Source organism: Cnephaeus nilssonii, assembly GCF_951640355.1.
Source record: "Cnephaeus nilssonii genome assembly, chromosome: 9".
In the NCBI taxonomy this organism is placed as follows: Eukaryota; Metazoa; Chordata; class Mammalia; order Chiroptera; family Vespertilionidae; genus Cnephaeus; species Cnephaeus nilssonii.
The window spans coordinates 92742295-93026804 of NC_137080.1; the positions used below are offsets into that span (position 1 = coordinate 92742295).

General features: G+C 49.2%; 7 protein-coding genes and 3 pseudogenes across 16 annotated transcripts in view; 6 read left to right on the top strand and 4 right to left on the bottom strand.

Moving 5' to 3' along the window:
- The window catches only part of SPDEF (SAM pointed domain containing ETS transcription factor), a 17346-nt gene extending 13059 nt beyond the window's left edge, over nucleotides 1-4287 (top strand). The window contains exons 3-6 of the mRNA XM_079780154.1: nucleotides 16-213; nucleotides 1788-1835; nucleotides 1954-2100; nucleotides 4049-4287. Coding sequence (XP_079636280.1) covers nucleotides 16-213; nucleotides 1788-1835; nucleotides 1954-2100; nucleotides 4049-4227 — 572 coding nt within the window. The 3' untranslated portion in view covers nucleotides 4228-4287. The remainder of the gene's footprint in view (nucleotides 1-15; nucleotides 214-1787; nucleotides 1836-1953; nucleotides 2101-4048) is intronic.
- Nucleotides 4288-10574: 6287 nt separating this feature from the next.
- On the bottom strand, nucleotides 10575-71008 carry PACSIN1 (protein kinase C and casein kinase substrate in neurons 1). Of its 4 annotated transcripts, none has more exons than XM_079780000.1 (10): nucleotides 70852-71008; nucleotides 16886-17011; nucleotides 15825-15981; nucleotides 14458-14693; nucleotides 13910-14065; nucleotides 13639-13814; nucleotides 13139-13259; nucleotides 12916-13043; nucleotides 12105-12292; nucleotides 10575-11593 (listed from the first exon to the last, which is right to left on the bottom strand). In XM_079780000.1, the coding sequence occupies exons 2-10, from the start codon at nucleotides 16946-16948 to the stop codon at nucleotides 11484-11486; spliced, it is 1335 nt and encodes a 444-aa protein (XP_079636126.1). In that variant the 5' UTR covers nucleotides 16949-17011; nucleotides 70852-71008; the 3' UTR covers nucleotides 10575-11483. The 4 variants fall into 4 exon arrangements, with proteins under 4 accessions (XP_079636126.1, XP_079636127.1, XP_079636129.1 ...); XM_079780001.1 differs by lacking the exon at nucleotides 70852-71008 and adding an exon at nucleotides 67651-67720; XM_079780003.1 differs by lacking the exon at nucleotides 70852-71008 and adding an exon at nucleotides 41865-42013.
- Nucleotides 71009-102452: 31444 nt separating this feature from the next.
- On the top strand, nucleotides 102453-108922 carry RPS10 (ribosomal protein S10). The gene is made up of 6 exons (XM_079780013.1): nucleotides 102453-102534; nucleotides 103358-103507; nucleotides 103735-103906; nucleotides 105488-105565; nucleotides 107963-108018; nucleotides 108833-108922. Exons 2-6 carry the CDS (start codon nucleotides 103358-103360, stop codon nucleotides 108872-108874), a joined length of 498 nt encoding a protein of 165 aa, XP_079636139.1. The 5' UTR covers nucleotides 102453-102534; the 3' UTR covers nucleotides 108875-108922.
- A 13196-nt stretch (nucleotides 108923-122118) lies between these two features.
- On the bottom strand, nucleotides 122119-124529 carry LOC307105535 (forkhead box protein M1-like; annotated as a pseudogene). The gene has a single exon. The product of its transcript is annotated as a forkhead box protein M1-like (transcript).
- A 3472-nt stretch (nucleotides 124530-128001) lies between these two features.
- Nucleotides 128002-228352, top strand: NUDT3 (nudix hydrolase 3). The gene is made up of 5 exons (XM_079780012.1): nucleotides 128002-128386; nucleotides 185971-186081; nucleotides 212157-212201; nucleotides 213229-213313; nucleotides 225639-228352. Exons 1-5 carry the CDS (start codon nucleotides 128288-128290, stop codon nucleotides 225815-225817), a joined length of 519 nt encoding a protein of 172 aa, XP_079636138.1. The 5' UTR covers nucleotides 128002-128287; the 3' UTR covers nucleotides 225818-228352.
- LOC307105592 (acyl-CoA-binding protein-like) lies at nucleotides 175351-176623 on the bottom strand. Its single transcript, XM_079781448.1, has one exon. It carries the CDS (start codon nucleotides 176289-176291, stop codon nucleotides 176034-176036), a length of 258 nt encoding a protein of 85 aa, XP_079637574.1. The 5' UTR covers nucleotides 176292-176623; the 3' UTR covers nucleotides 175351-176033.
- LOC307105812 (keratin, type II cytoskeletal 8-like) lies at nucleotides 181638-183938 on the top strand (annotated as a pseudogene). The gene has a single exon. The product of its transcript is annotated as a keratin, type II cytoskeletal 8-like (transcript).
- LOC307105390 (keratin, type II cytoskeletal 8-like) lies at nucleotides 183765-184255 on the top strand (annotated as a pseudogene). The gene has a single exon. The product of its transcript is annotated as a keratin, type II cytoskeletal 8-like (transcript).
- Nucleotides 228353-262989: 34637 nt separating the features above from the next.
- Nucleotides 262990-265319, top strand: SMIM29 (small integral membrane protein 29). Of its 3 annotated transcripts, none has more exons than XM_079780033.1 (5): nucleotides 262990-263093; nucleotides 264117-264297; nucleotides 264450-264475; nucleotides 264730-264835; nucleotides 264983-265319. In XM_079780033.1, the coding sequence occupies exons 2-5, from the start codon at nucleotides 264187-264189 to the stop codon at nucleotides 265046-265048; spliced, it is 309 nt and encodes a 102-aa protein (XP_079636159.1). In that variant the 5' UTR covers nucleotides 262990-263093; nucleotides 264117-264186; the 3' UTR covers nucleotides 265049-265319. The 3 variants fall into 3 exon arrangements, with proteins under 3 accessions (XP_079636159.1, XP_079636160.1, XP_079636161.1); XM_079780034.1 differs by having other exon boundaries at nucleotides 264739-264835; XM_079780035.1 differs by having other exon boundaries at nucleotides 264117-264237.
- A 186-nt stretch (nucleotides 265320-265505) lies between these two features.
- Nucleotides 265506-273995, bottom strand: HMGA1 (high mobility group AT-hook 1). 2 transcript variants are annotated; one of them, XM_079780457.1, is made up of 6 exons: nucleotides 273877-273995; nucleotides 273524-273637; nucleotides 270139-270284; nucleotides 268580-268663; nucleotides 267927-267981; nucleotides 265506-266697 (listed from the first exon to the last, which is right to left on the bottom strand). In XM_079780457.1, the coding sequence occupies exons 3-6, from the start codon at nucleotides 270238-270240 to the stop codon at nucleotides 266324-266326; spliced, it is 615 nt and encodes a 204-aa protein (XP_079636583.1). In that variant the 5' UTR covers nucleotides 270241-270284; nucleotides 273524-273637; nucleotides 273877-273995; the 3' UTR covers nucleotides 265506-266323. The 2 variants fall into 2 exon arrangements, with proteins under 2 accessions (XP_079636583.1, XP_079636584.1); XM_079780458.1 differs by having other exon boundaries at nucleotides 266514-266700; nucleotides 267931-267981.
- Between the last annotated feature and the right edge of the window lie 10515 nt (nucleotides 273996-284510).

The following is a 284510-nucleotide window of genomic DNA, read 5'->3' on the forward strand; positions in this document are numbered from 1 at the left end:
GTGTCTCTTGCCCAGACCCCGTGGACTGGAGTCCAGGCAACGTGCAGAAGTGGCTGCTGTGGACGGAGCACCAGTACCGGCTGCCCCCCGTGGGCAAGGCCTTCCAGGAGCTGGGGGGCAAGGAGCTGTGTGCCATGTCGGAGGAGCAGTTCCGCCAGCGCTCGCCGCTGAGCGGGGAGGTGCTGCACGCCCACCTGGACATCTGGAAATCAGGTGGGACAGGGTGTGGGCGGGAGCAGCCCCTCGGGGCTCCAAGCCAGTGACACCCGACGGGGACTCTTAGGCCAGGATGCCCGCTGGAGGCTGCTCTCCGCTGGGCTCTGCTCTGAATCCAGCCCCAAGTGCCGCTGCCTCCTCAGAGCCCACGCCTCCCGGCCCTGGCCAGGCCCACAGACTTAGGACAGAGCAGCGGGAAGCTAGAGGTAGGAGTTAGACCGAGAGGATGTGAGACATCATAACCGATGGACGGTGGGTGCTACGAAGTCCTTTTTAAAAAAAAAAAAAAAGTCTTTTTATTGACTTCAGAGAGGAAGGGAGAGGGAAAGAAGGAGACAGAAACATCAATGATGAGAGAGAATCATTGATCAGCTGCCTCCTGCACACCCCCCACTGGGGATCGAGCCTGCAGCCGGAGCATGTGCCCTGATTGGGAATCGCACCGTGACCTCCTGCTGCAGAGGTCGATGCTCAACTACTGAGCCATGCCAGCCAGGCCTTCCTTGTCCTTTTAAATTCTTATTTGTTTGTTGTTGTTTTTCATTGAAGAAGTAATGAGGGAATAATTGTATGCACTTTTTAGAAGACCATAGTAATAGTATATCATAAAAGGTAATTCTCCCTCCCACTCCTGACCCCAGCTTCCCGATCCCCCTCCCTGGGGGCACCCACTGTTCCCAGTTTCTTGGGCATCTGGACAAGGAAAGTCTATGCAGATACACGCCAATACATACGCATGGTTTTTCCCCTTTTAAACATGAGCAGCATCAGCGTATACACCGTCCTGTACTTGACAGTGTACCTGCAGCTTGTTCCCATCAGGATCCATTCGGCTGCCCTATTCTTTCTCAAGGCTGCATGCCAACCCCATCCCATCTCATGGGGCACCCACTGTGTGCCCTGCACAGAGCCAAATGCTTTGGAGGCAGCGCTCGCTCCGTGGGTCAAGGCCCCACACCTTAGGGGCCGGATGAATAAGGGAAATGACCTACTCATACAACCGTCAGAGCCCAGTGCCCTGCCCACCCCGGCTGCTTGCCAGTGACTGCCAAGGGCAGTGGTCAGTGCCAGGCTGAGTGCCAGTGGTGATGTGGGTGAAAACGGGCTGCCCTCACGCCCCCACTGCCTAGTCTGAGGTGGGGGATCGGGGTGCGGGGAGTGGGGTGCAGAGAGCAGGAGGGTGGAAGTGCCGGGGGACCTGGCAGCTGGAAGGTAGGGGTGTGGATTATGCCGGACACTGAGCAAGGTGCTGTGCAGACTTCATCACCTACGATCCTTGCAAGATCCGGGAGGGGGTGTCCGGACCCCATTTCACAGATGAGCGAGGCTCCACCGCCGCTCTCCTGCCTAACAACAGGGGCTGCCCCTGGGCCTCCTTGGGCCCCTCCCAGCTCTGAAACCCCAACTCCCTTCCCAGAAGCGGCTCCAGACTGCAGGAGGGCGGGGACCACCGGGACATGGGCCAGAGGGGCCTCTGGGCCCACAGCCCCACCAAATGCTCCCCCAACTCCCCCTACCCCCCCCCCCCCCAGGCCTCTCCTGGGTCCCAACCTCCTCTCCTTGTCCTGCAGCGGCCTGGATGAAAGAGAGGACCTCCCCGGGGGCGGTTCACTTCTGCGGTGAGCAGGGCCGGGCAGGGCGGGGCTGGGCCCTGGGTCTGAGGTTGAGGGGTGGCCGCCAGGGAAGCAGGGGGTGGCCGCAGGTCCCCCCTCACCACCACCCTCCCTGGCCACCCAGCCTCGACCAGCGAGGAGAGCTGGACGGACAGCGAAGTGGACTCGTCCTGCTCTGGGCAGCCCATCCACCTGTGGCAGTTCCTCAAGGAGCTGCTGCTGAAGCCGCACAGCTACGGCCGCTTCATCCGGTGGCTCAACAAGGAGAAGGGTGAGCGGGGCTGGCGCAGCGGGGGCGCTGAGGGCGGGGGGCTGCCTGGTTCCCCCGGCCTGGGCCCCGGAGGAGGGGGACTGGGCAGAGGGGTGCTGTCCCTGGACCTGCTCAGGGTCTGAGTCAGTGTGTGCCCATGTCTGTGCCTCCCGCCAGGCTCGTCTTGTTCAGGGTCCCCAGCGCCTGGGTCGTAGCAGGCGCTTGGAATTCTGCTGAGAGTGGGACACAGTCTTTGCCCTCAAAACATCATAGCTTCACAGGGAGACTGATGGTGCCCAGGGAGCAATCCTGTGTAAGCCACGTGTGTAAGATTAGGTTCTCGAGCAGCCACATTCAAACACATTCTCAACAGGTGAAATCCGTTTTAATATGACTTTTATTTAACTCAATGTCATACATTATCATTTCAACATATAACCGATATAAAATCTATTCGTGAGACATTTGACTAAGTCTTTAAGATGGGATGTGTATTTTACACTGACAGCACACCCCAAAGTTCGGACTTTCCACATTTCAAGTGCTCAAGAGCAACCTGTGGCTAGTGGCTACCATGCTGGACAGCGCAGGCTACATGGTGCGTGCGTGCATGCGTGTGTGTGTGCGTGCATGTGTGTGCATGTGTGTGCGCGTGTGCATGTGCGTGTGCGTGTGTGTGTGTGTGTGTGTGTGTGTGTGTGTGTGTGTGTTGGCAAAGGCTCAGAGCCAAGAACCCCGGGTTCGGGGCCCAGTTTGTCGTTAGTAGCGATGGTGCCTGGACCTCAGTCTTCAGCTTCATTCACCCGCACGCCTTTGCTGAGCACCTCCTCTGGGTCCACACGTGCCCAGTGGACATTACAAAGAATGACTGTGTCCTGAGGGTTCAGGGAGGACTCAGCTGCACCCCGTCCTCGAGGGACCTACAGTCTTGTATGGGGGCTAGCAGTGAAAGGAGCTGGTGTGCAGAGCATGTCGGGCACAGAACCGTGGGGGCCGTTGTGCCAGATCCAGGAGGACTTCATGGAGGAGGTGACTCGGGCTGAGTGTGGAGGATGAGAAGGAGCTAGAAGGGGTGGAAGAGAAGTTCCTGCTCAGGTGTGATGCCGCTACGTGTATATTTAAGACTGAGAGTGTGGTAGCTGCTCTGTGGTCCCCCGGGCCTGTGGGGAGCCAGGGAGCGGGTCCCACGGTAGAGTTGTAAGGAAGGGAGATCAGGGAGGGGGTGATCTGGGAGAGCTGCCTGAAGCGGGTGTGCTGACCTGGGCCAGTGGGAGGGTTAAGAAGGAGAACGGGGAGTATTAACAATGCAATAGTTCTGCCCGAGGGACACGTCCTCAGGCTCCACTCTGTCAGCACTCAGCCCCTCTCCTCTCATGGGCAGGAGAAAGGGGCTCAGGCAGCTTCTAAAGGCAGACAAGGGCAGGGCCAGGGCGCAAACCCAGGTCGGCCGGCTCCACGCCCACTCTTTGCACCACCTCTCCTGGGTGAAGCCTGCCAGGGGGCTGTGTGGGCTGCTGTCCGAGAACCTCAAAGAGGCCTCTCAGGCTAGGCACCCGCAGGTGGCGGGGGTGGCGTGGCGGGGCGATGGGGTGGGGGTGACCTGCCAATGAGCTGTGGGCACCGTCACAGCTGCGCTGGGCTTCTGGGTAAGGTGTGCACACCCCACAGTAGGAGCAGAGGCTGGCAAGGCTCAGGTCCTCGGGCTCCAAATAACCCACTAGGGTACTGAGGCTCACCCTACCCCCGGCGGGCTCATGACCCCATGTATTAGTTACCACATATTGAGCCCCGTGGCACGCTCCTTGTACACGTTTCTTTAACCCCCAGCACACCCGGGAGTAGGTAGTGTGGCCCCCACGGCCGGGCCGCACCCCCGCGGACCCGGCTTTCTGAGAAACTGACCGCTGGTCTTGGCCTTCCTCCCTCTGGCTTGCCCGCTGGCTGTCTCTGGGCCCTCCTGCTCCCCCAGGCATCTTCAAAATTGAGGACTCCGCCCAGGTGGCGCGGCTGTGGGGCATCCGGAAGAACCGCCCCGCCATGAACTACGACAAGCTGAGCCGCTCCATCCGCCAGTATTACAAGAAGGGCATCATCCGGAAGCCGGACATCTCCCAGCGCCTCGTCTACCAGTTCGTGCACCCCATCTGAGGGCGGGCCAGGCCTCCCTGCGGCCTGCCCCTGGCCCAGCAGACCCCGCGCTGGAGAGAGGGAGTCTGCTGGCATTCCGAGTCCAAGGTCAGGGAGGGGAGGGCCCACGGAGTGCAAGTGAGCTCTCTGCCCCCCACTGCCCCATGGGGTGCCTCCTCCTCAGACCCCACTGTTCCTGTGCCCAGCCACGCAGCCACTACAGGACGGAGGGCACCGGCTGTCCCCGGTGCTCACAGCTCCCCAGGGAGGGCACTCCCTGCCTCTGATCCCAGCATTCCCAGAGCAGACCTGACAGAGTGGCAATGACTTGTCCAAGGCCACTCACAGCCCAGTGCTCTCTGCCACTCAGGCCTGGCATGGTGCTGGGGAGCCAGAGGTGCCCCTGGAATGGGTAATAAAGATACCAGAAAACTGACATGGCTCCGTGCGTGCGCAGTGAGTGAGTGGCACAACCAAGGGGTTCCGATCACAGGGGCCTGGGGCTGTCCAGGGAGGCTTCCTGGGGGAGGTGGCTTTGAACTGAGCCTGAAAGGAAGGGGATCATTGACTGGTAGAAGCTGCAGGAGAGTGGCAGGGAGTCCTCAAGGCCGAGAAGAGGCTCGATGGCCCTTGTCTCCCCAGCCCTGGTGTGGGCTGAAAGGAGGGAGGGGCGGGGCTGCCGAGGCTACACTTGGGACTGAGAGAAGGCAGGGTCCTCTTGTAGATCAGGGCTTGCCGCCTGAGGTGGGCCAGGGGCCATCCCTCCTGCAAGGGGGCCCAGAGCCCTTATCTTTGCTTGGCCAACTGCAGGGGCTCTGGCTGGGGGCGGTGGCGGGGGTGGGGCGTGCACAGAGGGGGACGCTTAGTCCCCCGTGTGGGATACTGGATCTGCAGTGCACAGGGTGGGAGAGAGGTAGGCTTGGTGGAGGGTCCTCTCTCCTGAAGAGCGAGGCCACAGACCTGTCGTGCCCTCTTTGAAGCTGTGAGCCCTGTGAGTGGGTGCAGAGGTGGGAGGGTGTGACGGGGAAAGGGTGTGGCCAGCGTGTGTGAGTGTGAGTGAGTGTGTGTGTGTATGTGTGTGTGTGCTGGGGGGTGGGACCCACGGCCCACTCTCCTGGGCAAAGCAGCTGGCTCAGCTTCCTCCTGCTTCTCTCGCATTTGTTCCCCCAGCTCAGGAGTCCTGAGGGCTGACTATGTGCTTCCACTGCTTTTCTTTTTGTCATTGAACTTCCCCCCAAATTAGGGGTTAACTCCCCATTTTTCAGATGATGAAACTGAGGCTCAGAGCAGTTGCCTTGCTCACACACAGCCCATCAGCTGCAGAACCAGGAACTGTACCCACCAGGACGGGCTCTCTGTGCCTCAGGACTGGTCAGCACCCGAGGCCCCGAAACACAGCTTCTGAGGGCAGGCTGCAGGGAGCCAGCGGGAGCCGGCCAGCGCTGCCCAGGGCGCCCTGTACTGCCGCCTTCTGCCCTCAGCACCTTTCTTGTCTTCAGAAGAAAGTTTCCTCCAGGCAGTGAGCAAACAGCTCCTTGGCCTCTGCAGCTGGGACTGGACCTGGAGGAGGGGCCGCAGCCGGTGCCTCCCTGGCCCCTGCTGCCTGCCCACCCGGGGAGGACGCAGACGGGGACCCTGGCCAAGTCCCGCTTGGCTCTGCTGAGCTGGTTTTGTCTTCTTCCTACCCATCTGCCCCCATCTTTGTCCCTGGAGCCACCTACTTGCACAGCCCCAGCTGGGCCCGGGCCTGGAGAGGCTCTGACCTCAGGCGGGGGCTGGGAGAGAAGGGGGATTAGGGATAGCAGTGGGGAGCTGGAGCTCCAGAAAGGGGAGCTGTGGAGGGTGGGGTGGGGCAGCTCCTGCTCTGAGGCTCTGCCACGAGGCACAGGTCCGTCCCCTCAGCGGGCACACACCCATCCAGTGACACCTCATGTGCTGGCAGCAAACTTGGGTTCCTCTCCTCTACCCTGCCCATCAGAACCCCATCCCGCCTAGGTGGTCCCTGACCCTCCCCCTGGACCCCGCATCCAGGGCTCCCACCGCTGCATGGAACCGCCTGTGCACATGAGACAAGGCAACCATTTGTCTTCATGTGAAGAGTCCGCCATTTGGCTAAAACCAGGCCCTTGTCCCTGGAGGTGGGTTTGGGGGAGACGCTATGTGGTGAACAGATTCAACCCCCATCTTGACCTTTTCTCCCTGCGCTGAGCACACCCTGAGGCTTGGGGAAAGCTGGCTGGTGGGGGGGGGGGGGCGGATGGGACTGTAGTACGTTTGCCTTGAATAATGGGGTTTGTGTCAGTGCCCTGACAGGCTGCTGGGGCAGAGGGACCTCAGGAGACATCCAACCAAACTGGGGTGGGGGAGGGGATGGGGGGAGCAGAGACCCGGTGCGGGGGAGGAGGGGGGAATGGGGGAGTGGGGGAGTGGGGAGACACGGAGAGCTGGTAGTAGAACTGGGACCCCTGCCCTGCTCCAGAGGAGACCCAGCGGGGGGTGGAGGCTGGAGCAGGGGCTGAGGCCGGGCCTGGGCCTGGCAGAACCGAGCTCAGAGCTCAGAGCTCCAGTCGGCCCACTCGCCTGAGAAATCCTCCAGGAGGAGCCCTAAAGGGGAGGGGATGGCACACAGAAATGGTGTCAGGGGTCAGGCAGGCACAGGGACGTGTGGCACACGCAGGGAGCCTGGACTGGACGACCAGGAACCACTGGCCTTAGTCATCACTTTTATTTTCCATTTATTTATTTTTTGTTATGGCCCCTGGGAATGGGGAGATGAGGACATTTCAAGGGGCAGGGTTTTCATTTATAGCAGCTTGGTCTGAAGGCATCAGGTTGGGTCTCAGAGCCAAATTCTACCCAGAATGACTAAGTGCGGAGAGCGAGAGCACACAATCTGGCCTCCGGGCCTTTTGCCATCAGCAGAATGGCCCTGGTCATAGCGTGCTGTGGTCAGGATGCTTTTGGCCACAAATAATAGAATTTCTCTCTCAGAGGCTGAAAAAATAATATAATAAATATAATACAATCTATACTAATAAAAGGGTAATATGCTAATTAGACCGGACGTCTTCCGAATGACCATCCAGACGTCCTTCCTGACAAAGCCAGGCCTGGACAAAGCCGCCCACCCATGGTTCCGGGTGCCAGTGCCTGTGGCTGTGGTCTGGGAGAGGGCAAAGTCGCCCACCCCCCGGGGCCCAGATGCCTGTGGCTGTGGCTGGCCCAGGCGAAGCCAGCCCAGGTCCTGGGTACCTGCAGCCAGCCAGAGCAGGGGAAGCCCGGGTCCCGGGTGCCTGCAGCCGGCCGGAGGAGGGAATCCTGGGTCCCGAGTGAGGGCTGAAGCAGAAGTGGTTAGGGGCGATCAGGCCAGCAGGGGAGCAGTTAGAGGCGATCAGGCAGGCAGGCAGAGGTGGTTAGGTGCGATCAGGCAGACAGGCAGAGGGGTTAGGGGTGATCAGGCAGGCAAGCAGTTAGGAGCCAGTGGTCCCAGATTGTGAGAGGCATGTCCAACTGCTGGTTTAGGCCCGATCCCTGTGCATCGGGCCTAAACCGGCAGTTGGACATCCCCCGAGGGGTCCCGGATTAGAGCAGGTGCAGGCCGGGCTGAGGGGAATTCCCCGCACCCCCATGCACGAATTTTGTGCACTGGGCCTCTGGTATAATAATAAAACTAGAGGCCCGGTGCACGACATTGGTGCACTGGGGGGTGGGTCCTTCAGCCTGGCCTACACCCTTTCGCAGTCTAGGAGCCCTTGGGGGATGTCAGACTGACGATTTAGGCCCGTTCCCCAAGGGGAGTGGGCCTAAGCCGGCAGTCAAACATCCTTAGCCCTGCCATGGAGGCAGGAGAGGCTCCCACCACCATTGCTGCGCTTGTCAGCTGTCAGCCCGGCTTCTGGCTGAGCGGCACTCCCCCTGTGGGAGCACACTGACCACCAGGGGGCACCTCCTGTGTTGAGTGTCTGCCCCCTGGTGGTCAGTGCACGTCATAGCGACCGTTTGTTCTGCTGTTCGGTTGATTTGCATATTACCCTTTTATTATATGGGATATAAATAACTGATTTTATTTTTTTATTTTAAAAAATGTTTATTGTTGAAAGTATTACATATGTCCCCTTTTTTTCCCCCATTGACCCCTTCTAGCCTGCCCCTGCCCCCACCCTAGGCCTTCACCGCCCTATTGTCTGTGTCCATGGGTTATGCATATATGCATACAAGTTCTTTGGTTGATCACTTCCCACCCCCCACCCTCCCCTGCCTTCCCTCTGAGATTCCACAGTCTGTTAGTAATCACTTTTAGAATTTTGCTTTAAAAATTGAAATTGTTACTCTGGCCAGGTGGCTCAGGGGTTTGGTGTCGTCCATACACCAAAAGTTTTGGGTTTGATTCCCACTCAGGGCACATACCTAGGTTTCAGGTTAGGGAATGCACAGGAAGAAACCAATCTCTCTCTCTCTCTCTCCCTTTCTCCCTCCCTCCATAAAATTAAAAACAAACAAACATATCCTTGGGTGAGGAATTTTTTTTTTAAATTGAAATCTGGTCAAGGGTCAAATTCACCCTTGAGCCATGAGTCTGGGACCCCGCATGCCCAGCTCCCCTGGTCAGTGCTCATCCCCAAGCACCCGGGACCCTAATGGCTACTCAGGAGCCTCAGATGTAACTGTCCCCGCACAGACAGGACCCGGGGCCCTGGAAGGTGAAGGGGCCAGCCCTCAGTTCCCCAGCCCATTGGTGGGTAGCCGGCCAGCCCCCAGTCGTCGTGTCCTGGGCAACCCCCTCCCCCCGACATCCAACCACGGGCCTCAAAAGACACACGACTCAAGATCACAACACCCAGCCAGGTTGACACAGTTCTGGTTTTATCCACAGTCATACAATCACAACTTATATATATATATATATTTGTATTTATATACCTTTAAATTACACAGTCATGTACAAAACAGGTGCATTGCTGAGACCACAGCACTTCTCGGAGTGTCACAATGTCGGACTAATGAAGTCAGGAGCCGGTGGCAGCTGCGGCCCCTGCAGAGCCAGGCTGAGACGTGGCTGACTTGGGATGAAACACATTACGCGCTGAGCCCGAGGGCGGGCGCTGCAGCTACAGGAGTTGGTGGGCACAGTGAGGGGCTCGGCCCCCACGTGGAGTTGAGGGCCGCGACACCAGCGCTGACGGGGGTCAGGCCCGGGAGCTCAGGGGGTCTCTTCCAGGTGAGACGCTCCGCTCCGGGCCCGAGGAACCTGGGACCGGCCGCTCAGAAGGAAGGGGTTTGAGTCCCTGCCCGGGAGTGGGCAGCTGGAGTGCTGAGGGGACAGCCGGGGCACTGCCCCTCCCCAGGTGCTGGGAAGCTGCTGGCACAGAGAGGGGGAGCCCAGGCCCCAAGGTGCAAAGGTGGCAGCTTCCTGACTTCCCGGGGCAGGTGGTGAGGGCAGAGCCCCCACCCAGCTCCTGCCTGGAGAGGCGGAGCGGCTTTGTTCTGGGGTTGGGAGGGCTGAGGGTTTCCGGAATCTTGCTCCAGGCTCTGAGGGGTCTAGGACACACCTCAGGATGTAACAGAGGCTCAGAGAGCAGTGACAAGAAAGGGGGTGCTTTGGGGGGCTAGTTTGCCTGTCCCTGGGGGTGCTATTGTCCCCACCCCCCTCCCTGGCCCTGAGGGAGGCCTGCCCCAGCTCAGGCCCCTGCAGTCTGCCAAGACCCTCTGTGCTCACATGGACAGGGGCAGGCCTGAGGCTGGGGTCTGACCTGACAGAGGTTGGGGTCTCACACTCTTCAACTAGAGGCCCGAGGGGCCGGGTGCTACGGGAGCGGGAGGGGTCTGCAGTGCTGAGGCCCAGAGTGGCTCCCCTGGTTCCGCAGGAAGTCTCCAGGCCTCGCCCCCAGGCTCTGGGAGGCTCCCTCCTAGCCAGGCCCCTCCTCTGGGGTCTTGTCCGGCCTTGGCCTGCTTCCCGAGCACCCGCCTCACTCCCAAGCAGTGACCCTGGTAACCCAGCACCACTTCCTTCCAGAGCCACAGGAACCCGCTCTGGGCAGGCCTGCTCCTCCACCCCAAACTCCTCCAACTGGGACCCCGGCTTGGAGATGGGGCGGGGCTGCCAGCAGGGGCACGGTGCTCCGGGCTAGGGCTGTGACTGGGGACAGGACAAGGAGAAAGACTGGGTGACTGCCCTGCTGCTAGGCCAGGGCTCCTCCCTCCTGCCAACCCCCTGCCTCTCCTATTGGCTGCATCCCCGAGGGTCCCAGGCTGGAAGCTCCCATGGGCTGTGGTGTTGCCCCCTGCAGGCCAGAGAAGGGGAGCGGAATGGGGGGCCCCAAGGCTCGGTCTGAAGGCTGTCTGAACCCAGTGAGGCTCTGGTTTTAGATGGGTGTGCAGGGAGGGAGGGTGGGTGAGCAAGATGCCCTCCTCCCCGGGAAATGGGAGGAAGCTGCTACTGTTGCCTGGCTTTGCCCTGGGCTTTGGGGCCCCTCCCCGCTGCCTGAGGACTTGGGATGGGGGTTTGTGTCTCTGCAAATGCTGAAGGGTGCGGCTCTGCAGGATGGACAGCTGAGAAGGAGGGCCCTAGCAGAGTCCTGGCCCCTCAGCTGAGCCTGCTCCCCTTCATTCCCACACCCCGGTGACAGTCACCACCTCCAGCGCAGCCCTCTTCACGTGGGACACCTGGGCACCTCTGTGGGAGAAGGGGTGACCACGCCTCCTCCGGTGCCACCAGTCCTGAGGGTGAGACCGGGGCAGGGCACTCCCCAGGGCGCAGCGGAAGACTAAACACTGGGCAGCCTCTTGTCTGGGGCTGGAGCGGAGGCCTCCGAGAGAGAGAGAGAGAGAGAGAGAGAGAGAGAGAGAGAGAGAGAGAGCAGGGTGGTGGGGAGGGAGGAGGGAGGGGCCGGAGGGGGAGGTCGGAACCTGCCCAGGGAAGCAGCGGGACAGGGGCTGGCAGCCTGGGGTGGGGCAGTGACTCCTGACGGGAGGGTCCAGGAGGCAGCTCTGAGCTCAGGAGACTCTGGTGGGACCGAACGCGTGGACATTGTGACGTCTCTGCTGGCTAAGCCCGGAGACCCCGCACCTGCCCAGGGGCCGTCCCCCCAGTCCCACCAGCCGGGCCTCCTGATGCTCCATCTCTTCGTATTTTTTGTTTTGTTCTGTTTTGACTTTTAAAAAAATAAAAGCTTGATCGTAAAATATGTCTGGAACTCTATGGCAAGGGGAGGTGACAAGAGTGGGAAGGAAGGGGAGGTGGGGGCAGGAGTGGGGGCTGTGTGGAGGGAGCAGGGCAGCTAGATGGCCTCCACGTAGTTGGCGGGATAGAGGCCAAACTGCCCGCTGTCCAGCCGCCCGCGGCACCAGCCCTGCTCGTCCTCCTCGCCCAGCTTGGTGAGCTCATCGCCTGGGAAGGGGACACGGAGGAGCTCCTTGGCAGGGGCTCAGAGAGGCCGTCCCTCCGACCCACGCTGCTAGGTAGCCCGCCCCCCCCCCCCCCCCCCCGCCCAATACTCTGATGCTGGGCCGACCCCAAACCCTCCCCCGGTATTGCCCCAAAGCCTGCCCCAGGGGACCAGCCCCAGCCACACCCAGGCATCCGCCTCCAGCTTCACTTCCCAGGTCAGCAGTCGGGGACCCCCATCCAGGTCGGGCCTAACCCCCAACTCTACCCTCAGGTCCTGACCCCGCCCCGGGCATCCAGTGACCTCTCAGGCCCCGCGCTGGCCCTCTAGTTAAGTCTAGGCCCCGGGGCTGAGGTCACACTCCAGGTCCCGGCCACAGCCCGCGCCAGGCCCCGCCCACCGCGCACTCCCGCCCCGCCGGCCCCGCCCATCCCCGCCCGCCCTGCCCTCAGGCCCCGCCCGCCCTGCCCTCAGGCCCCGCCCCTCCGGCCCCGCCGGCCCCGCCCATCGTACCAGCCTTGAAGCTGAGCTCGTCCTGCTCCTGGCCGTCGTAGTCGTAGAGTGCCCGCACACGCACCCCCTTGGCGTCGTCCTCGAAAGGGTTGGCGCCCCCATTGGCCTCACTGCCCCCAAATGTGTTCCCGCTCTCGTCGTCTGACCACTCGGTGACGTACGGCTGGCCCCTGTCATAGCTGCTAACGCTGAGAAGCAGAGAGGACGCAGCATGAATTGCCTCTCGCCTCGTCCCCAGCTCTGCCGCTCTGCCCAGCCAGAGCGCTGACCCACAGCTCATCAAGGCTGGAGCTGGGGTGGGCTTTGTAAGAGGGGTCCCGACCCAGTGACCCTCACTGACCGCTCTTTGAACATATGGGAGACAAGACTATTAGCATTATTACTCAGCCTTAGAGTGAGGGGGTGCTGAAGGGGACCCCAGAGAACATCTGACTCCTCATGAGAGGGGCAGTACAATCTAGTGGTTAAGAGTGATGATTCTGGAGCCAGACTCTTGGGCATCATATCCTGGCTCTGAGACTAGTAACCCACTGTGTGACCTTCTGCAATCACTTAACTTCTCTGGGTATCAGTTTCTCCATCTGTAAAATGGGAATATTTACACACTTCTCAGAATGCTGCAGGCTTCAGTGAGTTAATATATGAAAATGCTTGGAACAGTCCCTGGCACACAGTAGGTGCTCTCAAAGGATTAGCTATCATTATTTTTGAAAGGAGAATGAGGCTGCTGTGACTTAGACCATTTCTTGTGTCTTAAGGTAAAACTCAAAGAGATTCCTGGCCTGTAAGAAGCTCCACAGGAGACACTCACCTGCCACGGTCGCCAGCCTGGGATGTGGACTCCAACACCCCAGTGGCATTGGTCAGCGCTACCCCCTCTGCCTTCTTAGGCTGTTTCTCCTTCTTGGTGGCGGTGTGAGGGAGGTCTGGGTTCCACTCCTGGTGGACGCCAGGGGAGCAGTCAGGCTGGGCGGTGCTCCCTGAGGCCCCTGCCAGCCTCCTCAGACTCCTTCCCCAGCCCCACACAGCCTTACCTCAAACTGGGGCCAATTCATGGGCATGCCGGGGCCGCTGGTGCTGCGGAACCATCTGAGGTCCTCCTGGGCGTCGGCCCCCCGGATGACCTGCTCCAGTTCCCGGTACACGTGGACATAGCTGTGCGCAGGGAGACGGGGCGGTGGGGGGCAAGATGCACATGGCCTCTCTCATCCTTGGTGAGGGCAGGAGCCCACTCAGGGGACCAGGGTGCTGGCCCCCAGCTAGGAGTCAGGCAGGCTTCCCAGGAGCCATCTCCGTGTGGGCATGCGCAGTGGACACCCTTCGCCGTCCCACCTTAGCCACTCACCCATCTATCCGCATGTTTCTTGAGCACCCAGTGCACCAGGCGGCCTCTGTGCTTGGAGCCTCTTCTCTCCTGGCCCCTGCAGCTCAGCCCGCCCCTTCCTGTCACCGCAACACGGGGCCCGGGATGCCTCGCACCCCGTTCTGCCCTCCCCTGGCTGTGCCTGAGCCACCGTGCTGCCCACCCAGCTACCTGCTGCTCTCGGCCAGGTTGAGGTGACGTTTGATGTCCAGCAGCACCTCCTTGAGGAAGACCAGCCGCTTTTCCTCAAACTGCTGGCACTGTTCAAACACCTGCTCCATGCCCTCCATGTACTGCGGGGTGGTCTTGCCCACTTCATCCAGCACCTTCTCATACTTCTCCTGCGTCTATAGGCACCAGGACACAGGGAGCGTGAGTCCCAGGCCCGCAGCTGCCAGCCCCGCCCACTCCACGGGCCCTCAGCGCCCAGCCCGGCTGGCACCTTCTGCACATCCTGCTTGCACTTGTCCACTTTGTCCTGCAGCTTCTTCTGCTGCTCGGGTGTGACTGACTGCTCCGTCTTGCTGTTCATCTCCCGGGTCACGGCCAGCTTCTCCTCTTTGCAGGCCAGATGGTAGGCCTTCTTGGCTGCCTCTAGCTGTGGGGAAGCAGAACAGGCGGCCGGCCTCCTACTTGTGAGCAGGAGCAAATGCGGGCACTCGTCAGCCCTCCCACCTGCCCACTCTGCCAGGAGCTGTGCGCACACAGTCTTAAGAGGCAGGAGGGATGCAGGCCCTGGCTCCCGGTATTTGGGAGCAGTGCCCACCTGGGGAGGTCTCCCTGCCCGGCACAGCCTGCTGCCCCAGGACACACTCCTGGCGAGCGCTGCGGTGCCTGCCCTGTCTGGGGATACGGCCTGCTCCCCCATGGCACCATCCCAGAGGGCAGTGCACCGCCACCCCATCTGTGGACACCCTCCCTCTGATCGGACTGGCCCTCTGAGCTCAGCCGCCCACCCTCGCCCCCTCTGTAGCATCCGCCCCCTGGCACCTCCTTCATCTTCTTGGCCCAGGGCTTCTGGGCCTTGCGGAAGCCATCTTCAGCCTCCTTGGTCTCCTTGAAGCCGCCCATGATCTGCTTGTGATAGGCATCCTTCTGCCAGTTCTTGACCTTCTCCAGGTCCTCGTTCAGCAGGTTGTTCTTCACCTCCTGGTGCAGCTCGCTCACCTTGTCCGCCTCCGTCATGATGGCACCCCAGGCCCGCTCCAGGCTGCCATACTGTGGGCCTGAGGAAATGGCCATGGGGTCCCGAGGCCTTCATGATCCCCTGCCTAGAGGCCCCCTCTCGCACCACCCTCCTCCACTCTCCCTACAGTTTTCTTCATCCTCCAGGGCCCAAGCACAGCCACCTCCTCCAGAAAGGCTTGTCTGATTGCTCTGTCACACACCTCAGCCTGCAGCCCTCACCGAATTCTTAGACATCTGCTTCTCTCTGTCTACACCCTATCTTCCCAGGGGGATAGCCTCAACCTTGTGAGCTCTCACAAGCCCAGCACAGCACCAGCACACAGTAGGTGCTCCAGGAATGTTGGCTGAATGCAAAACTGAAGAACCAACTGGTGACAGATACCAGGAAGCTACTGGGACGAGACATCCCACAGCCTGTTTCTCTGTATACTGGCATCAACTCTGTGCCAGGCGCTGTACTAGGCAGCACAGGCCCAGCCCTAGCCCTCATGGAATTCTGAGTCTAGTGGAAGAGAAAAACATTACTCAGTATATGTAAACTTCCATTTGAAGCTGTTCTAGATGAAAGGAATCTAGCGACATGACAACTAAATGCAGTACCTGATTCTGAACTGGACCCTGGGCCAGAAAACAATTGCTATAATAAAATATGCATATGGGCCAGATTAGATGTCCTGAATTTGATAGCTGAACTATGGCTACATAAGTGAATGTTCTTATTCTTAGGAGATACATGGAGAATTTAGGATGAAGGGGCATGTCTCCAATTGAAATGTCTCAAAAAATATGCATATAAATAGGGGTAAACCCAATGTGGTAAAATGTTAACGGGTGAGTCTGGGTGACGGGTATGTAGTTCTCTTCTATTCTTGTAACTTTTGTGAGTTAAAATTAATTCAAAATAAAAAGTTTGGGGATTTGTTTGTTCGTTTGTTTGTTTTTATGTCCAAACAAGAACTGTACAAAGTGGAGCTGAAGTGCAGGGAGACCTGGCTTGGTCTGGGACGGGAGGAGTGCGGGTGTGGGGGCAGTTCCCGCAAAGGCCCTGTTGCTGGAGGCTGCAGGTGCATCCAGGTGGCTGGGTGCTCCCAGGATCCAGACAGTGGGGTTAGGGTCTGGGGTGTGCCCAGGGGGTGGGCACGGGGCGGGGTGGAGGGGGCGGGCAGCACCTTTCTCGATGAGCTGGCGCCAGCGCTTGGCCCAGTCGGTGAGCTGCTGCGCGTAGGCCTTCTCGATCTTGGCGCGCTCCTGCACGCAGTTCATCAGATCGTTGCACAGGCGGTGCCCGTCATCGATGCGCTTCACTGTCCGCTTGTAGTTCCCCACCTGGCGGCCAAGCAGCGTGCACGACTCCCGTGGTTCCCCGCCTCCCCGCCTCCCCGCCTCCCCGCCTCCCCGCCTCCCCGCCCCTTGCAACCACCCGCCCTGGCCGCCGCGTCCTGCAGGGGGCGCCCGCCACCACCATCCCAGTGCGCCTTGGGACCCCTCCTCACACCCGTCTATACACTCCCTCCTCACACTTTAAACACAATTTTGTCTCTGCCACAAAAAGCAGAAGGTTTTTTTATAATTTGGACTTGGGCCAAATGCATTATTCATTTCATTCTTATGAGCTAAATCTATTTATATAGAGTCATAAGCATTGAGTTGAGCTGCAACTTCTTGACATAATATTATGTTTTGTAGACATCTCATTAAACACTTATTAATTTAGGTTTGGCAGATTTCACTTTGGGTTTCATAAGCCAATAGAAAAAACATTTTCTGGGTTTCAAATATTTTGGGAGGCTCTGAAAGACTGGCCTGTCTCCACTTCTATGTTGCTGTGGGGCTCCCCGAAATCACTCCATTTCCCTGGGACCAGTGCTCCGCCTCTGCTCACCCCACAGGGGAGGGACAGGGAGCCGCTGTGAAAGGCTGTGTGAGCTGTAAAGTGCTGCACCTACCCATGTAAAGTGCCAGGACCCTGAGCCAGCGCCCAGAGCAGAGGGCCAGGGGGGCCTGTTCCACACCAGAAATACCAGGGGATGTCCCAGGGGCAGCTGTGGGCAGGGCGCTCTGGGCTCAGGGGGTGGTCGTAGCCTGCTGGACATGGGGGGTTTTGCAGAGGCCCGAGGGGGGCCCGAGGGGCTGGGGGGCAAGGCCTGAGGTATGAAGTGGTTGGAGCTGGGCCTCTGCAGCCAGGCTACGCTGTCTGGTCCCCAGGACTTGGGGAGTATCAAAGCCTCACCTCCCAAAAGCTGTCGGTGGTCTCCTCCGGAGCTAGGGAGGCCTCGTCGTAGGAACCGGACATGGTGTGGCCGTGGCAGGATGGACAGGCGGGGAGCGGCGGTCAGCAGGCTGGGCTGCTCATGCGCTGGAGAGGAAAGAGATCCTGGAGATGAGGGACATGGTCCACATGCCCCATTCCAGGCCCGGGCCCCAACTTGCTGTGGGGATGAGGCCTCCCCAGGCAAAGCCTTGCATTGGGATGGGGACTTCCTGCCCGGGGACTGGCTCACCAACCGTCCCCAGGGTAGCCCCAAGAGTCTCCCCGCAGTACCCCTCATGCCCACCTCCCATCTCTCACTCCATCCCCTCTCCCCCAAACCCATCCTCCAGCTCCAGTGTGGGCACTCTCTCAGAAGCCTGCCCAGCCACCAGGACATGGCACTGGCCACTGCTTTGTGTCCCTGGACTCGGAGCTGAGAGTTAGAGCCACGTAATCGCGTCTTTGCTTTCAATAAACCTGTGGTTTGTTTCATAGACACATAGGTCTTCAAGACCAGCAATCAGACTTATCTCCCTGCAGCCCCCCACTCTCCCCCCCCCCCCCCCCGCCAGGGCCTGACACCCTGTAGGACCATTAGAGTTCAATAAACTGCAGCTGGCATCTCAATCTGCCCCCCTCGGCACTGCCCACCCGACCCAGGCAGGTCCTTGCACCAGGCCCAAAACACCCACCTAAGCTCCCCACCAACATAGGGCCCCTGGTTCAACCCCTAAATCCCCCCAAACCCCCTACCTGGAGCCTGGACCAAGTTCCCTGGGAACTGGCTGCAGGCGCCTCCCACCTCCCGCCCAAGCTGGGCTCCTCCTCAGCTCCCTGAGCTGCAAGGCCCTCTGGCTGCCCTGTGCCCAGCCCCAAGGCTTCAATGAGCTGCTTTCATGTCCCTAAGAGTCCCGGACATGCAGCGTCCTGGCCCGCAGGTCAGACCGCTGTGATCTGTGTGAGCGTCAGGCAGCTGTGTGTGGCCTGGAACTGTCGGCCGGCATCACGGCTGTCCAATCTAGGCCATGTGCTGCCCCAGGGCTGGGGCAGGCGCTGCCCTGCGCCCACCCCCACCCAGTGCTCACTGTCACCCAGGCAAGAATGGTTCCGTTGAATGGCTCAGTCGTCAGGAGACTAGACCCAGAGGGTCAGGGGCCTGGTCTCCAAAGGGGCAGTGAGGCCAAGCCAGGCCTGATCCCACTACAAGCTGACAGCCTGGGCCCAGGGTCATCTCCCTTGTTCTGCACTGTACCCTCAGGGACTGTGAACCCTGACCATGAGGACACCTGGGGGGGTGCTGGCCTCTGCAAGATTTAGCCCAACCTGGGGTCCGTGGACAAGGGCACTCGCACATGAGGATCCTGGGCGGAGGAGGTCCCTGCCCCTCTGGCCTCAGTCTCCCCAGCTGTCCGGGGGCTAGTGCTCTTGGCCCAGTCATAACCAGGGCTGCCTCCTTGCATCTCTCAGGCATTGATTTTGTTCCTTTCCCCTTAGCACAAACTCACTTTCTCCCAAACTTATGTCCAGAGGGGTGGGTGGAGAGAGGGCAGCTAGAGTTCATCAAGGGACAAAGAAATGAGTCTGAGATTTTTTCCTTTTAATTTGGCACTTTTCACTTATAAAGCAGTACTTGCTTCACGAGGAAATGTTGCACTGGACATGGAGAAGTAAAAGGCAGGGATATGTGATGAAGGACTTTCAGCCAGGTTAGGTAAGGATCCCTGGGACAGAGCCACCTAGAACACTCCAAGTTACATAGAACTTGGGGACCCCCCACCCCCAGTGTGCGGCTCATGGGGGGGCTCCCTCATGAAGTGAAGGTCGAGAGCACCCCTGGTAGAGGGGGAGCGACCTGACACAACCTCGGTGTCCTTTCTCACCGTCACAGAGGCACACGTCCCTCACCCAGCGCCCCACGGTCCTAGGCATTCCCCTTCCAGCCAGTGGGGCGAACTGCTGCTGCCCGATGGAATTTACAGCAGATCCGCCTGGGAAAGCCAGAGGCCGGACACAACCCGGACGCGTCCAGGGGCCGGTTCAGTGAGTGGAGGCCAGGCCGGCCGCGGAATGTTCCGGTCCTGCACGCACCCTCCCAGGCCATGTGACTAAAGCCAAAGGAGCGAGGTGCAGAACAGCGAGGTCCTGGCTCCACGGTGGGGGGGCGGGGGGGGGGGCGGACATGCACACGCGGGAATATTTTTGGAAGCTGGAAGAACTGGGTGGCTGGCGGATGGGGTGGGAGATTTTTCACTAGGCTCTTTTATGCCTTTTAAATTTTGCCTTGTGTGCATAAATTGCCTATTTCTTAAAACCCTCCAGCCTGTGCTGGAGGAGAGCAGAGGGAGCTGGGCGCAGGACCAAGGGCGCACTTGAAGCATGGAGGCGGGGCTGGGCAGCCAGGACCTGGCATGTCGGGCTAGGAGGATCGCACGGTGACAGAGACCACTCTCCACCTGGTCCAGGCCCAGGACGGGGGACGTGCTGTGGTCCCTCCCAGCTGAGAGAGCATGTGTAATAGAAACAGCTCTAGCCTCGGGCCCCTGCTCTGCCACCAAACTGCTGTGTGACCTTGAGCAACTCACATGGCCTTGCTGGGTCCTGCCGGGAGATGAGGATACCCTGGCCCAACTTAAGGATTAGGCGAGATGGTGAGGGTCCAGCGCACGCCAGCCCCGGCTGGACCTGCACAGTGGGGCTCAGGAATACCAGCCAGGGCCGGGGAGGGGAAATGGGAGGGTGTGTGAGCCCGCAGCACCATATGGCCAGACACCCCACCCCATCTTCCCCCTGCCTCTCATTCGCCCTGAGGCAAGTGCCATGTCGTTCCTGAGGGGCAATCGGTAGGTGCCATCACTGCATCTCTGAGCCAGGAACCGAGTGGCCGGTGTCTGACACTCCCCGCGGGCAAGTCAATGCACGCTTAGCTTTCCTCGGCCCATCGAATGAGCTCGATGCCCATCTGATTTTTTGTGGCCCTAAAAGCATATTTGCAAATGGCATCACTGATAAAGGTTTAATCTCCAACATCTACAGGCAGCTTATGCAACTTAATAAAAGGAAGATAAATGATCCAATAAAAAAATGGGCAACAGACCTAAATAGAATCTTTTCAAAAGAAGACAGAAGGAAGGCCAAGAGACACATGAAAACATGCTCAACGTCACTAATTATCCGAGAGATGCAAATCAAAACAACAATGCGGTACCATCTTACACCTGTCAGAATGGCTATCATCAACAAATCAACAAACGACAAGTGTTGGCGAGGATGCGGAGAAAAAGGAACCCTCGTGCACTGCTGGTGGGAATGCAGATTGGTGCAGCCACTGTGGAGAACAGTATGGAGTTTCCTCAAAAAACTGAAAATGGAACTCCCATTTGACCCAGTAATCCCACTCCTGGGAATATATCCGAAGAAACTAGAAACACCAATCAGAAAGGATATATGCACCCCTATGTTCATAGCAGCACAATTCACCATAGCTAAGATTTGGAAACAGCCTAGGTGCCCGTCAGCAGATGACTGGATCAGAAAACTGTGGTACATCTACACAATGGAATACTATGCTGCCATAAAAAAGAAGGAATTCTCATCATTTGCAGCAACCTGGATGGAATTGGAGAACATTATGTTAAGTGAAATAAGTCAGTCAATGAGAGAAAAATACCACATGATCTCACTCATTTATGGATAATAAAGAACATTATAAAATTGAACAAAAAGATAGATACAGAGACAGTAAAGCATCAAACAGACTGTCAAATTACAGGGGGAAGGTTAGGGAGAGATGGGGGAGATAAGAGATCAATCAAAGGACTTGTATGCATGCATATAAGCATAACCAATGGACGCAAAACTCTGGGGGGTGAGGGCATATATGGGAGTGGGGTGGGGTGGGGGGCAATGGTAAGATATGTACACATATAATACCTTAATAAAAAAAATTGGAAAGAAAAAAAATAAATAAATAAATAAAAGTCCTGTGTCATCCTATCTAATAAAGAGGGAATATGCTAACTGACCCTCACACCATTGCAAAGATGGCAGCGCCCATAGCCAATAAGGAGAGAATATGCTAATTGACTGCCACACCCTCAAAGATGGCAGTGCCCACAGCCAATAAGGAGGGAATATGCTAATTGATTGCCATGCCCTCAAAGATGGCGGTGCCCACAGCCAATAAGGAGGGAAGTGCTAATTGACTGCCATGCCCTCAAAGATGGTGGCGCCCACAGCCACAAGATGGCGGCGCCCAGTCCCCTCAGCCCCGCCGGGGCGGCAGGCGCACAGCAAGGCGGGTATGGCCACTCTGTGCACCTGCCTCTGGAGTCCCCCAGTCCCCTCAGCCCCCAGCCACCCAGGGCCGACCTGAGGCACAGGCAAGCCTCGGATGGCGGCTGCCCAGCTGCCCAGGGCCACTTGAGGCTCAGGTAACCAGGACCGGCCGAGGCTTGCGCTGCCGGCAGTGGCAACAGCAGAGGTGTGATGGGGTTTCGCCTTCCCCTGATCGCTGGGTTGCCTCCCACCCCTGAGGGCTCCTGGACTGTGAGAGGGGGCAGGCCAGGCTGAGGGACCCCCCCACTCCAGTGCATGAATTTTCATGCACCGGGCCTCTAGTTAGTATTAATAGCTGACATTATGGAGCACATATCTGTGCCAAGAATGGTTCGCAGGTCTTAACCCATTGAGTCCTCACACCACCCCACACTGCAGACCGGGCCCAGGGCTGAGGCAGGACTGAAAGAGCTCAACTGCTTTCACTACTGACTTGTCACCGCTGCTGTCATCGTGGGCGGTGGTCCCATTCCAGCGCAGGCTGGCGCGTTCTCACCCTCAGCGTGCAGCACGGGGGGCGCGGGGCTCCGCTCGGCTCTGCCACCTGCCAGCGAGAGCTCGGCCGAGTCCCCGAGGGGTCTCAGCTTTCTAACACATATGATGGAAAACAATCCTTGAGTCTATTTTGCAGATCAAATGATAAAAGGATAGCAAGCTCTTTGGAAGAACAGAGAACACTGTGGAACGTGAGGTTTTCCTGCTGGCCTGACCCTTCCTCTGGGGAGAGAAGGGTCCAGGATGCAAGCGTCCCTCTCAGGCCCAGGCCACCGCCTGCTGCCTCTGCAAGACCCTGGAGGGCAGGGGCCATGGTCATGCCCACCAAGAAGGGACAGAAGGATTAAGGGCATGAGCCTGGACAGGGCAGGCCTGGCATGGACGCCCCTTCGTGGATTCCTACGTCATTAGTCATGAACAACCACAGGCCTTGGGGTGGCCACAGCTCTTCTTTCTCCTCCCACCGCACACCCAGCCCCCCCACTCCCTGCAGCCTCTTCACTGGTCTTCCCACCTCTGACATTGTCTCTCCCCAGCCCCCCACGCAGCAGCCTGAGGGAAACTGGAAAAACCTGTCAGATCCCACCACTGCCCCACTCAGAATCCTCCAGAGACCACCTCCCCCCGCCCCCGTTTCCTCTGAATAAAAGTCCAATTCATAACCTGCTGTCCCACCCCTCACCCCTCTGCCCTCACCTCATGCCACGCTCACTCTCCTCCAGCTCCACTAACTTCCTTGCTGTTCTAACCCCAGGGCCTTTGCACCTGCTAGAAACAGTCACCCACCGGATTTCCAGGCCCACTCAAAGGTCTTGACTCACCCCCCCCACCACTTAAACTTGCAACTCTGTTTCCACCCCACACCCCACCCCACCCCGCTCTCCCTTCCCTCACTGTGTTCTTCTTGGATAGGCTGTCAACCTCAGAGGACTCACATATTAGTGTCTTCCTCTTCCCCTATGAGGCTGACGATTTAGCCTGCCTGGTTCTCTGCTGTATCTCTAGCATCCGGAGCAGTGCCTGGCACAGAGGAAGTGCACGATCATTTTTGTTGAATGAATGAATAAGTGCCAAAAACCTTGTGGAACATTCATTCATTAAATAGCAGAAGCACTGAATTCTGTACCCCAGAGCCAAACAGTCACCTGCACACACTGGGCACTTGATAAACGTTGGTGATGAGGGTTATACAACCAAAAGCCAGAATCTCATAAAGAGAACCCTCGAGTCCACCTGTCCCGGGCCACGCCCCCTGCTGTCCTGGCATCCCCTTGCGTCTTTCTCCCTGATCCCCCAGGATGACCCTGCCCCAGGCTGGGGCCCCCCCGCAGGGACCCTGCAGCTCGCACACGGGACAGTTTCCAACAGCCTCGGCCGTCACCTTACTCCCTCTTCATCCCCCTTCACACCAACTGTGATAACCATTTCTGAGTACCTACTATGCTCCAGCCTCTTCATACACTTTATTTCTAATCCTCCGCAACCCATTAAGGTACGTACAGACTTCCCCACCTTCTCTGAGACCCAGGAGGTTAAAGAACGTGAAGGACACGCAGCAGGGAGAGGGAGGAGGCAGAGTCAGGTCAGACCCAGGTGAGTCTCCATGGGTGTCCCCGGTCCTCTGGCCTAAGGGACCAACTCAGCTCCAACCGGGCAAGGCCATGGGAAGCCAGCGCTGGGTGTCAGGGGGCCTCAGGCCCCACAAACATTCCCATGCTCCTCCGCTCCGCACCTCTCCCAGAGATGGACAGGCCCACTGCGCCTGACTTGGGGCCACGCAGGGACTCTCACCGGCCTCTGCTGCGGCTTCAGATGCAGCCAGGATCCAGGTTCGCTGCCAGGTGCTGTCCTTCCACTCCCCCCGCCACCCCGTGTTCACCCCGCTTCTGCTCCTTTGCTCATGCCGCCCCTCCAGCCTGGGGTGCATGCTGTCCTCCCTCCCAGCACCCACCTCTACCCCAAATAACTCTCCTTCCCTTCAAGAGCCAGCTCAGCCGAAACCGGTTTAGCTCAGTGGATAGAGCGTCGGCCTGCGGACTCAAGGGTCCCAGGTTCGATTCCGGTCAAGGGCATGTACCTTGGTTGCGGGCACATCCCCAGTAGGGGGTGTGCAAGAGGCAGCTGATTGATGTTTCTCTCTAATCGATGTTTCTAACTCTCTATCCCTCTCTCTTCCTCTCTGTAAAAAATCAATAAAATATATTAAAAAAAAAAAAGAGCCAGCTCAGTCCCTGAATACCCCAGCCCTCACCTACCTCACCCCTACCCCCTGGTACAGCTCCTAGTCCCACCCTGCCACAAACCAGATCGCGCTGGTTCAGGGCAGCATCTGCTCTCCTGACAAGCCAGGAACTCCCACCAGGTGATCACTCCGACAGAGTAGTTAAGAGCACTGCCTGGGGCCAGGCAGAATGACTGGGTTCAAACCCCAGCTTTGCCACTTAGTGGCTGTGTGACTTTGGCAAGTTGCTTCTCTGTGTCTGTTTCACCTGGAAATGGAGATGATGATACCACCCCATGGGGTTGGTGTGAGAAGGAAATGAGTACCTGCTACTCAGGAAGCACCATTTTAACCATCATCATCATCATCATTATTATTATTATAGGTATCACCACCCATCATCATCATCATCATCATCATCATCATCAAAGGTATCATCATAGGTATCATCACCACCACCATCATCATTAGTATTATAGTTATAATTACCCATTATCATCATCATAGTTATAATCATCCATCATCATCATCACCATCATCATCACTGGTATCAATCATCACCCATCATCATTATTATTATAGTTATCATCACCCATCATCATCATCATCATCATCAATATAGCTATCATCACCCACCATCACCACCATCATCATCATCATCATCATCACCACCACGACCATCATCATCACAGGTATCATCACCCATCATCATCACCATCATCATCACCACCCATCATCATCACCATCTTCATCATCACCCATCATCATCACCATCATCATCACCAACCATCATCACCATCATCATCACCACCCATCATCATCACCATCATCATCATCACCCATCATCATCACCCATCATCATCACCTATCATCATGATCATCATCACCATCATCATCACCACCCATCATCATCACCCATCATCATCACCTATCATCATCATCATCATCATCATCATCATCATCATCACTATCACCACCATCATCATCATAGGTATCATCACGCATTATCCCCATTATCATCATCATCATCATCAACATCATCACATCATCATCATAGGTATCGTTACCCATGCTTCTCGCAGCTGCAGAGCTTTCAAACAGAAGACTCCCATATTTGTGGTTGACCTCACACTCCAGCTCCTCTTTGTGCCTAATATCCCACAGACCTTTGCTATGGACTGAACTGTGTCCCCCAAATCCATATGTGATGCCTTACCTCCCAATGTGACTGTATTTGGACTTTTAGGAGGCAACTGAGGTCAAATAAGGGTGAGGTCCTGATCCAATAGGATTGGCAAGGTCGTGTCTGGACACAGAGAGGTCGGCCTCTGCAAGCCAGGAAGAGAGGCCTCCCCAGGAGCCCAGCAGCCACCGTGATCTTGGACGTCCAGCCACCAGAACGGCGAGAAATAAACCGCGCAGCCCATGGGACTTTGTTCTGGCAGCCTGAGCTGACCAAGCATCCTTCCATGCCTGCTGGCCTCACCGGGGACCCCCAGGTCTCCAGGTCCCCTATGGAAAAGGCCTAGTTTCCTCCAGCCTTCCCTTTGGGTCTAAACATCAGGCCCTGAACCTCTATCTGCTCGGGGAAAGGTCCCAGGGTAGTCCCCAAGGGGCCCTCCCTTCAGAGATGATGACCCTCAGGTGGGGGTGGGGGAAAGAGGATGGAATCACAAATGGGGGACAGAGGGAGGCAGAGCCAGGTCTCACCCAGAGAGGTCCCGGCAGAGGGGCCCAGGTGGGCTCACCCCAGCCGGGAAGGGTTTAAAGGCACTCCACCTCAGCTCCTGGCTGGTCACCCCCTAGCTGGCCTCGCCCCTGCTCCCTGCCCACTCCCTGGCCTCTGATCCTTGGCCCTTTGCCATCCCTACCCTCTCCCTTCCTCCTCCAGCCCCCCAGGTCCCAGGCCCCCCCTCCTCTGAAAAACCACCCAAGGCAGCCCGCACTCTCATTCCCAGGACAGTGGAGGAGGCCACATCTCATTTGGCCCCCAGAGAGCCTCTGAGTGTACCTCCAGCGCAGGAGAAAGCCAAGAAGTGACAGTCTCACCTCATTCGGTGGTGACAACACTTAAGGGGATAATGAGGCAGGGAAAGGGGTTCCAGCCTCAGGTGATGATGCAGAGTTGGTGTCTACGCCGCAGCTCCCACCCTCCTGACTCCCAGAGGCACCCGCGGGACTGAGCCCAGAGGCCCGCAGCGGGAACGGGCCCACAAGCACCCACGTCTCACCTCCACACTCAGTGTGTCAGAGGCCACCTCCCAAAGGGACTGTCCCAGTCAGACCCCTGTCCCGGGCTCAGCGGCTGCGAGTGTCCAACCCGACCCCCCAGATGGGGAGCGGGAGTGGGAGCCGTGGGAAGGCAGGCCCGTCCTCTCCGCCCCGGGTGCATCTCTCTCCCCGGACCCATCGTCCCGCACTTGGCCTTCTGCGGGGTCTCCTGTCCTGAGCCCTGTGCATCTGTGGCCTCCTGGAGGGCACAGCCAGGTGGGTGCGCACCTTCCCCCGCCCTGGGCTGCATTCCCACAGGAAGGCCCCCGTCCTCGGCTGCACGGGGTGGCACACAAGTGGCTCACTGCCCGCCCCTTCCTGCCAGGTGCTGTCCTGGCCAAGGCTGGAGCAGAAAAGGGCAAGAAGCATGGACCCAGGCCAGGCAGGACATCCTGCCCAACTCGATGTCCTGCGGCAACTGCCCAGCCGGAGGGGCAGCGGACCCCTCCCCTGTGAGGGCCACGTCATAGGCCCCATTACCGCTGGACGCAGAGGCTCCTGGCTTCTAACTGCGGCCTCCATCCTTCCAGTGCTGCTCTGGGCCACAGCACTGAGCAAGCCCCAAAACCCCCCGCCCACGTGGACCTGACACCCAGAGGGGCTGGACAGACAAGGGACCAGACGAATAAGCCAATGATCAAGTGTGTTAGAAGGTGACAAGGGCTGTGGGGAAGAAACGGCAGGGAAGGGGACAGGGAGGGGCAGGGGGGCTGGGAATGAGGCTATTTTACACAGGAGATGAGAGAGGGAGCCAGGCAGCCAGCTGGGGGGAGAGCATCCAGGCAGAGGGAACAGCCAGTGCAAAGGCCCTGAGGGGAAGCATGGCTGCCTGGCTGAGGAGCAAGGGGCCCCCTATGGCTGGAGAGAGTGAGTGAGGAGAGAGGGAGGGGAGGCCAGGGAGGCTGGGTGGGAGGCTGGGGAAGGATCCTGTCACTGGAGGCCTTGTAGGTCAGAGTAAGAGCCTTAACCCTTGCCCTCACCACCCCCACCCCCCACCCGGGGCCTGGGGAGGAACTGCCTGGACTCTAGGCACCGAGGGGCAGGATGCCTGCCGGTGCGGTGGGTGGGTGCACCTGGTCCCGCTTTGCCCTGGGTGGAGCTGGGGGGCCTTGGCCTGTGTGGGGCGGTGATCCTAGCCTGAGGGGCAGGGGGTTGGTGTGTGCAACCTTGGGCGCGCTCAGGTTCCAGGGAGGCAAAGGTCTGCCCTTCTCCTGCCTCCGCAACCCCATCAGGCTTGGGTTTTAAGGATCCTGCCTGCTGGGGGAGAACAGACTGCAGGGGCCAGCAGGACAGGGAACCCCATAACCTGCATCCTCCAGGTGAGGGAAGATGGGGCCTCGACCAAGGCGGCGACGCTGGCAGTAGTGAGAAGAGGCTGGCATCTGGAAATGCTGTGACAGTCGAGCCAACAGGCTTTGCCGATGGTTTGTCTGTGTGAGGAGTCAGACAGCTCTGGGGTCTGGGCCTGAGCAGCAGCAGGGGGAGCATGGCGGGCGGAGGAACAGCTGGGGGAGATGGAGGCTGCTCTGAGTCCTGAGTTGCCCTGAAGAGCGAGTGGACACGTCTCCTTCCTCTCCCCAGAGCTCCTGCCCGGGGCACGTGAGGAGGAGCCCAACCGGTTCCAGACCAGGCCCAGCTCCGGGCCGAGCTCCAGGCGGCTGTGGCTCCGGGGCCTCCCCTCAGCTCCCGGTGACCAGGGGAAGGCTGCTGGGGGTAGGCCGGGGCTCCCACCTGGCTGCCAGGATGGGGTGAGCTGGGTAATGTGCCTTGGGGGCCATTCTGATGAGCTCATTGTCCCAGAGTCTGGGGGCAACAGAGTGTAGGAGAGAGATGATGGAGCCAGCAAAGACCCTGGGGACCGGTGGGACAGAAAAAACAAACAAAAAACACAACAACCTGCGGAGAGTGGGGCTGTGGCGTAGAGAAGGCGGCCAGGAGTGGGAGAGGCAGGGCCCGGCCTGGGGGTCTGGGGAAGGGAAACCTCCTCCAGCTCTTGCCAAAGGGCCTGTCCCCCAGGCTCACAGCCCCGGCTCGGGCTGGAATGGAGGCCGGCGGCTGCAGGTGCGGTAGGGCAGATGCCAGCGCCTGCCCGGCCCTGGTGGGGAGGAGGGGACCGGGTGAGAAGAGGGGAGCAGGCATGATGTGGGCCTGGGCTGTATGGCTGCCAGCTCCTAGGCATGCCCTTCCCGCTGCTGCCGCCCGAGACCTCCCTCTCGCTCCCCAGGCCCTGCGCCCCAAGCTGGAGGCACTGTGTATTCAGCAGGTGCAACGAACGTTTGCAGGAACGAGTGGGGCCACAGCAGCTTGTGGGCGGGTATTCCTCCGCCGTCAGAGGCCCGGGACCCCCTCGCCCGGCACCAGGTCCTCTGACCCCGAGAGCCCAGCGGAAGCAGCTCCACATGCTGTGCCAGAGCTCGGACGGACCCGCCACGCTCTCAGCAGGCGGGTGCTGGGCCCTCAGCAGGCGGGTGCTGGGCCCTCAGCAGGCGGGTGCTGGGTCCTCAGCGGGTGCTGGGCTCTCAGCGGGTGCTGGGCCCTCAGGGGGTGCTGGGCCCTCAGCGGGTGCTGGGCCCTCAGGGGGTGCTGGGCTCTCAGTGGGTGCTGGGCTCTCAGCGGGTGCTGGGCCCTCAGGGGGTGCTGGGCCCTCAGCAGGCGGGTGCTGGGCCCTCAGCGGGTGCTGGGCTCTCAGCGGGTGCTGGGCCCTCAGGGGGTGCTGGGCTCTCAGCAGGCGGGTGCTGGGCCCTCAGCGGGTGCTGGGCTCTCAGCAGGCAGGTGCTGGGCCCTCAGCGGGTGCTGGGCTCTCAGCAGGCGGGTGCTGGGCCCTCGGCGGGTGCTGGGCTCTCAGCAGGCGGGTGCTGGGCCCTCAGCGGGTGCCAGGCTCTCAGCAGGCGGGTGCTGGGCCCTCAGCGGGTGCTGGGCTCTCAGCAGGCGGGTGCTGGGCCCTCGGCAGGTGCCGGGCTCTCAGCAGGCGGGTGCTGGGCCCTCGGCGGGTGCTGGGCTCTCAGCAGGCGGGTGCTGGGCCCTCAGCGGGTGCCGGGCTCTCAGCGGGTGCTGGGCCCTCGGTGGGTGCTGGGCTCTCAGCAGGCGGGTGCTGGGCCCTCAGCAGGTGCTGGGCTCTCAGCGGGTGCTGGGCCCTCAGCGGGTGCTGGGCTCTCAGCAGGCGGGTGCTGGGCCCTCAGCGGGTGCTGGGCTCTCAGCAGGCGGGTGCTGGGCCCTCAGCGGGTGCTGGGCTCTCAGCAGGCGGGTGCTGGGCCCTCAGCGGGTGCTGGGCTCTCAGCAGGCGGGTGCTGGGCCCTCAGCGGGTGCTGGGCTCTCAGCAGGCGGGTGCTGGGCCCTCAGCGGGTGCTGGGCTCTCAGCAGGCGGGTGCTGGGCCCTCAGCGGGTGCCGGGCTCTCAGCAGGCGGGTGCTGGGCCCTCAGTGGGTGCTGGGTAGAGAAGGCAGGCAGGCAGAAGGGACAGACCTTTGCCTCCCTGGAACCTGAGCGCGCCCTAGGTTGCACACACCAACCCCCTGCCCCTCAGGCTAGGATCACCTCCCCACACAGGCCAAGGCCCCCCAGCTCCACCCAGGGCAAAGCGGGACCAGGTGCACCCACCCACCGCACTGGCAGGCATCCTGCCCCTCAGCGCCTAGAGTCCAGGCAGTTCCTCCCAGGCTCCGGGCCCAGCCCTGTGCGAGCCGCCTGAGGCTCCACCCCGGCCAGAGCTCCCCAGCAGCAGCGCACTGTCCCCGGGAGCGATGCCGCGGGAGGGACAGAAGTTGGGGAGGGAGGGCCACAGGCACCCCACCGGGGCCTGCTCTCCGGCACCCAACATGGAGACCCTGGGTTTTCTGGGGGTGGAACAGGGGTCCTTTGGGAAACCAGGGGGCCTGGTTCTGCAGGGAGAACAAGGAGGGAAGGAGCTGAGTTTGGGGGAGAAGGGAACGATGCCTCCTCCCTGACCAGGGGCTCTAAGCCCAATGCCTGAGGCCTCAGGGAGGCTGCTGGTGTGCTGGGGGGAGTGTGAGGGCTGGATCTGCTGGTTCCAAATGATCCAGGCCTAGCAGTGCCCGGGGCGGGGCGGGGGTGAGACAACCTCACTTCTCCCCGCCTGCCCCCCTCTAGCCTTAGCCTGGGAGGACTGGCATTGTGAGCTCCTGGAAGCGCCAGCCCCCTTCAGCCACTTCCCCAGGGAGGGGCACTTCCAGTCCAGACCTGGGGTGGGGGGTGGGGGGTGGGGGTGGGGGGTAGAAGTGCAGAAGAGGAAAGGCACCAGCGGGGAGGACCCAGTCTGAGGAGTGCCTCCAGGACGCCGGCTGCTCCCCCCACGGCCCTGGCCCCACGGCCCTCTGCTTGCTACCAAGTGCTGCTGGTAGGAAGATGGGGAGCCCAGGGCCCCACTCGCCACGCAGCCTCCGCTAGCTGTCCCCACGGATGCCTACCTGGGCCCCTCTTGGTACCAAGCCAGGGGCAGGTAGGAGCACACTGCCCCCGCTGGGCCAGGCAGGGCCGGAGGGCTGGCTGTCCTCCTTCTCCTCCGTGGTGGCCGGCAGGGGGGCGCCTGGCCCTGGGCCGGGGGCTCTGTCTTCTTGGGTCCCCTCTACCGCGCTCGCTCGCTCGCTCAGGAGGCAGTGCCAGAAAAGAAGTCAGCTCCCCGCCCCCACTGCCGCGCCTCCCCCCTCCCTCCTCCTGACCCGCCTCCTTTTCCAGCCACCCACCTCCTTCTGCTCGTTTCTATGACAACCGGGCAATGCTGCATAGACAGCCTCCCTTCCGCGTACACCAGGGGACGCCCGCCCTCTGCAGGCGCCTGCATCAACACCGAGGGCGCGCACACTCCACCTTCAGAGATGCTGGGGGACACGCAGTGTGGCCACCCTGGACGGGGCTCTGCCGCAGCCTCTTTCCTCTCTTTCTCCTCAAGACCCCGCCTCCGCCATCCTACCGACACTGTGAGCGGCACCTTTCCTTAACACCTGAGGGCAGGGCTGCTCTGTGAACATCTCTGCTTGCTTTCTCATTCATTCGCCGTCAGTCAGTCCTCAACATTTCATTTAGCGTTTTCTAGGTCAGGCTGAGTGTGCGATCGTATGGAACCATCTCATTCCATGAAGTTCCATGCCCCTTTCACAGATTGGAAACTGAGGCCCACAGTAGTGAAACAACTTGTCTGAGCACCCGTGGCTCCTGGGCTCACTGTTGGCAAGGACCCTGTGATTCCAACTCTCCGGCCATGGCTGTCACACCCCTCAGAGCAGACATCTAGGCTCGCACTACACACGTGTGATCCATGCGCACCAACAGGTATCCATGCACATGTGCATCCCAACACACTTACACATATTTGCGCACATGCATTTCCACAAGCCTGTGCACCTGTCTATACGTGCACAAATAACACACTTAACTGTAACACTAACATCAACGCACACACATTCACATGGATGCAGAACATACAACACACAAACCCTTCCTACACCAAATCACAGCTGCACACTCACGCCCCCAACCCTCGTCTCATTAGAAGGGACACCGTGAAAGTGTCCCAACCAGGGCGCGGAGTAAGGAGCCACTTCCCGGGAGAGGACCCCACTCTGCTCTGTGCCCCCCTCTAGGGACCAGACACGATCTGCCCACCTTGTCTCAGCCCTGCTGTGGGAGGGGTCTGGGGTGGGGTGCAGACAGGGCCCCGCTCGCCACGCAGCCGCCCTCATTCTAAGTCCTCTGCCTGATCCAGACTACATTTTACCTGGAGCCCTTCAGCCCAGGGGCTCATGGACATCCCCGCCCACCTCCCTAAGGCTGTCCAGTTATGGGACTTGGAGCTATGACAGTAAAATGGGCCCGGCCCGGCCCCTCAGACAGCCCTGCTACCCCCAGGAGGGACAACATCTTGCAGGGGGTGAGAAGGGGGAGGGGGAGACCAGTGGGGACTGGGGCCCAGGACACACAGCCTGGCGCAGGACGACACCCGGCCCAGCACCACCTCAGAGGACCTCAGGCAGGGTCCCAGCAGCCCTGGCCCAGGGTAACTCTCAGGGACCCGCACAGCCCAGAGAGGGCAGATGCAACGCAAAGAACCAGAAGCCCACAGACAATGAAGCCAGCCCTGGCTGGTTTGGCTCAGTGGGTAGAGCGTCGGCCTGTGGACTGAAGGGTCCCGAGTTCGATTCCAGTCAAGGGCACATGCTTGGGTTGCGAGCTTGGTCCCCAGTAGGGGGCGTGCAGGAGGCAGCCGATCAATGATTCTCTCTCATCATTGATGTTTCTATCTCTCTCCCTCTCCTTTCCTCTCTGAAATAAAAAAATTAAAATATATGTATTTTAAAAAATTAATCAGGCATGCTATAAATTGCATGAAACATCCTAGCATCAGAGAAGTCAAATGTGAGGGGGAAATCACCTTGGAATGGGTGAAACAGGGAATTTCATTCATTCAATGGGTGTTTACCAGGCACCCACCATGAGCCAGGGACCATTCTAGGTGCAACACAAAGGTGGGCCACAGCCCCCGCCCTGGAGGAGACGAGCCAGTGGACACGGAACTCCTGCTCTCCGGCAGCATCTGTGGCGGTCACAGCAGCCCTGCAGTGAGGTCACAGCACAGACAGGAAACGGGGACTCAGCGAGGCTGAGCCATTTGCCCAAAGTGACAAAGCCAGTAAGCGGCTGGGATCCGAACCCCCTGCCTGCCAAGTTCTGCCAGTCCCACATCGGTTCCACTGAGAAAGATCCCGTGTGCAGGAGCTTCAGGGTCAGGTGCGCTTCTTGTCCCTACATCACAGGCAGGGCGGGGTCATGTGTACCTGAGATGCCAGTAAAACAGTGGGCACGAGAGAGGACCCCGGAATGACAGGTGACTTCCCGCCGGGCCTTCCTTCACCAGAAGGCTGCAGCTGGGGTCCCTGGGCCTGGAGGTCCTCAGCAGAGGGTCTGGTTGAGGCCAGGCCAGGAGGGGGTGCCTGGCACCCGAGAGCAGAGGCTCCCTGGAAAGCGAGGAGACCTCAGCTGGGGGCGGGGAGGGATTGAGTTCCCAGGCGCCTGCCAGCCCCCAGCCCAGGATCATCTTTCTACTAAAGAGCCGGCTCCATCCAGGGATACCATCCGGGGCCCCTCCCACCCCGCCGTCATCCTGATCCGGCCCCATCTGCTGCCTGGTGGGCCCCCGAGTTCTGCCCTCCCACACTCAGGCGCTGTGGCAGAAGCTGACCCTCTGTCCCCCCTCCTTGCCCAGCCCAGGGAGCATCCATCCCCACCCCACCCCCACTGTCAGCCTGAACAAGCCCCATCTGCTGTTGGGAGGGGCCTCCAAGTCACCTGTCTGCAGCCCTCTACTCTCCCAACTGCAGGCCCAAACAGGCCCAGAGATATCTCCCCACCACCCCTTGCCCAAACTCAGCCCCTTCTGCTGGACCTTAACCATGTTCCACTCCACAGGAACAATCAGGCTACACCTGTGGTCTCACCCAGGCCCCTGCCCCCTCCCCACCCCCCCAGCAGCTGCCCTCGTGCCCCAGGAGAAGCCGACACCTTCTGTCACTGCCTCTCACCCAGCCCCAAGAGCAGTCATTGCCCCACACCCCAGCCAGGCAGTTATCCCACGTGTTCCCAGCACAAATGCAATCAAGGCCCATTAGCTGCTGCTTTGCATCTAATTTGCATATGTCCCCATGACTGCTAAAATGCCAGAATCTCCCCAAACCCCGGCCTATGACAGGCAGGGCTGGCTGGCAATGGAGAAATAAAACGGACAAGACTTCCCTGAGGGTCTGTCTGGGGGTAAACTTGTGGGGACAGGAGGACCAGAGGGAGAAAATCCAAGGCGACTTCTGGTTTCAGACCCTGAAAGGTGCTCAGAGGCGGGGCAAGGGATGCTCACCAAGCACTAAGTCCTGGCATCGTGCTCGGTATGCACCATACCCCTTGTTTTGCACAATGAACCATTGTACAGGTGTGGAAACTGAGGCTCAGAGGTTAAGGCCTTGCTACTCAAAGCCCAGGTCCTGCCTGGGAGCTGGAAGACATGCAGCATCTCAGGTCCCTCCCAAACCTCCTCATCCAAGTCTGCAGCCACAGGGTCCCGGAGATGAATGTGAGGAGCACCAGGTGGAGGCCTGCCGGAGAGACAGCCGGAAGATGATGCTGGTGTCCACCTGAGGTGTGTCTGACCCGCTCCCGTGCTAGTGTTTGATACTTTTAACAAATATCCCCTGAGTGCCTACCATGCACAGCACTGCTCCAGGCAGTGGGTCACAGCAGATAACCACGAGAAAACCTCGTGAACACGTCTGCAAAGAGGAAGGCACGCAACAAATACACACTAGAAGTTCATGTAGCGATCAGCGCTACCAAGAGAAAGAATGAGTGGGGGCCATTTTAGAATCCTTCTTCGAAGAGATAACATTTGAACAAAGACCTAAATAAAGGGGGAAAGGGAGGTAGGTGACGATTTGGGGGAAGAGTGTTTCTGGCAGAGGGAACAGCAAGGGTCAATGTCCTGAGGTCAGAGTAAGCTAGGCACACTGCAGGCACCCCAAAACTGAATGGATGGACAGATGGAGGGGGTGGATGAAGGGATGGCAGGGAGAGGAAGCAGACAAGGCAGGAGTGAGAAAGAGGCAGGCAGGGGCCACAGCCTGCAGGGCCTTGGTGAGGACTTTGGATTTTAATCTTAGTACAGAGCGCAGCCATTGGTATTTTTGAGCAAGGGGATAAGATCCAATTCATGTTTCTAAAAGATGACTGTGGCTTTTATGTGGCCGTGATTAGAAAGGGGCAAAGGCGGGGCAGGAAGACCCTTTCAGAGGCCTCTGCAGTGTGCATTCCCCCAGGAGGAGTGCGTGTGGCCCTGACTACCTGCCCCCGAACATCTGCAGCACCACACTGAAGTGACCCAAACAGCATGTGCAAGTTCTACCGGGTGGTTTGTTCACACAGTTGAATACTCTCCAGCAGCGATTTTCAGCCACTGCGAGAATTTTCGACTGCAGCAAGAATTTTTAAAACATGCAATACCTATTGGGTCAAGGGCACTGACCTCTTTCCCCTCAGACTGTCGAGTAAAATAAATGACAACAGCCAACACAACAACAGGCGTCTGTAGGATGTGGCACTAGGGTTAAGCCTGAGACTGACCTGTGGCAGGGCCACAAACAAGTCCCAGCTTGGAGGGCAGAGCCCTCTTAGCTTAATTAAGCTTAACCTTATAGCCCTCCCTAGTTCCTTCCTAGGTAGCTAATGGGCTGTGGGAGGTGCAGCAAGTGCTGCCAAAACAAGGTGAAACTCACAAGAACATTGTAAACATGTTGACCACTACCCTTGTTTTGATCTCACTATAAAATAAAGCCTCATCTGTCTGTGCCCTCATCCAGGCACAGGAGATCCGCCGAGCCCCAGCTGTATTCTCTCGTCTGTCTTTTCTTTAATCCTTCACTGCCCCTGCTCAGACTCACCCAACCTTGGCTGTGCTTGCACGGCACAGGCGTCCAGTGTGAATGAGGCAAAATTATAGCTAATTTTTGTCAGATTGGCAAGAAATATTATAAAAATACATGCCGCAGAATTTTAGGAATTAGTTTACGTGTGCCGTGAGGTGAACAGGGTTGACCATCGCTGCTCTACAGCAATGAAAACATAATCACGCGGGAAAGCCTCACAGCATCTTACTGAGCAAGAGAAGCCAAACTTTTAAGAACATAAACAGAGGGCTCTATGTACAGAGTTCAAGACCAGGCCGACTGGGGCCTCTGGCTCCTGCTTGAGGGGAGCAGACACACTCCTCCCTGCTGTTCCTCCTGTGGGGTTCAGCTGACCCCAGCCATCATATATAAAACAAACCCATGGCCCGGCCAGCGTGGCTCAGTGGTTGAGCATGACCTATGAACCAGGCAGTCACACTTCGATTCCCGGTCAGGGCACATGCCTGGGCTGTGGGTTCGATCCCCAGTGTGGAACATGCAGGAGGCAGCTGATCAGTGATTCTCTCTCCTCATTGATGTTTCTCTCTCTTCATTTTCCCTTCCTCTCTGAAATCAATAAAAATAAATAAAACAAATACACACATACATAAAAATAAAAATAAAAAAACTATGAAGGCTCTGGAAGGGGAGAGAAGAAGGCAGCCTGACGAGGGACCTTAGGATCCAAGGAGCAATGCAGCAGTGAGTCCTCGGGGCTTTCCTGTTGCCCAGTATATCCCAGACTTGCTGCTGGAGAAGTCAGCAACCTGCCTCTCCAGCCAAAGGATTGGAAGGTGCAGTCTAGCAAGACAAAACCCTTTAAAACAATTAATGCCCTACTCTAGCCAAGCGCCATGAATACCTGCGGCCCTAGCCCCACCCTGACTCCCATGAGCCTGGCCTGGCTGTATCCAGTGCCCCACCCCCACCACCAGGGTGGTAACAGAGAAGAATGAGTGGGGAGCTGGGACTTTCACCCCCACCCAGTGGTAACAAGGCACCCTCCCCTGTGCGCTGGGTCAGTGTTAGAGGAGGCCTAGTCAGGACTGTCACCGTCCCCTAGCAATAAGGTTAGTAAAGAACACAATGGCACTCATTATTCGCAAGTGACATGATATTGTACATAGAAAACCCTAAAGACTCCACCAAAACACTACTAGACTTAGTAAATGAATTTGGCAGTGCAGCAGGATGCAAAATCAACACCCCAAAATCAAAGGCTTTTTGATACACTAATAATGAATTCTCAGAAAGAGAAACTAAACAAACAATCCCATTTACCATTGCAACAAAAAAATTAAGATACTTAGGAATAAACTTAACCAAGGAGGCAAAAAACCTGTACTCAGAAAACTACAGGACATCGAAAAAAGAGATAGAAGAAGATATAAACAAGTGGAAGAATATACCATGTTCATGGATTGATAGAATCAACATCATTAAAACGTTCATACTACCCAAGGCAATCTACAGATTCAATGCAATTCCTATTAAAATACCAACAGCATAATTCGCAGGTCTAGAACAAACACTCCAAAAATTTATATGGAATCAAAGAAAGACCCCAAATAGCTGCAGCAATCTTGAGAAAGAAAAACAAAGTTGGAGGAATCACAATACCAGATGTCAAGTTATACTACAAAGCCACTGTAATCAAAACAGCCTGGTACTGGCACAAGAACAGGCATATAGATCAATGGAACAGAACAGAGAACCCATAAATCGACCCAAGCCATTACGCTCAATTAATATTTGACATGGAATATAGACAGTCTATTCAAAAAATCGTGTTGGGAAAATTGGATAGATACACACAAAAATATTAAACTGGATCACCAACTTACACCATACACAAGAATAAACTCAAAATGGATAAAAGACTTAAACATAAGTCATGAAATCATAAAAATCCTAGAAGAAACCATAGGCAGCAAAATCTCAGACAACTCTCGTAGCAATATGTTTACAGATACATCTCTTAGGACAAAGGAAACTAAGGAGAAAATAAGCAAATGGGACTACATAACAATAAAAAGCTTCTGCACAGCAAAAGAAACCATCAACAAAACGAAAAGGGAGCCCACTGTGTGGGAGAACATATTTGCCAACGATACATCTGATAAAGGGTTAATATCCAAAATATATAAGGAGCTTATACAACTTAACAAAAGGAAGACAAAAAACCCAAGTAAAAAATGGGCAAAGGACCTAAATAGATACTTCTTCAAAGAGGACATACAGATGACTAAGAGACATATGAAAAAACTAGAGGCCCAGTGCACGAAATTTGTGCACTGAGGGGTCCCTCAGCTGGGCCTGTGCCCTTTCGCAGTCCAAGACCCAGGGGATGTCTGCCTGCTGGCTTAGGCCTCATCCCCAGGGATCGGGCCTAAGCTGGCAGTCAGACATTCCTCTCGCAGTCCAGGGTTCTGGTGGTCCAGGACCCCCGCTCCTTACTGCCCACCGGCAGTGGAGGTGGAGGAGGCTCCTGCCACTGCCGCTGCGCTCGCCAGCTGTGAGCCCGGCTTCTGGCTGAATGGCACTCCCCCTGTGGGAGTGCACTGACCACCAGAAGGCAGGTCCTGCGTTGAGCTTCTGCCCCCTGGTGGTCAGTGCATGTCATAGTGACCAGTCGTCCCGTCATTCAGTCAATTTGCATTTTAGGGTTTTATTATATAGGATGCTCAAAGTCATTGATCATCAGAGAGATGCAAATTAAAACAACAATGAGGTATCACCTCACACCTGTCTGAATGGCTACCATCAACAAATCAACAAATGACAAGTGCTGGCAAAGATGTGCAGAAAAGGGAACCCTCATGCACTGCTGGTGGGAATGCAGACTGGTGCAGCCATTACGGAAAACAGTATGGAGTTTCCTCAAAAAATTAAATATGGAACTGTCATTTGACTCAGTGATCCCACTTCTAGGAATATATCCTAAGAAACCTGAAGCACCAATCAGAAAGAATGTATGCACCCCTATGTTCATAGCAGCACAACTTACAATAGCTAAGATCTGGGCACAGTACAAGAGCCCATCAGTAGATGAGTGGATAAGAAAGCTGTGGTACATTTATACCATGGAATACTATGCAGCAGTGAAAAAGAAGTATCTCTTACCCTATGAGACAGCATGGAGAGACCTGGAGAGTATCATGCTAAGTCAGTGGTCGGCAAACTCATTAGTCAACAGAGCCAAATATCAACGATTGAAATTTCTTTTGAGAGCCAAATTTTTTAAACTTAAACTTCTTCTAACTCCACTTCTTCAAAATAGACTCGCCCAGGCCGTGGTATTTTTGTGGAAGAGCCACACTCAAGGGGCCAAAGAGCCACATGTGGCTCACGAGCCGCAGTTTGCCGACCACGGTGCTAAGTGAAATAAGTCAGTCAGAGAAAGACAAGTATCACATGATTTCACTCATATGTGGAATCTAAGTAACAAAATAAACTGATGAATGGAGTGGATCCAGAGACATGGAAGCATGGAACAGAGTGCGGAATCTCAGAGGGAAGGCAGGAGAGGGTGGGTGGGTGGGAGGTAATCAACTAAAGACCTTGAATGCATATATGCATGGCCCATGGAGACAGACAACAGGTGCTTACGGCCTGGGGTGGGGGATGGGGTGAAGAGGGGGATGGATGAGGTCAATGGGGGGGAAAGGGGGACATATGTAATACTTTCAACAATAAAGAATTGTGGTGTTTTGTGTGTTTTTTAAGGAGATATGCAACAACAACAACAACAAGAACACATGGGCAGCAGTAACAAGGGACCCTCCCTTCCCTGGCAGGGAGGTGTCAGTGGAGGTCTGGGGGGAAGCTGGAGCTCCCACCCCTGCCCCTGTTTAGACACCAGGGTGTCAACTAAGGTCAAGTGGGAACCTGGACTCCCCCCACCCCCTCCGCCCCCGCCCAGCACCAATAAGGCCCCGTGCTGGAGGAAGTCTGCTAAGACAGAAGATTTAACTAAGAGCCCTGTCTGCTAACATAACACCCGATGTCATACCAAGACCCAGGGAAATCACAACCAGAAGGAGACAAGGCCCAACCAGCAGACGCCACCAAGATGACACAACGTTGGAGTTTTCTAACACGGGTGTTGAAGCTGCCATCTTAAAAAGGTCTCAGCAAGCAATTATGCACACACTTGAAACAAATGAAAAAGCAGAAAGCCTTCGCAGAAAAGCCGAAGAATAAAGAAGACCCTAATGGAAATGTTAGTACTGAACGCTCGTTCGCCGAGCTCAGCAGCAGAATGGAACAGTACGGAAAGTTCCGTGAACGCGGAGATAGAGAAGTAAAAACCAGCCCGTAGGAACAGAGAGGAAACGGGCTGGAAAAGGGAAATGAACACGGCTCAGGGACCTGTGGGCCGACAACGAAAGCCCCAACATTCTGTCAGAGTCCCAGGCAGAGGAGAGTGTGGGGCTGAGGAAGTATTCAAAGAAATAGTGGCTGAAAAAACACACCCAAATCTGGCAAAAGACATCTATCTACAGATTTCAGGAGCTTAATAAACTCCAAACAGGTAAACTGGAAAAAAAAACCACTCGAAGACACATCGGAATCAAACTCCTGAAAACTGAAGACAAGGAAAACATGTCAAAAGCAGAGAGAGAAGCGACATCTTACCCCAGAAGGACAAATCATTCCAATGACAGCGGGTTTCTCACGGAAGCCAGGACCAGAAGGGGCAGGCACTTTCAGCTCCTGAAAGAAAAGCCTGTCCCCTCAGAATACGATGCTCAGTGAGAACAGCCTTAGGACAGAAGGAGAAATGGAGGCTCCCAGATGAAGGGGAACCGAGAGAATGTGCTGTTGGCAGACCTGCCCTAAAAGAATGGCTGAAGGGAATTCTTAAAACAGAAAGGAGAGGATGACAGGAGGAATCTTGGAGCATCGGGGGGAAACGGGACGGATAGAAAGAGTAAAAATATGAGTGAATATGATAGAATTTCCTTATCCTCCCGAGTTTTCTAAATTATGTGTGAGGGTCAAAGAACAAATTATAACATTGACCAATGTGCTTCTCAAAGCATGTAAAGGAAATGCCGATTAAAATCAGATCATAAGTGGGGCAGGGTAAGGGACCTAAAGAGATAAGCCTTCTACCCTTCACTATAACTGGCCAACGGTGACACCGGTAGACTGTGATACGTTGTGTATAAAAAGGTAATATCGAGGGGAACCACTAAAGAAACCTATTCAAAGAGATACAGTCAAAAACACTGCAGCCACGCCCTGGCCGGCGTGGGCAGATGGTTGGGCATCATCCAGTGCACCAGGAGGCCGCCCATTTGATTCCTGGTCGGGGCACATGCCCAGGTTGCAGGCTCGGTCCCCGGTGGGGGGCGTGCAGGAAACTATTCTTTAAAAACACAAAACACTACAGCTAAATCAAGCAAGGACGGGCAAACCTATTCTACAGAGAGAAGTCAGAGCAGCAGCTGCTCCTGGAAGCATCAACAGGAGGGAACATTCTAGGTGCTGGAATGTTCTCTGTCCCCATCTGAGTGGTGGTTTCACAGGTGCGTACGCATGTACAAATCACTAAGTTGCATACCTAAGATTTGTGGACCTCACTGTATATGTTATACTTAAATTAAAAATTAAAAAAAAGAGAGGCCCGGCCGGTGTGGCTCAGTGGTTGAGCGTCGACCTATGAACCAGGAGGTCATGGTTCGATTCCTGGTCGGGGCACATGCACGGGTTGCAGGCTCGAGCCCCAGTGTGGGGCGTGCAGGAGGCAGAGGATCAATAATTCTCTCGTATCATTGATGTTTCTATCTCTCTCACTCCCTCTCCCTCTCTGAAATCAATAAAAATATATTTTAAAAAATAAAAATAAAAGGCTATTGAGCCCTGGCTCCCACCTGGTGGTTCAGATTCACAAAGCACTCTCCTCCCTGCTCACCTCTGGGGTCTGCACTCACCTCTGAGTCACACACAAGGACCTGGAGGCTGAGGGAAGCCGAGGACCTGGGCCAGTCACGCTGCTCCTGCCACTGGAATTAGGCCTCTTCCCTTCCCAGGGTTCTCAGCTCTAGCGGGCGTCGGAGCCACCGGACGGACGTTTGTTTACAATGGGAACTGTGGCCACAGCCACAGCGGTTCTGACTCAGCAGGGTTTCAGCTCTCTGCTGCTGCATAACGAAGCTCCCCAGAATTCAGCACTTAAAGCGACGACTTACTGTCTTTGTGGTTCTGCGGACGGCTGGGTCCAGCGGGGTTCTCTTCCACGTGGCTGCGGCTGGGGCTGAGTGTCCGGGCAGCTTCTTCACTCACATGACGGACCCTGCGCCGATGGTGGCGCAGCCTGCAGCCGGGTGCCCGCCCCCCTCTCCTCCCCCACGCGGTCTCTCCAGCAGGGTGCCTGGACCTACTCACACAGTAGCTCAGGGCTCCGGAGCGAACATTCCAAAGGGACAAGTTCCAACGTGCGAGCGAGCACTTATCCATGGAGCCTCTCCTGCCGTCACGCTGCCCGGGGCAAATCACAGGGCCAAGCCCAGGTGGAGGGGAGGGGGGGCGCCTCACCAGGTGTGACTAGCAAGAGGTGGGGTTCCCAGGTGGGGTTCCCGGGTGGGGTTGGGTCACCAATGCACCAGGCACCACGTCGGTCTGTGGTGGGGCCTCTGACCTTCTTTCTAGGTGGTCCCCTTCGTGAGTGCCTGGTGCAGGCGTGACCACACTTCAAGAGCTGTCCTGGCCTGTCACCCCTACTCCACAGCGCCGCCCTCAGAGCGGCTGCTCACTCTCCCCACCTGTCCTAGCCGCTGGCCAAGGTGAAAGCCACGGGCAGGCTGTCCGGGGCTGATGGCCAGGGCAGGCCGCACACACGGGGACACAAGCATGCTGTTCAAGCAGGGGACATGGGCAACAACATGACAAGAACTACGATGGCATCAGAGGGACTAGGCCCGTGGTTGGCAAACTGTGGCTCACGAGCCACATGCAGCTCTTTGCCCCTTGAGTGTGGCTCTTCCACAAAATACCACGGTCTGGGCGAGTCTATTTTGAAGAAGTGGTGTTAGAAGAAGTTTAAGTTTAAAAAATTTGGCTCTCAAAAGAAACTTCAATCGTTGTACTGTTGATATTTGGCTCTGTTGACTAATGAGTTTGCCGACCACTGGACTAGGCTTATGAGGGGTTCGCTTTGTAAGGTGTGTGAGTGGCTCATCACCGCTGCACACCTGACACTAATATAATACTGCACGTCACTGTGATTGGAAATGAAAGCTCCTTCCAGCTGGCGTCGAGCCACGGGCCTCCTCGGGACAACGGGCAGGAGGGCCACAAGACCTATCACAGGAAGCAAAACTGTGAGCCGGGAGGCCCTGGGCCAGCAGTGAGACTGGCCGCCCCAGGCCCACAGTCCACGTGCCAGCAGCACCAGGAAGCACTGCCCTGAGGCTGGACACGGGCATCCTACACTCATCCAGCGACTGGCCGCACCCACACCCCAGGAGGAACTGGGTCGTGCTCATGGACGGCGCACTGGACGGACAGCGGTACGAGCCCCACGAGGCACTCCCTGGACCACAAGACAGGGCCACCCTGACGCATGAGGAGGAAGAGATTTTATTTTTATTTTTTTTAAATATATTTTTATTGATTTCAGAGAGGAAGGAAGAGGGAGAGAGAGATAGAAACATCTATGATAAGAGAGAATCATGGATCGGCTGCCTCCTGCAAGTCCCCCACTGGGGGTCGAGCCCGCAACCTGGGCATATGCCCTTGACTGGAATCGAACCCGGGATCTTTCGGTTCGCGGGCCGACGCTCTATCCACTGAGCCAAACCAGCTAGGGCGAGGAAGAGATTTAAAACAAAAAACAATCAAAGAAAATTCAGAATATTTTTCTCTATCAAACAAACTACACATGCTAAGTAATTTTTTAAAATTGGAAAACAAATGACTTGACTGAATTATCAGGTAGAGTTTCTGATTGGCATTGAATAACCAACATTTCTATGTTGAACTGAGAAAATTCCCGGCTGATGCTTGGGAAATGCTCGACTGGGTACAGCTTTTTGCAATATTCGAAATAACCGAGCCCCGTCTGGAAGTATGGGGGCTTTAAGCCAAGAGCAACTGGACAGGGGGTCCTGCCAGCCTCGCCCAGCTCCATGCCCGATGGGCTGTGTCCCCTGGGGGCGCACCAGGAGCCAGCACCCTGCCCAGCGCTATGGGAAGCTCAGAGCGCCCAACGTGGCCCTGTCCATCGACCATTTACATTTAAGCTAAAGACAATGAAATACAACTGAAAATTCACTTCCTAAAAAAAGAAAATCAGTTCCTCAGCCACACTAGCCACCTTTCAAGGGCTCAGCCGCCGTGTGGCCAGTGGCTGTCATACCGGACAGTGTCCACAGTTTAAAGGGACAGCGCTGGAAGGTGTGGTCAAAACACGCAAATGAGCTGGCCACAGTGGCTCAGTGGTTGAGCATTGACCCATGCACCAGGAAGTCACGGTTCGATTCCCAGTCAGGGCACATGGCCTGGTTGCCAGCTCGATCCCCAGTAGGGCGTGCAGGAGGCAGCTGATCAATGTTGGTGTTTCTCTCTCATCAATGTTTCTATCTGTCTCTCCCTCTCGCTTCCTTTCTCTCTAAAATCAATAAAAAAATTTTTTTTTACAAAACAAACACACAAACGCAGGCATGGCAACGTTACACACTTGGTGGGGCCCAAAAGGAGGGTTCCCACACATCCCATTCCAGCTGCGCCACTGCTCACGGGACATGACGGAGCTGCTTTCTTGGAATAATTGGCTCCAAAACTGTGCAAAAATCACACTTAGGGATGCAGCCAACCTTTAAAACCACACACTAAATTTAGAGAGATGATTATGCTCCGGATAAAGCCACACTGCCAATGACGGTAATTACTGGAGTGAGCCCAGGACGACTCCGGCCGTAACCAACCCCCTGAGCATCCCCAGCCTCCAGGAGGACGCAGCGAGGGGCCGTGCGTGCGCTCTTCCTGACGAACAAACGCCTTTGACCCCCAGGTCCCGGGCTTTGTGTGCTGTAGAATTGCTGGGTCATTTCTAAAGTAAGGACTGCTCTCCACGGGGACAGCGTGGGCACAGTGGTGGGGTGCCTGAGAGAGGAGTTTTTCGTAGCAGATGCTCTTGGTTGTCTACCCAACAGCCATTCCTCCCTGGTCCCGACTGCACTGACTCAGAGGAAATGCTGACCGGCCTCCTCACACCGTTGGCATGACTGATAGCTTGGGCTGGACCATTCTCTGTGGGGGGGCTGTCCTGTGCCTTGAAGGATGCTTGGCAGCAGCTCTGCCCTCTTCTGCCCACTAGATGTCAATAGCACCCACCCCTGAGTGGCGACCCCTGAGAACATCTGCAGAATTGCCAATGTCTCCATGAGGCAAAATCAACCCAGGCTGAGAACCACTGGGCTGTGGCTTCAAGTTTAAGCCACTGGTTCTCAGACTTGAACGTGCATCAGGATCACCTGAAGGACTTATTAAACACAGGGCCGCACCCCCAAATCTCGGAGCCAGCAGGTCGGTGGCAGGGCTTGAGAATTTACGTGTCTATTGAGTGCTCAGGGGCTGCTGAGGGGCCCCACTTCAGAGCATTGAGGGCAGTCATTGGGACACGCTGTTCCCCTGGACAGTCAGAGAGAGGGACAGGATCCAGGAAGGGTTTCCTTGCGGATGATAAGGGAAAAAACAGTCCCTTCTCTTCGTGGACACTGTGGAGCTTGCGTGTGATGTCTGGAATGTGGCAGCCATTTTGTGGCCTGAGGGGGAGCTGGCTAAGGGCCAAACCTACTCCCTGAGGCTGGAAGGAGTTGGTTCCTGTAAGGAGGGGGTTGGGTCGTGGGATGAATCAACGCTGCCACTGTCCTCCGGAGATCCTGGCCAGGGTCACAATGAGTCTTCCTTTCTGTTTAAGCAAGTAGTGCCCTAACTTGGCTGCCCATTAGAATACCTAGGAGCTTTAAAAACCTGCCCCACACCAGTTAAGTCAGAATCTCAGTGTAGGAGTCAAGAGTCAGTATTTTTTTTAAATGTCCCCAGGTTTGACCAGTGTGGCTCAGTGGTTCAGCATTGACCTATGAACCAGGAGGTCATGGTTTGATTCCCATGTTCCTGTTCCCATAACGTTGCTCACATGCCCAGGTTGCAGGCTTGACCCCCAGTGTGGGGCGTGCAGGAGGCAGCTGATCAATGATTCTCTCTTATCATTGCTGTTTCTACCTCCCTCTCCCTTCCTCTATGAAATCAATAAAATCTATATATATATAAAAGCCTGAGTGACCGATCAACCGAACAACCGGTTGACCAGTCGTTATGATGTGCACTGACCACCAGGGGACAGATGCTCAACGCACAAGATCAGGCTCCCTCCTGTCTGGATCAGGCCTGTGGGGATCGGGCTGAAACCGGCTATCCGACATTCCCTGAGGGGTCCCAGATTGCGAGAGGGCGCAAGCCAGGCGAGGGACCTCACCAGTGCACAAATCCGTGCAGTGGGCCTCTAGTTATATATTTTTTTAAATGTCCTCAGGATTTGCAGTGTGCAGCGTTTGAGAACCCTTGCTATGAAATGTGTGGCTGGTGGACCGTCACCATTAGCATTACCTGGAAGCTAGTTAGACATGGAGAATTTCAGGCCCCACCCGCACTCTGAGAATCCGTTTCAAAGTCTGCATTTTAACAGGTAGTACGTGATCTGTCCGCACCGCAGAGCCTGGGAAGCTATGCTCTAGGCCATTCGGAGTTGGTGTCTGTCACTGGCATCTCAACTGCGGCCACCTTTCATCGTCTGCAGGGTTCACATGTCTGAACACAGGGTCCACATATTTAACTCATTGAAAGGACTCTTTCAGGAGAGACCCAGCGCTCCTCCCAATGCTGAGACGTGGTGGCCGTGCCTCGTAAAGGTGACCCTGCCCGCAGCTACGACAGGAATTCCACCTCTCGGAAAGCATTCTTGAGACAATCTTGCATGTGCTAGGACAACAGACACAGAAATGTCCTTTGCAATTTTGTGGCATCAGAAAAGGGAGAAAACCTCAATGTCATAGTTGGGAAGTTGATCAATAAGTTATGGTATGTTCGTGTTCCCATAACGTTGCTCATACTTACTGAGCAGATACTGTCCTAAATGTTTAACGTGAATCACCTTGTTTAACCTCAGAGCTCTCCTGTAGGGCAGGCATAATTATTATGCCCATTTTATAGGTGAGGAAGCTGAGGTGCAGAGTAGTTCGTGCACAAAACTCGCTGAGCTGGGTGGGACCTGAAACCAAGCAGTGTGGCTCCAGAACTGACTTAATCATCACAGTAGCCTGCCTCATAGGGGGAAAATATCTCCCCTGACCCCTGACCTTTCCACTTCACACCCCGTCTATCACAGACCTGGAATACGTAAGTGTAACTGTGATTTTCATGCCAATCCTCTGGCCTATTCCAGATGTACATGAGAATCACCTGCAACACTATTTTCCAATTGTGGTAAAATATACATGAACTTGACCATGCTAACCATTTGTAAGTGTACAGTTCAGTATATTAAGTATATTCACATAGTTATCCAACCATCACCACCATCCATCTCTAGAACACTTCCTCATCCCAAACTGAAAGTCTATATCCATAAAACAGTAACTCCCCATACCCCTCCCCTAGCCCCGGCAACCACCATTCTGCCTTCTGTGTCTATGGATCTGCCTACTCTAGGCACCTCATATTATGTGGAAGCACACAATAGTTTTCCTTTTGTGCCTGGCTTCTTTCACTTAGCGTGATGTTTTCAAGGTTCATCCGTGTAGCATGTATCAGTACTTCATTCCTTTTGATGGCCAAACACTATTCCATTCCACGGATACCACGTTTTGTTTATCCATTCACCCACCAATGGGCATGTGGGCTGACCCGCCTGTTGGCTTTGTGAATAGTGCCGCTGTGGACACAGTTTTTCCAGTATCATTTCAAACCTCTGCTTCCAATTCTTTTGGGTAGACACCTGGAAGTGGAATTTTGGATCATAGTCTATGTTTTCCAAAGTGGCCGTCCCAGTCTACATCCCTGTCAGCAATGGGGAAGAGTCCCAATTTCTCCACAACCTCACCAACACTTGCTATTTTCTGTTTTGTTGTTTTAAATAATGGCCATCCTAATGGGTGGAAAGCAGTATTTCATTGTAGTTTTGATTTGCATTTCCCTAATGATTTATGATGTTGAACAGCTTTTCATGCGCCTATTAGCCATCTGTGTATCTTCTTTGGAGAAATGTCTATTCAAGTCCTTTGCTCATTTTTTAACCAGCTTGTTTGGTTTTTTAGAATTCTTTACAGATTCTGAATATTAATCCTTTATCAGATACATGATTTGCAAATATTTTCTCCCATTCTTCTCAGTCTCTTAATGCCCAAAAGTCTTAAATTTTGACAAAGTCCAATTTATTTATTTTTGTTGTTGTCTATGCTTTTGGTGTTATATCCAAGAAATCACTGCCAAATCCAATATCATGAAGGTGTTTTCTTTGTGTTTTTTAATCCTCACCTGAGGTTATTTTTTAAAATATACATACTATTTTTTAAAAATATATTTTTATTTATTTCAGAGAGGAAGGGAGAGGGAGAGAGATAGAAACATCAATGATGAGACTCATTGATCGGCTGCCTCCCGCACGCCCTCCACTGGGGATTGAGCCTGCAACCTGGGCATGTGCCCTGATCTGGAATCAAACTGTGACCTCCTGGTTCATAGGTCAATGCTCAACCACTGAGCCACGCTGGCCAGACTAGAGGATATTTTTTCCATTGATTTTTTAAAAATATATTTTATTGAATTTTTACAGAGAAGAAGGGAGAGGGATAGAGAGCCAGAAACATCGACCAGCTGCCTCCTGCACACCCCCTACCGGGGATGTGCCCGCAACCAATGTACATGCCCTTGACCGGAATCGAACCTGGGACCCTTCAGTCCGCAGGCCGACGCTCTATCCACCGAGCCAAACCGGTTTCGACAATCCATTGATTTTTTTACAGAGAGTGAAGGGAGGGGAGGGAAGAGAGGGAGGAGGGGGGTTGAAAGAGAGAAACATTGATATGAGAAAGACACATTAATTGGTTGCCTTCTACATGTGCCTGGACCAACGGGGCCAGGGATCAAGCCTGCAACTGAAGTACATGCCCTTGTCTGAGAATCGAACCCACTCTAACCACTGAGCAAAATTGGCCAAGGCTTTTTTTTTTTTAAGATTTTTAATTTATTGATTGATTTTAGAGAGATACAGGGAGAGAGGGGGAGAGAGGGTGGGACAGAGAGATTGATTGAGTTGTCATTCCACTTATTTTTGCATTCATTGGTTGATTCTTGTATGTGCTCTGACCAGGGTGTATTGGGATGATGCTCTAACCAACTGACCTACCCAACCAGGGCCCACTATGTTTTCTTCTAAGAGTTTTATAGTGTTATTTCTTACATTTAGGTCTTTGATCCACTTTGAGTTAATTTTTGAAAACGTTGTAAGGTGAAGGTCCAACTTCAGCTCTGTGGTGGGGCACAGGCACCAGTAACTCAAAGCTCCCCAAGTGGTTCCCAAGGGCACCCCAGACTGAGAACCACTGTCCTCCTGCACTGCAGTCTTCTTAATCCTGGGCCACCTCACATCGGTCTCTGTATTCCCACTTTCTAGCACAGGCAGGATCCAGGGAGGCATTCCGTGGGCTTGATGCTGGGTCTGGGGTGACTGTGGGAGACTCTAGCCCTGGAACTTGTCAAACACATGGGTTCTCCAGCACCTTCCATGCCAGCCCAGCGCTGTGCCAGGTGCATCCGAGGCAATGAACAAGGACCAGCCGTGGTTCAGCCCCGGGGGTGCATGCGTGGACTTGGGAGGGGCCACAGAGTCAGATGGTAACAGGACAGTGGGCTCTCCGTGCTAGGGAATCAGAGGAGGGCCAGAGAGGAGAGGAGGAGGCGCGCAGGCAGAGTCAGCAAGTGAGGAGGGCTCGCTGGAAGCTTCCCCAGGGGACGGGGGGACGTCACAGCAGCGGGCACTGGTTGGAAGCCCGTCTGGCCACGCTTCCCACCGTCATGTTCCCTCATCTTTGAACGGGGCTCCCAGCAGCCCTTCCTCAAGGCGGCGGGAGGCGCAGTCAGGACAGGGAGGCCCAGTCAGGACAGGGAGGCCCTGGAGCGGCGCCGACACAGGGGGGCACTTAATAATGCAGGCTGTGTAGTCCCCCCGTGCTCTCCTTTCATCCCAACAGCGGCCCCAGGAGAGCCACACCGTGATTTTAACGAGGAAACAGGATCAAAGGGTGAAGTCAGTGGCCCATTATCACACAGAGGAACGAACCAGGATTCAAACTCCATCCTGTTCGACTCCAACCCCACGCACAAACCTTCCACAAAACTTGGGGACCAAAGGCTGGATTTCTGGAACCCAGACCTGGAAGGGGCCTCTCGAGGCCCACGGCATGTCAGGCTGAGGGGATCTGGGCTGAGGCTTCCAGCTAGACCGGTGGGCAGGACAGGCCGCTGGGTCAGCGAGGACCGCGTGCCCAGCAGGCTTAGCTGGGAGTGCCCGGGGGCGGGGGCACCCAGAGGAAGCAGAGCAGCCTCTGTGCTGAGAGCTCGCCCGCCCGCTGCCTCCCCATCAGGGCCCAGGCCCCACCACGGAGGAAGCCGGGCCATTGCAGGTGACCTTTGCAGGGAGCAGAACGTGACTGGGATTCATTTGCCTGTGCAATCTTCATCATTACCACACAGCTATTCCCAGGAGCCACGTGACCACAGGGGCCAAGCTCCCATCATGCGGTGCCTTCCCGTCACAGTCCCCGCCACCACCACCACCACCACCACCACTGCAGAGTCGCGGCGTTTGCACACCCTGCTGCCTCCACTCTCCAGCTACACCCACAGGGCGGCTCCGGGAGCTGGCTTCACCCCCACTGCAGAGATGAGGAAACAGGGCTCATCCCAGGACAAGCGGCCCCTAACACCTCATCTGGGCCCCGTCCCTTCCCACCGCAGTTTCCAGGGCGAGACAGAGGGGCCCTCCAAGTAACTCTCTCCTTGAGAAACAGGGGGGACAGAGTCACACCTAGCACCCCCGGCATGGTTCAGGAGTCATTTCCAAACTGGGATGTGCGGCGAAATCTCCTTCATAAAAAATGCACGTTCCTGGTCCCCACCCTGGAGACTCTGAGTCCGTTGATCTGGCGTAAACCCCAACTATCCACTTTATTTGTTCCAGTTTCCTCAGATGATGGCAACCATCAACCCCACTTTCGGAAAAGTTAGGGAGTACAGGAAAGAGTTCCCTGAATATTTCCCGTTCTTTCCCTCACCGTCAACTTCTCCAACAACCAACAGCTCCTGCTTTTGCACGTCTAAATAAGCACCGAAGAGTTCAGGGAGAGATGTGAGTCATTCACACTTTAGTATAAATCAGTTTACCCAGCCAGCTTTGTGCCTGGTACCTCGCTGAGAGTCTGCCTATTGTGGGTGGAGAGGAGGGTGGGAAATAGGAGTGTTGATGGAGGATGAAAGAGGAGAGACGGGAAGAGGGAGGACGCAGAGGTGCTCCTGAGAGAGGAAGGAAGAGGAAGGGACTCGGACCTGAGCCATGTGACTTGAATGGCATGTCCCGTAAGGGGAGAACTGAAGAGCGGCCGGGACTTGTAGTAACTAGCACTCATGGCAGAGTCATGCCAAACAGTAACCGACCGGTGTTTGCCTGAGCCCCGTGGGGGACACCAAGCACAGCGTAAGAACCCGCCTGGACGGCCCACCGGCGGGAGTGCGCTCACAGCGTGGTCTGTGGACCAGCAGCCCTGGCATCACCTGGCATTTTGTGGGCAACGCAGAATCACGAGGGCGCCAGACCTGCGGACTCGGAATCTTTCCGCAAGGTCCCGGGAGACTCCTGAGCACGCCAAGGTGGGGAGGGCTCTGGTCTAGCACTTCGCCCAGAGAGCCCTGGGATTTCCTGCTCTGAAGAGGACACTGATGGGCAAGAGGCAGGGCTACCCCATGGGACAAGTTCAGGGGGGGGGGGATTCCCAGCGTACTGGGCAGAGGGGGCTACACCCCACCAAAGAGCCAGCCCTGAGCAGCTCTCTAACGGAAGGGAGGGGCACAGGCCAATTCAACTAAGAGTCAAGCCAGGGCCCTGGACTTGGAATCGGCCGCTGGGTGCGCGGCGCACTTTGCCGCTAACTTGCTGTGTGATTTGGCACAAGTGATTGGCCTCCGTTTCCTCTCCGTCAAGCAGAGCTGCCAGTTAGGGCTGCCGTAAGGCCCCAAGGAGCTAAGATGAGCGAGCGTTTGGGGAACCGTGAACCACAGGAGAGGGTGACTGGCTGTGCCCTGGTCACACCCCACATAAGCCTGGCCTCACAGGCCACAACATTTACCTGTTTCCTCCCCACGACCCTTCAGAGCCGGAATCTCAGGCTGAAAGGATTTGCAAAAACCTAGTCACATGAGGGTTTTACTCTCTACTAGCGTTTTACCATATCTGCCAGGATTTGGTTTTGAATAAGATCCTTGGAAATGGTTATCAGCTACAATTAGATGGGGGTGGTCCCCCGGCTCCCCAAATCTCACATCCACCACTTCCACCCACCTACCAGGGAGCAGTGGTTCCCCACCCTGATTGCACGTAAGAACCATTGATGCCTGGACCACAAGAATGGCTAAAATAAAAGGACGGGCAATAGCAAGTGTTGACAAGGATATAGAGCATCCAGAACAGTAAATGGTGAAAAATGGTACAGTCACTTAGAAAACTACTCAACAATAACTATGTGTACACATTAGACCCACACACCCACTCTTGGGCATACACACAACAGTAATGAGTACGCATGGCCACTAAAGTCATATCCACAAGTGCTCACAGCAGGGGTATTCACTTTAGCCCAAAACAACCCAAAATCCATTGACAGCTGTAAGACTAAATTGTGTGCTCGGCTGCCCTGGCCGGGTGCTCAGCTGGTTGGTGAGTCGTCCCATACACCAAAAGTTTGCAGGTTCAATCCCCAGTCAGGGCACATCCTAGGTTGCGAGTTCAAACCCTGGTCTGGGCCTATATGGGAGGCAACCGATAGAACCGATAAATATTTCTCTCTCACATTGATGTCTCTCTCTCTCTCTCTCTCAAATCAATAATAATTTTTTAAAAAACACGTCCCCAGGTGAGGACCAAATTGTGTGCTGTGCTGTGTGTGGGGCTGCCCGGACAAAGGTACTCCTTTAGAACAAAGGTTCTCCTTCCCCCAGCTGTGGGGAGTATTTACTGCTGACAGCTCTCAGAGTCCCTCTCCAAGACCGGTCCCCCACCTTACAGCCCCCTCCCATAACTGGTTACACAGGCCCGGATCCCCTGCCTTAACCCGGGACACCTCTGAAGCGCCAGCCCAGCCTCAGCGTTCCCCTTGGGATCGGGTGGGCCTGTGTTCCATCTCCCCTCTCTCCGCCCACGGGTGGTTCCAGAGAGCATAGCCCCATGACCCTCCCGCGCAAGCCTTCATTTCAGAGTGTTTCCCCAGGACCCCAGCCTCGCCAGTTGGTACGGGAGTGGCCCTAGGAGGCAGCCCCTGAACGCTGGGACGGGAGGGGACCCAGCAGGGCTGGCAGCGAGGACCATGCTGTGCAGGAGGCCGGAGCCTGCAGGCAGCATGGAGGAAACGGCTGGCGCTCCCTGGGTGGGCGGGGGTGGGCGAGCGCTGCAGGGGCAGCATCTCCACGGCCTGAGGGGCTGGGGAGGAGTGACTTATTAGAAAGCCCAGGAGCTGCCGCGGCTCTCAGCACTGAAGTGATTAATCACTCATTTAAGGCCAAGTGCGCAAGCCAAGGGCCTCCTTAGCTGCACATAAATTCTCTCCTGCAGCTGGAGGGCAGGGGAGGTGGAGGCGCAGGGCTTAATTATAAGTGGAGCAGAATCAGAGGGGGCTGAATGCTCCGCCCACGGGGCGTCTGTGGGCCAAGGTCCGTCCCTGCATGGGGAAGAGTGCGGCGTGGAAGTGGCCCCTCGAGGGTAGCAGGCTGCCTGCTCCTCAGATCTGCCCCCTCCACGCTGGCCACCGACCAGTAACTGGGGTAAGTCACACCTCGGGGAGCCAGCGAGCACAGGATGCCACCTGAGGGGCTGGGTCAAGGGGGGACAGGAAGTTGGATAAGGGAGTTTACCCCACAACACAGGAATTAACACCCCGGCAAGGCCCCTGACAGACAGAAGGTGTTAACGCTCTGCTGGGAGGAAGCGGCCGCAGCGTCCTATGGAGGACCACCAAGGCTGTGGGCAGACTGTGCAGGAGGCATCAGAAGTGCAGCGTGGGCACGGGTGGGCCTGCCACGTCGGGGGCGGAAGGCCCACCAGCTGTCTGTCTTTCCTCGCACCGGCCACAGGAAGGCGCCGGTGCGAGGGGCCCAGCAGCCTGCGGAGCTCAGGGCCGAGTCCTCTGAAGACCCGAGGGTGGCGCTGCTGTTACAGAACGGGCGCCCTGCCGGCGATGGAGATGACAGACAGGGCCCCACAGTCAGGGGCAGGTGGCGTGCTTACCCGGCAAAAGCAAGGTGGGTGCAATCATCGCCGCTATTGGCAGGTCAGAGCGGCCGCTGGAGGGCCTGGCCTCGAGGGATGGAACCGGTTAACGGGCCCAGGAGGATGCTGCCACTCCATGTAACCACGGCAACGAGGCCTGGTGCTAAGGGCTGAGGCTGCACCCCAGTCGAAGTCGTGATCCCCTGCCCAGTGTCCGCCCTGGGCCAGGCTTCAGAGCCAACGACTGAAGCAGCGCCCAGGGGCCCAGGAGCAAGGGCCCTGCGACCCAGGAACACGGGGACGCAGCAATGATTCCACCGGCCCCTCCCCGAGAGGCTGACGCAGCCTTCTGTTTGGGTGACCGTCGCTGGAGAAGGACGGGGCCCCGGCATGTCAGGGACTATTGGACACAGGGCCCAAGTGATGTTGGTACCAGGGGCCCAAAAAGTCGCCATGGCCCCGTTTGGTGGGAGCACATGGGGACCAGGTGGTGAATGGAATCCTGGCCCAGGTGGGCCCTGGGGTCCGCCCTGCAGGTGCAGCACATGAGGTGCAGACTCACCCTGATCGCCCCTCTCCCGCACCATCACCCAGAGGAGCGCCCTGGGGACCCGCCAGACCCTGCGCAAATCCAGTCCTGTCCCTTCCGGACAAGCTGCCCTCAGCCGTTTTCTCCTCTGCAGAGTGGCGATGACGGCACGGCCTCACACAGCAGCCGTGAGAACCACAAGACCAGGTCCACGCCTCCTCCCTGCACTCAGCTGACCACTGTGCTGCTTATTCTGAGAAAATGGGAGCAGGCCACAGAGCGCCACACGCATCACGCCCCACGGCCCTGCACTCGGCCCTGGGCTGGGCCTGCCTCCCACGGGGCACTGGGCCCGGCCCGGCTCCCCAGCCACATCGCTGCCCCCAACAGGGTTCCCCACCACCCTACCGATTTCCTCCACACAGAATCTTCCCATCAAAAGGCACATGCTGTTGTTTCTCTCCTTGAAAGAGAAAAGAAGCCTCTCCCGCCGCGCTCTGTCCTCAGCTCCTGCCCTGGGGCCCAAGGAGGCCACTCCTGGGGGGCTGTCCTCTCCTGGGGGGCTGTTCGCTCCTGGGGGGCTGTTCGCTCCTGGGGGGGCTGTCCGCTCCTGGGGGGCCGTCCTCTCCTGGGAGGGCCATCCCGATGTCCTGTCTCCACTCCTTCCCGAAGCCCCTCCAATCAGGCTCTGGCTCCCACTGGCCACCACTGACCCTCACGGCCGAAACCCTCTAACCCTCCTCCCGCTCGGGGCATCACACCCGCCGCTGTCCCCGCCTGGTCCCGCGCTCAGTGGGGCCTCTGCTCTTCCCCACCGGCTCTCGGGGTGGTCGCACCCAGGCCCACCTCTTCACAGAGCTCCAGGCGATCCCCGCCTCCTCGGCGTCCCATCTGGATGGCAACAGGTTGCCAGGTCCCACACGGAACTCTTCGATGCTCCCAAGGGACAAAATCTCCCCTCAGAAAATGCCACCACTGTTCCTCCAAATGCTCACACCAAAGGCCTGGATTCCTCTCCCTCCCTCACCCCACACCCCACCTTGCACCCCTGTGCCACAGCCGTGTGGGTCCGTCCGCCCCATCGTCTGTCTCTCGTCCAGAGCACGGGTGCAGTCTCCTAAGAAAGCCTCCTGCTTCCAGCTGTGCTCCCTACTCTCTGTGTTTTTAAAACATAAATGTAATTTTGACACATTAAACCCTGGCCAAAACCCTCCAGTGGCTCACCCTCTCACTGAGAACAAGATCCTGGGGCTTGCTGGGCCCATAGGTAGAACATGAAGGCTCCAACCTGTCTGCTGGCCTTCACCCCCAAACACTGCCCCACTCCCACGCCCCTCCAGACCCCACCTTTGTGCATCCCTCACACATTCTAGGCTCTTTCCTGCCTCAGGGCCTTTGCACTTGCTGCTCCTAGAGCTGATGCTCTTCCCCTGATGTCCACAGGGCTTGTTCCCGCCTCTGATCAATGTCCCTGGCCCCCACCCCCATAAACAGCCAGCCCACCCCTGTTACTCCCGAGCCTCTTGAGCCTGTTTCATTTTTCCATTGCAATACTTCTCATTCCCTGATGTTATTTTTTTTAAATTTAATAGACTTTATTTTTTAGAGCAGTTTTAGGTCCACAGCAAAATTGAGCAGAAAATACAGAGGATTCCCACATCTCCGCACCCCTGCCTCCCCTACCATCAACATCCCATAGCAGAGTTCTACATTTGTTATAATCGATGAACCAGGTGGGTGGATGGGAAGAGATCAACCAAAGAACTTGTATGCATATATGCATAACCCATGGACATGGACAACAGGGCGGTGAAGGCCTAGGGTGGGGGCTGGGGGTGGGCTAGAAGGGGATAATGGGGGGGGGGGAAGGGGACATACGTAATACTTTCAACAATAAAGATTTTTAAAATAGTAATAATAATCGATGAACCAACAAGGGCACCCAAAGTCCGTCAATTACATCAGGGTTCACTCTTGGTGTTGTGCATGCTATGGATTTTGACAAAGGTAATAATGCCCTATATCCACCCACTATAGTGCCATACAGAATAGTTATGTTACCCCCAAATCCCTTGTATTCCATGTATGGGTTCCCCCTCCCTGCCAGGATCTTTTTATTGTTTCTGCAGTTTTGCCTTTTCCAGAATGTCACATAGTTGGAGCCATACAGTATGTACCCTTTTCAGATTGACTCCTTTCACTTACTAATGTACATTTAAGGTTCCCCCTTGTCTTTCATGGCTCGATGGCTCATTTCCTTTGAGTGCTGATTAACAGTCATTGTCTGGATGTACTGCAGTTTACCATGCACCTATTGCAGAGCATCTTGGCTGCTTCTAAGTTTTGGCAATTAAATTCTTTGGCATTCACAATCAACAACCGCAGGTTGAAGGCACTGATGAGTCCTGCATCAGGAAAAGTCTTTACCTTGGGGGAACCCGGGTTTTTTCCCCAAATTTGACCACTGACAATGTGTCCAAGCATAACCTCCCACCTCCTGGGGCCACAGGGTCTCATCCGAGGAGGACAAGCATCCTTGGCTGGGGCGGACAAAGAAGCTTCTCCTTGAAGGAAGAAGGACTGCGAGCAAGAGAGCAGAGCGAGGACACTGGGTGAGGGGAACGGCTGATTTGGGGTTGGAGGGTGTGAGCTAGGCTGGGGAGAGGAGCAATGGCAGCCAAACTGGGGCCCTGACTCCGGTGCCCCACAGCCACACAGCAGCAGGCTCCGTGCCGCTGTAAGACGACAACCTCCTGCCAGAGCCTCTGAGGCTACGGTGGGCCCTCGGTTGGTTTCTAGAATTCAAAAAGCCTAACGCCTCTAAACCCAGATGAGTCTCTAAAGACGATTCTCCAGTAAATGGGCCCACAGGGAAAAGACCCCACAGGAATGGGGGGAAATATTTTGCAAATCATATATCTGATACGGGTCTGGCATCTAGAATAACTCAACACTAAAAATATAAGTTATCCTATTAAAAATGGACACAGGATAGGAAAAGACATTTCTCCAGAAAGACACAAAAGGCCAGTAAGCACATGAACAGAGGCTCAACATCATTAGTCGTGAGGGAAGTGCAAGTCAGACCCACAATAAGATGTCACTTCACACCCACTAGGATGGCCACGATCAAGAAGATGGCAAGAGCAAGGGCGGGTGAGGGTGAGGAGAACCTGGCACTTCCTTGCATTGCTGGTGGGAATGCAACCTGGTGCAGCCCAGAAAACAGCCGGCAGCTCGTCGGGAGATTAACGTAGAGTTACCACGTGACCCAGCAATGCCACTTCCAGGCATAGACCCAAGAGAAACAAAACCACAAAAACATTTATGTCCGCACAAAAACGTGTACTTAAATGCTCAGAGAAATATTATTCATAATAGCCGCAAGTGGAAACAACTCAAATATCCCTCAATAGATGAGAGGATCAACAAAATGTAAACAACCACATAATGGAATCGTATTCAGTCTTAAATACATGCAATACCATGGATGAACCTTAAAATATCGTGCTGCCCGGCCTGCACGGCTCAGTGGTTGAGCACTGACCTATGAACCAGGAGGTCACAGTTCAATTCCTGGTCAGGGCAGGTGCCCAGTTGTGGGGTGTGCAGGAGGCATCCAATCAATGATTCTCTCTCATCACTGATGTTTCTCTCTCTCCCTCTCTCCTCCTCTCTGAAATCAATTAAAAATATATTTTTAAAAAACATTATGCTAAGTGAAAGAAGCCAGTCACAAAAGACTTCTATGAAAAGTCCAGCATAGGCAAATGTATAGAAACAGAAAGTAGAATAGTGGTGCCAGGAGCTTGAAGGAGATGGAGTTGAGGAGTAACTGCTATTGGGCATGAAGTTTCCTTTACGAGTGATGGAAATGTTCTGGAATTAGATAGAGGTGATGGTTAAAAGTCACTGAATTTAAAAAAACACATTCAGCCCTAGCTGATTTGGCTCAGTGGGTAACGTGTTGGCCTGCGGACTGAAGGGTCCTGGGTTCAATTCCGGTAAAGGGCACATGCCCGGGTTGTGGGCTCGATCCCTAGTAGGGGGCGTGCAGGAGGCAGCTGATCAATGATTCCCTCTCATCATTGATGTTTCTATCTCTCTCTCCCTCCCCCTTCCTCTCTAAAATTAATAAAAATATATATTTTTAAAAAAACACACACACATTCGCCCTGGCCGGTGTGGCTCAGTGGATAGAGCGTTGGCCTGCGGAGTGAAAGGTCCCAGGTTCGATTCCGGTCAAGGGCATGTACCTTGGTTGCGGGCACATCCCCAGTAGGGGGTGTGCAGGAGGCAGCTGATCGATGTTTCTCTCTCATCGATGTTTCTAACTCTCTCTCCCTCTCCCTTCTTCTCTGTGAAAAATCAATAAAATATATTTTTTAAAAAACACACACACATTCAAATAACATATAAAAGGATCCAAGCTCCTTGGAGAAAAATGGCTGATGGCAGCTCTGAGGGCCTGGAACATCGTTCCAGAACGCAGGCCCACTTCCAAAGGCCAGTGCAGTCGTATGAAAAGGGGGCCAGCGTCAACCTGAAGAGGCTTCCACTGGTCAAAGAGGGGGAAATTTTGAGCCAAGAATAACGCACGCAAGGACTGAAACATCAACTTTATAAAAAGTCATAAAGATAAAGAAATCAAAATTCAGCCCATCTGGTGTGGCTCAGTGGTTGAGCGTTGACCTATGAACCAGGAGGTCACAGTTCAATTCCCAGTCAGGGCACATGCCAGGGTTGCAGGCTCGATCCCCAGTGTGGGGTGTGCAGGAGGCAGCTGATCAATGATTCTCTCTCATCATTGATCTTTCTCTCCCTCTCTCTTCCTCTCTGAAATCAATAAAAATGTATTTTTGGAAAAAAAATAAAAATTTAAAAGCCCACAAAGTCTGCCAATAACCAAATATCTGCAAGAACGTAGAGCCTGGGGTCCTGCCCACACTGCTGGTGAATGTGTGGACTGGCACACCCGCCTGGAAAGCAAGTCTGAAGATGCCCCCAGCCCCGGCCCAGGAGGCCCGCGCCTCGAAGACCCCGCGGGAATCACCCCACGTCAGAAACAGCCCTGACGTCTGTGAACAGCAGCCTGGGCAGGAATCACGGCAGCGTCACACACTGGCGCGCTAGGCAATGCTGAGAAGCGGAAGGACTGCTGCTAGGAAGAACCACCCAGACACATGACAAAAAGAAACATGTCAACTGCAGAAAAACCAGACATAAAACAACAATTCTGTTCATTCAGTTTCAGAAAGAGACAGAACTATTTGGTTTTGGAGGCATGTTTCGGTCTTAAAACCAAAACCAAAGCAGCTAGTAACTGCTCTGGAGGCTTAGGATGGAGGCTCCCCCTGGGAGAGAGGGCGGCTGCGGGAGCCCCGGGCTCTCTGGGAGCTGTGGCAAGTTTCTGTTTTTTTACCTAGATGGTGGCGACTTGGATGCCAGCTTTTTATTAACTTACGAACATGCATACACTATTTTACACACTTTCATGTTTAAAAAGCGGGAGTAAGAGACTCACTTGTCACCTTTGGGGTTGCTGGAGCACAAACTCGTTTCTCTGAAAATTGATAAAGGGAAAGAAGGGAGCCTTTGTCCCAGTGTGTGCAGCCAATTTCAGAATAAAGTAGGTAAAGGGGCAGTTCTTCGCAGAAATATAACTAATGCAAACGAAATGGTCACATTAGAAAAATCACCATCTGGTAAGGAGAAAACTGTGATGGAAATCAGACGCTAACCCCTCCTGGGCCCTGCCCTCCCCCCCACCCCCCAGCCACTGTGGAGCAGCTGATTCCTGCAGCCTGCACTCCAGCCATCCCCAACCATGGTGGCCAGAGTAACCCTCCACTGGCCAGGCCAACAGGGAGATGGGCTTATTCGCATGTGCTTCGAACGTTATTTTGTGTCCAAAGTTTGCACAAATATTCCAGAGTTCTGCCAAGGAGCGTGCAGGCCGCCCTCAGTGCAGCCCCTGGAGTGAGTCTCAGGCCTGAGGTTGGGGACAGAGCCCAGGGGTTCAGAGAAGCCTGGGGTGGGGCATTAAGGGGAGCAGGGGGTCTCTGGGAGCTGGAGCTGATGCAGGCTGGACACCATCCCCATTCTCCTGCCTCACAGACCCCCAGCACCAGCAGTCTGGAGGGCCCTCCCCATCTTTCCATCCCTCCAGTGGCAATGCTGTGACTTGGTTCCTCCCTGTGGGGCTCACCTTGGCCCTGTCAGGTGGGAGTGGTCAGGTGGGAAGGAAGCCTGCTGTGATTTGCCACCTTGCCCCAGGCCCTGCCCAGGGGCACCCAAGCCAAGCCAGCTTTGCAACTTACCAGGCCAGCTGGTGCGAGGGGGGAGGGGCTATCAGGGCCCAGGCCTGGCTAGGGGTGGCAGAAGGGCCCACCCAGCACTCAGAGCCAGTGCCCAAAGGACTGGGAAGGGGAGCAGAGGCAGGGGTCTTGGGCCCCGGAGGGTGGGGGAGGCCTCCATCTGAGGTGCCCCGTCTGGGGCAGGGCCAATTGGGGCAGGTGAGACGGCAGCCGGTCACCCAACACGCAGGGAGCAGGCAGCGGTGGCAGCCTGGTGTCCGATGGAGCTGCTGATAGAGGTGACACCAGATATCCTGCCGTGGGTAGGGCTGGGGGAGGGGAGGCAGGATGGGAAGAGCCAAGTTCAAAACAAGGTTGAATCCCAGCTCGATCACACACTCACGGAGGGACCCAGGCCTGAAGCCTTCAATGCCCCCTGCCTCAGCTTACCCATCTGAAAATGGGGGTGTGAAGGTGAGCTGAGCTAATCCACACAAGGAGCCTAGCACAGTGCCCAACATAGTAAAAGTGCTCAACAAACTTCACAGGCGGTTATGGAGCTGGGCTCAGCAGGGGTGCGTAGGGTGGTGGAGAGCTAAATGCTGGGCAGATCCACACACTGGAAGCTCCAGGGGGCAAGGACAAAGCCATTCATTCAGCACTGAGTGGCCAGTGCCCAGTTCAGTGGGGGCACAGCATTCAGTACCTGTTTGTTGAACGAATGCATGAGAGTAAAATGACGAACCAGTAGCCACTAAGACAATTTATCAACCCATCAGTGGATCCCCAGCAAGAGCCTGCGCTCAAATGCCAGGGCTGCCTCTTCCTGGCTGAGCAACGCCAGGCAGGTCATTTCACCCCTGAGAATCGCTGCCTCCCCACCTAGCAAATGGGAAGCACAGCCGTTACTGAGCACAGAAAATGGGGTGGAAATGCAGGAGGTGCTGTCGGTGTCCTTAGAAGATGGGGCACGGCTGCTGATGGCTCACAGCTGCCCCTTGTCCTGAGAGGGGACCCTGGCTTCTGCGTGAGCTGCCTGGGCGGCTATGCCCGCTCCTGCACGCAGCCGACGACAGCCTGATGAGGGGCACAAAGGCCGGCTCCTGGCCTGGAGGAAGGACAAGCCCGGGTGCCGGCTCTCCCCTCCCCGCTGCGGCTGAGGCTAGCCTAGACCTCTGCCGAAAGCCCCTGCAGTCCCTCCCTCACCTAACGGGCGCCTGGCTCCCCCCTGCACACTCGCCGGCAGTAAATCACCTGCCAGGGGTCCCTGTGCTGAGCCCTGCTTCTAGGGACTCCAAGACAGGAAGTATTTGTAAACCACGAAGTGAATGCACAGGTATGGTGGTGTTTTGTTGTTGTTTAATATGTTTTTACTGATTCCAGAAAGAAAGGGAGAGGGAGAGAGAGATAGAAACATCAATGATGAGAATCACTGATCGACTGCCTCCTGCACGCCCCACACTGGCGATCGAGCCCACAACCTGGGCATGCGCCCTGATGGGGAACCGAATCTGTGACCTCTTGGTTCACGGGTTGATGTTCAATCACTGAGCCGCACAGCCGGGCTATGGTGGTGTTTTACTAGTATTCCCAGGAAATGCTCCCGAAAGAAGAGCAGCTGACGGGCAGCGCTTCCAGAGGAGGAGGAGGTCCACTCTGTGGGCAGGTCTGGATGCCGCCCTCAGGGGGCTCCGGGCAGGTAGGGGAGACTGACAGAAAGCAGCAAGACGGGACCACCCAGGATGCGTACGTGCTCTGGAGGAAAATCAAGCAGGGCCACTGCGGATGAGACGGATGAGACGTGGGAAGGGCTCTCTGAGGAGGTGATGGGGGCAGAGATGTGAACGCCATCAGCCAGGCAGGCCCTGAGGCCAGGCACGGGGACAGCAGTGCAAAGGCCCTGAAGCAGAGGGATATGTGACACATCCAAGAAACGGCCAGGAGCCCCGTGTGGGTGGAGTGGAGTGAGATGAGGTCAGAGGGACTGGGCAGCCAGTCACACGGGCCCTTGCAGGCGGCCGTAGGACTTTCTATAGGAGTTTGGGCTCTATTCCAAATAAGAGAGGATACTGAAGTTTTGAGCAGAGGAAGGACGTGATCTGATTTAGACTCTGAGAGGATCTCTTTGGCAAGGAGTGGGGCGGGAGCCCCGGTAGAGGCTGCAGCAGCCCAGGCAGGGGCGGTGGTGAGTGGCACACGCTGGGAGAGCCGGGGGGCGGGGGGGGGGGCGCGTTGCTGACTGCATGAGGGGTCAGGAGGCGGAGGAACCTAACTAGTAATTTACAGAGGGGACCGAGGAGCATGTCAAACTGCACGGAGGGGTGCAATCAACAAATTCCAGACCTGGGAGATGCTACGCGACAAATACCCTGGCTTCTCCCACAGATAAATTGCCAAGGAAAAGAAAAAGATGGCCCTGGTCAGTGTGGCTCCATGGTTGAGTGGTGTCCCATACACCAAGAGGTCACAGGTTCTCTTCCCAGTTAGGGCGCATGCCCCGGGTGCGGACTCCATCCCTAGCAGGCGGCATGCAGGGGGCAGGCGATCAATGTTTCTCTCTCTCCCTCTCTAAAAGCAATTTTAAAAAATATTTTAAAAGAAAAAGATGGGCCCTAGCGGGTTTGACTCAGTGGATAGAGCGTCAGCCTGCGGACTGAAGGGTCCCAGGTTCGATTCCGGTCAAGGGCACATGCCTGGGTTGTGGGCTCAGTCCCCAGTGAGGGGCGTGCAGGAGGCAGCCGATCAATGATTCTCTCTCATCGTTGATGTTTCTATCTCTCTCTCCCTTTCCCTTCCTCTCTGAAATCAATAAAAAGATATTTAGAAAAAGATGGACGGGAAACTGGATTAAAAGAGACTAAGACATATCAACCAATCACAATGTGGGGACCTTGTTTGGATATTGATTCGAACAAAGTTAATAAATAGACATGTTTGACAACTGGGAATGTGAATGCTGAGTGGGTATTTGACGATATAAAGCAAAGGCTACTTCTTAGTGTAATAACGGTCCTGATTGTAGTAGGAAAAACCTTTATCTTGATACATTTGTGATGAAATGATGGCTGGGATTTGGTTTGAATTACGGGAAGGGGAGGGTGAAATGAAACAAGACTGGCCCTGAGTTGGTAACAGTTTAAGTTGACTGTGGGTACATAGGGATTCACTCTTCTAGTCTCTCTCCTTTTATAAAGGCCTAACATTTTCCACAATAAAAAGCTAAAAAGTAGCCCTAACCGGTTTGGCTCAGTGGATAGAGCGTCGGCCTGCGGACTCAAGGGTCCCAGGTTTGATCCCGGTCAAGGGCATGTACCTTGGTTGTGGGGCACATACCCAGTAGGGAGTGTGCAGGAGGCAGCTGATTGATGTTTCTCTCTCATCGATGTTTCTAACTATCTCTTTCCCTTCCTCTCTGTAAAAAAATCAATAAAGTATTTTTTTTTTAAGTTAAAAAGTAAAGGACAAAAGAAGAAGCTGAGTCCAAGGGAAGGCATTGAATGGCCCAAGGACCCTGTGTGAGTCAGGGTCAGGACTCGCCCCGCCCCAGCCCATGCTCCTGCCGGCCTCAGCTGTCTTCTCTGGAGGCTGGTCAAGGCCGGACCCAGCGGCCAGGGATGGCTTGTTTGGCCCTGTGGAAAGCCCTGGGGTAGGCCCTGGGGTGGGGGGTTGGGGGGAGCGGGAGAGGAAGGCTGTAAGATTCTGGGCCTCTGCCAGGCCCTGAGGAGCAGGGAGAGCCCTGGGCCACCTGCACCAGCAAATCCAAGGAGTCAGGTCTAAAACATCCGGCATCAGCCCCCCAGCCTCATTTCCACTTCCCGGGCTCCTGCACCCATTTCCTCCCGCCCCTATGCCCACCCCTGACATTCCAGCCTCCGCACCTTCGTCCCTGCTGTCGCCACCGTACTTCCCTCCCGGTCCGCCTCCTGCAGAAGGCCGCCCCTGATCAACCAGCCCCGTCTCCGGGAGCACGCCTGCCGGCCCTCTGAGCCAGGGGCCATCTCCACCCACGCGAGCGGTGCCGGGCACAGCGGGTAGGGCACAGCCTCCGGGTCCAGACTGCAGGCTGTGAATCCTGCCTCAGCCACCTACGGCACGCGTGACCTCAGGCACGTCACGCACCCTGTGTCCACATCTGTATATTAGGGATAACCCTGTAAGCTACCGAGGAGACCGAAGGAGGCCGTAAGTATGGATACATGGGACACGGGAACAGTGCCTAGCATGCGTCAGTGGATCTCGGGCCCCGCGGGCCCCCTGGCACCGCCTCCAGGGCCGGCCTCCCTCCCTTGAGCCCTACAGGACACCCCAATGTCACACACAACGTGGGTGCTCAGTCACCACTTCCTGGGATGCTCGGCTTCTGCGATGCTCCCTCTGCAGCCCTCCTGGTACCCGGACTTACCTTGCCCGCTTCCCCAAACCAGCAGGTCCCACCCACCCCAGGACTGGGAAGAGGGGGAAGAAGAGACAAGAAACCAGCCACAAATAAAAATTCTTTGAGCCCAAGAGGCAGCCTCTGACTCAAACGCCAGATTAGAGGGATGCAATTTAAATGCTTTTTTTTTTTTTAAGATTTCTCAGAAAAATCTCAGGTATCAGCAGCTATAATTTTAATTATGTTTTTATGAGGAATGATGTTTGTTGTACAAAATGCAAACAGCACAGGATGCTGAAATACAGAGGAAACACGCCCTCTTGCCTGCACTTGGTTTCCCAAAACCTGCCCCAGAGGTCAGCTCTGCGGCAGCCTTCCAGATATTTTTATGCAACATGAACACGGAGATAGGGGTGCTCTTCTTAATCTTCACCCGAGGGACATGTAGAGAGAGAGAGAGAGAGAGAGAGAGAGAGAGAGAGAGAGAGAGAGAGATCATTGCCTTCCTTACCCTCTCTGGCTGGGGAGCCAACCCACAGCCCAAGCATGTGCCCTGACTGCGAATCAAACCGGCAACCTTTCGGTGCACAGGACAACGCTGAACCCGCGGAGCCACTCGGGCTGGGCTAGATGTGTGTGTGTTTACACGGGATCACACCACATCCTGCTCTACCCGTCACTTGCTTTAACTAGACCACATGCTCTGCCTTTCCACCTGCTACTGAGCGCGGCCCGTCCTTCACCGCGTGTCCCAGCACCGGCAGCGGCGCCTGCCGCGGTGCCTGCCGCAGAGGTTCACGAGATTCACTGACCGCAGGAGGGCGTGCACCCTGCCTACAGCCGCGTGGTCTGGAGAGGGCCTGACCGCGTCACCGCCCTCCCCCACTAAGAGGGTGCCTGTGGGAGAAACCCCTGGACGAGGACTTGCCAGGTCAAACCCTTAGTGGCTGTTGACAAAAAGGTAGAGCTGACCCGTCCTCCCAGCCAGGGTGAGGCCCAGTCTCCGCCCCGGGCCACGCAGGGCTTTATTATGACGGTGACTTTTATTTCCCGAATGGATTAACCTTATTTAGTGACCCCACCCTGGATCCCCAACCTCCTTTTGTCCCTCCTGAGTAAATAAGAGGATACAGCACTTATTATTTCTGCGCAGCACTAGGTAACCAAAATAGGGAGCTACCTCTACTCAGTAAACAGTTACAGATGCACACGCTGAAACAGCTCATTAATTTCTAAAAAAGGGACATGTTTTTTTTAACTGTCAAATTCAAACGAGCATCCATTGACCCCTCCCTGATACAAAAGAGGAGCAAATTCGGAGCCCTGCCCTCCCCTCCTCTCTCTGCTCCTCCCCAGCCCAGTCTAGGGGCACATTTAGCAAATAAAACCTCAGGACACCTAGTTATGTTGGCTTTCAGGGAAGCCAGTGACCTTTAGTACAGTACGTCCCCTGTCGGGCGGTGACACTATCTGTTGCCCCAGCTGCCGGGGTGCTGTGAGCCCCGGCCCTCAGCGGGCAGCCTCTCAGGGCTACCGCTGCTGCGAGCCACCGGCCAAGGGCACAGCCAGTGCCCATGACGCCGAGGCCTCCGGGCCTCACCTTTCCAAGCACATTCCTCTCTAGCTCCGAGCACCCGGGGCTCCCCGAGGCTTCCTGTTGGGCCAGCATCTGAGGTCTACTTGTCCCTCTGGCCATCCTGCCTCCTTCCTCTGCCCTCCACAGGTGAGGCTCCAGGGACTCCCCCCCGCCCCCCCCCCCCCCACACACACACTAATGCTTGAATCTGCTTCCTGGGACCCTGGGCTGCCCCTCCGGTCCCCAGTCCCCACCTCCCCTCCAGTCCACTGGGCGGGAACCAGCAGCACTGTGCCCACAGTGGGTGGGTCTGGTGCTAGCTAATGGATTTTCTTCATTTGGCTTTCCAGTACATTCTAAAATTTCCACAAGCATGTATCACTTTGGTAATAAGAAAAAGTAATCAAAGCTTTTTTTTTTTCTTTAAGATAAATCTAAAACCAAAGCAAGCAGCCCTCATCCACCTGCCACCCCTCCCCTCCCCTCCCCCATTGCTCCCACCGGCTTCCCCAGGGAGAGCTCCCCCAAATCAGCGAACTTCCCCACCCCAAATGCTCTCCCCTGTCCTGCTAGGCCCACAGGCACTTTCACTTCTCCACTGAAGGCTTCTACCACCAGCTTGTCCCTGCTGGGGGGTTATATGCAAATCTATGGCCCATTCCTCACCTCCTGTTGGGAGAAGAATGCTGTCCGGGTCCTCAGACTGGTGAGGAGAGACTGGAACCACATGCACTCATTACGCAAGTGCGAGCTAGGAGCACTCGGTGCCAGGCACCGTGGATGCAGCCAACAGGACACAGACCCTGCCCCCTCGGACTTCACAGCCTGTGTGTGTGTGTGGGGGGGGGGGGGGGCGGGCAGGCAACAATCAAAAGTCCCAGAGGATACTATGTGAGGGGAGGGGAGCAGGGTTTGAGGAAAGGGGCTCCCAGCCCAAGTCCAAGCTTCTGGGAGGAAGAGAAGCCTCAGCGACCCCAGGGGGTGAGGGGTATGCAGGGAGGAGGGAGGGTGCTCTAAGGTGGGGGGGGGGGGGTAGCCTGTGCAGAGGCCTGCAGGTGAGGAGGACTTGTTTGAGGAACTGAAAAGGTGAGAGCAGCTGGAGGGCAGCGGGCGGTGAGAAGGGACAGGAAGCCCAGGCAGGGCACCTTAGGGAATCTGAACTTGATCCTCAGGGCGATGGGGAGCTACTGAAGGACGAAGAGCAGGGCGTGACAGGCTCCGCCCTGCATCCTATAAAGATTGCTCTCCTGCTCAATGGGACTCATTGATAATGGCATTATTATTGATCCACACCTGGCACAGTCACACTCAATCACGCACATACTACCTCCTGCGCAGGGAATTCAGCCGTGGAGCACCTGAAGCTGGTATCGCCACAGACAGCGCGGCCCCCGGCAGCTAGGTCCACGGCCCTCTTGATCTTTTATTTAAAAATATGTAATATATTTTTATTGATTTCCGAGAGGAAGGGAGAGGGACAGATAGAAACATCAATGATGAGAGAGAATCATTGATTGGCTGCCTCCTGCATACCCCCTGCTGGGGATCGAGCCCGCAACCCGGGCATGTGCCCTTGACTGGAATTGAACCTGGGACCCTTTGGTCCACAGGCCAACACTCCATTCACTGAGCCAAACCAGCTAGGGCAGCCCTCTGGACCTTGCAATAGGAAATACGGCTTATGGGCGTGGACTCTGGAGCCTCGGTTCCAGTCCTTGCTCCTCCACTTTCAAACGATATAACCCTGCCCCTGCCCAGATGACCTCTCTGAGCCTGGGTCTCGTTGGTGACATGGGTATAACAGTAGCTCTATCACTGGGCTGCTGTGAGGACTGAGTGAGTTAAAAATGCCTGGGGCAGGCCCTGGCACATGATAAGTGCTATACTAGTACTAGTATACGTTAGTTTTTACTGTAACCACTGCGCCCTCCCTTCACGGTCCCCAGGGCCAACCACCTGCAGGCACAACTAAAACACCCTCCGCTTGCCCCCTCCACCCCTGAAGCGCCTCTTCCCCACTCTCGCCATTGCTAGGGGCCAGGACGACGCCAGCGAGGAGGAACCTATGGGCCCAGGACAACCAGCCGCTCTGGCCTGGGCCTGGGGCCTCCGCAGCTCCCCCGAGCAGGACCCGAGTGTCGCCTGGCTCTGCTGCTGACCTTCCTGGGCCTCAGTTTCTCCCTCGTTAAGACAAGGACCAGGACGCCTGCAGACGTCTTCTCGGCGTGGCTGTGAGAGGAGCAGCAGGGCTGGGGAAGCTCTGCCAATGTCCCGTCTGTCACAGACACGATGGCGGCAGCCGCTGCCGTCCCGGTTCGCTCCTCCACACGTGGAGTCACGAGATTTGCTCGGAGCGCACTCGGAGGACCCCTGAGGCGGAGGATGGCCTGGCTTGGGGCCTCAAGGCTCCCCGGTGCTGCCTGGAACCTTCCCAAGGGCTGGGACAGAGACAGAGGCCCCTGGACCGAGCTGAGCACCCCAGAAAGAAAGTGCCAGCCAGGGGCTGAGGAGAGCCAGCCTTCAGCAGGGCCTTCCGCCAAGCCTGGACGAGGCCAGGGCACGCAAACGGGGTCTCAGAGTGACCCTCTGGCGCCTGCAGCGTTGATCTCCCAACGCCACAGCTGCCCACTCCTCCCAGGTCCAGGAAGGGCCTACATGCGCTTGTCTGTTTTTGATGCTCTTTGGTCCTGGGGGCTGGAAGGAAAACACAGACCCCCCCCAAGAGAATTGTCCTTCAGGTGCCAGCTACTTCCCGGGGTTCAAGTTCATTCATTCCCTTATTCCACAGACATTTACTTGGTGCAGGCCCTGGTCAGGTGCAGGGTGGATGAAAAGATGAATCAGACAGGCTTCTACCCCGAAGGTCTAGAGAGCAACAGACAAGACTTAAGTAGCCAAACCACAAGGCAGACGAGGTGGGGGACGCAGGGCAGGAGCGAGGATCTCACCTGGGGTATCAAGGAAGCGGCCTGGAGGGGGTGGCCTGTGAGTGGTGAGTCAGTGATGGGAAGGCCAGGCAGGCGAGGGATGGGACCGCCAGAATCCTGACAGTCTGTTTGCACCGGGGGGCACAGCCAGGGCAAGGTGGTTATTTATGGTTAGGCCCCAGAAAAGCGGCCACATGTGTCACCGCACGTGGGCTGCAGAGCAGAGCGGTGGAGGGGGGAGGGGGGTTAGCTGGGGCTTGAAGCTGGTTCTGGCCAAACTCTGGGGTTTACCACTGTGTCCCCCAAACCCTGATGACCTTTTAATGTTTCATGGCCTCCTGAAAAGCAAAAATAAGGGGGGGGGGGCTGCAGGCAGCAAATGGCCTGGGGAGGAGGGCAGTGCCAGACGGACCAGGCCTCCTCCTCTCCCCCTCCCATCCCAGCTGTGGGGAAGGGGCGAGGACAGGAAAAAACACCTTTAATTGTAAACCAGACAGGGCAGAGGGCACCACAGCTGCTGTGCTTCTCCCAGCCCACTCTGGTCCACGAAGGCCTCTGCGCCAAGCTGGCACTAGCCCTCCTCCCCCGCCCCGCTGGCACCAGAATGCCCCAGGGCCGGAGACTCGCAGCCCAGGGCCCGGGTCCCAGCTCACCAAGGAACCGACTTCCTGCGTGTTCCTGTGGGGACGGACCGCGCCGCCAGCTCCGCCTCTCTGGGGGCCCACAGCGGGCACCCTGGCACTGCCTGGGGTGTCTGCGAACCCCCGCGCGTGCAGAGCACCCCGGGCCGCTCGCCCACCTCTCTCCAGGTAACTGCCCAAACCCTCATCCCCCCACCCCCGCGCTCTCGCCCCAAGACTCCAGTCTCGGCGCCCACCGCCAACACGCACTTCCTAACTGGACCCCCTCCCCACCGTCTATCCAAGGGCCAGACCCCTACCTGGGGCAGGAGGCCCAGCACCAACGACGGCGCCACGGCGCCTGGGGCCTGGCCTCAAGCCCGGACGACTTCCCGGGGGAAGAGGCTGCTGCGCCGCCGCCGCGTCTCGGGATCTGCCGGGCTGCGGGAGGAGGAAGGTCAGAGCCGGGGGGTGGGGGTGAGGGAGGAGGCGGCACCGATGCGCAGATTAGAGGCACGGAGCGAGCCAATGGCGGGCGCGCAGGGCGGCGGTGCCTGCGCAGGTGGAGGGGCCCGGCTGCTGAGGAGGCAGCAAGCGGCTTAGCGGGCCCCTGGGAGCCCCTGGCGGCCCCAGCTCCCCGCCGGCGCCCTCCCTAGGGGCCCCCCAGCCCGGGCAGAGGGGCTCCGTGGCGCCGGGTGCAGGGAGCAGCTCCTCTCCCGCTCCGGCAGGCACGCAGGGCACCCAGGGGTGTCGCTCCCCTCCCCTCTGCCTTCTCCCCACCTCCTTGGACTTTTCTCCATCCCTGTCCGCCTGTCGGTTTCTGGTTTCTCCTAATCCAGCGTCTGGTACGTGAGGGTGCGTGTAGGCGTGTGTGTGTGTGTGTGTGTGTGTGCGCGCGCGCGCCGCTCCGGGAGTGAGGGCCCCTTCTCCCCATCACCCCACCCATAACCCCCCCCCCATCAGTTTCTACCAGAAGTGCCAAATCTCTACCCTCAGGTAGTTCACCGTTGTGACAGAAAATAGATGTTAAATAGAATAAACAGCACATAGAGTGTGTTTTAAAGTGGGGTGCACGAAGTAGGAAAACAAACCTTGGGAAAGAGAGGGTGTTCAGGGTGAAATTAGGTCCCAGCTATTTGTGGGGAGTGGGAATGGCTGAGGTAGGCATAATGCAGACTCTAGTTTGCCACAGACCTCACCACCACCCCCTCCCGCGTTGTTTACACATGGGCTGGTCACACATTTACATTTCTTGCCTTCCTTTCCATCTCCCCTCACCAGAGGCACTGAAATTCCTGACCCCAATGGCCCAGGGGAAAGCATCCTATTCATTCAACAGGAATTCCCTGAGCACTGACCGCATGTTAGGTGTTAGAGCCTGGAGACACTCAACACCTAGTTAGGGAGGCCAGGTGGCAGTGCCTACCCCAAGGATGAACAGGACAGCCAAGTGAGTGGACAACATTACGGAGAAGGTGAGGGGGCTCTAGGTTCAGGCCATCCAGGAAGGCTTCCTGGAGGAGGCAGCACTCCAATGGAGTGCTGAATGATAGCTGGGATTCTGATGAGCCACAGGAAGCAGGAGGCAAGGAGGGATTACTTGAAGAGGCCAGCAAAGCCAGGGGACATTTGGCAGGAGGCTGCGGCTGGGGTCCTGGAGCATTTCTGGACACCCTACATGTAAGGGGTATGCTAGTGTCTTGAGCCGATGAAGTCCTACCCACCTCAGAAGTTTCTGGTCCCAACTGCCTTCACCTCAGCCTGAAATTCCCCATTGCCCCCGGGAGAAGGCATGATGAGCCTGAGGCAAGGGGTGGAGGAGAGAAGGAAACAGACATCACTCAGTTGCTTTTCTGCTGGTAAAAATGGGCATGCGACTGAGCCCCTCTGAGGTTGGCCTCCTTATCTTAATAGCTGTGTGACAACTTTCTTTTTTTTTTAAAATATATTTTATTGATTTTTTACAGAGAGGAAGAGAGAGGGATAGAGAGAAACATCGATCAGCTGCCTCCTGCACACCCCCTACTGGGAATGTGCCCGCAACCAAGGTACATGCTCTTGACCGGAATCGAACCTGGGACCCTTGAGTCCGCAGGCCGACGCTCTATCCACTGAGCCAAACCGGTTTCGGCAACTTTCTTAATTGATCTGTGTGCCTTGGCTCCCTTGTTTGGAAAATGGACGCAGCAACAGGCTGTGTGAGCATTACACAAAACAATCTAGGTGAACTGCTTAGCACGTAAGTGCTCAGTTAATTTTTGGTTGTTGTTATTAATCCTCACCTGAGGATATTTTTCCATTGATTTTTAGATAGAGTGGAAGGGAGGGGAAGAGACAGAAAGAGAGAAACATCGATGTGAGAGAGACACATCAATTGGTTGCCTCCTGCATGCGCCCCGACCAGGGCCGGGATGGAGCCTACAACCGAGGTACATGCCTTTGACAGGAATCAAACCCGGGACCCTTCAGTCCGCTGAGGCTCTATCCATTGAGCCAAACTGGCTAGGACAGTGCTCAGTTAACTTTATTGTGATTATTACTATGACAGTTAGACTTGCCACACAGAGTTGTTGGAATTAGACAAATACTAGTATGTAAGGCACCTAGCAAAGTGCCTGGAACCCAATAAGCATGCAATAACTAGTACCTATTATTAGCATTAACTACATGCACCCCAAATCTATGTGATGGTCCTCTTTTAGACAGAACTTTTTAAAAGTCAAGAGACAAGTTCCCCAAGAGGCTCTTAAAGTGCAATCTAGCCTGGCCAGTGTGGCTCAGTAGTTGAGCGTCAACCGGGTGGTCTCGGTTCGATTCCCAGTCAGGGCACATGCCCGAGTTGCGGGATCAATCCCCAGTATGGGGTGTGCAGGAGGCAGCCGATCAATGATTCTCTCTCATCACTGATGTTTTTATCTGTCTCCCTCTCTGAAATCAATAAAAATATATTTATATAAATAAATAAGTAAAGTGCAATCTAGCATGGATAGACTAGCTCCCGGCCCCTCTCCTACTCACATGAGTCCAGCTCTGTGGGTCATCAGGGTTTCGGTGTCCCTTGGCAGCCAGGCATTTGGTGGAGGATGGCAAGAGTGAGACGGGCACTGGGGGTGGGGTCACGATACGAAGAGCTCTGAGAGCCTGGAGGCCAGAGGTTGGCAGAGACTGGGACCCTGGGGCAGGGGAGGGTGATGAGAGGCAGACCTGAAGAGGCAGGTGATAGAGGGCCAGGTGGTGGGGAGAGTGGGTGAGGGAGTGGACAAGCTGGACTTACTGCATTGGAGTTGAGACCTGGCAGCCCCAAGCCCAGAAAAAAATCACAATGGAACACACACACACACACACACACACACACCCCGCCCCATCCCAAATTGAAAGTTACTTTGGAAATTGACACACAACTTCCATGCTTCCTATAATTGAACTGGCTTCCTTCTAGATTTGATTGAACCAGCTTCCTTCTAGATTTTCTGATTGCAAAACTGTTCAACGAAGCTGACCTACCCCCTCCCTCTTACTGTTTTATGCTCCTGTCCAAAGAATAAGACTTCCACCAGCAGCCGCTGCTAGACGCTCCACGCCATGTGGAGCAAGGAGGCAGGCACAGCCCTCCCCGGGGGAGTTCCCATTCAGACCAGGCAGAAAGGACACGCGATCCGGAGGGCAAACCAGCACTGCACGCGTGTGTGGACTCGATCGATCAATGACGAATAATGGATTGGTGATTCATGTCGCATGTTTGGCCTGGGAGAGGAGGAGGAGAGGGGAGACTTTGGATTTCCTTGTGTTCCATCCAAGGTGGAAGGCTTCAAGGAGGAGGTGAGGTTTTGAGGTGTTTCTCCACTCTCACCACCTCTCTGGTTGGAAAGGAAGGCAGAAGTGTGTCCCATTTTGGCAGAGCCGGACTCTGGAGCCCAGAGAGGAAAAGTGACTCGCTGAAGGTCACACGGCGCATCGCCGAGCTGAGCTAAAAACAGACCTGACTTCTGGTCAGGTGCTGTCATCACCAGATTCCTCTACCGCCCCCACCAACCTGCGTGGAGGCGGGGCCGGACAGAGCCAGATGCGATTGGCCCCGTGGCCCACCCCACGGCGTTTCTTCTCTGAGCTGCCTCCCAGCAGCATGCAGGGCGGTGAGCTGGACACCCCCAAGGGACAAAAGTGCTTTTGAAAGCCTCACGGCCCCTCTGACCTCTCCTAATCTTTCCCACCAGCTGGCTTCACACTCGCAAATTGGTTCCCATCAGCTGCTTGGTGGACAGAGGCCATTGTCAGCTGCAGCCTGAATCCCGGGACCTAAGCTGGGGTGGCAGAGCCTTGGAATCGTGGCTGTCTCTGTCCACGATTCATTCCAAAGGAGAGAAAAACATCCTGAAGACTTATTGTCTGGACAAGGCCCTCAACTTGGGAGGTGCCAGAGTTAGGGCTCACCCCAGGGCATACACAGCCAATGGCCAACTCAGAGCACTTTTCTCAGAGTAGGCGCTTTCTAAGCACTTTACACATGAAAATGATAGTCTGATTACTAGCCCCACTTACAGACAGGGAAACCAAGGCCCAATTTGCCCAAGGCCACACAGCTGGTGAGGAGTGCCGCTGGGATTCAAGCCCATCCGCCTGGTTCCAAAGCCTGGCTCTTAATCACTCCGGAGAGAAGCCCCCGTTTACTGAGGGTCTCGCTGTGCACAGGAGGGTTTTACAGCAGCTCAACTTGTACTCTTGTCCCCATTTCACAGATGAAGAAACGGAGGCTCAGTGGGTCCTTTGGTGAGGCTTCTCAATGTATAAAAGGGAAGGGTATTTGAGATGATTCTTAGGGTATCTGCTCTGGTTTAGGCGTCAGTGGCCTAGACACCACCACCACCTAGTGGCATAATACCTTAAATGCAGGCAGAATACCCAAGCAGATGCTGGACGGCACGTTTTGGTGTTGATTTTTAATTTCTGTGTCCTGAACAGCAGAAGTGCGGCTCGCCAATGATCTCTTATTCTGAAGCTGTGGTCATGGGCAGAGCTCACCGTCTGGAATGTCGTCCTCAAAAGGACTCTCCGGGGAGGGGCTGCATGTGTGCGGATTTCTCGTCCTGTGCGGGCTTCCGCGTGCGGTCTCATTGGAACCCTGCCTCAGCCGGGCCACTCTCATGCCCACGCTTTTACATGAGGAAGTGGGACCTGTCGAGGAAGCATGGATCGAGTGGGCATTGGAACTGGAAGGCCCCTTGGGTCAAGGCTCCGCCTTCCAGGCCCAGAGAGCTTGGGTGACCTGCCTTCGGTCCCGTGAGTCGTGGCGGGTCTTTTCAGTTATGGGGCAGAGTTCCTCTCCCTTCCTGGCCTGTGTTCCAGCCTCTACTTCCTCCAAAGCCCCCCACCCACCAAAGGACAAAGCGAGGTTTATGCCAAGGCGCTGCAGGAGGCTCATTGCGGCCCAACACCCTCCAGCTGTGGCCTCCGCGTGGCTGTTATCAGTCTGACCGCTGGGTTCTCCCTTCCAGCTGCTTCTCCATCGTGCAGCCAAGGTCAAGGTCAAGGCGAGACAACAGCACTTTAGATTGCCTGCTCAGCACCTCGCCTGTCCCCTCTCCTGCCAGCTCGAGGCCCAAACCAAGATGAGACGGGAATCATCATGGGTGTCGGCCCCGGGGACCACAATCTGACCCTAGTTCTGCCGCCAGCTCACCATGTGGGACACTTTGCCCGTCAGACCAGCTCGAAGGGGATGGATCGCAGCACAATGTGTTAGAACTGAAGGCTGCACACCTCCTCCACGGGAGGGTCACTAGCGCATCATGGCACAGCGCAGAGGAATGTTATACAACTGATAAGAAGGATGGGGCAGCTCTCAACATTTTGATATGAAACAATCCCCAAATACCTATTTTAAGGGGGGAAAAGCAAGGCGCAAAACTATGAGCCTGGTCACTATGCTCTGTGTGTGTGTGTGTGTGTGTGTGTGTGTGTGTGTGTGTGTGACAGGAGAATAAATATCCATGTTTGCATGTCAATGTGGAGTTATTTCTGCAGGACGTGGGAAGCAGGAGGCTGGATACTGGGCAAGGACATTCTACTCTGCAGACTCTCATATTCCCTTTTTTTTTTTTAAGGTCTCACACATTTGTTACTGGACCAACCTACTCCTGCAGAAAAAAAATCAACAGAGCAAAATCATGTGCCAATAGTTTTCCAATTAAAATGCCCAACTGTCCAGACAGTAGCGATCTTTTCAACCATTTAAAGGTGCAGGCAACCTGGATACAGCATAAATATGGGAGCCATCTCTCCTGTGTGATTCCTCATACGCCCAGTTTGGTTCTCCTCCAATGTCTCCTCTTCGAGTTGTACCGGATTTTATTACCAGTTTTCATCCGAGTCCATTGGGAATAGGCCAATTCTGCTTTTGTTGCTTGGCCGGGAACCTCTTGATCCTGAAAGTCTGTGGGAAGACACGGCGAAGGAGAAGCAAACACACGCACCTCGGTGGTGGAGAAAGAGAGACTCGTATTCCTTGTTGATGTTGGAATCGTGTCAATGTATAAACGGTTTAAAAAATAAATTACAAAAATTTTAATGTTTTTATTGATTTGATAGAAAGGGAGAAGGAGAGGGAGAGAAATATCTATCAGCTGCCTCCTGCACATCCCCTACTGAGGATCGAGCCCACAACTCGGGCATGTGCCCTGACCAGGAATTGAACTGTGACCTCTTGGTTCACGGGTTGATGCTCAACCACTGAGCCACACCAATTGGCTAAATTACAAATTTTAAAGATAAAAATAAACCACAGTTCACATGGACTTGTTCTATCCTCACACTATTCCAAGTGCCCCGCAGCCAATACGGGGCCTGGTTCTCACAGCGAAGCTCTGAGGCAGGCATTGTCATCCCCCCACTGGACAGACGAGGACCCTGAGGCACAGGAAGGTGAAGTCGCTCCCCTAGCCGCCAGGAAGGAAGCAGTGGTGCTCAGATGCAGACCCAGGAGCTCCGGCCCCACGCAGCTATCCTGCCTCACGCAGCCCACATCCCTCCCAGCTTTTGTGATGAGTGGTCAGGAAAGTGGATCAGCTTTTGTGATGAGAGGTCAGTGGGCAGGAAAGCCCTTTGCAGAGTCCACAGTACTGTGCAAAGTGGACAGTCTTTGCTTATCTTGGCAAAGCCCCACCTCGATGCATTTTGAGGCTGTGACAGTATATCTTCCAAAGATGGCCCCAGCCATAGCTTCCCCAGGCTCTCCGAAGCGTGGGCCTCCTTCTCCACCTCCCTCTAATCTGTGCCCACTGACCACTTTGACCAGTAGCATGTGGCAGAAATAATGCTGTGCTAGTTCCCATGTAGCCCTGGGCGACCTGGCAGCTTTCCTGCGCGTGCTCTGGTCAACAGCCCTCGCTGACAGCCGGCGCCAACCAGCAGCAGGGAGAGAGCCTCTAAGACATCAAGCCCCAGCAGCAATTGGCTGCAAATGCCCACGCACAGAGATTTTTTTTTTTATGAGAGAGATAGAGAGAGAGAGAGAGAGAGAGAGAGAGAGAGAGAGAGAGAGAGAGAGACATCAATTTGTTATTCCACTTATTTATGCACTCATTGGTTGCTTCTTGTATGTGTCCTGATCTGGGATCAAACCCACAACCTTGGCCTATCAGGATGGCACTCTAAGCAACTGAGCTGCCCGACCAGGGCCACACACAAGAGATCTTGGGTGAGAAAACCACGCAGCTGAGCTGAGTGGACCCACAGAATCCGAAGAGGTAATACATTGCTGTGTGCGCCACCAAGCTTGGGTGGCTTGTTAGCAGCAGTGGATAACGGGATGGAGGGCTTGAAGTGAGGTTATTCCCGTGGGCTCAGATGCTCAGTAAGTGTTCCACGGGACGGGTGCAGGGGAGGCAGAGCCCTGGCCAGGCTCCTGGATGCAGCTTCCAGCAACTACAGCTTCATGAGGCGCGGGCTCAAGGGCTGTCAGAGCTACACCTTGTCGATGGTCTCACCTTTGCACCATCAGCACCATTTCTTTTTCTTTTCTTTTTTAAACATTTAATCACCTTTATTTATTGTTTGCTTGTTCGTTTTTGTTAATCCTCACCCGAGGATGTTTTTCCATTCTCTCTTTTTAGAGAGAATGGAAGAGAGAGGGAAAGACAGAGAGAAACATCGATGTTGGATAAACACATCAATTGGTTGCCTCCTGCAGGAGCCCCGACCAGGGCCTGGGCTCGGGAGGAGCCTGCAACCAAGGCATGTGCCCTTGACCAAAATCGAACCTGGGGCCCTTTGGTCCGCAGGCTGATGGCTCTATCCACTGAGCCAAACCGGCCAGGGCCATCAGCACCATTTCTGTAGTGCTAACCATGAGCCCTGTGGAACCTAAAGATAAAATTTGCCACTTTGGCCCTGGCCAGGCGGCCCAGTTGGTTGGAGCATTGTCCCATGCACCAAAATACTGCCGGTTCAATTCCCAGTCAGGGCACATACCTAGGCTGTGGGTTCAATAACCAGTCAGGGCCCATATGGGAGGCAACCGATGGACATTGCTGTCTCTCCTCTCTCTCTCTCTCTCTCTCTCTCTCTCTCTCTCTCTCTCTCTGTCTCTCTCTCTCTCTCTCCATCTCTCTAAAATCAATAAAAACATATCCTCAGGTGAGACTTAAAAAAACAGCAAGGAAGTCGCCACTTTGTAGCACCAGTCAATCAAACTGTCTCCCTGGCAAAATTGGAGCTCCTTGGAACTTGGTTCGTCCTTAGGGTGGAGTGGGGTGGTTCTCCTGGTTTTACTCAGGGACGAAGAGACAAACACAGACCATCAGTGTTCTATCCAAGCCAGGCTTCGTCCCTTCCTTCATTCCCTTACTGCGGGCTGACTGTGTGCCAGCACTGTGATGGGTACTAGGAATACAGCCCTGAGCAAGACCCGAAAATCTCTGCTCACCGGGAACTCACAGCCTGGTGCGAAGACAGATGATAAGCAGATAAATGAATAAACATGAAGTAATGTCAGGCGGTGATAGTGTTATGAAGAATAATGGGACTCAAGAGTTAGAATGACAGCCAAAACCGGTTTGGCTCAATGGATAGAGCGTCGGTCTGCGGACTGAAAGGTCCCAGGTTCGATTCCGGTCAAGGGCATGTACATTGGCTGCGGGCACATCCCTGGTAGGGGGTGTGCAGGAGGCAGCTGGTCGATGATTCTCTCTCATCGATGTTTCTAGCTCTCTATCCCTCTCCCTTCCTCTCTGTAAAAAATCAATAAAATATATTTAAAAAAAGAGTTAGAATGACAGAATTTTTTTTTTTTTACCGAGGTATGTGCCCTTCACTGGAATCGAACCCAGGACCCTTCAGTCCACAGGCCAACGCTCTATCCACTGAGCCAAACCGGCTAGGGCGGGATATTCTTCATAGGAGTGGTCAGTGAGTATTCCTAAGAAATCATCAAAACAACATTAAAATCACTCAAAGAAAGAATCAAAACTTGACAAAATTCACATCCACAGAATTTGATCAGGGAAATTATACTTGGTAGAAATATGGCCACAGAAAAAACTCACCATTGTAGGATCTCTAAACAGTGAAACTTGACATGTTCTCCCTCCCAAAATCAATGAACCATATGGGATTTTAAAAAATTATTAGAGAAGACTTGATCCCAATCACAATAATCTCAGCAAGGTAAAAATCAAACAGGAAAAAAAATTTACTGCATGCTGTAGAAAATTGCTCAAAGAATTATCTTTCTTAATATCATTCACGCCAAAAAATATTTTCTCAATGAAAATTGATAATGGACTAAAATGTTATATTAACAACATTTGGGCAAATCAAAAGAGACCGGAAGTAGACTAGTGGTTGCCAGGGGCTGGGAAGGGGAGGCTGAGGATATGGGATTTCTTTTGGGGGAGGTGGAAATGTTCTGGAATTAGGTAGGAGCGATGGTTGCACAACATTCGGAATGTGGATTGTGAATGGTATGCTTTGAGATGGTGAATTTTGTTATGTGAATTATCTCATATAATTTATGTTATGTGAGTTATATATCAGTTTAAAAATTTGAAAAGAACAGGGCTAAATTTTCCCCCTGTTCTCTTGAGAGTGTTCTTTGATGCATGAGAGTCTTCAATTTTGATGAAGTCCAATTCAGTTTACCTATTTTTTCTTTTGTTGCCTATGCTTTTAATGTTATATCCAAGAAATCATTGTCAAATCCAATGTTATGAAGATTTCCTTCTGTTTTCTTTTACGAGTGTTCTAGTGTTAGCTCTTATGTTTAGGTCTTTAATCCATTTTGAGTTCATTTTTTAAATTTTTATTTATTTGTTGATTTTAGAGAGAGAGGAAGGAAGAGAGAGAGAGAGAGAAACATTGATTTGTTGTTTCACTTATTCATGCATTTATTGGTTGATTGTTGTATGTGCCCTGACCAGGAATTGAACCTGCAACCTTGGCATATCTGGCTGATGCTCTAACCAACTGAGCTACCTGGCCAGGACACCCATTTTCAGTTCATTTTTATCCGTGGTTTTAGGTAGGAATCCAAGTTCATTCTTTGGCATGTGAATATCCAGTTTTCCTGACACAATTTGTTAAGAAATTGTCCTTCCCCCGTTGTGTAGTCTTGATACCCATGTTGGAAATCATTTGTCTATATACACAGGGTTAATTTCTATTCTGTTCCATTGGTCTCTATGTGTCTTCGTGCCTGGACCATGCCTTCTTGATTAATGTTGCTTTGTAGTATGTTTTGAAATCATAAGTGTGGGTTCTTCAACTTCATTCTTCATTTTCAAGATTGTTTTGTCTATTTGGGGTCACTTGAGATTCCATATGAATTTTATGATGAATTTTTCTATTTCTGTATAAAAGGCTTTTGGGCTCTTAATAGGGATTGCACTGAACCTGTTTGCCAGGAAGCCCCTTTCCTAACCTCTCTGAGGCCACCTGGCCTGGCCAGGGGACGCCTGCACAACCTTGGGTCCAGGCAGCCCTGGCTCCGCCATTTGCCAGCTGTGTGCGAGTGAACCTGGGCCAGGCTGACCCCTTGGGCTCAGATTTCTCATCTGCTAAGTGGAGTGAACAGTGGTCACTTCCCTGTGTTGTCAGAAGAACTGTCTGTAATGTGAGGACCTAGCTGGCGCTCTCTGCTATGCGTGTAGGCCATTCACCTCCTGAAGGGAAAGATTTTCCTCCTGAAAAATTCACTGGAAAGGAGTTTGGCACTTTCTGCAGGAAGGAATGTCCCTCACCCTTCTCTCTCTCCGCCGAATCTGCAGTAGGCCCAAGGGGAGGGCAGCTGGGCAGGCTACAGAGGTGCTGAGCCCCATCTGCCCCCTCACCCCACTCTGTCCCCCTCGCCCACCTGCATCTGATTGAGCCAAGGCAAGAGCTGAGGACCCAGGCCACACATATCATTAACTTCACCATCTTAACTATTTTTTAGTTTATAGTAGCATTGAGTATATTTACATTATTGTGCAATAGATCTCTAGAACTTTTTTCATCTTGCAAAATGGAAACTATACCCATTAAACACTAATTTCTCTTCCCCCAGCCCTTAGCAACCACCTTTCTATTTTCTGTTTCTATAATTTTGACTACTTCAGGTACTTCATATAAGTGGAATCATACAGTATTTATTTTTTGTGTGACTGGCTTCTTTCACTTAGCATATGTCCTCAAGGTTCATCCATGCTGTAGCATGTAACAGAGTTTCCTCCTTTTTTAAGGCTGCATGGTATTCCATTGTATGTATATGCCACATAGTCTCTATGCATTCAGCAGATGATAGACACTTGGGTTGCTTCTGCCTCTCGCTATAGTGAATATAGTCACGCACCGCATAACAACATAACGATGGCAGTCCCATAGACTATGATGGAGCTGGTCCTGGCTGGGTAGCTCAGTTGTTAGAGCATCATCCCGATATGCCAAGGATGCAGGATCCCTGGTCAGGACACATACAAGAAGCAACCAATGAATGCATAAATGGATGGAACAACAGATCGGTGTTTCTCTCTCTCTCTCTTAAAAAAATTAAAGATGAAAAAGAAAGATTTAAAACCAAAAAGATTATAATGGAGCTGAAAAATTCCTACTGCCTGGGGACGTCATAGCTATCATAGCATCGTAGTGCAGTGCATTACTCATGCGTTTGTGGTGATGCCCGTGTAACAAACCTACTGCACTGCCAGTCATGTGAAAGTATGGCACGTACAATTATGCCCAGTACAGAATACTAGATGATGATAATAAACGACTGATACTGGTTTATGTCTCTCCTATTCTACATTTTCGGTTGTTATTTAGAAAAACCTGCTGTGAAACAGCAGGCCGTTCCTGCTGGCAGCATCCTCTCTTATCGCATAATTTTCACTTGATTTAATCTCGTGTGGTTTTGTGCAGTAACCTGCTGAAGAGAGTAACATGCTACAGAGCAGTGACTTTCAACCTTTAGCATGTCATGGGACACATAAACTAATTACTGAAATTCTGCAGCACACCAAAAATACATTTTTTGCCAAGCTGACCAAAAAAATGGGTATAATTTTGATTCATTCACAGTGGCTGGCTATTGTTGTGTTGGCTATTGTCATTTTTTTTAAAATATATTTTATTGATTTTTTACAGAGAGGAAGGAAGAGGGATAGAGAGCTAGAAACATCGATGAGAGAGAAGCATCCATCAGCTGCCTCCTGCACACCCCCTACCGGGGATGTGCCCGCAACCAATGTACATGCCCTTCACCGGAATCGAACCTGGGACCTTTCAGTCCACAGGCCGACGCTCTATCCACTGAGCCAAACCGGTTTCGGCATGTCATTTTTAAAATTTGGAAATCTAAGGGAAAAGAGGCCAGTGCCCCTGATTAAATAGTCAGGCGCTGCATGTTTTAAAAGTTCTTGTGGCGCAGCGGTTAAAGATCGCCACTGTAGAGGCTTGTCGCGTAGGAGCAACAGGCTATAGTGATAGCCTAGATGTGCAGAAGGCTGTGCCACCTAGGTTTGTGTAAGTGCACTCTATGATGTTCGCACAATGACGAAATCACCTAAAGACAAACTTCTCAGAATGTATCTCCTTGTTATATGGCACATGACTATAATGCGACAATGAGCGTGAGTGTGCAAATATCTCTTGGAAACTCTGCTTTCAATTTTTTAAAAATATGTTTTTATTGATTTTAGAGAGAGAAATGGAGAGGCCCTACTGGGGATTGAGCCTGATGGGGAATCAAACTGTGACCTCCTGGTTCATAGGTCGATGCTCAACTACTGAACCACACCGGCAGAGCTGTCTGATAGATCCTCCCTTCCCTCAACCGGTGGGCGGAGTATGACATAACCGGTGTCTGCCGCCGGAACATTCCCAAGACATTGCACCACCAATCAGCGCCTGCCGAGTGCCCGGGGCCAACCCCTTCCGGTTCCTCCCTGGGCCCAACCCCTCCCTGTTCCTCCCCTCCTGTTCCTGTTCACCGCTGCACGTGTTGCTGCTCTCCCAGTCTGCGAGGCAGTCCAGCTGGGTCCCTCCTTCTTCTCCTCCCCCTCCTCTAATCCTGGTCTTTCTACCCTCCTCCATAATGAATCTCACTCGTTAGTGCAAAATAAACCTCCTCTTTAACATGCCTTGGTCTCCGACTCCCGTTTCATGCGCCTCAAACCTTACACTGTCTTGTCTTTTATAGTAGCCATCCTAATGGGTGTGAGGTGGCATCTCATGGTTTTGATTTGGAACTTGACATTTCTTATTTTATTTTAAACTAGAGGCCCAGTGCATGAAAATTCATGCACTGGAAGGGGGGTCCCTCAGCCTGGCCTGTTCCTCTCACAGTCTGGGAGCCCTCAGGGACAGGAGGCGACCCGGCGATCAGGGAAAGGCAACACCCCAACACACCTCTGCTCCTGCCACTGCCGGCAGTGCAAGCCTCGGCCAGCCCTGGCGGCTGGGGAATTGAAGGGACTGGGGGACTCCAAAGGCAGGCACGTGCCTGCTGCCCCAGCAGGGCTGAGGGGACTGGGTGCTACCATCTTTGAGGGCGTGGCAGTCAATTAGCATATTCCCTCCTTATTGGCTGTGGGTGCCGCCATCTTTGAGGGTGTGGCATTCAATTAGCATATCCCCTCCATATTAGCTGTGGGCACCGCCATCTTTGAGATGGCATGAGGGTCAATTAGCATATTCCCTCTTTATTAGATAGGATGTTCTTATTGATTTTTAGAGCAAGAAGAAGGGAGAGGGATAGACAGAAACATCAGTGAGAGAAACATCATCATCAATCTGCTGCCTCCTGCACACACTCCTACTGGGGATCAAGCACCCAGGTATGTGCCCTGACCGGGAATCGAACCATGACCTTGTGGTTCATAGGTCAACACTCAACCACTGAGCCACACCGGCTGGGCAAACTTGACCTTTTTGAAAGCTCCCTGGTTGATTCCCAGGTGGGACCTGGGCTGCACTGTAACAGACGCTAAGATGGTTTCCATTGCACAGAGCGTGGGGGGAAGGAGAGGACAGCAGCAGGGGGCGCTCAGCTCCAGCACTGGCTCACCGAGCCTCACAGCCCATATTTGTGGAGGTCTGGCACGTGCAACTCCTTGTTCCTGCTTGTTAAGGATCAAAGGTCCAGCATTGGAATTTGACCTGAGACAGAAAGTCGAATCTTCACCTTGAAGAGAGAAGTCAGGCACAGGAGACAGCTGGCAGAGCTGAGGGTCGGCTCTCCAGAAAACTTCGCTGGTGTGCTGAGGAAGTGGACCTGCCATATGGCCTCGCTCTTGCCGGGGCTCCCAGCCAGGCCCAGGAAAAAGCTGAGGCATCAGAAAGGAAAAGGCCTGCCTCCTGCACACACTCCTACTGGGGATCTGTCCATCTGAATGCCAGGGCCCCAGGCCGGGTCTTGTCCCCCAACTCAGCCAGGAGGCTCAGCCCGCACGCGCAGAAACCACAGGGAGGAACAAAATACTGAGTTTTGGAAGTGGCCCTGGCACGTCAGATAACCAGTCTTCCCCTTCAGCCGTCCTTGCCCAGGAGGCTGCAAGAGCCATTGTGCCAGGCAGCGCCCAGAAGTCTCAGAAAGGCCGGAGGGGCGCGTGCTTATGGCGCCGGCCACCGAGGCTGGTGCTGTCTTCCTGCTGCTCCATCTGGCCCTCCCTGGCAGCGCTCCCGGCTTGACTTACCACCGGCAGGGCCATATGTCCTGCCAGCCCTCAGAGGGCCTGCCAGTGACTGGGCGGGGAGGAGAGATGAGAGCTAATTCCTTTCCACAGCGCTGGCCCCGCAGGAGGAGGGCCCCACCCACCCCCACCCACCCCATGCTCCCAGGGCCCCAGGTGCACACTCCACATCTGCCTGCCCTGGGGACCAGGAGCCACCCCCCCGCCCCACCCCACCCTCTGTGATGGTGACTGGGCAGGCTTCCGTGGGGATGGGAACTCTTAGGCTCTGGGTCCCACAAGCCTGAGTTGGGATCTCCAAGGATGGCACAGTTCAACCCCCTCCCTTCAGAGCTCCTCCCACCAGGGGGCGGAGTCTCTTCCCTCCCCTTGAATGGGGGCAGGCCTTGCTTTGACCAACAGAATGCAGCAGGAGTGACCTTTGGAGACGTAGCAGTTTCTTTTGTGGGAAGCCATAACCAAATTTTAAAGAAGCTAAGGTGACTCCTGGAGCCACCCTGGGACAAAGAGGCCATGTGAAGAGTGCCCAGTGGGGCCTTCTGGACCTTCCAGCCTCGCCCGGCCACCAGCTGACTGAGTGACCCGAGGAGTCACCAAAAACCACAGACAAGGTTTACAGCGCAACTGGCCACAAGCTATTTCCACGAAGCCCAAAACACAAGTGGGTGGGGACCAACTGCAGACGGCTACAAGACTAGACGCTGAGGGAAGCAGCAGGGACAGCATCTGGTGACCTGAAAACAGGAAAACCCGCAAATAAGCTACGGATAGTCATGGGCCATCACATGGGCCAACACCGGAGCGTGGCTGTGAGCAAGGGGCTGGAAGGGGCTGGAGCAGCCTAGCTCCTACCAACTCTTGGAAGACCTGCCGAGGCTCCCTGCCCTGTGGGGACAGAACCCCACCCTGGGGAGAAACTGCTGGTCAAGGAATAAGATTGAGCTGCAGAACAGGGACAATAGGAATGGAGAAAAGAGAAGGGCCAGAAAATAGTGGATGGCCAGTGTGAATTTATTGCCTCTCATCGCCAACACCTCCTTTCTCTCTTACATCCTATGTGTACAAGAAATTATACACGTATTTCTTAGTTCTATCCACATAAAAGGCGAGAAATAGTGATCAACCCAACAGCAATGAACATCCCTAAGAGCCCAGATTGTGGTCTTAAAATATAATCTCCTATGAAAAAAAATCAGGGCGTGGAGAGCCGCCTCGTTTCAAGTCTAGAGCAGGAAGACACGAGGTATGAGATGAGCCTGGACAGCCGTGGCACAACAGCGAGCAGCAGGCACTCAGAGACTAACAGGATCATGTCAAAAGGACTCAGGAGCCAGTTTGAAGAGGCTCCCCCGGGACCATGTGAGCATTAACAAGGATAAGAATTGCAATGGATTAAAATCAATCAAACATGTTTAAATCCATGGCTTCATAATACTGTTAAAAAATAATTGATCACCTTGATAGGGAACCAATTTATTATTATCTTGGAAACTGGTAAATGAAAGAAATGATTCTAGCATTTATCCTGCCTTCCCTGTATGAACTATTCTACAGAGTAACCAAGATGAGGAGAGCATCCTATCCTATATAATAAAAGAGAAACATGTAAATTGACCGTACCTCCGCTATGCTCACCAGCCAATCAGGAGTGTGTATGCAAATTAACCTGACAAAGATGGTGGGTTAATTTGCATATGCAGGCGCCGAGCGGCCTGGGTCCCAGGAACATCTATGGGACCCAGGACACTCCTAGCCTGTAGGCCTGCATGTAGGCCCTGAGTGGCCAGCGTCCCAGAACACCCCTGGCCACTCCGGGCCTATGGGCGCAGGCGCCAAGCGGCTGGGGGGGGGGGGAACATTCCTGCGTTGCCATGGCGACGTGGTAGATGTTCCCACCCCACAGCTGCTTGCGTGTGCATCAGCACCAAGTGGCGGCCCCCAGCCCCGCGCCCACAACATAGGACTGGCTGCTGGCCTCAGGGAAGTGTGGAGACCCCTGCGGCCGCCACCGCGCGGCCCAAGGTCTCCACACGCCCCTAGCCTAGCACCCACAATGTGGATCTGGCTGCCGGCCTTGGGGGCGTGCCCCCCCGGGCAGCGGGGACACATCCCTAACCCAGTGGACGCAACGCAGGGGGTCCTCTACACATGAGCTGCAGAGGAAACACCTTTTCTTTTATTTTTTAAAAATATATATTTTATTGATTTTTTTTTTACAGAGAAGAGGGGAGAGGGATAGACAGTTGGAAACATCGATGAGAGAGAAACATCGATCACCTGCCTCCTGCACACTCCCCACTGGGGATGTGCCCCCAACCAAGGTACATGCCCTTGACTGGAATTGAACCTGGCATCCTTCAGTCTGCAGGCCAACGCTCTATCCACTGAGCCAACCCAGTTCGAGCATAAACACCTTTTCTGACCGCTCATTGGCTAAGCTCCCTGTCCGCCGCCACTTGCAGTGTTCTTGGTAACTTGGGTTATAAGAATCCAAGAAGGTGACCTAGGGTTTTTCCACCACTCTCCTGGAGGAAAAAACAAAGGTCCGCTGCTGGAGGGGCTAAGAAATGTCATATCCTGCCCTAGCCAGTTTGGCTCCGTGGATAGAGCCTCAGCCTGCCGACCACAGGGTCCGGGTTCGATTCTGATCAAGGGCATGTACCTAGGTTACAGGGCTCCTCCCTGGCTGGGGCCCAGGTCAGGGCTCATGCAGGAGGAAACCAATCAAAGTGTCTCTCTCACATTGATGTTTCTTTCTGTCTCTCCCTCTCTCTTCCACACTCTCTAAAAATCAATGGAAACATATCCTGAGGTGAGGATAAAAAAGAAAGAAAGAAAGAAATGTCATATTCTATGAAAGACACATCTTGAAAATGCCTAAAGAAAGTTGTCATTTTTTCATGGTGAAGGGACTGGAGTCCATGTTGATGAGAACACATTGGCGGCTGTGGTGACTGGCAGTGGCTGCAGCAGCGGTGGGGTGATGGGGCTGGTGCCTTCCCCTGATCAGCCTGATCGCCTCCCACAGAGGGAGGCCAGACTGCGGCTTAGGACCGCTCCCCAGAAGGAGCGGGCCTAAGCCATCAGTAGGACATCCCCTGAGGGCTCCCAGTCTGTGAGAGGGGGCAAGCTGGGCTGAGGGAAACCCCCCCCTCCATGCACGAATTTCGTGCACCAGGCCACTAGTCCTATATAATAAAAGGGCAATATGCAAATCGACCGGCTCAACGACTGGTTGCTATGACACATACTGACCACCAGGGGGCAGACGCTCAACGCTGGAGCTGCCCCCTGGTTGTTAGTGTGCTCCCAAAGGGGGAGCGCCGCTCAGCCACTAGCCAGGCTGACAGCTGGCGAGCACAGCAGCAGTGGCAGGAGCCTCTCCCACCTCCCAGGCAGCGCTAAGGATGTCCAACTGTGGCTTAGGTCTGCTCCCTAAGCCGTCAGTCAGACATTCCCTGAGGGCTCCTGGACTGCTATAGGGCACAGGCTGGGCTGAGGAACTCCCCCTTCCCCCAGTGCACGAATGTTGTGCACCGGGCCTCTAGTTTCTGTATAAATGTATTGCAACTGATAAATGAAGTAGGCAAATTAGAGCATCACCATTTTGCTGCCTGCTGGGAATTAACTGCTGTGGGCATTGAGCCTCAGTGCCTTCGAATGGCACAAAAAGAGGTGTGGCCAGACACATGTGCCTCCTGAGGGAAGACCATGCTACCTCCTGAAATTTTCCCAAAGGGATTTGACCTGAGTCACATCAGTGCTCTGGGGTGAGCTGCCAGTTTGCTGGAAATACAGCAATACACTGTGCATGCAGTCAGCAAAATCCAGACTGTGGGAAACTCTCCAGGTCAGCAGCCCAGATACTTCAAAAACTTAATTGTAAAGAAAAAAGGAGCCTGGCTGGTGTTGCTCAGTGGTTGAGCGCCAACCTGTGAACTAGGAGGTCGTGGTTCGATTCCTGGTTTGGAGACCTAGCAGTTTGCAGGCTTGATCTCCAGTGAGGGTCATGAGGAGGGCGGGACGGCTGATCAGTGATTCTCTCTCATCATTGATGTTTCTCTCTCTCCCTGTCACTTCCTCTCAGAAATAAATTTTTTAAAAATATTTTTTAAATTAAAGTAGTACTAGTAAACTAACATTTCTTGAGCACTGGCCATCTGCAAGGCACTGCTCCAAACACATCACTTGCATAAACTTTTTAAAAATGTTTATTTAGCCCTAGCTCATTTTGCTCAGTGGATAGAGCGTCGGCCTGCAGACTGAAGGGTCCCAGGTTTGATTCCAGTCAAGGGCACATGCCTGGGTTGCAGGCTCGATCTCCAGTGGGGGGCATGCAGGAGGCAGCCGATCAATGATTCTCTCTCATCATTGATGTTTCTATCCCTCTCTCCCTTCCTAAGTCAATAAAAATATATTTAATAAATAAATAAAATGTTTATTTATGGATTTGAGAGAGAGAGAGATTTGTTGTTACATCTATTTATGTACTCATTGGTTGATTCCTGTATGTGCACTAACTGGGGATTGAACCCACAACCTTGGTGTATCGGGATGATGCTCTAACCAACTGAGCTACCCTGTCAGGGCTTGAGTAAGCTTTTTGACTCCTCCCCACAACTCCATGAATGTGGTGCTATTGTTATTTCCAGTGAGGAGATGAGGAAACCAGGGCATAGAAAGACTTAGAGATTGGCCCCAGGCCCCACAGCTACAAAGTGGCAGAGCTGAGCTTTGCAGCAGGCCAAGCAGCCCTGAGTCTGTGCTCTCAATGGCAGGGCAGAGAGAGGCTCGGATGGGCGTGGCCAGGAACTCTGCGGAGCAGAGCGTGGCTCTCTTGCTTGTCCGGGAGGACTGCTGAGGAAAAGGGCTCAGTGGGAAGATGATATGTGGTAGGAGTTTCAAAACCAAAATGCACCCACCATTAACTTCATTCATTTCCTTAAGAAATCTTCACTGAGCCGCCCCTGTGAGCCAGGCACTGTCCCAGCTGTGAGCACCACTGGCAGAGATCCTTTCCCTCTGGGACCTAGCATTCCGAACCTTCACATGCCTCAGTTTTTCAAAAAAACCCAAGTACTTGCAGCTGTAGTTAGGCAGTTAAAAGGAAACAAGGGAGCATGAGAAACCCTCACAGCAACAGGGGCTATGCCAGACCTTGACAGCAGTGTGGCTCATCTCTGCAGCATCCTCAAGAGCAGGGACAAGGCACAGACCCAACAGGCTGTTAACGTGTGGCAGTCCCTGATGTCTGTCTGCTGTTTTTGCCCCAACACTGGTCATCTATATATATATCCTATCTAATAAAAGAGTAGTATGCAAATTAACCGTACCTCCACTACACCCACAAGCCACGCCTACCAGCCAATCAGGAGCGAGTATGCAAATTAACCCAACCAAGATAGCTGTGGCCATGGAGAGAGCAGGAGGCTTGGGTTTCCCCGGCAATGGAGGAAGCCAAGCTTTCTGCCTGCCCTGGCTGACCCAGGCCTCAGCTCAAGGCTACAAAGTTTCAATTATAGAAGATAAATAAATCCCAACAAAAATGGTGGCAGCCACAGAGCTGGAGAGAGCAGGAGGCTTGAGTTGCCTCCGGTGATGGAGGAAGCCAAGCTTTCCACAGCCCTGGCCTGCCTTGACCTCCACTTAAGGCTACAAAGTTTCAATTATAGAAGATAAATAAATCCCAAGAAAAATGGCTGTTGCCACAGAGCGAGCAGAAGGCTTGGCTCCGCTCAAGGCTACCAAATTTCAATTATAGAAGATAAATAAATCCCAACAAAAATGGCTGCAGCCACAGAGCGGGCAGGAGGCTTGGCTCTGCTCAATGCTACAAAGTTTCAATTATCCTCTCTAATAAAATGGTAATATGCAAATTAACCATCACTCCACTACATAAGCCATGCCCACCAGCCAAGCCACACCCACCAGCCAATCAGGGCGAATATACAAATTAACCCCAATCCAAGATGGCTACAGCCACAGAGAGCAAGGTTTCCCAGGTAACAGAGTAAGCCAAGCTTCCCATAGCCATTGCAGGCCTAAGCCTCCACTCAAGCTACAAAGTTTCAATTATCAAAGGTAAACAAATTCAAACAAATGGCGGCAGAATGGAGCTTGAGAGAGCAGGCCAGGGTTGCCGGCGGCAACAGGGGAAGCAAAGCTTTCCGCACACCCTGGCCGGGCGCACCCGCTTAAGGCTACAAAGTTTCAATTGTAGAAGGTGAATTAACTGCCACAGAAATGGCTGCTGAACCGGAGGGAACAGCAGGCTTGGCTCCGCTCCAGGCTACAAAGTTTCAATTGTAGAAAGAAAATAAATTCCAGATACCAGGGCCTCTGCTTGGGTCGCCAGGGGGCGTGGCCGGCCTGCAAACCACCACAGGCCCCTCGCTCAGGCCGCCCCACACCCCAAGGGAACCCCACCCTGATCCGGGACACCCTTTAGGGCAAACCAGCTGGCCCCCACCCGTGCACCAGGCCTCTATCCTATCTAATAAAAGAGTAACATACAGATTGATCATCACTGCAACACACAATATAGCTGCCCCCATGTGGTCAAAGATCCTGCCCCCATGTGGACACAAGATGGCCACTACAAGATGGCCAGCAGGGGAGGGCAGTTGGGAGGCACCCGGCCTGCAAGGGAGGGCAGTTGAGAGGGACCAGGCTTGCAAGGGAGGGCAGTTGGAGGTGATCAACCCTGCAGGAGAGGGCAGTTGGAGGTGATCAACCCTGCAGGAGAGGGCAGTTAGGGGTGACCAGGCTGGCAGAGGAGGGAAGTTGGGGGCAAACAGGCTGGCAGGGGAGCAGTTAAGCATCAACCAGGCTGGCAGCAGAGTGGTTAGGGGGTGATCAGGCTGGCAGGCAGAAGCGGTTAGGGGCAATCAGGAAGGCAGGCAGGCAAGCAGTTGGAAGCCAGCAGTCCTGGATTGTGAGAGGGATGTCCGACTGCCCGTTTAGGCCCGATCCCACCAGGGGGATCGGGCCTAAACGGGCAGTTGGACATCCCTCCAGGAGTCCCATATTGGAGAGGGTACAGGCTGGGCTGAGGGACAACCCCCTGCCATGCACGAATTTCTCTGTGACTAGTGAGATTTCGTCCCGCCCAGGCAGACACCCCTCTGGCCTCGCAGCCAGATTCTGACGCCGACCTGGGGTTTACTAAACTTTACTGGAGCTGCTCCCCACTCCCCCACCCCCTGCCCAGGACCACGCTGCCCACAGCAGGGCGCCCCAGCAGCCTCCTGACAGGCGGGCGGTAGGGGAGAGCCGAGTGGGGAGGGGCTGCAGGGAGCCATGGAGGGGTGGGCAGCCTGAGCCTAGTTCCCGGGGGTCTGAGGAGAGCACCTGACAGGAGCCCGGACTGCAAAGAAGGAAGAGGAAGCGGCCACCGGGAGCTCTTCCAATCCCCCTGCATGGACACCCTACCCCCGCCCCTGCACCCCCGGGGGGACGGGGAGGCTGACGGGGGCGGGGGGGGGGGGGTAAGAAGACCCAGCCTTGCGGGTAGCCACAGCCCGCACCTCTGACTCCTGATCTCTTCCCCTGCCACCCCCGCCAGGGGCGCCCACAACAATAGCACGTCAGTGACGACCTGTCAGTGCCCTCGAGGCACCCGGGGCCCATGGCCCATCGCTGCCAGGCCCCCTCCACTGGGGCCAGGCACGCCTCCTCCCTACAATTCCAGACCCGAGTGGAGGCAGGCCTGGGTGGCCCCCAGGGTCAGACCCATCCCCCCCCCCCCCCACACACACACACACACACAGCAGCGGCACCTTGGCACCTTCTTCACAGCGGGAAGAGCACTGAACCTCACCGGGGCACAGCTAAACCCATCCTCCTAGCCCACCTGGCCCCTCCCTGGCCCACCCCCCCACCCCACGCCCCCGCTGCTCCAGGAAATTGGAGCCCCGCCCTGAGCACATACAGCTGCAAAACGACCACGTACAATTTAAAGAATGGCACCAAGCAGAGAGGTTTGACAGTTACTCCCCCTTCGGCCTCGCCGCCCCCCTAGTGCCCCCCTAGTGTAAGGTGACCAGATCGTCCCGCTTTTGGCGGGACAGTCCGCCAGCGCCTCCAGGGACGACCACTGACCGCTGCTATAGGGCTGCTGGCCAGAGCCCGCTCCTCCGAGGCCTGCGGAACCCTCTGCAAAGCTTCCATAGCTACAGTTCCAGGAAACAATCATGCCCTCCTCCCCTAATCAGCACCTGCTACCTGCAAAGGTACCCGTGGGCTTAAAAATAACCATCCCTTCCCGTTTAGACATCACTTACTTAATGAAACATTTCTAGGTTTATTAGCTCAGAACCTCCTCATGACAACCCAGTGAGGTAGGCAGAGAAGAGATTACAATTCCCATGGTATATGCGTATGTACTCAGAAATGAAGCTCAGAGAGGACAAGTGTCAAGCCCAGTGGTTCCCAAGGTGCAGCACACGCCCCACAGGGGGGCAATTTGATTTTAAATGGGGGCAATTTGAGAATGAGTTAACAGTGAATTTTTTGCATTTCTTATGGTTCTAGGGGGCCTCATCTATAGCATATCCTACATAATAAAAGGCTAATATGCAAATGACCGAATAATGGAATGACCGATCACTATGGAAGACACTCAATGCAGGAGCTGCCCCCTGGTGGTCAGTGTGGTCCCACAGGGGGAGCGCCGCTCAGCCAGAAGCCGGGCTCACAGCTGGTGAGCACAGCGGCAGTGGTGGGAGCCTCTCCCGCCTCCTTGGCAATGCTAAGGATGTCCGACTGACAGCTTAGGCCCACTAAGCCGTCAGTCAGACATCCCCCCAGGGCTCCCGGATTGCGAAAGGGCGAAGGCAAGGATGAGGGACACCCCCCCCCCCAAGTGCACGAATTCATGCACTGGGCCTCTAGTTATCAAATAATTCAGGAAGATAATCACAGCAGCTCCAGGTAGTGAGGTCGGAGGAGCGTCCCAGTGGCAGGCAAACAGGTGGCAGTCACTGAGAGAGAGGTTGCCCATGGCGTGGCCTGCCCATATGGAGGGGGTGGTCTGGCTCCATTTGGAGGAGAAATCACACCCTCAGCCCCATGGCGCCAGATGTGGGGGCCATGTGTGTGTCCAGGAATACATCAGCAGCCACCTACCTACTCACCAGACTCTCATATGCTGTGGGAACCGAAATGAAAACTCACAGCACAGATGGCTCTTTTGAGGAGATTTCTATGGGAGTGGGCGGAGGTAGCATGCTGCAGGCCTGGGAAGCTATTCCAGACGCTGCGGAGGGAGAAGTGGGGGGAGGTGGGGAGAGGTGGGGAGGTGAGCCCCTTGCTGTTGAGGAATGTCTGGTTTCCTGTTTTACAGCCCGTGCATCACCCTCCCTGGGCCAGGAAAGGGTGCCCTCCCCCCTGCTCCCGGCCGGGGCCTCAGAGTCAGAGGCGATGGTGCTGGCCACAGGCCACACTGCTCCCAGGACTCCCTCCTTTCCTGCTGTGACACAGACTTTCTTAAAGGTTCTGGAACCTCAGAGGGAAAGGAACCGCACCAGCCACAGATGCCTCCGTCCCAGCCTGGGGCCTCGGCCCTCACTTCCACCTCGGCAGTGGCTCCGGAGAGGACAGGTTCCGCAGTCCGTGGTGTTAAAACCAACCGATGGAATGTGGGGCTCTCACTGGCCTGCCTAAGCCTCTCATGGATGGAGCAGCAGCCCAGCTCCTAAGGAGAAGGACACTCTGAAGGGCTGTACAAAATGGAAGGTTTTTATAGACGGGGAGAGGGCGGGACTAAGGAGTGAAAAGTGGATTATTTCAGACAGGGACACCTTCCTTCCCTTGGGGGAGGGCAGGAGTTTTATCAGGAAGATTACCTCACTAATGCGGATCAGGAAGTTCCAAACTGGTTTAAAATTTCACTCCTAGAGAGGCTGAAACTGCAAATAGGTATTAAATCTAGGTTTAGGGGAGGGGTGAGGGGGTCAATGAGGGAAAATAAGGGGGACATCTGTCATACTTTCAACAATAAAGATAATTTTTTTAAATCTAGGTTTGGCCCAGCCGGCATGGCTCAGTGGTTGAGCACTGACCTATGAACTAGGAGGTCACAGTTTGATTCCCAGTCAGGGCTCAATCCCCACTGTGGGGCATGCAGGAGGCAGCCAATCAATGATTCTTTCTCATCATGGATGTTTCTCTTTCTCCATCTCCCATCCTCTCTGAAATAAAAATATTTTTAAAAATCTAGGTTTGGTATCATGGGCTTTTAGCACATGTGAAGCCATTTTTGGCCTGTGGTTCTCTCTTTATTGTTTATTTATTTGTTTTTTTTTTGTTTCAGGTTTTTTAAAATTCTTTTTCTTAATCCTCTTTTTCAATGGATATTTTTTCCACTGATTTTTTTTTTAAGTGAGAGAGAAACATCACTGTGAGACAGACACATGGGTTGGTTGCCTCCCACATATGCTCCAACCGGGGCCGGGAATTGAACCTGTAACCTAGGTACGCTCGGGCTGATGTTCTAACACTGAGCAACAATAGCCAGGCAGTGGTTCTCGCTTTAACAGTGGTTCTCAACAATGGCTGCCCAATATCCATGTCCACCAGAAGACATATGTAAAAACATTCTTTGCAGCTTTATTTATAATGGCCACACCCTAGAAATAACTTAGATGTCCATCAACTGATAAATAGATTGTGGTATATCTATACAGTGGAGTACCACGCAGCAATAAAAAGTAGCAAAGAGCCCAGCCGGTGTAGCTCAGTGGTCGAGCATTGACCCATGAACCAAGAGATCACTGGTTTGATTCCCAGTCAGGGTACATGCCTGAGTTGCAGTAGGGGACATGCAGGAGGCAGCCGATCGATGATGTTTCTCTTTCATCCATGTTTCTATCTATCTCTCTACCTTCTTCTCTCCCTAAAAATCAATAAGAACATATTTTTTTAAAAAGTAGCAAAGAATTGATGCCTATGACATGGATTTCCACAGACCTAATGATGGAGAACAGGGAAGGGGGGCGAGAGGGGCAGGGGGGAGTAGCCAGACACAAACACATCAGCGAGGGCTATATCCTCTCTCTTGATATGGAGGGTAGTTAACAAGGACTTACGTAAACACACGTGAAAACACATAGAGTTGTAACTTTAAGATATTTGCACTTTAGTGCATGTATATTACATGCAGTATTATATGTATATCAAGAAAATTAGCCGAAACCGGTTTGGCTCAGTGGATAGAGCGTCGGCCTGCGGACTGAAGGGTCCTGGGTTCGATTCCAGTCAAGGGCATGTACCTTGGTTGCGGGCGCATCTCCAGTGGGGTTGTGCAGGAGGCAGCTGATCGATGTTTCTCTCTCATCAATGTTTCTAGCTCTCTATCCCTCTCCTTTCCTCTCTATAAAAAATCAATAAAATATATTTAAAGAAAATAATAAAATAAAAAGAAAAGAAAATTAAAAAGTAGACTACCTGGGCCCTAGCTGGTTTTGCTAAGTGGTTAGAGCGTCGGCCTGAGGACTGAAGGGTCCTGGGTTCGATTCTGGTCAAGGGCACATGCCCGGGTTGTGGGCTCCATCCCCAGTAGGGGACGTGCAGGAGGCAGCAGATCAATGATTCTCTCTCATCATTGATGTTTCTATCTCTCTCTCCCTCTCCCTTTCTCTCTGAAATCAATACAAAATAAAAGAATGAAAAGAAAAAAAAAAGTAGAATGCCTCGGCCTCCTCCCCAGAATGCCTGCCTTAATGGATCTTGGGTGAGGCCTGGACGAATGGACTTTTAAAAGCCTCCAAGGGATTCTAATGAGCAGCAGAGATGAGATCAAACCCCGGGAGAGCTGAAGCCCCTCCTCCCACCGCTCGGCATTCTGGGTTCTGGCCCAGCAGGAAGACCACTGAGGGGCAGAGGAGGCAATGGGGAGCGCAGGCCCTGCAGTCACAGTCCAGGTCCTCATTTCTTACCTCGGTGACCTTGGGCAAGGCACATGTATTTCTCTAAACCTCAATGTTTGTTTGTTTTTGTGTATGTGTGTGTGTATGTGTGTCTTTAACACGTGGCAGGTGATAAACCGATATTTCATGCACAATATAGGGTGGAAGTGGTAAAAATGAAGCTGGTCTTTATAAAGGTAATCTCTTTAAAACATACATCTGATCCTGTCACTACTGCTGAAATCTTTTTGTGGCTTTTCATTGCATTATATATATATATTGATTTCAGAGAGGGAGAGAGAGAGAGACATCAATGATGAGAGAGAATTGATTGGCTGCCTCCTGCACGCCCCACACTGGGGATCGAGCCCGCAACTGGGCTTGTGCTCTGACAGGGAATTGAACTGTGACCTCCTGGTTCATAGGTCGACGCTCAACCACTGAGCCACGCCAGCTGGGTTTCATTGCACTTTGAATAAAATCCTAACTCCTTCCTGAGACCACTGTGCCGTCTCAGTCCTCGTGGGCCTTGTCCTAGCCACGCTGGTTCCCGTTCAGTTGGAGCCTCCCCCGCAGCTGGGCCTTTCCCAGGAACTGTTCCCCCAGCCACTTCGCAGCCCGAGCTTGACTCCTCCATAGCTTTCAGCGGACAAGTCACCTCCTCGCTCCCCATCACTCTCTGTCACCACACCTGATCATTTTCTTCATAGCTCCCGGCACATGATAGAGGTATTTGTTGCTTGGTGTCCGTTCCACGTGTGTACCTGCCCCCACCCTTGCCCCACCACCTGGCCCACGGCCAGGGGCTCAGTGCCTAACAGCTGCATGCAATTCAGTGAACTCAAGGGTGCACTGTGATCTGAGAAGTGTTTTGTAGTGTCGGAGGGTATTATTACTCATCAGACCTCCTTCCTTACTCAACAATCTCTAATCTCCTCTATCCATGACGTCCTGTTTATGCCTGAAACATTTATTAAGTATATTTAACATGTCTGAGACATTGTGCTAACTGCTGGAGAGGAGCCTGAGAGAGGAGAAAGCTCCATCCAGGTATGAAGATACCCACAGGAGTATCATCCTAAGGTGAGCTGGGAAGTGCTGTGGGGTCCCTCCTCGACCTCTTCTCACTCCACAACCGCTATAGATAATCTCGGATCCTCACAGGACCTTAGATGATTCCCTTACCTAATCCCACCCAACTATCTCCCAAGAACAAATTCTGAGTTCTTTATCTAAGACTAGAGGCACGGTACACAAATTTGTGCATGGGAGGAGCTGTGGCCAGCCGGGGGGAGGGGCCGTGGGAGAGCTCCAAGGCATGTCCCGCCCTTCTTGCTCAGTCCAGATGGGCCAGACCTAGCTAACCTACTGGTTGGAGCGTCTGCCACCTGGTGGTCAGTGCACTTCATAGCAAGCAGTTGAGTGGCCTTAGCATATCATTAGCATATTACATTTTGATTGAACAGATGACCAGACGACTGGACACTTAGCATATTAGGCTTTTATTATATAGGATTACCCTGAGTATTTTCACCATGGTGTATCATAGGCACAAATGCAATAAAATCTAAAACTGAATTCATCTCTCAGAAACAATTTAGTGGTATTTCAGATAAATAGAAGCATAGCTTATTGAGGAAATGATGTTGAGACACCAGCTAACCCTTCAGAGGGAAAATTTTTACATCAGAAAACATTCCAGGAGAATCAAAGATTTAAACATAAAAAATTAAGTCACATAAAGACTTTGAATATTTTTGTGAACTGGGACAGCGTTGGAGGATTGCAAGCCCGGAGTTGCATGGTCTGATGTTGTAGAAGGCCACTCTGGCCACTGAAAGGGGAGAGTCAGTAGACCGCATTCCAGTGTTGCTACTGGGAAGTGAGCAGTCACACCCATCTTTTCCCGCTGGCTGCTTTTAAGATCTCTTTGGCTTTGATGTTCTGCAACTTGGGATTTGATGAGAGCAATGAATCTGAAGGGTGTTGTCTTCCAATAATTCAGAAAAATATTCTGACAGTGTCTCTTTCCTACATTCTCTATTATTTCCTTGGAGTCTTCACTTAGACATATATTAGACTTTCTCATTCTGTTCTTCATACTTCTTATCCTTTCTTTCAAACATTCCCTATCTCTCTCTCTCTCTTTATCTCTGGACTGCATTGTGAATATATATTTTTAAATTTGTATCCTCTATTTCACTGATTTTTCTCTGTGTCAAATCTATAGTTTATTCTTTTTATTATTTTTTTGTAAGAGAACATTTATTGGGTAAATTACAGAGGTAGGAAAAGTGATTCCTAGAAGAAATGGGCTTAGGAATAGAGTTATAGAGGTAAAGGAAGTGCCCTTGGAGCTTGGGAGTGAAGAAGCTAATGGTAAGGTGCCTGGGGCAGGAAGGAGTAGGGGAAGGGGGAGGGGAAAGGAAAGGGGGGCACGCTCCAGGAGGGAGAGCACTCTAGTTTGTTTTTTGTTGTTGTTGTTGTTTTAAGTTTCAATCATTTTAGTTTTCACTTCTAGAAGTTTTACTGTATTTTTTCAAATCTGCTTGACCAAGTCCTTAGATTATGTTGTTTCTTGTCCATATGTTCAAGCCTCTTATTTTTTAAATTTCTGTAAACATGTTATGAATACTTATTTTTAAAAATTGTGTAAAATATACATGACATAAAATTTACCATTTTAACCATTTTTAAGTGTACAGGTCAGTCGTGCTAAGTTATTCACATTGCTGTGCAACGATCTCCAGACTCATTCCATCTTGCAAAACTGATGAATACTTATTTTTAAACAATACAGCCACAAAAATGCTTGAAAAAACATTTCACTCGGTTGTTTGGAGTATCATCCTGTACACCAAAAAGTTGTGGATTCGATCCCGAGTTGGCACATATGGGAAGGAACTGATTGATGTTTCTCTCTCACATCTATGTTCCTCTCTCTCTAAAATAAAACAAGACAAAACAATAAGAAACATATCCTCGAGTGAGGATTTAAAAAATAAAAAAGTACAGGTGGATATTTATATAATCACAAGGTATATAGTGACTTTTTAAGCATTTGTACCAAAGTCTGAAATTATAAAGATCCTATATAATAAAAGGCTAATATGCAAATTGTCCCCTCGGGAGGTCAACCAACTGGGAGTTTGACTGCTCGCTATGATATGCGCTGACCACCAGGGGGCGGCACGAAACGAAAGAAGGCCTGGGACAGCAGCCGGGGGAAGGAAGGCCCTGATCAGCCCTGATCGCCAGCCAGGCCTAGGGACCCTACCCATGCACGAATTTCGTGCAACGGGCCTCTAGTTTGTATATAAAGAAATGCAAAACTTCTTCAAATTACCATGAAAATCAAGACAAATGGAAAACTGGGGGAAATAATTTTTCTTAAATATGTTTTTATTTATTTTAGAGGGAGAGGGAGGGAGAGGGAGAGAGAGAAAGAAACATTGATGTAAGACAGTGAAATAGGAATTTTAGGAGAATATAGGCAGGTTTAGGGAATTTTTAGAATTGGGGGTCCATGGGAAAAAATAACGGCTACAGACTGGGAGAAGTTGCATTTCCTTAACACAAGGGAGCCAGGCTCAGTTACATTTCCATAAGACAAGGGAACTAGGAGTAGCCAAAAGGTCTATATTTACAAAATAAAGAAGAAGGAAGAAAGCCCCGAAGGAAAAGGAGGACAATGAGGGAGGAGGGCATCACATGTCCCATGTGATGTTTGATCTTTAATCTCAGGAGTTACTATAGTAACCAAAAAAAAGAAAATATTGACCAATCAGAAGGGATATCAGGACACAGGTAGTTGCAGCCTTTATAAACCATGGAAACAGGAAGTTGAGACTTTTGCCCCTCCCCACGTGGGAGTGTGTGCTGTGGGACTCTTTCCCCTTCTCCATATGGGAGTCTGTACTTGTTCTTCAATAAATCTCCACCTTTGCTATACCATCTTCAGTCCGTGGATTCATTCTTCGACTCCAACAGACAATCCGGGTAACCATCCTGCACAGGGAACACCTGTGTTCTAGTCCAAAAATTTTGTATCAAGAGAAACAATGTTCGGCTGCCTCCTGAAGTGCCAACCTGAAACCTGGGCATGCGCCCTGACTGGGAACCCAACCCCTGACCCTCTGGTGCATGGGATGATGCTCAACCCACTGAGCCACACCAGCTGGGGTCTGGGGGAAATTCTTGAAAAATATATGACAGAGAGCTAATAACTTTAATGGGGAAAAACTCTCAGTAAGAAAACAGGTAATGGGAAATGAAAAATTTTAAGAAAAAATGTTTTATCTCAAGTAACCAAGAAGAGCAAATTAAAAGAGCAATGAGATTACTGTGTACTTTTTTACTCAGCAACTACACCTCCAGGAATTTATTCTAAGTAAAATATTGGGCAAGGGTGCAGATGTGTGTGGCATTGTTACATAGAGCAGTGAAGGATTTAATATATGTCCCATCATAGAGTGGAAAAAAAATACATACATTTACTTGGGTGTATGTGAGTTTGGAAGAATATATACCAAAATGTTAATCGTGGTTATCTTTGGTTGATAGGATTGTTTTTAAAAAGTCTTTTATTATTGTTATTGTTATTACTTTGTATGTTCTCTCTTTTCTCGCTCAAAGCGCATGCATTACTTGCATAATATTAAGTTAAATTATTGCTGGGAATAAAGAAGTAGCGTGTTTCGAAGGAGCATGCCCAAGCAGAAAAGGGACTATTTCCTGACAAACCACGTAGAGGCTCCCGGCGGTGTCCTCAGGGTTTGCAGCTGCCGAGCCGCCAGTCTCTCAGGCACCGCCGAGGCCACCCCAGGCTGTGCGCGGGTCCTGACGGGGGGCGGGGCACGCCGGCCCGGAAGAGACGCCGCGCCGCGCCGCGCATGCTCTTTCCTTTCTAGCTCGGGCCCGGGACGCAGCAGCTGTCGCGGTGAGTTCCTATGGAGTGCGGGCTCCTATCGGCCTCCATCCTGGCCCTGTGGCCGCCGTAGTCGCTGCGCTCCCCCGGAGTTGGGGCGAGGGGACCCCTCTCCCACTGCGCGCTCGCTCATTTCTGAGTAGTGAGAGGCCAGGGGCGCACTCTGGAGGGTAGTGGGACGCTGTTCGCGAAGATCGGCGTCCCGATGGCGGAGGGCCGAGGAGAGAAGGATGAAGCCCTTGCGTGGCGGTGTCTGTGGGCGAGGCTAGGACTGTACCCCGCTTGCACACTTTCCCTTTGGGGAAGAACTCCTCACCCCGGTTGCCTCTTTGCTTGGCCCTGGGACTCTAGTTTTGGGGGAGAGGGGTAGGAAATGAGGATGCGAAGGCCTTAGCCCTTTGGATGCGGGTCAGCGGCCCGTCGTGAGAAAGAGACTCCTCTGGCCTCCCATTGCGTACCTGAGGGTACAGCCTCGCCGTGCGCACCTTGGTACAGTTGTTGATGGTCCCCAGACACTCATAGAATGCCGGGTCTGCGCCCCATTATTCCTTTATGGTTGTGAGTGAAAGTTTGAAGCGAATGTGTACCCCCGTTTTGTTTTGATGCCTTGGTAACTTTTTTCTCACCTGAAGTGTTTTCGGGGCTGGAGGTGGGAGCTGGTAACTAACTGGTGGGCGTCAGTCTACAGAGTTTGAATCCCTCCTTCCTGCATGTTTTGTGTTTGAGATTCCAATCCATTGGACCGATTTCGTGTGGTCGTTTGTGGGTCTTGAACTCGGTTCCTGACCCCTGGCCACATTGCTTAGAGGGGCTCTTGGTCGCTTTCTTCCCGTAGATGTTGATGCCCAAGAAGAACCGGATTGCCATCTACGAACTCCTCTTTAAGGAGGGGGTGATGGTGGCCAAGAAGGATGTGCACATGCCTAAGCACCCCGAGCTGGCAGACAAGAACGTGCCCAATCTTCACGTCATGAAGGCCATGCAGGTAGCCAGCCGGGCGCTGCTGGAGTGGGTGCCGATGGAGGGGTTTTCCGCGGCTGTTCAAGGCAAATGCCAAGGGGAGGCCAGGACAGCCCGAGCTTCTCGCTGCCTTGACGGGCCGTGAGGTAGATGCATCTGAAAACTTGTCTACGGCGCAGCCCAGCCCCCTCTGCACCGCGTTTCTGGTCTAAGCCTCTAGTCAGGTCTCAACCGGGGTTTTCTGTCTTGCAGTCTCTCAAGTCCCGGGGCTACGTGAAGGAGCAGTTTGCCTGGAGACACTTCTACTGGTACCTTACCAACGAGGGCATCCAGTACCTCCGCGATTACCTCCACCTGCCCCCCGAGATCGTGCCCGCCACGTTGCGCCGCAGCAGGCCTGAGACTGGCCGCCCAAGGCCCAAAGGTATGGTGCCCAAATAAATGCCTCCAGCGGCCTGCTCTGCACCAGCTCTTCCTGGGAGCAGTACATGGTGCGGGGGGGGGGGGGGGGGGGTTGTGGGGCAGACGGAAAGGGGTCTTATAATCCACCATTGGTGTCAGCTGTAGAGGCCTCTGGCATGCAGGTCAAGTCCCGAAACCTTTGTACCCTAGGATGAGACTTGTAATGGATCTGGACTCAGGCCCTCGGGTTATCCCAGGAGACGGCATTCACACAGAATATTAGTCTGTGACCAGACCTGTGTGGTAGAGCATTGAGTAACCTTTTCAGGAAAATCACAGTGTGAAAGTTTATGCTTGATGTGTGGGTGTGGGGTCGGGGGCGGATTACCTACTGGCTCACAGTCATGTTTTTGCCCGGGTTGTGATTTCCTCTTCCTTGGGTTCTGAAAAACTTGTCACAAGAACTTTGTAAGCTTGGGTGATGATGGAGATCCTACACACAGATGGCCGTGGCTTCCAGGTCCCACTGGAGACTCCATGGAGCTCAGGAACCCTTGTTTACAGATGCTCCCAAGGGCTCCTGGTGGCCGAGTGGGGCTGTGTATCCAGAGCAGAAGTCCTACACTGCATCGAGGAGCCCATTGTCTCTGCCCCACAGACTTGACTTAGTGGCCCTGTGTGTGAGGCCTGGCATTTATTTGTTTTAGCCACTCCCTTCAGGTTCAGTTTTATCTCTTGTGCGTTAAAGAATGGTTTGCCTGGGCTGATGTGACTAACACCGAAGGGTCCCGGGTTCAATTGCTGGCCAAGGGCACATGCCTGGGTTGTAGGTTCGATTCCCAGCTCCAGTCAGGGCGCATGTAGAAAGCAATCAATGGATGTGTCTCTCACATTGATGTTTTTCTCTTTCTTCTCCCTCCCTCCCTCCCTCCCTCCCTCCCTCTACTCTCTAAAAATCAATAGAAAAAAATATCCTCGGGTAGGGATTAAACACGCCCCCCCCCCCCCCAAAAAAAGGTGTTTTAACTATATGGACTCTAAGGTAACTGGGTAGAGAGAATACTAAATTAAACTTCAGTGTTTTTAAGGTGCCTTTTAAAATCTGTCTTAATGTATCCACGGCATGAAGGATGGGTGGAGGGGGGGACGGGGACTGAAGGATTCTTGGTGGCCTCTTTATTTATATACTTCCTGTTGGAGGGGGGCTTTCTTCTGTGATGCCTCCTGTGTACAGGGAGTTTCCACTTCAGAGATGGATCAAGTTCAAAATTTTAGCTGTTGGAAAGTTTGTACAAATAGCTGAATTTCTGAATTTGCCAAGTAATTGGAAAGTGTGCGTTTATATTGAAAAATACAATAGAAAGCAATCCTTTTGCAGATGTGTGGCATTTTAATTTAGATGTGAGTTTTCCCAGGCCTTCAAGGAGCCACAATGTCAATGACAAGTTTTTCTAGCTGGTAGTTCTAGGTGTAGGAGTTCCCATTCCCATTAACTCTTTACAATGACTACGATGTTCTCGGGTGAGACTTGGAGAGCAATTCCAGTTTTCTTGGCCTGAAGGGAACCCATCGCCCATGTTCACAGTGTGGTTTACTTGTGTAGGTCTGGAGGGCGAGCGACCTGCAAGACTCACACGAGGGGAAGCCGACAGAGACACCTACAGACGGAGTGCTGTGCCCCGTGAGTAACGGTGGACTGTGTGGGGGTGTGAGGGTAGAATCTGGATTCTCCGTCAGCTTTGGCTGGGGCTCAGCCCTTGAAGATGCCAGAGTGACCAGAAAGGTCTTGGTTTCATTCTTCACTGGGGTCCTTTGTGCTTCTTGCCTTACGCAAGGGTTTGATGGGTGGGGATTGGGGGAAACAGCCTTTGAGCTAGGGACAGACTTAGGTTGAAGACCTTTAGAGCAAACTGAAAACTTTCAGCAAAGCAATGTGGTTTTATGTTGTGGTTGTGTTCCTGTGTTGTAAGCTCCTTGAAGGTAGGATCCACTCAAATTACCTTTGTTGTTTTCTTATTGCAAAAATAGTGTAAAATCTTGTTTTATTATATTTTAAATACTCATTTATTAAATTAATTGCATTGACAGTGGTCAACATGAACATATAGGTTTCAGGTTGGGTTTTTATGTTACAAGAAATGTATATTGCACCGTGTACCCATCACCCAAAGTCAAATCTTCTGTCACCTTATATTAGGACCCCCTTCTGTAAAATCTTGTTTTAAATAGCAAATATTAGCATTGACTTGGAACAGCAGATGTTTTTGTTCATTCAGCAAATATATATTGAGTGCCTGTGGTGTGCTAGGCACTCACTGTCCTAGGAGCTGAGGAGACAGTAGTGTTTATAACATAAAAAGGCTCTTCTCTCATTGAACTTGCATTTTAGTGATAGGAGATGGGTAAGCAAAAATAAGTAACATAATATGTCCCAGTGATGTGGATGCTACAGGAAAATTAAAGTGTGTGTGTAATTTTCAGTAATGTTGCAGAAGTGAGATTTAAGCAAACACCTGACAGATGAGGAGGGGAGCCAGCCAGTGGCCACCTGGGGAAGGCATCTGGCTTGTCTAAATGACAGAGGACAGTTGGAGAATCTGATAAGGATGTGGGTCTTACGGTCTGTAGGCTGTGAGAGGACTTGGGGTTTTACTCTTGGGTAGGATGGGGAGCCATTGGTGTTTGCAGAGGAGTGGTAGGAAGAATCACTGTCTTTGTTGCAGAAACAATTGTGTTAGAAAAACAAGGTATAAAAGGGAATTTTTACTGACTTTTCACTCTTAACCTCTCTCTAGTCGTAGTTCCTGATTAAATGAGCACTTGACCTGAATACATTACAGGATAGTAGTAATGAATTCCTCTGGCAAACCTCTCCATTTAGAGAAAGTTAGTGGCTGCTCTTACAGAAGTCACAGCACATGGGAAATCAGTCAGGGAATGGTGCTACAGGGGGTGTGACAGTTGGGACCAAGCCTCAGGGTGGGTTCTCAAGTTTAGGGGAGTGAGCATTTCAGGCAAGAGGTGAGCATGAACAAAGGTATGGAGATGGAGAAGACACTGACTTACTGGTCAAAGGGGCAGGGGAGTGAGCAGACAGGAGCCTGTGGTTGGTGTGGTCTGAAGTGGGCCAGAGGGACCCCAATTTGAACAAGATTTCCTGAAACCATACTCACTGTTGACCCTGTGGCTCCACCCCTGCAGTGTGGACTATAAAATTTCCTAATGACCACACTTAAAGCAAATGGAAATAGTTCACATGAATGTTAATTTTTTAAAAATTTATCTTTATTGTTAAAAGTATTATAGTGGCCCTAGCTGGTTTGGCTCAGTAGATGGAGTGTTGGCCTTTGGACTGAGGAGTCCCAGGTTCGATTTCAGTAAGGGCACATGCCCGGTTGCAGGCTCTATCAGGCTCGATCATCAGTAGAGGGCATGCATGAGGCAGCCAATCAATGATTCTCAAGATTGATGTTTCTATCTCATCCCATCCTCTCTGAAACCAATGGGGGGGGCGGGGGAGTATTACAATGTCCCCTCTTTTCCCCCCATTGACCTCCACCCCACTGAATGTTAATTTTTTAACCCATATAAACATTAATGAGATTTTGCATTCTCTTAAGTCTTGAAATCTGATAAGTATTGTACACAAACCTCAATTTGGACTAGTGGCTGCTGGACGGGGCAGCATGAGATCTTTCCTCTTGCTTCTTTCCCATGGTCATAATAAAGTTGTTTTTTGCTTCTGTGGGCCATTGTGTTCTTTACCTTTTAGTTCTTCCTTCATTGAGTTCCCTTTGTAAGCTAGGTGCTAATCTGAAGCATGTAGTGATGGGAAGTGGCAGTCAGGGCAGCCTTCCTGGAGGAGGCAATAAATAGTTTGGACTGTGAGTTTTGAAGGATGACTAAAGGAAAGCTGCCCTGGGAGAGGGAGGGGGCAAAGTGGCTCAGAAGGTGTAATTCACTTGTACTTCATGGGGTCTGTTTGCTGACATGGCTTTCCCTGCAAGATTAGGTTGGGTGACTTTATCTGCAGTAAATGGGACCATGTGATGAATCTAAACGGTGTTTCTCGTTCCAGCTGGTGCTGACAAGAAAGCTGAGGCCGGGGCTGGGTCAGCAACAGAATTCCAGTTTGTGAGTATTCCTTCCCCTGTTTGCTCTCCATGAGCAGTCACTGTTATGGCCCCAGCCCTGCGGGTCCCACTCCTCATCCATCCCCCCCCCCCCCCAGCCGCCAAAAAAAAAAAACACCCCACAAATTCCAAATAAGGTTTTTACATTAAGACAGATGGAAACTTTTTTTTAAAAAATTTCTTTATTGATTAAGGTGGAAACTTTTTTTAATATATAGATTATTGCAATGAGTCTCACAGATCAATACTACGTGTAGCATAGTGGTCTTTTCTATTTCTTTTATAATGACCGTAATCCCTTTAGTTTCACGAACCAAGTGTAAGGTTGAGAATCTATCACTGGAGAGTGAGTGGGCTCTAGAACTGAGGTGGACTGGAATCAAATCCTCTATTTTCCTTCAGAAGGTTTGATCTGTGTCCCAGTTTCTCACCTATAAAATAGAGGTGATGATTGTAGCTATCTCAAGATGATTGTGAGATTAGGTAATCCAGGTCAGGTGCTTGTGTGGGGGCTGGGCTGTCACTGGAACAGCAGCTGCCCTGTAGCACAGTGAAAGGGGGGCGGGGGTGGCAGACACAAGATCTTGTCCCGTGCTATGGCTTCTTTGTGTGTATATGTGAGCACACTCTTTAATGGTTGTCCATATTTCCGTTTTACAAATGAGGAAACGGCCTGCAAAGTGAATGTGGCCCTACAGCCAATAGGGCAAGGCTGGGGCTTGTGACTTGCACTCTCTTTGGGGAGCCTCACCAGTGATAAGGAGGCCTGCTGTTCGGCTTACTGCTAACGCCAGTGTCTGTGCTTTCTCTTACAGAGAGGCGGATTTGGTCGTGGACGTGGTCAGCCACCTCAGTAAAGTTGGATGGGTTATTTTGTGTTGAATAAACTTGTGGTCAGAAAACAATGTTGTGTGCCCGTTTTGTTTGCATTATGGAATGTAAATGGGGCAAGACTGGGTTGGTTTGGGGAGTTGTCTTACCCAGGGTGACATCACTTGTTGCTGCAGGACTTGGCTTTGACTTGGGCTCTCTTTGTTCCAGCAGACACCTCCCTGCAGAGTCATGGCCGATGTGGTTACCATTTTGGGAGGCTGTTAGAATGCTGGGCGTCTTCACCAGGCCAGCCATGCTGGCTCAGCTCTGTGTGGTGGGAAAGTTGCTATTTTGTTGGTCTTGGAACTGAGATTCTGTGCCTATTTGGGAATATCGGAAGTTCAGGGGAGGCAGGATGTAAGGAAAACCGGGGGAATACTGTTCTAAAATCCTTCACAGTCTAACAGGCGGAAGAAACTACAGGCATGGTGTTCAGGCCTACAGTTTACTAATCTCAACCTTAAAGGCTAAAGGATTTACATGTCAAAGGGTACAAGAGGGGGTGCATTGTCCAGTTTTCCTGGAGCCTTAGTGAGAGGTGACAAGAGAAGGGTGTTGATGGAGCCCTGGCCAAGTGGCTCAGTTAGAACATCACCCTGATACACCAAGGTTGCGATGTCGATCCCATAAAAGTCAGGGCATATAAAAGAACCAATGAAATATAAGTGGAACAAGAAGTTGATGTTTTCTCTCAAAAAGGAAATGATGGGACCATTCCTGTGGTCCTGCGCTGCAAACACCATGTACTTAGCACAGTGTCAGGAGGGGGCGGTGAAGGTGCAGTCCGATGAGCTTGGACAGAAGCACAGGCAGGTTTGCTGCGTGACCTGCCTTTGGCTTGACTTGCAGATCAAACCCTGACTAGATGGGTCCAGTATAGTGTGCTTCCTAAGCGGGGGTCAAAGCTTTTAAGGCAGCAGCTCTGGCCAGCCAGCAAAACTGGCAGCTGAAGTGGATCTTCAGGGGTACAGGGACTTGGGGGTTATATTTGTGTGGTACAATATTACACAAGTGAGATGTCAAGAATCCTACCCAGGTGGTTTCGTCTTGGTAGCCACCTATTTCAGTCTTCATAGACATTTGTAATTTAGACCACAAGGTGGCAGCCAAAGGCAACACCAATTGTGCACTTAAACTTGGCCCTGGGAGGTGTGCTTTGGAATCTGAACCACCAATAAGCAGAAGCTTGCTTTGGCAGGAAGGTTGTGTTTGGGGAAGCTGTTTCACTGCTGCTTTGCCAAAGATTGCTTTTTATCCAATTTTTCTGCTGGCTCGAGTGATGTCAAGTGGTTTGCCGGTGTCCACACGCCTTGATTGTTTAACCTGGATCCCACGTGAAACGTTAGTAGCTCCTGGCCTTTCTGTTTCACATTGAGGCCAGAGAGCAAGTGGATGGGTTTTCTCATAACCCTGGTGACTTTCTGGTACTAAAGCATCACTTTTTCAACGAGGGCTCTTTGCCAACCCCTTCCCTCGTGATTTCAGTTAGTTCCAGAATGTGTTCTTCAAGATCTCCCACGGACGCTGGGAAAACCTGGAGAATCTACAAAGTAGAGGCAGAGCCTGTGGGTAAAAACATGCAGATGGTGGTGGCTCTTGCTGCCTGCCAGCCCTTCCTCACATTTTGGTAGACTGTGTGGCCCCTGCCAATCAATAATCATTAATTAGCTGTTCAGGGATCAGTGCCAGTATGTGCCCTGGGAAACAAGCCTCAAAATTGGCCTTCAAGAACCTCACAGTCTAGTTAGGAAAACCAAACCAAAGCTATACCTTGAGCCCATGCCAAATACTACGTAAGTATCATGTCCAGGCTGAATTCTAAGGAAGGGGAGGGCAGGGGCCATGAGTGAAGGCTGAAGTGAGGAGCAGGAGGGTGAGACAAGTCGGCATCTTAAAGAGGTTTCCTTCAAAGTGGTATTGGGTTGTGAAACTGACGCCAGAAATGAAGGTTGGTTTTGTTTTTTGTTGTGTTTTTGTTACTTTTAAAAAATACATTTTTATTGATTTCAGAGAGGAAGGGGGAGGGAGAGAGAGAGCTAGAAACATCAATGATGAGAATCTAATCGGCTGCCTCCTGCACGCCCCCCCCCCCCCCCCCCCTGGGGATTGAGCCCACAACCCGGGCATGTGCCCTGATGGGGAATCAAACAGTGACCTGGTTCATAGGTTAATGCTCAACCACTGAGCCACCAGCTGGGCTGTTCTGGGTGTGTGTGTGTGTGTGTGTGTGTGTGTGTGTGTGTGTGTTTTAGTAAAGCTAGGAAAAACAAATGTTTGCTATTAAAAGTGCCTGAGAAGGTCATTTGGGGTGCATGGGTTATGAGGGGCACAGAGAGGCCCAGTTGGGCACCTGCATGGGCACATTGTTGGACAAAAGCTTTTGGAGTTTTGGCCCACCTCCCAGGGTTGATCTCCAGGCTCATAGTTCACCAGCTAATCCCTATTCCCACTACTACCAGCAAGAAAGGCATCAGGATTTTTAAAGGAATTTTGGAAACTGACAGCTGAAGATACATTTTCATAATTTAACAACTTCCCAATATGGACACAAATCCCCTTCCCCTGAAAAATAGATTCCTCTTATAGGCAGTGCCAGTAGCAGCTTTAAGTCTGCGACTCTTGAAGTCCTACTTCTGTTTTGTTTTTTAATTGATTTTAGAGAGAAACATCAATTTATTGTTCCACATATTTATTCATTCATTGGTTGATTCTTGTATGTGCCCTGACCGGTGATCGAACTGCAACCTTAACATATTGGGACAACACTCTAACCAACTGAGCTACCCAGCTAGGGCAGCCCTACTGTTTTGATGAATTTAGTAAACCTTTAAACAGCAGCTACCTTGTGCCTAGGTTAGATGCTGAGAGACAGTGTTTTTGAAAAGGATGTATCTAACCCTAAAGACAGGGCCCACTAGAACACTCCCTACCCCAGGCACTGGCCTCCATCAGGGCAGTGTGGGCCCATGGGGCTAGGAATTCCCCATTCCTACCCTGGGCTCCAGAAGCCAGGTCTGTTAATGAAGCTAAAAGAGCAGCCCAAACAGTTCTCCAAGGTTTGGGAATGCAGTTGGTAGTGGCCCCACAGCAATGCGGGGGCGGGGGCTTCTACCACTTCTGCTTTAAAGCTGAACCCTTAGAATGGATTTGTCAATCCTTTTACTTCTTACCTGGAAGAAGTGATATGGGAGAAAGGAGCCTTGCTGATAGCACTCTTTAGGACCATTGTTTCTAAGCCCACAGAAGAGGGAGGCCTGGTTTAATCACTTTGTTCTGGGACAAGGTTTGGCTGTTTCCAATGAGGGGAAAGCTCTATGGATCAGCGGCAGGATCAGCCATCTAGGTGAGAGGTGGGTGGCCTTTTTGGTTAGGTTTTCAGGACAAGGACTTGATCTTAGGATGCGGAGAGAAGCTGGCAGTCTGGGAAAGAAGGTGACTGGGCTGGTGAGGGGGGGCGGGGAGGCAGAAGTGTACCATCCTGCTCAGCCCTCCCTCGGCCTTGCCCCAGACTACCATCAACTTCCCCTGAGAGGTCCCTGGCCTCCAGCTTTGCCTCACTTCCAACTGCTCTCCATGAGGCACCAAGATTATTTTTTGGAAACAAAAAATCTGAACAAGGTGTTTCCCAGCTTAAAGTTCTTCAAAAGCTCTGTATTGCCTTCTAGAGTCTTTTATTATTATTATTATTATTTTTTTCCTGTTGGTTTCAGAGAGGAAGGGAGAGGGAGAGAGAGAAATATCAATGATGAGAGAGAATTATTGATGGGCTGCCCCCTGCATGCCTCCTACTGAGGATTGAGCCTGCAACCTGGGCATGTGCCCTTGGCCAGAATCAAACCTGGGACCCTTCAGTCCATAGGCTGACGCTCTATCCCCTGAGCCAAACCAACTTGGGCCTTCTAGAATGTTTTAGAACCTAGACAAATGCAAAACTCCTTTCATGGCCTAACAGGTTCATTACAACTTCCCATCTGCCTACCAAAGCAAGGCTCCAAATCCTGAGTCCAGCTAAACTGGCTCACGCTCTTTCCCGACTTGAGACTTCTTTGCACACAGCATTCCTTTAACAGGGGAACCTCTCCCACCTCCCACCCACATGGAGCTCTTATTCATTCTTCATTGTTCAGATTAAATACCACCTCTAAGAAGCCTTTGCTGACAGAACCGCCCCTACTTCAGAGTCAGGTCAGGTGCCCCACCTGTTAGTGCCTACAGCAGCTGAGCTATAGCAGCCTGTATTGGAACTGATGGACACTGTCCATTTCCTCTCTGACACTGAGCCTCGCTCTGGGGGCCTGCTCAGTGCCTCACGTGCAGTAGCTCCTTTGTAATTGTTAGCTGCATGAATGATGTCCTGTAAGGAGTTGTCTCTGAGATGCTGTCCCCTTCTATGCAAGAAAAAAAGAAAAAAAGTTTCTGTAGGCCCAATTGGGAATGCAAAAGTGACTGAGATGCATGATTGCTATGGAGGTTCTGCTAGAATTAGGGAAGGCAGACCTAGAAATGTACACTAAATGGTAGGTGGTCTGGTGGCTATAGCTGGAGTTTTATTGGAGACTTGTGGGGCAGAGGGGAGCAAAGAATATCCAGGAAAAAGCCTCCCATAGTGGGTCACTGTCACCATGTGAGCTTAATCTTTTTTAAAAAAATATGTTTTTATTGATTTCAGAGAGGAAGGGAGAGGGAGAGAGATAGAAACATCAATGATGAGAGAGAATCATTGATTGGCTGCCTCCTGCACACCCCCTACTGGGGTTCAAGCCCGCAACCCGGGCATGTGCCCTTGACTGGAATCGAACCTGGGACCCTTCAGTCCGCAGGCCGATGCTCTATCCACTGAGCCAAACCAGCTAGGGCTCAACAGTTGGGACTAAAACAGCATGAAGCAATAATGATGGCTGGGCCAGGTGTTTGTATTATTTTATTCTTTATTTTTTTCAGTTTTACTGAGGTATAATTGACATAAAAAGCATATATGTAGAGTGTACAATCTGATAAGTTTTGTCATATGTGTACATCCATGAAATCAAGATAATAAACATAACCATCAGTCCAAAAGTTTCCTCCTTAGTTTCTAATCCCTAATCCCTCACCCCCCCTAATCACCAGGCATCTGCTTTCTGTCAGTATAGATTAGTTTGCATTTTCTAGAGCAGGGGTCCTCAAACTTTTTAAACAGGGGGCCAGTTCACTGTCCCTCAGACTGTTGGAGGGCCGGACTATAGTTTAAAAAAGCTATGAACAAATTCCTATGCACACTGCACATATCTTATTTTGAAGTAAAAAAACAAAGCGGCAAAAACACTCACATGTGGCCCGCGGGCCGTAGTTTGAGGACGCCTGTTCTAGAGTTTCATAAAAATGGATTTATACAGTATGCACTCTGTATAGTCTGGCTTCCTTTACTTGAATTAGTGTTGTTGCATGCATCGGTAGTTCATTTTTGTTGCTGAGTAATATTCCATTGTATGGATATACCACAGTTTTTTATCCATTTATGTGTTGGTGGGCATTTGGGTTATTTTAAGTTTTTGGCTATTGTGACTAATGCTGCTATAAACATTCCTGTACAAGTTTTGTGTGGGAGTGTATTTTCCTTTCTCTTGGTTATATATATCTAGGAAATGGAGTTGCTGGGTCATATGCTAACTCTATGGTTAACATTTTGAGGAACTGCCAAACTGTTTTCTAAGGTAGTTCTACCATTTTACATTCTCACCAGCAGTGTGTGAATCTCAGTTTCCTCTCATCTATTGATGGTCTCTTCAGTCTTTTCATTTTAGCCACTCTAGTAGGTGTGAAGAGTTTGGATTTTATCCTTGGACTAGAGGCCCGATGCACGAAATTTGTGCAAGAGTAGGCCTTCGTTCCCCCAGCTGCCGGCACCAGCTTCCCTCTGGCACCCAGGACCCGGGCTTCCCTCACAGCCCAGAAGGTTGTCCGGAAGGAAGTCCAGAAGGATGTTCGATCTAATTAGCATATTACACTTTTATTATTATAGATGATACTGAGCCAATTAACATTGATCAGCTGTCCCCCACTGGGGGCCAAGCCCACAACCCCGGGCATGCGCCCAGCTGGTGTGGCTCAGTAGTTGAGCGTCGACCCATAAACCAGGTTCAATTCCAGGTCAGGGTAGAGGCCCGGGTTGTGGGCTTGATCCCCAGTGTGGGGCATGTGGGGGAGGGGGGGCAAGGGCAGCTGATCTATGTTCCTCTCTCATCATTGATGTTTCCATGTCTCCCTCTCCCTTCCTCTCTGAAATAAATAAAAATATATTTTAAAAAATAACAAACAAAAACAATTAACAAAATAAAGGTGAGGATTGGCATGACCAGGAGTGCTGGCTGCTTGACAAATACTCGAACCCCCACTGCAGGAAATAGTAACCTGAATTTGGGTCTGGGCAGTGCCCACACTGGGCACAGTGGTCATGGGTAAACCACTCAGTCAATAGAGACCACAATACACATTCAGCCTGCTAACGGGAAAGGGAGGGGGAAATCCATCACTTGATTGCTCAGTTTTAGAAAGGGAAACTAGGACAGAATGGGGACATTAAGGGGGAGAAATGAAAGGAATTGTTTAAAAAGTTACAGCCCATAGAAAGCCTGGAGCCCATTTCTATTTGAAAGTGCTTTATTGGGAGCCCGTGATAAATGCATGGCACAAATCCAAAAGAACAGCCACTTGAAAAATAAGCCCTGCATGGTTTCCTGACGTATCAAAGAGGCCATTGTGAGGAAAAGGACGCCCTTAAAGTAAGTAAATACTAAATGGGAGCGGATACCCAAGCTGAAGGAATAAGGAGACCTCAAAACAGAGCAAAATTTGCAAAAGCTACAAATCAAGTGATATTAAAAAGAATCTAAAAAGTACCAGCGAGAAATGTCAAATAAATCGTTCTAGTTTATTTATGTGCATGGAAAGCAGGAGGTCAGTTTGAGACTCAAGGGGCATCAGTTCATTAACGTACAAAAGTGCATCGGGGAGACCAGCAGTAACGGACTGACATCTTTGCCTCCATTACACACATATTTTCCTTTCCATTAAATTTTTTTGAAAAACTTTATTATGGAAAATTTCAAACAAATGTAAGATAAACATAAGAATGTAATAAACCAGCATATACCCACCACTGAGCTTTAACGGCCATCAATGTTCTATTATCCTTGTTACATAGATACCTATACCCACTCCCCTGGAACCTCTAACTCAATCATTTCTTTAGTCCAGTTTATTGAGGTATAATTTACATGCAGCAAAAGTCATCCTCTTTCAGAATACAGTCTGAGTTCTGATAAACAGATACAGTTGTTAACCACAGTGCAGCTAGAGAACCTTTCCCTCACCCTGAAAAGTTCCCATGCTGCCCCTTCGTGGTCAACAACACCCTCCCTGCTAACCACTGCTCTTGTCTCTATAATCTTGCCTTTTCCAGAATATCAGATAAAGGGAACCATTATGATCTCTTTTGTGGATGAATTTTTTAATTTATTGATTAATTTTAAAGAGGGAGGGAGAGAGGGAGAGAGAGAGGGAAACATTGATGGGTTGCCCCCACATGCACCCCAACCAGGAACAAACCTGCGCCTTAGGCCTGTGCCCGGAACGGGAATCAAACCCACCACCTTTCAGTGTGTGTGACGATGCTCCAACCAACTGAGCCACACCGGCAGGGCTTGTGTCTGGTTCCTTTTGCTCAGCATAATGTTTTGAGATTCTTCCATGATGTTGCATGTATCGATAGTTTATAGTTTATTCATGTTGATTTTTTTTATACAGGCATTTTGGATAAAATTGGCATTGAAATATACAAATCTTAACTCCACCCTTGGAGGAATGGATACAACCACGTAACTCACACCCCTGAGAAAGAAAGAGAAAAGCAGCCCTGACATCCAGGAGGTGCCCGACCCTTACAGCTGGCCTTGGCATGTTTGAAGTTGGCCTGGTGCTCACAGTGAGGCTTGTCGTTCTCCTGTTATAAGCAGTGTCATCAAACATCAACATCAGAACACAGTCATCTTGTGACTCGGATCAAGTAGACAAAAATAAAAAATCACTTTATAATCTTACCAAATCACAGACAAAAACAAGTTCACTGTGCAAACCACTGAAATATCAAACATCCCCTTTCCCCAGCTAACGAGTGCTGCTTCTCAGTCAGGTGTATCTTTAGCCACGTCCATTCCTCCCTCCTAAGGAAGATTTTTAAAGAGAATCACCTGCTTCCTGATAACATCCAATCCAGAGCAAAGCCCTGCTTTCTTTCTTGCTTTCTTTCTTTTTTTAAAATATATTTTATTGATTTTTGACAGAGAGGAAGGGAGAGGGATAGAGAGTTAGAAACATCGATGATAGAGAAACATCAATCAGCTGCCTCCTGCACACCTCCCACTGGGGATGTGCCTGCAACCCCAGTACATGCCCTTGACCAGAATGGAACCTGGGACCTTTCAGTCTGCAGGCTGACCCTCTATCCACTGAGCCAAACCGGTTAGGGCAAAGCCCTACTTTCTTAACACCACCCCAAAATCACCTAACACAAACCAAATCCTAAAACAAGTCATTCTTAACACCTTCTTACTGAGACCCCATGCTTCCCCATGGTACGTGTTCTCCCTCATTGCAAGGAGCAAAAAACTCAACCTTGTTAAACTACAGGTGTATTCTTAATTGGAGGCTGGAGGGCACTGACACCCTACCAAGATGCAGCACATTTCACTTTCCCATAAAACTCCCTCCTGTCCCTTCCCAGTTAATCCACCCCCTGTCACAGATGGACATCTGTGCTGGTTGGTTGTTGTGAATAAAGCTGCTGTGAATGCTTCATAGAAGTCTTTTGTGGCACGTGTTCATTTTTCCTAGGTGTATTAGTTTCCTATTGCTGCTATCACAAATTATTACAGACTTAGTGGCATAAAGCAACACAAACTTGAGAGCTTACAGTTCTAATGGTCAGAAGTCCAAAATGGGTCAGCAGAGCTGCGTTCCTCTGGCAGCTTTGGGAAGAATCTGTTCTTGCCTTTTCTAGAAGCCACCTGCATTCCATGGCCTATTTCTCCATCTTAAAGCCAGCAGGATAGCATCTTTAAATCTCTCTCTCCCTGACCTCTGCTCTCATCACATCTCCTTCTCTGCCTCCGACTCTCCTGTCTCCCTCCTTCCCTTATAAGACCCGTATGATTACATTAGGCCCATCGAGATCATAGAGGATAGTTCCCTATCTTGAAATACTTAACTTAGTTACATCTGCAAAGTCCCTTTCCCATGTAAGGTATTGTACTCCCAGGTTCTGGTGATTATGATGTGGACATCTTTGGGGGGCTACTATTTTGCCCATCACACTGAATGGAATTACTTGGTTTTTAGGTGGAAGTATGTTTAACTTTATTAGACATTGCCAAACAGTTCTCCTAAGTGTTTGTAGTATTTTATATTCTGAACAGCAATATATGACAGTTCATTACGTGACTTCCTCACATACATTTGATGCTGTCATTCTTAAGCTTAGCCGTTCTAATAGAGATGTAGTGGTATCTCATAGTTTGTTTTTAATTTGCATTACAGATTACCAATGATGTTTTTTCTTGAGCTTATTGGCCATTTGTATATTTTTCTTTGGGAAGTATCTATTCAATTACTTTGCCCAAGTCTTTACAAGTCCTTCATCAGTAATATATTTTATGAATATTTTTTCAGTCTGTGGCTTGATTATCCATTTTCTTTTTCTTTTTCTACATGCAATTTTTATTTTATTTTATTGTTGACAGTACTACAGATGTCCCCCTGTTCCCCCCCATTTCCCCATCTCCTCTCAGCCCCTGCCCCACCCCAGGCCTTCACCACACTATTTTTTTTTCTTCACCACACTATTATGTGTGTCCATTGGTTATGCATATATGTATATAAGTTTTTTGGTTAATCTTTTCCCATCCTACTCCCTCTCCCCCCTGCCACCTCTGAGATATGTCAGTCTCTGGACCTATTTTGTCAGTCTATTAAGTTCATTAGATTTCACTTATAAGTGAAATCAAGTGATATTTATCTCTCTGACCAACTTATTTCACTCAGCATAATATTCTCCAGGTCCATCCATGCTGTTGCAAAGGGTAAGAAATCCTTCTTTTTTATAGCTGCATAGTATTACATTGTGTAAATGTACCATCGCTCTTTGTGTGTGTGTGTGTTAATCTTCATCTGAGGATGTTTTTTCCATTGATTTTTAGAGAGAGTAGAAGGGAAGGACGGGGAGAGAGAGATGAGGGAAAGAGAGTGTGAGAGAGAAACATTAAAATGAGAGAGACACATCAATTGGTTGCCTCCCGCACCCCGCCTGAAATGGGCCGGGGAAAGAACCAGCAACTCACAAATGCCCTTGACCAAGAGTGGAATCCGCAGCCCTTCAGTGCTTGGGCTAATGCTCTTCCACAGCTTTTTTATCCACTCATCTACTGATGGGCACTTGGGCTGTTTCCAGATCTTAGAGCTGCTATGAACATAGGGGTTGATTGTCCATTTTCTTAAAGGTACCTTGAGGAGCAGAGTTTTACAACTTCGGTGAAGTCTAACTTATAATTTTTCTTTTATTGTTACTGCTTTCTGGCTCCTGCTAAGAAATCCTTGCCTACCCCCAGGTCCAAAAAATGTTCTCCTATGATTTCTTCTAAGTGTTTTATGGTTTTAACTTTTACATTTAGGTTTATGATTCATCTCAAATTAATTTTTGTGTATAGTGTAAGGTAGGTGTCAAGGTTCATTATTTTTCTTTTTCTTTTTCAATGCTCAACCACTGAGCCACCCACATTATTTTTCATATGAATAAGAATATCCAGCCCAGCCGCTGTGGCTCAGTGGTTGAGCATTGGCCTAGGAATCAGGAAGTCACAGTTGGATTCCCGGTCAAGGGTACATGCCCAGGTTGTGGGCTTGATCCCCAGTAGGAGGCAAGCAGGAGGCAGCTGATCAATGATTCTCTCTCATTATTGATGTTTCTATATCTCTCTCCCTCTCCCTTCCTCTCTGAAATCAATAAAAAAAAAAAATACACACACATACTAGAGGCCCAGTGCATGAAATTCGTGCATGGAGGGGGTCTCCTCAGCCCAGCCTGCACCCTCTCCAATCTGGGACCCTTCGGGGGATGTCCGACTGCCGGTTTAGGCCTGATCTCCGGGACATCCCTCTCACAATCCAGGACCACTGGCTCCTAACTGCTCACCTGCCTGCCTGCCTGATCACGCCTAACTGCCCCCCCCCGCCAGCCTAGTTGCCCACAACTGCCCCCCCTGCCAACCTGGTTGCCCCTAACTGCCCCCCCTGCCAACCTGGTCACCCCCAACTTCCTCCCTGCTGGCCTGGTTGTCCCCAACTGCTCCCCCCCCCGCCAGCCTGGTCACCCCATGCAGCCTGCTGTTCAGTCGTTTGGTTGTTCCTCACTAACCCCCCTGCCGGCCTGTCGCCCCACGCAGCCTGCCAGCCTGCTGTTCAGTCATTACTGTTACCGTGATGGTGTCCCAGACAATTTGCATATTCCTCTATTATTAGTATAAATAAAAAAGAATAGCCCTAGCTGGTTTGGCTCAGTGGATAGAGAGTTGGCCTGCGGACTTAAGGGTCCTGGGTTCGATTCTGGTCAAGGGCACATGCCCAGGTTGCAGACTTAATCCCCAGTGGGGGGCATGCAGGAGGCAGCCAATCAATGATTCTCTCTCATCATTGATGTTTCTATTTCTCTCTCCCTCTCCCTTCCTAAAATCAATAAAAATATATTTAAAAAATAAAGAATATTCAATTGTTCCATCATTACTTGTTGAAATATTTTTCTTTCCCCATTGATATGCTTTGGCACTGTTGTCAAAAATCAGTGGATTGTAGAAGTGTGTGTTGATTCCTGGACTCTATCCTATATCAGATCATGTTTATCCTAAGATCAAAATCACAGTCTTAACTATTGAGACTTCAGAATGTTAAAGTTAGGTAAGCATTCCAGACTTTTTCCTTTTTTTACATCCTGGATTTTACGGAGTAGTTACTAGTTACAGTAGTGTTCTTGCACTGGCTCACAGGCATATGGCCAGCTGGGGCCTCGTGGCTCTTTGCAAAGCTGCAGTGCAAGCTATGGAAGCCAGGCAGGTCAGAGCCTTTTAGCCTTCTCAAGCCTCAAGCCAAGTTCTCATCATGCTAGTTTCTCTGGCATGATTAGGGGCACGATCAGAGAAACATCAAATGGGCACACATCTGGGCACCCACACTCTGTTTCAAATGCATCCACTCCCACCCCCAATTCAACTCTTGACGTATTATAAGAGATGTTTTTACTAGGATTTCTTCTTGGAAACACGGGGAGGTGGGAGGGAAGAGCAGTAAGAGGGGCTCTGGCAAGCAGATCTGCTTGTCTGGGTGTCGACAGTAAAGAACCCTGAGGCAGGCGACTTGGGCCTGGAGGAAAGCGTGCACTGCAGGTCCCCCTTCTCTAGGGACTAAAAGCAAGGAACAGAAGCAAACTGAAACCCCTGTCACCCTATCCACCTTCTGATAGTCTGTGGATAATGATCTAAGGCAGTGGTCGGCAAACCGCGGCTCGAGAGCCACATGCGGCTCTTTGGCCCCTTGAGTGTTCTAACGCCACTTCTTCAAAATAGACTCGCCCAGGCCGAAAACCAACTTCTGCGCATGGGCCACGAAGTTTCAATTGCACTGTACGTGCGTGCCCGCACGTGGTATTTTGTGGAAGAGCCACACTCAAGGGACCAAAGAGCCGCATGTGGCTGGCGAGCCGCGGTTTGCCGACCACTGATCTAAGGAAATAAGCTTACATTTAAAATTAGAGGATAATTTTGGAGCATATACAGTATTTATAGGACATCCTGCAAGGAACAGGGAAGGTGAAACTGCGGGGCACAGAATGCAAACAGTTTGGGAGTTCCTAATCTTTTCATCCTCATTTCTGCTAGGCCCACCCTTCAGCTCTCGCAGGGGGAGAGAGGAATCAGATTCTCTAGGGGAGCATAGCGTGGCACAGAGTCCAGATACCAGGGCCTTGAGGCTTGTAGAGGGCCCAGTGGTGGCTGTGGCATGATGTCTGCCTTGGCATAACCAGGCAAGATGGGGCTAGAGGGGCGGACGGTCCCTGCTTGCTGTCCTTACTCAGGCCTTGCATGGCCCAGCCACCAGACTGCAAAGAAGAGTAGTCAGGTTGAGCAGCAAGGGTAAGGGCAGGTCTCTACCGCAGCTCAGGCATGAGCTGAGCCCAGTGATGTTGTCAGGGCCCAGCAGGCCCTCCTCCAGGCCAGGGAAGCTGATGTCCAGCAGAATCCTGCTCAGGCTGCCATTCATTGTGTCCAGAACCAGGCCTTCGGTCAGGGAACGGTAGGCTGGAAGGCTGGCAACCTGTGGTTCCCCGAGGGGTAGCTTGGTTTGAGGGCTTCCATTTCTGAGAGGGAACAGCTACTAAAGGGGTCAGAGTTGAGGTCAAAGGGCTCAGAATTGAGGAGTTCTTGGGGTGAGTCAAAGAGGGGCAACTTTTCAGTGGGGTGGTACTGAGATCTGTCAGCCCCAGGGCGTCAGGTAGGGGGCCAAAGGTATCCTCAGGGGTTCAAACTGGGCTGAAATCTAAGCCCCCAACTTTAGCTTGGGGTGTAAGCCTCCAGGATTTGGGGCTCAAGGGGAGGACAGATTTGCTCGAGGTGGGGGAGATGGGCAGCGTCTCCTTAATGGGTGTCTTAAAAGGTCCTCCCTCCTCCTGGGAGTAGCCACGCTGGGAGGTGGGCACAGAGGGCCCTCCAGGGAGGGTGAGCTCTGTGGCTGGTCTTGAAGTCCCAGGGCCTCTGAGAAGAGCAGCTCGGGCTGGTCCGCACAGGGAGGCAGCTGGGGCTGTTTCCGTCGAGACCGGCTCCTCTCCCTCCCCTCCCTTCGTTTAATCACGAGCATTTCAGACACACCCCGGGTTGGGGACCTGAGCCCACTGTGGGACTTTCGGACCTTGGAGTGGAGAGTGGGGAGCCCTCCTCCCAGGACTGAGACAGCTCCTCTTTGACATGTGGGCACGGTGAGGGCCACTCTACCGGGGCGGGCTCTCCGCCTTGATGGGCCTCCCCAAGTGTGGCATCTCCTCCCCGGGCTGTATTTCTTCCTCCTGATGGACTGAACTGGAAGCAGAGGCGATAGCCCTTCTCCAAGCAGGCGTTTCTCCTCTTTCACTGGCCCTGCAGTGGGCAGAGGGGCGACCCCTCATCAGCTAGCGGCACAAATCCTGAAAGAGAATCTAGGAGAGTACATGTACAATCTGAGGGTGACCTTCTCAACCAGGACTGGACACCCAGAAGCTTGGGGGCAATATGGACTCACTTGCTGTGGCGGGCAAGCTCTGAGCTCATGAGTGAAGCTGCCGGGGGCAATGCCGCCTTGGGTGAGGGCTGTAACACCAGTGGCTGGTTCACTGGGAACTGAATGGTACCAGGTATGAGCTGACCCGGGGTAGCAATGGCTTCATTTCCCGCCGTGTGCCCAGTGGGAGTGCAGTTTTGATGGTCACATTCCGGCGGAGCTCAGGATTGGGTCATTTCTGCTGCTTAAACACCTGGTCCAAGGTCAAGTAGCGATTGGCACTGGGGTGAATGGTCCAAAAGGAGACCTTGCCATTGGCAGATGTCTCTCGAACAAACATGTCAAGAAGAGAAAGATTATGGCAAATGGGATTTTTCCAGCCTGGCTTTGCCATATGCTTAAAATAGGGGAAGTTGTCCTTGATCCACGTGTAGATGCCTTTCAAGGTCATATGTTTCCTCTCAGTACTGTTGATGGCGAATTGTATCATGGCCATGTAAGAGTACGGCGGCCGCTCAGACACGGAGTCCGCCAGGATGTTGATCCTCTTGGAGGCTTCTCAACCTTAACCTGATTCGGCTCCAGGTACTGGTTTTCCTTTCCCTCCACCTCTTGCTTGATGCCGCAGGAGCCCAGGCCAGAACTCATCTTTCCAAGCCACTGGATGTTGGTCAGGCTGGTGTTAAGAGCGCAGCCTGCTGCCTCACCGCCAGCACAGTTCTCCCATCGCTGCCCGAGACGGGCTCCAGGTGGTCTAGGAAGACTCACTTCCACTTCCGTAGCTGCAGGTTCTGGTCCCAGGGTCTTGGTGATCCCTTCTGTCCTCTCAGAATCATTGCTGGTTTGGGCTTGAGGCTGGGGTTCTGGAGGGTGAGTGGGAGCTCCCCTACAGCTAATGAGGATGGATTTGTTGGGCCCATTGCTGCCACTCTCTTTTCCTTTGGCGGTCAATGCTGTGAGGATGCTCTGGATATTGGCATTGTTGGGGATGGCCACCGCTTGGGGGTTGGGCATAGTGGGGTGGTTAATAATCTTGGTCCCAGCCGGAAACTTGCAAGAGGTGGACTCTGCCACTTTCTTGGAGGCCTGGGCTCTTGTTGGGCAGGGGCCTCTTGAACAGGTAGGGGCAGCCTCTGTCTTTTGAGAATCCGTGGCCGATGGGGGCTGGTTTTCATTAGAATCTGTGTTTCACTCTCCATTGAGAATCACAAGCATGGACTCTGAAAAGTGCAAGGAGCAGCAGGATGTCCGAGATCTCCCGACTGCAGTCACTGTAGCTGTAGCTGTTGGGCTGTGGCTCCTAGGGTGGGCTCCTCCAACCTGGGGCCGAGCCAGGGCACCTGGCAGGGACTCGTGCCAGGCCCAGCCGGGTGGGAGGGATGGGAAATCCCCGGGAGGTTCCCGGGAAGGAGGGGGTCCCGGGCCAGGGGGTCGGGAGTGGGGTTGGGCACCCGCTTTTTCCTTTTTAAGATTGTTTTGGCTATTCTTGGTCTTTTACATTTCTATGTACATTTTAGAATCAGGTTGTCAATTTCTTTTTGTTGTTGTTAATCCTAACCCAAGAATATTTTTTTCCATTGAGTTTTAGAGAGAGTGGAAGGGAGGGGGAGAGACAAGATCAATGTGAGAGACACACATCGATTGGTTGCCTCCCACATGCACCCGACTGGAGCCAGAGATCAAGCCTGCAACTGAGGTATGTGCCCTTGACCGGGAATCAAACCTGTGACCCTCCAATCCTATGGCCGAAGCTCTAACCACTAAGAAAAATCAGCCAGGGCCTCCTTATACTTTCTTTTTAAAACTTTGGGATATATATATTGATTTTAGAGAGGAAGGGAGAGGGAGAGAGAAACATCAATGATGAGAAAATAATTGCCCTAGCCAGTTTGGCTCAGTGGATAGAGCGTCGGCCCGTGGATCAAAGGGTCCCGGGTTCGAATCCGGTCAAGGGCATGTACCTTGGTTGCAGGTTCCTCCCCTGGTCAGGGCTCGTGCAGGAGGCAACCAATCAATATGTTTCTCTCACATTGATGTTTCTCTCTGTCTTTCCCTCTCTCTTCCACTCTCCCTAAAAATCAATGAAAAAGTATCCTCGGGTGAGAATGAATAACAACAACAAAAAATATGAGAATCATTGATCGGCTGCCTCCTGCACGGTCCCCACCAGGGATTGAGCCTGCAACTCGGACATGTGCCCTGACCAAGAATCAAACCGTGACCTCCTGGTTCCTAGGTTGATGCTCAATCACTGAGCCATGCCGGTCAGGCCTCCTTATACTTTCTTATAGACTCTTTCTGAATCTTGGTTTTACATTTTGGTCTATGATCCTCTCAGATTAATTTTTGTGTATGGAGTGATATAGAGGCCATGGTCATTTTTAACCAACATTTATTTAAAAATATAGCCACTTATTATAAAATTCAATAAAGAAGTTTACAGTGAACACATATTCTCACCACCTAGATTCTAACATTAGAACCTAGCCGGTTTTGCTCAGTGGATAGAGCGTTATTCTGTTATGAGGGTTCTGGGTTTGATTCCAGTCAAGGGCATGTACCTCAGTTACAGACTTGATCCCCATGTGGGAGGGAACCAATTGGTGTGTCTCTCTCACATTGATGTTTCTCTCTCTCTGTCTCTCCCCCTCCATTCTCTGTAAAAATAAATGGAAAAATATTTTCAGGTGAGGATTAAAAAAAAAATTCTAATTAATATTAACATTTCACTACTACTTATATTATCACTTACCTACTTACTATCCATCCATCTCTTCACCCATATATCCATCCACCAATACATCTTATTTTTAAAACATATGTCCAGATAAATTGCAGACAATAGACCTGGCCCATGTGGCTCAGTTGGTTGAGTATTGTCCCATGAACCAGAGGTCACTGGTTCAATTCCTGGTCAGGGCACATACCTGGGTTAGGGTGTGCACAACATAACCCAGGCAGGAGGCAGCCGATCTCACATCGATGTTTCTTTCTCTCTCTCTAAAAAATCAATAAAAACATATTTTTAAAAGTTGCAGACAATAGTATACTCTGCCCCCTAAGTACTTCAGCATGGATATTATCAATTGTAAGGTCAATATTGTTGACATACATGAAATACACAAATCTTAAGTGTACTTTCACTGTGTTGTGACAATGTGACTTGTAACCCAAACCTCCATTAAAATACAGAATTTTACCATCATCCCAGAAAGTTCCCTCATTCCTCTTCCCAGTTAATCACCATCCTCTATACTCATGAAGCCACCATTTTTCTGGTCCTCTCACCCTCTAAATAGATTAGTTCTGCATGTTCTAGGACTTCATATAATGGAATTATACAGCATGACTCTTTTGTGAAAGGCTTTTTCACTCAGTGTAATGTTTTTGAGATTCATTCATGTTGATATATGTGTATCAGTAGTGTGTTCCTTTGGGTTGATGAATAATAATTCTATTGTACAGATACCACAGTTTATTTATCCATCTTTGAGTTGATGGTCACCTGGGATGGTGCCAACTTTTGGCTTTCTGAACATTCTTGTGCAAGCTTTTTGTGGACATATATTTTCAATTCCCTAGAAGTGGAATTGTTGGGTCATAGGATAAATATATATAAACATTTTCTTTTTTAAAAAAATATATTTTATTGATTTTTTACAGAGAGGAAGGTGAGAGGGATAGAGAGTTAGAAACATCGATGAGAGAGACACATCGATCAGCTGCCTCTTACACAACCCCTACTGGGGATGTACCTGCAACGAAGGTACATGCCCTTGACCGGAATCGAACCTGGGACCCTTGAGTCCGCGGGCTGAGGCTCTATCCACTGAGCCAAACCGGTTAGGGCCAAATCCTAATCTTTTTTACCATGCTAAATACAAGCAAATTCAAAAAGGTTAATAAGCAATTCACAAACCCTACACAGGATTTTCAACATGTTTAGGGCACTGGCGGTCTGGACTGCTGATAACATTCACAGATCTCCAGCTCAAAAGTGTCTGGCTGTATATCTTTTCCTGGAGAATCTGACATCCACAGTATACACTCCTTTTATTGCCAGAAATGATGATTGCTTTATGGTTTGCACGCGCGCACGCACACACACACACACACGTTCCTTTCTGGCCCTCATGTTTACCTTAAGAGGACGCATTTGCTTTATTGCACAAATAAAGGATCTCAGGCTAAACATTTGTTCTAAAGACTACATGCCTCAGCTCATAAGACTTCCAGAGCTTCTGGATGTCAGTGAGACGTGCCCCGCCCTACAAACATACCCTCCACCAGCCGCCGTTTCGGTGCGGTATCTAATCCCAGGCATCACCGGCTCCACTCTCGTTTAATTGCATCCCAATTGTTCCCCCACACATTGCCCCTCACCCCTCCCAGATGGACTGGAAGGGTCAAGGCCCGGGCGGCCTGACCTTGAGTCATCTACGGCCGCGGACTCGCGGCGCGACCTTGGTCAAGTTCCCGCTTCCCCGTGCGCAGAGCGGCAGGGATGGACAGCTGTGTCCCCACCCTGGCAGTTTCTCAGCCGAGCAGGAGAGCCCGGCTCCAGCATCCTTTTCTCCCGCGGACCTCTCCGCGCGCGCCCCACCAACCCCACCCCTACGCTCCTGGCGTAGAGGCCACCTGGAGCCGCGCGGCCCTCTCCTTCCAGACGCTCGTTTACGCCGCGCGCACTGGGAGGGCGCGATTCCCGAACGCTGCCTCCGCTGCGAGCGCGTGGCCGTCCCGCAGGCCGGCGCTGCCTTACGCCGCTGACGCAGCGCGCCCAAGATGGCGGCGCGGTTGTCGTCGGGGGTGGCGGCAGCAGTGGGGGCGGCGGCCGTGGCGGCAGCTGGGACGACAGCCGTGACGGCGGCGGCGGCGGCGGCGCGAGGCCTGGGACGGGGGGAATGAGGAGGCCGCGGCGGACCGGCGGCGGAGCCGTGTAGCGGAGGAGCAGCTTCCCCTCTCTGCTTCCCTTGGCCGAGCCGGGGGCGCGCGCGCGCGCGTGGACGTCCGGAGCGGGCTTCCCACTCTCCACCCCGCAGCGCACCCCCACCCGGGCCCGGAGGATGATGAAGCTCAAGTCGAACCAGACCCGCACCTATGACGGCGACGGCTACAAGAAGCGGGCCGCGTGCCTGTGTTTCCGCAGCGAGAGCGAGGAGGAGGTGAGGCGCCGGGCTGGGAGGCGCCGGGGTCGGCGGCCGCTTCCAGCCGAGGCTGGGGGGGCGCGGCCGTCGGGGGACGGTGTGCCCGGACTCCGGGCAGGGCTCCTGGGCTCGACCCAAATGAAGTTCCGACGGAATCTCCTGAGGCGAAGAAGGGGAAGGAAAAGGGGTGGTGGGTGGAGGGGAAGTGGGTCTGAGCCCGGCCATTCGGCGCGGGCCGGGCGGAAGGGGGTGCCAGCCTGCGGCCGGGGCACCTGGGTGCCGGGCCCTGTCAGGGAGAGGGTGGCCGCGGGGCGCAGGCTGCGGCTGGGGGAGAGTGCGGTTTTCGGTCCGGCCTCCGGCTTGGGGTCCAGGAAGGGCAGTTCCGCACTTGTCAGCCCAGCACATGTGTGCAGAGGCCGCCGGGCACGAGGCGCAGGCCGCCCCTTTGTGGCCGAGAGATCGTCCCCTCCTTTGGCAGGTTAGGGGGTTGCGAAGGGATTATGTGTGGCTGTGGGGGCCGGGGGGGTGACTTAGTAAGATTTAGGGCGTTGTACAAAAGCCAAAGCCAATTGTTTATTTTATAATGCTCTGGGTAGCTTGAGAAGAAAAGATATTTGATAAGATAATCGTTGAGAGTTGAAAATTTTTCGTTTGAATTGGGAAGGCCAGGAGCGATATTTAAGATCGTTGCCCCGACATTCCTCTACTGCTCTATATCAAGGCCCTTGGGATTGAATTTGCTAGCAAAATAGAAATGCTTTGAATCAGTTTCTCTTTGCATAAGGTACTTAAAAAAATCTCAGCCTCTCAAAGCCGTTTCTGTGGTGATAAAGGGAATTCAGAAAAGGGACATGTTTCGTAAATCCACAAAGAAAAGCGCTTTGGAAATTCATGAGATGCCTGTGGGAATGCATTTCTCTCATGTGCATGGTGGTAAAATGGCAGTTAAACTGGAAACAATGAAGGACAGTGAAATTCAGGCTGTTATAGTCTAGCGTTCAGCAGTGGGCAATGGTGAAAACAGCGCACGGTGTTGAAATGGGGGGAAAGGAACTTGACCCGTTAGTTATGAAAAGAAGCTGTGATGAAAGAGACAGATGGATTGGCAGAAGTGTCTGTCCGGAGATATTTAGGAGGAAGTGGTAATTTAAATTATTGCCTGGCGGGGGGGAGGGACACTAATTGTGGTGTTGAGGGATGGTGTGTGTTCCCTTTTAACAAAACAGAAGGAAATGGATTTGGAAATGTATACTTGTGTCCTAGCATGTGTTGTAAAAATCCCCCAAACAGATGTATTTTAACAGGAGTACTAAGCAGGGCCATGCTGTAAATTATGTACTGTTTTGGAATACATACTTGAGTAAAGTAAAATTATTGGTGGCAAAGCCTTTATTCTCTTTATTGTTATATCATACTAGAGGCCCGGTGCACGAATTTTGTGCACTGGGGCGTCGGGGGCTGCGGGGGTCCCCTCAGCCCAACCTTTGCCCTCTCACAGTCTGGGACCCCTCGGGGGATGACTGGCTGCCGGCATAGGCCCAATCCCCGCCGGCAGTCAGACATCCCTCTTGTAGTTTGGGGCTCTCATAGGCCAGGACCACTTGCTCCTTACTGCTTGCCTGCAGCAGAGGCAGGAGAGGCTCCCGCCAATGCCACTCCTGCAGCTGTGAGCCCAGCTCCTGCACTGAGTGTCTGCCCCCTGGTGGTCAGTGTGCATCATAGCAACCGGTTGTTCTGCTGGTTGTTCTGCTATTCGGTCGATTTGCATATTAGGGTTTCATTATATAGGAGGATTATGGGAAATCATGGGATCACAAGCTGTTCACTAGATGGAAAACTAATTAGCATAATAACATATCTCACTACACTACTATGGTTAAGTCTGTGAGCACCCCAATTATAAGTGGAAGGGTATATAATTCAGTTGTATGAATGTTGCAAGATTTTATTTGTTTTAAAACGTCATACTAGAAATTGAAAACGTGAGCATTTTGGATACATTGGAAATCCTTTATAGATCATAAGCAAACAAACAAAGATTTGATTTTCTGTTAAAGTTTTGTTATTTACTGACATGAGTAGCATTAATATTAATAGATTTGACTGATCATGGAGTTTTCTCTACTGAATTTCTTTTTCTTTTTTAAAATCTTTTTCTGTTGTTCTATTGAATTTCTTTTTGAATATTGGTTAATGAGCAGAAGATTAATGCAGATCTTTACAGATTCAGTGGATGTTGCACCTAACACCTAGGAAGAACAAGAAAATTAATGAAATGGGCCCATTTTATACTTGTTCAGTTCACTTAAACAAGCATGTATTAAGAGCCTACTGTGGGCAACACTCTGTAATGTGGGATCAACATCCCTTCCTGCCCCAAAATTATGAGTAGTTTTTGATAGTATCCCTTAATTGCGAGAGATTTTGGACCAGAAATTATCTCTAGGGTTCTGCTCAACTTTCAGATTATATAATCGTGTTGGATGGGAAGAATTTGTTAGTTCCAGGAGAACTTTTATATTCTCAATAGATGTGCTAGAAACTGGAAGTGTTAGCTGCCACATTGTAGGAATTTGAAATTCCAATTCAATAGGACATTCAACCCATTATTATTTTATTATATTTAAAAAATATATTTTTATTGATTTCAGAGAGGAAGGGAGAGGGAGAGAGAGAGAGAGAAACATCAATGATGAGAGAGAATCATTGATCAGCTGCCTCCTGCATGCCCCTGCTGGGAATCGAGCCCGAAACCTGGTATGTGCCCTCATCAGGAATCGAACCTGGGACCCTCAGTCCCCAGGCTGAGGCTCAACCACTGAACCAAGCCAGCTAGGGCCATTTTTTATTTTTTAATGGACCCTAATGATTTTAATCAATATAGAATAGTTTAGCCCTGGCCAGGTAGCTCAGTTGGTTAGAGTGTAGTTCCAATAGACCAAAGTTTTTCAGGATTCATCTCTGGTCAGGGCACATAGAAGGATTAACCAATGAATGCAGCATAAGTGGGTGGAACAACTAATCGATGTCTCTTCCGCTCTCTTTCAAATCAATCAATAAAAAAATAAAAAGATAGATTAGTTTACAGAAAATTATTAGCATTAATACAGTAGTAGTATAATTATAAGTAGGGCTCTGATTTAATTTAATTAACCAGTATCAGGAAATATACATACAGTGTAATGAAAAAGAGATGGAAAATATTAGCAAATAATAGACCATGAATCAAACCTTCTAACATTCTGTTTTATCAGCCCTAGAAAATTTATTTATAGGCCTACTGAAATACTGATCCAGTATTTCAGGATGTGTGAACATATTCAGCAAGTTTGTTAAGGGTCAGGTTCTGTGATACAGTTATAAAGGCGACAGACTGTGCAGGGAGCTTAGAGTTTGGTGGGAGAGATGGAAGAGCAAATAGACCCAACAACATGATGAAAACGAATTTCCTTTCCTTCAAACCTTGGCTGCTTTTCCTGTTGATAAACAAGAAATCCATAGCAGGAAAATTTCCCCACTTACAAATTTTATTAATTGTGATTGACATTTTGATAAATTAAAATCTTTAAGTTTGGGGTGTTTGTGATAACTTTTATTACAGTACTTTGAATCTGATACATAGTGAACATTTTCTTACCCAGTCTATGCTTTAACCACCTGGTGCACTGAACACTCACTGTTACTGTGTGAATTATGGGTCTGATATATCTTGACCTTGTGGCCTCCCAACCAGTCTGTGTTTACAAAGCTATGTGTTTATTGTTGGTTTTTAATATTTATTGTGGAAAGTATCACATATGTCCCCCTTTTCCCCCCATCGACCCTCTCCAGCCTGTCCCCGCCTCCCTATGTTTTGCTTTTTTGTTGTTGTTATTAATCCTCACCAGAGGATATTCTTTTTTTTTTTTTTTAATATATTTTATTGATTTTTTACAGAGAGGAAGAGAGAGGGATAGAGAGCTAGAAACATCGATGAGAGAGAAACATCGACCAGCTGCCTCCTGCACATCCCCTACCGGGGATGTGCCCGCAACCAAGGTACATGCCCCTGACCGGAATCGAACCCGGGACCTTTCAGTCCGCAGGCCGACGCTCTATCCACTGAGCCAAACTGGTTTCGGCCAGAGGATATTCTTTTTTAAATATATTTTATTGATTTCTTACAGAGAGGAAGGGAGAGGGATAGAGAGCTAGAAACATCGATGAGAGAGAAACATCGGCCAGCTGCCTCCTGCACACCCCCCACCGGGGATGCACCCGCAACCAATGTACATGCCCTTGACCGGAATCGAACCTGGGACCTTTCAGTCCGCAGGCCGACGCTCTATCCACTGAGCCAAACCGGTTTCGGCCAGAGGCTATTCTTTACAGTGATTTTTAGAGACTGTGGAAGGGAGGAGAGAGAGAGAGAGAGAGAGAGAGAGAGAGAGAGAGAGAGAGAGAGAGAGGAACACATTGATGTAAGAGAGATACATCAATGGGTTGCCTCTTGCATGCACCCAATCAGGGCCTGGGATTGAACCTGCAACCCAGGTACATGCCCTTGACCGGGAATTAACCCGTGATCCTTAGGTCCATGGGCTGACACTCCAACCACTAAGCCACACCAGCCAGGGCAGGAGTCAGTTGTATTTATTTCTGTATCTGTTCATGTTCATGGTACTTATTGTAATTATCTAGTGTAATTAAATTTGACATAAGCCAGTGAAATTTGAATTAAAGAATGGTTTTGTGAGCTTTTCAAATGCTTTGGAATGATTAGATAATTTCAAGTCACTAAGAGAAATTACTGCTCAATTATATGGATAAACAAACTGAAAAGGATGGGGAGGGAGTAGTCTAGAAGGACTCCGTGCATAATCACTTCATGACTGTTTTCAGGTTTTTGTTTATATATATTGAAAACATAGGTCATGCACAATGGATGTGGAATATGAAAGAAAGACAACTTGTAATTCAATAGTACACCCACACTCAAGACAAAATCTTGGACCTACAAACAAAGATTGGCAAATAAATATGCATTTATATAATATATATTTTAATCCTCACCTGAGGATAAGTTTTTTCTTTTTTTAATATTTTATTGATTTTTCACAGAGAGGAAGGGAGAGGGGTAGAGAGTTAGAAACATCGATGAGAGAGAAACATTGATCAGCTGCCTCCTGCACACCCCCTACTGGGGATGTGCCCGCAACCAAGGTACATGCCCTTGACCGGAATCAGACCTGGGACCCTTCAGACTGCAGGCCAACGCTCTATCCACTGAGCCAAACCGGTTAGGGCAGGATATGTTTTTTAAATTGATTTTGAGAGAGAGAGAGAGAGAGAGAGAGAGAGAGAGAGAGAGAGAGAGAGAGAGAAACATCAGTGTGAGATAGTTGCTTCCTGTACACGCCCCAACCAGGGATCAAGCTGACAACCCTGGCATGTGCTCTGACTGGGAATTAAACCTGCAACCTTTCGATGCACGGGACAATGCCCAACCAACTGGCCAGGGCTACATTTATATTTTTAATCTGCCGTATCTTCTAATTAATATTTTATCACAAACAATATAGAAGACAGACTTCTTGAGTAAGAATTTATTGCACTTGATTAGGTAATATGACAATTCATCTTTGTCAAATTATTCTGGCCTTCCTAAAGCACTTCTTTCCATTTTTGGAGCTTTTGTGATGACAGGAAGTGAGAGACGTTGGGGATGGGCTTGCCTATACTCTGTACCCTTCCCAGAATGGAGTGGGAGAGTATAACATAGGCATTTTAGTCAGTTGAAATATCTAGCAGAGTGAAATACTCACTTAGACAGGTCAATGATACAGACTATATGCCAGATGACATCACAGTGCCTGAGAAAGTTAAAACTGGTCCTAAAGGATCTGTTTCTACATTAAGGGGGAGGAGGGGGAACGAGTACTGATAGGGTCATCTCAGTTAGATTTTCCTGGGCATTAAAATAAAAAGAAAGAACTAAAGTGTCCTTGGTTTGTTGAGCTATTCCATCAGGAGCCCTGCATCTCTTGGCAAGGGCTGCTGCATCTCAGTTTCTCAGATCCTTGAGCTCACTAGGTTGGATGGGAAGATGATTGACATTGAAGCTCCTCAGTGGGCAGAGACTCCAGTGGCCTGAGTGTCAGTAAAAATGCTACAGAGGAGCAGGTGGAGGGACTCACTGCGGCCACACCTTCCCCCAGGCTCTGGAGAGGGGAGTAGTAAGACACAGGTGGCCATCTCAGAGGCAGTAACCATGATGAAGGACTTCTAGAAGATCCCAGGCTGGTTGGGTAGTCTTTTTGTTGTATATCTGGTGCATTGACCCAGTCATCTGACTGGACATTTCTGCTCCTCATTTCTTTTTGTTTTAAACACATATTCTTTTCTTTTCTTTTTAATTTCGGAGAGGAAGGGAGAGGGAGAGAGAGAGATATAAACATCAGAGGATCATTGGTCAGCTGCCTCCTGCGCACCCCTTACTGGGGATCGAGCTCGCAACCTGGGCATGTGCCCTGACCGAGAATCGAACCGTGACCTCCTGGTTCTTAGGTGACACACAACCACTGAGCGACACCGGCCAGGCTCTTCATTTCTTTATTCTTTTGTCTTTTGAAAATTTTTAATTTATTTTACTTAATTTTTTTCTTTGCTGCTCATTTTAATCTTTCCTGGAGGCTTTTTTTCTTTTTTTTTTTTTTTTTTAATGTGTGTGTGCTTTCCCTGGTTCTGTCTAACAATACTGGTTAGTCACTTAAACATTTCTTCCATTACCTTCCCTTCTACCTTCTTCCTGAGATGTGAATCCTGGTCTGAAATCATACTGAGGGTCCATTCTTCTTTTCTACACCTTGCCCTAATCTTACTTGCTTTTGGATGATTCTCATTTCTAATAAACATAGTGTTGTGCATCTACAAGTGTGAAGCAGTCTATATTTTTCTTTAAAGCCTAATTCAAAAAGGAAGGGCCCTGTTCAAGAATGCCTTTGTTTATTCATTCCTTCAGCACACTTTCTTTGAGGGCCCTAGTATTGACCAGTCTCTGTGCGAGATCCGGATAATACACAGATTAGTAAGTCTGAGGTCCCTCATAAAGTCAACCCCTCTGCCTGCCTGCACTGTGCCATCCCTTCCTGCCCGCCTAGTGACCTCACTGCTACAGTTGGCCCGTCTCTCCTGCTTCATCGCCTGTCCTCTGCACCATCGTTCCCAGGCAAACAGGCTTTAATATTTAACATCTTTTAAAAAATGCTCCCTTGGTCCCAGATTCCCTCTAGCTACCATCCCTTTTTTCTCTTCCCTTTCATAGCAGAACTTTTCTGTTCTTGATTGTCTCCTGCTTCTCTTCTCATTTTCTCTCGAACTCATTCAGTTAGGCACTCTTTTCTCTGATTCTGCTGAAGCCACCATTCAAGAGAACCTACCGGTTACTAAGCCCGTTCTCAATCCTATGTTACCTGGTAATTTTCTTCTGGAAACACTGTTCATCTTGGTTCTAGAGCATCGCTCAAGTTCTTACCCCTCTCTATGGTTGCTCCTTATTATTATTACTGTATTCCTCATTTTCCTGACTTCATTGCAGTGCACAAGGGTACAATCTTTGACCCCCCGCTACGCATACCTATATAGTAGGTGATCTCATCCATTTCCATCTTTAAATGCCCTGTTTATACTGATTACTTTTATGTGTCTATTTTTAGCCCTGACTTCTCTCCTGAAATCAAAGACTTGAATATCCTGCAATCTACTTAATATTTCCATCTGAATACCCGAGAGGCATCTCAAACTTACTAGTAAAATGCCCAAACTGAATTCTTGTTTCCATTTTCCAAAAAACAAAGCAACAGAGGCCCACTTCTCCCACAGTTAACCTTTTGCACTCGGATGTCGAGTGTGACTCGACACGGTTAGCATCGGTAGCAGCTCGTATGTTGAGCCACACTCGACACGTAGTTTCACCACGGGGGGGGGAAGGGGGATTTTTGTCTATTTTTCCAGTATCTTTTCTTGTTTTCATTAGCATGAAAGGACAAGTAAAATGTAAATGCCGTCTCAACTGATGCCAAAAAAGAAAAAATGAAAAACCGATAACGCGTGTGAAATTTATTAGGAAACTAGTACATGATCTTGTTGGAGAATTCAGAGATGGTACACTAACTTCCAGGGGTAGATTATTATCTACTAACTTAGAGCAATGTTTAGATGGAAAGCTCCATATAATCACACCTCACCCTAACAAAAAACACAAAGATTGTGTTGTTTGTTCTAACAGAAAAATCAAAGGAGGAAGAAGAGAGATGATTTATATTTGTGAAACATGTAAATGTAAACCAGGTCTTCATGTGGGTGAATGTTTCAAAAAATATCACACCATGAAAAATTATAGAGATTAAAATTACTCTTTGAATATATCAATAATTTGAAATATAAAAAAATCCAAATAAATAAGTTTGTATGAAGAGAAACTCCAGTTTTTTATTCTACTGCCGCGCTTTGTAAAATCTGGGGTATTTAAAAAATTAAATCCCGAGTAGAATAAAGGAATCGAGAAAAAAGCAAGCGAGTGCAAAGGGTTAATCCCTCTTTCAGTAAATGAAGTCTCTGTGCTATCAGTTGCTGAGGTTAGAAACCGTGGAACCATCCTTCACTTCTTCCTTTCTCATGCCCACTTCTTATCTGACAGCAAGTCCTGAATAACCTTACCTCTGCACCTCCACTGTGCTATCCTAGCCTAACCCATTGCTCCTCCTCTCCTGGGCTGTTGCTGTCTCTTCCTAACTGGTCTTCCTGCTTCTGCCTCTACTCCTCTAGTTGTCTCTGTCACAGCTGCTGGAGTGATTCTCAATCATGGAAGTCACATCATGTCACTCTGCTCCAGTGATGTTCTGTCTCAATAAATCCAAAGTCTTAACCGTGATCTCTCATGCTCTGGATGGTCTGGTACCCTACCATGGCTCTGACCTCATCTCTTAGCCCTCTCCCTCTTCCAGTCACACTGGCTCTGTGCTGGCCCCCCCCCCCCCCCCCAATTACCTGCGTGGATCATTCCTTCACTTTAGGTCTTTGCTTACTTTTCTCCTCATCAGACAGGTCTTTAATGATCAGCCTATGTAAAATAATAGCAGTCCATTGTCACTGCGTGTCTCCTGCTTTTTTCCTTGGCAGCATGTATCAACACCAGACATATTACGTATTCATTTGCTTATTGTCTGTTTCCTCTCACTAGAATGCAGGCTAATCCATGAGGATAGGAAGTTTTGTCTGTTTTATTCACTCCTATATCATCAGTGCTTAGAACTTAGTAGATGCTCAGTATTATTTGTTGACTGTGTGAATGAGTGAATGAACACATAGTCCCTGCTTTTTTTTGTTGTTGTTAATCCTCACACGAGGATATTTTTCTATTGATTTTTAGGGAGAGTGAGAGAGGGAAAGACAGAGAGGAACATGAATGTGAGAGAAACACATCGATTGGTTGCCTCATGCACGCGCCCTGACCAGGGCTCAGGCTGGGGAGGAGCCTGCAGCCAAGGTACGTGCCCTTGTCTGGAATCGAACCTGGGACCCTCTGATCCACAGGCTGACACACTATCCACTGAGCTAAACCTTCTAGGGCTCCCTGCTTTATTAAAAAAAAAAATGTTTTTATTGATTTCAGAGAGAGGATGGGAGAGGGAGAGAGAGAGAGAATCATTGATTAGCTGCTTCTTGCATGCTCCGTACTGGGAATCAAGCCCCCAACCCATGCATGTGCCCTGACCATAATCGAACCGTGACCTCCTGGTTCATGGGTAGATGCTCAATCACTGAGCCACACTGGCTGGGCCACATAGTCTCTGCTTTTAAGAAGTTTACTGTCTAGTGGAGGAGCTGAAAGTAGCCAAAGTACACCAAATGCTGATAAGTATGTTTCAGAGAAGTCCCCCAGTTCTCTCTGTATTTCCAGTGTCTTAGTGTGAGTATCAGCTCAACAGGAGTATATGTGTATTTGGTTTTAAATCTTTTCTGAATCTAATTAGATCATCCTATGATAGGACACTTTGAATTTCTTTCAGATGTTGAATATGAAAGCCTGTGCTGTCTCACAGGGTAGTTAATATAATATAATGTACTGCTCTCCAACCCTAGAGGTCCAGTACTTTAGGGAAAAGGATTTTCATTTGCTGATAGCCTGGAACCTATTCTTAATAAATATATACATCAACAAACTACAATCGAGTATGTAGTGGATACTGGTGTTTTTTTAAAACATATTTTTATTGATTTTAGAGAGGAAGGGAGAGGCATAGAGAGATAGAAACATCAATGATGTTGCCTCCTGCACGCCCCCTACTGGGGATCGAGCCCACAACCCAGGCATGTGCCCTTGGCTAGAATCGAACCTGAGACCCTTCAGTCCACAGGCCGAAGCTCTATCCACTGAGCCAAACCAGCTAGGGCACTGTTTTAATGAATTGTTCATAGTGGTTCATAGCCACTATGTGTCAAGTCTGGATTCTAGTTAATATTAGACTAGTTAATTTGAAGATGAAGGTTGATAGAGATGGTCATAAAAATTTCCTGTTATCATTTTGTTCTTTATCTAGGTCAAAGGAAGGAAATATGATGGAAAGTTTGTGGGTGCTGAGTCTTGAAGGATTTGATTTATGGTAGTTAATATCTGAAACAGAACAAAGGAACCACTATATGCAAAAAAGATAATATGCGAATAAAAGAAATATAAGAAATTGAATTTGGAAATAAAGTCCTCATACTTAAAATTTAGTAATCCTATATAATAAAAGCCTAATATGCTAAGTGTCCGGTTGACCAGTCATCCGTTCAACCAATCAAAGCACAATATGCTAATGATATGCTAAGGTTGCTCAACTGCTCTCTATGACATGCACTGACCACCAAGGGGAAGACTCTCCAATCGGTAAGTTAGCTTGATGCTGGGGTCCAGCTGATCGGGACTGAGCGAGACGGGCTGGACACACCCTGTAGCCCTCACACAGTCTCCCCAGCTGGCCAACCTCCCGTGTCTCTCCCCAGCCCTGATCATGCACCAGAGGGGTCCGTCGGTCTAGCCTGCACCCTCTCACAATCTGGGACCCCTTGGGGGATGTTGGAGAGCCAGTTTCGGCCCATTCCCACAGAGCGCACGCCGCTCAGCCAGAAGCCAGGCTCAAGGCTAGCAAGCACTGCAGCGGTGGCGGGAAACTCTCCCGCCTTCGTGGTAGCGCTAACGATACCCAACTGCCGGCTTAGGCCCGCTCCCTGACATCCCCCGAGAGCTCCCAGACTGCGAGAGGGTGCTTGCCAAGCTGAGGGACCCCGCCTGAGTGCACGAATTTTATGCACCGGGTCTCTAGTAAAACATAGACATCAAAAGTCAACTTTCTGAGTAAAATGCCCTCAACACCCAGTAAAACTTTCTTGAATGCAATTTCAGAATTTCTAAAGTAACATGGAAGCTGCTCAAAATGTTCACATCAGCCCGGCCAGTGTGGCTCAGTGGATGAGCGTCAACCTGTGAACCAGGAGGTCATGGTTCGATTCCGATTCCTGGTCAGGGCACATGCCCGGGTTGTGGGCTCTATCTCCAGTGGGGGGCATGCAGGCAGCCAATCAATGATTCTCATCATTGATGTTTCTATTTCTCCCTCTTCTTTCCTCTCTGAAATCAATAAAATTATATTTAAAAAAAAAGAATATTCACATCTTTTTCCCAGCCTTCCTGAAGCCTTTGCTCTCTGAAACCCTCTGAATAGTGCAAAATGTTCATTTTTATATTCATTCATTTACTCACTCCTGCAAACTTGTATTGAGTGACTGTTTTCAGGCCTTATACTGTTCTGGGGACACAATGGTGAACAAGGCAGAATGGAAGCCCTCGCTCTTGGAGCATTTGATAGGAATGCAGGGAGACAGTAAATGAGCAAAAATATCAGTGAACTTGGTGATTTTAGGTAGTAGTGGGTGCTGGGCAGGAAATAAGTGTGTGATATGACTGCGGGGGGGGGGGGGGGCGGGGGAGGGGAGCCTTGGCAAATTGTGATTGGGAGATCCCTGAATGGCAAGGCAGAAGAAGAGCAATTACAGAGGCCCCAAGTGGGGAATGAGTTTGGCAAGAAGGAAAAACAGGAAGCAGACCAGTATAGCTGGAGGGCAGAGTCAGGGAGAGTGGTGGGAGACATGAGAGGAGTGGGAGTGAACCAGATCCTATGGGGCCTTGTTACCCTATTAGTTTTCCTGATTCACCTTTAGTCTGTCCCGCCTCTATCATTTAAAGCAAGCCAGCTAACAGACCAGTTCTATTTCATGAAACCACCTTCTTCCCTTTGAATGTAAGGGGCAGGAGTAAATAGGATGGTGAGAGTTCATTAGGAAAAAACTATTTAATGTTTATCCCACCTGGAGATAAAAGAAATACCGTGATATTTTAAAGAAATACCATAAGTCTAAAAGGACCCAAAGAAAAGATCCTAAAGTTTCTTTACACTCTTCTTAAGGTAGTTTAGTCAGAAAGACTACTTTGAGTAGGTAATATCTGCATACATTATAAAATTCAGAGAGTACAAAGGATGCAGAGTGAAAGGTATATCTTCCCACCTGGCTTCCCTAGACACCCAACTTGTAGATTTGCCCTAAACTCCTCTTCCGGGGCGGGAAGGAGGGAGAGGGGAACAGGTAGTTAGCTTATACAGGTCAGTGCTGCTGTGCATTACACCTAAAAGATTGGGGAAATTTTTTGTTTAATAGGACAAAGATATGCCAATTTTTCCTAGAAATGTATTTGAACTGGGCCACTTAAGTAGTACCTATGGTCTTGCTTTTTTTTTTTTTTTTTTTTTTTTTAATATATTTTATTGATTTTTTACAGAGAGGAAGAGAGAGGGATAGAGAGTTAGAAACATCGATGAGAGAGAAACATCGATCAGCTGCCTCCTGCACACCCCCCACTGGGGATGTGCCCGCAACCAAGGTGTACATGCCCTTGACCGGAATCGAACCTGGGACCCCCGAGTCCACAGGCCGACGCTCTATCCACTGAGCCAAACCGGTCTCGGCTTGCTTTTTGGTTTTGTTTAAAATATATCTTCATTGATTTCGGAGAGGAAGGGAGAGGGAGAGAGAGATAGAAACATGTCTCCTGCATAGCCCCCCTACTGGGGATCGAGCCTGCAACCTGGGCATGTGCCCTGACCAGGAATCGAACTGTGACCTCCTGGTTCATAGTTCGACACTCAACCACTGAACAACACTGGCTGGACTACCTATGGTTTTTCAACACTTACCAAGTTTTACTGAAGTTTGGTTAACACGTTAAGTGCCCTGCCAGTCACCAACTGACACTATACTTTCCGTCCAGAAGACAAAACAGGCTGGGTGCTTAATGTGTTAAATGCCAGGAAAGGGGGCCGGGGGGAGGTAAGAGGTCAACCGAAGGACTTGTATGCATGCATATAAGCATAACCAGTGGACACAAGACACTTGGGGGTAGGGGAGACCGGGGGAAGGTCAATGGGGAAAAAAAGGAGACATATGTACTACTCTTTGTAATACTTTAAGCAATAAAATAAAATTAAAAAAAAAATGCCAGGAAACCTTTTAGAGTGGGGAATTACTGGGAATAGAGGTGTGTGTGTGTGTGTGTGTGTGTGTGTGTATGATCAGTTATTGTGAGGCTGAAAGTTTATTGGTGGTGGGTCTGTGTGTCAGCAGAGTCCTGTGATGTGGAGGCTACTTGCCTAACTGGCCTTCAAGCCCCTGGAAAGCGCTCATTAGTTGTCTAGATCAGACTGGGTTTGCTGATTTCTAACAGGTTTCATTGTTTAGGCTACTCAGAGTCGATCTTTTAAGCTAAAGTACCTTTTTAAGGTAATGTATGTGCCTAAACCTGGTAGGAAGCTGTTTACTTTATCCATATGCCTTTGCACCCAGCTGTTGAATGGTGGCAGGTAGAATTCTGAATGGGATCGTGGCTTTTCATCACCTCCTAAGGCAGAAGGTGCCTTAAAATAAACTTCTGTCTCTTTCTAACAGTCCCCCCAAAATGCCAGAGTTGGGTATGGGAAAACTTGACTGAAAAAGATCATCACAGTGCAAATTCCTTATTTTGAAATAGAAAAAAAATCCCTAGAATGAAACACCTATATTCAAATGAGTGTTTTTTCCCCATTTTCTTTTTTGACATTTTTATCATTTAAAAAGTGTGTGCTTCACCTGGCCGACATGGCTCAGTGGTTGAGTGTTGACCTATGAGCCAGGAGGTCACATTTTGATTGCCGGTCAGGACACTTGCGGGCTTGATCGGGTTGGGGTGGGGGGGGGGGATGCAGGAGGCAGTTAATCAATGATTGATTCTCTGTCATCATTGATGTTTCTGTCTCTCTCCCTTCCTCACTGAAATCAATAAAAACATATATTAAAAAGTGTGTGCTGCTGCTGCTTTCTTAGTGCATTTAATAAAAATGGACTGTTGCTGCAAATCTGGTTATGTATCTGAGGCAGAGTAAGATTGTGCCTTTTGTGGGTTTTATCCAAATATACTTTTAAAAAATTCTTAGATAGTTTAAACTCATTTTCAAAATTGGAAACTGTAAAACTTGAGTCTCATAAAACAAGATCTTATTTTGTATTTTGTGAGCAATTCTGAGAGGATATAAAGAAAATTAGTTTCTTCTACATATAAAAATTATTACAAAATGAAAATTTAAAGCAAGTAGAAACAAACTGTTATAAAGGGAAAACAACAGTATTATAAATATTAAAAAGAAATGATCCCTTAAATAGACTTTCTTTCTATACAGCTAGTTGATCTCTTTATTCATAAAACAGTAAAGTCCGTTAAAAGAGCTGCTTGGAAAATCTTTTCTGTGAGTCAGGTTGTTTTTTTTTTTAACACTTTTATGATGTGCTTTATGAAGCTTAGCAATGAAGAACAGAAATGAATAAGATCTCAGACATTGCTTCTACTTGTAGTAAAAGGTGGAAGAATAGTGATTTTTCATTGAATATTTAGGAATCCTAATAAAATATGTTCTAAGAAGTTATGTGCTTTTTAAAATATATATATATATATATATATATATATATATATATATATATATATATTGATCTCAGAGAGGAAAGGAGGGGGAGAGAGATAGAAACACCAATGATGAGAGAGAATCACCAATTGGTCGCCTCCGGCACACCCCCCACTGGGGATCGAGCCTGCAACCCGGCATGCGCCCTTGACTGGAATCGAACCCAGGACCCTTCAGTCCACAGGCCAGTGCCCCATCCACTGAGCCAAACCAGCTAGGGCAGCTATGTGCTTTCATAAAACTTTTTTTTTAATGGAATGCTTCACCAATTTGCATGCCATCCTTGTGCAGGGGTCATGCTAATCTCTATCGTTCCAACTTTATTTTTAAATTATATTTTTATTGATTTGGGAGAGGGAGAGAGAGAAAGACACATCAATGATGAGAGAGAATCATTAATGGGCTGCCTCCTGCATGCCCCCTACTGGGGATTGAGCCTGCAAACCTGGCATGTGCCCTGACTGGGAATCAAACCGTGACCTTCTGGTTCATAGGTTGGCACTCAACTGCTGAGCCACACCTGACCAGGCCCAACTTTATTTATTTAATATGTTTTTATTGATTTTAGAGAGAGGGAGAAGGAGAGGGAGAGAGAGATAGAAACATTGATGGGAGAGAAATATCAACATCTTTTGGCTACCTCCTGCACGACTCCCTCCCGGGAATCTAACCTGTGACCTCCTGGTTCATGGGTGGATGCTCAACCACTGAATTATGCTGGTTGGGCATTGTTCCAACTTCAGTATATGTGCTGCGGAAACGGGCACTAAAAATACTTTTTGGTTGTTGTTTTTTTAATTCTTTATTATTGAAAGTATTACATATGCCCTGCCCCGTTGTCCTCTCCCACGTGCCCCCCCCCCCAATCTGTGCCCATTGGCTATGCCTATAGGCATACAAGTTCTTTGATTGATATCTTCCCCCCAACTCTCCTCCCCCTGCTTCCCTGCCTTCCCTCTGAGGTTTGTTCGATCTATTTTTGTTCATCAGTTTATATTGTTCATTTTATTCAACAAATGAGTGAAATCATGGGATACTTATTCTTCTCTGACTGGCTTATTTCACTTAACATAATGCTCTCCAGGTCCATCCATGCAGTTGTAAATGGTAAGAGTTCTTTCTTTACTCTTTTTTTTAAAAAAATCTTACTTTTTTGCTTTTTTAATCCTCACTTGAGGATATTTTTCCATTGATTTCTAGAGAGAGTGGAAGGAAGGGGGAGAGACAGAGAGAAACATCAATGTGAGAGAGACATGTCGATTGGTTGCCTCCTGCACATGCCCCAACCAGGGCTGGGGATTGAGCCTGCAACTGAGGTACATGCCCTTGACCAGAATCGAGCCTGGGGCCCTTCAGTCTGCAGGCCAGTGCTCACTGAGCCAAACCACCTAGGGCTAAAGACACTTTTTATATGTGAGTAACTTGAGCTAACATATTTTGAATAATTGGAACTTTGATTATTTAATGTTTTCATTTGCTTCTCTCTCTCTCTTTTTTTTTTTTTTTCCTTAGACTTGGTTAGGTTGTTCTTCTGTTGGAATGTGATAACATATCAAAGAATTAAGGCATCTTTTTTTTTTAAAATATATTTTATTGATTTTCCACAGAGATGAAGGGAGAGGGATAGAGAGCTAGAAACATCGACCAGCTGCCTCCTGCACACCCCCTACCGGGGATGTGCCCACAACCAATGTATATGCCCCTGACCGGAATCGAACCTGGGACCTTTCAGTCCGCAGACCGATGCTCTATCCACTGAGCCAAACCGGTTTCAGCTCATTTGCTTCTCTTTGCAGAAACTACTTGGTTGCTACTTTTATTCAGTCATTTACTAAATGTGCTGAACCCTGACTCTGCTTTTTCTCCTATTGCTGTGGTGCTGATTTCTTCCCAGGAGGTTTTGCAGTTTTGATAGACTGCCTTTAATAATAATAAGACAGAAACTACAGATTTTATTGGTAAAATGAGTTAGAAAAAAATCCAGAGAGTTTCTGTGTATAATAATTGCATTTCTATGATATTTTTGTAAGTTTAGCAACTATTTAATAAGGAGCTAGCTTGGGATCATCCTTCGGCCAAGCATTTATGAGTGATTTTTCTTTCAAAAAGGAATTAATTTTTTATTAGGAAAGTAATTGTATCTATAAAGAATACTTGGAACTGAGGAGTTTAAGATGTATAGGATATAGAATCTGAGCTCTTGAGGAGCTCTAAACTGTTAGCAAGATGCAGTTTAGAGAGTGTAAAATAATTAGAGAATTGATGGAGAGGAATGTGTAGGGGATTTGGGAGGAGTCTATGAAGATGAGCTGGAGTGTAAGGGACAATTTTTTGGAGCGCGGGGCTGCACCTGGATGTCTTGGTTGGATTTGGGTAGCTGATGAAGAATATTCCAGGTGGGAAACATGGGGCCAGGTAGACCATGGGAAGTCAGAGTCCTGGATGTACTAGTATAGCCTTTGGAAGCCTGTTTGTCCTAAGGGTTGTGAGGACCACAGACTGATGGCGTATGGCTACGTTTGGGCAGCAAGATGATTAATTTTTAAACATTAGTTGCCCACATTTTAATATTGAAAAATTTCAGTAAGTAACCTAGTAGTCTTTGGATTCTCTTGAAAAAAATCACAAGATCTGGCAGCACTGGGCCAACATTCCTCTGTAATGATGGCTGCAGCTGTGTGGTGGCTGCCCTTTGCACTCTTCACGCCTTCTCCGTTGGCCACAGTTCTTACACTCCCTGCAGAGATGCTGAGGCTTTGTGTCAGCTGCCATTCATTGTGCTGGCTGAGATGTTACTGCCTTTTTAAGGTAGAGTTAAGAGGAAGGTCAGAAACTTCTTGTGTCATGGTGAATTTCTCTCAAATGTGGGAAGATGGAAGACATAAAGGGCAACATGTTTCAAGAAAAATGGGAGAGCCCTAACCAGTTTGGCTCAGTGGATAGAGCGTCGGCCTGCGGACTGAAGGGTCCCGGGTTCGATTCCAGTCAAGGGCATGTACCTTGGTTGTGGGCACATCCCCAGTGGGGAGTGTGCAGGAGGCAGCTGAATTGATGTTTCTCTCTCATCGACGTTTCTAACTCTCTATCCCTCTCCCTTCCTCTCTGTAAAAAATCAATAAAACATATTTTTAAAAAATGGGAGAGCACTTACTTCTTTCTGGAGATGAAAATATTCCTCTTTACTTTGGAATCATGATGTGCTTATGGCCGCATAGTTTGACTGACATCACAAACTTATGCTCCCCTGTCCAGGCCCCGTAGGGTGGCATTTGAGGTTTAGTTGTTGTTAATCCTCACCTGAGGATATTTTCTTCACTGATTTGAGAGACACATCGATTGGTTGCCTCCCACATGGGGCTGGGGATCGAACCTGCAACTGAAATATGTGCCCTTGACTGGAATTGAACCCAGTACCCTTCAGTCCTTGGGCCAAAGATCTATCCACTGAGCCCAACCAGCTAGAGCAACACCCCTCTTTTGAGCCCACTGGATTATAAGTTACCAGAGCTCTAATGGTCTCCTCCAGCTCATCGTTTATCCTCCATGGTGCTCTACACGTAGTAGGCCACACTTGTGAGAATAAACATCATCTACCCTTCAACACATTTGGAAGCAGTTCTTTTCTTTAGTCATTATGGTTTTTAGTTTGTATAACATTGTGATACATTTATACACAGTTTTATGGTTTTTTCATGTATAAAACATTTTTTTTCCTAATCTGAATTTGGCATACACATTTTTAATGGCTATGTGCCCATTTATTTGTTGTTGTAAATGACATTGTTAAATCACAAAAGAAAATAGTATTGGGGACCACAGTAATTAATGGTTTTCTTTCTCCAGTCCCACAAAGTACACATCTTAAAAAATATGACAATCAACTATTTTAAAGAATTACTACTCTCCATTTGCCAACCTTCCCCCCCCCCCCCCCCCCCCCGGTGCTTATTAATAAGAAGCAGGCATGAGATTTAGTGTAAAGAGTGGTGGTATTTTACCTTTTTTACAAATCTCTTTGGATTAATTGAAGATAGATGGGTTTTCATATCTGCTTCTGCATTCAGTGTCTTGTGATATGTTGTTTTAAAGTGTCAAGAAAATTGAGCTGTACAAAGATTCATAGTGAATTATTTTGTAGAATGTTCCTTAATCTGGAGCTCATGTTTTCTCTTGATTAGTTTGAGGTCATGCATTTTTTGGCAGTAATATCATAGAAGTGACATACCCTTGTCAATGCATCATATCAGAGGGCATGTTATGTCAACATGATTGCTTGGTTATTAAGTTAGTGTCTGTCTAGTTTCTCTAACATAGTTACAAGAAAAGTTTTTTCTTGTGATTAGAACTTTTAATATTTATTTTCTTAACAAGTTTCAGATATACAATACAGTATTATTAAACTGTAGTCATCATACTGTACATCACATCCCCATATCTTAATTTATCTTATAACTGGAAGTTTGTACCTTTGACCATGTTCACCTCCCACCCCACCCCTACCTCTACTTTTGGCAACCACCAATCTGTTCTGTGTTTCAATGAGTTTGGTTTTTTAGATTCCACATGTAAGTGAGATCAAATAGTGTGTCTTTGTCTGACTGATTTCACATAGCATATTTCACATATAAGGATCTCATGGTCCATTCCTGTTGTTGCAAATGGTAGGGTTTTCTTCTTTTTTATATTCTGAATAGTGGCCTGGTGCACGGATTCATGCACATTAAAAGGAAATTAATTAGAAGAAATATTTTAATATCGCTATTTGCCCTTTCTCTATAATAGAAGTGTCAACCAAATTCCGCGACCGACAATGACAGACCGAAACACATGCATGCGATTGGTGCCAGTGAGAGCTTTATATGTATTGCGCATGTGTGAGTCAACTTTTATTTTTAAATTGCCAGTGTGCGTCATATGTACGGCCAGCCTGCTGGTTGGTCACTTAAGCCTTTTATATCCTATCTAATAATAGAGTAAAATGTAAATTACCATCACTCCGTTACGCCCACGATTGGGCGGTGGGAGGCTGGGGGGCGGGACTAGGGGTGGCCTATCCGGCCATTGAGAGGCACGGATCCGCTGCCACTGAGGGGGGCGGGACTCCCGCCCCCTGCGACTCTCACGGCCAGATCGAGGCCAGATCCGCGGCCGCTGAGGGGGCCTGCGCGGACACCCAGCTGCGCCTCTCAACGGCAGGGTAGCCAGGTGTCCGCGGCAGCCCCCCTCAGCGCCTCTCAACAGCAGGGTAGCCGCCCTCAGCGGCCACGGACCATCAAAAGCGTGGGAGCTGGGTGCCTGTCCGCTCAGGCACCCAGCTCCCCGCGATCAAAAGCAAAAGTGTGGCAGCTGGATGCCTTTCCGCTCAAGCACCAGGCCTTTCAGAAGCTTCCGCCACGCCGGCTTCTGAAAGGCCTGGTGCACCAGCGATCGAGAGTGAAAGCGTGGCAGCTGGATGCCTGTTCGCTCAGACACCAGGCCTTTCAGAAGCCTCCGCTACTTCTGAAAGGCCTGGTGCACTAGCGGACAGGCACCCAGCTCCCCGTGATCAAAAGCAAAAGCGTGTAAGGGACCCTACACGTGCATGATTCAATCATGCACTGGGCCTCTAGTCCTATATAATAAAAGGCCAGCCACCATAAGCATAATGACCAGAACAACCAGAGACCAGAACCACTATGGCCGGCCCCTCACCGGGCTGGCCCTGACCCCAAGCAAATGGTTAGGGGGCGGTCAGGCAGGCAGGAAGAGTGGTTAGGGGTGATCAGGTAGGCAGGCCAGCAGTTAAGGGCAATCAGGTAGGCAAGCGGCCCCTTCCCTAGCTGGCTCTGCCCCCAAGCAAGCAGTTAGGAGTGATCAGGCAGGCAGGCAGAGTGGTTAGGGGTGATCAGGCAGGCAGGGGAGCAGTTAGAAGCCAGTGGTCCTGGATTGCGAGAGGGATCTTCAACTGCCGGTAGTCAGACATCCCCCAAGGGGTCCCGGATTGGAGAAGGTTCAGTCCAGGCTGAGGGACACCTCCCCTCATGCATGAATTTCATGCACCGGGCCTCTAGTATATAGATAATATTCCAGTGTGTGTGTGTGTGTGTGTGTGTGTGTGTGTGTGTACACCACATCATCTTTACCCATTCATTAGTAAATGGGCATTTAGGTTGTTTTCATGGCTTGGCCATTGTAAATAATGCTGCAGTGAACATGAGTGTGTAGATATCACTTTGAGATAGTAATTTTGTTTCTTTTGGATATATATACCCATAAGTGGAATTGCTGGATCATATGGTAGTTCTATTTATAATTTTTTATTTTAATTTTTCCCATACTGTTTTCCAAAGTGGCTGCACCAATTTACATTCCCACACGCAGCGCCCAGGTGTTCCCTTTACTCCACATCCAACAGTTATCTCTTGTCTTTTTTAAGGACAGCCATTCTAATAGGTCTGAGCTGATCTCTCATTGCTTTTTTGTTTTGTTAAACAGACTTAATTCACTGTATTTTTCTTGCATGAAATTACGTGGTGGCCACAGCTGGAGCCTGGGTCCCCTGCACAGAAACTGGTGAGGGCCTTTACAAGATGTCAGTGATTCCTGATGGGAGACTTGGTGAGCACAGTCTCTTTCCAGAGCTCGGGGGTGCGATAGCTGGAGGTCTTAGAGATGGCCTCAGAGGTGGCCTTGGCGAAGTTGCCCCGGGTGCCAGTGCAGCCCCTGGCCGAGTGTAGCGGCTGGCGATACCAGCCGTCAGCAGCAGATTCTTGGACACGGGCTGAGACGATGCCAGTGCCCTGGGGGCGGGGATGAGGCCCACCAGCACAGGGCCCCAGCAGCCACGGAGTGGGGCCTGCTGACCTTGTTCCCCCAGTACCCTTGCCGCACAGGGACAGTAGAGCTTGACCAGGACGATGGTCCCACGGATGGGTGGTTACTTCCTTTGGGCACTTACCATCCAGAACATGTCTGTTGTAGTCCCCAATGGCGACAAATGCCTAGAACTGGGTCCTTTGGCCAGCAATGTGTCTGCTTTGCACTGGCATAATCTTTAAAACCTAGTCCTTGAGGGATGCCCCCAAGAAAAAGTCAATGATCTCAGATTCCTTGATAGGCAGAGAGAAGAGATAGATCTCCAGGGACTCGATCTTCCTGTCCTTGACCAGGCTTGGTGACCAGGATCCACTCCTGTCCTCAGCCTTGCCTCTGTAAACTCTACGGCCCCAGCCCTGACCCTAGTCAAGACCTTGGCCCCGGATGCTGGGTGCTGCAGTGGCCTCCCATTCCAGGGCCCCTGGGACCCCTGGGCCCAACTGCAGCATTTGTGTGTTTCCTCAAAAAAGAAGCTCATTGCGGTTTTAATTTGCATTTCCCCGATGGTTAGTGATGTTGAGTACCTTTTCATGTACCTGTTGGCCATTTGTATGTCATCTTTGAAAAAAATGTTTATATAGATCCTCTCCCCACTTTTTAATCAGAATGTTTGCTATTAAGTTGTATGAGTTATTGATGTATTTTGTATATTACCCCAACCTGATGAATGATTTGTAGATTACCTCCTGTATGGTAAGATGCCTTTTCTCCTGGTCAGCATGGCTCAGTGGTTGAGCAACAACCTATGAACCAGGAGGTTATGGTTCAATTCCCAGTCAGGGCACATGCCCAGGTTGTGCTCTTGATTCCCAGTGTGAGGCATGCAGGAGGCAGCCAATCAATGATTCTCTCTCATCATTGATGTTTCTATCTCTCCCTCTCCCGTCTCTGAAATCAATAAAAATATGTTTAAAAAATAAATTAGCAAGAAAAAGATGTCTTTTCATTTTGTTGATGGTTTCCCATGGTGTGCAGAAGCTTTTTAGTTTGATGTAGTTTCACTTGTTTATTTTTGCTTTTGTTGCTTTTGCTTTTGGTGTCAAATCCAAAAAAATTCATTGCCAAGACTACTATCAAGGAGCTTTCCCCCAATGTTTTTGTCGAGAAGTTTTATGGTTCCAGGTCTTATCTTCAAGTCTTTATTTAAAAAAAAAAAAAAAAAAATATATATATATATATATATATATATATATATATATATATATATATATATTTCAGAGAGGAAGGGAGAGGGAGAAAGAGAGATAGATCATTGTTCGGCTGCCTCCTGCATGCCTCCCAACTGGGGATTGAGCCCGCAATCCGGGCATGTGCCCTTGGCTGGAATCAAACCTGGGACCCTTCAATCCGCAGGTCAATGCTCTATCCACTGAGCCAAACCAGCTAGGGCTCAAGTCTTTATTTTAATAGAGTTGATCTTTGTGTATGGTGTAAGATAGGGTCCAGTTTTATTCTTTTGCATGTGGCTGCCCACTTTTCTCAACACTATATTTTGAAGAGACTATCCTTTTCCCCATTGTATATTTTTGGCTTTTTTTTGTGGTAAATTAACTGACCGTAAGTGCATGGGTTTATTTTTGGGTTGTATTCTGTCCCATTCATGTATGTGTATGTTTTGATTCTAGTACCATTCTGTTTTGATTACTGTAACTTTGTAATATAGTTTGAAATCTGGAAGCATGATGCCTCCATCTTTGTTCCTTTTTCTCAAGATTGCTTTGGCTATTCAGGGTCTTTTGTGGTTCCATACAAATTTTAGGATTATTTTGTCTATTTCTGTGAAAAATATCATTGGAATTTTGATAGAGATTTGTAGTGAATGTATAGATTGTTTTTGGTAGCATGAACATTTTAACAATATTCTTCCAATCCATGAGCATGGAATACCTTTCCATTTATTTGTGTCTTTAGTTTCTTTCACCAATGTCATAGTTTTTAGTGTACAGATCTTTCACCTCCTTAGTTGAATTCATTCTCAGGTATTTTATTCTTTTTGATGCAGTTGTAAGTGGGATTATTTTCTTAATTTTTCTTTCTGATAGCTCATTGTTAGTGTATAGAAATACATTTATTTATGCCTATTGACTTTGTATCCTGAAACTTTACTGAATTGGTTTATTCTTACTTTGGTGGAGTCATCAGGTTTTTTTTTAGGTTTTGTTTTTTTTTTAATATTTATATGAGACCATGTCATTGGAAAAGAAATTAAACAAATAAATAAATAAAATTTTAGCATCTGAACTTTTTTCCATGTTGCCACATTCTTTATAATAAACATTTTTGTGGTTGATAGTAAATTATTTTTCTAATGCACAGTTAGGTTGTTTCCAATATTTGGTTGCCCAAATCAATTTGTTATGTTTTGTACTAATAGAGTTTTGTTCCTGTTAAATTATTTTCTAAGGAAGAAGAAAAACACACGCCATAATATCATCTGCAAATACTGATAGTTTTATTTTTCCTTTCTGATTTGGGTTCTTTTTATTTATTTTTCTTGCCTAATTGACTTTCAGTATTATTTTGAATAACAGGAGTGATAGTGAACATCCTTGTTTTATTCTGGATCTTAGAAGAAAAGCTTTCAGTTTTTTAACCTTTGAGTATGGTGTTAGCTTTCGTCTTGTCATATATGGCTTTTATTATGTTGAGGTACATTCTCTCTAGAGCCACGTTTTGAGAGTTTTAAATCATGAATTATATTGAATTTTGCCAGATGCTTTTTCTGCATTTATTGAGAAGATCGTATGATTTTTATTCATTTTGTTAATGTTGTGTTTTATATTGATTGATTTGCAGATATTGAACTATCCTTGCAGGCCTGGAATAGGTCCTACTTGATTATGTTGTATAAAACACCCTCAAAACAAAACAAAACTGTGAATGATTAGTCACAGAATGATTCCTCAGTAATAATATTAGATAATGTCTTGTTGCATAAGACACAATAAGGTAAATTATTAACATTTATAAAGGTAAGTGTAAGAGTTCCCATATTTTTGTTTCATATTTACAGTTTCATCTGGTTTCCTTGGAGTACATGCTTGTTTTAGGAATTAGACAACTTGCTGATATGGTCAGCTTTATCTTTTTGTGTGTTTTTTTAATACTCACCAAAGGATATTTTTCCATTGATTTTTAGAGAGAGTGGAACGGAGGGGGAGAGACCGAGAGAGAGACACATTGATTGGTTGCCTTCCACACATACCCCCATCTGGGCTAGGGATCGAGCCCACAATCGAGGTATGTGCCCTTGACTGAAATCAATTTCACCTTTTGTAGTATCTTTAGACATGGATGATGTAGCTGTGAGTTGAGAAATTGTGATCTTCCTTTCTTAGGGAAATTATCTATCCTTGATCCCTAGTAGGGAGACATGTGAGAGGCAGCCAGTTGACGTTGTGCTCTTACATGGATATTTCTCTCTCTCTCTCACCCCTTCCTCTCTCTCTGAAAATCAATAAATTATTCTTATGTGTGTGTGTGTGTGTGTATAATTGCAAAAGAAGACAACAGAATATACTGCTTGTGTAGGCATAAGCAAAGCCTCAGAATTTGAAATTAATGGTATGTTAGATAATATTCAGGTTATAGGAATTATAGCAGATGTAAATGATGATAATTGATAAGATGAAATTTAAAAGGGATTTCCCTTGCTCTTATGTTGAGAAAGACTATGGGCAAAGGGACCAGAATAGGCATAGATACACCAGTTAGGGAGCTGCTAACTTTAATTAGTTAATTAATTAATTAAAATATATTTTTATTGATTTCAGAGAGGAAGGGAGAGAGAGATAGAAACATCATTGATGAGAGAAAATCATTGATTGGCTGCCTCCTGCACGCCCCCAACCTGGGATCGAGCCTGCAACCTGGGCATGTGCCCCTGATCAGAATTGAACCCAGGACCTTTCAGTCCGCAGGAACGCTCTATTCACTGAGCCAAACCTGCTAGTGTGGGAGCTGTTAACTTTAATTGAGATAAGAGATGACAATTGCATAGATCAGGATGGTGTCAGTGGAAGCGGTATGAGGTCACAGTTGGCTTATATCTGAAGGTGGAATTTAAAAAAAATTTTTTTATTGATTTTAGAGAGAAGAAGGGAGAGAGAGAATGAAAAACATCGATGTGAGAGAGAAACATCGATCAGCTACCTCCTGCACGCCCCTTATTAGAGATTGAGCCCCCAACCTGGGCATGTGCTCTGACCAGGAATCGAACCTGTGACCTTTTGGTGCATGGGATGAAGCTCAACCAATTGAGCTGCAACAGCCAGGGAGAAGGTAGGATTTTGTTGATTGGGTATGAGATGTGAGTTTGGTCAAGAATGGTCCTAAGGTTTTTGACCAGAGTAATGAAGGATGGAGCTACTATTTCCTTAAATGGAGAAGATTACTGAAGGAGCAAGTTTGGGTTGGAGAGATCAGTTATATTTAGAAACTAGAGGCCCGGTGCTTGAATTTGTGCACAGGTGGGGTCTGGCCAGCCCGCCCTGATCAGGGCCAATGGGGCCGGGCGGCCGGGGGGGGGGAGGGGATGTGGGTGGTTGGCCAGCTGGCCCTGCCCCAGATTGGGGTGGGAGGGCCAATTGGGGGCAGCGCCGGCCGGGGGATGGGGCCACAGGGTGGTTTGCTGGCCGGCTGCACCCCTGATTGGGGTGGGGGGTGTTGTTTGGGGGTGGGGCCAGCCCCTCCCCCTGGTCAAACTCCTGGTCGAGGGGACAATTTGCATATTAGCTTTTTATTATATAGGATGGGCATTCAGGGGAGAGGTATAAATTTGGGCTGGAGATACGAATTTGGAAGTTGTCAGCTTATCAATGGTATTTTAAGCCACAGGCCTGGATAAAATCACTAAGAGAGTGAGTAGGTGTAGAAAATAAGACAATCTGAGAACCAAGCCCTGCAGCATTCCCTGATTTAGAGGCTGAGGAGATAAAGAAAGAGTTGCAGGCAAGGGAGCAGGAAAACCAGGAGTATGTGTTCTGGAAGCCAAGGAAAAGTTGATTCAAGACAGAGTGAATGTCACCATGACAAGGACTGCTGATGGCTGATGGGTCAAGTGGGATGAAGACTGAGAATTAACTATTGAATTTAGTAACAGGAAAGTAATTGGTGATATTGATAAGGAGATGAAATTCTGTTTGAGCTGTGTTCAGGAGAGAGTGGAAAAAGAATATAAAGCAGTAATAATAGTTTTATTGAATAATTTTGCTATAAAGTAAAGCAGTAGATAGAAGAGGATATGGAATCAAGAGAGGGTTTTGTTTTATTTTTTCATAAGAAGAGGATAAATTATAGCGTTTTATGTTAATGGAAATTATCGTCGTTCAGGCCCTGGTCTGATAGTTCACTTGGTTAGAGCATCATCCCAGTATGCCAAGGTTACTGGTTCAATCCCCAGTTAGAATCAACCAATGGCCCTGGCTGGTGTGGCTCAGTTGGTTGGGTGGAAAGGTCACCAGCTCAATTCCAGGTCAGGGCATGTGCCCAGGTTTCGGGTTCTGTTCCAGGTCGGGATGGATATGGGAGGCAACAGATCGATGTTTCTCTCCCTTTCCCTCCCTCTCTCTCTAAAATTTTTAAATCTCACTTTCTAAAAGAAAAAAACAACTTATGAACGCATAAATAAGTAGAACAACAAGTGAATGTTTTCCTCTCTCTCTCTCCCTCTCCCTTTCTTTCTAAAATCAATAAAAAGTTTGTAATGTTATGATGCAGAAGAGAGGGGGAGAATGGCTGGAGCAGTGTCTTTAAGTAGGGCTGAGAGAAGATCTAATGCACAGATGCAGGGGTTGGTTTTCACTTGGAGCACAGATAGTGCCTCCATAGTACCCGGAGGAGAGGCAGGGCATGCGGCCATGGATGCAGGTAGGTAGATGGATGTAGATGGATGTTCTTTTTAGATTATTCTATATTCTCAGCAAAACAAAAACCAAGAGAGAGAGAAAGTGGGGCAATTAAGGGTAATAATATGCAGCATTAAGTATATCTGTAAAATGGCAAAGAAGCCACAAAAGGACAGTCGGGGGTAATGTACTATAACAAGTTAGGCTACTTGTTAGTTTCACATTGGTTGTCTCAAGGGAATTCTAAGATTAACCATTACAGAGCTTCCATTTTGTTCCATATTCTCACTAAATGATGCATACTTATATTTCTTCAAGTTTATTTACATTTCTTACATTTTACCTTTTATATTAAGGAATATTTTTAAATGTATTGCCTAATTAGGATGTGATGTCTTATATATGCTCAAATGATTAGCTTTCACAGTCCACTTTTATCTTAGACTTTTCCTTGTTTTAATGGTTATAATTCTTTGCAAGTAATATACAAAGGTATTAGAAAATTTATTAACTGAAAAACAAAAGGGTAGAAACAATTGATTATATCAGCTCTCTTTGTTTTATATGCTAGTAACACTAATGAAAACAATAACCATCAGTTATGTAAAATGTTAATGAACTTTGATATAAGATGCAGATCTATAAAACCAATGGCCAGCTGGTTTCTAGTAAAGGAAGAAAAGCAAACAAATGAATAAACCACATTTTTGTCAAGTCATCCATTCCTAAAACTGTTTTTTTAAAAATATACTTTTATTGATTTGAGAGAGGAAGGGAGAAGGAGAGAGAGATAGAAACATCAATGATGAGAGAGAATCATCGATCCCTTGCCTCCTGCAGGCCCCCCACTCAGGACCAAGCCCGCAACCCAGGCATGTGCCCCTGACTGGAATCGAACCTGGGATCCTTCAGTCCGCAGGCTGACGCTCTGTCCACAGAGCCAAACCGGCTAGGGCCATTCCTAGGACTATTTAAGGGCTTTACCTAATCGGAGTGACTTACACATTTCAAAATATTTTGCTTAGTATTTGCTCTTTTGTGTGAAACTTAATTTCACCTTCATTATTAAAGTATATAATCAAAGCCTTTAAATAGGTAACTTTAGGAGAACCAACAAAACAAAACTAATAAAAACCCAGCCTGCATCATATATGCTTTTGCAATTCTTTGCTCCTGATCCTTAGTGTGTCCTCCATGTATTGTCATTTTTTTTGGATTTATAAATGCTGCTGTAGACTGGTATTATTTTATGTGTAAGTTTGAAAAGAACACAGACAATAAATCCTTTTCTCACTCTTCTATGGAGAGAATTTGTTGCTGTGTAGTGAAGTCCAGGATTTATGGCACTTGTTTTGGTGGGTCATATTGGTAGCACAGTGACTGTGCTTGGAAAGAACTGCCTGCCAAAGTGATCTGGCTGATTAGCTGAATGTTTCATTTGTTTTCCTGCATGTTAAACTCTTACACTTATGTAGGTTGAGTTTTAGTACCCTAACTTGTTTCTTTTTCATCCTGGATTGATGATCCAGGAGCTTCTTGATAATGATAATCCCCTAGGTTGTGCACAGGAAGATCACAACCCATTCTGCAGAATTAGCGCTGTAGTGTGGACTGACAGTAATCCTTAAGATGGCTGGGGGTATAGCTCAGACTTTATCAGAAAAATGTATACAGTCAAAGCTTTTTTAAAAAATATTAATTATTGAGAGTATTACAGATGTCCCTCCTTCCCCCCCTCATTGCCCCTCTCCACCTGGTTCCCACCCCGACCCAGGCCTTTACCACCCTATTGTCTGTGTCCATAGGTCATGCAAATCTATATATATAAAAGCCTAAGCAACCATTATGACCGGACAACTTGCCGGTAGCTATAACGCACACTGACACCAAGAAGCAGATGCTCAACACAGGAGCTGCCCCCTGGTGGTCAGTGCACTCCCACAGCCAACCTCCTGTGGCCGGCCAACCTCCCGTGGTCCCTTCCCCCGGCAGGCCCAGATCACGGCCCAGCAGAGGGACCTCACCCATGCACAAATTCATGCACCGGGCCTCTAGTATGCATATAAGACCTTTGGTTAAGCTCCCCCACCACCCTTCCCTCTGAAATTCATCAGTCTGTTCCATGTTTCCATGTCTCTGATTCTATTTTATTCATCAGTTTATTTTGTTCATTAGATTTCTTGTTCATTTCTTTTGATTTTTAGATTCAGTTGTTGATAGATGTGTATTTATTGCCATTTTATTGTTCATATTTTTTCTCCTCCTCCTTCTTCTCCTCCTACCTTCTACCTCCTACCTCCTACTTCCTCCTCCTTCTCCTTCTTCCTCTTCTTAAAGAATACCTTAAAAATTTCATGTAATACTGGTATGGTGGTGATGAACTCCTTTAGCTTTTTCTTGTCCGTGAGGCTTTTTATGTGACCTTCAATTCTAAATGACAGCTTTGCTGGGTAGAGTGATCTTGGAATGTAGGTCCTTGCTGTTCATCACTTTGAATAGCCTGCAAAGTTTCTATTGAGAAATCAGCTGCAAGTCATATGGGCACTCTCTTGAAGGTTTTTAACTGCTTTTCTCTTGCTGCTTTTAAGATTCTCTCTTTGTCTTTAACTCTTGGCATTTTAATTATGCTGTGTCTTAGTGTGGGTCTTGTTTATGACTCTCTGGGCTTCCTGGACTTGTAAGTCTATTTCTTTCACCAGGTAGGGGAAGTTTTCTGTCATTTCTTCAAATAGGTTTTCAATATCTTGGTCTCTCTCTTCTCCTTTTGGCACCCCCATAATGCAAATGTTGGTACTCTGGAAGTTGTCCCAGAGGCTTCTTACACTATCTTCATATTTTTTTATTCTTTTTTCTTTTTGCTCTTTGGATTAGGTGTTTTTTGCCTCCTCATATTCCACATTGTTGATTTGATTCTCAGAATCCTCTACTCTACTGTTGAATCCCTATAAATTATTCTTTATTTCAGTTAGTGTATGCTTAATTTCTGACTGGTCCTTTTTCATGTCTTTGACATTCTCATTAAGATCCTTGACAGTCTCACTAAATCCCTTGATGCTCTCATTAATTTTCTTGAAGCTCACATTAAGTCCCTTGAAGCTCTCATTAAGATCCTTGAGTAACCTTATAAGCATTGTTTTGTACTCTGTATCCAGTAGTTTGCTTGCTTCCATTTCTTTCAGTTGTGACATATTTTTTTGTCTCCGCATTTTGGCTGCCTCCCTGTGTTTGTTCCTATGTATTAGGTAGAGCTGTTATGTTTCCTGGAATTGGTAGAGTGCTTTGTGTACTAGGTGTCTTGTAGGGCCCCGTGGCTCAGCCTGCCTAGTCACCTGAGCTGGGCACTCTAGGTACACCCCTGTGTGGGCTGTGTGCACAGTCTTATTGTAGTTGAGTCTTGATTGCTATTGGCTTCACTGGGAGGAATTTACCTCCAGACCAATTGGCTGTGAGGACCAGCTGTGTCTACAGTGGAAGAGCTGCTGAGCCGGAGGCACACCTATGGAGCAGGACTTACTTCAGTGGATCTTTGGTGCTCACTGAGTCTGCCCCTTGAGTGTGTTGCTTGTGATGTGTAGAGTTGTAACCTGGTATGGTTTGAAGTTATAATCTGGTATGGTCTGAAGTGGGTGCACTAGCTCTGGGCCTCCCGAGAGGTGCAAAGTCAGCCACTGCCTGGGTTCACCTGGCAGGAGCTACAGAGAGATCTGCAAATGTTTGCTACTTGTATTGGGCTAGGAAGTGCCAGGCGAGACCCAGCTATGAAGCAATGTAGGCTGGTGCTATTGCTGGGCCGTGGGCCTTTTATTGATAGGTTGGACTCCAGCTGCTGCTTGTTTGAGAGATTTTAGCAAAAGTCTGAAGCCTGAGCCAGAACAGGCCATTCATATGGAAAAGCAGCTGCATACAGCTTGGGTGGGGCTTCAAATTGGATGGGGCAGGGTCTCAGGGATTCACCAGAGCTGATCAAACAGTGTAGGCCAAGCTGATGGAAACTCAGATATGTCTGCCAGTCAGCTCTGTGATGGGGAGGTGCCAGCATAGGAACAGTGACCCCTGCAAGCACCCCTGTCTGGAAGAAAGCCGCCCCAAGTTCCTGTCCCGATGCCAGACAGTCCAGTTCCTCCCCCTATGTCCCTGGATTTCCCCCAAAGCTGCTACCTGGTGCTGGAGCTCAGAGGAAGTGAGACTGTGTAAGTTTGTGCAAGGGCTCTGTAAGAGGAACACCTGGGACTCCAACAGCTTATGTGTCACTCAGCCACAATCCCTGATATTCTTTATAGCCTGAAGTTATTGGGACTTCTCTTCCCAGCTCTGGAGCCCTGGGCTGGGGGGGGGGGGGAGGGCTGGGACCCCAGCTTCTCACTGGAGGTCTTGGAGATATCCCTTCTGCTTAAAAATACGCTGCATGTGGGTGCCGGACCAGCCTGTTCTGTGCTTCCGCCCCGCCTATCAGTCTCGATGTGCTTTCTTCTTTACTTTTCTAGTTGTAGGACATCCATTCAGTCATATTTCAGGCATTTCTGTATTTCTATTGTAATTTTGATGTGGTTGTGGGAGAGAGAGAGTACAGTCGTGTTTACCTGCACCACCATCTTGGTTCTCTCTAGTCAAAGCTTTTTCTTGGGAAAATAGAACTGGAAACTGTCACCTAATTCCACCTGTAGGCAATATGCTGACAGATAAGGAATTAGAAGACTTATTTTAAAAATTCACTACACATTTTAAGAGATTGGCTGGCAAATTGTACAATGAATATGACACATCAAGGTCTGTGGAACAATAGACATGAACAGTCTTCTTAAGTTTCCTGGTACTTGAGGAGGCATACACACACTGACTGGCTTATTAAATTAAACATTTGGTCAGTGCTGTGTAGGAGCCTTATGCATATATACTATTAATTGGCAATACAGGCCACCACTTAAAACTTCTAGTAGCTGCTAGATAAAGAGCCACACTTCTTTTAAAAACAAAACAAAACATATTTTTATTGATTTTAGAGAGGAAGGGAGGAGAGAGAGAGATAGAAACATCAATGATGAGAAAGCATCATTATTGGCTGCCTCCTTGCATGCCCCACACTGGGAATCGAGCCTGCAGCCCAGGTGTATGCCCTGACTGGGAATTGAACCGTGACCTCCTGGTTCATAGGTTAAAGCTCACCCACTGAGCCATGATGGCTGGACACTTCTTAAAGAGAAAAACAGAAGAGAAATCCTATATAATAAAAGCCTAGGTGGCGTCATGCCCTCACATGATGCCCTTGCTCGATGCCATCACAAAATGGCCGTCACAAGATGGCCACGCACACAGCAGAGGTGGGGCCCTGTGGCTGCTCTGTACAATGAGGCCTGGGGGTCCCACAGCTCTGCGTGGTGCAGAGGAGGCCGGTCCTAAGCACTTAATGGTCCTTAGTGCCAGCATTGTATTTCTAAGAAGTATTGAAATTAATATTCAATATGTCACTCTATAGTAACATAAATTGTTATACTGAATGTTAACATGATAAAATAACCAAACTTATTTAAATCAGATTTAATTTCTAATCTCTTCTGCTTTTTGCCTATCACCCAGGAGTTTTGCTAAAATAAAAAGCTAAGCCCATTTAAATGGCACTGTGATGATGCCTGGGATACATTGGCGAAGGCATGTGAGTGTGATCGCAGCGAAAGCAGCTTCGAGTGAGCTCCTGGGGCTGTGCTGAAGCGTTTCTAATAGAAATCTGAGTGCCAGCCCTCTGGAGCAGGAACTGAAGGAAGCTCCTGGGGCCTGGCAGGGAATTTATCCCCAAGTGTCTCCAGTTCTTTGATGTTGACTTGGGGGAGGGGAGAGGAGAAGCAACCACAAAGAGTGAAAAGAGGCCAGGGGTGGATTTGTGTGGTTATTTTTGGTTGGTAATCATGATACTTTTATCACAGGAATGTTGAGGACTCCAGTATCTCAAATGAAAGGATCTTCAAAGGGAATAAATATGAACAATTTCTCTGTAGCAAATAGAGCGAAACTGGGGCCAAAATAACATTTTTTTTTAAATTTAGAATGTTTTGTTATAAAAATTTGAAAGCAGTTGCCTTGATAGTCTTAAATAGTAATAGATTATTCAACAACTACTTTTAAAGAGCTGGTCCTATTGCAGATGCCTGGCATTCACTGATAAGCAGAAGTATGGATTCTGCTCTTATGAAGTTTACAGATAATCACAATCAGAAATGTTTGATCATAAACTGAGGTACCATTATCTAGAAAAAGAACATCAGTGAGTGCTTCTGACAAAAGACCTTTATATGGACAGGGTGACAGGAATTTCTTAGGGAAGGCTGCCCTGCTCTCTGAAGGATGAGTAGGAGTTAACTAGGCATTGGGAAGGGCATTCCACATTGAGGGATCAGCATGTGCAAGCACTGTAGCAAGAGAGAATGTAGTGTGTATGAAGAACTGAAATTAGACCAGTTAGATTAGTGATGCCAAGAACAAACATGAAGTGAGTTCAGAGGGCCAGGCCATGGAGGTGCTTGTCAGCCATGGTCTTTGGCATTGGGTCTTTGTTTCTTGGTTGTTATTCATTTTTTAACACTTTATTGTGGAAAATTTCAGACATACACAGAAGAAAGATAATATAATAAACTCAGTGTACTCATCTTCCAGCCTTAATCAATAGTTGGCCAGTCTTATTTCATCTGTATTTTCACCCATCCCCGTGGTCGGCAAACTGCAGCTTGCGAGCCACATGCGGCTCTTTGGACTCTTGAGTGTGGCTCTTCCACAAAATACCATGGCCTGGGCGAGTCTATTTTGAAGTGGCGTTAGAAGAAGTTTAAGTTTAAAAAATTTGGCTCTCAAAAGAAATTTCAATCATTGTACTGTTGATATCTGGCTCTGTTGACTAATGAGTTTGCCGACCACTGACCCATCCTATATAATAAAGAGCTAATATGCTAATTAGACCAGATGGCTGAACAGCTGTCTGGACAACCTTCCGAACGACCTTCCAGACGAAGCTGGGGCTGCTGCGAGGGCCGAGCCCCCTGCACGAATTTCGTGCATCGAGCCTCTAGTCCTATCTAATAAAAGAGTAATATGCAAATTGACCATCACTCCAACACACAAGATCGCTGCCCCCATGTGGTCAAAATGGCTGCCCCATGTGGACACAAGATGGCCAGCAGGGGAGGGCAGTTGGGAGGGACCAGGCCTGCAAGGGAGGGCAGTTGGGGGTGATCAAGCCTGCAGGGGAGGGCAGTTAGGGGTGACCAGGCCTGCAGGGGAGGGCTGTTAGGGGCAAACAGGCTGGCAGGGGAGCAGTTAGGCATCAATCAGGCTGGCAGGGGAGTGGTTAGGGGGTGATCAGGCTGGCAGGCAGAAACGGTTAGGGGCAATCAGGAAGGCAGGCAGGCGAGCAGTTTGGAGCCAGCAGTCCTGGATTGTGAGAGGGATCCCAGATTGGAGAGGGTGCAGGCTGGGCTGAGGGACACACACCCCCATGCACGAATTTCGTGCACCGGCCCTCTAGTATAATTATAGTTGTGATTTCAAAAGTAATGGGAGCCATTTGAAGTTTTTTTGTTGTTTGTTTTTTCGTTTTTTGGTTAATCCTCACCTGTGGATATTTTTTCCACTGCTTTTCAGAGTGGAAAGGAGGAAGGGAGGGGAAGAGAGACAGAAGAGGGGGGAGAGAGAAACATTAATGTGAGAGAGACAATCAATTGGTTGCCTTCCACACATGCCCCAACCGGGGCTGGTGATCGAACCTGCAGCCCAGGTATGTGCCCTTGACTGGGAATTGGAACTCAAAACCCTTCAATGTTCATGCTGATGATTTAGCCACGCTGGCCAGGGCCATTTGAAGGGTTTTAATAAAAGCAGGGGTGAGCCCTGGCCGGGTGGCTCAGTTGGTTGGAGGAGTGTCATCACATACACCAAAAGGTTGCAGGTTTGATTCCTGATCAGGGCATTTACCTAGGTTACGGTTCGATCTCCAGATCGGGACATGTATGGGAGGCAATGGATCAGTGTTTCTCTCACATTGATGTTTTCCTCTCTCTGAAAAAAAGTCAATAAACATATTCTCAGGTAAGGATTTAAAAAACAGCAGGGGTGAGTGGGAAATTAGACCAGATTTTAGTTTTGAAAGATAATTGGGCTATAGAATAGAAAATAAATTGGAGGGGGGAGAGCACCTATATTGAGAAACCATTAGTTTACTACCGTAGTACTGTCAAGTAAATACCTTTCATCAGGTTAGTGGTAGTGAGGCAGAGAGAAGGAGACGGATTTCAGAAACGTAGAGATCCCCTGGGCTTGGGAACAGATTGGTTATGAGAGGTGAAGGAGAGGAAGAAAGAAGGTGGCTCTGGTAGCTCCTAGGTTTCTGACTTGAACCTAGGATGATCGGTATTGATGCAATGTGAAGGCCAAGCACAGGAAGAAAGAAGGCAACCAGTTTAGCTGTCTTATCTCCCCCTCAAATTTCCAATTCTGTGCCTTTTTCCAGATTACAGGACAACATGCTCCTCATACTGAGGCCCAGGAACTAAGCTGAATTTGAACTGTGCTCTCCTAACCCTTCTTTGGAGCAAAGGATACAGTTATGTTTGAGTTTAAAGAACATCCTGGAGACTTCTATGTAGAATGGTGTCAAGAAGGCAGCAAAACCAAATTTATCCATTAGGGCAGGTGCAAGTTGTCAGAAATATTCTGTAAATAATCTGTTTGGATCTTGAGTAATACTTAACATATCCTTTGAGAAGTCACCAATTCTTAAAAAGAAACCAGGAAAAAAAGTATACTTTATAAACATTATGTTTCAGGACTTTACTTAACCATTTCTTTTCTTTTTAATCTTTCAGGTAATACTTAGTAAATTACCTGTAGGTAACCTTGGTTTTGTCTCCAAGATTATGAATATTATGTATTTTAGCACAGGCGCATATGAGTCATTCCAGGAAGAGATCAGGATTAGTCTCCGTCTTTGGAGTCTCTACCAGCTAGTTGCTTGGTACTTCATAAGGTTCCTGGAAGACCCTCTGTGCACCTGTCCAGCTCATGGCTAGCATTAATCTTCTGTAGGAATTAAAATTTTTTTTTTAAATTTCTTTATTGATTAAGGTGTCACATATTTGTCCTCATCCCCCCATTCCCATCCCCCACCCCTCCCCACAGATGCCCCCACCCCCCTGTTGTCCTTAACCATTGGTTAGGCTTGTATGCATGCACACAAGTCCTTTGGTTGATCTCTCCCCCCTACCCCCACCCTCCCCTACCCTCCCTCTGAGGCCCGACAGTCCGATTGATGCCTCCTTGTTTCTGGGTCTGTTCTTGTTCATCAGTCTATGTTGTTCATCATTTCCCCTAGATGAGTGAGATCATGTGTTACTAGAAATATACTTATAAGAACCGAATGTGAGACGAGCAATAATAGTTATGCTGACAGGCAAATGAATCAGTCTTAGTAAGTTTCTTTCAGGACCAACAGTTCTTTTGGGACCCAATTTCAATGTCCACCAGTTCCTTATGTGAACATGTCGGCACTGACTTTTCAGCTCTGGATGGTGGACAAATGGTGGTAATGCAGGTCCGACTCCCTCTGGTTTGGTCTCGCCCAGACCCAGGGGCGCAGCTTCACCCGGACTCAGGGGCGCGCGGCCTCACCCGGACCTGGGACCCAGTATCACCCGGATCCAGGGGCGCACAGCCTCACCCGGACCCGGGGTCCAGCTACACCCGGACCCAGGGGCGCATGGCCTCTCCCGGACCCAGGGGCGCGACCTCACCCAGACCCGGGACCCAGCCTCACCCGGATCCAGGGGCGCACGGCCTCACCTGGACCTGGGATACAGCTACACCCAGACCCAGGGGCGCGTGGCCTCACCCGGACCCCGGGGCGCATGGCCTCACCCAGACCCGGGACCCAGCCTCACCCGGATCCAGGGGCGCACGGCCTCACCCGGACCCAGGATCCAGCTACACCCGGACCCAGGGGCGCGGCCTCACCCGGACCCGGGACCCAGCGGGGCTTCGTCTTCTTGATCCCAATTCCTGTCGGTCAATTCCCTCTCAGCAATTCCTTCGGCCATTTTCTCAAAGCTCCGGGGCGGCTGCCGCGGAACTTGCTGGGCGGCGGGCTCGGCAAAGCTCCAGTGTGCCCGGTGCACGGCGGCGGGCTGGTCCGAGGTCGCTGCGGCAGCACTCGGGTCTGCAGTGGCGACCAGTCGCCGGGCGAGCGCACCTGTATCCGGGACCCAGTGGGGCCTCGTCTTCCCGATCCCAACTCCCATCGGTCAATTCCTTCTCAGCAATTCCTCCGGCCATTGTTCTGGATGGTGTCTGCTCTGTTTTCCAGTTGTAGTTTCAAAATTGTTGTGGTAGGCAACAATCAGGCGTCTGCCCTATGCCGCCATCTTGGTCCTCCAGAAGATTCTTAAGTAACCTTATAAATGTGGTTCTAAACACTTTGTCGTCCATTAGTTTACTTTCCTTCATCCCTTCTATTCATGACCTGCTTCGGTGTCTTCACCTTTTGGCTGCCTCCCTATAGCTCAGCTTCCCCAGTCTCCCTAGGTGGTCGCTCTTGATACCCCCCTTTGTGGGCTGAGTGCAAAGTCTTGGTGTTGTTAAGCCTTGATTGCTGTTGGTACACTGGGAGGATGTGACCTCCAGTCCAATTGGCTGTGAGGATCAGCTGTGTCTATGCCGGGAGACAGCCCCATTCAACTAGACTTGCAAAATTGTAAAAGCCTCTGTGTTCAGCTTGGATGGGGCGGAGTTTCAGGGTGGAGCCTACAGCCTTGGCTTCCCGTCAGCCCCACCCTATGAGGTTCCTGTGTCTCAGTGTCCCTCTGTACTCTCTGCAAACACCTCAGAGAAAAGCACCCTGGAGTTTCGCCCGCTGCCAAACAGTCTAGTCTCTCCCCCAATGAATCTGGATTCCCAGATTCTCGCCCGGAACTGGGTTTCAGTGTAGTCGGAACTGGGGCTCAGCGCAGTCTGGCGCTTTTGTCTCCTTCCCACCAGGGCAATTCAGCGGCACAGTCAACAGACCATCCTCTGCGCGCATTCCTGTGCGTGCCTCCGGTGCTCTGCCTTTCGCCGCTTCTCTGCATTTCTGCCTTACAGCCCAGATTCCCCCAGTATGAGCCTGGCTTCCCAGGGTCTTGTCCAGAACTGGGGTTCAGTGTAGTCGGAACTGGGGTTCAGCACGGTCCGGAGCTTTTGTCTCCTTCCCACTAGGGCAATTCGGTGGCACAGGCAACAGTCCGTCCTCTGCGCGCATTCACGTGCGCGCCTCCGGAGCTCTGCCTTTCGCCGCTCCTCTGTGTTTCCGCCCCACAGCCCAGACTCCCCCAGCATGAGCCTGGCTTCCCAGGGTTTCACCCGGAACTGGGGTTCAGTGCAGTCGGAGCTGGGGTTCAGCGCAATCTGGAGCTTTTATCTCCTTCCTGCTAGAGAATGCCGGCCAGGCCGTCAGCCGCCCCTTCCTCTCCGGCTCTGTCCTCCCCGCATGCGCGCGTGCTCGTGTCTCCGCCCGTGTCTCCATACCTCAGGCTTTTACGGCTCCTCTGATTTTCCTTGTGGTTTTCTCTTTCCTTCTAGTTGTGGGCATTTCAGTCAGCCAGCTTTCCTGTGGTTCTGGATGATGTCCGTTTTGATTTTTAGTTGTATTTTTGAAATTGTTGTGCCAGGCTGCAGGTTAGGTGTTCAACCTATGCCGCCATCTTGGTTTCCCCAGGAATTAAAAAAATTTTTTTCACCATTCTGAGGTAGCATGTAACAAAGGATTTTAAGTAAAAGATGAATAATTTTAGATTAATCTGTTGGTTTTTCTCAAAGAGGCCTTTCTTGGCTCTCTAATGTAGCTCTCCACGTCATACATTGTCACCTCATGCTCCTTCCTTTTCTTTCTAGCACCTGTTATTGTCTGATATTACCTCATTTACCTGTTGTATGACTCCCCTCCTTAAACGCACTCCATGAGAGCAATGGTTTCCTCTGTCTGGCTTTCCAGTGTAGCCCTAGTTTCTAGACAAGAGTCAGGCATATATACATTACTAAGAAATAGTGTTTGAATGAATAAATGAATGTCAATATATTTCTATTTCATTTACCAGATAATTCACATTGTATAGTTTAGTTTAAAATAATCACATAAGAAATTATGTGATTTATTTGTCAACAAATACATTGTTTTTTTACCTAATGCATATTAAAGTACACATTGAAATACATACATTATGATTTACAAAATAGACAAAACTTGCCCAGCTGGTTTGACTCAATGGTTGAGCGTCAACCTATGAACCAGGAGATCACAGTTCAATTCCCCGTCAGGGCACATGCCTGGGTTTCGGGTTCAATCCCCAGTAGGGGGTGTGCAGGAGATAGCCAGTCAATAACTCATTGATGTTTCTGTCTCTCTCGCCCTCTCCCATCCTCTCTGAAATCAATAAAAACATTTTTAAAAATAGACAAAATTTGCTTATGTGATATGATGTTTGGAATTTTTACCTTTGAATTTTAAAAAGCTGCTGGTTTATTTCATATTTTTAGAGTAGTTTTGTTTCAGAAAGATGAAAAATGAGATTTCAGGATGCTTTTTGCAATTATCTTTCAGTAAATATAATTCAGGGTGTGAGTAACCTTTAATTATCACTAATAAAAAGTCAAGATGGAGATATTCATCATATTTATTTTTTCCTATTAGCTTTTGAAGTGTGGGTCATACTTATAACAGTGATTTTGATCAGTTGAAATGCAACTTGCAGATGTGGTAGAAATCATTTTGAAAGAAATTTGTAGGATTATAGTTGTGTTCCTTGTAAATTTATATTTTTATACTATGTGTCCCTTCTGTATCCTGTATTCAACTAATGGTCCATTATAGGTTGTGACACAATAATCACTTGGCTTGAACCTTAAAAGATGGGTAGAATTTACATATTGATTCCCTGTTATTTAGAAACTTTCATTAGCAGTTTTTTTAGAAATTGTTATTAGTAAATATACAAGTATTTAAAAATGCAAATACTTAGTTTTCAGAAAGTTTCTACAGAAGGGAAACAACGGGTTGAACTGCTGTTGGAAATATTCAAAACGATGCAGGAGTTTCTTCAGTGCTAGAGAATAGAGGGGGTGAGCTTCTAGATGAGAGCAAAACTTAGTAAGTTCATTTAAATTCAATTGTAGTTGCAGTGATTGACAAGGACAGTGTAAGAACTATTATTCTTTCCTATACCAGTCTTGTTCTGTGACGTTGTTTCTCCTTGAACACATGATGATTCCATTGTGAGGGTGATTGTGGGGTAGGGATAACTTTTCTGGCATTTTAAAAGATTGATAGCTAACCCAGCCAGTGTGGCTTAACGGTTGAGTGTTGACCTATGAACCAGAGGTCATGGTTTGATTCCTGGTCAGGGCACATGCCCAGGTTGCAGGCCCGATCCCCAGTGGGGGGCGTGCTGGAGGCAGCCAATCAATGATTCTCATCATTGATGTTTCTCTCTCCCTCTCCCTTCCTCTCTGAAATCAATAAAAAACATATATATATTTTTAAAAGATTGATAAACTAATTTTGAACCGGACATGTGTAAGTTATAAATGTGCAATTACTAAAAATACATGCTGATCAGAACTCTCACCTAGCCGTGTTTAATACATCTATTTTGGGCCCTCTTTTCCCACTGCCAAGACTCATCTCCCACAACTGTTGAGTTTGCTTCTGATCCTTAAATGACAAGCCTGCTTTCCTCACTCCTTTTAATGGGCTAGGATAAAAATAGTTATTTTTCACCACTTTGGGTGGATGAGGACTTAAGTCTGCCCTTTGTGTTTTTATTTCCCTTTGTTATTTGCTACTTCTGCGAATTTATTTTGTATAGCTGCCTTCCTCTAGGCCAGTGGTTCTCAACCTTCCTGATGCCGCGACCCTTTAATACAGTTCCTCATGTTGTGGTGACCCCCAACCATAAAATTATTTTCGTTGCTACTTCATAACTGTAATTTTGCTACTGTTAATGAATCGTAATGTAAATATCTGTGTTTTCCGATGGTCTTAGGCTCTACAGCAGTTATGAAGTAGCAATGAAAATAATCTTATGGTTGGGGGTCACCACAACATGAGGAACTGTATTAAAGGGTCACGGCATTAGGAAAGTTGAGAACCACTGCTAGGGGAAGTGCTTATTGATTTGCATAGGGACCCAAATAACCCTGTATCCTTCTTGAGGCTGAATATGTGGATCTGGAGGACTTCCAGGCTCTGCTGGCTTAGAACTGAGTGAACCTCAGTATGGCTGCTAACAAGTAATGCAGCCTCACAGTTCATTAACCAGCTATAAACATCTGTCAGCTTTGGGCTGCCTGGAAAAGTAGAGAGGAAGATAATATTCTTGTTAGTTTGAGTGTTGTAATTAATTGTTACTGTATATACTGAGCATGTTTTGCAAATTTAAACCATGTGCTATAGAACTGAAGCTACACGTGTAATTTGCTCTTCATTCAGATGCAGACTCCCAGGACTCATTGTGAGTGTTGGCTAATAATGCTGGATAGTGCTACAGCAGTCAAATGAAGTCAAGGGTGTGGAAAGAACATGGTGCTAGAGTCAGGTCGGTAGTCAGGTCTGAGTTACCCTCTTTAAATCACAGTTTCTTCACTTATAAAATAGAAATATATCCACTAGCATCATCTAATTTCTAGGGTTATTGTGATAATTAAGTTAGATTATATTTATATGCATATATATATCGGGTACTTTAAAAAATATTTTTTCCAGCTGGTGTGGCTCAGTGGTTGAATTTCGACCTATGAATCAGGAGGTCACCCTTCGATTCCCTCTCGGTCAGGGCACATGCCTGTGTTGTGGGCTCGGTCCCCAGTGTGGGGAGTGCAGGAGGCAGCCGATCAGTGATTCTCTCTCATCATTGATGTTTCTATCTCTCTCCCTCTCCCTTCCTCTCTGAAATCAATAAAAATATTTTAATACTTTAAAAAATAGACTTTATTTTTTAGAGTGGTTTTAGGTTCACAGCAAAATTGAGTGGAAAGTACAGAGAGTGCCCATATATCCTCTGCCTCCACACTATCATCATCCTCTACCAGAGTGGGACGTGTGTTAGAGTCAGTGACCCCACACTGACACATCATTACCACCTAAAGCCCATAGTTTACATTAGGGTTCACTCTTGCTATTGTACATTTAATGGATTTTTAAAAAAGATTTTTTAAAGTATATTTTTATTGATTTCAGAGAGGAAGGAAGAGGGAGAGAGAGATAGAAACATCAATAATGAAAGAGAATTATTGATCAGCTGCCTCCTGTACATCCCCTACACTATGTTGCAACTATTCAACTCTGCCACTGCAGCAGGGAAACAGTCATAGACAATCCTACCTAATAATAGACAAGTATGCAAATTGACCGCACCTTCGCTACGCTCAAGCCATGCCCACCAGCCAAGCCATGCCCACCAACCAATCAGGCCGAGTATGCAAATTACCCCAACCAATATGGCGGCTAATTTGCATATCAAGACGGCATAGAAAGAAGCCAAGAGCTGCAGAAGGGAGCAAAGCTGTGGAGAAGCAAGCAAGCCGGGGGGAGGAGAAGGGAGGAGTGGAGGCGGGGCTGGGGGAGAAGGAAGGAGAGCAGGCGGGGCTGGGGGAGAAGGTAGGAGAGCAGGCGGGGCTGGGTAGAGTGCAGCAGGAAACCCTATTGCAGGATTTTTCCTGCAACAGGAACGCTAGTACAATATAAAAACCAATGAACATTGCTGTGTTTCAATAAAACTTTACTTACAAAAATGAGCTGTTGTCTGCCAATCTGTCTTGTCTTTTGATACTGTTTTATTTTTTAAATAATTTTTAAAATTTTTTTATTACTGTTGACATACAATATTATATTAGTTTCAGGAGTATAACAGAGTGACAGACACAAAGTGACCACCCTGAAAAATCTAGTACCCATCTAACACCATAGTTGTAACAATTTTATGGAACTATATTCTCTATCCTATACTTTACATCCCATGACTACTTTGAAATTATCAATTTGTACTTCTTAACCCCTTCCCCTATTTCCATCTGGTGGCAACCATCAAAATGTTCTCTGTATCTAGAGTTTGTTTCTATTTTATTTTGTTTTCCAGATTCCACATATAAGTGAAATCACATGGCATTTTTTTCCCTGTCTGATTTAATTCACTCAGCATAAGGCTCTCTGGGTCCATCCATGTTGTTTTAGATGGCAAGATTTCATTACTTTTTATGGCTGAGTCATATTCCATTGTATGTATACACTACTTCATTATCCATTCATCTATTGATAGGCACTTAAGTTGCTTGGCTATTGTAAATCATGCTACAATGAACATATGGATGTATATGTCTTTTTGAATTAGTGTTTTGGGTTTCTTTGGATAAATACCCATAAGTGGAATTGCTGGGTACTTCTTTATCTAGTTATAGCCTTTATTTTAAAGTCTATTTTGTCTGATATAAGAATTATTACCCCAGCCTTTTTGTTTTGTTTACATTTTCATGAAATATCTTTTTTCATTCCTTTATTTTCAGTCTGTGTGTCTTTAAATCTAAAGTATTACCAGTAGAATCTGGGTAGTAAGCATATGGGTGGTTACTATATATTTCTTTCAACTTAGCTGTGTGTTTGAAAATTTTTATAATGTAGTGCTGGAGGAAAAAGGATACAGGAGCCAACCTGAAGCAGCTCTTGGATAGTTAAAGATGGAAGCATCAAAAGATTAATGACTGTAGTTGATTAAAATACATGAAATATAAAAATAATAAAAGTATCTGGAGGTGGCATGGACATTATTCTGAAAATTAGTTAATAAGGAGAAAAAGTCAAACATTTATCTTGCCTTTTTATATTAGGGTAATCAAACAATCAATGAAGTTTCTTTGTAGAATTCTATAGAAGGGGTGATAGGATTAGAGAATTACCACTTGCATATCCTAATGAAATCATGGCTGTTGTTGAAACCATGGAATGAGCCTGGCTGGTGTGGCTCACTGGCTGAGCTTTGAGGTCATGGTTGGATTCCTGGACAGGGCACATGCCTGGATTGTGAGCTTGATCCCCAGTAGGGGGCATACAGGAGGCAGCCAGTCAATGATTCTCTCATCATTGATGTTTCTATCTCTCTCTCCCTCTCCCTTCCTTTCTCTGAAATCAATAAAAACATATATATTTTTTAAATGCAATGAAAGTCTGATGGTGAGTTCTGTAATGGACAGATCATGTGACAACACTTGGAACCAGAGTTTCATTTTCTCATCACTAAAAGTGTTGTCAGATCTTATGTAGTATCTCCTACTGTGATGCTCTAGAAAGTATGTAGGCCTTTAGTGAATTTGCCAAAACACCAAATCGAAACCTGATCAGGCTTCCAAACCTATCAACCTGAGAACAGGAAATATGGGGAGACAAAGGAGGAAGTTGAATATTATCACAAGAGAAGGCATTAGTAAACGTAGGGAAATCCTGCAGGTTAAACGATCTCTTTTTCAACAACAAAAAATGGCTTGAAAACAAAGGGCCCGGAGAGGGAACTGGCTTAAGTGAAGGAACTGTTTTAAGAAGCTGTTTTAGATTGGGCCAAACCCAGGGCTTGGACCGGATTTGAATCTTCATATAATCAATCAATTATAAAATAACATTTTTGAAACAGTAGGAAAAATTAGATGATTATAAGAAATTAATTAATTTTTATAGTTATTAATATTGTGATTTTTTACAAGTTCTTATCTGTCAGTGATACATAACTGAAGTATTTATTGGTGAAATATAGTGATATCTGATATTTGCTTTAAAATACTCTGGGAATGGGGTATAGGTAAATAAAACACGATAGGCAAAATGTTAATAATCATTTAAGAAGCTGAGTAATTAAGACTTGCAGATTTATTATATTTTCTGTATACTTTTATGTAAGTGGGATTTTCTGGAAAAGTTTTAAAAATGTCAAATGGTCATTAAAAGAAAAAAGAGGATGCACTTCAGTATGTACTGATGGGATGAACCTCATAATTTAAGTGGAAAAATAAGGTAGAGCCCTAGCTGATTTGGCTCAGTGGATAGAGCGTCAGCCTGTGGACTGAAGGGTCCCAGGTTTGATTCAGGTCAAGGGCACATGCCCAGGTTGCGGGCTCGATCCCCAGTGGGGGGCGTGCAGGAGGCAGCTGATCAATGATTCTCTCCCATCAATGTTTCTATCTCTCTTTCCCTCTCCTTTGCTCTCTGAAATGAATAAAAATATATTTAAAATTTTTTTAAAAGCAAGGTAGAAATGGTGCATATGATGGGTTACTACTTGGGTTAACAAAGAGGAAAGAAGAGAATAAGGATTTATACTCATGCGTGCTAGAATATCTCAAGAAGTGTTCAGAAGCACCTCTGGGACATCGGTGGGAGACAAGGCTTGCGCAGTGTGTACTATTGAAAAAATAGATTCTAGACACATACACCTGTGTACATGTAGAGCAATAGAGGGTTAATGCTGAAGGAGTTTAGAGATTATTTGGACCACCTCATTTTAAAACTGGAAAAGCTAGAGAGAGCTCTCCCCCTCCCCCAGCTTGTGTGGCTGATAGGTGTAAGAGGCAGAGCTGGAACCCAAGTCTCCTGACTGCCTTTTCTATGAAGTAGACAGCACACAACTGTGGTTTAAACTTTGACGTCTTGAATAAGATTGAACTGCAATTAATGTGTTGATGCTGCTTTGGGGACACAGTACCTGCCTTTTTACAGTGTATTCCTTTCATTCTAAGACTGGGGGGGGGGGGGGGGGGGAAATAATGTAGTTTATGAGTATCAGGAATGCTGTTGCTGTGGCTTTGTTTTAATGACCTCCAGAAATGTGAGTGTTCTAAATATTTCATTCACTCCATTTGGCTTTCAGAAATTTCCTAAGGAATAATGCTTGGCATTCTTGGTCAATTATAAGCCTTATATGCTTGTTCTAAAATATTCACGTGATACACAAGGTTTTAAATTGAAGTGCCGCCTCCTCAGTGCTGCCAATTGTACTGTACGTGAATGCTTTCAGATGGACATTATTTATTCTTAAATATATTTTTATTGATTTCAGAGAGGAAGGGAGAGAGAAGAGAGAGAGAGAGAAACATCAATGAGCTTGGCCGGTGTAGCTCAGTGATTGAGCATCGACCTATGAACCAGGAGGTTGAGGTTCGATTCCTGATCAGGGCACATGCCGGGTTTTGGTCTTGATCCCCAGTGTTGGATGTGCAGGAGGCAGCCAATCAATGATTCTCTCTCATCATTGATGTTTTTATCTCTCTCTCACCCTCTCCTTTCCTCTCTGAAATCAATAAAATAAATATATTTTTTTAAAAAGAAACTTGTGATTCAGGCTTCTGAAACATAGGTGAGATTGCCATTTTCCTCCTCAGAACCAGGGAGGATTCCCAGTTGCCATAACTCTTTGGTACGCTCGCCATATGAACTTGTTTTTTTTCAATCCTCACCTGAGGATATTTTTTCCATTGATTTTTAGAGAAAGTGGAAGGAAGGCATGTGTCCTAACTGAGGCCAGGGATCAAACCTGCAACCGAGGTAAGCGCCCTTGAATGGGAATTGAACCTGCAACCCTTGGGCCTGCAGGCTGACGCTCTAACCACTGAACAACCAGCCAGGGCGCCATATGGACTTTTTTTAAAGTAACAAATGCAGTTTTAATTGACCTATAGATGAAAACTACTCCACAAGGCGAGTAACCATTTCCTCTCCTTAATGTTAGAGCTGTATCCTGGACAGTATTCAGGAAGAAGGTTAATTTCATTATTTCAGTTCATCTGTGGTATTAGAAAAACAAGGCATGATTATCAGTTTAGATGACATGTGTGGCTGGCAGCCCGACCCAGTTCCTAATATTTTTTCTTTAGTTCTTCTACTTTGTTGATGTACGCTTTCGTGGCATCTTCCTTGGACGTCCCTTTCAGCTCATTCCAGGCATCCCACTTGGCTGTGCCTTTGAGGCCCAACATCCCAGGCCGTTTTGTATTTTTGTCACCCACGGTTGCTTGTTTGTAGCGGCTGTAGATGAACAGCATCTCATCGTCTGCTGGCTGGGTCTTGAGGTGCTTAACATCCTTAGCAGCTTTGTCAAACTCAGCCTGAGACATGCTGGCGGGGTCGGTGCAGGGACTGCAGGCGCTGGTGGAGGTAGCGAGGAGCTGGGAGAAGTAGCGCAAGACCCGTCTTCATATGGACTGTTTATACTGATCTCAATCTAATTATCAGCCTCCTCTGTTGCCCTCTTCCTCCTTTCCATCATGCACCCACACCATATCAAACTACTTGAGTTTCTCAGCATCTCCTGCGTACTGTTACTGCATCTCTTTACTATTGCAGTGGCCTTTGCCCTTTTTTTCTGAGCTCAGTAAATTCTTCCTCTAGGCCCAGCTAAAATGTTCCCTCTTGAAAGTGTTTGGGACTCTCTCAGTATCTTCTTTCCTCCACATTAGTCCTTATCAACATGATGTTGTGGTTTCTCAGGCCCTTCCTTAGATCAAGGGCTAGAAAACTTTTTCTATAAAGGACCAGAGTAGACCTTTTGGGCTTAGTTTTTCAACCTTTTGAAAGACTATTCTTGGGTGCTGGGCCATACAAAAACAGGTGGTAAGCTAGATTTGGTCTGTGGACCACGGTTTCCAGTCCTTGCATTAGACAGTGGGTTGTTCAAGGGCAAACTTTATATATTTTTGTACATCTCTGCCCCACATACTCACCTCCATGCCTCTGTTCATTTCTCAACAAATAATGACTAGACAGCAGTTGTTTATGAAATAAATGCTCAAGTAAGGAATTACCTAAAATATGGTAGTTTCTAAACAAATGTGAAAAATAATAGAGCTTCATATTGAGAATTGGTAATCTTTTTTGTTTGTTTTGTTAATCCTCACCCGAGGATATATTTCCATTGATCTTTTTTTAATTTTTTTTTTTAGAGCGAGAGAGTGGAAATGAGGGGGAGAGACAGAGAAACATCGATGTGATAGAGACACATCAAATGGTTGCCTCCTATGCCCCGACTGGCACTGGGGATTGAGCCTGCAACTGAGGTATGTGCTCTTGAGTGGAATCGAACCTGGGACCCTTCAGTCTGAGGGCCGATGCTCTATTCGTTGAGCCAAACTGGCTAGGGCTAGTAGTCATTTAAAAAAAAAAAAAAAAAAAATATATATATATATATATATATATATATATATATATATATGTATATGTATATATGTATGTATATATGTATATATATATATGTATATATGTATATATATATATATATTTATTGATTTCAGAGAGGAATGGAGAGGGGGAGAGAAATAGAAAAATCAATGATGAGAGAGAGTCATTGATTGCCTGCCTCCTGCACACACCTTACTAGAGACCAAGCCCACAACCCAGGCATGTGTCCTGACCAGGAACCATGACCTCCTGGTTCATAGGTCGATGCTCAACCACTGAGCCACACCAGCCAGGCTGGTAGTCATTATATATATATATATATATTAATAAACATTCTCAGAAAAGAGTGTAAAAAGGTTGTATAATACAGAGGAGTACTCCTCTATGTATATGACAACTCTGCCGGGAAAGATCTAGTGAATAAGCAAACACTCTGCACATGGGAGAGGACATTGAAAAGTGCTCCAAATCCTTGATTTGAATCAAAGATTAGATGAAAATGCCTCCACCTGGCCTGAAGAAAACAGTGTCGTGGCTTTTATCCAATGGCAGTTATGTTTTCAGAGGGTGTTTCATGTGGGTTTAGCTACGTCATGGACCCAGTCAGGCATGTAGACCGTGGTTTGAACCCTTTCTGTGCCCTTGACCACATCACCAAATCATCTAAGGCTCACGTTCCTCATTTCTATAATGGTGAGAATTACATAACACCTGGCTTGCATTTTTGTTTGAAAAATAGAGAGTGCAGTAAAAATAGAATATGTAAAAAGCCAGCACATGGCTTAAAGTGGGAGCTGAATAAAGATTCCTGCGGCTGTAATTATCCCTGTATTTCCCCTTGGTATTAGTCTGTTTTCTTTCAGTATTTACAGGAGTTGTGGGAGGGGGTTAAGGTTTATAAGAACACACTGGATGTTCCAGTAAGTTATATTCAAACAGTGTACTTTCAATCTTTGTTTTTATTTTTATATAACCTGCAAATTTGGTCAAGTTTACTGGTTTCTTTAGTCTTTTTAGAAATAAAAAAAGTCATTGAATACCAGGCAAAATAAAGTGTTATGTGTGCTTATTTTAATATTTAGACATTAATTTGAAAAGACAGAGCAGGAAACTCTTATTTAGAAGTCTAGTACTCCATATACTCCACACTCCATATCCTTGGACTCATACTTAAGAACGATATTTGTGTATATTATTACCTTTTCATATCGCTCTTAAAATACCTTGTTGCTTCCAAAGTAAAAATTGTCAGAATATCTATTCACAGCACAGATACAGTGTTTCTTTGGACTAGGCAGGGAATTGCCTTTTTTTGTTAAATAAACAACCTGATTAAAGTGAAGGGCTGTTTATGAGGAGTTTTGTAAACTGTTTATGTCTGCCTGTTCCTTCTTGTAGCAGTATTTGAGCTCCTGTGTAGGAAAAAAAGTAGCTAAGGGGTAAAATGTCTTTAAAACTCTAGGAACTGAAACTACTAATGCTTGGCCCTCTTGATAAGTCACTGATTCAATTTGAAAGGTTATTTCACCTCCTACTCAGCTTCACTCTTCTTTTAAACAGGGTCGTTGTGCATAAGAACTTGTGGCAGCTGTTCTGTAAAAAAAGAAACTCATATATATGGAATCCAAGCAAGTTCAGATAATTATTCACTATTATGTTGGTCTTATTTTTAAGAAGGGACACACAAATTACTAGAAAGAGCTAGTCTGTAGAAGCAGTCTGCAGGGCATATCACAGATTTGATAGGGTGCAGCCCCGTGCCATCTGGGATACCAGAAGAGCTCTCTGGCGGTAATGGCGGGCCTGAGAGGCTGTCAACTGGGACATTACATTGCTGGAAATGAGATCATGTTAGGTGCATTACTGCATGCAATTTTCTAGGAATTAGTAATCTATCTAAGATGTATTACCATAGATAAACTAATTTTTAAGGAAAATATTTCCAGAACTTTAATAACATGGGATACTTGGAATAGATCTACCACTACTATACTCTTGGAGGTGAGAATGGAAGCTTGCATGACACCCAGGGTAGGTAGAGGAAATGGGGATAGCTCTTTTAGTTACAGCTCTGCAGATGTGCATAGTCCCCTTGGTTCCTCTCATCCTGGCTGGAAGAGTCTAAGACTGTTGTTTTCCAAATCTCATTCTCCTTCCCTCTTAGCTCCAGTCCACATTTATGGTTGTAACTAGAAGTATTCATTAGACATCTCATTGAACTATCAAATTCCTGTGTCCAGAGAACAGCCAGAACGTGGGGGAATTCTAGGAAGAAAGACTACGTATTATTATATAGCAAATCAATGAAGGATTAATTCCCTTTTCTACTTTTTCTTCTGGAATCCTTTTTTAAGGGTGTTATTTTATTGATTGATTGATTACTGATTTTTAAATTTTTTTTTTAGGGAGAGAGAAAAAGAAACATCGATATGAGAGAGAAATATCAACTGGTTGCCTCCTGTACACACTCTGACCAGGGATCAAACCGGTAACCTTTTGCTGTATGGGACAACGCTCCAACCATTGAGCCACCCTGCCAGGTCTCTTCTGCAATCTTCCTTGCAGATTAGATAGATATGGCTTAACTGCCATTGTCTAGAGTTGTATTTGGAGGACTTAAAAAAAACCTTTTTAACTTGAATTAACAAACAATTACATTTGGGCTTATTTTTCTTTTGACAGGGAATTTTTAAAATGTAAGATTGGCCACAGTTATTGGGGAGAATGGGTGTGACAATGGTCCCCTTTTTCTTTTATGGAAATAGTGTATTATTTTAGCTTTATAACTTAATATAAAACTAAGGATAGCCTTTTGGAAGGCTGCTCTTCTGAACTGTAGACTCTGAAAAAGAAAGTAGTAGCATTGACTCCGTTAGCTTTTAAAGAATTTGTGATCTTAAAACTAGTTTTATTTTATTGTGGTGAAGTTCACATAGCATAACATTAAACATTTTAAAGTGAATAAGTCAGTGACATTTAGCAACCGCCATGTCTATCTAGTTTCAAAACACTTAGCATCCTATCTAATAAACGAGTGATATGCAAATTAACCATCACTCCACCACACCCACAAGCCACGCCCATTGGCCAATCAGGAGCGAGTATGCAAATTAACCCAACCAAGATGGCTGTGGCCACGGAGTGAGCAGGAGGCTTGGGTTTCCCCGGTAATGGAGGAAGCCAAGCTTTCCGCACACCCTGGCCAGCCCAGGCCTCTGCTCAAGGCTACAAAGTTTCAATTATAGAAGATAAATAAATCCCAGATACCAGTGCCTCCGCTTGGGTCGCCGGGAGGTGTGGCTGGCCTGCAAACCACCACAGGCCCCTCGCCCAGGCCACCCCATGCCCCAAGGGAACCCCTACCCTGATCCGGGACACCCTTCAGGACAAACCAGCTGGCCCCCACCCGTGCACCAGGCCTCTATCCTATCTAATAAGAGTAATATGTAAGTTGACCATCACTCCAACATACAAAATGGCTTCTCCCATGTGGTTAAAGATGGCTGCCCCTATGTGGACACAAGATGGCTGCCACAAGATGGCCAGCAGGGGAGGGCAGTTGGGAGGGACCAGGCCTGCCAGGGAGGGCAGTTGTGGGCGATCAGGCCAGCAGGGGAGGGCAGTTAGGAGCAAACAGGCTGGCAGGGGAGCAGTTAGACATTAATCAGGCTGGCAGGGGAGTGGTTAGGGGGTGATCAGGCTGGCAGGCAGAACCGGTTAGGGGCAATCAGGAAGGCAGGCAGGCGAGCAGTTTGGAGCCAGCAGTCCTGGATTGTGAGAGGGATCCCAGATTGGAGAGGGTGCAGGCTGGGCTGAGGGACACACACCCTCTCCCACCCACCCCACCTCCCGTGCACGAATTTCGTGCACCGGGCCTCTAGTTCCAAAATAAAACCCTGTACCCATTACTCCCCATTCTTTCTTTCCCCCAGTCCCTGGAAACCACCAATCTGCTTTCGGTCTCTATGGATTTGCCTGTTCTGCATATTTCATGTAAATGGAGTCATACGATATGTGACTTTTTGAGTCTGGCTTTCACTTAGCACAATGTTTTCAAAGTTCATCCACCATATAGCATGAATCAGTACTTTATTCCTTTTTATGATTGAATACTATTCATTCCATATATATGTGTTGTATATATATATATATATATATATATATATATATATATATATACACACACACACACATATGTGTGTGTGTGTGTGTGTGTATGCCACATTGTATTTATTCATTCATTTGAGTTATTTCCACTTTTTGGCTATATATATAAAAGACTAATATGCAAAGTGTCCCCTCGGGAGTTTGACCAGGAGACCATGAGTTCAGTCACTCGCTATGACCTGTGCTGACCATCAGGGGTGGCACAGAATGAAGGAAGGCCCCCGCCAGCAGCCGGGGAAGGCCCCAGCCGGCAGCCTGAAGGCCCCTATCAGCTCTGATCACCAGCCAGGCCTAGGGACCCTACCCGTGCACAAATTTCGTGCACTGGGCCTCTAGTTGTGAATAATGTTTCCATGAACATTTGTGTGTGTAAGTGTTTGAGTACCTGTTTTCAGTTCTTCGGGGTTTTCTGTTATGAGAGGAATTGCTAGATCATATGGTAATTTTATGTTTAACATTTTGAAGAACCACCAAACTGTTTTCCACAGTGCCTGAACTATTTTACATTCCTACCAGCAATGTATTTGGGTTCTAATTTCTCTACATCCTCTCAGTGCTTGTTATTTTTAAAATTATAGCCATTCTAGTGGGTGTGAAGTGGTGTCTCATGGTGGTTTTACTTTGCACTTGCCTAGTGCCTAATGATGTTGCATCTTTTCATGTGCCTGTTTGCTGTCTGTATGTTTTCTTTGGATAAATGATGTTTGTCTTTTTGTTGTTGAGCTGTACGAGTTCTTTACATATTTTGGATATTTTACCCTTATCAGATAGATGACTTGCAAATATTTCCTTTCACTCTGTAGGTAGTCTTTTCACATTCTTAATAATGTCCCTTGATGCACAGAAGTTTTTAATTTTGATGAAGTCCTGTTTATCTCTTTTCTCCTTTGTTGCTCATGCTTTTGGTGTCATGTCTGAGATGAATAAAAAAATCATGAAGTTTATCCCCACTTTATAGTTTTAGCTCTTACATTTAAGTTGTTGGCCCTTTTTGTATATTATGAAGCATGGGTCCAATGAGGGCTCTTATTTAAAAACAAAATTTCAGGCAAATTTTTGGCTATTTCTCAAATCTCTGGTTCAGCCTCCTCGCCTCCACTCTAGCCTCTACCATGTCCACAAAGGTGACCCAGAAGACCTCCAAGGTGTCCACCTCTGGCCATGGGCCTTCAGCAGCCACTCATAATTCAAATGGGCCTGGCGCCCGCATACGCTCCTTGGCCTTTTCCAAGGTGGGCGGCAGCTACTGGGTTGGCCTTGGTTCCAACATGAATCTAGCCGGGGATTATGGCGAGGCTGGGAGTATGGAGAGCATCACAGCTCTCCAAGTGAACCAGAGTTTGCTGAGCCCTCTAAAGCTGGAGGTGGACTCCAACATCCAGGCCTGTGTGCAACCAGGAGAAGGAGCAGATCAAGAGCCTCAACAAGTTTGCTTCCTTCTTTGATAAGGTGCGGAGCCTGGAGCAGCAGAATAAGATTCTGAGACCAAGTGGAACCTCAGGCAGCAGCAGAAGACAGCTCGCAGTAATGAACATGTTTGAGAACTGTATCAACAATCTTCGGTGGCATTGGCCCAGGAGAAACTGAGGCTAGAGGCGGAGTTTGGTGACATGCAGGGGGTGGTGGAGGACTTGAAGAATAAGTAGGAGGACGAGATTAGCAAGCACACAAGATGGAGAATGAATTTGTCTTCATCAAGAAGAGTGTGGATGTAGCTTACATGAATAAGGTAGGGCTGGAGTCCTGCCTGGAAGGGCTAGCTGTGTGAAGAGGAGATTGGTTAGTTGCAGGCCCAGATCTCCGACATGTCTGTGGTACTGTCCATGGACAACAACCACTCCCTGGACCTATATGGCATCATTGCTGAGGTCAAAGCTCAGTAGGAGGAGATGGCTAATTGCAGCTATGCCGAGGCTGAGACCATGTACCGGATCAAGTGTGAGGAGCTGGGAAGCACAGGCATGACAAAGACTGAGATTTATTTATTTATCCTTCCTTCCTTCCTTTTTAATATATTTTTATTGATTTCAGAGAGGAAGGGAGAGGGACAGAGAGATAGAAACATCAATGATGAGAGAGAATCATTGATTGGCTACCTCCTGCACACCCCCTATTGGGGATTGAGCCCGCAATCCGGGCATGTGCCCTTGACTGGAATTGAACCCGGGACCCTTCGGTCTGCAGGCCAATGCTCTATCCACTGAGCCAATCCGGCTAGTGCAAGACTAATTTCTGAGATGAACTAGAACATCAGCCAACTCCAGGCTGAGATCTAGGGCCTCAAAAGCCAGAGGACTTCCCTGGAGGCCGCTATCACTGATGCTGATAAGCATGGGAAGCTGGCTGTCAAGAATGCTCAGGCCAAGGTGGCTGAGCTGGAAGCCACTCTGAGAACTGGCAGGTACGTGAGTACCAGGAGCACGTGGACATCAAGCTGGCCCTGGGCATGGAGATTGCCACCTATACCAAGCTGCTGGACAGTGAGAAGAACCAGCTGGAGTCTCGGATCCAGAACATGAGTGTCCATACCAACACCACCACTCGCTATCAGATGGGCTGAGCCTGGCTTATTGGAACCTCAGCTATGGCCTGGGCTTCCAGGCCAACTTGGGCTCGGCAGGGGTCCTGGCTCCTTCAGCCGCACCAGCACCAGCTCCTTCAGGATGGTGGTTGTGAAGAAGATTGAGACCCCGATGGGAAGCTGGTGTCTGAGTCATTGGGTGTCCTGCCCAAGTGACTGACTATTGTGGCCCCCCTGTCCTCCAAGCCTGGGGGAAAGGAGCTGCGTAGGGATCAGCTCGTTGGCGTAGGGTCGTTTACTGCCTGGGGGACTGCCTCTTACCCAGGCCCCCAACTAAAAGCCAATTCAAGTGTTTTTTTCCAAAATAAAGTCTCAGCTGGGTCTACCAACCCTAAAAAAAGTGATAATAATAAAATAAAATAAAAATTTTATGAAATCTCCATATTGTACTTTTAATAATTCTTGATTAAACATACATACATACCAACCAAAAGCCACTGTGGATTTTATTTTCTTTTAAATTATTTTGCATTGTATTAATCAAAGCAGAAGTTACATATATTTAAAAAATAGTACTTGTAAGTATAGCACATTTTCACAGTCCATAGGCTATATATTGGTGGCTATATATGGATTCATGAATTTACTTCTTGTAACTCTTTGGTCCCCTTGGGTGTGCAGATCACAGATTTTGTAGAGGAGCATCAGAATATCTATGATGACAGGTAGTAAGGGGATTAAGGGTGAAGAAAAGGGTAAAATTGCCAAGGCCTCATAGATGCAGAGACCCCAAGGGGGAGAGAGGCGATGACTGGAAGGTAGGTAACTGGAAGTCAGTGGTGGAATCTGTAAAGGCTACAGAGGAAGTAGTATTTTCTTTTAGGCAACAAAGATGGCAGCAGAGTAGAAGTTAAGTGCTGCGGGTGGACTAGAGTGAAGGGGTAGGTAAGGAATATGGTTTGCGATGAGGATGGAGGCTCAAAAGACATTATCAGAAAGTGAGCATTTGGGGATTCCTTTAGTTTTAGAAATAATGCCAACCCAACTCTACTCCCAAATGAGTGCACCTAACTTTGTTTAGCATGTGTCCTCGAGAGGGGTAAGGAAGAGGTACTAGGGAAATTCCAGATTTTATTTTAGCCGTGACTAAAATGCTGGTTAGGGGTAGGGGTGGGGGTGGCCAGGGGGAGGTCAATGGGGGAAAAGGAGACATATGTAATACTATATGTAATACTTTAAACTAGAAAGAATTTTAAATAAATTTCAAAATAAAATGCTGGTTAAGTTTGAATTAGTAAACTGAATTCTATATCAATATTTTTGTGTCTTTGTTTGCTTTGCTTTTCACTTCTTAATAAAATTTCCTAGTAAAAAATTACAGTTTTATCTCATCTGAAAGCATGATGAAAAGAAATATTCTACTTTCCATGTAGATGAGAGAATTAGGTTTTCAGTGCACACTTAGGGCCTAGGGTGGCACGTTGTATGGGCCTGTGGCCATCTGATGGAGCAGGAGCTAGGACACACAGAAGGGAAGGAGGGACTGTGGTACCAACCTCGGCTAAGGCCTTTCCTTCTGGCCAGCCCTTCACAGCACTCACCTGCTCATCATAGACAATCTCTTTATTTTTGTCAGCTCTGCATTCAGTGGGTTTTAGAGAAAAGAATGAAGGAGGGGATAGATGGAACAATTGACAGAATCCTAAGGGAAAGCAGGGGTAATGGCCATTGGTTTAGATGCCCTCCTGCTTTTACTAGGCAGATGGCCTACCTTTCCAAAGAGAAATGGAAGCTGCCTTGCAAGAAGTGGTTTGGAGAGGTATAAACAGAGGGGTCTTAGGTATTTTTACTTTTGTGGTGTTTAAACTCTGAATTTGTATGAATGTATCTTTTGAGTTCTTAACCACCCATGTGACCTGTGTGATTTTCAGGTGCTACTGGTGAGCAGTAGTCGCCATCCAGACCGGTGGATTGTCCCTGGAGGAGGCATGGAGCCTGAGGAGGAGCCGAGCATGGCAGCAGTCCGGGAAGTCTGCGAGGAGGTATGCACCGAGAAAAAAAGAGCATGGCGTACCCTGTGATCATGAACCTGTATGTCTGATAAACACACTGATGATCATAGAAAGAAGGCATTTAACAGTTACCGTGTGGCTCCTGGATTAAAGAGGAGATCAGGTTGTGACACAGTAGTGTTTATCAGGCACCGCTCTACGCAGGAAGGGTTCTCACAGAGTCACTGTATCTACTTATACCAGACAGCCCGGTGATTTCCCGGGGATCTCTTCCAGTATGGCATCTCTTACCTGTGGCAGAAGATCAGGAATCAGATAGTTCATCAGCCCGAAGAACCGAGAAGAACAGGCAGTCTTGGTATACACAGCTCATTCTCATTAGCCTTTGGATGAGGAGGTGGCAGCCCTTGTTCGCCTATGCTCCCTGGGTCCTGGCTGCCGAGCAGTGGCTAAAGCAACAATTCTGTTAGCCAGAAGCTGTTAACGGTGCAGCTCGAGAGATAACAGTATCTTTTGTTTTATTTTAGTCAGATGATATTCAATGAACATGCTTTGAGTTTCTGAGCCATGCCCTGTATATCTAATTAGATACTCTAGAATAAATAGTCAGAAGAAGTAAAGTCTTAGACCCTTACTCCCCTACTTCAAGAGCTTACAGTTAGGTTGGAGAAACTGAGAGATTGCAATTTAAAACCAGGAGGAAGGAACTAATGTTTCTCCATCGTCTCTTGTGGCAGCACCATCCTCTGCTCTGCTTATGTTATCTCAGTTAGATTCCTAATGGGTGGTATAAGTTTCATCACCCCATTTACTTCCCCTCACCACATAGTGTTTTAGATCCATTTCCTTGTTCCACAGGGGATGTAATACTGATACACGAACATATAAAATAGCACTTGGAACAGGTCTAAATTCTACATTTCTTTTGCCTTAATCTGAAAGGTACTTCTTTCATCAAGTCTTTGTGATTCCACCCAGTAGATTTGTTCTTCCTGTGTGTCCATTGCAGTCTGTACTTCTAGCATCATGGTGTCTGTCATCCTTTATTGGTACTACTTGCTTGTCTTCTGTGATAGAATTGATGCTCTATGTAGTCAAGGTACCATTCTCTCTTTCTTACTGTTGAATCCCCAGGGCTTAACACACAACAAGTGCTTAAGAAAATTTTTTTTTTTGCCCTGGCTGGCGTGCTCAGTGGTTAGAGCATTGGCCTACTCACCAGAGGGTTGTGAGTTTGATTCTCTGTCAAGGGCACATACCTGAGTTGCAGGTCCGATCCCTACCTCAGGTCGAGGTGTGTGGGAGGCAAGCAATTGATGTGTCCCTTTCACAGTGATGTTTCTTTCTCTTTCTCTTCTCTCTCTCTCTCTCCACTCCTCCCCCCTTACACTCTCTCTAAAAATCAATGGAAAAATATCCTCACTCCTTGGGTGAGGATTAAAAAAAAAAAGAAAATATAATTTTTATATTTTACAGTTATTACTATTATTGAAGTGACAACTGGAGCAGCCACATAAATGCATGTTCAGGTTGTCAGGAGTAAATGTATCTACTGGTCCTTCAGTTAAATGAGGAAGAAAGTAACAGTGTTGCAGCACCCGCCCAGCCAGGCTGCAGAAATGAAAGCATGGGCCACCGTGCACAGGCAGGGCTCTGATCCAAGGGCTGATGCTCATGGTGGGCGGATGACAGTGGGAATGTCTGTAGCTCAAGCAACCTGAGCACTGCACCCGCACCCGTGGCCCAGTCTCTCCCTTCCACTGTGAGGGAGCCGCCTTCTTAACCTCTTCTCAGGCTCCTGGCTCCTGCTTGCCACTTTTTGTTTTGTATTTTTCCTCCCTGTGCACCACTCATCTGTCAGTTGATTCTGTGTATCTAACTTTCAGTCTTCCGGGGAAAGGATCTGATTGGTGTTGCCTAGTTACGACTGTTGGGCAGAGCTGCCAGGCCATCTCATCAGCTTCTGCCCATTTTGAAGATGTCTGCCGTACGTTTGCCAGTTGCTTATTTCTTACTAGAGGCCCGGTGCACGAATTCATGCATGGATGGGGTCCTGGCCAGCTGGGGGGAGGAGCTATGGGCATTGGCTGCCCGGCCCCGCCCCCTGATCGAACTCCCGGTCGAAGGGACAATTTGCATATATTATATAGGATTCCTCTAGCTGTGCTGAGAGTGGCAAGTTCATGTGCTATACAAGCATAGCAACCTGTGCTTAGGTACTATCTACAGCAGCTTTCCCGGGGGCCCTGTATATGTAGTGAAAAGATATTTACTAACACATGAAAATGTTTGTAACCCATTCCTAAGTGACCAAAGCAGGCTACAAAACAGCATTTATGACATGAAACCATATAATGGGGAAGAAATGTGTATGTAATCATTTGTGTAGAAAGAATAGAAACCCTGCTTATACACTTACTATATGCTAAGCTCTGTTCTCAGCATTTTGCATATATTGCCTCACTTAATGCTTACCAGACCCTATGAGGTAGGAACTGTTTTTATTTACACTTTACAGATGAGGAAAAAGGGTCAGTGAGATTAAATAGTTGTCCACACAAATTGTGCCCAGCTATGTGTGCTCAAGTGCTTCAGGTAAGATCTGCATCTAGAGCAAACTGCGGCTCACGAGCCACATGCGGCTCTTTGGCCCCTTGAGCATTCTAACGCCACTTCTTCAAAATAGACTCGCCCAGGCCGAAAACCGACTTCTGTGCATGGGCCACAAAGTTGCAATCGCACTGTACGTGCGCGCCCGCACGTGGTATTTTGTGGAAGAGCCACACTCAAGGGGCCAAAGAGCCGCATGTGGCTCGTGAGCCGCTGTTTGCCGACCACTGATCTAGAGTATCTCGTCCTGTACCCATACTCCTAACGCTGTGCTCCTTGAAAGAATGTTCACCCACATGTTCACAGTGGTTATCTTTGGGTTAGTTCATAGATTATCAAGTTTTTCTGCATTGAATATATATATTTACTCTGTTACTAGAAAAGTTGTCTGTATGAATAGGAGTGGACTGTGATTATTAAGTAGTTTATCTTCGCATTGTCAGGCTTCAGTACCATTAAACTCAACCTGTTTAAGCTTTGTTCACCCAGCTGAAGTTTCAGCATAGTGGCTGAACTTCCGAAACAGGTAAATCTGTAGAACTTGAAACATTAGCAATTACATCAAAGATCTAAAATGTTCCCTTTTATAAACTGGCCTCCACTTACTCAGTTGCTTATAGTCAAAATCCTACTATAGTGACCCTCAAAGGGTTAGAGGGGAAGGCTTTCTCCCAGGGCCCAGGCCGGGGCCTTGGCAGCGTGCATCTGTAGCCCAGGGCAGCAAAGGCTTGCAGGAGCCGCCATGTGGCACTCTCTCTGGAATAAAAAAGAAAAGCACCTCTTTGTGTGGTTTTCAGAGCTATTCTTTCTTGCTGATTCAGTGGGAAAGGTAAAACTGTTGGCTGACAGGGTGAAAAGAGAGAAGCTGGGTCTGCAGCTGTTCTGTCTTCTATTTTCAATTCTTTTACCCAGTCTCACCTCAGCCAAACCAAGAGCATTATTACAAAAATATAGGACATCTGAAAACTGAAACAGAAGGAGAAAATCATGTGCGTACCTCCAACTGCATTCTCTTCAAGGATGGCATTTCCTTTTGTCTGCTGCTTCTTGTCTGGGCAAGGCCATATCCACAGAACCATTTCTAGAATATAAACTAGAAGGGATTTGTAGGTAGCCTGATAATTAACCTGTGACATAGGCCTGTTCTCTGGCTTCCTCACTTGTGTCCTAATATCACACTTCTCTGCTACTCGCTGGCTCTTACCACTTGTTCCTCTGCCGTATAAACACACCATCTTAGAAATTTCTCAGTGTAGTGATGTTTCCTTAGATTTCCCTGTACTTTGATGCCCTCCCTCAAATTGTTGATACACTGTCTTACATAAAGTAAAAATATTACAGCATGTTTGACTTAATTCACCTTCACTTAAGAAAGTTTTTTGAATGTCTGGATACCTCAAGAGTTCAGAGCTGCTTCATAATTCTCTCTAACTTTACTAATCCTATGTCAGCCTATCAAGAATTTATTGTAACTCTTCGTTTTTTGTTTGTTAATCCTCACCTGAGGATATTTTTCCATTGATTTTTAGAGTGGAAGGGGGGCGGGGAGAGAAACATCGATGTGAGAGACACAGCGATTGGATACCTCCTGCATGCACCCTGACTGGGGCCTGGGGATCGAGCCTGCAACTGAGGTACATGCCCTGGACCAGAATCAAACTTGTGATCCTTCAGTCCAAGGGCTGATGCTCTAACCACTGAGAAAACCAGCCAGAGCTTGTAACCCTTCTTGATCTCATTTGTATTTTCATCTAAGAACATGGAAAACTCCATAGTGAACTTTATTTTTAAAATCTGTGCTTCTTATCCCAGTTCCTGTACTGTGTGTTCCTGTTCCTGAAAATAAATGGTTATACTCTCTTACATGTATCATAGCAACCAGAAATCTCCGAAGGGTATCTCAAAATGTCTCTAATTAGGGAAGCAGTTTTTCCTGTCTCTTGTTATACACAAGTAGAGTATTTAAAAACCCTGTGACTACTTGGGAATAGTTTAAGGTAAAATTTTGTTAACCTTTTTTAGCTCAAAAGTATTTGACTCTATTTGAAATAGAGAAAAAAGTGAAGGCTCTGTATGACTGTGTTATATTTTCAACTTTACAGTCTGAACAGTTGTGAATGGAAGGTGGGGTTAAGGTATCACAGAATTTATTAGGAAAATAACATGATTTTTTAAAATCCAGAACCTTAATCACAAAATATATGTCATAATACATTAAGAGTATTTTCAACCATTTCAACATGATAAAATAGGGGGAAGTAATGTTGTAGACCAGGGGCCTTCAGCTCATAAGCTTGTAGGGAAGGGCGGGCTGGTGACAGCGGTGTGTCTCTGACAAGGTGGGGAGAGCCTGCCCTGGTCAGACGGAGGTGGAACCTGCTCAGGCTCAGCCAGTAGTTGTCATGTGGCCGTTAAGGCCCGGTGTGCCTCTGATCTTTCAAGAGAAACTTGAAAGCTGGGTTCTCATGTGAGATCTCCTGATCTTTCAATGTAGGTGACTAATTTTACAAAGATTGTTAATTAACATAACAAGTTTGCATATAGATAAAAAGAAACAGCAACAGTAGTACTAAAAGACCCATAATGAAAACAACCAAAAGATGTGTTCTTAATTAGGTGGATAAGCTGTGTTCCAGGTTTTTACTTTATTTTGATCTGAAAACTAAGCTCCAGCTTCTTGGAAGAACAGAGTTTGCTTTTAGTCTCCTAAATAAGTTCAAGCAAATAAACATTTTTAACCTTGGGAATATTTCACTGTTTAATGGGATGTTAATATGAGAAAATATATCCAGATGTAAATTACTACAAATCAAAAGAGATCACAAATTAACCCCATTGGTTTGTTTAAAAGCGGGCTTTATTTAGATAGCATTCTCTGAATTTCCATTATTTAATTTTTAATGAATTTTAAATACATAAATATGAATATTAGCAAAATGTACATGTATGGCTATTTGTACCTATAGATTTGTATTAAAAATAAGTACAAAAACAGGAAAAAAATTCCTATATGTTTGAAATTGTTCAAAATAAAAAGTTGGGCAGAAAGTAGCCATAAATATGTATCATGTGTCAAATATATTCAAGATCTTGAGGAGGAAACTATGAAGTACAACAATATGTTTAACACTACTTTCCCTAAGATAAATTGTGTTTTTCTAAGTACTACCATGTCTTTATTTTTACTTGGTAAGAAGATGTATTTTTAACTCCTTTAGTGACCACATTATAAAGTGTAACAATCATGTCTTTTAATATCTACACTAATAAAAGATAAATAAGCAAATTGACCGTACCTTCATGACTCAAACCAGCCAATCAGGCATGAGTATGCAAATTAACACAACAAAGATGGCAGGTTAATTTGCATATCGAAGAGGCTTGGCTTCTCTGCTGCGGCCGGAGTGGAGAAGCCTAGCCTCTTGGCTTCTCCGCTGTGGCTGGAGCGAAGGCCTGGGTCCTGGGGCCGGAGGAAAACCAGTGCCGGCAGCCAGGGGAAGGAAGGCCTATTGCACGAATCTTCGTGCAACGGGCCTGTAGTATTATATATAATGACTAGAGGCCTGGTGCATGAAATTCATGCACAGGTAGGGTCCCTAGGCCTGGCTGGCAATCAGGGCCGATTGGGGGGGCCCCTGCTGGCACCTGCCTTGATTGGCCTGGGGCCTGCGGGCTGGGGGCAGCTCCTGCATTGAGCGTCTTACCCCTGGTAGTCGGTGCACGTCATAGCGACTGGTTGTTCTGCCGGTCATTCCGCCCTTCGGTTGATTTGCATATTAGGCTTTTATTATATAGGATCTTATTCTGATGATTTATTCTTTTAATAATTTAATGGGAGATATAATTTAAAACTTCAGGAAAGTCTTTGTTCACCTAGCATAAACATAAATATATTTGTTTGTGGAAGCATCTTTATTCTGCCCTCCTAGGAAAAGCGTATGCACAAAAATATAACAAAAGAAATTAAGAGCTTTTCCTTAAAAATAGTTTTGACTATATAAAATGAACAGTGAAATTGTACCAGGTCTGAGTGTGGACGCTGGTGTGAGGCTGTTTTATGTTAGAGGACAGGATGAATCCCCCAGATCTCTGGCAAAGGCCCTTAAATAAATTGTATTGAGTCTCTTGTTTCTGGCAGCTGAGAATTAGAAAGGGCCTTTCCGCTCAGTTACAATTCAGGGATGAAAGGAGACCTTGGCAAAGACACTACCCCCTGTGAAGGGACTGGCTGAGGTGCTGTGAGTTCTGTGCTCAGCTTTTGCTCTGTGCTCACGTGGCCGAGAGTGTAATTCAACTCTGGCCCAGAGCAAGGAGGCCTCTTCTTTCAGAGGAGGCGCCTCTGCTACTCCTGGGTCACTGCCACGGTTACTTCTAGAGTCAGCCATAAAATGAGAGTTTTCAGCGACCGTCACTTTGGCTTTTACAAAAATACTTAAGTAGATACTCTTGGCTTTATGAAAAGTTGTATTCAAACGGTTATTACATATTTGTGTTCGTTACCATTTTAGTTTAAATATATAGGTGCTTTTGACTGGGAATTTCCATTAGAGTTGTAAAATTTTTCACCTTAAAAATTGAAACAATATAAGAAAAATAGAAACAATATAATCTGAACAGAGCTCTTATTCTGAGGGCTTTTAAGTGCTTTTTCTAGCACCTAGTGCTGTTGCTAGTGTAGCCAATTTGATTACTTGATTAGCTAATGATTACTATAGCTTGCCATTTTTATGATTACAAAAGCAACATGTTCCTGGCAGAATGAAACACAAAGATGATGGTTTATTACCATAATTTCATGGCTGATTTTGCTCATTTTTAATGATTATGAAAAATTTTAAATATATTTTTAAAAATATATATTTTATTGATTTCAGAGAGGAAGGGAGAGAGAGATAGAAACATCAATGATGAGAGAGAATCATTGATTGGCTGCCTCCTGCACGCCCCACACTGGGGATTGAGCCCGCAACCTGGGCATGTGCCCTGACCAGGAGTTGAACCATGACCTCCTAGTTCATAGGTTGATGCTCAACCACTGAGCCACACCAGCTGGGCTGGAGAATGTTATTTAGAAACCAAGGTTAGGGTACTAGGTATACTCACTGTAACTGGGATTGATTGCTCCTAGATTCTTTGAGTGGACAGCAATAGAAAGCATATTTTAAAAGAAAAATCATAATTTCATGTTACTATTTCTATTTCAAATTTGACATTAAAAGGTTTTAGCTTAAGCCCTAGCCGGTTTTGCTCAGTGTATAGAGCGTCGGCCTGTGGACTGAAGGGTCCCGGGTTTGATTCCGGTCAAGGACACATGCCCCCAGGTTGCCGGCTCGATCCTCGGTGGGGGGCGTGCAGGTGGCCGCCGATCAATGATTTTCTCATCATTGATGTTTCTATCTCTCTCTCCCTCTCCCTTTCTCTCTGAAATCAATTAAAAAATATGTATATTTTTTAAAGTTACCTTTTAAAAAAAAGGTTTTATCTTAACTTTTTTATATTTGTATCTTTTTTCAGTAACATTATTGATTTTCAGTAACATTATTTGCTTTGTGTTATAAACAATCTATATATATATATAAAAGCCTAAGCGACCATCGCAACCGAACCGATGACCGAACAGGCTGCGTGGGACGACCTGGCCGGCAGGGGGGTTAGTGAGGGGCGACAAAATGACCGAGCAGCAGGTTGCATGGGGCGACCAGGTGGGCAGGGGGTTAGTGAGGGGCAACAAAACGACCGAGCAGCAAGCTGTGTGGGGCGACCAGGCCGGCAGGGGGGTTAGTGAGGGGCGACCAAACACCGAGCAGCAGGCTGCGCGGGGCAACCAGGCCATCAGGGGGTTAGTGAGGGGCGACCAAATGACCAAGCAGCAGTCTGCGTGGGGCGACCAGGCCAGCAGGGGGGTTAGTGAGGGGCGACCAAATGACCGAGCAGCAGGCTGTGTGGGGCAACCAGGCTGGCAGAGGGGGGCAGTGAGGGGTAACCAGGCTGGTGGGGGGGGCAGTTGGGGGCAACCAGGCCAGCAGGGGGGCCAGTAAGGGGCAACCAGGCCGGCGGGGGGCAGGCAGTTAGGGGTGATCAGGTCAGCGGGGAGGCAGTTAGAGGTGACCAGGATGGCAGGGGGGGGGCAGTTAGGAGCGACCAGGCCGGTGGGGTGTGTGCAGTTGGTGGCGACCAGGCCAGCAGGGGGGACAGTTGGGGGTGATCAGGCAGGCAGGCAGGTGAGCAGTTAGGAGCCAGTGGTCCCGGATTGTGAGAGGGATGTCCCAGATTGGAGAGGGTGCGGGCTGGGCTGAGGGGACTTCTCACCCCGTGCGTGAATTTTGTGCACCGGGTCTCTAGTATGAATATATTTGCATAATGGATATTACCAGGAGAAGCATTATAGAGCCTATGAGAGTATTCTAAGCTATTTAATGTGAACCTGTTGATTTTAGGTAGGAATACTGGTAGGGGTACAATAGAATGATTAGCCCTTGATGCTAATTTGGATTATTCAGGAATTGGATCTGGGTTGGTGTGAATTGGTGGTAAATGGAAAGTCAATATTAAAAAGCAAGTAATTGGCATCAACAAGAGGGTATTGCACATGTGTGCGCGCGCGCGTGTGTGTGTGTGTGTGTGTGTGTGTGTGTGTGTGTGTCTGGATTACAGTTTGATTCAGGCATAAAAATAGTAAAATAAATTAGGAAATACAACCTAAGAACTGGATAGAGGGGTTTTGTATTGCTTCTGTGTAGACCTTTGACCTGTAGGTACCCTTTATTACATGGGTTGATGAGGATGTAAGCATTACATGGCAAAAACCCTCTTATACACGGTTAACCATCTCTACCTCTCCTACAATTGCGAATGATTGCTTAGATCAGAGTGGTTCTCAACCTTGTCAAACTTGATACCTCCTTTCTATAGTAAATAAGTTAATGAATTAGCTAGTTGATTAATTTATATATTTATGTTTAATTTTTAGATGCACTTATTTTATTCTTATACAAGCAGTCGCCTGTATTAATGTTCATAGACTAGAAAAGAATTGAGTTCTAGGCTCAGATAGTTGAACCAGATTTTACACATACTAAATGTGTGGCGGCGTTTTGAAAAGAAGTCTTGGGTGAGGCCGTCCTTATGCAGGATATCTAGCGCTCCTGGTTCCTTCCTACTAGTGCCAGTCCTTCCTCTCCTCATGCCCACGACCAAAGACACTCACACGCAATTCCTTAGTGCTCCTGGGGTGGTTGCACCTGTGGAAAAACTATTTGGAATGATCTGGAAGTTTCTTTGTCCCTCAGACCCTAGTTGCTTAGTTACGCAAGCTTAATTGGTCATTTATTTGCCAAGTTTCTGCTGCAGGCTCAGTTAGGGTTGGGGCCCGTGTCCTGAACATGGCAGAGGGTAAGAGGAAAGGAGCAGGTCCGCTGCCTGGCAGGCGAGGCCACAGCAGGAGGGGCGAGGCCTGGGCACGCTGGTGAGAGGAGTACTGCTGCTCTGTGACTTGCAGACTCGTGGCAGGAGAGGAAAAGATGGTGATGCTGTTCCTCCCTGGGCTTTCCTGCTTCTAAGTGGAGAGGAAATTTAAAAACATATATATTCCATCTCACTAGTCATCCGATAAATGCCAATTAAAATAAGCTGCTAAATTGCCCTTACCAAATTTGCTAAAATTTAAAAACCTAATTCTGTCAACGATGAGGAAAGGGGCAGCATGTATTAAGAGCCTTAGAAATGTCAGTATTCTCTTGCACACTGTACCCCAGTCATTGCAGCTGCTTCCCGCTTCAGGACCTGCCCCACACGGACATAACGTACGTGGTTGCCTCCAGCTAGACAGCTGCCCTGTCCCCTCGTTTCTTGGGCACACCTCTGAGTTTTCAGCTCAGTCGCTATGTTTTCTGGAAGCTTTCATGACTTTCCAGGCTGATGCTTAAGTGCTTTTTAAAAAATGTGAGTTCTTTTGTTGATGATGTAACGTAAATTTTAAGTATGTTTTTCCGTATATTCTTATTCAGTGTGGACATTTTGAAAAACAGAAAAGTAAAAAGAACTTAAAAATTTCATACTTCCTACTAGTAACATTTTGGTGTATTTCCTTCCGTGTTTTTTACTGGGAGCCTTCCTTCTTGTCTGTACACTTTTCTCAACACTACCCTCAAATATTGACATGAAAGTGAGCTGGGAGGTTCGTAAAAAAAGTAAAATAGAAAAGAGGAGGAGGCAGGGGTTTTCTGGCTTTTGTCTTTGCTGTCATTTTCTGTTATCCCCGCCCTGTGCCCTCCTCTCTCACCACAGGCTTAGAGGCCTTGACCAAATCTTATAACTCTGTGCTTCATAGTTTACATCTTAGACTGGCATTTTCATTTCTAAGTGTCTATAGACAAATGCTTATTCATGAGCACAAAGAAGCATGTACAAGAGGTTTATCACAGCTTTAAATGTAATAGCAAAAATTGGAAACAATCTAAGTGTCAATTAATAAGGTAATGATTACTTCAATTATGGCACATTCACATTATCTATTACCATCCAGCAGTGTAAAAATAATAAAGAAAAATCTATATATCCCAAAATGGAGAGTCCTCTAAGACATTTAGTGAGATTAAATGGAAACTATGCTCGATTGGTGTAAAATAAAATGTCCTAAAACATATTTGTATATATTTATATATATGTAAATGTTTCAAATGGAATCTGGAAAGAAAACACTAAACTGGTTAGAGTGATTACTTCTTGGGGAAGAATGTGGGACTAGAACAGTGATGGGCAACCTTTTGAGCTTGGTGTGTCAAACTTCGCCAAAAAACTGAGCATAACTCGGGTAGTGTGTCACTTTGAGGAAAAAACATTATTTCGCAAATGTTTCATCCTCGGCATGCGGCCGCCTCCGCGTGTCATCAGAAATGGCTATGCATGTCAGTGCTGACACGCGTGTCATAGGTTCACCATCACTGGACTAGAAGGAAGCCCAATGGGGGGGGGGGGGAAGGTTTTTTTCATCTTCGCCTGAGGATATGTTTTTATTGATTTGAAAGAGAGAGAAACATCAGCCAGCTGTGTCGCTCATATGTTCCCCAACCAGGGATCTAATCACAACCTTTTGGTGCATGGGTTGATGCTCCAGCCAACTAAGCCACCTGGCCAGGGCCCCCATGAGAAATTTTTCTTTATCTAAATGTTTTTTACAACCACATCTTTTTTTTCAGAGTCTGGGCAGAAATATGAAGCCATCAGGCAATTGTAAAAGTCACTATTTAAAGTTTTTAATGGTATAGCCTCAATCCCCCAAGGAATTCTAAAGGGACACATTTGTGCTCAGAAAGGTTAAAATTAGAATTGCTGAAATCTGTGCTGTATTGTCTTTTCCTTGGGTGCAAGGAAATGAAAGAGAAGCCATCTCTGGGCAGATGGCAAGGCTTCAGTTAGGTTTTTGCTTTTGGTGCAAGTTTATTTTTAGCTTTGAAATCTGATCTTGCTATTACTATAATTTTCATTTATTTATTTATTTTTATTACCATTATTTTTAATACTCACTCGAGGATATTTTTTCCATTGATTTCTAGAGAGAGTAAAAGGGGGGATGGGGAGAGAGAGAGGGAGAAACATCGATGTGAGAGAGACACATCATTTGGTTGCCTCCCACACACTCCCCTACAGGGACTGGGGAACCTGCAACCAGGGTTTGTGCCCTTGATTGGGAATCGAACCCACGACCCCTCAGTCCACAGGCCAACATTCTAACCACTGAGAAAACCGGCCAGGGCTATAATTATTTTTTTTAATAAAATGATTGGTGACAGTAAGGTAGTTGGGAAAGAATGGCTCACATGGAGATCATTGAGACAGTTTAAAGGGTATGAGTAGAAGTAATCCATGAAGAATCATCAAATGTGCTAATCAGCCTGAAAACTAAAGGATATTGCTGTTGAATTTATTTATATGAATTCTTTTGTTGGTGATGCTGACAGTTATGGATTTGGAAACTGAGTCCATTATTTATTGCTGCCTAAGAAAACCTTAAACAGGAATAATCATGCTGTGTCATAGTTTCTGTGAGACATAAATTCAGGCAAGGTACAGTAGGGATGTCTTATCCATGATATAATGTCTGGGGATTCAGCTGGAAGAATCAGGCTGGAAGCAGAATACTGTTGGGGGAAAAAAAAATTTAATAACTTTTTCTAATAGGCTTCCAGGACTCCATACGTTCCTGACTTTTCTCATGCATCGGAGGTGTCTTTGCTTATTCCTCCTTATGGTTGAATGTCCTGGAGTTCAGTCTTTTCTTTCCTTATTGTTGTCTCATCTACTCAGTGATCCATCCAGTCTTAAGGTTTTAAACAGAGTAGGTGGGGTTGCGGGGGGGGTGGTTAGTGGATGGGTAGGAAGATGGGTGGATGACTTGATGACCATTCATCCCCAACCACAGCTCTCCTTAACCTGCCTACTTGGTATTTCCATTTAGATCAGGGGTCAAACTTTTTAAACAGGGGGCCAGTTCACTGTCCCTCAGACCATTGGAGGGCCGGACTATAGTTTAAAAAAAACCTGTGAACAAATTCCTACGCACACTGCACATATCTTATTTTGAAGTAAAAAAACAAAACGGCAAAAACACCCGCATGTGGCCCGCGGGCCGTAGTTTGAGGACGCCTGATTTAGATGTCCAGTGGGCACCTGAAACTTAATATATATGAAACTAATCCTGGGATTCCACTGTCTTCTCCCAAAGCTGCTCCTCCAGCAGTCTTCCCCATCTCAGTGAATAGCAACTCTATCCTTTTATTTGCTTAACCCCCAAAACTAGGAGTTACCCTTAACTTCTTTTTCTCTCATACCCAATATCTAGTTTATCAGCCAATATTGTTGGCTCTCCCTTCAGAATACATACTAGTATACCCAGAATCCAACCACTTCTCACCACCTCTGTGACTGTCACCGTAGTCCAAGTCACAATCACCTCTTTCCTGACTGCTCTGCCCACCCTCACTTCCTGCACTCTAACCCCTTCAGTCTGTTTTCAACACCAGGAAAAGTGACCCTGTGAAAGAAATCCAGTTAGGTCACATCACTTGAAGGCTTTCTAAGCTGAAACTCTTAGAATGGCCTACAATCGGCCTCCCTCTGGGACCTCATCTCTCCCTCCTCTCTAGTTCACTGTGCTCCACCCATACTGGTAGCCCCCTTCTGCCCCCTTCCCCTTCAGGGCCTTTCTACTTGCTGTTCCTTCTGCTTAAATCACCGTGGTATTGACACAGTCTTACACATTGAATCCCGAGGAGAGGCTCCATCCTGCTGGATTTTATTTTATTTTACTTTATTTTATTTTATTTTATTATTTCATTTATTGATTCTTGTATGTGCCCTGATCAGGGATCAAACCCACAGTCTTGGTATATCAGGAAGACGCTCTAACCAATGAGTAACCTGGCCAGGGCCTGCTGGTTTTTCCTAATGGCTTATATAGTAACTAGGGGCCCAGTACACGAATTCGTGCACCTTGAAAGGAACTGTGGGCTGCAAGACTGCCATGGGTAGGCACAGGGGCAGGTCACAGCCCATCCTCCGCGCCCCTGCCCGGCCCCTCCCACCATGGCCCTGGGTCCCCTGTCTGCCAGCAGCCCTGCTCCCGCAGCCGCCACTCCCACTGTTGATGGCGCCAGCTCCGCTCGCACCCACAGATGGCGCAGAGTGATTGGGCCAGCACCATCAGCAGGTGCGAGCATCGGCTGCTGCCCCAGTTGCCCCTCAGGAGCAGGGGGAGGTGGAGAAGCCCTCGGGCAATTGGGGCCGCAGCCGCAGCTCACACCCGCTGATGGCACCAAGTGATCAGGACTGGCACCAGGCACTAGCAGTGGGTGCAAGCAGCAGCTCCGGCGCCGGCAGCGGATGCAAGCGGGGCCGTCACTGGCAGCAAGTGCGAGAGGCAGCTGCCAGCACCAATTGCCCCTCATGAGCAGGGGGAAGTAGAGAAGCCCTGAGGGGCAATTGGGGCCGGCAGCCACTGCTCGCACCCGCTGATGGTGCTGAGCAATCGGGACCGGACTTCCTGTCTAATTAGCATATTATGACTTTATTATTATGGACTAGAGGCCTGGTGCACGGATTCATGCACTGGTGGGGTCCCATGTCTGGCCTGCGGGGATCAGGCCAAAACTGGCTCTCCAACATCCCCCGAGGGGTCCCGGATTGCGAGAGGGTGGTTTTCAGGTGACACACCCCGGATTGCGAGAGGGTGGTTTTCAGGTGAGGGTGGTTTGGGCTCCCACCTCTCTGGTTCCGGGTGCATCACCCAAGAACTGCAGCTGCCAAGTCACCGCAGCTCGGCAGCTCCTGCGTTGAGTGTTTGCCCCCTGGTGGTTATTGCATGTCATAGCTACTGGTTGGACAGTCACTTAGGCTTTTATCTATACTAATAAAAGGGTAATGTGCTAATTAGACCGGACATCTTCCAGACAAAGCCACGGTGGCAGGGGCCGAGGCAGAGGTGGTTAGGGGTGATCAGGCTGGCAGGGGAGCAGTTAGGGGCATCAGGCAGGCAGGCAGAGGTGGTTAGGGGCGATCAGGCAGGCAGACAGGCAGGTGAGTGGTTAGGAGCCAGCGGTCCCAGATTGCAAGAGGGATCCTGGATTGGAGAGGGTGCAGGCTGGGCTGAGGGAACCCCGCCCCCCATGCACGAATTTCATGCACTGAGTCTCTAGTATATATAGAATTGTCCACCACCATTTATCCCCTCTATGCCTTCTTCCACCTCCACCCCCCCCCCCTCACCAAACTGTTGTCCATGAGTTCTCTTTTTTCTTGCTTGCTCAATCCTTCCATCCCCACCCCGCAACACTCCCCTCTTCCTCCCCCACCAGAGCTGTCTGCCTGCTCTATCTATGAATTTGTCTCTATTTTGCTTGGTAGTTCAGTTTGTTCATTAAATTCCTCATATGAGTGAAATCATATGATACTTGTCTTTCTCTGACTGGCTCATCTCACTTAGCATAATGCTCTCCAGGTCCCTCCATGCTGTCGCAAAAGGTAAATTTTTCTTCCTTTTTATGGCAGAGTTAGTATTCCATTGTGTAAATGAACTGCGACTTTTTGAGAGTATTATTTCCAACCAAGAGCTCCTCCATGACACGCTTTCACTGAGGTTTATGAGAACTGAAAGAAAGACCATCAGCGATTATAGGTGTGTGACCAGCACAGTTCTGGGTGCAAAGCTGCATGAGAACACCACAGAGAAGATCTTTAGACTTGAGAAGCCCGAGGGAGCATGCCTGTGCTATAGCTACTATGGTTTTGATTGGAATTTATTTTCATAGGTCATGGAATCACATTGTTGAAGGGACATCAAGAGGTTATCTGTTTAAAGCTGCCCTTTTGGTCAAGCAGAGCTAAACATACCATTTAAGCCTTCATTTCTTTTTATTTTGAATATGTATAAAAGACAACTCATTTTTGTTATCTAAATTAATAATTTTTAAATGTTTACTTTTTAAAAAATTACCTTTAATGTCATTCAACAATAAGGTAACTGAATGTCTGTTAGAATGACTAAAATAAAAAAATGCATGATGAAATTCTGCAGCAAATTGAGAAATGTAGTTGTAGTTTCTTGCTGCTTTCAAATAAACTGTTATCTCTATTGAGTGAATTGAATATATGCAATATTAAATGTTTTAGAAAGAGCAAGCTCACCTTTACAGTGATATTTGGCAAAATGAATTTTTTTGTCATTTCAAACCAAAATTGCTAATTCTGCCTTTAAATTAAAAGCTAGGTCCTAACTGGTTTGGCTCACTGGATGGAGCGTCAGCCTGCGGACTGAAAGGTCCTAGGTTCGATTCCGGTCAAGGGCATGTACCTTGGTTGTGGGCACATCCCCAGTAGGGGGTGTGCAGGAGGCAGCTGGTCGATGTTTCTCTCCCATCGATGTTTCTAACTCTCTAGCCCTCTCCCTTTCTCTCTGTAAAAAATCAATAAAATATATATTTAAAAAAAATAAAAGCTAGATTATTGTGCCCTGGCCAGATGGCTCAGTTTGTTGGAACATCATCCTGTACACCAAAAGGTTGCCAGTTTGATTCCCGTTCAGGGCACATACGCAGATTGCAAGTTTAATCCCCAGCTGGGGTGTGTATGGGAGTCAACCAGTCAATGTCTCACTGAAGGTTTTGCTGAAGAGAATTTTTTATTGAAAATCACTTTCCCTTAAAATTAAAAATATTATTTTCAGTGTTGTGAATAATAAGCCTAATACTAGTGTGATTCTTATTCCTCTGGAGATCACCAGTTTTGTCCTTTTTATCCCTAAGATCTTGAAATTTCTCAGTGATTTGTCTGTAATTTTTATTAATTAGATAGTAGACTGTCTAGATTGAGCCTTTACTCTTTTTTTTTTTTTTTTTTTTTTTTAGAGAGATAAAAGGGGTGGGGAAGAGAGAGAAACTGGATTGGTTGAACCACTTATTTATGTATTCATTGGTTGATTCTTGTGTGTGCCCTGACTGGGGATGGAACCTACAACCTTGGCATATCAGGATGATGCTCCAACCAATGAGCTACCCGGCCAGGGCTTGAGCCTTCACTCTTACTTTTTTCCAGTAATATATTCATCCCTTTGTTTTGTTATGTTTCAGGAAGTTTTATTTACTTCTAACTCTTCTAGTGAATGTTTTGTTTTACTAATCATTTTTAAGTTGCAAGTTATCATTTTTAAGTTCTGTGTTATCATTTTTATTCTTGGTTGCTTTTATATACATTTTGTTCTTATTTAGGATGCCATACCTTCTCAAGTTTCTTTAAAGATAAGAACTAATTTTCCCCACGTTTTCTTGATTTTTTCTTTTGACCAGAGCCAGTTTTCATTTGATTATTTTGATCTTTCTTTCCTTTTGGTGACTTTCCTTGGATCAGGAAATCTTTGGCTGTCCTGTTACAGTCATGGTTGAGGCAGTAGCAGCAGAGTGACCTGCAGGGAAGTGAAACTGATGTGTCAGGGGTCTTTTAAAAGAATGCCAAAATAGGGCTTTATTCTCAGGGTGTGTATAGGTATATACTAGTAAGCTGCAGTACGGCCGTTTTTCTGCTTCAGTTAGAGCCCTCAGAGTTGGCTGGGGGACAGGGGCCTGGCTCCTGGCCATTCTCCATGTGTGGGGATGGCTGTTTGGTATTTAGACCTTTGGCTTTCGGGACCCTTCTCACTTCCACGCTGTGTGTTCCTGCCCTGTCCTACCCTGGAACCTCTCCAGAGTCTGGAAGCTGAGCTGCTGCTTTGCCTTTCTTCACCTTTCAATCCTCATTCATCACTGTGCACCTTCTTGGAATTTTTGAAATCGCTTTTCTTTCAACAGCCTCTTTCCAGTCTTATTCCTCTACTTCAATTTTTATGGAATCTTAGGAAGAAGAAGGATTAATATGCTTAGTCAATCTACTACTACATTTGTTAGTTAAAATTTTTTTATTTTTAGAATTATGTTTCTTCTCTTTCCTTTGACTCAGAGGTAATACTTTAAATATTTTTTGTTTCTCTAAGGCAGTTATTTTCATCTCATGGCACACACAAACTAATTACTAAAATTCTGCAGCATATCAAAAGATACATTTTTTGCCAATCTGACAACAAAATAGGTATAATTTTGATTTAGTCACACTTGACGGCTGTTGTTGCACTGGCTGTTACCATTTTTTAATGTGACAACCTAAGGGAAAAGAAGCCAGTGCCCTCACTAAGTAGTCAGGTAGTGCATGTTTTAACAATGTTTGTGGCACACCGGTTGAATATTGCTACTCTAAGCTAATCATTTAAGACATGAATAGGGATATCTTGCTTTCAATAGATAAATTCTAAGTAGATCACATTTTTGTAAATTCAGTCATCTTTATGTATAGTTTATCTCAAACACTAGCAGCTTTTTAAAAGAACCACTCTTTAGCTCAAGTATTGCTCAGTGGATAGAGCATTGGCCTGCGGACTAAAGGGTCCCAGGTTAGATTCTGGTCAAGGGCATGTCATTCATTACAGACTCCTCCCCAGCCCGGGCCCTGGTCTGGGTGCGTACAGGAGGCAACAAATTGATTTGTTTCTCTCACATCAGTATTTCTCTCTGTCTTTCCCTCTCTCTTCCACTCTCTCTACAAAATCAATGGAAAAATATCCATGGGTGAGGATAAAAAAAACACAAATCACTCTTTAGTCAAATAATTGATATATATTATTTCTTGTTTATTACTTATTTTAAACTTATTAGGAACTTTAAATTCGGAGAACCTAATTTAAAAATTAGCTCTCTTTTACTGCAAATAACTACTCCTAAATTACCTTTCAACCAATTTTTTAAAACCTGGAATTAAAAAAAGATATATTTTTACTAAGTTTATAAACTGTCTACATTATCACACATCATTGAATGCTACCCATTAATGAATAGTTAATTCAGTGGCTTAGTGTAGAGATTAGAATCTGCCCCTCATAGAGAATATAGTACTATACTTGAGCTGGTTTGTGTTGGAACTCTGAAGAGAGACTGAATTACTGGGATAGGAGCCAAGTGCATTCTGCTAAATGAATTGAGTCCAGATGACTGTTCCAAAACAGTTGTATTTGCTTTCTGACCCAGCTCCACATTCCAGGAAAGAGTTTTAGTCATTAGGAAGTATAGCCACAGATTACTTTTTCACGGACTCCAGTATAATTCACAGTGGTTTCAGCAAATAATAAATGCAACTCTTGCCTCTAGAGACTCCACCACCTTTAACCAACAGCCACTGGACCTGTGCAGGTTTAAGTTACCTGGCTGAGATGCCACCTAACAACTTCCTCTTAATTCATCCATCTTACAAATGCAAACTGCCTAGCACACAGTTTGTTTGCTACATAGAAAATAAATGTAAGGACTCTGATTCTGACTCATCTTGAAGGGACCCCGTATGGCTCAGTGTTTATTATTTTCTTTATTTTTTCATGTTTGAAATTTTTCATTTTAAAAAATAAACCTGGGAAGGGATTTCACGTAACACTGGCTTCCCATCTCCTGGTGCTTCCATCTGTCTTCACTGTGATTCCTGCCCTGTGGGACAGGGAGTTTGGCAGGCACCGGGAAGTTACGCGCATTGAAGGCCATATGTTGTGGTTTGGGGCTTCCTCTAAAGACACTTGCACTGGAGTTGCTCCTCTGAGCTCCTTTTGGGTCTGGGCTTAATTGATTTAATAAAGGAAACGTTTATACTAGAGCTCCCGTGAACATGCAAAATTTTTGTTTTTGGATACCCAGTGTCTCACAGAGTTACCTTTTAAATCAAGCGAAGTAGCAGGAAGCTTTTTGATACAAGTACCAGAATACCTGACTATATATGGCTCCAACAGCACCAGTTAATTTTCTCACGTAAGAAGATAGAGGTTGGTCATTATCGCCTTGCTTCAGCAGCTCAGCGGTGTCAGAATTTGGTTCAGCTTCTCATTGATTCATTCTCTTGGCCTTCCCCTTAGGATCACAAGATGACTGTTGCAGCTCCAAGTTTCAGGTTCCCACTTGACAAGCAAGGAGGTATAGGGTTTCTTTTTGTGCAATGCTTTTTTATCACTGTGGGAAATCTTTCCCAGAAACCCCTGAGAAACATCGTCTCAGGAGCCATTTATCCAGAAGTGGGTCACTGCGGAGGAAAGTAGAATTCCCTGTGCCACTCCACAAGTGCCTTAGCTCTCACCGGACAGAATCTGGACTTCCCAGTAGCAAGGCGGAAGGGAGAGTGCCTGTGGGCTAGACAGCCATCAGTGTCAGCCCAAATGTCTACCTTAGAGTAAAAAGTTGGTTTCAGCAGGTGATGGTTCACTTTGTACCCATCCTTACTGCACAGCAAAGCCAGGGTTCTTTGTGATGGGAGCTCATTTCAGTGGCAGGCTCAAAGTGCGTGTCCACAAAAGTGTCTCTGCCCAATCCTCATGTACACACTCGGGGGAGAGGGGGAACTAGAGGGAAAGACAGGGACGTCTCCCTGGTTGGTCTAGCCCTTTGCAAATAAATACCTCCAATTTCAGTAAAACATCATAAAAAGAAAAAAGACATTTGAGTTGTTTTTAAGGGAAAGAGAGAAACATTGATGTGAGTGAGAAGCATCATGAGGTTGCCTCCCATACGTGCCCCAACGGGGATTGAGCCTACAACCTTTTGTTGTACAGGATGCTCCAACCAGCTGAGCCACCTGGCCAGGGCTGAGATTTTTTTCTTTTTAAAAAATAGGCACTTGCTCAGATTATTTTTGTTGACTAGACCAGAAGTGCTAGAATTAATATTTTAAAGTTCACCTGAGTATGGTTGAATAATAAAGGCCAATAGATAATTTATTTGGATTTCTTTTTTATTGTTGCTAATCCTCACCTGAGGATATTTTTTCCCTTGATTGATTTTTAGAGAGAGTAGAAGGGATGGGGAGAGAGACAGACAGGAACATCAATATGAGAGAGACACATCGATTGGTTGCCTCCTGCACTTGCCCTGACCTGGGCCAGGTTCGAACCTGGGACCCTTCTGTGCATGGGCTGACGCTCTACCCACTGAGCAACACTGGCCAGGGCTATTTAGATGTCTTCCTGCTAAGATGGACTTTTAAATAGTCTCCTCTGGAGCAGGAACCTGTGACATACAGATTGACATTAGAACTGCCTCAAAGGAATTTGAGAAAGACAGCTCATACCAGCACCTTGGCTGGACCACCTTCCATGTACCCGGAACCAAATCTTATCCCCAGTGTCTGGGCCAGAAATCTGTCAGATGTGACCCTGACACCTACCCCAACCCACATGCAAGAGTCGCATGAGAGATAAAAATAACAGCCTCATTGCTGCGGCAGCATTTGAGAGAGAGCTGGTAGATGGAAGTTGGACTGTGGAAAATTATGAAAAAGTAAAATGGTTATAGTGAACCTTGTCATGGAGGACCTTTGCCCATGAGGAATCTGTCTTTTTCAGCACTACGACTTTAAAGAACTGAAATCCTCTTTCTTACTAAAGAAGAGCCTCCTCCTAAGAAAACTGCTAAGTCTCAATTTTATTTACATTTTTAAATACATTTTTACTGATTTCAGAGAGGAAAGTGGAGGGAGAGAGAGAGAAACATCAGTAATGAGAGAGAATCGTTGATTATCTGCCTCCTGGCCCTGACTGGGAATTGAACCGTGACCTTGTGGTTCATAGGTCGATGCTCAACCATGGAGACACCGTGGCCAGGCCTAAGACTCAATTTTAAAAACTGGTAAATAGCCCAGCCTGGTATGGCTTAGTGGTTGAGTGTCGACCTTTGAACCAGGAGGTCAGGGTTCGATTCCTGGTCAGAGCACATGCCCAGATTGCAGGCTCCATCCCCAGTGTGAGGCCTGCAAGAGGCGTTTCTATCTCTTTCTCCCTCTCTCTTACTTTCTGAAATCAATAAAAAAGTATATATATTTTTTAATAAAAATAAATAACAACTGGTAAATAGAGGAATATTTCTTTGCTTTTTACTATAGAATCATTGGTAGGATCACCTTAGGTAAAATTTACACTAGTAGATCCCCTAAGTGTTAATATAAAACTCGAAAGAAACACTAAGAGACAAATAAAACTACTGTTAGTTTCTACAACTTGAACATTAATGAGAAGTGAAAATAAATGCCACTGAAATTTCAGTGTACAGATGGCAGTATGATTTGACTTACTCTGGATTTTATAAGAGTGCATAAATTTTATAAAGGAAAATGCCTTTAAATTTTTCCCAACTGCGCCTAACAGAGTAAATCCAGGTTATATGTTGATGCTGAATGCAGAAATTACTATTAAACAAAATTTGTAAATTATATATATATTTTTTTAAATATATTTTATTGATTTTTTACAGAGAGGAAGGGAGAGGGATAGAGAGCTAGAAACATCGATGAGAGAGAAACATCGATCAGCTGCCTCCTGCACGCCCCCTACTGGGGATGTGCCCGCAACCAAGGTACATGTCCTTGACCGGAATCGAACCTGGGACCTTTCAGTCCGCAGGCCGACGCTCTATCCATTGAGCCAAACCGGTTTTGGCAGTAAATTATATTGAATTGTCGTAATATGAAGTTGATTCGTGCCCTTAAAATTTGAAGACCATTTTCTGAACTTTTGGGTTTTTTAATATGTTTTTATTGATTTTAGAGATAGTGGAGGAAGAGAGAGAAACATTGATGAGAGAGGACAATCAATTAGCTGCCTCCTTCACGCCCCATACTGGGGGTGGAGCCTGCAACCGGGACATGTGCCCTGGTCAGGGTGCATGGGATCATGCTCAGTGGTTCCGAGTGTCAGCCCATGCACTGAGGGGTGGAAGGTTTGATTCCCAGTCAAGGACATGTACCTGGGTTGCAAGTTTGATCCTGCCCTGGTCAGTCCCAATTGGGGCACATGCCAGATGCAACCAGTATTTGTGTTTCTTTCCTCTCTCTCTCTCTCTCTCTCTCTCTCTCTCTCTCTCTCTCTCTCTCTCTCTCTCTCTCTCTTCGCTCTCCCCCGCTCCTTCCTCCCACTCTCTCTAAAAATCACTGGAAAAAATACCCTCGGGTGAGGATTAACAAAAAAAATTAATTGCACAATAACTGCTAAAGAGAACTCTTTCTCCACTTTCCAGAAGAGAAAAGTGAATGATGGAATCTTTGAACCTCTATGAATTTTTCTTTACCCGCTCCCCGCCCCCATCCCAACCCTGACAACTCTACTCCCTGGCCCTGTCAATGCATACCTGTGACAAGGGTGAGGGGAACACATGTGAGTGGGCTTGGGCTGCCTGGATCAGAGGACAGAATTGGCTTTCCAGCTCATGCTGGTGTGTCAGCTTGTCCCAGTTGTTCAGGCTGCTTCACTGCTTAATTCATGAGGTACAATCTAGCTGGTCTTAGCTGGCTGTGAAAGTGCAGTTATTTCTAAAACTGTAGAGAAGCAATTTAAATAAAAGGTAGACATTTCCATTCAAGTAGACTGAAAGCCATATGGGGACAAGAATGGATGGGGAAAAGACTAGGAAAAGAAACAGGCATCTTGGCAAGAGAAAGGAATGGAATTCCTTGACAGATAATTAGCAAAAATTAATTTTAAAATATAGTTCACTCAGGTGTCTAGGCCTTTAATTGTCTTCTTTTGCTTCTATTCAATATCTCTTAAAACTTTTCGAGTAGCCCTACCAGGTTTGGCTCAGTGAACAGTGGATAGGGCGTCAACCCGATGATTGAAGGGTCCTGGGTCTGATTCTGATCAAGGGCACATACCTTGGTTGCAAGCTTGATCCCCAACCCTGGTCGGAACACATGTGGGAAGCAACCAATTGATGTGTCTCTCTCACATCAATGTCTCTCTCTCTCTGTCTCTCCCCCTCCCTTCCACTCCCTCTAAAGATCAATGGAAAAATATCCTTGGGTGAGTATTAACCAAACAAAAAAACTTATAGAGTACTTATTTTAAATTTTTGTTCATTCTGTACAAAGTTACTGAGCACCTGTGTTGTGTTTAGAAAATATTTTTGTCTTAATTTTTAGGTTATTATACAAATAAGGTAGTAGTAATAGAAAACAAGTTAGAGCATTCCATGGCATTTCCAGGGGTTCATCTTTAGCTCACCTTTGGCCCCTTCTGTTCCTGGCAGAGACAGATATAAAAAGCAAAAGCTAAAAAGTCATAGCCTGGCTCAAGAGCAAGGTGTTATCTGGCTCAGATTAGGCATTCAGTGTATATTTGTTGAGTGAGTGAATGAATGAATGAATGAATGAAGTAATCCTCCATAGATCAGAAACAGAGCGGCACTGCAGAATGCAGCCTGGACCCTTGGAGTGGGGCCCAGGGCCTGATGGGAAGGACACCAGGAGCTGAGACTCAGAAAGATGTGGACCTAAGTAGGGAGAGGACACAGATGCAGTGCACACTGAAGGAGGGAGCCAACCCACCTCTGACTCCGTAGCTCTGTCTGCAGCATTCACATGTCACCTTGGAGCAGGAGCCCTAAAGGTCAAGACCTGGTGAAAGCCACCTCACAAGTAAGCCTTCACCAACTGGAACATGAATGCACTTCAGACTCAATGAATTTTGTAGCATGGCCTGACAAAGAACTTAAATATATTCAGATGGTCGAGAAATAAATAAAGGAATAGCTTCTATTTTAAAAGAACAAAACATGGAAATAAAATCGTATGTAATGGAAACAGACAGATATGTAAAGAACGTATAGAAATTAAAAATATCAAATAAAATGCAGGCTAGAGATAGGATAACACTAGCCTGGATACAGTGTAAAAGAAAATTAGTAAATTGAAATAGATTGAAAAATCCTATCTAATAAAGAGGGAATATGCTAATTGACCATCACACCCTCACAAAGATGGTGGCGCCCACAGCCAATAAGGAGAGAATATGCTAATTGACTGCCTCAGCCCCCAGTTGCCCAGGGCGGCCCGAGGCGCAGGCAAACCTCGGATAGCGGCTGTCCAGCCACCGAGGGCCAGCCGAGGCTTGTGCTGCCGGCAGTGGCAGCAGCAGAGGTGTGATGGGGCTGTTGCCTTCCCCTGATCGCCGGGTTGTCTCCCGCCCCTTAGGGTCCCGGACTGTGAGAGGGGGCAGGCCAGGCTGAGGGACCCCCCGCTCCAGTGCATGAGTTTTCATGCACTGGGGCTCTAATTCATATATAATCTGTATATATATAAAAGCCTAAGCAACTGGCTGGTAGCTATGACTTGCAAAGCCCACCAGGGGACAGACGCTCAATGCAGGAGCTGCCGAGCGACAGCAACTTTGCAAAGTGCCCTCTCGCACTCTGGGACCCCCTCGGGGGATGTCGGACTGCCAGTTTTGGCCCAGTCCCCACAGGCCAGGCCAAGGGACCCCACCAGTGCACGAATCCATGCACCAGGCCTCTAGTACAGTGGAAAGACACATCTTAAAAATATATAAATAAATAAAATAATCGGAGATAGAGAGAATATACTCAAATGCCTAACCACTGTCTGAAGTTGTCGCTCCTCATCCCTGTCTGACCTTCACATTGCTCTGTGCATCTCTGTCAGTAGCTGTCACTGGCACAATGACCAGGTGTATGTATTTGTTGACTTAGTTTTACTGAACTCCTGCCAGGTGCTGAGTTCTGTCCTGGGCACACTACACATAGACATCCAAGAACAAGTCAGATAAGGGCCTTGCCCTTTTGTTCTAGCCTGTTCGTCACTATATCCCTGTACACGGTGTTATCTGGCTCAGATTAGGCATTCAGTGTGTATTTGTTGGACAAATGGATAAATGAGTGAATTAATCCATGGCCTTGATTATCTGCTCTGTTTGGCCAGCTTTGCAATGTGGGGAGAGCCTGGGAGGAGACGAAATGCTCTTGTCAGTGACACATGAAACCCTGGTGTGATTCTCACCAAAATATGTCCTTTTGTTTTTCATTTCTATTTCAAACTGCTCAGAAGATTCAGAATGAGACAGCAATATAAACAACATCAGTGTTAATTTTTTTCCCACTTTTCAGGCTGGAGTAAAAGGGACATTGGGAAGATTAGTTGGAATTTTTGAGGTAAGTCTGTTAAAATCTTTGGTACATTTGGTATCGTATTAATAACCACATATATCTTTGTCTTAGTCCATCCAAGATGCTGTAATAAAATATCATAAACTAGGAGGCTTATTAACAATAGAAATCAATTTTTCATAATTCTGGTGGCTGGAAGTGGAAGATCAAGGCACTAGCAGATTCAGTGTCTGGTTGAGCACCTGCTTCCTGCTTCATTGACAACTGTTTCTGTCCTCATGTGGTGGAAAACAGAGGTTGCTCTCTAGGTCTCTGTTATAAGGGCACTAATTCCATTCCTGAGGGTCCGCCCCAAAGGCCCCACCTCCTAACCATCACATTGGGGACTGTGATTTCACCATATGAATGGGGGGAGGCATAAATATTCAGTCTATTGTAGTCTTTGTCTCCTCCAAACAGCTAGAATATTATTTGTAAGTATTATTTATCCCATCCCTATCTCTCTACCTTTCTTCCTAAGATGTGAGAGGGGTAGAGAAGACAGAGGGAAAATGGAAGATTAAGCAGCTATAGCAAAAGAGAGAGAAACAAGGAAATCTACTGGGGTAGAGATTTGGAGGGGAGGGGAAGGGAAGTGAGAAGCAGGGAATAAAGAGGTTAGTAGGAAAAGAGATAATCACTGGCTTGCACTGATGAGACCCTGCCCATCCACAGTCTCTTTTCTTTCTGGTGCCCAGCTACCTAAATTTACTTGGTGCCTTTTTCTTGAGAGGTCATGACCTTCCTGCTCACAGCATTTACATGAAGTTGCACTTAAGGGAACGGAAGGAAAAAAGAGAGTAAAGCCTTGGCTTTAGAAACCCAGCCAAGGAGCTTACCTTCAAATGCAAGTGTAGCCTATTTCAAATAGCCCATCTGGTACTAGTTCGTGTTTGACTGTAGGACAGTGGGAAGTAAAAGGAATCCTGTGGACATAACCTCTCTGGACATAAGTGTGAGAGTGCACTTCGCATAAGTCATCTCAGCTCTGTAAGGAGTAACCCTCCCTCTGTCCTCCTCTCTTTGCCCTCAGAACCAGGAGAGGAAGCACAGAACGTATGTCTATGTGCTCATTGTCACGGAGGTGCTGGAAGATTGGGAGGACTCAGTTAACATTGGTAAGTCATCCCAGATGCCTCCAAAGAGCTCCCCACAGCCGCCCTTGCCGCAGCCACAGGTGTTACTCAGAACCAGAAACAAGCGCCTGATAAGAAGAGAAATTATTGCCTGGCTGGCGTGGCTCAGTGGTTGAGCATCAAACTATGAACCAGGAGGTCATAGTTCGATTCCTGGTCAGGGCACATGCCTGGGTTGTGGGCTCGATCTCCAGTGTGGGGCATGCAGGAGGCAGACGATCGATGATTTTCTTTTATCATTGATGTTTCTCTCTCTCCCTCTCCCTTCCTCTCTGAAATCAATTTAAAAAAATATCCTCCTATTATTTATCTTCTTTAAAATATATATATATAAATATAAATATATATACAACTAGTGGCCTGGTGCATAGATTTGTGCACATTGAAAGGAAATTAATTAGAAGAAATATTTTAATATCACTACTCTCCCTTTCTCTATAATAGAAGTGTCAGAGCCCTAACCGGTTTGGCTCAGTGGATAGAGCATCGGCCTGCGGACTCAAGGGTCCCAGGTTCGAGTGTGGTCAAGGGCATGTACCTTGGTTGTGGGCACATCCCCAGGAGGCAGCTGATTGATGTTTCTCTCTCATCGATGTTTCTAACTCTTTCCCTCTCCTTTCCTCTCTGTAAAAAAATCAATAAAATATATATTTTTTTAAAAAATAGAAGTGTCAGAGATGAAAAAAGTTAGTAAAATGTATATGAAAATAATATGTAAATTGATTAATAAATAAATAATAATAACAACAAAGACATAATATAAAAAACATGATATAAAAACATTGATAAAAACAATGACTGATAAATTGATTGAACTTATTCTAATATTTCCCTGTATATCACATTAAGAGTAAAAACACAGAGTGCTTGACTAATTTCCCTTGTGATGAAGTATTTACAACTTTAACGTCACACACTCTTTGAACTCGAGAGAAAACAACATATAACTGAACATGTCTGAAAACAGGTTCAGGTAGGAATATTCCTACTCCATCTAGAGTTTGTCCTTGTGATTTATTAATACTCATTCACAAATGCTGGCATCACAGGAAACTGTCTTCTAATTAATTTAAATGGGAGGCCAGTATCAAACCGACAGTTGTGCTAATAGTTGGTCTTCGGACATATTCTGTCGATGAAACTGCTTTCTTTCAGCTTCAGAATGTCAACAAAAACAACCAAATTCACGATCGATGACAGATTGAAACACATGCATGCACGAGTCAATGTTTATTTTTAAATTGCCAGTGCGCGGTCATATGTACTGGCTGGTTGGATGGACAGATGGTCAGTCACTTAGCCTTTTATATATATACTAGTGTCCCAGTGCACAGATTCGTGCACATTGAAAGGAAATTAATTAGAAGAAATACTTTAATATCGCTATTCGCCCTTTCTCAATAATAGAATTGTCAACCAAATTCGTGATAGACAATGACAGATCGAAGTACACACGTGCGATTGGCGCCAGCGAGAACTTTATATGTATCACGCATGCACAAGTCAACTTAGCCTTTGTGTATATAGAATAAACTTGCTTAATTAGACCTGCTTTCTGACTTAGCTAAACTTTTTCCAGCCCAGTGAAGCACTCCAACTTCTCTTTCAGGTAATTGTCAGCAACACAGCAGTAAATATCAACACAAAGCAGATTATTATTGTAGATCACTCAGGGAGAACAAAGGGTAAAATATTTAACTGACACAGTGTTTGACTATATTCTGCACAGTGAGAAAACCTGAAGTCATTTTCAAGGTCCACCATTTCTTACTTCTCTTCAGTCGGATCAAGTTTCTAAGCTTTCTAAATCTCTGTTTTCTGGCAAATGAAAAGAAAATAGGATTCCCCCAAGTCTCCTATCTACTCCAGGACTTCTGTGAGGATCAAATGAGATGAGGCACGGGAAAACACTTCACAGACATCTGGTTAAAGTGTGAAATGTTTGCACCTGGCTATAAAGCAAGTCGAGTTCCTGGGCTGAAGAAACTCCAAGGAGGTTAGTCGCTAGGGAGAGGAAGCCAGGCGTTGCTATGTGACATCATTACCCAGTGCCCACAGCCACCGTTTCTGGGCTGGGCTGGGCTGTGGTCTGCATTTTGCGCCATGGGGTCTTGGCAGCGTTGGCTGCGATATGGTGGGGTGTCACTCTGGGGTGGTGGCGGGGCCTGTGTCCCACTTGGGGGAAGCCGAGTGATGGTTTGTTGGTGCCAGGTCCATGGTGCCGTTTATTTTTAAATGGCCAGTACGCATCATGGAAGCCCCTGTGTTGAGTGTCTGCCCCCAGGTGGTCAGTGCGCATCATAGCTAACGTTCAGACAGACAGACACTTAGCACTAGGTAGGTAGATAGATAGATAGACTGACTGACTTCAGAGAGGAATGGAGAAGGAGAGAAAGATACAAACATCAATAATGAGAGAGAATCATTGATTGGCTGCCTCCTGCATGCTCCTGCTGGGGATCAAGCCTGACAGCCCAGGTATATGCCCTGACTGGGAATCAAACTATAACCTCCTGGTTCATAGGTCGACGCTCAACCACTAAGCCATGCCAGCTGAGCAATAGGAGGACATCCTATCTAATAAAGAGGGAATATGCTAATTGACCATCACGCCCTCGCAAAGATGGCGGCCCCACAGCCAATAAGGAGGGAATATGCTACTTGACTGCCATGCCCTCAAAGCTGGCAGTGCCCACAGCTACAAGATGGCGGCGTCCAGGCCTCTCAGCCCCTCTGGGGCGGCAGGCGCATGGCACGGCCGGGCCCGTCCCCAGGCAGGTCCAGCCACTCCACGCGCCTGCCTTTGGAGTCCCCTCAGCTCCCCAACCCCCCAGCACCGGCCTGAGGCGCAGGCAAGCATCAGATGGCGGCTGCCCAGCCTCCCAGGGGCACCCGAGGCTCAGGTAACCAGGGCCGGCCGAGGCTTGCACTGCTGGCAGTGGCAGCAGCAGAGGTGTGATGGGGGCGTCGCCTTCCCCTGGTCGCTGGGTCGCCTCTCGCCCCTGAGGGCTCCTGGACTGTGAGAGGGGGCAGGCCGGGCTGAGGGACCCCCCCCCTCCACCCCCAGTGCATGAATTTTCATGCACCGAGCCTCTAGTATTTAATAAAACAAGCATGTCTATTTTTGAACTTGTGAAAGTACAGTAAAACCTCAATATAACAGACTAATTGGGGCGAGGTGGTATCTGTTAAAGCCAAAAGTCTGTTATATAATAAAGTAGGTTTTCCAAAGGCATATGTTTAAAAAATTGGCAAATGAGTTAGTTTACCTGTTTTTACTTATGTAAACACATTTGTGTAATTAAAATTAAGTATGTATGAAAAGTTTAATTTCACAGAAAAGTTTTCTATGTGTATTACAGTAATTTTACACTTATACTGAATAGGCTCAGTAAATGCGTCCACTCACCAGTCACCTTGAGTAAACAAATTCACATGGCTGGGGCATGGCTTAGTGCAAGTCAAACATCGGCCAGCAGGGCTTAAAACTGCTGCAGAACACGGGAAGGTGTGGCTCAGCGATTAGAGCATCATCCTGTGTTCCAAAGGTCTCAGGTTCGATTCCTGGTCAAGAGCACGTACCTGGGTTGCAGACTCAATCCCAAGTCCCAGTCAGGGTTCTTGCAGGAGGCAGTCAATTAATGAATTTCTTTCACCTCAATGTTTTTCTCTCTTTCTCCCACCTCCTTCCTCTTTCCCTCTCCCCCGCCCCTCTCTCCCTCCCTCCCACTCTCTCTCTGAAAATCAATGGGAAAAATATCCTCGGGCCCTGGCTGGTGTGTTCAGTGGTTAGAGCATCGACCTGTGCACCAAAGGGTCTAGGGTTTGATACCTGGTCAAGGGCGTGTACCTCAGTTGGAGGTTTCCCAGCTCTGGTCAGGGTGCATGCAAGAAGCAGCCAATCGATGTAACCCTCTCATGTCAGTGTTTCTTTATCTTTTTCCCCCTCCTCCTTCCCTTCCATCTCTCTCTCTAGAAATAAATGGAAAATATATCTTCAGGTGAGGATTTAAAAAATCCTCAGGTGAGGATTAACAGCAACAACAAAAAACTGCTACAGAAAGTCACGCCACACAACAGAATCAGTTACCTTGAGATGCAGTATGATCAGATCAGTATGATCATGTGCTAATCATTCACCAAACATTGTTTATCAGCAGTGACTCTTGGATGTAAATATGTAGTAGACTATAGTTGTAGGTATGTAATATTTATGTTGGCAAAATTACTACAGTGTTTTGTTTTTTTTCTACATATGGCCTATTTGCTAAAATTTGTTAAAAATAATACGAAAAATAAGCTGTCAATTTAATTATAAGCAAATCTTCGTTAAAAGCATTTTAAAATTAACAGGGTGTTAATTTTCACATATGACATTCGGACCAGAAATTCTGTCCATTAAATCCGAAGTCTGTTAAATTGAGGTCCGCAAAATCGAGGGTTTGCTGTATTTTGAAATGTATAAAAGGAAGCTGAAGTTGGGTACATGGTCAACAAATAGAAACATGGCCCATAAAAATAGGAAATGTTACTAAAATCAGATTGGATCCTCCTCCACAACGCCAGGCCCACTGCTGGCCACAGAACCCCCAGGTGAGAGCGGGACCTTGTGCTGCTTATTCTTGTCAGAGAAAACTGTTGGCCTGGTGGTGTGAGTTCCTCTCCAGAGCCATTAGTAGATGCAGAGTAGTGGAAGTAGTTTCCAGTTATATCCATACTAGAGGCCGATGCACAAAATTCTGCAAGAGTAGGCCTTCCTTCCCCCTGCTGCCGGCGCCAGCTTCCCTCTGGCCCAGGACCCGGGCTTCCCTCACAGCCCCGGCTTCTTCCGGAAGGACGTCCAGTTAATTAGCATATTATACTTTTATTATTATAGAAGCATATTACGCTTTTATTAGATTAGCTTTCTCCTAAAGAGCTGTTTGCTTTGATCTCTGAGATTACTATTGTATTCATGTCTTTGAACTAAAAATTGAGGTGATTTAATGGTTGGGTCATGGTTTAATCTTTTCCCTCTGTACACATGTATATTCTAGGAAAGTAATATTGATTTAATTTCTGTTTTAGGTTGGCAAACAGACAAAACACTTGCCAAAACCTCTCCCTTTATTGTTAGTGTGTGCTTTGCTACCAGGCCCCTCACACTGTTGATGTGGGCATTTCATAGCCCTTTAGCTTTCCATGGCTTTGTGTCTGGTAAGAGTGCAATATGCTTAAGTAAAGGAATTCAATGGGGAGTAATTAAAAATAGACTCCTGGACAGCTGGGGTTGGGCTGAGAGGGAGACAGAGGTAGTGTGGCGTGGCCTGTCCACAGAGCCCTCTGTCTGGCAGGAGTCACACTGTGATAGGAATTTTTAAGGTACCATTGCACTATTAATACCCAAAAAGCCTTTCACCTGTGCTCCCACCCCTGAGAATTGACCCTGATGAAGTCATCTAAACTATGGTGAATACGCTCAGCCGGCATGGGTCAGTGGTTGAACATCACCCTGTGAACCAGGAGGTCAGGGTTCAATTCTTGGTCAGGGCATATGCCCAAGTTTCAGGCTCGATCCCCAGTGTGGAGCATGCAGGAGGTGATTCTCTCTCATCATTGATGTTTCTACCTCTCTACCCTCCTCCCCCTTCCTCTCTGAAATAAAAAATATATTTAAAAAATTAAAAAATGGGGAATAAGTTTATGAGCCTTCATTTTTTTTAAAATCATTATTGTTGAGTGTATTACAGATGTCACCTTTTTTCCTTCCCATTGGCCCCCTCCACCCATTCCCTGCCCTACCCCAGGCCTTCACCACCCTATTATCTGTGTCCATAGGTAATGTCAATATGCTACAAGATCTTTGGTTAGCCTGGCTGGCGTGGCTCAGTGGTTAAGTGTCAACATATGAACCCGAGGTCACAGTTCGATTCCGTCAGGGCACATGCCTGGGTTACAGGCTCGATCTCCAGTAGGGGATGTACAGGAGGCAGCCGATCAGTGATTCTCATCATTGATGTTTCTATCTGTCTCTCCCTCTCCCTTCCTCTCTGATATATATAAAGATCTTTTGGTTAATCTCTTCCCACACACCCCCTCACCCCTTCTCTCTGAGATTCATCAGTCTGTTCCATGTTTCCATGCCTCTGATTCTATTTTATTCATCAGTTTATTTTGTTCATTACATTTCTTATTCGTTTATTTGATTTTTAGATTGAATTGTTGATATACTAGTATATATATTTATTGCCATTTTATTGTCCATTTTTTATCTTTCTCTTCCTCTTCCTCCCTTTTTCCCCTTCCTTCTTCTCCTCCCTTCTTCCTCTTTCTTTTTTTTTTTTTTTTTAAATATATTTTATTGATTTTTTACAGAGAGGAAGAGAGAGGGATAGAGAGTTAGAAACATCGATCAGCTGCCTCTTGCACACCCCCTACTGGGAATGTGCCCGCAACCAAGGTACATGCCCTTGACCGGAATCGAACCTGGGACCCTTGAGTCCACAGGCCGGCGCTCTATCCACTGAGCCAAACTGGTTTCGGCTTCCTCTTTCTTTCTTTCCTTCTTCCTTCCTTCCTTTCTTTCTTTCCTTCTTCCTTTTTTTTTCTTTATTCCTTCCTTCCTTCCTTCCTTCCTTCCTTCCTTCCTTCCTTCCTTCCTTCCTTCCTTCCTTCCTTCCTTCCTTCCTTCCTTTCTTTCTTTCTTTCTTTCTTTCTTTCTTTCTTTCTTTCTTTCCTTCTTCCTTTTTTTCTTTCTTTCTTCCTTTCTTTCTTTTATTCTTGTTCTTATTCTTATTCTTATCCTTATTCTGTGAAGCTCTTTATCTGACCTTCAATTCTAAATGATAGCTTTGCTGGGTATAGTAATCTTGGATGTAGGTCCTTGCTATTTATTCATCATTTTGAATATTTCTTGCCACTCCCTTCTGGCCTGCAAAGTTTCTGTTGAGAAATCAGCTGACAGTCGTATGGGCACTCCCTTGTAGATAACTGTTTTTCTCTTGCTGCTTTTAATATTCTCTCTTTGTCTTTAACCCTGAGCATTTTAATTATGATGTGTCTTGGTGTGAGCCTCTTTGGACTCCTCTTGTTTGGGGTTCTCTGCACTTCCTGGACTTGTAAGTCTATTTCTTTTACCAGGTAGGGGAAGTTTTCTGTCATTATTTCTTCAAATAGGTTTTCAATTTCTTGGTCTCACCCCCATAATTTGAATGTTGGTACTCTTAAAGTTGTCCCAGAGGCTCCTTACACTATCTTCTTATTTTTGGATTCTTTTTTCTTTTTGCTCTTATGATTGGGTGGTTTTTGCCTCCTCATATTCCAAATCATTGATTTGATTCTTGGAATCCTCTACTGTTGAATCCCTGTAAATTATTCTTTATTTCAGTTAGTGTATGCTTAATTTCTGACTGTTCCTTTTTCATGTCTTTGACATTCTCACTAAGATCCTTGTAAGTCTCACTAAGTCTCTTGACACTCTCATTAATTCCTTTACAGCTCTCATTAAGATCCTTGACAGTCTCACTAAGTCCCTTGAAGCTCTCATTAAGATCCTTGAGTAACTTTATAAGCATTGTTTTGTACTCTGTATCCAATAGTTTGCTTGCTTCCATTTCTTTCAGTTGTGACATATTTCTTTGTCTCCGCATTTTGGCTGCCTCCCTGTGTTTGTTCCTATGTATTAGGTAGAGCTGTTATGTCTCCTGGAATGGTGTCCTGTAGGGCCACTGACTCAGCCTCCCCAGTCACCTGAGCTGGGCACTCTATGTGTGCCCCTGTGTGAGCTGTGTGCACAGTCTTATTGTAGTTGAGCTTTGATTGCTGTTGGCTTCACTGGGAGGAATTTACCTCCAAGCCAATTAGCTGTGAGGACCAGCTGTGTCTACAATGGAAGAGCTGCTGTGCAGGAGACACAGGACTTGCTTCAGTGGGGTTTTGGTGCTCACTGAGTCTGCCCCTTGAGTGTGTCACTTGTGGTTGTGTAGAGTTGTAATCTGGTATGGTCTGAAGTTGTTCACTGAGTGCACTGGCTCTGGGGCCTCCCAGGAGGTGCAGAGTCAGCCACTGCCTGGAGCCACCTGGCAAGAGCTACAGATAGATCTGCAGATGGCTGCTACTTATATTGGGAAGCAAGGCAAGCTGGTGCTAGTGCCGGGTCTTAGGCCTTTTATTGATAGTTTTGACACCAGCTGCTGCTTGTTTGAGAGATTTTAGCAAAGTCTGAAGCTTGAGCCAGAACAGGCCATTCATATGGTAAAGCAGCTGCATACAGTTTCGGTGGGGCTGCAAATTGGATGGGGCGGGGTCTCAGGGATTCACCAGGGCTGAGTGAATAGTGTGGGCCAAGCTGATGGAAACTCAGATATGGCTGCCAGTCAGTTCTGCTGTGGGGAGAGGTCCCAGCACAGGAACAATGACCCCTGCAAGTACCCCTATCTGGGAGAAAGTCACCCCCAAGTTCCTGCCCCAATGCCAGATAGTCCAGTTCCTCTTGTATGTCCCTGGATTCCCCAAAAGCAGCCGCCTGGCGCTGGAGCTCAGAGGAAGTGGGATGGTGTACTAGTAAGTACTAGGGCCCTTTAAGGGGAACACCTGGGACTCCAGCACTTTACATATCAATCAGCCACAATCCCCACTGGTTTTTACAGTCCAAAGTTACGGGGACTTCTCTTCCCAACACTGGAAACCTGGGCTAGGGTTCTGGTGTGTGGCTAGGACCCCTTGCTTCTCATGGGAGGCCTTGAAGATATCCCTTCAGATTAATAAAATGCCACACATGGGTGCCGGACCAGCTTGTTTCACACCTCCGCCCCTCCTACCAGTCTCAATGTGCTTTCTTTATTATTTTTTTTAATATATTTTTATTGATTTCAGAGAGGAAGGAAGAGGGAGAGAGAGAGAGAGAGAGAGAGAGAGAGAGAGAGAGAGAGAGAAACTTCAATGATGAGAGAGAATCATTGATCGGCCTCCTTCACACCCCCTACTGGAGATCAAGCCCGCAACCTAGGCATGTGCCCTTGACCAGAATTGAACCTGGGACCCTTCAGTCCGAAGGCCGACGCTCTACCCACTGAGCCAAACCAGCTAGGGCATGTGCTTTCTTCTTTACTTCTCTAGTTGTCGGACTTCCATTCAGCCAGATTTCAGGTGGTTCTGAATAGTGATTGTTCTGTATTTCAGTTGTAATTTTTATGTGGTTGTGGGAGGCGGCAAGTACAGGCCACTATCTTAGTTCCTAACCCAAGATCTTATATCTATGAGCCTTCCTTCAGATGAGCCTTTTTCAGATGAAAAATTGGGTCCTAACTGTACAACTCAGTGAATGAGAAGTGTTTTAAGGTACATTCATCTGAAGGAATGTTAGATGTTAAACACATACTTACAAGAGCTATTATCATGGGAAAGTGCTTACAAAATAGTGTTGGTGAATGAAAAAAGCAGGGTATAGAATTATATATACACTAGTTAGAGCTACATTGAAATAGTAATTTGAAATGAAAACTAAACGAGATACTGGTTTTCACCAAAAGAATTGGCAGTGACCAACAAAAGGAAACAGTGCTGGCTGGGGTGTGTGAGACCAGCGCACCACACACAGTGGGATTGGGGGCTGCGGTAGCCATCTTGGCAAGCATTTTGGCACTATGTATCATGAGCCCTTTAGAGTGAAATGTTTTATTTTTTATATATATATAAATATATATTTTATTGATTTTTTACAGAGAGGAAGGGAAAGGGAGAGAGTTAGAAACATCGATGAGAGAGAAACATCGATCGGCTGCCTCCTGCACACCCCCTACTGGGGATGTGCCTGCAACCCCGGTACATGCCCTTGACCTGAATCAAACTTGGGACCCTTCAGTCTGCAGGCCGATCCTCTGTCCACTGAGCCAAACCAGTTAGGGCATATTTTATTCTTATAATCTCAATTTTAAGGATCTTCCCCCTGAGAAGTTAAAAAGAGAAAAACAGAGATAAAGATTTTTTTCTAATTATAGTATTATTTAAAATTACAGTATATTGATGTTCCGTGATAGGGAAATGGTTATAATGGACTGCCATTAAACGTGTTTTTAAATTTATTTTTTGGTGTTAATCCTCAGCTGAGGATATTTTTCCCATTGATTTTTAGAGAGAATGGAAAGGAAGGAGGGAGGGAGTAAGAGAGAGAGAGAGAGAAATCGATGTTAGCGAGACATATTGATTAGTTGCCTCCAGCATGTACCCAACCTAGGGTCAGGGATTGAACCTGCAACCCAGACAGGTGTCCTTGACCTGGAATCGACCCCATGACTGTTTGGTGTTTGATCCAATGCTCTAACCACTGAACACACCAGCCAGGGCAATTTTTTTTTTTTTATGAAGTGGAAGAATGCTTAAGAGGCAGTATAATGTGAAAAAACAACAACAAAAACAAAAAACACTATAACAGTGATAGTAATAATAAAAGAGAACTCTTAATAGCATGTATTTGTATTATGTGCCAGGTATTATTCAAGTACTTTACATATTAATCCTCACAACAGACTTGTGAGATAGGTACTATTTATTATCTCTACATTGTAGATGAGGAAAATGGCGCACAGAGAGGTTCAGGAACTTGCCCAAAGCCTCACAGCTCATTAGAGGGCAGTGATGTGATTGGAGTCCAGCATATTAGCGGCAGCATCCATGTTCCCAACCCCAACATTGACTCTATCAGAGCCTTTCAAGATTTGGAGCGCCTTAAAGCACGATCCAGTTACAGTTGTTCCTATGCAGTATCTTTTTAAATAGGAGGGAAGGAAGAGCAAATGCATTACGGTATTGAGAAGGGTCATTTCTGGTTGAGAAGATTATGGGAAATTATATTATACTTTTCTCCATTTTCCCAATATTAAGCAATGATCTTTTAATGTAAGAGAAAAAAATAATAAAGGATTTTAAAACATGCGTTAAGAGGACGAACAAATAGGAGATGGATTGACTCCATGAAAGAAGCCATAGGCCTGAGTATGCCTGGACAGGACAGTATGGATGGACAGAGCCAAGTGAATGGCATGTAACACATATTTTAAAAGAGAAAATAGCTCTGGTCGGTGTGCTCAGTGGTTAGAGCATCAGTGTAACCAGTCAGCATTTCTCACATTGATATCGCTCTCTCTTCCCCCTCCCTCCCTCTCTCTCTAAAAAGAAATCAGTGGGAAAAAAATATCCTCCAGAGAGGATTAACAAAAGAATAATAATTTTAAAAAATAGACTGAAAAGTTAATAGTGATTGTGATAATTTTTTCTTTTTCTAAAAATGGTATTTTCTATTATATAGATATTAGAGGCCTGGTGCACGAATTCATTCATGGTGGGATTTCTTGGCCTGGCTGGTGATTGGGGCTGATCAGGGCTGTCTCACCCAGTCCCAATTAGGGCAATCGGGGCTGGCCGGCCAGGGGGAGGGGCCACGGGAAGTTGGCCAGCCTTGGGAGGTTGGCTATGGGAGCACACTGACCACCAGGAGGCAGCTCCTGCATTGAGCATCTCCCCCTGGTGGTCAGTTCATGTCATAGCGACCAGTTGACTGGTTGTTTGGTCACTTAGGCTTTTATATATATAGATGTTACTCATATAAATTTTTAAAAATAAATACCTGATTACAAGCTAGCCATCCTGGTAATTCTGGAAGCTTAATGCTCAGGTTGATTTTTGCAGGAGAGAAGGATGCTGGCTGGGCTTCAGGCTCTTACCAGCAAGCTGAGGAGGCCCCATGGCCCAGGAGCACAGGAGGAACCGCTGGCCTTGATTCTCTGGAGGGCAGTGCCATATGGTTACTGTCAGCTCCTCAGTTTTCAGGTTTCTTACCTATTTTCTGCATGAGCATTTGTACAGTATTTTCTTTTTGTTGTTCTTTTTTTCTTTTTTTGTTGTTAATCCTCACCTGAGGATATTTTTCCATTGATTTTTTTAGAGAGAGTAGAAGGGAGGGGGAGAGACAGAGAGAAACATCTGTGTGAGAAAGACATATCGATTGGTTGCCTCCCGCATGTGCCCCGACCAGGGCCAGGGATCTAGCCTGCAACTGAGGCATGTGCCCAAGGCTGGAATCGAACCTGGAACCCCTCAGTCCGTGGGCTGATGCTCTATCCACTGAGCCAAACCAGCCATGGCTGTACAGTAATTTAAGCATATAAAGTGTGTTTGCATTACTCTTATAAGAAAATGTATTTATAATACATGTTTTGAAAATGTTGACAAACATTACTTTTGTTTCCTTCTGCATTTTCTCAAAAGTTAGAAGATTAGAAACCTTTCGTTGCTTCCCTGGTGTCCTGATGGTTTCTGTGTGCCTCCGCAGGAAGGAAGCGGGAGTGGTTTAAGGTAGAAGAGGCCATCAAAGTGCTGCAGTACCACAAGCCCGTGCAGGCGTCGTATTTTGAGACGTTGCGGCAAGGCTACTCCGCCAACAACGGCACCCCGGTCGTGGCCACCACATACTCGGTGTCTTCTTCGCAGAGCTTCACGGGCATCAGATGACTGAAGGCCTGAAGAGGTGGAAATTGGAAACCAGACTGAAGTGCAGACCTTCCCTCTCCCCCTGCTCTCCTCCCTCTCCCCACAGGCCTCCTCTCGGGCGTGGCAGCAGAGAAAGGGCGCAGTGATAATGTTGCTGTTGGGTGTTACGTGATGGGCTTTTCTTCTCAGTTGGGGTGGGGGGTAATTTGTAAGTCCTTTTGTGCATGATCTGCCCCTCCCTGTTCACATCCTACGTTCTCAGAGGCAAACAGCCATCCTCTGCCTCGGATTGTGAAGGGTTCCGTCTGTCACATCTTGGCCCTGGCCAGGCTCTCTTATTCGATTTTTAATTTTTTTAAATTAAAAGATACCAATACGAGATGAAACCTTTCAAGAATGTGCTCTGTAATGTGCTCCTCTGCCCAGTGGTTGGTCCTTTCACTACAGGGTGCATTTATCTACACATTACGTCCTGGGCACATAATACGTAAATAAGTGGCTTTTAGAAGAGGAATTTAACTCTTTAAATTTTTCAAGGTTTTGTTTTGTTTTTAATTTGGGGCGTTCTGAAACAGAGCCTCACAATTTATGTTTCCTTTTGATGTTAGTGACTAGACCAGCTCCCTGCCCCTCCTCGTCCCAGTCACGGCTGCCGTGAGCGGGGCCGGGGGAGCACAGCACGTCACAGCGCCGGCGCATGGCCTTTCCCCTCGCAGCCGTTCCCAGGCCCAGGAGGAACCAGGAAGAAACCGCGTTCCTTGTTAGTACCAAGCCAGGAGCAAGTGGCCCCCGCTCAGATCCAGTAGGCAGTGATAGAAGTGAAATTCCTCCCTGCGTGTTGACAATAGGGATTTGAACTGGGTTCTTGGGATTACTTTCTAAAAACGAGCTTCGAGCACTGTTCCTGTCCTGCTGGTTTGGAGTTTTTTCCTTAATGCTGCTTCTCACCCACAGCAGCCTCTCCTGTGCATCCATGCGGCCAGCCATCCTCAGCTGTGCAGCCAGGTAACCATGCTAAGTCCTGAAACGTACGCAGGAGGGCAATCCAGGTGTTTGCTTGTCTTTGTGAGGTTACAGCACTTGCAAGTGCACCATGAGCATGCTCAGAAATACTGCACGTGTCTCCCCGGGGAGTAAAAGCCGCGATGTGGCAGAATGCGTAACACTTGCTGGAACAGGTGCAGAGAGCATTGGCTCCCTGCACACTGTCCGGTTAGGTTCTGACGCAGGTCTCCTGCTGGCTGCACTTGCCAGTTGTGTTGTCTCGTTGGGAAGTCAGGGTCTTAAAATCTAGAGTCGGGTGGGGAAGCACTGATCAGCCCTGGCTTGGGAAAGGAGCTTGTTGCTATATCCTCAGTGGCATCTCCTTTGTCAAAACACAGCCAAGATGTGAAATTAGAATCGTAGTTCTCTTTATTTAAGAATTCTAATAAATACTCAAACTTTGCAAAGCTTTTGCTCTTCCCTCCCACTAGAAGAATCTAATGTATCTGTTTGGCCTGTGTCATGTAGTTTTCAGCATTGGGGGTGTCAGTTGGTGAATTTCAGTTTTGCTATACCTCGGTTCGCATCTTCTCTCCGAGTCTTAAACACAGACCCACCGCAGTGCCGGCAGCTTCCTTCCTACCGTCCCCTCTGGGAAAGGAATTCTGTCCCCGAGGAAGGGTCCCAGCGGATAGAGACAGCAGCCTGGATTGCGTCTAACGCCACTCATTGGTCACCTCCTACCTGAAGACGGACACAGACACACTGTGCCTGCTGCCTGACGGGCGTTGAAGGTCCTGCGGAGACACCTGCCGGGACAGGAAATGAGCTCAGCTAAGCGCTACGTGGGACCCCAGAAGCACCTCTGCCCATGCTTCTCCCTCGGGGAGGTGGACTGCAGGTGCTTTTGCAGAACAGCCGGTGCCTGGGGAGGGAGCCGCGTGTACAGCAATGTGGTCCGTGGTCCGATGAGTCTTCTGGGCGGAGAACAGCACTGCCCTGCGAAGGCCAGCGGGTGGCTGGTGGTGTCTTTGGGTCAGGAAAGTGGCCTGTGCCAAGGACTCTTGTTCAGTGACATGAGTGGGTCCTGGGAATGCAGTTAACGAGAGGGCGGCCGCTGTTGGCATGGCTAGCAGCAGGAGGCTTTGTCCGCGGTGGTGTCTCGGTGGCACCGGGGTTCTGGTGAGCAGGGACTAGTGTTTCCCCCGGCACTGCGGTTGCCTGGACTGCACTCACAGCCCTTTTGTGATGTCTCCCAGAGACAGTGAGGGAGAAACAAGAGAAACCACAAAAGTGCCCTACTTGCAACATTCTTTATTGACCCCAGTGTGCCATTAGCTCTGCTTGCAGAAACAGGTGTGTGTGTCCAGGGCAGAGACCCCCTCTCACAGGAAGTCTGCATGTTCTGGACTCTGGCATCGCCTGAGCATCCAACCGAGGCCACACCCTCAGGATGGAGAAGGGTAGCAGTACGTCTTTAAATTCACATTTGTTTTTAGTTTGTAGATTGCAGCCATTGGGGAAACACAAGTGAGGCCGTGCCATCTTCATGGACCAGGACTTTTTCTGTGTGTGTGTGTGTGTGTGTGTGTGTGTGTGTGTGAGAGAGAGAGAGAGAGAGAGAGAGAGAGAGAGAGAGAGAGCTACTCAGATGTGTTAGATTTCTTTTAATGTTTTTGTTTTTTTAGAGAGAGAAACCTGAGTGTGAGAAGCATGTATTAGATTGTGGCCTTCCAGAGCAGGGCAGCAAATGAGACAGGAGTATTGAGCTTTCTCATAGCAGACACACAGGACATCGCTTCTCGGCCTTTTGGCTAAGATCAAGTGTAGACACACAGGACAGACACGTTAATGCATTGACTTGTTCTTACAAGTGTCTGCTGCCCAGCTGCCCTGCCTGGAGAGGGCTCCGTCACTGCTGAGTCCGAGCTGAGCCCTCTGGAGGGACGAAAGCGGGTGGGTTGCTGCCCCCCTCGCATTGCGGTGCCTGGGCCGAGGCTCAGGCGGTGGGTCGTGCTGTGGAGCGTGCGGCGAGTAGGCCTGACTCCCCAGCCTCTGGGGAGAGGGGGTCACTGCCCTCTGAGAGTGTGTGCAGCAGTTTTGTAAACGTGTTGCTACACAGTCAAGTTCCTTCCTGGCGAAAATGCTTTCTGCTGTGCTGTTAGGGGTCAGCCCGTGTGAGCGCTCTCAGACTTGCTTAGAAAAAGTTCCAGGAAGGACCTCCTCCTCGCTCTCCTCCCCTTCCTCTTCTCCGCGGACAGTGGCCATGGCGGCCTGGCCGCTGCCCGAGGACTGGCCGTCTTCTGTGGGTGCGTGCGTTGCTCGTGCCGGGCTTGCCTCTCCCATTCCCATCTGGTGCTAGAGTCGCTAGCACTGCTGTCGGCCTCCCCACCTGATCTCGTTTTTTAAGCAGCTTAGCCTGAGCCACGGTTTTTTTTAGTTTACAGAAAGGATTTCATAACAATGTGATTTTTGCCACAACTGTAATTTTTAATATCCTGAAGTGCTCTGGAAGCCTGTCGTAGTTGAGAGTAGGTTTAGAATTAGAAGAAATACCTGGAGAATCACAGTGGGGTGCAGTTTTGCTTTAAGAGAAATAAGGGTTAGCTATCATTGATGAGATAGCTTCATCCTGGTCCCGTCTGCATTTCAGAAAATAATCCACATTTACAAGAAACGGTGGAGACGGCAGTTCCAGAGCGAGGACATCACTTAATAGTGGTGAATAGTGCGAACACTTTTCTCGTTCTCCCTCTGGAAGATAAGGAGGTCAGAACTGAGGGTGTGAGTTCACACTGCCTGGTCCAGTCACTTCCTGTGGTCCTGCTGGGTGGCACCTCTTTCCCTGCTGCAGAGGCTGCGGGCTGTGCCACTCCGTGTTGGCGGCTGAGGCCCTGCTCCATCGGGCACCGCCTCGCTCAGAGCCAGCCTCTCGCGGCCCAGAGAGCTGAGCTGCGTGACACTTGATGCCACTGAAACAGTGAGACATGGAGGCTGTCGGGTGGACGGTAAACGAAGCACTGACTGCAGCCTGAGCAGGAGGCCGCTGCCCGGCGTCCGGTGGACGCGATCACTGAGCCTTGGGACCCGGGGACTAGGCGGACTCCTTCACTCCTGCCCCACGGGCAGCGGCGCTTTCTGACCACGTTCTCGCCCGAGCTGATAACCTTTCGGGGATGGGAGAAGCCTAATCAGGACACCTGAGAAAATGACACCCCTCGCCTTCAGGGTAATCAAACAATCTGTCCTCCACGTCCCTTAAACATTAATGAAGAGAAGCAGAAATCCCACTGGGGTTGGTGTGGACGGGCTCCTGCGCTGAGGCATCCGCAGTGTGACGTTTTCTAAGTGAAAAGGCAGGTCTGCCTCCCCGAGGCCTCGCCATCGTTCACAGTGGCGATCAGTGAGCTTGAGCTTGTCTCAGAGAGAGACTGCCGGGCAGGGAGCTTGAGGGTACACTCAGAACCCAGCATGCCAGGAGGGACTGCTGGAGAGGAGATGGATTGCTGTCTGCTCCTCCAGCAGTCAGTTGTTTATTTAACCTTTTGCACTCGGATGTCGAGTGTGACTCGACACGGTTAGCATTAGAATAAAGGAATCGAGAAAAAAGCAAACGAGTGCAAAGGGTTAAATGCTCTAGGTTTCCTTCGGTTTACATTCCATTCTTATCCCCAGAGGGGCCACCAGAACACCAATGAGGCGTTTGGAACCCTGGAGATGGGCTTTAAAAGGTACAGTAACGCAGTGTTCCCCAGGTTCATCAGCCTCATGGCAGCCAGTTCAGAGTGAAGGTTTTTGTTAATCATTGAGTTGAAGAGCATAAATACTGGTTCTGGAACAATTACATTCTAAATGGCTTACCATCTGTGGTCATTATCTGTGGGTGTACCTGTGAGGGAACATCTTGACAGTCCAGTCAAACCACTCCTCTGGGCTTGAGGTCCCATTTAGGTCAAAATCTTAAGTCTTTGTAATTCCTTAGGAAAACACAAGATGCCTCAATGCGATCCCAACGCTGGCCTGAGGCCGGCCTCCCCGTGCTGTCCGGCGGGTGGGCGCAGCGGCTCGCCTGCAGGAAACCAGGTGCCATGCGCTTGCCTCGAACCCCACTTAGCTCACGCTGATGCGAGCACTTGGTGCTGCATTGAAACGTCCCCTGACGCGCTGCAGGCCCGGCGGCCTCCTTTGTGTCCTGTTGGAAAAGGCCTTTCAGCTCACTTAGCGCATGACCCGAGGAGACATCTAGTTTGGTTACTTGATTCCAGCAGCGTAACATGTGACTGATGCTGGGGACGGTCGAGGCTCATTATGGAGACACGGAGCCCGGACGGGTCTGCTCCCCAGAGAGTCCCTACCCCCCACCCCCAGCAGAGGGGAGGGGAGGCCATGGCGGCTTCCAGCTGCAGTGAAAGGAGGGCTCCGGGGACTTCTGCTCAGCGAGCAGGCAGCCCTGCTCCTCAGGAGAGCAGGAAGGACCCCAAGGACATGGCCGGCGTCCAGGCCCCAGCGCAACCTGCCCTTCACCTTCCCACACGCTCAGAACCGGGGCACCCTCCAAATTCGAATTTGCTTCATGTCTTGTTTAGCCCGAGAACCTTACCTTTCGCTTCCGCCCGTGGGTGGACGTGTGGACGCTGCTCGGGGCACAGCTGCATGAGTGAGTCCGGGGCCAGGGGCATGGTGTTGCATTTAGAGTTAAGCAGTTGGAGTAGTAACTGTTGTAGAAGAAATACAGTATGTGGTGCAGTGTTGTACAAGTCAGGTCTGTGTTTATTGTTTCGTGGTCTGAAAACTTTCAAATTGGTTTATAATCAAAAGGTTGGTGGTTAAAATAAGTAAAATGTCAGTCAGTACATCTAAGTAAAGAAAGAGAGCTACCAGTTTGCCACGTGTGTAAGGACGTTCAGAGCTTTGGAGGGTGTTGGGAGCTGTTATAAAAGTAAAGCAGTGTCTGGGGCCTACCCCAGTGTGTTACTCCTCAGAGAGCTTAGTCGCATCTTCATACTCGCCCAGCCTTTATTTCAAGGACTTTATCTTCCGTCCAGTCCAGTGAACGTGGTAGGGGTGAGCTCTGAGGAGTAGGCAAGCCCTCGCCCTGTTTGCTCAGCTGCAGGGTATGGTCTCCAAACAGCATAAGGTTCATTTAGGTGATTCCTCACTAGGGTCACCTCCACTCCATCATCTACCCTCAGCATCAGAAAGGTTGAAACCCCTGGGACCATTCCAGTTCTAAAACAGGTGAGGGTCGCATGCTTCCGAACCCTGTGGCAAGTGTATCGTCTCCCTGCGGTCAGGTTCAACAGGTATTTCCAGGAACCCTGTGGATGGAGGCCAAGTACCCAGGATGTACTGTTTAACTTTTTCCAAAGGACGGAAGTCTTGGTCGCTTCCCCATGGTGCTCATCCATGTAACAGGCTCAAATGGCCAAGTGCGATCAAGACTGTAGAACAGAACCCGGGGCTGTGTACCCAGGGGCCAGCTCCTGGGATCACCCAGGCTCCGTCTAGACTGTTCTGATCCCACCAGAACTCTGCTGCTGTCCCTGTGCATCAGGGTCACTCAGAAAAGCCCACGTTTTGGCCTTCCCGTCGTCAGTTCACCGCGGCTCAGACCGTTCTACCGAGTGGGCATGCGTACCAGTTGAGGCAGTGTGCTCCGGATTCGTCCAGAGGGCAGGAAGTGGACTGGTGAGGGGGCTGAGCACTCCGCGTTGGAGAGATTGGCAGAAATACCCCCAAATGAGCTCAGCAGAGCTGGGAATCCAAGGAACAGCGCTCGTACAGGAGGTCCTTTAGCCTCTGGGACCTGGTGCTGCATTGAGTCAGGTCTGCACCCCAATCCAGATGCACTCCAGGACTGACGTTCCAGCCCATGGGTGTATGGCCTCGTTTTCTGTTTCTTTTGTTTCCAAACAACCTTGCTTGGTGTAGCATGGAAACAGGTTTTCCTCCCTGCGCACCTGGGCCGCCTGCCCACCTGGCCTCTTCCCTGTCTTCACGGCGCCCTGAGGAAGACCGTGCCCACAGCAGCCGCGGAGCTGGAAGCTTGCGACCGCGGGGAGGGGGCTGCGGTCAAAGACACGAAGGGAACGGAGCTTTCCTGTTTCCCTTTCTCAAGCAGGGTTCCTGGGACGCCTCATGCCTCTCTCTCCACAGTGCGCTTAGGCTGTGGAGGAGGTGGAAAAGAAAGGGGAACAGGGACCAGCCCCAGGTTTGGGTTCGAGAGGTGCACAGCAGAGGTGAGACCCACGCCCCCCTGTAACAGCAGGCCAGCCACATGTAACCATTCCCCTTCTCTCCTCAGGCGTCTGCTTATGTGGTGCCAGCAAGAGGGCATGCAAACCCTCCCCGCGGTCCAGACAGCTTTGGTGGTGCCCCTGAAACCACCCCCACCCCCACTCCTTTCTGTACAAATGCTTAAGCCTGTGAGCGTGCTGTTCCTCTCTATGTTAATCAGTTTTCTTCTCCCTTTGAGCTGTGGGGAGGGAAGGGCATTGGAATGGTAGGTTGTAATCTTGTGCCAACCAATAAAAACCAGTATTTCCTGCACATCCATGCTGGGTGTCGGTCTCTTCTCTCTAGAGGTTTCCTGGGTCCTTCGCATCAGTCTCTGCTGGGTTTGGGGGAGCTGCCCCAGAGCTCATCTCTGTCCCCGTGGAGGGTGTGCTCACAGGGAGTCCAGGTGAGGGCTGGATCGGAGACCGGGGCAGACTGGCAGTGCCCGTGCCGCAGGGCAGGGATGAGCCACATCCCAGATAACTGGGGAGCATGTGAGAAGTGGCCCCTGTGTGGAATCAGGAGGTGGGCGTGGGGGGTTGTGGGGGGCCGTGGGGGCTGGGGCGGTGTTTGCAAACGTGCGGTAGTGGGGCCTCCAGGCAGACGACAGGCCGGGGGCCGTCGGTGGGACAGCAGCAGCAAGTGCGCTGGGTCCCCAAGGCCCAAGGACAGAGAGCATTTGCGCTGTAATGAGGAATGAGCGCAAGGAGGCCAAATTAGAGAGACCACAAGAGTCTGGCTCCATACAGGTGACGCCTTTTAAAAATATATTTACTTGTTTAATCCTCACCTGAGGATATTTTTCAATTGATTTTAGAGAATGGAAGAGAGAGTAAAAGAAAGAGAGAAACATTGATGTGAGAGAAACACATCGATTGGTTGCCTCCTGCATGCGCCCTGACCAGAACCCAGCCGAGGAGGAGCCTGCAACCGAGGTACGTGCCCTTGACCGGAATCGAACCCGGGGCCCTTTGGTCTGCAGGCTGACGCTCTACACACTGAGCCAAACCAGCTAGGGCTAAATTTTATTGATTGATTTTAGAAAGAGAAACATCAATTTTTTGTTCCACTTATTTATGCACTCACTGGTTGATTCTATGTGTGCCCTGATTGGGGACCGAACCCGCATCTCAGGACGACAATCTAACCAGCTGAGCTACCCGCAGGGCCAGGTGAAGCCTTGAACAAGACAGCCATGTAGAATCAGCCACGTTTGAGGAGGAGGCAGCAGGAGAGGCTGGGGAGGAGCAGCCTGGAAGCTTGCGACCTCTGTCCGTGAGGCGATACAGGCTCAGTGAGTGGACCTGGGGCACAGTAGAAGCAAGAAAAAGCAGCATGTCCATCAGGTAGACACGTTCTCGGCTGAGGCAGGCTGGCCACTGCTCCACGGCACAGCCAGGCTGCGCACCCACAGGCCGCGGTGCTCAGTGTGCCCAGAGGGTCGCTATCCGGACAACGCTCACAGGAGCCTGACTCCTGAGGGGGGACAGTCGGCTTGTTTGATGATAAATGTCAACCAAGTTACCTGGTGAGTGCACCGGCTGTCTGTGTAGGCACCAAAAATGGGCAGAAAGCTGGTTACTGAACAATAACAGCCTGGGGACATCATGCCACCATGGGGCACACCCCTATCAGGGGTCAGGGTACTTTCCCCATAACGTTCTGACTCCCAGGCCTCCTTTGTCTGCAGGCCTCCTGTGATGCTTACCCCCTTCTGCCATCAAAGGCATATATATATATATATATATATATATATATATATATATATACACACACACACACACACACATATATATATATATACATACACATATATATATGTATGTGTGTGTGTATATATATATATATATATATATATTAGTGGCCCGGTGCACAAAATTCATGCACGGCGGGGGTGGGGGGGGCGAGGGTGTTCCTCAGCCTGGCCTGCACCCTCTCCAATCTGGGACCCCTCAAAGGATGTCCTACTGCCGGTTTACAGGGATCGGGCCTAAACCGGCAGTCGGACATCCCTCTCGAAATCCGGGACTGCTGGCTCCTAACCGCTCACCTGCCTGCCTGCTTGCCTGCCTGCCAGCCTGCTTGCCCCCAACTGCCCCCCGCCACCCACCTGCTCACCCCCAAATGCCCCCCCCCCGCCAGCCTGATCATCCCCACTGCCCCCATGCCAGTGTGCTCACCCCCAACTGGCCCCCCTGCTGGTCTGCTTACCCCCAACAGTCCCACCCCCAACCAGCCTGATCACCCACAACTGCCCTCCCCTCTTGGCCTCTAACCGCCTCTACCTAGGCCCCGCCACCATGACTTTGTCCAGAAGAACGTCCAGAAGGTCTCCTGGAAGATCTCCCAGTCTAATTAGCATATTACCCTTTTATTAGTATAGATAGAGGCCTGGTGCACGGGTGGGGGCCAGCTGATTTGCCCTGAAGGGTGTCCCCGATCAGGGTGGGGGTCCCGCTGGGGTGCCTGGCCAGCTTGGGTGAGGGGCTGAGGGCCTTTTTCAGGCTGGCCACACCCCCTTCAGGGTGGGGGTCCCCACTGGGATGCCTGGCCAGCCTGGGTGAGGGGCTGGTGGTTGTTTGCAGGCTGGCCAAGCCCCCTTCAGGGTGGGGGTCCCCGCTGGGGTGCCTGGGCAGCCTGGGTGAGGGGCTGATGGCTGTTTGCAGGCTGGCCACGGCCCCCGGTGACCCAAGCTCCCAGCCCCTCCTTTTTTGCTTTTTTTTTTTTTTTTTCAGCGCCTCCTTGAGCGGAGGCCAAGGCCAGCTGGAAGCAGGTATCTGGGATTTATTTATCTTCTATAATTGGAACTTTGTAGTGTTAAGCAGAGGCCAGGGCTAGCCAGGGCGGGTGGGAATCTTGGCTTCCTCCATTGCCGGGGGCAACCCAAGCCTCCTGCTTGCTCCAGTTCCATGGCCGCCGCCATCTTGATTGGGTTAATTTGCATACTTGCTCCTGATTGGCTGGTGGGTGTGGCTGGTGGTCATAGCAGAGGTAAGGTCAATTTGCATGTTTCTCTTTTATTAGATAGGATATTTTTATTGATTTCAGAGAGGAAGGGAGAGGTAGGGAGAGAGAGATAGAAACATCAATGATGAGTAAGGATCATTGATCGGCTGCCTCCTGCACACCCCCTACTGGGGATTGAGCCCACAACCTGGGCATGTGCCCTTGACCAGAATCGAACCTGGGACCTTCAGTCCGCAGACCAATGCTCTATCCACTGAGCCAAAAGGCTTCTTTCTTTTGCCAGATTTAGGTGCCTGATGAGGCTGTGAGCTTAGGAATTCTGCCAATGCAAGTGCTACTCAGGAAACCACCTCAGGGCCACCTCTGCTTGGGAGCTGGGGTTCCAGAAACTCTCCATTTGTTCATGTCAGATCACAATGAGCCATTCTACAGGCAGACCCTCAGGTTTACTATACTTGCAGAGGGTACATGAAGCTGGGGTTAGCTTGCTGCAGCCAGTCTCCCAGCAGCCGGCAAGACTTGTGGCTAGAGAGAAATCTACAGAGGCCCCAAACTTGGAGCATGGGTGACAAGAAACTTAGCCCAGGGACCACCAGCGCAGCTGTGATGCTGCTGGAACTAGCGCTGGAAATGGCGCCACATGCATTGCACTGGCTAGCCCCCTCATGCTGGGCGGCAGCTCTGACCCTCTGCACCATGTGGAGTTGGCAGAACTGTGCTCATACCCAGGTCAGGCTGGCTCCCACCCGCTCCCGAGGCCGGGCACCATGCCCAAGAGAGCCTGGTGCTTCAGCCATGAGCTTGCTTGCTTTCTGGTTTCAGACACGTTTGGGGTGTGAAAGGTTTATCTCCTTGGTCGTGTGACACCCAGCTAACATCTCAGCCTCTGAGGATGCAGCCGGGAGGCTCCGGGTTCTATGTGCTGAAGAGCAGCAATGTGCTAAACCCAGGACAAAGCCTCACAGGCACCGGCTGGGGTGACAGATGGCATGAAATGGGAGAGGTGCCAGCTGAGGAGGTAGCTGTTGAAGGTGGGGCGAGAGGGAATGCTGGAGAGAGCTCAGGCAGGGGGACCATGGAAAGGGATGGAGTAAGGGATTCAGAAAAGGACAGTCATCCCACAAAAGCCGCTTGCTAAATGAAAACATTTTCAAAAAGGCTGCTCGCTTGCTATAATAGAAGGCACGGACATTGGAATTAGACCAGGTCTCAGCTTAGCTGTCGAGCTCTGTGATCTAGAACAAGTGACCATCCCTGCTCCCGCCTGTTCCGTGGGGGAAACCTACTCTGCAGCACTGAATCGTGAGTGTGAAGCAAAGAAGTGTGTGATCGCATGGTGGCTGAGTGAACACCTGCCGGGGAAATGCCCAGGGCTGTGCTAGATCACTAAATTCACCAATTATCTGCCACGATATTTTGAATTTAATTTTAAAAGGTCCACCGCTTGCGTCTATAGATGCTTATGGCATACAAATGGTTAAAAAGTAGCCACAACAGACACACATAATCGCAATGCACCGTGACAAGTGCAATGAGAGAAGGCTGAGGGCCCACGTGCGGCCTCACGCGGGATGAAGGCATGCGCAGCGAAGGGTCAGCATGTGCAAGGGCAAGGCACTGTGCTGGGCAGCAGCCAGTTTGCTGGGGCTGGAGCAGGATGGCCGTGGTGGGCAGGGACGGGGAGAGGCTGCGGGAAAGGTCAGCTGGGGTCAGGTGGCTTGGCAGGCGGTGTGAACTTTACTCCGCGTGACTGGGAAGCCGACAAAGGTTTTAAACAGAGCATGACTGACTGTATCTGGGCATCTGGGGAAGATGACCCCGCTGTCCACCGAGTCCCAGGCCTTCGTGCCAGGAGACGTGTGACGGCTTCACATTCGGTCTTCGCAGTCCTGTGACACACGGGCCTGTGGTCAGCACCACTGCGTGGGGAAGACATGGAGGCTCAGGAAAGCATCTCCTTTGTAAAGGTATTAGGAGAACTAATATCTTTTAAGGAATTTTTATTGATTTTGGGGGAGAGAGAAACATCAGTGTGAGAGCAAAACATCAGCCGCCGCCTCTACCAGGGATCGAGCCCGCAACCCGGGTTTGTGACCAGGAATCCAACAGGCAACCTTGGTGCACAGGCCGAACTCAGCCACTGCGCACACCTGCCCGGGCCGAGAGAACTCGTTCTAAAAATCATCGGGAGGTGGGGCTCAATCAAGTGGTTGAGCCGCCACCTCCTACTCCTCCTCTGCTTCTTCCTCCTCTTCTTTTGGAAGAGCTGGAATAGGATTGATGTTAAAGCCTCTTTAAATGTTTGGTAGAATTGGCTAATAAAGCCATCCAGTCCTGGACTTTTGTTGGGAGATGTTTTTTAAAAATCCTCTCTAGATGATGTGTTTTTATTGATTTTGAGACGGAGGGAGGGGGGAGGGAGGGCGGGACCTTGATCAGTTGCCTCTGGTAGGTGCCCCGATGGGGAATCAAACCTGTAACCTTCTGGTGTATGGGATGACACATCAACCAACTAAGCAACCTGGCCAGGGTGTTGGAGGCTTTTTGATTATTGGTCCAGTTTTCTTACTTACCATAGTTTTATTAAGAGTTTCTATTTCTTGCCCTGACCGGTTTGGCTCAGTGGATAGAGCATCGGCCTGTGGACTTAAGGGTCCCGGGTTCGATTCCGGTCCAGGGCATGTACCTTGGTTGCGGGCACATCCCCAGTGGGGGGGGTGCAGGAGGCAGCTGATCGATGTTTCTAACTCTCTCTTCCTCTCCCTTCCTCTCTGTAAAGGATCAATAAAATATTTTTTTTAAAAAAAGGAGTTTCTATTTCTTCTTGAGTCCGTTTTGAAAATTTGCGTGTTTTTAGGAATTTGTTTATTTCATCCAAATTCTCACATTGCCATACAGTTATTCATAGTGTTCTCTTATACTCCCTTTAATTTCTGTGAAGTCAACAGTAATGTGCCAGCCTTCATTTGTGATTTTAGTTATTTGCATCTTCTATTTTTTTTAATTTATCTTTATTGTTGAAAGTATTACAGATGTCCCATTTGTTTTCCCATTGACACCCTCCACCCCACACCTACCCTTCCCAAGTCTTCACCACTCTATTGTCTGTGTCCATGGGCTATGCATATATGCATATACGTTCCCCAGTTAATCACTACACATCCCCCCCACACACACCTTCCCTCTGAAATTCATCAGGCTGTTCCATGTTTCTGTGTCTCTGTAGCTATTTTGTTCATTAGATTCCACATATGAGATCATGTGACACTTATCTTTCTCCAACCAGCTTATTTCACTTAGCATAACACTCTCCAGGTCCATCCATGCTGTTGCAAATGGTAAGAGTTCTTTCTTTTTTACAGCTGCATAGTATTCCATTGTGTAGATGTACCACAGCTTTTTTATCCACTCATCTGCTGATGGGCACTTAGGCTGTTTCCACATCTTCGCTATTGTAAATTGTGCTGCTATGAACATAGGGGTGCATACACTGTATTCCTTCTGATTGGTGATTCGTGTTTCTTAGGACATATTCCTAGAAGTGGGATCACTGGGTCAAATGGGAGTTCCATTTTTAATTTTTGAGGAAACTCCACACTGTTTTCCACAGTGACTACACCAGTCTGCATTCCCACATGCTCATTCCCTTTTCTCCACATGCTCACCAACACTTGTCGTTTGTTGGTTTGTTGATGGTAACCATTCTGACAGATGTGAGATGGTACCTCATTGCCATATTAATCTGCATCTCTCAGATGATTAGTGCCTTTGAGCATTTTTTCATATGTCTCTTGACCATCATTATGTCCACTTTGGAGAACTGTCTATTTAGGTCCTTTGCCTATTTTTAAAATAGATTGTTTGTCTTCCTTGTGTTAAGTTGCATGAGTTCCTTATATGTTTTGGATATTAACCCTTTATCAAATGTGTCATTGCCAAATATGTTCTCCCATACAGTGGGCTCCCTTTTCATTTTGATGATGGTTCTTTTGCTGTGCAGAAGCTTTTTATTTTTATGTAGTCCATCTGTTTATTTTCTCCTTAGTTTCCTTCATTCTATGAGATGTATCTGTAAACATATTGCTACAAGAGATGTCTGAGATTTTGCTATTTTTCTTCTAAGGTTTTTATGGTTTCACAACTTATATTTAAATCTTTTATCATTTTGAGTTTATTCTTCTGTATGGTGTAAATTGGTGATCTAGTTTCTTTTTTCTTTCTTTTTTGTATGTACCTGTCTAATTTTCCCAACACCATTTATTGAAGAGACTGTCTTTTTTTAAATATATTTTATTGATTTTAGAGAGGAAAGGAGAGGGAGAGAGAGATAGAAACATCAATGATGAGAGAATCATTGATTGGTTGCCTCCTGTATGCCCCCTACTGGGGATTGAGCCCACAACCCAGCCATGTGCCCTTAGCCGGAATCGAACCTGGGACCCTTCAGTCTGTAGGCCGATGCTCTATCCATTGAGCCAAACCAGCTAGCGCGAGACTGTCTTTTTTTAAAACCTATTTTTATTGCTGTCAGAGAGGAACGGAGAGGGAGACAGAAATAGAAACATCAATGATGAGAGAGAATCACTGATCGGCTGCACTCCTCCAACTTGGGATAGAGCCCACAACCAGGGCATGCGCCCTTACTGGAATCGAACCCGGGACCCCTCAGTCCGCAGGCCAAGGCTCTATTCACTAAGCCAAACGGGCTAGGGCTGAAGAGACTGTCTTGAGTCCATTGGATGCTCTTGCCTACTTTGTCAACTATTAAGCATAATAGCTTAGATTGATTTCTGAGTTCTCTATTCTGTTCCATTGATCTTATATGCCTGTTCTTATGCCAGTACCAGGCTATTTTGAGTACAATGGCTTTGTAGTATAACTTGGTATCTGGTACTCTGATTCCTCCAACTTTGTTCTTTTTTCTCAAGATTACTGTGGCTATTAGGGGTCTTTTTTGGTTCTATATAAATTTTTGTAGTGTTCGTTCTAGATCTGTGAAATATGTCATTGGTATTTTAATAGGAATTACATTGAATTTATAGATTGCTTTAGGTAGTATGGACATTTTAATGAGGTTGATTCTATCAATGCATGAGCACATTATATTCTTCCACTTGTTTATATCTTCCTCTCTTTTTTCAACATCCTGTAGTTTTCCTAGTACAGGTCTTTTACCTCCTTAGTTAAATTTATTCCTAAGTATCTTAATTTTTTTGTTGCAATGGTAAATGGGATTGCTTGTTTAGTTTCTCTTTCTGAGCATTGATTATTGGTGTATAAAAATGCCATCAGTTTTTGGGTGTTGATTATGTATTCTGCTACATTGCCAAATTCATCTAGTACTTTTTGGTGGAGTCTTTAGGGTTTTCTATGTACAGTATCATGTCTCCTGCAAATAATGAGAGTTTTACTTCCTCCTTTCCAATTTGGATGTCTTTTATTTCTTCTTCTTGTCTGATCGCTGTGGCTAGGACTTCCAGTGCTATGTTGAATAAAAGTGGTGAAAGTGGACATCCTTGTCTTATTTCTGTTCTTAGGGGGAATATTTTTAGTTTTTGCCCATTGAGTATGATGTTGGCTGTATGTCATAAATGGCCTTTATCATGTTGAGATAAGCTCCCTCTATTCCCACTGTGCTGAGAGTTTCTATCAAAAATGGGTGTTGGATTTTGTCAAATGCTTTTTCTGTGTCTGTTGATATGATCCTGGGATTTTTGTCTTTTAATTTGTTTATGTGATGTATCACGTTTATTGATTTGGGAATATTGTACCAGCCTTGCATCCCTGGAATAAATCCCACTTGGTCATGGTGTATGACCTTATTAATATATTGCTGGATCCAATTTGCTAAAATTTTGTTGAGGATTTTAACATTTATGTTCATCAGGGATTTTGGCCTGTAGTTCTCTTTCTTTGTAGTGTTTTTATCTGGTTTTGGAATTAGGGTAATGCTGGCCTCATAGAAAGAGCTTGGAAGTGTTCTTTCCTCTTGAATTTTTTAGAATAGTTTGAGGAGGACAGGAGTTAGTTCTTCTTTGAATATTTGGTAAAACTCCCCTGGGAAGCCATCTGGACCAGGGCTTTTGTTTGCTGCGAGGGTTTCTTTTAATTATTATTACTGCTTCAATTTTATCAGTAGTTATCAGCCTATTCAGGCTTTCTGATTCTTCCTGATTGAGTTTTGGAGTATTGTATTTTTCTAAGAATATGTCCATTTTGTCCAGTTTGTTGGAATATAGTCACTTATAGTATTTTTTATGGTCATTTGTATTTCTGTGGTGTCACTTATTACTTCACCTCTTGTTTCTGATTTTGTTTATTTGGGTCCTTTCTCTTTGTTTCTTCAGGAGTCTGGCTAGGGGTTCAACAATCTTGTTTATCTTTTCAAAGAACCAGCTCTTGGTTTTATAGATCTTTGGTATTGTTTTTCTAGTCTCTATGTCACTTATTTCTGCTCTGATCTTTTTTTATAAGTATTTTTCATTTTTTAAAATATATTTTTATTGATTTCAGAGAGAGAGGGAGAGAGAAAGAGAAACGTCAATGATGAGAGGGAATCATTGAACAGCTGCCTCCCGCACATCCCACACTGGGGATTGAGCCTGCAACCCCGGAATGTGGCCTGACTGGGAATCAAACTGTGACCTCCTGGCTCCTAGGTCAATGATCAACCACTGAGCCATGCCAGCTGTGCGTTTATCTTGTTTTTTGAGGTAGGCCTGTAATGCTATGAACTTCCCTCTCAGAACTGCTTTCACTGTGTCCCATAGATTTTGGGTTGTTGTATGTTCATTGTCATTTGTTTCCAGGAAGTTTTTGATTCTTTATCTCGTTGATAACCCATTTGTTGTTTAATAGCATGCTATTTAACCTCCATGTGTTTGAATGTTTTACGGTATTTTTATTATAGTTGATTTCTAATTTCATTCCATTGTGGTCTGAGAAGATGCTTGATATGATTTCAATCTTCTTGAACTTGTAGAGACTTAGTTTGTGTCCAATCATGTGGTCTATCTTTGAAAATGTCCCATGTGCACTTGAAAGGAATGTATATTCTGCAGCTTTGGGTGAAATGTTCTGAAAATGTCAATTAATTCCATCTGATCTAGTATGTTGTTTAGGATCGCTATTTCTTTTATTTTTTTGTCTAGAAAACCAGTGATGCCTGACTGCTGTGGCTCAGTGGTTGAATGTCGACCTACGAACCAGGAGGTCATGGTTCGATTCCCAGTAAGGGCACATGCCAGGGATGCGGGCTGGATCCCCAGTGGGGGGTGTGCAGGAGGCAGCTGATCAATGATTCTCTCTCATCATTGATGTTTCTCTCTTTCTCCCTCTCCCTTCCTCTCTGAAATCAATAAAAATATATTAAAAAGAAAACCAGTGATATTAGTGGGGTGTTAAAGTCCCCACTATGATTGTATTGCTGTCAATATCTCACTTAAAATCCTCTAGAAGTTTTTTTTATGTATTTGGATGCTCCTGTATTGGGTGCATATCTGTTTACCAGAGTTGTATCCTCTTGTTGTATTGATCCCTTTAGTATTATGAAGTGTCCTTTTGTGACTGATTTATTTCACTTAGCTTAATGTCTTCAAGATGCATCCATGTTGTAGATGTGTGAAAACTTCATTCCTGTCCTAGCTGGTTTGACTCAGTGGTTAGAGTGTTGGCCCAAGGACTGAAGGGTCATAGGTTCAATTCGGTCAAGGGCATGTACCTCAGTTGCAGGCTCAGCTCAATCCCCGGACCTGGTCAGGGTGCATGTGGGAGGCAACCAATCAATGTGTCTCTCTCACATTGATGTTTCTCTCTGTGTGTCTCTCCCGCTTACTTCCACTCTACCTAAAAACCAATGGAAGAAATATCCTCATGTGAGATTAATAACAACAAAAACTCTATCCTTTTTAAGGCTGAATAATATTCCATTGTACATACATTTTGCTTATTCATTTATCTGTTGATGGGCACTTGATTGCTTCCACCATTTGACTGTTGTGCATAATGCTACTATGAACATGACTGCACAAAAATATAAATCCAAATATGTACCTGCTTTCAATTCTTTTGGGTATATACCCAGAAGTGAAATTGCTAGATCATATGGTAGTTCTTAATTCTTTGAGGAACCATCATACTATTTTCTATAATGGCTACACCATTTTACATTTCCACCAGCAGTGTACAAGAATTCCAGTTTCGCTCAGCCAGCGTGGCTCAGTGATTGAGTTTTGACCTATGAACCAGGAGGTCAGAGTTTGATTCCTGGTCAGGATACATGGCTGGGTTATGGACTCAGTCCTCAGTGTGGAGTATGTAGGAGTCAGCCAATCAATAATTCTCTCTCATTTCTGATGTTTCTATCTCTCTCCCTCTCCCTTCCTCTCGGAAATAAATATATACATATTAATAAATAATTTTTAAAATATTCTTATAAAAAAAGAATTCCAGTTTCTCTACATTCTCACCAACAGTTATTATTTTCTGCTTTGCTTCATCCTATCTAATAGAGGGAATATGCTAATTGACCATCACGCCCTCACAAAGATGGCGGTGCCCACAGCCACAAGATGGTGGCACCCAGTCCCCTCAGCCCCACCGGGGCAGCGGGCGTGCGGCATGGCCAGGCCCGCCCTCAGGCGGGTCCGGATGCTCCGCGTGCCTGCCTCCAGAGTCCCCCAGTCCTCTCAGTCCCCCAGCCGCCCAGGGCCGGCCCAAGGCACAGGCAGGCCTCTGATGGCGGCTGCCCAGCCACCCTGGGCTGGCCCGAGGTGGAGGCAAGCTTTGGATGGCAGCTGCCCAACTGATGCCCGAGGTGCAGGCAAGCCACCGATGGCAGCTGCCCAGTTGCCCAGGGCCGGCCCGAGGCACAGGCAAGCCTTGGATGGCAGCTGCCCAGCCGCCCAGGGCCACCCAAGGCTCAGGTAACCAGGGCTGGCCAAGGCTTGCGCTGCTGGCAGTGGCAGCAGCAGAGGTGTGATTCGGGCATCCACTTCCCCTGATGACCAGGTCACCTCCCACCCCTGAGGGCTCCCAGACTGTGAAAGGGGGCAGGCCAGGCTGAGGGCCCCCTGCTCCCATGCATGAATTTTCATGCACTGGGCCTCTAGTTTTATATAATAGCCATCCTCCTAATGGGTGTGAAATGGAATCTCATTGTGGTTTTGATTTGCATTTCCCCAATGATTAGTCATGTTGAGCATCTTTTCATGTGCCCATTGACCATTTATATATCTTCTTTGGAGAAATGTCTATTCAAGTCCTATTGGATCATTGTTACATCCATTCTGCCAATCTCTTGTGTGTGTGGTAAAATATACATAAAATTTGCCATTTTAGCCATTTAAAAATAAGTAACTCTGTGGCATTAAATAAATTAATAATGTTGTGCAATCGTTACCAATCCTTGTATTTTAATTGGTGAGCTTAATCCATTTACATTTAAAGTGATTATTGATAGTGAAGGACTTACTTTTGCCATAGTATTGTTTTCCATGTCATATCTTTTTTGTTTCTCAATCCTTTCAATACTGTCTTCAGTTGTATCTGCTTTGTTCCTAGTATACCATTTTTATTTCCTCTTCATTTCCTAGTTGTTTTCTTAGTGGTCACCATGGGGATTACAATGAACATTCTAAGATTAACAGCTGATTTATCATCTGAAACCATGGAGGCTAGAAACCAGTAGGATGATATATTTAAAATACCAACAGGAAAAACAGAAAACAAAAAACCTGGCTGTCAATAATTGCATATCCAGAAATACTATTCTTCAAAATTAAGGAGAAGTTAAGACATTCCCAGATAAACAAAAACTAATGAAATTCATTGCTACCAGAACTACTGCCCTATAAGAGATGCTAAACGGAGTCCTCAGACTAAAACAAAAAAAGCACTAGATGAAAACTAGTAAGAAATAAAATAATTGGTAAAGGTAACTCCAAGGTATATATAAAGACTAGTATTATTGTATTTTATGTAACTCTTCTTCTATGTTTCTTTTATGATTTAAATCTATGTTAACATACACACAATGTGTAGAGATGAATTGTAGCAATAACATAAAATGTGTATGTACAGAATTGGATAGGAGAAATTAATGTATGCTATTGAAACTAAGATGGTATGGCCCTGGCTGGTTTGGCTCAATGAATAGCGCACCAGCCTTCAGACTGAAGGGTCCCGGGTTCAATTCTGGTCAAGGGCACATGCCAGGGTTGTGGGCTTGATCCCCAGTAGGGAGTGTGCAGGAGGCAGCCAATGAATGATTATCTCTCATCACTGATGGTGTTATCTTTCTCTCCCTCTCCCTTCCTCTCTGAAATTAATATAAAATTTTTTTAAAAAAAAGAGAAAGAAACTAAGATGGTATTAACTCAACCTAGATTGTTATAAATGTATCTATTTCTTCTTAAGAGTACTTTGGTAATTTGTGTCTTCAGATGTATTCTCCATTTTAACTAATTTGTTGATTTTATTGGTGTAAAGTTGTTCCTACTATTTCCTTATTTTTCTTTTATTATCTGTAGAAACTGTTGTGATGTTACATCTCTCATTCCTGATTTTGGTGACTTGTATTTTCTTTTTTTCTGGTCAATCTGACCAGAGGTTTATCAACTTTGTTGATCTTCTCAAGAAGTAGCTTTTGGTAGCATTTGGTTTCTATTTTTCTCTCTTTTTCTGTTTTATATTTCATGGATTTCTGCATTGATCTTTATGTTTTTCTGCACACTTTGATTTCAGGTTGAAGCTGAGATAATTGACATGAGATCTTTTTTAAAAAATAGACATGTAGGCCCCACCGATGTGGCTCAGTGTTGAGCGTCAACCCATGAATCAGGGGGTCATGGTTCAATTACCAGTCGGGGCACATGCCCAGGTTGCAGGCTCGATCCCCAGTAGGGGGTGTGCAGGAGGTGGCCGATTGATGAGTCTCTCTCATCACTGATGTTTCTCTCTCTTCCTCTCCTTTCCTCTCTGAAATAAATAAATATATATACATAAAAAGGAATCAATAAACATTATAAAAGAAATTTAAAAATATATTTTAAAAAATAGTCCTAGCCAGTTTGCTCAATGGATAGAGCATCGGCCTGTGAACTAGAGAGTCCCAGGTTTGATTCCAGTTGGGGCATATGCCTCCATTGCAGGCTCGATTCTAACATCCATGTTTCCCTCTCTCTGTCTCTCCCCCTCCCTTCCACTCTCTCTAAAAATCAATGGAAAAATATCCTCAGGTGAGGATTAACAAAACAAAACACAAAATAGACATTTAGTACTATAAATTTATCTAATAGAGATGTCCACAAATTGGTATGTTGTTTTCATTTTCACATTCAGCTCAAAACATTTTCCAATTATTCTTTATCCAAATACAGTATAGCAGGATTTTCCAAGGATTTTACTGTTATTGAGTTCTTTTCTTTAAGATTTTTTATTGAAATTTTAAAAATTAATCTTTATTGTTGAGATTATTACAGATGTCCCTCTTTTTCCCCCCAGAGCTCCCCTCCACCTGGTTCCCACCCCACCTAGGTCCTCGCCACCCTATTGTCTGTGTCCATAGGTAATGCATAAATGCATATAACATCTTTGTCTAATCTCTTCCCACCCTCCTCCACACACTCCTTCTTTTTTTTTTTTTAATATATTTTATTGATTTTTTTACAGAGAGGAAGAGAGAGGGATAGAGAGTTAGAAACAGCGATGATAGAGGAACATCGATCAGCTGCCTCTTGTACAACCCCTACTGGGGATGTGCCCGCAACCAAGGTACATGCCCTTGACCGGAATCGAACCTGGGACCTTTCAGTCCGCAGGCCGACACTCTATCCACTGAACCAAACCGGTTTCGGCTCGCACACACCTTCTTCCCTCTGAGAATTGTCAGTCTGTTCCATTTCCATGCCCCTAATTCTATTCCAGTCACCAGTTTATTCTGTTCATCAGATTTTTGATTCGTTTGATTTTTAGATTCAATTGTTGATAGATATGTATTTGTCATCACTTTGTTGTTCATATTTTTTATCTTTACCTTTTTCTTCTTCCTCCTCTTCTTAAAGAATATCCTTCAGCATTTTTTTAAATGCAAAACTTTTTTTAATTTTTTAAAATTTAATAAATCTTTATTGTTCAGATTATTACAATTGTTTCTCCTTTTTCCCCCCATAGCTCCCCTCCACCCAGTTCACACCCCACCCTCTGCCCTTATCTCCCCCCCACTGTCCTCATCCATAGGTGTACAATTTTTGTCCAGTCTCTTCCTGCATCCCCCATACCCCTTTCTCCCTGAGAATTATCAGTCTACTCCCTTTCTATGCCCCTGATTCTATTATATTCACCAATTTATTATGTTCCTCAGATTTTTAATTCACTTGATTTTTAGGTTCACTTGTTGATAGATATGTATTTGTTGTTCTTAATTTTTATCTTTACTTTTTTCTTCTTCCTCTTCTTCAAGAATACCTTTCAGCATTTCATATAATACTGGTTTGGTGGTGATGAACTCCTTTAGCTTTTTCTTATCTGTGAAGCTCTTTATCTGACCTTCCATTCTGAATGATAAATTTGCTGGGTAGAGTAATCTTGGTTGTAGGTTCTTGCTATTCATCACTTTGAATATTTCTTGCCACTCCCTTCTGGCCTGCATAGTTTCTGTTGAGAAATCAGCTGACAATCGTATGGGTGCTCCCTTGTAGGTAATTAATTGTTTTTCTCCTGCTGCTTTTAATATTCTCTCTTTGTCTTTTGCTCTTGGCATGTTAATTATGATGTGTCTTGGTGTGGTCCTCTTTGGATTCCTTTTGTTTGGGGTTCTGTGCGCTTCCTGGACTTGTAAGTCTATTTCTTTCACCAGGTGGGGGAAGTTTTCAGTCATTATTTCTTCAAATAGGTTTTCAGCATCTTGTTCTCTCACTTCTTCTGGCACCCCCATAATTCTGATGTTGGTACGCTTGAAGTTGTCCCAGAGGCTTCTTACACTATCTTCAACTTTTTGGATTCTTTTTGCTTTTTGCTTTTCTGGTTGAGTGTTTTTTGCTTCTTTGTATTTCAAATCTTTGACTTGATTCTTGCATTCCTCTAGTCTGCTATATAATATTTTTTATTTCAGTCAGTGTATGTTTAATTTCTAGTTGGTCCTTTTTCATATCCTCGAGGGTCTCGCTAAATTTATCAGCCTTTTCTAGGAAATTCTTGAAAAACCTTATAACCGTGGCTTTGAATTCTATATCCAGTCGTTTGTTTTCCTCCATTTCTTTCGTTTGTGATGTTTCTTTGTCTCCGCATTTTCGCTGCTTCCCTGAGTTGGTAGGGTAGCTTTGTGTGCTAGGTGTTCTATATGGCCCAGTGGGTCGGCCTCCCCAGTTACCTGAGGTGGAAACTCTTGGTGTACCCCTTTGTGGACTGTGTGTACAGCCTTGTTGTAGTTAAGTCTTGATTGTTGTTGGTATCACTGGGAGGAATTGACCTCCAGGCCAATTGGCTGTATCAGCTGTGTCTACGCCGGGAGACCTTCTGTGCTGTAGACAGCCTTATAGGACCAGACTTGCAAAATTGCAAAAGCCTCTGTGCTCAGCTTGGATGTGGCGGAGTCTCAGGGCTGAGCAGACAGTCTTGGCTTCCTGTCAGCCCTGCCCTTGCGCGCGCGCCTTCAGACCTCTGCCTTCCGCGGCTCCCCTGAGTTTCTGCCTGACAGTCCAGATCCCCCCCATAAGAGCATGGGTCCCCAGGGGCTCACCCGGAACTGGGGTTCAGTGCATTCGGAACTGGGGTTCAGTGCAGTCAGGAGCTCCCGACTCCCTTCCACTAGGGAAAGCCAGCGGCAACCTCCACAGTCTTCTTTGTGAGCAACTAGCTTGCGCACGCGCCTCCAGACCCCTGCCCGCCGCAGCTCCCCCGAGTCTCCGTGTGCCTTTCTCTCTACCTGACAGTCCAGACTCCCCCCATATGAGCCTGGGTCCACGGGGTTTCACCTGGAACTGGGGTTCAGTGCAGTCGGAAGTGGGGTTCAGTGCAGTCGGGGGCTTCCTTCCCTCTCCCGCCAGAGAAAGCCAGCCAGGCACTCAGCCGCCCTTCCTCTCTGCATGTGTGTCTCCGTACCTCAGCCCTTTGCAGCCCCTCTGATTCTCCGTGAGCTTTTCTCTTTCCTTCTAGTTGTAGAATTTCCACTCAGCCAGCTTTCCTGTGGTTCTGGATGATGTCCGTTCTGTCTTTTAGTTGTAGTTTTGAAATTGTTGTGCAAGGCAGCAGTTTAGGTGCTTACCTATGCCGCCATCTTGGTTTCTCCTCCTTCAGCATCTCATATAATACTGGTTTGGAGGTGATGAACTCCTTTAGCTTTTTCTAGTCTGTGAAGCTCTTTATCTGACCTTCAATTCTAAATAACAGCTTTGCTGGGTAGAGTAATCTTGGTTGTAGGTTCTTGCTATTCATCACTTTGAATATTTCTTGCCACTCCCTTCTGGCCTGCATAGTTTCTGTTAAGAAATCAGCTGACAGACGTATGGGCACTCCCTTGTAGGTAACTAACTGCTTTTCTCTTGCTGCTTTTAAGATTCTCTCTTTGTCTTTTGCCCTTGGCATTTTAATTATGATGTATCTTGATGTGACCCTCTTGTTTGGGGTTCTCTGTGCTTCCTGGACTTCTATTTCTTTCACCAGGTGGGGGAAGTTTTCAGTCATTATTTCTTCAAATAGGTTTTCAGTATCTTGCTCTCTCTCTTCTTCTGGAACCCCCATAATTCATATGTTGGTACACTTGAAGTTGTCCAGAGGCTCCTTACTATCTTCATATTTTTCTATTCTTTTCACTCTTTTGGTTGGGTGTTTTTTGCTTCCTCATATTTCAAATCATTGATTTGATTCTTGGGATCCTCTAGTCTACTGTTGAATCCCTGTATATTATTCTTCATTTCAGTCATTGTATGCTTAATTTCTGACTGGTCCTTTTCTGTTTTTTTTTTTTTTTGTTAGTTTGTTTGTTTGTTTTGTTTTTTGGCATTCACACTAAGATCCTTGAAAGTCTAAGTTCCTTGGAAGTTTCTAGAAGATTCATGAGTAACCTTATAATTGTGGTTCTGAACTCTATATCCAGTAGTTCGCTTTCTTCCATTCCTTTCATTTGTGACATGTTTCTTTGTCTCTGCATTTTGCCTGCTTCCCTGTGTTTGTTTCTATGTATTGGGTAGCTGCTAAGTCTCCCTGAGTTGATAGAGTGGCCTTGTGTGGTTGGTGTCCTATAGGGCCCAGTGACTCAGCCTCCCCAGTCACCTGAGGTGGACATCCTTGGTGCACCCCTTTGTGGGCTGTGTGCACAGTCTTGTTGTAGTGGAGCCTTGATTGCTGTTGGTGTCACTGGGAGGAATTGACCTCCAGGCCAATTGGCTGTGGGGACCAGCTGTGACAACAGTGGGAGAGCTGCTGTGCAGAAGACACCCTTATTGAGCAGGACTTGCTTCAGTGGGACTTTGGTGCTCACTCAGTCTGCCCCTTGAGTGTGTCACTTATGGATGTGAGGAGTTGTAATCTGGTATGGTCTGACACTGACCACTGGGTACACTGGCTCTTGGGCCTTCAAGGAGGTGCAAAGTCAGCCACTGCCTGGGGCCATCCAGCAGGAGCTACAGAGAGATCTGTAGATTCTTCCTCTTTGTATGGGTTTTGTAAGTTCCCAGATGAGGCCCAGCTCTGAAGCAAGGCAGGCGGGTGCTGGTGCTGGGTCTTGGGCCTTTTATTGATAGGTTTGGGGCTCCCTGACCCAGCTGCAACTTGTTTGACAGATTTTTAGCCTGAGAAAGGACAGGCCATTCATATACAAAAGCCTCTTTGCACAGCTTGGGTGGAGTTGTAAACTGGATGAGGCAGGGTCTTAGGGAATCACCAGGGTGGAGCAAATAGAAATGGCTGCCAGTCAGCCCTGCACTGGTGAGGTCCCAGCACGGGAACATGACCACTGTGAGCACCTCCGTCTGGAAGAAAGCCAGCCGAGTTCTTGCCCCAATGCCAGACATTCCAGTTTCTCCCCGTATGTGTCTGAGTCTCCAGAGCCTTGCCCAGCACTGGAGCTCAGTGGAAGAGGGAGCTTGTAAATTCAGTCCGTGAATTTTATGAGAAGCAGCTGGGTCTCCAGTAGCCTGTGTGTCACTCAGCCCCAACCCGCACCTGTTTTTACAATCTGTATTTCTTACTGCCCGCAGGGACTTCTTTCCCAGCTCTGGACCCTGGTCTGGGGGTCTGGTGTGGGGCTGGGACCCCTTGCTTCTCTGGGCGGCCTCCGCAGAGGTGATCTCCCTCCTGATTAAAAAAGCGACACCCAGTATGCTGGGCCAGCCGGTTCTGCACCTCCTAGCAGTCTCAGTGTGTTTTCTCCTTTACCTCTCTAGTTGTAGTCCTTCCATTCAGCCAGCTTTCCAGTGGTTTTGGATGATGGTTGTTCTGTATTTTAGTTGTAACGTTGATGTGGTTGTAGGAGGCAGTGAGTACAGGCATTTACCTATGCCACCATCTTGCTTCTCCGAGTCTATTGAATTTTTTTATAAGGGGGTGAGAGAAACATTGATGTGAATGCAGCTGCCTCCTGCATGCACCCCACTGGGGACCAAGCCCTGACCTTAATTGAACTGCTGACCTTCAGTGCTCAGGACAAGGCTCAACCAACTGAGCCATACTGGTCAGGGCTGTTATTGATTTTTAATATAATTCCATTGTGATCAGAGCATACTTTGTATGACTTGAATCCTTTTTTATTTATTGATGCTTGTCTTAAGGCCCAGAATATGATTTGTCTTGATAAACGTTCTATGTGCACTTAAGAATATGTAACCTACTGTTAGGTGGAGTATTCTCTCAATGTCAACCAGGACAAGTTGGTTGACAGACAGTGTTATTCAAGTCTATTATTTCCTGGCTGATTATTTGTCTACTCATCTTTCAGTCACTGAAAGAGTAGTATTGAAATCTCTGACTATAATTGTGGTTGTCTTTTCTTGCAGTTCTATCAATTTTGTTTTATATATTTTGAAGCACTCTTATTAGGCCCATGAACATTTAGGATTATTATGTCCTTGGTTAATTAACCCCTTCATCATTACAATCTGATCTTCTTTATCCCTGGTAATATTCTTTGCTCTGAAATCAACTTTGATATTATTGTAGCCTTCCTACCTGATTAGCATAAGCATGGGGTATCTTTATTTTTATTCTATTTGAATTTTTATATTAACCTTTTGCACTCGGATGTCGAGATTAAAATTACTCTTTGAATGTATCGATAATTTGAAATATAAAAAAATCCAAATAAATAAGTTTGTATGAAAAGAAACTCCAGTTTTTTATTCTACTGCCGCGCTTTGTAAAATCTGGGGTATTTAAAAAATTAAATCCCGAGTAGAATAAAGGAATCGAGAAAAAAGCAAGCGAGTGCAAAGGGTTAAAGTACATTTTTGTCCTGGCTGGCATGGCTCAGTGATTACAGTGTTGGCCTGTGCACTGGAGACTCACAGGTTCGATTCCTGGTCAAAGGCACATACCTGGATTGCAGGTTTGATCTCCAGCTCTGGTCAGGGCATGTGGGGCAGGCAACCAATCAATGTGTCTCCCTCAGATCAATGTTTCTCTCTCTTTCTCCCTTTTACTCTTTCTAAAAATCAATGGAAATAATGTCCTCAGGCCTGACTGGTGTGGCTCAGTAGTTGGAGTGGTTATCCAGGAACTAAGAGGTAGCTGGTTTGATTCCCGGTCAGAACACATGCCTATGCCCAGGTTGCTGGCTCAATCCCTAGTGGGGGCTGTGCAAGAGGCAGCCAATTGATGATGCTCCTCTCTTATCGTTGTTTCTATCTATTCCTCTCCCTTCCTCTCTCTCTAAAAAAAAAAATCAATAAAAACATATCATACATATATAAAATATCCTTGGGTGAGGATTAACAAAAATAAATTTAATTAATTAATTAATTAATTAATTAATTAATTTAATAATTCTTGCCCTGGCGGGGTAGCTCTATTGGTTAGAGTGTCATCCCAATACACCAAGGTTGCAGGCTCGATCTCCAGTCAGGGCATATACGGGAATCAACCGATGAATGCATAAATAAATGGAACAACAAAATGATGTTTCTCTCTCTCTCCCCCCTCCTCTCTCTCTAAAAGCACCAGTAAATAAAATTTTAAAAATAAATAAGTACATTTCTTTTTAAACATTTTTTGCCCTAACCGGTTTGGCTCAGTGGATAGAGCGTCGGCCTGCGGACTGAAAGGTCCCAGGTTCAGTTCCGGTCAAGGGCATGTACCTTGGTTGTGGGCACATCCCCAGTAGGGGGTGTGCAGGAGGCAACTGATCGATGTTTCTCTCTCATTGATGTTTCTAACTCTCTATCCCTCTCCCTTCCTCTCTGTAAAAAATCAATAAAATATCTGTTCTTTGTTCCCCTTTTCCTCTTTTTCTAACTTCTTTGGGATTGAGTATTTTTATTTTAATCCTCATGCAAGGATGTTTTCGATTTTGAGAGAGAGAGAGAGAGAGAGAGAGAGAGAGAGAGAGAGAGAGAGAGAGAGAGAGAGAGAATCATCAATGTAAAAGAAAAACATCCATCAGTTGCCTCCTGTAGGCACCATGACCAGGGATCAAACCTGCAACCTAGATATGTGCCCTGACTGGGGATTGAACCTGCAACCTTTTGGTGTACAGGATGACACTCCAGCCAACTGAGCCACCCGGCCAGGGCACTTGAGTATTTTTTATTTCATTTTATCTCTTTTTCTGGCTTATTAGCTATAACTGTTATTTTACCAATTGCTTTAGGATTTATAGTTACATCTTTAACTTACCACAGTCCACTTCGTCACAGGAACTAACCAGGCCTCAAATGCAGCCCTGGAGCAGCTGCCAACACAGAGCTGTCCGGGAGGAAGGGCCCACCTGTCACCCAGTCTGCCTCATCCTTGGGAAGTCAGCACATTGCTCAGGGCCTCAGCTCACTCATTTGTAAATTGGGGTTGTCCCACCTGCCCTGCCTAGCTCAAACAGTGTTCTGTTCTAGGAGTAAGGGAAGAAAACCATGCTGAGTCTCTGATACTGAGACTCCAACCCTTTCCACACACTGGCCCAGCCAATGTGACCACTAGGCCTGCTCCTAGGACCACTAAGCCTCAAGATACATGGTTAGAAGCCCTAGGGATGAGGACAAAGGTTGGGTGTGTGGGCAGCCAAGGAGGCCTGGGTTCTAAAACCTATCACTTGAGTGAGGAAGGACATGGAGTTGAGGAGAATAAATATCAGGGCTTCTGAGCCAGACCAGTAAGCCAGGACACGTGGAATGGAGAAAATGAGACAAATAGCTGAACAAACTGGCAGAGCAATTTATAACAAATACAGAAAGTCACCTCCCTAGAGATAACTTCTAGGCCTCAGTTGTATTTCAGTTCCAGGCCCAGAAAAGCAGCAAAATCATGTGGGTGACATCAGGACCAGCTGCAATGACTAACAACCTCCTGCCCTGGCACTGACCAATCAATAGAGACCATGACCCTCAAAAACCACACCTGGGATTAAAAATAGATGTAATGGCAGAGTAAGTGGATGATGCACAGACAGGCTCCCAGGACCAAACTGGGATTACAACTAAAATATAGAAAAACTTCCTGAACAATCAACAGAAGACTCACTGGAGAGAACCCTGATAATGGAGGATGGAAAGTGGAGACCACATAGAGACTGGTAGGAGGGACAGAGGCACAAAAGGGCTGGCTCGGCTTCCACAGACAGCAGCTGAGGTTCCAGAGAGATATCTTAACTGTGGGGAGTTGCCACTGAGAACTCTGGGCTCTAATCCCCAAGCTGGGACCCCCAGCAGAGAGCGCCAGAACTGAGAAGGGTACCCACATAACATCTGGCTGTGAAAAGCAGTGTGGTTGCTGTCTGCCAGGGAGCGATGCTGGAAATGCAGGCACCCTCTTCAAGGGCCAATGCACAAAATTCCCTGTGGAGCCAGGTACCTTGAGCTCCGGCAGAGGGGGGGCAGGGTGGCCTGGAGCTGTGTGAGCAGAAGCCAGGATTGAGGGCTCTTGGGTTAGAGCTCAGAAGGCAGACACTCCAGTTTCCGTGCTGAGTCATTCCCTCACACTGTGGAGGTCATCTTTCTCACTCAGACATTTGCCATACAGGCGGCTTTTCCCGGGAGAAAGACAGTTGACCCACCCTATTAGAAAACAACTTGTCCTATGGGGCAAAGTTTCTGAGGCCCATTAAGAGACTAAGAATAACAATTAGCCTCCTAGCAGAAGCAATTGCCCCACCCTATTATAAAAACTCAGACCACATCTATGGATGATTACATGAGGGCTATTCAAGACAGAATCCTATCTGTCTGTAGGCAGAGGTGGTCTCTGGAGGCTTTGAGTCATTGCCTGATCCAATTAGTCAGAAACAGCATTTGACACTGTCCTGCACTAGAGATTGAGAGGCATAGCAGATCTACCTGATACATAGTCACAAACCCAAAAAGGCAGCCAAAATGAGGAGACAAGGAAACAATCTACATAATAAAAAGGTAATATGTAAATTACCATCACTCCGCTACGCCCACGATTGGGCCAGCAGGAGACACAGGGGGCGGGACTCGGGGTGGCTGGGGTGGTGATTGGGCAGGCAGGACGCTGAGCTCGCGTTGCCAGCGGCGACGACGTGAGCTCAGCGTCTGCGCCATGGCTGTGCTGCAGCACAGACGGGCCTCTGGGGCAGCGAGCCGGGCGTTTGGAGGTTTGGAAGTGGCGCGGGTGGGCGGGCAGCGCGGCTCCTGGGGGAGGAGTTTGGTGGCAGTTGGGCCGCAGAGGATGCGGGTTTCCATGAAGGCAGAGGAGGCGGCGGCCCCAGCCTTCCTGGGCGGGAGGCAAAGGCAAGACCCCGGCCTGGGCTCTGGCCGCAGGAGGACCACGCCCCCGCCCCGCCTCGCCCTAGGGGCCCAGGGACTTCGGAGCTGCCGGCCACACCAGGTCCGACCAGCGGACAGACAGCCTACACGTGCATGATTAAATCATGCACTGGGCCTCTAGTATTCAAATAAGAGAACAAGAGAATTCTCCAGATGAAGAGCTAAATGAAATGGAGGTAACAAATTATCTGATATAGAGTTCAAAATAATGATGGTGAAGATGCTCAAAAGCATGAGAAAAGATATAGTAACTATGAAAACAGGAAAAGAGAATGACATGGCACAAATAAAGAACACATTAGAAGGAATACACAGCAGATTAGGGGAAGCTGAGGATCAAATCAATGGATTAGAAGACAGGGTTGAAAAACTCACACAATCTGAGAACCATAAAGAAAAAAAAAACAATTAAAAAACAGGAGGACAGCTTAAAGGGCCAATGGGACAAGAAAATTAACAATATTCGAATAATAGGTGTGCCAGTGGAGACAGAAAAAGAGAAAGGAATAGAGACCATGTTTGAAGAAATAATGGTAAAAAACTTCTCTAATCTGGTGAAGGAAAAAGTCACACAAGTTCAGGAGGCACAGAGAGTCCCAAGCAAGAAGAACCCGAATTGGCCCATGCCCAGACACATCATAATTAAAATACCAAAAATTAAAGACAAAGAGAGAATCTTAAAGGCAGCAAGAGAAAAGCAAATTGTTACCTACAGAGGAACTCCCATAAGGCTGACACCTGATTTTTCATCAGAAACTCTACAGGCCAGAAGGGAATGGCATGAAGTATTCAAGGTAATGGAATGCAATGACCTGAAACCAAGATTACTATATCCAGCAAGGCTATCATTCAAAATAGATGGTGAAATAAAGAGCTTCCCAGACAAAAAAAAAAGGCTAAAGGAGGACATCACCACCAATACAGCATTACAATAAATGCTAAAGGGACTGCTATAATGAGGAGAAGAAATAGAGAAACCTAGACATACAGAATTAAAATGGCAATAAATAAGTACCTATCAATAATAACCTAAATGTAAATCAATCAAATGCTCCAATCAAAAGACATAGGGTAGCTGAAAGGATACAAAAGCATGACCCTACTATATGTTGTCTACAAGAGACCCACCTCATAACAAAAGACTCACACAGGAGGAGAGTGAAGCAATGGAAAAATTTTCCATACAAATGGAAAAGGAAAAAAAAGCTGGAGTAGTAATATTCATATCTGACAAAATAGACTTCAAAATGAAGGCCATCACAAGAGACAACAAAGGTCACTACATAATACCCAAGGGATCAATCCAACAAAAGGATATATAACCCTGGTAAACATATATGCACTCAATATAGCTGCAGCAATCTTGAGAATGAAGAACAAAGTTGGAGGAATCACAATACCAGATATCAAGTTATACTACAAAGCCACTGTACTCAAAATAGCCTGGTACTGGCACAAGAACAGGCATATAGATCAATGCAACAGAACAGAGAACCCAGAAATCAACCCAAGACATTATGCTCATTAATATTTACAAAGGAGCCAAGAGCATACAAAGGAGTCAAGACAGTCTCTTCAATAAATGGTGTTGGGGAAATTGGACAGGTACATGCAAAAAAATGAAACTAGATCACCAACTTACACCACACACAAAAATAAACTCAAAATGGATAAAAGTCCTAAATGTAAGTTAGGAAACCATACAAATCCTAGAAGAAACCATAGGCAGCAAAATCTCAGACATCTCTTATAGCAATATGTTTATGGATTCATCTCCTAGGGCCGTGGTTGGCAAACTGCGGCTCGCAAGCCACATGCGGCTCTTTGGCCCCTTGAGTGTGGCTCTTCCACAAAATACCACGGCCTGGGCGAGTCTATTTTGAAGAAGTGGCGTTAGAAGAAGTTTAAGTTTAAAAAATTTGGCTCTCAAAAGAAATTTCAATCGTTGTACTGTTGATATTTGGCTCTATTGACTAATGAGTTTGCCGACCACTGTCCTAGGGCAACAGAAACTAAGGAGAAAATAAACAAATGGGACTACATCAAAATAAAAAGCTTCTGCACAGCAAAAAAACCATCAACAAAACTAAAAGGGACCCCACTGTATGAGAGAACATATTTGGCAATGATGCATCTGATAAAGGGTTAATATCCAAAATATATAAGGAACTCATATAACTTAACAAAAGGAAGATAAACAATCCAATTAAAAAATGGGCAAAGGACCTAAATAGACATTTCTCCAAAGTGGACATACATATGGCCAAGAGACATATGATAAAATGCTGAAAGTCACTGTTCATCAGAGAGATGCAAATTAAAACAACAATGAGGTACCACCTGTCAGAATGGCTGCCATCAACAAATCAACAAATGGCAAGTGCTGGCCAGCATGTGGAGAAAACTGAACCCTCGCACACTGCTGGTGGGAATGCAGACTGGTGCAGCCATTACAGAAAACAGTATGGAGTTTCCTCAAAAAATTAAATATGGAACTGCCATTTGACCCAGTGATCCCACTTCTAGGAATGTACTAGTATCCTAAGAAACCCGAAACACCAATCAGAAAGAATGTATGCACCCCTATGTTCATAGCAGCACAGTTCACAATAGTTAAGATCTGGAAACAGCCCACGTGCCCATCAGTAGATGAGTGGATAAAAAAGCTGTGGTACATTTATACCATGGAATACTATGCAGCAGTAAAAAAGGATCTCTTACCCTATGAGACAGCATGGAGAGACCTGGAGAGTATCATGCTAAGTGAAATAAGCCAGTCAGAGAAAGACAAGTATCACATGATCTCACTCACATATGGAATCTAATCAACAAGATAAACTGATGAACAGAGTGGATCCGGAGACATGGAAGCATGGAACAGAGTGCGGAATCTCAGAGGGAATGAGGCGGAAGGTGGGTGGGTGGGAGGTGACCAACCAAAGACCTTGCATGCATATATGCATGGCCCATGAATGCAGACAGTGGGTTGGAAAGTGCCTGGGGTGGTGGGAAGGGGTGGGCTGGAGGGGGTCAATGGGGGAAATAGGGAGACATATGTAATACTTTCAACAATTAAGATTTTTAAAAAAGAAATAATTCTGAAAACAGCACAAATTGCTCTTTAATAACACAGGTTAGAACTGTGTGGTCCACTTATAGGGAGACTTTATTTTTAAATAAATTCTGTGAATGTAAACAAAACAAAACAAAACAAAAAAACCCACACCTGGAGCCCTAGCTGGTTTGGCTCAGTGGCTAGAGCGTCAGCCCAGGGACTGATGCTCTATCCTGGATCACTCCCAGATTTGATCCTGGTCAAGGGCATGTATCTAGGTTGCAGGCTCAACTCGTGGGCATGCAACCAATTGACATGAGACATCGATGTTTCTCTTTCTCCCTCGCTTCCATTCTCTCTAAAAATCAACTTCCTTGGGTGAGGATTAACAACAGAAACCACACACACCTAGAAAATGGATGAATATTCTGCTGTAACCCTCCCCTAAGATTCCTGCCTGCAAGAGAGAGAGAAAAGGCTCAAGACAAAGGATGCAGTGTGCACTCTCCCTCCTGGGAGCAGGCCCTAGCCTTCCCCTCTCCCTCTTCTTCCCCCACAGGCACGCATCTCCTCAACTTTAAGGGACGCAATGACACTTGCAACCAGGGGAGCAATGGGCAGCAGCAGCTCATCCCAGGCTAACCCCTAAACCTGTCCCCAAGGCCCTTTTCTCTGACTCCCCAGAGAGCTAGGGCAGCCCAGCCTAACTCACTTGTGGCTTCTTCTATCCTAAGCCCTTCCTATTTCTCTCTGTCCCCGGTTTTAATTAACACACCCTCATAGTCACCTGGACTGGTGGTGTGAAATTTTTCCTGAAGTCAAGAACCGCTTGTCCTAGACAGACTAGCTCAGGGCCAGGTCCCTGTCCGGTGACACTTGCAGTACTTTGACAAAAACCTCAGATGTGTGGCCTTCCTCAATGTGACTGCACATTGTTGGAGCGATCTTTGTGTCCCTGGGGGCTGCAGCTTTCTGTAAGTTTGCTGTGGGGGAACCAAGCAAGAAGGCGTATGCGGATTCCTACAGAAACTATCATTCCAGGCAAGATTTTGAGGAGTGAAGAAGGCTGGCATCTTTCAGAGTGCGAAGAATTGGAATGTAAAGAATTTCTTTGGGTTGAATTCCGTGGAAGTTTGTCACTGAGCTGTGTTCCTGAACTGTGAAACAGGGATATTTGAGCTGAGGAATAGTTCTCTTGATAAATAAACGATTAACAAATACTGTGGAAAAGTAAATTCTAAAAAATGAAACCTATCCATTGATTCCCCACTGCCTTGCAACGTGAGGCAGGCCTTGCGTGGGGAGGTGGCTCCTCCCTCTGCATGGTCTCCCTACTCAGACTCAAAAGGCTGAGAACACCAGGAAATCCGCCTGGAGCCTCCAAACGCAGGCGTTTCTTTGATTGCTTTCCCTCTATCTGATTCCCCACCACAGTCAGGGGGTTGCATCTGGAGGCAAGAGGCCAAAGTCTCCACCTACAGTCTGGTTCTCGGTGGAATCAGCCACCTTCTCTGGAAGGACCTTCGGAGACAGGTCAGATCAGACCCAGTGGCTTAATTCTGTCCATGCCCTGGGCTGCCTTTGGCAAAAACAGGGTGACCCATGCCCTTCCTGGTTCGGCTCAGTGGATAGAGCGTTGGCCTGTGGACTGAAGGGTCCTGGGTTTGATTCCGGTCAGGGGCATATGCTCAGGTTGCAGGCTAGATCCCCAGTGAAGGGCATGCGGTGGACAGCTGGTCAGTGATCCTCTCATCATTGATGTTTCTATCTCTCCCTCTCCCTTCCTCTCTGAGATCAATAAAAATATTTTTAAAAATATAGGGCGGGCGGGGACCCAGGCCATCCCTGTGTCTCCAGTAGCACCCGAGGACCCAGGAGGAGGATCTCAGCCTGGTTCAACTGCAACAACCTTTGTGTTCTTAGGTGTTTTCCATCACCTGCCAGTCTGGAGTTTCCCCAATTGTATGTGATTCTGGCAGGGGGTGGGGGTGGGGGGGGGGTGGGGAGGAGAGGGTCTGGTGCAAAACCACACACATTTGAGGTAACTGTAGATTCACCTGTGGTGGTAAGAAATAATAGAGATCCCCTTGCCCAGCTTCTCCCAATAATAATAATAATAAATCCTCACTGGAGGATATGTTTTTATTGATTTTAAAGGGAGGAGGGGGAAGGAGAGAAACATGGATCGATTGCCTCCCCTACACGACCCTTTTGGGGTACAGGACGATGCTCTAACCAACTGAGCCACCTGGCTGGGGCTCCCAATAATAACTTTGGCAAAACTATAGTATACCAACCAGAGTACTGACATTGTAAAAACCCACCAATCTTACTCAGATTCATCCAGCAGGTGTGTGACATTTCAATGATCAGGCCAGGAAAGCTCTGACCCAAGCTTGCCTGCTGAGCAAGCAGCTGTAACCCCCAGGTCACCCCGCGGCTCCCTCTGCGCCCCCCGAGAGGTGGCCTGGGCGTGCGGTGGGTGCCTGCTCCCCACAGCGCTTCGGCCTGTGCTCCCGGCTTAGGACCGAGGCGCGGGCAGCGTGGGCAGGTCCGTGGGCAGGTCCGTGGGCTGGTCCGTGGGCTGGCCGCGCAGGGGCTGACCCGCCCGCCTCTTCTGCCCTCAGCCGCGGCCAGGAGGCGTGGAGGACGCAACGCGCTAACGGAGGCCTATCGGCCGGGGCAGGGCCCTGCCGGGAGGGACGTGCCCCAGTCGCCAGCGCCTGAGCAAAGCGTTAGACCCGGGTCCCACCGAGAGGAGGAGCGCGGACGCCAGGCCTCGCCCGGGAACGGGAGTTCCTAGCGCGGGCGCTCCACGAGGTCCGCCCCGGGGCACGCCGGGAAACCGCGCGCCCCGCCCCCTCCCGCGCAGTCTTCTCCCCCCGCTGCGCAGCCCTCGGCTGCCCCCTGCCGCCGCGGGGTGGACCCTGCAACCCGGTCCGTCCCCGCCTTCACGCCGCCGGATTGGCTGCGCTCCGAACCTGAGGCTCCGCCCATTTCCCCGGGTCCTTTGATCACGCGCCTCCAGCCTCTTCCGGGGCCCGGGAGCCAACCGAGGGCGTTCCTGTCCGGGCTGCAGCGGCGGGAGGTAAGGCATGGCCGGGTCGGATGGGCTGCCGAGCGCTGACATGGGTCCACGCCTCGGGGTTCCGGGGTTACAGGATGCCGGGGCCCCTCTACCCTCTTTCCAAGCCTCCCTCCCCCGGCCTGAGCCTCCCAGAGCCCTGGGAACGGCCTGATACTCTCCCCACCCCGACATGTATTCTCGACGATGTGCGTGCGACTAAGCAACCGGACCCCGCGAACACCGGGACAGGTGGTTCACACCTTGCCCTCGGGTGGAGACTCAGGCGAACAGGGCCAGGGACCGTGGGGCATCTGTGTGCAGCCGCGCAAGGACAGTCTCCTTGCATCTGTCGGTGGGAGCTGACCCTCTCCTACTTGTCAGCTCAGGCCAGGAGGGTAGGGACCTGGGCGGAGCCCTGGGTGGGGACCAGAGGGAGGGGACTTCACCTCACAGATGCAGTCCAGCCCTAACAACTTGTGTCCACCCAGGCAGGAGACACAGGGAAGAGGATGTCCAGGCTGTGTGTCTGGAGTGACACCAGGGACGAGGAGGACACACACAGCCTATCCTGTAGCCTGAAGTGTGGGGGTTGGATCAGGACTGAGACGGGCTTCTTCCAGTGTGCCTACCTCATCCCCTGGGCCACAGTGCAGGACCCTCATGTTTTCACCTGATTTCCCCATTTTGCTTCACTGCATAGGTGCTGGCAGCCCAGCACCCCAGGAGGTCGGGGCAGGAGCTGGGAACCTGTATCTAACTTTTCCCCAGTTTAGAATTGCAAGTGTTTGGCCTGCACCTGAGCTGGGCCCCACCCTGATTTGGGGGATCAGAGCTGGGCAGAACTAAGTCTCTGGGTCTGGGCCTCCCCTAGGTGCCCCTTTACACCCAGGATTTGCTGAGAGTCATTGGAAGGTTAGGGTACCGGGAGGACTCCTTGTCCCCGTGCCTGGCCCGAGATTTCATGTGTCACCAGCTCTTGGGGAAGGCTCCAGGGGCTGGGTGTCACTCTGGCTGCAACTGATAACCTCCCTTCCTCCTCCCCAGGGAGCCCAGTGGAGGCGCCCTCCCGAGGCACTGCCCATGCTGACTGCACAGCCCTCCAGCTGCCGATGTCATGAGTAACACCACAGTGCCCAATGCCCCCCAGGCCAACAGCGACTCTATGGTGGGCTATGTGTTGGGGCCTTTCTTCCTCATCACCCTGGTCGGGGTGGTGGTGGCTGTGGTAAGGAGCCCCCTCATTCGCACATACACCCACACCTTTGCTAACCAGGGCTGGGCGGGCCTGGTCGTCTGAACAAGCTGTCCTGCAGTGGGCTGTGGGGGTGGGTGGGCTGTGCGGGTTGCCCAGCCTCCACAGTGCTGTCTCTGTTACAGGTAATGTATGTCCAGAAGAAAAAGCGGTGAGTGTCCCTCCCCCAGTACGGCCTCAAATGTCCTTTCACAGGACTAGCGTCCTCTGCACACATGTAAGATGGCCCTCCGCCATCCTGACACAAGCCTGAAACCCCCTACACCCCATTGTTGGTTTTCCTGCCCAGGCTCAGCTTACCCGCCGGGGAGAGGCCCCTTTGTCCTTAGAGCCTGGGGGAGTGGAGACAGGGCGGTCAGATGTTTAAAGGGGGGCCCTGGGCTGACCCCCTCCCCTGCTCCCCAGGGTGGACAGGCTTCGCCATCACCTGCTCCCCATGTACAGCTATGACCCCGCTGAGGAGCTACACGAGGCTGAGCAGGAGCTACTCTCTGACATGGGAGACCTGAAGGTAAGACGGAGCCAGCAGAGGGGGGTCTGCTCTGCTCTCACCCGGGAAACCAGAGCCTGGTTCTGCCCTCAGCCCTCCCCCTTGGGACTGATGAGCAGCAAGGCCTCTCTTGCAGGGGCCTGAGCCCCACGGTCGTCTCCCCCACAGGTGGTGCACGGCTGGCAGAGTGGCTACCAGCACAAGCGGATGCCCTTGCTGGATGTCAAGACCTGACACCCTCACCTTCAGAACCATGGGGTCCTGCCGCCTGCTGCTCCCCCTCCCACCTGCTCCCCCAGCCCCCTGCTGGGCACTGGGCCCCCACTCCTCCCACCCACCCCATCCCTTAGTCCTTTGTGGGCTGAGCCTGCTCCCAGGCACTAGGTTTTTTCCTCTTGGGGTGGGCCCTCCCTGGCTTGGCTTGGGAGCGCTTTCCACGGTGACAGGGCCGGATGTATAGTCTTCGTATACATACATATTTTGTAAATAAAATGTTTTGTGGTTAGAGGTGATTTCAAGTGCCTTAAATTACCTCCTGAGGTGACTGCTTTCCATCCTCCTGCCTCCACCCTGAAGAGCTGGGCAGGGCAGCTCGAGCCAGGCCCCCCCCCCCCAACAGGTTCTTGGTTTCAATCTTCACCTGCTCCAGGCACACACACCCCCACCCCTCCCCCCTGTACAGAGACTCCAGTCCAGAAAAGGATATATTTTTATTCAAGTAACTGCAAGTAGGAAACCAGAGGGAGGGGCCCAGGCTGGGACAAATAATGGCCACCTCCTCCCGGCAGAACAGGGGGAGAAGGTGGCCCTACACTCTCCGCTGTCAACACAGGCCCCCTGCTCACTCTGCTGCAGCATCCTAGGGGCAGAGCCCCAACTTCCCTGGGACTGGGGCAGTCGATTCCCAGCCTGCTTTGCCCTTGGCTCCTTCCCAAGAGCATCTTGGAGGGGAGTGTGGGCAGAACAGGAGGCAGTGAGGGTGAACATTTGGCGCTGGTAGCAGCAATGACAGATGTCTAAGAATGAAACATGGAACAAAAAAAACAACACAACTGTCCAGAGGTAGTTTGTGAACAGAGGAAAGATGGAACCAGAACCTTGGGGGGTGGGGAGGAGCAGGGGGTGGAAGTGGGCAAGGCTTGCTCCTTGTTAGTGCCCCATGTGAGGGGGAGGAAACTGGAGGCCTAGAGTGGAAGCAGATGGGGTCAGGGGCTCACACCCCTCCTGCCTTCCCTCCTGTGCCCCAGGGGGGGCGCTGTTCAACCTAGTGCAGGGCTAGGCACCTCGTGGAAGGAAGGAAAGTGGGTGTGAGCCACACCTGGTGAGACAGACACAGGTTCGTTGGGTCATCTTGGGGCCAAACAACACTATCCATGGCCACAGGTGCTGCTGCCAGGACAGTGGAGTGGGCATGTCAGAGTGAGATGGGGCTCAGGCCCCTTTAAGGCCAGGGGAGCCCTCCCAGGCCCCCTAATGGGAAGCCAGAGGTAAGAGTGGGGAAGGGACCCCCTAAACCGGGAGCCCAGTCAGCAATGCCCCCACCACGCAGGGAGCAGGGACGCAGCAGGCATGGGGTGCAGCTAAGTGGGATGTCAGCTTTGTCAGGATGCCGGGGGGAATGCATGTGGGGGTGAGAGGGTGCTGGGAATCAAGACCAAAGGAAAACTGTTCCCCACTCGGGCCACCAGGGCCCGGCTGGTGTGCTGTGTAGTGTGGCGGTGCAGGCGGGCGCAGGTGGGTGGTGGTGGCCGGGGGAGGGGGCGGGGCAGTGGGAGCGGAGCTGTCCAGTCCCAGAAGGAAACGGCTCCTCAGGGAGGAAGCAGGTGGCACGGTCACTGCTCTTCCTCGGAGGACTCCTGCGAGATGCCCTCTTCTTCCTCCTTCTCCTGTGAGGTGGACAGGCAGGGCCATCAGCACGGGCGCCAGGCCTGGCCCTCCTCCTCCTCCACCCCCAGTTGCGGGGGAGGGAACTCAGGCCTGCTGCCCCCACCCCTCCCTGGCTCTCCAGAAGGGGGATGAGTCAGGGCTGAGTGTGTGGGTGACTCAGCAACCTCCACAGCCCAGCTTCATTCATAAAAAAGGAAGAATTTAAAAGGAGGGAAAAAAACCACACATGCTGCTCTCAGAGCCATCCTCCCTCCCTGGCCCCGGGACCCACGGTGGGGGACAGGGCAGAACCCAGAACAGCAGCACGGAAGCTGAAGGCTGGGGAGGGCAGGCAGCAGCCAGGGAGAGGAGACGGGTAGGGGTGGCGGAGGGTGCAGGAGAGCCAGGTGGCCTTGGCACGCAGGGGCAGCTGCTGGGCTGTGGGGCAGTGGCCGAGGCCACAGGCTGACCCCAGGCCAGGGTGGGGAGGAAGGGGAAGTGTGTGGCCCAGGGGCTCACTCACGGGGCGGGAATGTCGGGACACCACGGGCTGCGGCCCCCGTGCCAGGCACAAACTCCAAAACAACTTGTTTCCTGTTACTCACTCCTGGGGCCCAGCCAGCCCCCCAGCCCCCCCAGCCCTGGTGGTAGTGGCTCAGCTCGAGGAATGAATGCCTCAGGGAGTTCAGGGAGCAGGTTGGGGATAGGGAAGGGCTGGGAACAGGAAGGCTGGGGAGGCTAACTCAGGGGAGCCCCCTGGAGGCGGTCTCCTGACTCGCAAACCTACTTCCACTACCAGCTCTGGGGCTCAGAAAAGGAGCCTCCGTGCGGGTCACACCTCCGCTCCCTCCAGCACTGACCCCTCCAGCGCCGAGCTCTGTGCTGCTGCTTCCTCCTCCCCAGGATCAGGGCAAAGACACACCTCACTCCTCCCCCCTGGGAAAGCCTTCCTCATTTCTGTGATGGGGGACAGATTAGAGGACCTCCAAGGTCCCCCCTAGAAGCAGAGACAGCCTCCACGAGTGCAGGGCAAGGGTGTTCTGTACCTGAGAGCCCTCACTTCTCATGGGCACATAGCCCTGTAAACTAGGTGCCAGGAGCCGGGCCTGGGCCAAGGGTGACAGCCACCATTCCCGACCCAGCAGGTCGGGAGAGCGGTTTTTCCATGGTGGGTGCACAAGATCAGGTAGGCCTCACCCATTTCTCAGCACCCCACCCAGAGGGGCCACGCCTGTACCCCCTTCACCTACCAGTTTTTTGGGTCTGCCCCTTGGTTTCCTCCCTGGAGTCGTGGTGGTTTTCTGGATGGGCAGAGAAAAAACCCAGAGTCAAAAATGTCCCCATCAGTGCTCACCCAATAATGGTGGGCTGCCCTCCTCTGCTCAGGGCAGCCCAGGAATCTCATCCCAGCCACAGGCCCACCCCAGCTGGTCCAGCTGGTGATGACTGGCCGCCACATTGCCCCCCTCAATATACACACACACGCCCCCCACTCCCTCCTCCTCCTCCCATGACTCAGAGGATATGAGTCGTGTCTTAGAAAAAATAAAATAAAAAACAAAACAACTTCTCTGGAAGCCCGATGCCGCCGGGAAGCTGGCCTTCCCTGCCCCCCACCCCCAGATCCAGGGGACCCCAGGATAGAAGTAACATTCTCAGCCCAGGGGCTGGTGGGACTGCCTGCCCCTTCACTGTGCCCAACTCTCCTTTCTCCAGGCCAGGGATGCTGTAGGACTTCTGACTTGATTTCCCCATTGTCCCGGGCAGAACCAAGACCTCAGTCATCACCCTGCTTTCCCCATTAGCACAGACCCACTGCCCGCCACCACAGCCCAGGCAGAGGGGCAGACTGGGGATAAGCCAGCCCTTCCCCATGGCCACTCCACCCCCAAGCCTCACCCGGGTCTTGGCAGCGCCCTTGTTTTTGCTCCCCTTTGGTCTGCCCCGAGGTCTCTTAGGTGTTGGCACTTCGCTGGGCTCCTTCTGCAAAGACAGAGGAGGCAGTTAGACATGGATGCCACCTGTCCCACCCCAACCGGATTTAAGTCAGCAAGCCACCACCTCGGCCAAGAACCCACAATGGCAGGGACAAGTCGCCGGGATTCAGTTGTTGGACCACCTTTTGCAAAGGCCCTTGCTTCCCTGCGACAAGAAGACCCTGGGGAAGGTGTCCTGGGGCCGACAGACAGGCAGCTCTGCCCGTCTCAGCTCTGCCACTGACTAATCCCAACATCTAGGGGAAGGCACTTCAGGCCTGAGCCTCACTTTCCTCATTTGTAAGGGGTATCATCAAAATTAAATGAAGGATGTTGAGTCCTGAGCCACAATCATTGCCCACCCTTTTCAGGTAGTACATGCCGCACACTCTGGGATGCAGAAGCGTAGAAAGGAGGGAGCCTCGAGCCTCTACCTGTAAGCTGGCCCCCTCCAGGCTGCCTCCCAGGGAGAAGAAACCCCAGAGATCCCTGCCATTGTTGCCGCTAAAATTTTAATAAGCCCGAGACGGAATAAAAAGCTGCTGCATAATGCATAGAAGCCAGGCAGCAGAGGCAAGCAGCCACGGCTCCCCGTGGGTGGCTCCTACCCATGGTCCAGTAACCCAACACCCCTTTCTGACCCCCAACCCCACCCCAGTAACAGGCGGTGGGGAGGCCCAGGGAAGCAGACTACAAGGCCGAGTGCCCCACACACTAGGCTCTGAAGAGGCAGCTGAATGCCACCACCCAGACTCCTCCTGGCTCCCGGCTCCCAGTCAAGGTAGACCACCTCTCCACCTCGCTGCCGGGGGAGCTGGAGGCCTACGTGTGAAGGACTGGCCTCGTCTCCTCTCCTCTCCTCCGGGAAGGGGAAGGCTGGCCTTCGCCCACTGGCCATGCCTCCCGGGGTGCCCCACAGGGCAAGGCTGGAGGAAGACAGCACCAGGGTTCCGAGGGTCCCTCTGCCACCAACCCCCCACCATTTTCAACTTCTTAGGCTTCCATTTCCTTGTACAGAGCCAGGGTGAAGCCCAGCCAGGCCCACTGGCAGTGAGGCCCTGCCCTGGAGATGAGGAAGTGCAGAAACGGCCGGTGAGTACCCAGAACTTTCCTAACAGCAATATGTGAGGTGGATCTCATGCTTAAAGAGCCTAGGCTTCTCTCTCATGTTCCCAGAGTTCATCTTTACTCTTCTATAAACACAGGGGGCAGGACAGGCGGGAAATCAGAGCAGGTGGCCTCCCGCAGTGCAGATTGGAGGCTTGGTCCCCACTTCTGCTGGGGTCTCAGGAGGGTCTGAGAGTTGGTGAGTGTAGGCTGTGCAGGCACGTGGGGAGGACATGCAGACAGGAATGATTCTGCACCGCTCCGTTCCTGCTTTCGCCTGCAGGATGCCTGGTACCTCCCTGGCCCAAAGGGGTAAACCGAGGCAAAGACGTGGACACCCACCTGACTCCCCACCAGTGCGGTCCCAGGACTCACCGGAGGCTGCTTTCTCGGCCGGCCCCGCCCTCGCTTCTCAGTGCCGTCCTTTTCCTGCTTGGAGGCCAAGGGCTGGCTGGACTTCGAACTCGACTCGCTCATCTTCCCTTCTCTACGGAGCAGGCGGAGGAGCGATGGCTCAGATGCTGGAGGCGGGAAAAGGGGTTTTAAACAAAACACTGTTTCAGCCACCTCCTACGCCCTCATCCCTCCCACCCTCCAAGGTACTGCAGCGAAACTGCCTGCGCCCAGGATGCCCACCCTGCCGCCGCCGCAGGGAGGAGCTAGGCCCTTTGCCCTCATCACTCCTTATCTCCTGTTCAGAAGGGCTCTTTGTTATCCCGCCACCCACAGGGCCAGGGCCCCAGGCACAGGCAGCCCCGACCTGGCTGAGGGGGAGGCTGTCCTGAGCAAAGGTGTAGATGGTGGGGGGGGTCTTCACACCACAGGGGGCGGGATGGGGGACTCTCTCTAGCCAGCTTCTGACCTTTCACCGAGCTGGGGGGCTTTGCAGGAAGCAAGGGAGGAAAGTTAAGCAGAGAAAATGCGCCCGGGCACCTGGCAGCCCCCTGCACACCTCACGGACAATACTGGCAAGCTCGAGGCTCAGGACCTAAGGCTACCAGGGCCAACCTTGACACTCCAACCAACCGCAAGGCCAGGGCTGGTAAAGCCTGGGGCTCAAAGATGGGGCACAATGGGGAACCGGGAAGGTGGTTGAACTGCAGCGGGCAAGGCTGGCGGAGGAAAAGGAGCCCACAACGGGAAGGTGGGTCTCCTCTCTCCCCTCACCCCCATCCTGCCCACCTGGACCAGAGAGCGTTCCCTTTGATCCCTGCTTACAGGAGGGGCTTCTCCCACTGGGATGGACCCTTCTAGCTGGCCCTCCGGAGCCCTGGCAGGACTGACCCTAAAAAGCTTCTTGGTCCTTTTCTAGCATGTTCCCTCTCAGAAGCCTCACTATTTGAGTTTGCCCAAAACCTCCCCCTGCAAGGACACCTGCACCCTGTGGCTGGGAGCCCCTTCGAGGCATAAAAAGGACAGAGAGGCCCTGGCCGGGTAGCTCAGCTGGTTAGTGTCGTCCAGATACACCAAGGTGGCGGTTCCTTCCCCGGTCAGGGCACATACAAGAATCAACCAATGAATGCATAAAATGAGTGGAACAACTAATTGATCTCTCTCTCAAATCAATAATTAAAAAACGAAATCCTCCCAGTCATTATCCCCAAGTTACAGACAAGAGACTTGAGTTAGGAAACCCATGGCGCCACCACCTCCACGTGGACCAATTCCTGGCCGCGCTTGGTCAAGGGTGGGCTGGGCCCAAGGGCTCCGCTTCGGAAAGCCCCTCAGTCTGTAAAACGGGGTCAAGGTAAGACATCTGCCTCAACTCCCTCTCCAGACCCCTGCAAAGGTCAAACCAGATTAATAGTTTTAAAATTCCTAAACAATGGGAAGTCTTCATTCAAAACGAGAACTAGGACATTTGAAAATGACTTTTCTCCTTTTCAGACAATTTCCAATGAGAAAACATTTTGCAAATTTGTGACTTTTGGAGGACCCCATCCTCAAAGCTTCGGGGTGCACCAGACAGCAGGGCTTTTTCTGGCATTTCTCCTATTTTACAATATTTTAGACTTGAAGACCCTTTAAACAAGGTGATTGGTGCTTTAGCCTGCTCCATCATCAGTGGCTTGGCCTGCTCTGTAATTACAGGCAGTGATTAAAATCTTCTATTACACCACAGGTCCCCTTTCAAACTAAACATCAAAATTAATCAGCTAAATGAGTACTGGCCCCACATGTGGTCTGCTGGAGGCCCCCCTGCGAGACGGGATTCTAGTTGGGTGAAGCTGGTCCCCAATCCCAGACAGCCTGGGCCCCGCTGCTGGGCTCCTGGTGGGTCTCCCTGGAAGCTTGTGTTTCATCTGGTGCTTCCTCCTACCTCTTGCTGCTGGGGACGCTTGAGCCCACTCACCCACCCCAAATCCAGACCTCCATGAGTTGAATAAAGGCCTGAGGCCCTCTCTGGTGAGACCAACAAATGCTGCGTCTTCCACCTGTTTCTGAACATCAGAGTCTTGTCGTGGAAAAGCCACTTTTAGGGCCCAATCTTAATCCTTCAATTTCTAAGACCTTTTGGTCCTCAAGCTTGTCCCCTTTACACGCTGTGCCCGTCCTGTGTGCTCCACAAATGCTTAGAGAACTTGCAGGAAAATCATCACGGGGCTGCCTTGTTTTACAAAAAAAGTAGTCCAGAGAACCTGGTAAGTTGCCTAAAGTAGAACAGCAAGTTGACGGACATGATGGAGTAGGTTCCTGGCGACCCCCTCGCCAGCCACTTTCCTTACCCGCCTGGGAGGCTTGGTTAAGTCCCGGTGGCCCCCGGCTCCACCCTCGGTCCCCGGGTGACTCTGCAAGTGTCTGCGCTTGGCCGTTGCAGGTCCACCGGCGGGACTAGGGGCCAGAATGAGCGGGGGGAGGGGCGCTCTAGCAGGCGCGGGAAACCGGTGCACCCCGACCGCATGCACCGCCACGCGGGTGCACCCGGCCCCACTTCCTGCCAGAGGGGGCACCCAAGCCCGCCTTGGGGCAGGAAACCTGGCGCGCGCTGGCGCGGGGTAGAGGAAGAAAGCCACCTTCCTCTGTGCCCTCTCCGCAAAATAAAGCCCCAGGAAAATAAATTGAAACGGGGAGTCAAAGGGACTAGTTCCAACAGAGCCCAGCAAAGCAGAGAAACCAGTTTGTGGGGGTGGAGGGCAGGCCTGGCCCTGGGGGCTGAAGAGGCGCGCGGGCCGGGCCAAAGGTGGGGTCGGGGTGAAGCCCCACACCCAGGCCCGCGATTCGGCCTCATCTGCGGAAAGGGGCACCAGGTGAAGGCCGAGCGGGAGTAGGGCCGAATTGCGGGATTCCTGCCCATCCCCCTCACTTCTAGAACTTCCCCAGGCTGCGGGGGACGGCCGGCTCCCCACTCTCCCGCTGCGCCGCAGCCTGTTCCTCTCTCCGCCCCCCCAACCACCCACTCAGGGCCCGGGTCGGGCCCGGGCTCGGGCGGGAGCGGCGGGCGCGAGGTGCATCGGGATCCGCCGGGTGCACAACTCGCGCTCGCCGCAGCCGCGCGCCCCCTCCCCCACCGCGCGCCTTTCCCGGGTCCCCGCCCCCCGCAGGGCGCCCGCGCCGCGGGGGAAGGAGTGCGGGCGCCCTCCCCAAGCCTGCGGGCCCCGCCGCCCGCCCCCGCGCCGCGCGGCCCTCCTCCGCCCGCGGCTCGCGCAGTCCCGGCCTGGGAATAAAGCTGGAGGCACGCGCTGCAGCCCCCGGCGGCTCGCAGGAGGGGCGGCGGGGGCGCGGGCGCCCCCCTCTGTCGCGGGCCCCGGGGACGACTCACCGCGAGCTCGGCCGCCGGCCTGTGGTGCGCGCTCCGGGCTGCTAGGAGCGACGGTGCTGGGCGCTGAGGACCGGCCTGGCTTCGCCGCCGCCGCCGCTAGTAGCAAATGCGGATCTGAAACCGGGAGAGAGCAGAGGTTCTCAGAGACCGCCGCCGCCGCGTGCTCGCCGCCCAGGCCCCCGCGGGGTATTTATGTGTCACATCCAGGCGGGGGGACAAAAATATTCCCCCTCCCCCGAAGGATGGCGAGGGGCAGGAAGCTGGGCACGGCCCGTGCGCGGCCTCAATAAATAATTTCATTAAATGATAGATATTAAAAAAAACAGGAGCCACCGGAGGGGCCGCGAACTCACGCCTTCTTGGAGCCGCGCCAGCGCCAGAAATAGCCCGGGCTCGGAGTCCCAATTAGAGGAGCGCAGCCCCGGCTCAGGGGAGCTTAAAAAGAGCGACCCAGGGGCAGGGGGGACGGGCCCGCCCGCGCCAGCCGTGTCACCGAGGGGGCGGGGCCATGCAAATGAGCCCGGGGATTTAAAAGGGCGGCCGCCCGCCAGCCGCCCCGCGGGTGGGTGCTGACTTCGGGGAGGGGCACGCCGCTCCCCGCGCCGGCGCCGGGGGCGGGCTGAGAAACCGAGGTGCCGGCCCACTCCCCACTATCTCGGACGGGGAACCTGGGAGAGGGCACAGAGGGGTCGTCTAGGAGCCTTTCCTGGGGTTGTGGGGGAGGGCGTCCCACTCCCGGGAACGGGGTTGTCCCGGGCAGAATGACTTCTAGGGTTCTTCGGGGCATAAGGGCCCGGCGCCCGCGGGGCGCGAGAGACGGTGGTGCCTGCGGGGTCCGCGGGGGCGGGGGCGGGGGCTGGAGAGAAACGCGCCGCCTGGAGAGTCCGCGGCCTACCCGCCGCCCCCGTCGCCCAGACCGGCGGCTGGTCGACTTCCCCTGGGCGGACAGGTGTCGGCATGTACCTTTCCGTGCCAACCCGCGTGTGGCTACCTGGGGGAATATCGCTCTTGTGAAATTCAAACGTGAAACTTGTGAAATCCAGAGTTTTAATTTATTAGCGGCCGCAAGTGAACCTTAATCAAGGTGCACCCTTAAAGCAAAACAAACGGCCGGCCCTGCAGGTAAACCCGAGGAGAGGCTCCTTCAGACCCGCTCTCCCGCAGGCCCTCGGCCCCGTCGCTGTGACTTGATTAAAGAGGAAGGCGTGAACCGTCATCGCCTGGAAGCGCTTTGAGGGCAGGGGCGGAGTGCACGCACATCATGCCCGCCACGCCGGGCGCTCTGGCGCCGGCCCAACAAAGACTTGTTGCACGACCGACAAGGCAGCCCCAGTGGGAAGATGGCGGGGAGGGCAGCGGAGAAGAAAGGGCGCCGCTGGTGGCGCTCCCTGCAGGCCGGGCCGGGGCCTTGGGGAGCGGGCCCCCCCGCCCCTGGTCCCCGCGGCGGCCTTCCACACCTCCCGTGATGCAGGGAATTGCAATGCGGCCCAGTGACACGGCGGTGACTCATGTTTTTCTTCCTCCCTGGTCAGCCGAGGCCCCGGCCCAGCCCCCTCCTCACGGGGCAGGCCGGCGGCGGCGGGGGCTCCAGGAAAACCCTGAGCCCGGAGTGGAGGCGGGGTGGGGAACGGCGGGGCCGGCCTCCCAGTTTCAAGAATGTTTCAGGAATGTTTCCGGTGGGGGTGGGGAGCCGAGGCGGGAGTGGGCCCAGCCCCCACCCGGGCAGCACGTGCTCGGCCGGGTGGGGGTGGGGCGCCGGGCGGGAAGGCGCTGGGGGCCCACAGAACCGGTTTAAAGAAGAGGGCGCGGGGCCGGGGCCGGGGCCGGTCGGAGCTGGGAGTGGGCGGGGAGGCCTCCGGCCCGCGCGCCCGCTCCCCGCCCAGCGCCCAGGTGGGACGCACCCCGGTGCAGTCCCCAGGCTGCCCTGGAGGGAGAGGAAGTCACCGAAGGGCGGCCCGAGGGGAGAGAGGGCGGAGGGGCTCGCTGGGGAGAGGCTGGGGGAGGGGTGGCCTGCCCCTTTGTCTGGAGTCCTGGTGGGGGTGGGGCGGGTGCAAGGCGCGCTGCTCCATCTTTGTGCCCTGCGCCTAGCGCGCGCTTAGTAGGCCGCTGGTAGAATTGGCCGAATGGCAGGAGTTGTTAGCTCCAGAACCTTCGCGGCGTTGAGTGGAAGAACGAGCCCTCCACCCTAAGGTTGCAGGCCCCTGCCGGCGCCCCAGGGCCCCCAGGCTTCTAGGCCAGGCCTGGGGCTGGTGGCCAGGGAGGCCTTGTGTGGCCTGGGTCTGTCCCTGAGAGTCGGTGGGGAAAAGCGGGACTTCGTCTCCAGTGGGCTGTGGGAAAACTTGGCCAACTTTTTGGCCCACTTTTCACCAGCCGACTTGATCTTATTTTTCCCTACTCTTATTTTCCCCTCGTCCTGATTTCCTCACCGACTTGTTTTTTACCTTGTATTATGTGTATTTTTGTAAGCCACCTCAATCCCTCTCTGGAAGGAAGCAGATATAAATAAATTTCTAGGCAAATATAGTAGTTTATTCTTCTCCAGGATTATCCACACCCTTGAAATCCAAATAACTACCCCTGACCCCCACCGCCATGCTTTCTAGATTGCAAATGCCCCAAAATTACTTTCTTTCCTCTTTCAATAAGTATTTATTAAGCAGAAGGATGAGTGGTAGGGATTTTAAAAATAAGACCGAGTCCTTGCCCCAGTGAATTTCTTGTCTAGAGGAATCAGAACTAGGAACACCCCAGAGTAACAATCACCTAGATGCCTGGAGGCAGAAAGCCTGGGTTCAATATTTACTGAGGGCCTTCTGTGTACAAGAACTGGCCCATGCTCTTGGGGTACAATCGGTGAGCAACGTCAAGTTCTCTATGCTCTTAGAACGTAGACTAGGGGGTCAGGTGCTGAAAGAGAGACTCAGTGGGTACTACCGGAGGAGAGGGGGGAGCTGGGGATAGTCAAGGAAGTCTCCTAGGAGAGGTGGGCTTGAGCAGGCCTGATGGGATTTGGTTAGGTGGGGGGGCCATGAGGAGCAGGCAGGGAGAGGAAGCTGTTCTAGGCCAGGGCCATCAACCTGATTGGTCAAGGCCTGAGGGGCCCAGGGAGAAATTGGTCATATCAGAGCCAGTCTTTGCCACAGGAAACATTTTCTTATGTCCGAGTTGAATTATTCAGTTTTCATAAGGACAACCCAGTGAGCTCAATGAGCCCCACAGACATATTCAGAAAGCAGGGAGCTCAGCTCAACTTTCTTTTTCAGGACAGCTGGGCTGTTGAAATTCTTCCTGATGTATGTTAGTTCTTTCCCTGCCCTATTAAGTAGCAGAAGCCTGACAATCTCCCAGTCTTGGCTTGAAATGCGGAGGTCGTGGTAGGTTAGGGTGCCCCTTAGCATTCCCTGGGGATTCATGTCTGCCATCTCTCCAGTTATATATTTACTTACCAGCTTATCTCCGGCTTTTGCATCAACTGCAGCTCTCAGAAGAGTAGAGGTTAATAGAGGTCCCAAAAGGCATGGGAGTCAGGTGTGACAGTGTTCTGAATTGGCCTAACCTGGAAGGTAGATGGGAAGAGGTGGGGTGAAGAGGCGTAGAAATTGTCTCACCTATTGTCCAAACCAGGATACTTTTTAAAGAAAACCTTTTACTGATGAAAAATGTACATACAGAAAATGCACAAATCCTGTGTTCAGCTCAACACATTTTCACAAAGTGAACACCCTTGTGTCACTAGCACCCAGATCAAGCAGCTTTTATGTGCATTGTGTGGATGGAATCATACGTTACATACTCTCCTGTGTTAGTTTATTTTGTTCAACATTATGTGATTCATCCATGTGATTGCACGTGGCTGCGGGATGTTCGTTCTCTTTGATGCCTAGTGTAAGTGTCCCACGGTTTTTATATCCACTCTGTTGAAGGGCATTTGGATAGTTTCTGGTTTGAGACTGTTACAAATAGTGCAGCCACAAATGTTCTGGAATATGTTTGGTGACTAGATGTGCACATTTCTGTTGGGTACACACCTAGGAGAGGAATTCCTGGATCATAGGATATGTATGCCCAGCTATTACAGACAAGCAGGACACGTAAGAGTAAAAGGGAGCCCAACTGGTGTGGCTCAGTAGTGGAGCATCAACCTATGAACCAGTTCGATTCCTGGCCAGGGCACATCCCAGTAGGGGGTGTGCAGGAGGCAGCCGATCAATGATTCTCTCTCATCATTTATGTTTCTATCTCTTCCTCTCCCTTCCTCTCTAAAATCAATAGAAATAACAACAACAAAAAGAGTAAAAGGGGTCACTAGCAGTTATGACAAACGATGAGCATGAACCTGAACTGGCCCATTATAACTGGGATTGACCCAGGACCATATCAACCAAGATTGACCTAGGCAAGCCAGATAGAGGGTCACGCTGGTGCGCAGTGTTGACCAATGTCCTGGAGAGTCACCAGCTACTAGTACATCTGGTCATCTGGCAGGGTCAGGCCACTAGGCCCTGCTGACCACAGGCTCTGCTGCCAGGAAGCCTGGCAGGCCTAGAGTGGGAGGAGGACCTTTTCTGCTTCCAACTTTCGAGGGAAAAATTCTCCAATAAATAGGAAGGCCTGGGAGACAGGAACCTCCCTGCCCCCTGCCCTGAGCCAGCTACCCACCTTGAATGACCCCAGGACACATCAGTTTTATCAACCTTCTTCAGAGCTGGAACCTAGGAAAGCCCAGCTCCTCTTCAACCTCAGGAAAAAACAAACAAACAAACAAAACAGAGGTAAAGGGAGAGTTGATGAGCACCTACTAAATGCAGACCCTCAGTGCCCCTACCAGTTCAGCGATGCTATTGCCCCCATTTTACTGGTGTTAAAACTGAGCCTCGCCTAACTGGTTTAGCTCAGTGGATAGAGCATCGACCTGCGGACTGAAAGGTCCCAGGTTCGATTCTGGTCAAGGGCATGTACCTTGGTTGTGGGCCCATCCCCAGTAGGAGGTGTGCAGGAGGCAGCTGATAGATGTTTCTTTCTCATCAATGTTTCTAACTCTCTATCCCTCTCCCTCCTCTCTGTAAAAAAAAAATAAAAAAAAAATCAATAAAATATATATTTTTAAAAACAACCTCAGGGAGGTTAGCTTGGGATTCTGCCTCTTTCCCCTGCACTGCTTCTCCTAGGCTGGGTGAGCTTGCTGCCTTCTCCCAGCCTGGCGGATGGGTCCCTCTGTCTCTACCCCTCCCTTCCACTCTCTCTAAAAATCAATGTAAAAACATCCCTCTGGTGAGGATTAACAATAAATAAATAACATGTAAACAGTGCTATGTATTGTGTTTTCTGTCTGGTTCTCCCCACTGAAAAGTCAGCTTCATCGGGGCCGGGAATTTTATGCTGTGTTCACTGGGGTATCTCTAGGGCCTACCACAGTGTTCGAGCTAAAAAAAAAATGTGTTTGAATAAAGAATGATTAGGCCCTGGCTGGGTAGCTCAGCTGGTAGGAGTATCGTCCCAAATGAGGTGGTGGATTCGATTCCCGGTCAGGGAACATACTCAGGGTTGGATCCCTTGTTGGAGCATATACAGGAGGCAACTGATTGATGTTTCTCTCTCACATGGATCTCTCTCTCTTTCTCTCTCTCTCTCTCTCTCTCTCTTTTTTTAAAAACATGTTTTCATTGATTTCATAGAGAGGGAGAGAGAGAGAGAAACATCAATGATGAGAGAATTATTGATCTGTTGCCTCCTGGGGATCCAGCTCCCAACATGCCTGGGAATGGAACCGCGACCTCCTGGTGCCACTGGCCGGGCTTCTCTCTCTGTCTGTTTCTCTGAAATAAAAACAAAAATGATGATAATTAGCCAAAGTGATTTCTGTTGTCAGCAAAGGCCACGCCACGGGGAGTTGTGCTGGGGTTCTGAACTTCAAGGGAGAGAAAAGAAAGGGCAAGAAACCTGGCAGATCATCACGGAGTGAGAGTGGCCCAGCCTGAGTGAGACAGGAATTGACCTTACAGAGACACCTGTGTTTGTATCATTAGGTTAAACACCGCAGGGCCATCATCGTCACATGATCTCCTGCAGACTCATTTCTAATGGATATCACCTTTGGATTAAAAAAAAATTATTGGTTGATTTTAGAGAGGAAAGGGGAGAGAAAGAGAGCGTGCGCGCGCTCGAGCACACATCGATTTGTTGTTCCACTATTGATGCATTCACTGGTTGGTTCTTGCATGTGCCTGACTGGGGATCAAACCCACCAACTTGGAGTATCGGGATGATTCTCGAACCGAGCTGTCGCCAGGGCAGATACACCTTTACATTTTATAATTTGCCACCGATGGTGGGTAACTGTGTTCTCTCTGGGCCTCAGGAGCTGGCAGCCACTTGGCAACCATCTTGGCCTTTGGCTGGGGCAAGCTGGCTGGCTGGGTTGCTTGTTGGTGACTGGGCAGCGGCGGCAGCACCTCAGAGTGCACTCTAGGCGAGGGTAAGACTTACGCTCTGCGTGGAACAGAAGGTCCCCTTTGGTCTAAGGAACCATCTAGCAATGTCTAGTGCAACAGGCTCTGCAGATAAAATGCCCCCAAACTCGTTGCCTCCTCCCACTCAGGAATGGCGGAGAACACGTGCCCTTTAAAGGTGTGTAGCCTATGGAGGCCCCATCCATGTGAGCCGTTGAAGGAAGTGTTAGGGGCCACGACTGTGGGCCTGTGACCCTGTTCTCTGGGGGCTTAGTTTGTCTCTCCAGGCCACTGGCCCGCCCGGGCAGGATGTCCATGTCAGCTCATTAACCAGCTGTGGGACTTGGGGACTCCAGGCCCGTGGCTTCAGCCACCTGCTTGCTCCCACCCATGGCACAAAGTTTGGGAACAGGCCCCAAGGCTTCAGGGAAATGCTCACGTGGTCTTTGACTTCTGTTTCTCTTCTGTTCCTTGCCTGCTTTCCAAGTGGGAATGCCCTGGGCTGGGGAAGGGGAACTGACCCCGGGGGCCTTCTGCGTGTCCTGCCTGGTTCCTTCTGCCTCTGTGGGGGGACGCTGCTCCTCTGGGGAGATGTGTCCTGAGTCGCCCAGTGCTCGGTCCCCTCTAGACCTCCCTGAACGTATCTTAGGGCTGGGAGCTCCGAACTGGGAGCCGGCAGGTGGGGTGTTGTCCGCCTGCTCCCAGACACAGGGGACAGCGGGCCGCGCCCACAGGCCCACAGCTGGGCCGGAGTGCGGAGGTCGGAGGGCCGGGGCCTGGCTGGGAGGAGGTGGGCCGCAGTGGGGAGGAGCCGACGCCATGCGGGCCTCGGTGGGAATCCTCCAGGGCTTTGTTTTCTAGACGCCACACCCGGAGCTCCGCACCAGGGCCTAAGGGGGCCTGGCGCTCTGCACAAATTTAGTGAATGGATGGATGAATGAGGGCGCTAGGGGCTGGGGGAGGGGCACAGAAGAGGTGGTTGGGGGAGGGGAGAGGAGCCGGTGGGGGCGGGGAGGTGGCCACTGGCGGGAGAGCGCGGAGGAAGGAGGCGGGCGGAGCTGGGCGAGCCTGCAGGTCTGGAATCTGGCTAGGAGGACATGGCGGGGGGAGGGGCCGCCGCCTTTCTCCCCACCAACCTGGCCGGAACCTGGCTGCTCCCGCTCACCCCGCCTCCCGGCCTGTCCCCCACCCCACAGATCCTCGGGGGTCGTTGTCCGCCAAGGCCTAGTCCTCACTGTGAAGTGAGTGGCGGCATCTTTGTTTTTCTTTCTTACTTTCCAGGAGCGCAGGCCCCAGGGGGTCGGTGGCCGCTGGGTCTGGAATACCTGAGCGGCCGGGACGTGAGCCGGCAGAGGGCAAACCCAGGCCGGCACCCGCCCCCTCCCACCCCGCCTAGCGCTTTGGTCCGGGGCACACAGCGCCTGGGCTGGGTAGCCCGCGAGTCTGGGTTTCTAGGGGTGGTGGGGCGAGTGGGTGAGCTGAGAAACCCAGGGGAGAGGAACCGTGCCGCTGCCAGGGAAGCGCGGAGCTGCATGTGGGCAGTGCCAGGGAGGAGCTGCTGACAGTCAGGTTTCTGGGTCACCATCTAGGGAGCCCTGCCAGTTCCCAGGCTTTGGGGGTGGGGTGGGTTGAGGGGTGAGGGCAGGTCTGCATCCCACATCCAGACCCTGCTGCCTCCTTTGTCTGGGCCTTCCGGGGCCTGCTCCCCCCTCCCCCCTTGATGGGCCTGATGGAGTCCCCCCTGAGGGCCGATTGTTGTTCCTCACCTTCCCCTGGGCTCTGGGCCTGCTGGCCTACCTGCCCTGAAGGGGGGTGTATAAAGCGATGCAGAGCCCCTCCTATGGCAACCCCTTGGCTTGGGCCTCCCTCTCCTCCACCCCTGCTCCCTGGGCTCTGCCCCCAGTACCTGTGGACTCCTTTCTGACAGTTTTGCCCTTGGTGGGAGGGGTCTTTGGGGTCAGGATGACTTTCATAGCAGAAATCCTTTTCCTAGTTTCCAAAGAGAATTCACCTCCTCAGCACCGTGAGGCTCATACCTGGTGACCCCCCCGTCCCCCCCCCCCACACACACACCTTGGCAGTGGCTTGGTCCCCTAGAAGTCTGCAATCCTTTTCCCCAAGAGCTCAGTGTCCATTACACAGTCACTGAAACTGAAGTCCAAAGAGGTTAAGTATTCTGCAGGGATAGAAACAGATAAAAAATGGAGGGTCTGGGGTGGGTGGGGGGCTAGGCTGCCATTGGTGGCCACTAAGTGTTAGGAGTGGAGGGGTGTGACTCTGAGATTGGGAGGCTGTGCCCTGGCCACTGTGCATTTCCCAATCCGCACAGGAGAAGCCATGTCCCACTTCATAGATGAGGACACGGGTTCTGCAAAGTCAGGTGACTTGCCAAGGCCAATGGCAGAGCCAGGGTTTAGAATATCTGTGGGTCTCACTTCTCTGAATTCTGTCCCACCCCACCTGCTCTCCCTACCCAGCTCTTCCCACCCCCTCACCCTGCTCTACTTGTTTCTGTTCTGTAACTTTATCTGACATCTAGACTGTGCTGCCCATTGGGGTGACCACTAGGCACAGGTGGCACCTGAGCACTTGGAATGTGGCAAGTCTGGGCTGAGATGTGCTGGGAGCATGAAATCCTCACTGATTTCTAAGGCTTGTCACACACACACACACAAAATATAAAAGCACTAATTTTCTGGTATATTGATTACATGTTGAAATGATAACATTTGGATATATTGGATTAAATGAAATATATTATTAAAGTTAATTTCCTGTTTCTTCTTACCATTTTAATATGGCTCCAAGAGCCCTAGCTGGTTTGGCTCAGTAGATGGAGTGTCGGCCTGCGGACGGAAAGGTTTCAGCTTCACTTCCGGTCAGGGCACATGCCCAGGTTGTGGGCTTGATCCCCGGTGGGGGGCATGCAGAAGGCAGCCAATCAATGATTCTCTCTCATCACTGATGTTTCTCTCTCTCCTTTTCCCTTCCCCTCTGAGGTCAATAAAAAAAAAATATGGCTCCAAGAAAACCTAACATTAGATATGTGCCTTCCATTCTGTTTCTATTGGACAGTGCTGGTTTAAATCCTTTGCTTATTTATTATTTATTGTTTATTGTAAACCCCACCCCCACCTCATGTCTGCTCTGGGAGGGCAGCAGTTGACATATTTTGTTCACTGTCCTTTGTGTTCACCGCCAAACTCCAGGTTTCCAGAGCCTGGCACTGGTTTTATTAACGGTGTTCAGTAAACATTTGTTTAATTGAATCCAGCGGTCTGATTGCAGGTGAGTCTCGGAGGTCAGGAGAGCGTCAGGAGGGGTCTGTAGGAACCCATGTTCCCGTCTCCTCTGCCACCCCACAGGGCTCCACAAGGTGACCTAGTCGACCCCCAAGGAGCCCTTCTTGACACCCTCCCGTCACCCTGTATGGGTGGGTGGGTCTGGGGTCTGGAGCCGGTGAGCGATGCTGGCTGGGGCACCACCAGGCCTGGGAAGATGGGGAAGGCTGCCCGTGGAGGTGGAGGTGGAGGTGGAGGTGGAGGTGGAGGTGGAGGTGCAGGGACAGACTGGAGAGCCGCTGGGACCCCGACGCTGTTTGATGGGATCCAGCCCCGCCCGGAGTCCCTGCGCGCCCACCTCCGCCGCCGCGCACCTGGGAGCGGGCTGAGGGCCCCGGCCGCCGGGGGCGGGGGTGCGTATGGTCGTCGCGGTTCGGTGTGGGGGTGTCCGGCCCAGGCTCACACAAGGTCACTGTGTCAAAGGAGCCTTCCGAACACTTTCTCTTTCTCCGAGATTCGATTGCGGCTTCGAAAGCCCCTTCCGTAGGGACTTCCCTCCGCGCCTGACTCACGCTGCCTCATGCGTGTGACTCAGGCCGGCGCCGCGCCAGCGCCACCCCCACCGCCACCCGCCCGGCCACCGGGCCTGCCGCAGGGCGGGCACAGGCGGCGGCCGGAGGCGGGGCGCAGGGGCCGGGGCGGGGCGGAGACGGGGGCGGGGGCTGGAGGAGGAGAGGGAGACTCAGGGGCACAACCTAGAGGGGAGGGGCCGAGCATCTGAGCTCTGGGGGATGGAGGACCGTCGCAGCCGCTGGAAGAGGGGCTGGAAGAGGGAGACTGGGAAATGGGAGGAGAGAGATGAAGTGAAGGACATCGGCTCCGGAGAGAGAGCCAAAGGCCTTCTCCGAGGCCAGGCAGGCAGCGGGTGAGAGGCCGGGACCAGTGACAAGTGAGAGGAAGGAGGGGCCGGAGGGAGACGGGAGCGCGTGGGTGCTGCCGCCCCTGAGCCCCGCTCACCCCGGGAGGTGGGGGCAGGGACCATCCTCCGGAGCTTTGCGCTCGCCCCCGCCCAGCCTTGCAGCCCGAAGCTCGAGGACAGCGGGCAAGGAACTCACGCGCCTGGCCTCATCCTCTCCCCTGCGGATCGGAGGTGACGGTGGAGAACAGTCGTCTCCCAGCGCTTGTTACCCACCCTTCATGCGCCTCCTCACTCGCCACCCGTTCTGCTCTGCCCAGGCACTGTCTGCAAGGCTGACT

What these genes read in the sequence shown, in the direction of transcription:
- HMGA1 (XM_079780457.1), bottom strand. Translation starts at nt 270,240, where the DNA reads ATGAGCGAGTCGAGTTCGAAGTCCAGCCAGCCCTTGGCCTCCAAGCAG. An exon ending in GGCCGAGAAAGCAGCCTCCG is followed by an intron (nt 268,664 to 270,138) that starts GTGAGTCCTGGG and finishes CTGTCTTTGCAG; the next exon opens with AAGGAGCCCAGCGAAGTGCC. An exon ending in AGGGCGCTGCCAAGACCCGG is followed by an intron (nt 267,982 to 268,579) that starts GTGAGGCTTGGG and finishes CTGCCCATCCAG; the next exon opens with AAAACCACCACGACTCCAGG.
- LOC307105592 (XM_079781448.1), bottom strand. Translation starts at nt 176,291, where the DNA reads ATGTCTCAGGCTGAGTTTGACAAAGCTGCTAAGGATGTTAAGCACCTC.
- NUDT3 (XM_079780012.1), top strand. Translation starts at nt 128,288, where the DNA reads ATGATGAAGCTCAAGTCGAACCAGACCCGCACCTATGACGGCGACGGC. An exon ending in TCCGGGAAGTCTGCGAGGAG is followed by an intron (nt 186,082 to 212,156) that starts GTATGCACCGAG and finishes CCCACTTTTCAG; the next exon opens with GCTGGAGTAAAAGGGACATT. An exon ending in GATTAGTTGGAATTTTTGAG is followed by an intron (nt 212,202 to 213,228) that starts GTAAGTCTGTTA and finishes CTTTGCCCTCAG; the next exon opens with AACCAGGAGAGGAAGCACAG.
- PACSIN1 (XM_079780000.1), bottom strand. Translation starts at nt 16,948, where the DNA reads ATGTCCGGTTCCTACGACGAGGCCTCCCTAGCTCCGGAGGAGACCACC. An exon ending in GGGCCAAGAAGATGAAGGAG is followed by an intron (nt 14,066 to 14,457) that starts GTGCCAGGGGGC and finishes GCTTCCCCACAG; the next exon opens with CTAGAGGCAGCCAAGAAGGC. An exon ending in TGAATTGGCCCCAGTTTGAG is followed by an intron (nt 13,044 to 13,138) that starts GTAAGGCTGTGT and finishes GGCGTCCACCAG; the next exon opens with GAGTGGAACCCAGACCTCCC.
- RPS10 (XM_079780013.1), top strand. Translation starts at nt 103,358, where the DNA reads ATGTTGATGCCCAAGAAGAACCGGATTGCCATCTACGAACTCCTCTTT. An exon ending in TGGCCGCCCAAGGCCCAAAG is followed by an intron (nt 103,907 to 105,487) that starts GTATGGTGCCCA and finishes TTACTTGTGTAG; the next exon opens with GTCTGGAGGGCGAGCGACCT. An exon ending in CAGCAACAGAATTCCAGTTT is followed by an intron (nt 108,019 to 108,832) that starts GTGAGTATTCCT and finishes TTTCTCTTACAG; the next exon opens with AGAGGCGGATTTGGTCGTGG.
- SMIM29 (XM_079780033.1), top strand. Translation starts at nt 264,187, where the DNA reads ATGAGTAACACCACAGTGCCCAATGCCCCCCAGGCCAACAGCGACTCT. An exon ending in TCGGGGTGGTGGTGGCTGTG is followed by an intron (nt 264,298 to 264,449) that starts GTAAGGAGCCCC and finishes TCTCTGTTACAG; the next exon opens with GTAATGTATGTCCAGAAGAA. An exon ending in CTGACATGGGAGACCTGAAG is followed by an intron (nt 264,836 to 264,982) that starts GTAAGACGGAGC and finishes TCTCCCCCACAG; the next exon opens with GTGGTGCACGGCTGGCAGAG.